Source organism: Pristis pectinata, chromosome 2, assembly GCF_009764475.1.
Source record: "Pristis pectinata isolate sPriPec2 chromosome 2, sPriPec2.1.pri, whole genome shotgun sequence".
NCBI classification, from domain to species: Eukaryota; Metazoa; Chordata; class Chondrichthyes; order Rhinopristiformes; family Pristidae; genus Pristis; species Pristis pectinata.
In genome coordinates this window covers 106,683,526-106,927,318 of record NC_067406.1, presented here as the reverse complement: position 1 = coordinate 106,927,318, position 243,793 = coordinate 106,683,526, and the positions used below count along the sequence as shown (strand labels likewise).

At 40.7% G+C, this 243,793-nt stretch overlaps 3 protein-coding genes and 2 non-coding genes across 11 annotated transcripts; 3 read left to right on the top strand and 2 right to left on the bottom strand.

The window, feature by feature from the left end:
- Window positions 1-551: 551 nt before the first annotated feature.
- On the bottom strand, window positions 552-46,714 carry etfdh (electron transfer flavoprotein dehydrogenase). Its single transcript, XM_052009324.1, has 13 exons — window positions 46,504-46,714; window positions 37,583-37,732; window positions 26,290-26,519; window positions 25,323-25,404; window positions 24,970-25,088; window positions 22,539-22,616; window positions 20,483-20,629; window positions 16,713-16,853; window positions 14,330-14,473; window positions 13,677-13,845; window positions 13,284-13,466; window positions 8,556-8,777; window positions 552-1,644 (listed from the first exon to the last, which is right to left on the bottom strand). Exons 1-13 carry the CDS (start codon window positions 46,535-46,537, stop codon window positions 1,481-1,483), a joined length of 1,863 nt encoding a protein of 620 aa, XP_051865284.1. The 5' UTR covers window positions 46,538-46,714; the 3' UTR covers window positions 552-1,480.
- Window positions 46,715-68,472: 21,758 nt separating this feature from the next.
- Window positions 68,473-120,688, bottom strand: tmem144b (transmembrane protein 144b). Of its 6 annotated transcripts, XM_052042807.1 has the most exons (14): window positions 120,322-120,343; window positions 119,569-119,691; window positions 118,144-118,276; window positions 110,128-110,322; window positions 107,109-107,231; window positions 104,292-104,391; window positions 97,325-97,405; window positions 96,945-97,020; window positions 91,110-91,189; window positions 88,749-88,867; window positions 85,710-85,829; window positions 81,951-82,048; window positions 76,646-76,699; window positions 68,473-70,177 (listed from the first exon to the last, which is right to left on the bottom strand). In XM_052042807.1, exons 3-14 carry the CDS (start codon window positions 118,238-118,240, stop codon window positions 70,094-70,096), a joined length of 1,227 nt encoding a protein of 408 aa, XP_051898767.1. In that variant the 5' UTR covers window positions 118,241-118,276; window positions 119,569-119,691; window positions 120,322-120,343; the 3' UTR covers window positions 68,473-70,093. The 6 variants fall into 6 exon arrangements, with proteins under 6 accessions (XP_051898767.1, XP_051898747.1, XP_051898756.1 ...); XM_052042787.1 differs by lacking the exon at window positions 119,569-119,691 and having other exon boundaries at window positions 120,322-120,686; XM_052042796.1 differs by lacking the exon at window positions 120,322-120,343 and having other exon boundaries at window positions 119,569-119,717.
- A 40-nt stretch (window positions 120,689-120,728) lies between these two features.
- Window positions 120,729-120,799, top strand: trnag-gcc (transfer RNA glycine (anticodon GCC)). Its single transcript has one exon. It is a non-coding gene; the product is annotated as a tRNA-Gly (tRNA).
- Window positions 120,800-121,411: 612 nt separating this feature from the next.
- trnad-guc (transfer RNA aspartic acid (anticodon GUC)) lies at window positions 121,412-121,483 on the top strand. Its single transcript has one exon. It is a non-coding gene; the product is annotated as a tRNA-Asp (tRNA).
- A 3,463-nt stretch (window positions 121,484-124,946) lies between these two features.
- Window positions 124,947-179,190, top strand: gask1b (golgi associated kinase 1B). Of its 2 annotated transcripts, XM_052010546.1 has the most exons (5): window positions 124,947-126,871; window positions 156,916-157,130; window positions 165,171-165,397; window positions 171,264-171,401; window positions 178,465-178,603. In XM_052010546.1, exons 1-4 carry the CDS (start codon window positions 125,962-125,964, stop codon window positions 171,367-171,369), a joined length of 1,458 nt encoding a protein of 485 aa, XP_051866506.1. In that variant the 5' UTR covers window positions 124,947-125,961; the 3' UTR covers window positions 171,370-171,401; window positions 178,465-178,603. The 2 variants fall into 2 exon arrangements, with proteins under 2 accessions (XP_051866506.1, XP_051866505.1); XM_052010545.1 differs by lacking the exon at window positions 171,264-171,401 and having other exon boundaries at window positions 178,465-179,190.
- The last annotated feature ends 64,603 nt before the right edge of the window (window positions 179,191-243,793 follow it).

The following is a 243,793-nucleotide window of genomic DNA, read 5'->3' as shown; positions in this document are numbered from 1 at the left end:
TTGTTTGTTGCTTTGGGGCTTCAATCACTGGTAGGATTATTTCACAGGCCTCCGGAACTTGCAGAAATTGTTGAGCACACGAATGTTACGCTGATAGGGTTAGTGATGGAGGCATGTCAGAAGACTTGTGAAGCATAAACGCCAGCAGAGGCTGATTGGGGATGGCACAAGAGTTTGTAGATGCTGGAATCTGGAGTAAAAGACAAACTGCTGGAGGAACTCAGGTCAGGCAGCTTCTGTGGGGGGAAATGGACCAGATGAAGGGTCTCAACCCAAGACATTGACTGTCCATTTCCCCCCACAGATGCTGCCTGACCCACTGAGTTCCTGGTTAGGCTGAACTGGCTGTTCCTATGATGTAAATTTCATTAAAATAAAATTCCCAATCTGAGTAAAAACAGCCAGAACATGACATTTCCCAAGTCTCTATCAATGGACTCCTTCCAACTGATCATGGTGCAGAGAAACGGAGATCTCAGCGAGGGAAAGAATTTATAACTCTTTAAACAGAAAGGCCTTAAAAGAAAATTGATCATCCAAAAAAATCTTGCACAAATTATTTTATTATAGAAACTTAATATTTACAAGTTTATATTTACATTCCAATAAAACTTCATATATTTAACAAATTATTTGAATTGTGTGGTCAGCACAAAATACTGCTATTATAATCATTACACAGGAGTACTTACCAAATTTGCTACTTAAAATATGTCTAACTATCCTCAACTTCTACCAATAAGATTTCTGCATTGGATTAAATACTTCACACTTTAAATCAAAATACTTTTGCTAAACAAAATCATTGCTTGCAATATATTAACATAATCTGCTTATCAAAGGTATTGATAATTTTGTAATCTGGTACATATTTGAAATTAGCACTTTGGATAAAGGCACAATGAAACTGTTTTCAAGACAATTTTTATTCTGTTTTTCCTTGATTAGTCTGTACTTAGTGTTGGAAGTAGTTTTATGGTAGCACTTCATTTGTAAGAATTATTTCTCAAGTAATAAGCAGCAGTCCATGGCACTAATTGACAACAATTATACAAAACAATTTCAGCCAACACACTGTTAAAATTAAGTTCAATTTGCAACATTTAGTTAAAAAATTAACTCAATGTACAATTAAGGTGGTGGATTAACTTAAAGGTTTAAAATGTAACTGTCATTAGATGATTCTGGCAAAGACACAACTGAGCTAGCAAGATTAAAGAATAAACACTGGGCACAATTTAAGTATCTGTTTGACTGATATTTCTCCTGAGCTAACAATTGATCCCAATGTATATAGTAGTGAAAAAATGCAGTGTCCAGTGAAACCAGAATGAGGCATATAATATTAATTAGAAAAATGTAATTCCTCAAATTTACATTTGAAAAATTAATATGAAAATTGAGTTCTGACCTAATAATTCTATTGATATACAATATGCCACAATGTAATACTGTAGCTACTGTTGGATCAGTTGATTGTTTACATTCCATTATAAGCTGGGCCACCACCTCCTTCAGGTACCACCCAGTTGATATTCTGGCTGGGATCCTTAATATCACAAGTCTTGCAGTGAACACAATTCTGAGCATTAATCTGCAACCTCTTTCCGTTACCACTTTCCAAAGGAACATACTCATAAACACCTATGAGTTGGGAAAGAAATGATTCATATAGTAAAATATTCACAGGTATGAACATGTGGAAGATAAGCAGTAAAACCTGCAAGACACTAAAATGCAGAGAAATCTCCAAGACTGACTAAATCAATCAGTAGATGCAATTGGGAAAATAAAAAAATTATGAAGTTCACCAATACAATTCCCACATGCACTCCCTTCTCTTACTACGGATGGGTACACACAATTTTCATGAATAGCATAGAGAGAAATTATTTTGATTAATGGTCATTCGGTAGACATGGTTTCAAAGCAGCTGAAGGAGAAACTAATGGGCCATCTCTTTGGATGGCAACATAGGTTTTTCCTATTGGGGAAATAAATATTCACTTGACCACCTTCCCATTAGATACCCAATTCAATAGAACCTCTATAGAGTCAGTGTTCCAGCACAGTCTCTTCGCTCCTGTGTCAGCGGTCTCCAGACCCTGAAATCAGAAGAGGGAGCGCCATCTCTATATCTGGTTGAAGGGGTGGGGAGCATGGACATGTTGGAGAACATGTCAGCAGGAAAACTAGAATGTTTGAACACAGATGACTGATAATTTTCAGTTTAAAATGGAAATTAGAGTCATAGAGCATGGAAACAGGCCATCAGGCCCAACAAGTCCATGCCAACCAGTGGGTACCACCTCTGTATTCATCCCATCTTCCAGCGCTTGGCCTATGGCCTTCTATGCCTAGGTAATTCAAATCCTCATTTAGACACTTCTTAAATGCTGTCAGTGACTCTGTTTCCACCACTCTCTCAGGCAGTATATGCCAGCTACTTACTACTCTCTGGGTGAAAAAGTTCCCCCACAGATCCCCGTTCTTAGCCATGTTCAAACATTCAGTGAGTTAATTTGAATGTTGTTTCATTTATTTCAGCTCAAGGAACATCAAATGGTTATTTGACTGCAGCTGCCACTTCAGAACAAGAGACCACAGATGCTGGAATCTGGAGCAACAAACAATCTGCGGGAGGGACTCAGGGGGTCCTGCAGTGATGCTGCTCGACCCACTGAGTTCCTCCAGCAGATTGTTCCAAAGTGAGCAACAAACAATCTGTGCAGATTAAATCTCTGGAATGAATAAGAATCCACAGCCGTCTAACACATTGGAACAATTCATTACCTTTTACTGAAGTACATATAGGGGGATGATACTGTGAGGCTATAATTACTGAACCAAATATCATGGCACTATGAAAATTTGAATTCAGTTTTTAAAAGCTGAAAACACAAAGCAAATTTCAGTGAAAGTGACTGTGAAGCTGTCTCTCTAATGTTTATTTGGGAAGGAAACCTGTCGTGCTGTCTGAGTCAATACGTGATTCAATATAGTGCTAAGGAAATTATTTACTGATTTCAAAATGTGTGCTGCAAATGGATCTTAATTTGCCTGTGCCTGAACAATCGCTGAAAGAGATCTTTCCACGTCCACTACCAGACTGGGACCTTCTGTAAGCAATATGTACTGCAGAATATTAAGTGTCCATAAATAACAATATTATGGTTTGGATTACATTTTTCTTTTGTCAGTGGAAAAACCTCTATTCATATCAAACCTTTCCCAACATCAGGATATTCAAAAGAGCTTTAGAGCTAATGAAATATTTTTGGGGTGTAGTCAATGCAGGATACCAATGTGGTTGATTCATAACAGTCCATCTTACTATACAATGTCCAAATCAGAATTTCATTTTACACTTCAGAGTGCCTTATGTTTTACCACAACAAATAACTGACCAAGTTCATGTCCTTATAAAACTTTGTTAAACGAGTTTCTTTTCAGCCTTCAAAGACTAATCATGTTTCTAAGAATTTTCAAAATGTAATGACAAAGACACAACCCTGCTTTAAGTATCTAGTGTTGGAGTATTCCTTACGGGATTCATCACTAGCATTTGCAAAGACTGATCATGAGGACTGAGAAAGTCAGTTCAGAGAAGGAAATATTAATGTCAATCAGGGTAATGTGAAATCTGCTCCATTATTCCAGAGTAATTACCTTTCTTGTCATCATTATAAATTATGGGATAAAGGTATAACTCAAGGTTTAGAAGGTGGTACAGTAGTTCGTGCTGCTGCTTCACAGCTCTAAGGCCTACATCCTGGCCTCAGATGCTGCTTGTACGGAGTTTGCACATTTTTTCCATGATTGCATGGGTTTCCTCCAAGTTCTCCAGTTTCCTGCCATATCTCAAACATGTCCTGGTAGGTTATTTGACAACTAAAAATTACCTGCAAGTGTCAGTTGATGGCAAACAGAATCAAAGGCGAGTTGACTGGCATGTGTGAAAGAAAATATGTTGTAGAGGACACAAAGAAATAAAGAGGAGGAATGAGACTAATGCTCCCATTTATAAGATAAAACTAGTTTTGGAGCTTGGTAATACATTTGACAATTGAAGACACTCATGGGAATAATTATAGGCTCTGTAACTGTAGTTGTATTTTTTTACAAAAGTGTATGTAAGCAGAGGGATATAGTAAACGTAATAGACGTTAATCTTCATGAACATTGGGAAAATCATATTTGCAATAATAATGTGGGAGATGTGATCATCAAATACATTCAAGATACATTTTCCAACAAGGAAACGGACTGTTTCAAACCAAGAATTGTGCAATGAGACAGGATTAATTAATACATATGTACTATGGAAAGAATGAAGATTCATTTAACAACCTTGTGGTAAAGGTGCCTCCACGAAAGAGTGAACATGATGGATTTTGTATTGGATTGGATGTGATTGATTAAGTCTGAAATCATGGTCTTTACATCAAACAAACCCATTTACATGGCGAGTTGGCCATGGTAGATTGGAACACTAGATTAAAAGTTAGGTTAGCTGGTTCAACCATAGCCAACAAGAATTTAAAGTTAGTACTCAATTAAAGACTTATAAAGAAGCTGAACAAGTTTGTGGATAGAGGATTTTGGAATTCATCAGGAAATTAATAGAGCAAAAAGAATGCAGCATGTGGGAATTCTGAGACTACATCTGGCCAACATAATTGGAGCTTGAGTACCTAGTGGAGGCAGTAAGGTGCATCTGAGGCTTAAAGTTATGCGGACAGCATGATTTTAAGAGGTGGTAACTCAGCAACTTAAGGAAAGGCATTCAGGGAAGGATTGTATCACCACCAAGCAGGGAGAGGAAGGTAGGTAGGTAGTCAGAGTGCATCTCACTCTGAAGTTGTTTCTCCATGTTGAAAAATGGTGAGGGTGAATATATATCTGAACAATCCAGCCAGAATCAAGATCATGACACTATGGATGGCTCAACTGCACAAGGGTGGGGGCAGGGGTAGTGGGGAAGAGAACAAGAGCCCAAGGGCAATAGTGGTCCAAGATTATGTAGTGAGGGGAACAGACAGGTGCTTCTGTGGCTATAGATATAAATCCAGTTTGGTGCGTTGCCTCCCTGGTGCCAGTGTCGAGTTTGTCACAGAATGATTGCAGGCCATTTTTACGTTTGGGTGGGAAGGGGGTGTGTGTGGACTAAAACAGCCAGAGTTTGTAGCCTATATTGGTACCAACAACAGAAATAAAAAGAGGAAATAGATTTTGCAACATGAATTTAATTAGTTAGGTAGCAGATTAAAGAGAAAGACCTTTAAAGTTGTAATCCCTGGATTCCTTCCAGTGCCATATGTGAGTGAATACAGAAACAGGAAAATTGGTCAGTTAAATAATAGCTAAAGGGATGTTGTTGGAGGGAGGGCTTCAGATTACACTGGAACTGGAACCAGTTCAATATCTCTGGGGGAGGTTGCATGTGCAGGTGTGTGCGAGTAATAAAGAGGGAAAACTTAGTCTGTCCAGTAGGGACTGCAATTGCATTTATTTTAATGAAGGTGTCTGACTTGAAAGCCAGATGAACTGAGAGCGTTGATCAGTATATAAGAATATATTTTTGTTATCACAGAGACATGGTTGAAAGAAGAGCCGGACCAGCAACTCAATATACCAGAGTATAGAAACTTGTGGTGTGATGGGGGAGGGGAGAAGACGTAAAAGGAAGTGACATTTAAATGTTTCAGGAGTCCATTACTGCAACAAGGATCTCCAACAAGGCATTCATAAGGAGCTATATTCCTAGGGCTTGGAAACAAAAAGAGGGTGATTACTGTGGTATAGTACATGCCTCCCAACAGTCAGAAGATACAGGAGCAAAAATGTAGGCAAATCACATGGAAGTGTAAGAGCAATAAAGTTATAGTAGCAGGGGATTTCAACTTGCCCATAATTAACTTGAATCACCTCAATATGAAAACTTAAGGAGGGGTGGAATTTTTTTTTTAAAAAGAGTAATTAGGAAAGCTTTTTGAGCAGTACATAGTCCTATTAGAGAAGGGCAGTAATGGACCTGATCATAGGGAATGCAGCTAAGCAAAAGGTTGGAGTGTCAGTGGGAGAACATTTTGGAGATAACGACCATAATTCTAAGTTTCAAGGTATTTATGGAAAGGGATAAGGCTGGTTCACAAATTAAGGTCCTGAATTGGGGAAGGCCAATTTCAATATCATCTAGCAAAAGTAGATATTACTTGCAAGTAACTAAATCTGACAGGTGGGAGTCATTTAAAAGTGAAATAGTAAGAGCTCAGGGCCAATGCGTTCACTTTAAAGGTGAAAGGCAAGGACAGCAAATCCAAGGAACTCTGGATGTCAAGAGATATCATGGGTTGGATAAAGAAAAAAAGGAAACATATGGCAGTAATCAAGAAATGAAAACAGCAGAGGCCCACCAGGATGACAGAATATGTGGGGGAGTGGGGAACATAAAATATCACTGGCAAACAAGATTAAATAAAATGCTTTGAAAGTTTCCAAGTATGTTAAGGACAAGAGGGTAACCTGGAAAAAGGTAGGCCCCATTTGGGATCTAAGGGGCAATCTGTGCATAGAGCCAAATTACATTAATACTTTACCATAAGGAAAAGGGCACTGTAATTGGAGAATTTAGGGAGGGGTTGGTAAAATTCTAGAATAGGGTTCCAAAGGAAATTCTTGGAGCAGTTTTGTCATAAGAGACACCTTGTTTTGTCAAAGAGATGAGCACAAAACCTCGTCATAATATGCCCAAGTCCAGGAACTGGCACCTATTAGGTAAGGTTATTTTCCAAGCAGGGGATTGCAAAGATATCTGCAACATCTGTGCAGATGACAATTGTAAGACAAACACCTAATCTGCTCTGTAACATCCAACAACCTGGCCCCAAAATATTAGCATCAACAGAACCTGACTGGTTTGATGAAGATGACAAGGAGACTGAGGAGCTAATTAATTGCAGACAAAAGGTGTTCCTGTTTTGGAAGCTCCACCATACCTCAAACTGTGACCTAAAGATGGTAGGTGGAAAAACGGCAAGAGACTCAGTAACTCACTGACATCCATGAAATACATGGGTTCTTCATTGCTGGCAGCCACCTACAGCCTTAACATCCAAGGCTTCAGTCCACTTACAGCCAAGAACAGAGATGAATGTCTCAAGGACAGAGAGGCAGTTAATGCCCACTGGTAGGAACACTTTGATGACCTCTTTATCCATGATTCTATCCTCAATGCGAGCAGATTGGCTCAATCCCACAGCAAACTATTTGGTTCTGCTTTGTCACATCCCTGATCCACAAGGAATCAAAGAGGCCATATCCCAACTAAATAATGGTAAGGCCTCTGAAGCAAATGTTGTCTTCCCATAACGTTTAACACTCAGCAGTGAAGAGCTTTAGTCGCCAATCCACAATCTCATAGTCCCTGTCTAGGAAGAGGAAAATATACTAGGAGACTTCACAGAACCAAGTCATCCATGATCTTGAGAGACTACCTGAAAAGATGTTGGTAGAATGGGCTGATTTACGATGTGACAATTTTCAATGATGTATGGTAATGCTTGCCTCCATCAGCTGAGGCATTGATATAGGAGTTGAGACATCACGTTACAGTTGTCCAAATTGTTGGTTAGGGTGCACTTGGAGCATTGTGTGCAGTTCTAGTCGCCACACCCATAGGAAGGATGTAATTAAGCCAGAAAGGGTGCAGAAAAGATTCACAGGAATGTTGCCTAGACTAGAGGGCTTGGGTTATAAGAAGAGAATGGATAAGCTGGGAGTGTTTTCCCCGGCAAAGGAGACTAAGGGTTGATTTTAAAGAGGTTTATAAAATATTGAGGGGCATGGACAGGATGGTCACAGTCATTTTCCCAGGACAGGGGAGTTTAAAACTAGAGGGCATAGGTTTAACGTGAGAGGGGAAAGATCTAAAGGGAATCTGAGGGGCAAGTTTTTCCACAAAGAGGGTGGGGGTATTCGGAATGAGCCGCCAGAGGAGTTGGTAGAAACAGGTATGATTACAATGTTTAAAAAATATTTGGACAGTTACAATGTGAGGAGCAGTTTGGAGGAATGTGGGCCAAACACAGGCAAATGGGAATAGCATAGACAGGCATTTTGGTCGGCATGGACAAGTTGGGTTGAAGGACCTGCTTCTATGCCATACAGCTCTACGAATCTATAATACATACATGATCAGTTGAATGCTAATAACTTATCAGGAATTGCCATGAGGTCATTAAAGAAATAAAAATTATCTGAATAAGTTGTTTAAGTGATGAGATCACCAAAGGCAACTGGGGTTGCATTGGGTTCATCTTAAGTTTAAATTCAGCATCTCTATTCCTTCCTTGATCCCTGAAAAGACAGTATAGGGGTACTATTAACATGAAGTGAAACAAGTCCAAAACAAACTTCCACAATGGTTTGCTTTTCCAATGGATGTCAGCTGTATGAAATAATTGTTCCAAATCATTGAGATAAGCTGCAAGGATTATCACCATATCACCCTGTCTGAAAAGAAGACAATAACAAAACATATTAGTTAATAATACCTGCAGGACAGAATCTTTGCTCCGGTCCATCGAACTCAGCCAAGTTCCTGTTAACCGGTATACTGTCATCCAATAGGGTTAAATGTGCCGGCTGATCATCTTCATGATTGGTACCACTAAGGGCCACGGAGGACAGAAGGTCAAAGCTGATTTTTCCATCTGGCTTGGGGTATTCAATGGGTGTGCAGTCCTTGGCTGGCTTTAATTGAGAAAAATCTGCACCTGCAATTTGACAGATATGTGTTTAGTCAAACCACTGCATTATCCCTTGTCACAACTTTGTAACAATGAAGCAATAGCTGCTGCTCATTGCTGAAAGATTTTCCTGGAAGTAAATTTCTGGTTCAGAATGGGTTTGAATCAGTACAAAAGTTTATAAGTACTTGGTGGCTAAATAAAGGCCTGGATTTTCGAATCAGTGACAAAGCAAAGAATATCACTGGTGACTTCAAGGGCCTGGCAATTTCTGCAGCATGGATTTCTATTCTAATATTGTTTGCTGTCAGGCATCAGTTCAAAGGAATTCCTAATGTACAGCATTTGTGAAGTTATCAGTGTAAATGTTGAGTTAATGGAGATAGCCAAAGATTATTCTTCCTTTATTTGCTAATATTTAAAACATTTTACAGAGCATGATATATTATACACATACAATTACATAAAGCTGAAACCATTTTAAAAATATCATAACTTTTAAATCCTGAAGGAATTACAATACACATACATACAATCAGAGTTGGCTATCCAGTAATTATTGCTCAGTTTGCTTTTAAAACACACTTACAGCTCATGCAACAAAGTATAATATTTTCAGGGTACTTTTTGTGGAGATTTATTTGTGGGAATCAAAGTTTTCATAATTTCACTGATTTCCTTTGATTGAACTGGAGAAGGCTGCAAAAAGAGCACAGTCAGTGAAGGAGGCCTGAACCACTCTTATGCATTAAACTTTGCATATGCAGAAGTCCTTAAGTTGCTGTTGGTTTCATTATGAAACTTTTACTATCAAGTGCTGATTGATTTGCCATCACATCAACCTCAAAACCCTGCCTTGTACTGTGTCTTTGTGGTCTGAGTGTTCAGGAGGATTTTAATAAAGGAACTAATGATGCCGAAAGAAAAATCTCCAAGTGACAAATGAGATAAATCAAATTATGCAATGGAGCTACACAAGAGTTCACACGAAATGCCACATTGTATTGACAGTCATAAGAAAGTGGACTGTTTAAAAAAAAGAATGCCATGTATTTTTTTCCTCCACAATCAAAATGCCAAGAGACCAAATTTTTACAAGCTTTCAGCAATTAGAAGGATGGCCCATTGGCTTATAAAAGTTACTATTAACTTAAAAAAGACCTTGCATTCACACAGAACGTTCAAGTAATTTTGAAGTCATTATTGTAATGTCAAAAATGCGGTGCCAATTTAAACACAACATGATAATTGTCTAGATGACCTGTTTTAGTATTGTTTAGTAATTTTGAGGAATATATATAGGTAAAAATGCCAAGAATAAATCCCTTGCTCTTTATCATAATGTTATCATGAATTCTTTTACATTTATCTAAGGCAGCACATAAAGTGTTGTCTAATGTCTGATTCAAAAGCATCACCATCAGTGCAGGGTTCCCTCAGTACTTTACAGGAGTGCCAGTCTTGATCTTTGTACTCAAAGTCTCTGAGGTAAAGCTCTCAAAGCAAGCCTGTAAACTAGGCTCTACTGACAGTAAAGCAGGTGGAGTCAATGACAACGCTGAAGTAGCCAAAACGTGGGATCAAAATATAGACACAAAAAATTGGACCATATTGCCATTTCTGCTCCCAAAAATTCACTGATCAAATGATGGGAAAGAAAAATTTAAGGATTTTTTTTATTCACATCCTTTGCAGTAAACCCAGAAGCAACAAAAAAAAACCCTGCCTTATTTTATTATTTGTAAATATGTATACAGGAACAGAAGTTATACAAATGGAGATATGGCTGTTAACTGTATTTTGTTAAGAAACACAAAGAGAAGATCACCATAACAACTTACAGTACATGGATCTAACTTAGTTACACAAGAAACTCAATGAAATGTCTATTATTAGAAAACCACTGCCCAAAGATGTGGTTCAAAATTAGAAGGGCTAAAAGTGCTAACCAAACACTGGCACTGCGCTTCCTCACTGTGGGTTCATAAATTGTTTTTGGAATAGCCGACATGATCATCAAGGAAATCTATGTTCTAAACCATAACTGTTCATCAGGATACAAAGAGGCTACTGACAAAGCTGAGCAAAACCAATAATATAGAAAATTATTAAGGGGGCAGCCTAGCATATACCTTTTGTTTTCCAAACATGCATTTTTGAGCAGCCAAAGAGCAAAAAAAATTGCAGATATTGTAAATCTAAAATAAAAGCAGAAAATGCTTGAAACACTCAAAAGGCCAACCAGCATCTGTGAAGAAAAACAGAGTTCATTTTTCAGGTCAATGTGCTTTCATCAGAACTGGGAATATTTAGAAATGAAGCAAGGTTCAAGTTGCAGAAGGTGCTGGGGAAAATGGAAATGACAAACCTGGTAAAGGGTTGAGACCAGGGGAGATGGAATGATACAAACAGTGTTGGTGCAGGCTGAGAAAAAGCTTGTTAATCACAGCTAATCTGTCTGTAAGAGGTATAGATAGAGGGAGATGATCAAGGACAGAGGAGAGAGACAAACAAAATAATGCTGGAATTGACAAAACAGCAGTTGCTGAAATCTTAAGAAAATTGTACGAATACCCAACAGGTCAGTCAGTATCTGTGGAGGTAGAAAAAACTATGTTAGCATTACTGGTTGATGACCCTTCATCAGAATTGGACAGTTTTGATGCAAATTGCACAAGTTGGTTATCTAGAATTGTTGAATTCTATATTGAGTCTCGAGTGTTGCACCATACCTGGTTGGAAGATAGTCACAGAGAGATGCAACATGGAAACAGGCCTTTTGGTTCACTAAGTTCACCCCTATTGTCAAACACTAATCCAATGTCAAAATTTTTTTTATTCTCTCCACATTCTCATCAATTCCCCCAGATTCTATCACTTACCTACACACTATGGGCATTTTACAGTGGCCAATTAACCTACAACATGCACATCTTTGGTATGTGGGAGGAAACTGAAGCATCTGGAAGAAACCCCTTGCTGTCATAGGGAGAACAAGCAAACTCCATGTAGTTAGCACACAAAGTCAGTATTGAACCTGGGTCTCCAGTACCGCCCTAGACAGGTGTGACATTGTTCATCCAGTTTACGTTGTGTTCCTGCTCTCACCCCTCTCCTACTCAGGACCAGGATTGAATTCCCCTTGTCCTTCTCTATCACCATACTAGTCTCCACATCCTCCATAATTTCTGTAGCCTTCGATGAGAAGCCACCATCAGACACATCTGTCCTGCCTATTCCACATTCTGAAATGGCTTTTCCCTCCAATCATTTTCTCTTCACCAACATCCACTCCCTTTCTCCTGGCAACTTCCCATGCAACCACAGGAGATGTAACACCTGCCCTTTTACCTCTTTCCTTCCTGATACCCTGAAATCCAAACTTCCTTGCTAAGTGAAATAGAACCACATTTTTACACTGTGATATCCTCTACACTGCAGAAATCAACTGCAGATAAGGTGACTGCTTTACTGAACACCTTTTCTGACTGCAAAGGTGACTCTGAACTTCTAATTGCCTGTAACTTGAATACTCCAGCCCACTGTCCTTGGCCTTTTACGCCATTCCAACTAAAGGCCAGTGTAAGCTTGAGGAACAAAATTTCGTCATCTGACTAGGCACGTTACAACTCTCAGGACAACCTTGGATTCAACAATTTCAGATCACCAGTCTGTGCAAGAACTGGCCAGTTCTGATGAAGGGTCATCAGTTTACAACGTTAACTCAATTGCTTTTGCTCCCCAAAGATAGCCTGACCTGCTGGGCATTGCAAGCATTCTTTTTAATTTAACATTTCCAGCAACTGCTGTGGTCTCTATATCATAGCTCCAGCACTGTTTTCTCTCTTTTGTCTTCTCCCTCTATTTACATCTTGGCCAGGTAGGTCAGCAGATATATACAAACTTCACTACTCTATCTCTCTGGCAGCATAGCACAATTTGCATCATTTAATCTCTCTCATACTTTCCTTCATTCACTCCATCCCTCCCACTTCTCTGCTACTTAAAGCCTCTTAATTTTCTAAATTTTCTAGTTCTGAAAATAGGTCATGTATCTGAAGATTGTCTATTTGTCTCTCCACAGATATTACCTGACTAGCTGAACCATCCAGCATTTTATTTGAGCAATTATGGCTTGTTTTCACTCATTGTTAGAGCATTTGTACATTAAAATCAACAACAGTTTTGGTTCATGAAAATCAACATAAAATGCAGATGCTGGAAGTCTGAAGTAAAAACAGAAAATGCTAAAAACAGTCAGCACATCAGGCAGTATCTGCGGAAAGAGAAACAGTTAATGTTTATTCTAATATTGATTTTCTAGTATGTATTAATTGGTACCTTTTAGAAATGAATGGTTTCTGCTCAGTTTCTTCAGGATAAAGAGCCTGTGAGTTTGTGCAGAGATAAAATGACAGTTCCAAGTCAAACATCACACTGCCCCACTGCCCTTTTGCTTTCACCATCTCCACACAAATATCCATATTGCTTATTTTGCAAGTTCTAACCCAATGCTAAATCAAATTGTCAAACCTTTGTGTTTCAGTGTCCAAGGCTCCAATCCTCGAAAGATCCAATAAAATATCCCAGTATAAATCATTCCTCCATAAACACCCAAAGGTCCATGGCAAGAGGGTCGGATATTCCTCACAGAATAAAGTTCCTTCCAAACCCAGGAGTTTCTTAGGTCCACATCATATTCTGGTACATGAAGGCCTAAGTTCAAGTGAAAATAATATCTTAATTTTGTAAAAGGAAACAACTTAAAAATAAACAATCACAAAAAATATCAACAAAATCTGTCGATCTATTCTTATTAAAAAAAATTAGTTAAAAATCTAAAAATCAATATTACATGTCTTGTGTTAATTCTACTCTGAGAGGATTTCATCAGGAAATTTGAATCAAAGGCTATTAAATCCATACCTTGAGTCACAGGCTTATGATCATCTTCAAATAATTTCTTAAAGACAGCATCTGCAGCAACCATGCCACTCTTCATAGCAGTATGTGTTCCTTTAATTTTTGGGACATTCATCAATCCTGGACTGCAGCCAATTAGCAGTCCTCCAGGGAAGGAGAGTCTAGGTACAGACTACAAGACAATATTGCTTCAGTTTTTTTTAGAAAGTAATATATTAACATGATTTATGTAGATCTATGACAGTATCCCACTCTTCCAGTAATTCTTACTACAACCAAACTGTCAGCTTTATAAAGGCAAAATCAAACTCCAGAGGTTTTTAATACAACCAAAATACTTATATTTAAATGTTCTGATTTGGCTTTCTCCATTGTTTTCCATGGTCTGGAAGTGATAGGGTAACGGGAGAAGAGGAAAACAATGGAAAGAGTTTACAATGAATTTAGTTATGATTTTATTTTCTTACTTCTGTATTGATATAATTTAATTTAGTTGAAGAGGCAAGCAAAGTAAAGGATTAACTAATGCCGGCATTATATGTATCATTCGGAACAACTGGCTGGTAGGAATAATAAAGGTCGATCTCTTCAGAAAAAGTATTTGCATAGGTTAATATTGCACATAATCCAGACATTAAATTGGCATTTTATCCTACCTGAAAACCACCCTCATTTAAGGCACGAGCTCCATAGGCAATCCTTTTACCTCCCTCTAGAGTCAGTGCTACTGAAGGATGATGTTTCCACCTTTGGAATTCTTTAAATGGATTCAGGTATGGATTTTGATAATCTAAACCTACCTAAGAGTAAAATAAACAACAAATATACACATATTTCATACTCTTGGGAAATGAAAATTTCAAATGCAAAAACCCCAGAAAAAATGTTCAACTGTTCTACAGATGACTATAAAATAAATTTCACTACCGACAAGATAGTTTAATCTTGAGGTGATTCCCATGAACAAAATAAGTTGCAGAGAGAGCATAATAGGTAAAAATGGAATTAAACTAGGTATGTAGATTCAAAAGATAAGAAACCAAAACAGTGAATAGTTGAATGCAACATTTCTGGAAGGAAGGTTCAGATGTAAAAAAAAAGTTGCTACAGGAACTCAGCAGATTGAGCAACATTTGTGGAAACAATGGGATAGTTGACATTTTGGGTTGTGACTCCGCATCAGGATTGAGAATATGGAGGGAAGATAGCCAATATAAAGAGGCAAGAGGGAGGGATAAGACAGGGGCTGGTAGGTGATGTGGAACCAGGTGAGTTGGGGGGGGGGGGGGGGGGAGGGGGAAGAGGGGAAGTAAGAGACAGGCTGTTGTGTGATAGGTTTAAACAGGTAAGGAAGAAAAATAAACGATGGTTAGAGGGAGCCAGGTGGGTGTAAAGGAAGGAGGGGGAAGGTGAAGACAGACTGGAAAGTGATGTGGAACCAGATAGGATAGGGAGGATAGGCAAGGGGAGAGGTATGTGGGTGATGGGCACAAAATGAGAAAAATGAACAAGGGGTAAGAGAACCGAGGTGGACCATTAAGAGTGGGAAAGGAACACAGGGGGAGTGGGTTACCTGAAGTATGTTCAGGCACTCATCTCACATTGGAGGCTATGTCAGAGAGGGTTTTGAAAGAAGCTAGCTGATTGCAAAAAAGGTAGCTGGGCATAATATTTGCTCTAGAATAGTGGAGTCTGATAGATCTTGTTGTAACCCAGCCAGATCTGTTGATGGATGGTTAAATTAATTGCACTCTCTGGAACCAATTTCAAAGGGATCGGGGTGGGGAGAGGTGATGTCCAAGCTAATATTTATCTCTTACTAAAATACATGGTCATAATTCACATTGCTGTTTGTGGGACCTGCTGCATCAGTTCCTTGCATTACAATAGAGACTGCATGACAAAAGTGGTTAGGGGCTGTAAAGTGCTTTGGAACTCCTGAATGACAAGTCTTCTTCATTAAACTTTGATACTGGGTAATGCAAGGAAAGATGAGCAAAAGCTTGGTCAAAAGCATGGGTGGCGCAGTGGTGCTCCAGTGACGCAGGTTCAATCATGATCTCTGCTGATGTCTGCATGAAGTTTACACATCCTCCCCATGTCCGTGGAGGTTTCTCCAGGTATTATAGTTTTCTCCCACATCCTGGGTCTGCTGGTTGTTAGATTAATCGGCTACTGTGCAGGTGGCTGGTGGGAGAATCAGGTGGGGCTGTTAATGGGCATGTAAGGAAATAGATTGGGGGGAATAAATATAATGGTGGGATTGAAATAAGTGCAGGATGGGAATGAAGGAATTGCTCTGAAAGCTGATGTGAATCGAATGGCCTCTTTCATATTTCCTAGGGGTAGAAGAAGTTTAAAGAGTGTTTTGAAGAATAGAAAGGTGATCAGGTTTAAAAAATAAAATAAAAATAAAATTTCAAGCCCCAGGTGGTTCAAGGCACAAAGCGGTGAAAACAATGAAAGAGGACAGATATGGAGGTGGGCAGTGATCACTGTTAGTGGAATACAGAGCAATGGAGCAGCAATAGCTCATGAAGGGATTGAAAAACAAAGGTGAGAATTTTAAATTTGAGGCATTACAGGTCAACAAGCCCATGAGTAATGGACAAACAGTACAAACGAGGATAAGGGGAGCAGAGTTTTGGATTAGTTCATAAATATAGGGTTAGACCAGGACAGCATGGTACTATTAGGTGTATAAAAACAGTAAAACTTTAGATGATGACGTTAGCAGCAAATAAAGAGGCAGGGACTAAGACAGGCAATATTACAGATGCAGGGTTTGGTAATGGACAACGTGGGGATGGAAGCTCAAGCAAGGAAGAGCTCAAGCAAATGCTCTATAAATGACCAAACCTGATTAACATGAGCTTATACTTGTGAAATATTCCACCATTTGACAAATTTACTCAGAAAAAAAGTAGGAAAGCACTCAGAAAAAAATAAAGACTATTTCTAATTTTACTTTTATTCAGCCTACCCAGCAAATATATGAGCAAAGATTAATAGAAGTGCAGCAATAATTAATACACTTACCACAAAGCCCAAAGCCACCAACGGTTCCCCTTCATTTAAATGATAAAGGAATGATCCACCATATGTATGTCTGTCCAGGGGCCACCCCACACTATGCTCCACTCTGCCAGGTCTCCACTTCTTTTCATCAATAACCCAAAGCTGCCAGTGAAGTACAAACAAGAAATACATATTACAATGTAAATATTTAATATTACCATGATAACTGCTTCTGCTGGGAGGTAAGATTTTATGCACAAAACAAAAGAGAGTCAGACTGAAAAGGAAGAGCAGTGCAAAACTAAAATTGAAATGGACAAATAGCTGCTAAAATTTAGAGTTAGTATTGTTCAATTATTTAAAATTTGTTCAGACATTTGCTGGTATCAAATTAAATAAATGTGATCGAGATCTGGGGAAAAACTTAAAGAAGATGCGTATAGATAAATATGGGGGACAAACTAATCACTTTTCGTGCAGAAGGTATAAAAAAGTGAAACTAAACAAGCACAGGGAAATGAACGTGCTGCAGATACTTTAAATGCAATACAGGTGCAGTATATGATGCCGTAAACATAAATATTGGCTACAAAAAGGTTCAATATGAGTAAATGAGTTATTAAAAAAAAGGCATTTGGAATCGTTTGAAAACACAAAAGCAAGATGATGATGTTTAAATGTGCATGACTTTAGTTATTGCACAGTTGGGAATATCATATCCAGTTTTGAAAACCCCATTAAAGGAAGCATATGATAGAAGCATTAAAGATTTTGGCAGAGATGAACAAGGAGTAGCAATTCATAGTTATGAAGAGGTACTGAGAGAATATGGGCAATTTTTCAATAAAACATGGTGGTGATCCACCTTCTTGAACTGCGGTAAAAGTATTCTTCTGGTGAAGGTATTCCCACAATTTCACTGAATAGGGACTTCTGGGATTCAAAACCAGTGACAATGAAGAAACAATTTTTTTTAACTCTGAATAGTTTGTGACTTGCTGGAGAATCTGTATGTTGTGCAGTGCAGGAGAGGAAATCCTGTTATCCTTTCTAAGTGCAGGTGCTGGGGTGCTTGCTAAGGATTGTCAAAACATATTGTTACGGACTCAGTGAAAGTCCCTTTAAGATAGAGAGTGTGTGTGTATGTGTGTGTGGGGCGTGCTTACGTCAATAGAAGATAAAGGACGTAATGACGTTGTTGAAGAAGTCAGAAGAAGAAGGAGAGAGAGAGAGAGAGAGAGAAGGGAGAGAGACACCAGCCTGCTTGTTTTCTCTATCGATGGATGAGAAACAATAACTGTGTTTGCCATAGAAATCCATGTATGGAAGTTGGAAGTAATCAGGTGGAGTTCACTTTGTTGCTGACCTGTAGAAGGAAACAGGTATTTATGTGTGGACGACCACGATTCGGATTCTTTTCGGGGTGAGGAAGTCACTACCGAGTAAACACTGAAGTGTCGTTTGGGTTCCATCGTGGAACATTTGGATTTCGTATTTACTCTCTCTATGTTTCTCTACGTCTACGTCTTATCTTCAGACAACGGTGGTTGTTGAAGAAGCCCTTGCTCATGTTTCACCTTATGGCTTGCGGAACTGAACTTTAAGAACCATTCCGGAACTGGGAGTTTTGGACTTTGTCACACACACACACACGAAGAGTTTAGTTTTGGGGTTAACGTACAAGGTTTAACATTTTTTGAATTCTAACATACTAACACTTTTACTTTTATTTTACGTATTATCATAAGTAGTAATTAATAAAATAGTTTTTAACACTAAATCATGCTCAGTGTGTTTCTTTTGTTGCTGGTTCGTGACAAAATAGCTATTTTATCGAGACATCTAGGCTGGGAGGGAACTTACAAACTGTCATTACCGTTAAAGAACTGATCCAAGAGATCTGGGGATCAAGATGGAATTGGCAAGGACATTTCCCATATTCCATTTCTATAATTCAATATTGGGCTTGTCAGCCAGTGATCAGTTAAGTAAAATTGGTGGTTTATCTGTTATTAATCACTGAAAACCAAAGTCTTTAAAAAAAAAACACCACCCAAAGTCGAAGTCGCCTGATTCAGAGAGGCACAGTGGCACTGAGGGTAGTTCAGCTACTTCACAGCTCCAGGGATCCAGGTCCACAGGTGCTGTCTCTGCAGAGTTTGCGATTTCTCTCTGTGGCCACATGGTTTTCCCCCCAGATACTCTGTCATCTTCCCCGACACCAAAGACGTGCTGGTTGGTTGGTTAATTGGCATTGGATGTTGGTAGGAGAACCAGTGAGTGTTAATGGGCATGTGGGAGAGAATAGGTTACTGGGAAATAATCTATATCACAGGGAAATATGAGATTCATACTAGATTTCCAAGGAAAGGGTGAAACTGAGGAGGCTCTGGCTACAACCTTCCAATTGTCCCACGATATGCCAATAGTGTTAAGGACAACAGCCTGTTGTTCAACAAAAAAAGTGTGAGAAACCAAGCAACAACAGAGCATTCAGTTGAAGCTTAGTGATATTATTCTGGGTCAGAATTAACTGACACTTCCATGTGTTTGTTAAAGGAAAGTTATGTTAGACTAGATTATTCTTCAAAGTAACAATAGATGTAAACAGTACTTTAACAGATGAGGGTAATGCAGTTGATATAGTATCTGCAGATGTTCAGAAGGCTTTTGATAAAGTTTTACACAATAAACATTCACAAAACTGAAGTCCACAGAATTAAAAGGCAGTGACTGCATGGATATAAAGCTGATTAAGTGGCAGAACTAAGAATGTAGTAATGAACCATCTTTTCATCAGACTGGATGGAAGTGAAATGTTGACCAGGAAGGTGAGGATGTGGGTGGGATGTAAATATTGGGACTACTGGATCCTTTTCATGAATATTAATCCCATGAACTTCATATAATGAGCATCATTTCAAAGTCAGAATGCAAATGAAAATAAATTTGGAAATATACTAAGCAATTAGAAGAATAGTAACAGACCTCAGGAGTATGTAGGCTGATGAAATAGGAAGATGCATAGCAGATGAAAACTAATGAGAATTGCGAAGTCATTTGTTTTGATGGGACAAAAAGAGGTAATAGAAACAAAATGGTACAACTTTAGGATGGACCCAGGAATAGAGAGGTTTTGGAGATACATTTATGAAAGACTTTGAAGATTTGATGCTGTTACTTACATTTAATGAATTTCAGATTTTTACTGAATGCAATTCAGATTCCTCTAATGCTGGTGTTTTGAAATGTTCATTCTCATGCTCAAATATGTCCACATACTCAAACCTTTCCATCTTTGTAACCCACTGTGGTCCTACATGCTTCTAAGATCTTTGTGCTCCCCCAACTCTGATAAAAATTGTAATTTGCAAAACACCATTCTATCATTTTGTCAGCTGTTTACAGATGCCCAGGCCACAAATGGGGTTTTCCTGAAATCCTTCTTGAATTCCTTCTCCACACCTTTCTCTGGCTCTCTTTCCTCCTCCAAGCTTCTAAACATCTATGCTGAAAGTGCTCAGTATCAAGCTTTGCTCAACAATTCTCCTGTCAAGCACTTTGAGCAATTTTTAACATTAAGTGGCATGCTTCCTTACTGTAGTTACTATTATATACTTATAATTCCACTTACTGTTCATCCCATTCTCACCAAATTCCTGTCATCTACCTAGCAAGTGCCTTTGATTAGCAGATTAATCAAATTCTTATCTTAATCTATGTTAAAACCCTGTTATGAATAAGCAAAATGGCCAATAATACATTGGGAGAGGAATTCAAAGCTCACTTACCTCTTTCAAACCTATACCATAAGTCTGTGGTTCACAGTTCTCTCTTAGCTTGAAATGTTTATACAACTGCTTAGCAAGGTGTCCATGGCAACCCTCACCAAATATTGTCACCTTAGCATGAAGTTCCATTCCTCTTTCAAATGTGTCCTTTAAAAATGCATACAGAAAAGGATTTCAATTAATATAGGCAAATATAGGGCATCTCAGTTTTTCATTTAATTCAATTAAGCAAAGCTCACTTTGCAATACAGTCCATAACACCAATGACTCTGCTGAATCCTATCCAAATAATCTCTGCTCTATTTGAAAATTTGCATTTAAAGAAGCAATATAATATAATCAAATAAAAATAAACTACTTTATTTACAAAATTGCAGAAGCTGTAAAAGTAGCTCACATTTTAAACTATTATTTATTCTATAAAGCTGCCATTTTAGCAAGACTTTCAAAGGAGCTTTATAATGTCACATCAAAGGGCAAAAAATATGGGATTTATCATGCAAAAGTGATTTTCCAAAAACATTAAAAAGGTGTTTTCAAAGATTTGGATTTTATTTTAAATGACCATGGCTACTACTTTCCCTTAAATCCTTGTGGATTATTATCATCACCAATTGTTCCCAGTTGCAGCCAATGCCATTTTGCTGCAAGAGCCTATGGAAGCTTGGAAACTTATTCAGTACTTGTGAGAAATAGAACAACACTACACTTAAAAAACTAAAAATAAAATCAGTTCATCGTTGAAATGGAATACCTTTTAATCCCCTGGGATTTCAAATTTCTAGTGGTGGAATATTTTAAGTGATGCATTTCACATATTTAAAATGTAAAATGCTTTGGTATAAATTTGAGAATAGTTGTACTGGACAGCAAGACGAGATAGGACACACAGAGGTTCTTATTAAACTGAAATCAAGGAGTGATCTAGAGGAAAATCCTACCTAGGCATGGCTAACAAAAGATGATAGTTGTTGAATGTTAAATGGTGTAGTTATAAGTGTTCTTCTCGATATAGTCTGGTGTCCAATCATTTTGAACAGCTTCAATGACTTCCCCTCCATTGTTGTATCAATAGTAGGGCTGTGCATTGAAAATTCTAGTGTTCTGTTCCATTCCATTCACAACTGCTCCGATAATGCCAGCCAACCACATGACCTGGTTAAATGGCCACCTCCATCTAAATAAGATCCATCAAATAAGAATGTTTTGCTGAAATGTCATCAACACTCTTCATATATGATATCCTATGAGCTGATTATTTCTAGCTTTCCATTTGCATTTGCAGGACCTGAAGTACTTTCTTTTGTGTTTGAGAAGAAGTTTATTTGGAGATGTTAACAAAATACCAAAAAAGCAGGGGAGAGTGGAGACTATGCAGAGAAACTCACCTCTTGTATCTCAAATTTCCCCAGTATTCTAAAAACATAACTGAGTAATAATGATGGATTACTCACTATTTGCATGGATAAATCCAGCTACAACAATACTCAAGAAGCTCAACAACCCATGTCGAGGCAGTATGTTGACTGGAACCTCTGCTGCTGAACACCAGCATCCATTCCCATGATCAGTGATGCATTATTTGATATTATTTGACATCAATTATGTCATACGTTCTAATTACCAGCAGTAACTCACAATGCTTACTTCAACAGCACTTCTGAAGCCCACAACCCTTACCAAAAGATGAGCAACAAAATAACAGGAACACCATCAGTTCCAAGTCCAGCAATGGACATAGGTGCCAGGTTAAATTTCACTGGGTTAAAATCGTTGGATGGCCTAACTAACACCATTATCAAAAGGACTATAGTGCAAGTTGTTTACTGCTAACTTCTGAGGACTAGTGGGAGGCATTAAGGGAAATGTTAGTGTTCTGAAGGTATCAGCTACATCCCAAAGACATTTCTTATAAAAAAAAACTGTTGCAAAAGAGTAACAAAATAAAACCTTCGGAATAAAAAGGGGGATTTCTCCTTGCAAAAAAATATTCAAACCAAAACATGTCCTACTTTTGAACAGTAACATGAATTAATATTTTACTTAGTAACCATACCTTTGGTGAGCCATCTTTATGAATACCCACATCATTGGTCGAAATTCCTTTAATGCTCCCATCTTCATGGAATAATAGCTAAATTGTTTTTTGAATAAAAAAACAAACATTTTTACTAGTGCAATAACTTTAATCAGCAGAACATGAAACATGTTCAAAGGTAATAAGTGTTTGGCAACATAAAAATATAAGAAATAGAAGCAGGAGTAGGGCATGTGGCCTTCATGACTGGTCACCATTCAGAATGATCATTGTGAACTTAAATCCACAACCTAATCTACAATTTCCTAGATTCCTTTGATGTTCATAAATCTACTGATGTCAATTGACATATACTCTATGATTGAGCATTTACAGATCTGTGGGGTAGAGAACTCCAAGGATGTGCAGCCCTCTGAGTAAAAAAAGGATCTGTCTGAGATTTAAGTGGTCAATATCATAACTTGAGGTTTTATCTCTCCTGGCTGTAGACATTCCTGTAAGGGGTAGTAGACTCCCAGCACCTATCTAGTCAAGTCCTTTAGAAATGTTACCTTTCAATAAGACCACCTCATCAGGGTTTGAATTCCTTCAGCAAGCTAAATGTAGATTTTGTATAGATCAGGAAATTATTCGTAACAAAGTTCATTATAAGGATATCCTGCAGCAATAAAAGTTTGTATTTTTTCCTATTCATCAACATCCTAATAAATGATACTCTATAAACATATCACACACTAATTGGATAATCTAAGCCTATACAAACAACAGAAACAGGAGCAACCAAGATCAGTACTGGTACATGACCATATGACGGGAGTGGGCTATTCAACCGCTAGACCCTCTTCTGCCATTCAGCAGAATCATGACTGATCCAACATTCCTCACCCATTTTCCTACTCTTTCCCCATAACCCCCAATTCCCTCACTCATTTGAAATCTATTTCAGCCTTAAACATACCAGCTTTCACTGTGGCAAGGAGTTACAAAGACTCACAACTTCGAGAGAAGAAATTCTTCCTCAGTTCAGTCTTAAATAGACATCCCCTTGTTCTGAGAACATGCCCTCTGGTTCTCGACTCTCCCATGAAAGGAAACATCCACTTAACATTTACCTTGTCTAACATACCCCCCACCCCCAACCCCCCAAGAAACTTACATGTTTTAATTTTATAAATTCCAATGAGTAAAATCCCAACTTGTTTAACCTTTCCTTGTAGCACATTTATCCATATCTGGATCATTCTAGTGAACCTATAAATTGCCTCAAACCTAACAATATCTTTCCTGAAAGAGAGGGACCAAAATTGTTCACAGTACTCTAGATATGGTCTCGCTAGTGCATGTATATTTGGAGTAAGACACACCTACTTTTATATGCAAACCCCCTTGAAACAAGGGCCAATGTTCCATTAGCCTTCCCTAATACCTGCTGCACTTGTCTCCCAGCTTACCATGATCTGTGCACAAGCATTTCCAAATCTGTTTGCTACAACTTTCTAGTTTTTCTCCATTTAAATAATTTACTGTTCTGTTGTTCTTCCTTCCAAAATGAGCAAATACACATATTCCCACCTTTGCCATCTTTTTGTCACTTACTTAACCTAGCAATATCTCTCTGTAAACTGTTTGTATCCTCTTTGCAACTCGCCTGCTCACTTATTTTTGTGTCGTCCACAAATGTGGCTCCCGTACCTTCGCTTCCTTCCTTCAGTCTTTAATATATATTGTAAACGGTTGTGATCGCAGCACTGATGCACAGAATCCTGTGGCATTGCACTGGTTACCAGTTGCCATCCTGAAGATGACCTTCTTGTCCCTACTTTCATCTTCCTGCCTGTTAGCCAATCCTCTATCCATGCCAATATATTAGCTTCAACAACATTGGCTCTTACCCTGTAACTTTTGAGGCACTTTGTTGAATGCTTTCTGGAAGTTTAAATACAACTACTAGTTTCCTTCTATCCACTCTGGTTGAGACTTTCTCAATTTGTCAGACACAATTTCCTCTTCATGAAGCCATGATAGATCATGATTTTCCAAATGTGCCACTATTACTTCCTGAATAATCGATTCTAACATGTCTCAAACAATAAACTAATTGGTCTAATGATATATTTGCAGGATTATTAATAATCCTGCAAATATCCATCAACATAAAACATCAGTGTACATCGCATTATTACCTCAGATGAGACTTGACAGAATGATGAAATTTCACTATCAAATTAGAGCAATGAACATGGGATCTTCTGTCTATTTCCAGAAAGTCTTGTTTAAACAGTTTAAATGGTCAATCAGGAAAACATATCAACAAATCAGTCCTAATACAAAATTCCTTAGAGCAGATATATCCAATGATACCAAACAATACAGATCTGTATTATTACATGAATTAAGATTAAAATACATTTTAACTAAATGTATGTTTTAAACCTTAATTGCTATTCACCTCAGAAGCTGCATACCCTGGATACAATTCCACACCAAGTTCTTCTGCCTGCTCACCTAACCATCTCACCACGTGACCCAAACGGACAATATAATTTCCATGATTTCTCATGGGAAGACCTGCACAGAAACAAGAATTGGGGGACAAAGCAGAATTTTAGCTAAGAAAGTTACTTTCAGATGCATGCCTTGAAAGTAGTGAACTGTGAGGTGGTGCAGTAAGTAGCATCTTAGCTGTACAATATCTGACCCAGCAATACTTTTTTCTGGAATTACTTACAAGCAATATGAAATAAAAAATATCATTCTTCAGCTCTGTGTTGACTTGCAAAAAGTTATAAATGTTGACTGTACCTGGTAGCAATGGAACAGGAATTCGGTATTTCTCCGTTAAAATACCAAATACATCTTCCTTTACTGCAGTATTCAGCGGAGCCTGTTAGGTATATATACATAAACAAACATTAATAGGTTTCAATAATTCTAAAAATATAATCCTTAAATAACAATAAAGATACTTGAGTATTTCTGAGCTGAATAACGATCACTTGAACAATATTGAATTTGGAATTCAATGTCAGGATATGCTCTAATCCTTTGTAATAAATCATATTCAATTTAACTTACTGGAGTTTGTTGTCAAGTGATGAAGGTGTTCTATTGACCCAACTGAACTTTATCGGGGGAAAAGAAGTGTAGGTGTAATTTTGAAGCACAATTGATTAGTGTCACTTTCATTAATGCTTCCATAGTGTTCATTTTAATGAAACACAGCCAGTTTATCAAAACTGAAAAAACTCTAAGATGCTCCTCCAGAAATGGGTAAGGATAAGTAATAAAGAAAGCTATTATATAGTGCATGGCTTTAGGATAACCCATAACATCTTATCGACAGTGACATTTTATCACTGAGATTACTGGTACAATGCAGAGATATGTGGCAGATAAGTTGCACACAGCAAAGTTTCTCCAACAAAAGTAAAATAAATCAATTAGCTTTAACAGTACTGAAAGAATGGCCAGAACATAATGGAAAATGTCTCTGTTTTTTTTCAAAGTTGACCTACGTGATCTTTTATTCTTCCTTTTAAGAGGGCCTTGTGTTAGGATGGAATTGCTAAATGGTTCAACTAATGAGTTGCATCAAGCGCAGAGTACTATAATCAAAAATATTATCTGTCATATTTTACCATACCCCAACTCTTCTGTTACAGATGTACCTTTCACACCAAATAGAGTTGCATTGCTGCATAAACTACAAATTGTAAATTTTCAATAAGCCAATGAACTAGATCACAGTAGATAGAAACAATTTCCTCACCCCTCTGTCCCTCCAATCAGGGAACAACTCCTCCAGAGCTTTTGGATCTAGACATGCCCCTGAAAGGATATGTCCACCAATCTGTGCAGCTTTCTCCACCAAACACACTCTTATTTCCTTGTCATGTTTGTCGGCCAGCTGTTTAAGGTGTATTGCTGCAGATAGGCCAGCAGGACCTCCACCAACTATCACTACATCAGCTTCATCAGCAAATCGCTCCATGTTGACCCCTTGGAAAAAAGATGCAATACTATAAACAAACTTGGGAAACAAACACTAACAATTTTCCTAAGCACAGACTCCATTGACTTAGATGCACATATACATACATAGTTCTGAGATAATGGACATAATTACATGGAAATTGACTTATTGGATAAAATAGCACAACAATCACAATATCCAAGTGCATCAATTTTTCAGTACATTTACAGCAAACGAAACTAGCCAAATGCAAAATACTTAAAATTGCAAGAACACAATATTCTGATAATGTCCTATCTGAACAACAATTCAAATGAATTCTGTGAATTCAGCACATTTAATGGAAAATTCAAATCATGCCCACTTTATCTTATGGCTTGGAATGTGTATTAAATCTTCACATATCATCCAGCAAATTGTGAAAATGAGTCATGGCCATAATGATTCCAGGGCATAAGTACAGACACTATCCTGCCAATCAGATTTCTGTACAATACTATATACTGAAATAATATAGTTCCTCTGCTTTCATCTTTCTTTCTGTTGGAATCAGATTTCAAGAATGTAGTTTTCAGCACCTTCAAATGCAATATTGAAATACTATACATCCAGCAAGCTAAAATGTTAACTCCACTTCTCTCTCTAGATGTTACCTGATCAGCTGAGTATTTTCTGTATTTTGTTTATATTTCAGATTTTCAGCATCTGCAGTATTTTGATTTTATATACATAACATTGGCTCCCCTCCTGCACCTGCTTTGTAACTCTGGATGGTGTCTTCCAATGGCAAAGGATGGCATCCTCCTATTTTCATCTATACCCTACTGCCTGGCAACATCCAAAAACACAATGCTAGTTTCTACATTAATAATACTCAGACTTGCCCTCTATTACTTCTCTTGACTTTTCTATTACTGGACAAGGATAAATTTAATCTGATAAACATTACCTTTAGAAGAGGTAGCTGAACTAATACTGCTATATTTAAGTAGACATGTTTTATAGATATTAATGTCTTAATCATTACAATCAGGGCAAATTTCCAACAGTGTGTTCAGACAATTACAAAATGTGTTATCTCAATATAAAACTATATTATGTATTAACTCAATATGTATTTAATATTATAAAACAATGACAATATATACTATCTCAGTAGTAACATGGAGTTAGGTCAAGCAGTAGAGCAGGATGGGCAATTAGGTCAAAAGCAATGCTGACTGCAGGCAAAGACTAAAGCAGGAAAGTCTTTTCAACTTGTAGAAAGTGAAGACTAGACAGTGTGCTGAGAAGAGGAGGATATTAATTAAGTCTGTAAGAAATGTATGAACGAAGCAAGCAAAACAAGCTTCCTCAAAGCAAGCAAATTATCAGTTAGAGAAAAATTGGAGAATTAAGAGCCTTATCACTGGAGCAAGGATATTTGTGGCAAAGTACGAGACTGGTTGTGTGAAAGTCCCAAATCATGAGTGGCTCAGATGTGAGAAAGAAACAGGTCTGATAATAAAACAAAGTTGTGCTACTAAGTGATAGTATATGGCTTCTCAGGAGGCTTGATAGTTGCCATGTCAGATCAACAAAAAATGGGTAGAAAAATGAGTCTAGGAGTCAGAGTACACAACCTAGAGAAAGACAATTTGTATTCAACAGAACAGTGAGAAAGACTGTGCTGAGGGTGAACCTCCAAGGTTCCAAGGAATACACGGTGACTACTCTTTGTTAAGTATTGCTTCTCTGAACTTAATGCAACTTACTAAGTCTGTTCTGCTTATAAACAATAAACCTGTGACCATTATGGTTTGTTGCAATCAACGAACAAGTCCTCTCAGTTAAATCAAATGCTGAATTTTGAAAATAAATTAGAATTGGCAGAATCATTTAATTGCACCCCAGACGGGATCTGATTAAAAAAATGAAACCTGCTATACATTTTCTCTTGATATAGGAAGCCCTTCAGCCTAGTGAGTCTGTGCTGGCTCACAAAGCAATTCCACTCCCCCATTAATTTTTCCTGTGACCTAGTATCCCAACATTCCCATCGACCCCTCTCTATCACACCAGTCCTCACTGAGGGGTCAGCAATGGAAAGGGGGAACAGCTTCAAATTCCTGGGCACCAACATCTCAGAGGATCTACCTTGGGCCCAACACATTGATGCAATCACAAAGAAGGCACGCCAGCTGTCTACATTATGAGTTTGAGGAGATTTGGTTTGTCACCAGAGACTCTTGCAAATTTCTACAGATGTACGGTGCAGAGCATTCTGATCGATTGCATCACCACCTGGTATGGAGGCTCCAATGAGCAGGAGCGAAAGAGGCTGCAGAGGGTTGTAGACTCAGCCAGCTTCATCATGGGCACAACCCTCCTTGCCATTGAGGACATCTTCAAGAGAAAAATCACCCAGCAAAAGTGTAAACTCCACACAGATAGCACAGAAAGACAAAATTGAACGTGGATCACATGGGGGACCCTCACTTTGACTATGGCCAAGAATTGAAGAATCCATAAGTTTATGGATTACCCTATTGCTTTCCATGATGTTACATGTTATAGCCTTGCATGCTGTTGGCATTTCCCAGGAACTGTGAGATATGAAAGACAGATTGAAAATGAACCAAGTGAAAATGTGGCCCTTAAACAAGAAGCAAGGAATGCCAGTTGCATGGTTTGGGAAGCCATCAAGCAACCCCAACAAATGGATCATTCTTTGCGTAACCATAAGATTTTAGAGCTACAAATTAGGTAAACAACAGGTGGCAGTAACAGCAATAAAAATGACTCCATCTGGGCATAGTGAGGACATGGGTGGTTTTATGCATGACCCAGGAGGGTATGTATACCTGATCACAAATTGGTGAATTAACCTTAATCATACAATAATGAAAATAACACTGAAGTCATTGATGTAGTAGTATTGATGTTCCAGATGCTTAGAAAAGTGTATTGGACTGTTTATCTGGGCATTCTTTGGGTGCAAGCATATATTTTTAAAATGTCTGCAGTTTGTGTTCTGTAACAATCACTGTTATACTGACAGCTGAAAGCTATTAACATTTTGTAGACTCTCTGTTGTTGGAGGCATTCGGTTCTGTACACTTACATATGAATTAGGACAAGCAGGATGCTCAAATGTGCTCCGCCTTTTAATAAAATCATTTGTGGCTGATCTGATTGTCTGCATTTGTCTATTCGCAGTTACCTTTCACTCCTTTGCTTATCTAGACACTTTTCACCTCAGTTTGAAAAGATTCAAGGTCTCTGCTTCTACCGCTCTGAGGGAAACTGTTCCAAAGATTCAAGACGATTTGAGAGAAAACATTTCATACCCCTTTTCTGTCTTCAATTGGTGACTCCCTTTTTCAAAAAAAAGGTACACTCCCCCAGCTCTAAATTTTTGCTCAAGAAGAAACATCCTCTCATCCACCCTGCTAATACTCGAAGAACATTTTATTATTCAATCAAGTCTGCCCCTCCCCCCCCAACTCTTCTAAACTCCAGCAAGTACAAGCCTAACCTATCCAACCTTTCCCCATATGATAATCCACCCATTCGAGATCTTAGTGTAATAAGTCTTTTCCCCAAACTGTTTCCAAAGCATTAAGTCTTCTTTAAATAAAGAGACTAATACTGTTCATGGTACTCCAGACACATCTCATCTATGACCTATATAACTAAACCATTTGTTTTCAATTCCACTGGGAATAAACAATGACATATTTGCCTTCTTTAATACTGGGTATCTCTGCCCATCAGCCTTTTCTGAATCATGGACTAGGTCACTAAAATGCAATTTAGATACCATACACTTTTTATTTTTCCCATCAAAAGAACAATTTTCCCACATTAGACTCCATTTGCCAGCTTCTTGCCCACTCAGTTAATTTATTTATATCTATTTGTGGCCTCCTTATGTCTTCTTCATAACTTGCTTTTCTACCGGTTTTTCTGTTACGAGCAAATTTTGCAACTTGCCTTCACCTATACCACATATATAAACTAATGTAGAACCAAAGAATCTAGACTAAACATTAAAATGTGTCTGATTGTTTGCCTGGGCACTCTTTGGCTGAAAGTATGTCTTTAAAAAGTATTTGCAGTTTATGTTCAGTATCAGTCACTGTTCTGTTGATCCGTGTCCTGTTTTTGTTTTTTTAACCAATCTAAAACAGCCTGAACATTTCAAGGGCTTGTGGCCTCAGGTATTCCTTGAAAGTTGACAAACGTTTGAGCTCCTAACCTATCGATGGATCAATGTTTCCAAGTTGTATGAAGAGGTGAGCTTTTCTTAATTTGTCATTTTTTTTAAGACTGTACACCCAGTAATGGAAAATATTTTGAATTAAAGGTTAATGATTAAACTTTTAATTTCAGGCATTGTCATGTTTTCTTTTAACCAATGGACTTCTTGGCCACAGTAGCAAATCAGAGATAAGATATGGTTTTGAAGAAAAAACTTAAAGTTACAGTGTTGATTTTTTAATCAATTGAACTTCTGTAAAAACAAGCGTTTTAATTCTCCCCAACTTAAGAAGTCGTTTTTCTTGCAATCAGTCTAAATTGAGAAGTATTGTTTCAAATTAATTCAAATATTTATTAAAGCACAGCTTAATTGAATTATTGAAAGTCTGAGGTAGTTTTTTTGGATTGATTTTTCCCATGACTCCTTATAGAAATTTTGTAAAGTAAGAAGGAACTATAAACTTGATTTTTGGGGAGATTTTGAATCAATGAGACAGGAAAAGAAATGATATGAGAAAAAAAGTACTGATCTTTTCTAAAGATTAACTCAAAAAATGTGTTTTAAGACCAAATCTCTTTAAAAAAAACTTTCACACTCTTTCAAAAGAGTCCACAGGTTGTGTGAACATCCACTCTGCTTTTTAAATTCTACTTGGGAAAGGATGTAAAGGTATGACAAATTATTTTCTGAATGTTACTGTTTCCAATTAGCTGAAAAAACACAATGGCTTTATAGCACAGAAACAGGCCTTTCGGCCCATCCAGTCCATGCCGGCCCAATCTTCTGCCTAGTCCCATCTACCTGCATCCAGATCATATCCCTTTAAACTCCTCCCATCCATGTACCTATCCAAACCCCTCTCAAATGTTACAATTGAACCCACACCCACCACTTCCGCTGGCAGCTCATTCCACACTCACAATACCCTCTGAGTGAAGAAGCTCCCCCTCAGATTCCCCTTAAATATTTCACCTTTCACCCTAAACCCATGACCTCTAGTTCTAGTCTCACCCAACCTTAGGGGGAAAAAAGCCTGCATGCATTCACCCTATCTATATCACTTGTAATTTTGTATACCTCTATAAGATCTCCCCTCATTCTCCTGTACTCCAGGGAATAAAGTCCTAACGTATTCGACCTTTCTCTATAACTCAGGTCCTCAAGTCCCGGCAACATCCTTATAAATTTTCTCTGCATTATTTTAAGCTAAATGATATCTTTCTTGTAGGTAGGTGACCAGAACTGCACACAATACTCCAAATTCAGCCTCACCAACATCTTGTACAACTTCAACATAACCTCCCAACTCCTGTACTCAATGCCCTGATTTACAAAGGCCAATGTGCCAAAAGCTCTCTATATGACCCTATCTATCTGTGTCGCCACTTCCAAGGAACCATGAATCTGTATTCCCAGGTCCCTCTGTTCTACCACACACCTCAGAACCCTACCATTCACTGTATAACTCTTACCCTGGTTTGTCCTCCCACAGTGCAACACCTCATACTTGTCTGCATTAAATTCCATCTGCCATTTATCAGCCCATTTTCCTAGCTGGTCAAGATCACACTGCAAGCTTTGATAGCCTTCCTCTTTGTCCACTAGGCCCCCAATCTTGGTGTCATCTGCAAATCTGCTGATCCAGTTTACCACATTATCATCTAAATCATTAATATAAATGATAAACAACAATGGACCCAGCATCGATACCTGCGACACACTACTAGTCACAGGCCTTCAGTCAGAGAGACAATCATCTACTACCACTGTCTTCTCCCACTAAGCTGATGTTGAATCCAATTGGCTACCTCAGCCTGAATGCCAAGTGACTTAACCTTCTGGAGCAGCATCCCATGTGGGACTTAGTCAAAGGCCTTGCTAAAGTCCATGCAGAAGTTCACCGCCTTTCCCTCATCAACCTTCTTGGTAACCTCCTTGAAAAACTCTAAAAGATTGGTTAGACATGACCTACCATGCATAAGGCCATGTTGACTATCCCTAATCAGGCCTTGTCTATCCAAATACTTATATATTCAGTCCCTTAGAATAGCTTCCAATAATTTACCCACGACTGACGTTAGGCTCACCGGCCTATAATTTCCTGGCTTATTCTTAGAGCCTTTCTTGAACAACATTAGCTATCCTCCAGTCCTCTGGCACCTCACCCATGGATAAGGACGTTTAAAATATTTCTGCCAGGGCTCCTGTAATTTCTGCACTAGCCTTGGTCTGGGGATTTATCCACCTTCATTCACCTCAAGACAGTCAGCACCTCCTCTTCTGTAATCTAGATATGGTCCATGACCTCACTATTCTTTTGCCTCAGTTGTAGTCTCTGTGTCTGTCTCCAGAGTAAATTCGGATGCAAAATATTCATGTAAGATCTCCCCAGCAGATGACCGTGATAATCTTCAAGACGACCAATTTTGTCCATTGCTACCCTTTTGCTCTTAATATAGCTATTGAAATCCTTGGGATTCTCTTTCACCTTGTCCGCCAGACCAACCTCATGTCATCTGTTTGCCCTCCTGATTTTGCCCTTAAGTGTTCTCTTGCATTTCTTATACTCCTCAAGTGCCTCACTTACAAAAAAAATACATGTTCTTTTATTTAAATAAAATCAGAAAATGCTGGAATGCTGGAAATATTCAGTAGGTCAGGCCACATCTGTGGAAAAGAAACAGAGCTAACATTTCAGGTCAAAGACCCTTTGTCAGAACTAGTAAGGAGACAAGAGGAGCTTGTTAAGCTCAAAGCCAAAGTCGAGTTTATTGTCATATGCACAAGTACATGTACAGTATGTACAGGTGCAATGAATAACTTGTAGCAGCAACACAGGCACATATCATATAAGCAGCATTCACAAGAAAAAGCATCAATTAAACATAAATAATAAACAATTTTTACAAGAAAAAAAACCCACAAGTAGAACAAAAAAAATTCCATTTTAGTGCAAAGTGATCAGAGTGCTCATTGTATTGCTAAGCTGTAGTGGTGATTAGGGTTGTACCAGTTGGTTCAAGAACCAAATGGTTGAAGGGAAGTGGCTGTTCTTGAATCAGGTGGTGTGGGACTTCAGGCTTCTGTACCTCCTGCCTGATGGTAGCTACGAAAAGATGACGTGGCCCGGATGCTGGGTTCTTTGATGGTGGATATCGCCTTCTTGAGACAGCGCCTCCCGTAGATACAACCAACCTGTGATGTATTGGGCAGAGTCCACTAGTCTCTACAGCCTCTTATGTTCCATCCAAATTGCTGTACCAGACCATGATGCAACCAGTCAGGATACTCTCAACAGTACATCTGTAGAAGTTTGTTAAGAGTGCTCAGTAACAAGCCAAACCTCCTTAACCTCTTAAGAGACTACAGATGCTGGTGTGCCTTCCTTGTGATTACATTTATGTGCTGGGCCCAGGACAGGTCATTCAATATGTTAACACCCAGGAATTTAAAGCTGCTGACTCTCCACCACTGATCCCCCAATGTAGACGGGCACATGTTCGCCCTCCTTCCTCTTCTGAAGTCAACTCTTTAGTTTTGCTGATGTTGAGTGAGAGGTTGTTGTTGCAGCACCACTCAACCAGGTGTCCCATCTCTCTGCAGGGAGGGTGGAGAATTGGGGATATCTCTTACAGGACAGAGGGATGTCATGGGTATAGGTGGAAAGAGAGAATGGATGGAGTCAAGGTGGGAAGAAAAGTTTGGTGGGGCAAGAACAGGAGTAGACAAACTCATTGTTTCAACAAGTGTATATATATTTCTGATATATCTTGGTGTCGTATCATTACTGTCATAGAATAACATTCCAAAAGATTGTAAAATAACTACAATATGTATGAACTCAATATAACTACAATATGTATTCAGTACTTTCAAATAATGACACTATGTAGATGATTTGGATGTGGATGTAGGAGGCATGATCATTAAGTTCACAGGTGACATGAAAACTGGTGGAGTTATTACGGTGGGGTGCAGTCTTGGGCTACATGGTGATATCAATGTGTTGGTAAAAGGGGCTGAAAAATAGCACATGAAGTTTAATCCAGATAAATGTCAGGTAATACACTGTGGGAGTACTAATGAGACTAGGACATACACCATCAATGGCAAGGTCCTAGGGAGAACTGAGGAACAGGGGGACCTTAGTGTACATTCAAAGATCCTTGAAGGTGGCACGCAGGTAGACAACATGGTTAAGAAGGCATATGGGATACTGGACTTCAATTGTTGGGGCAATGAATACAAGACCAGGGAGGTTATGCTCCAACTTTATAAAGTTGTCAGACCTCAGCCAGAGTACTACGTGCAGTTCTGGTCACCACACTATAGGAAAGATGTGATAGTGCTAGAGAGGCTGCAGAGTTTCACCAGGATATTGCCCGGAATGGAGCATTTCAGTTACGAGGAGAGACTGAGGCAGCTAGGTCTGTTTTCCCTGAAGTAGAGGAGGTTAAAAGTGGACATGATTAACGTATATAAAATTATGAGGGGTAATAGATAGGGTAGACTGCAGGAAATTTTTCCCATATCAGAAGTAGGTAAAAATAGATTTAGGGAAAGAGGCAAGAGATTTAGAGGGGATCTGAGGGGGACATTTTTCACCCAGAGAGTGGCAGGTACCTGGAATACACTGCCTGAGGGAGTGGTGGAAGCAAAGCCATTGACAGCATCTAAGTAATGTCTAGGTGATTCAAGTGCTTGCCTTGAGATAGAAGGCTATGGGTCAAATGCAAGAAGATAGATTTAATACAGATGGTGCCCATGGCTGGTGTGGATGTGGTGGGCTGAAACTATGGAAGAACTCAGCGGTCAAGAACCTCTGTGGAGGCAAAGGAAAGGCTGCTATTTCTGGTCGAGACCCTCTGATAGGAAGAGGGAAATGAGGACCTAAGAGTACTAAACTTATTTTGTGAAAGCCCCAGATCAGGAGTAACTCAGTCTGAGAAAGGAGCAGAGCTTGTAATAAATGAATTAAAAAAAAATGGATATAAGAGTAAGGATTCCGAGAGGAAGTAAACATATAACCTAAAGATAGAAAATCTGTAGTCAACAGACTACAGCAAGTAGAAAAATAAGACTGTTTCACAGTCACTTGGAGGGCAATCCAACAAGATTCCAAAAGGAAGAGACTGCAACGACCTTTAAGTATTGCTTCTCTGTGGTCGATGACACTTACTTAATAAATATGTTGTGCTTATAACCAAAATATCTGTATCCATAGTAGCTTGTTGTAGTTGCAAACAAATCCCTATAGTTGAATTAAAAATTAAACTTGGAAAGGAAAGTAAATTAGAATTCATGTGGCACTTGCAGCTCTCTTCAGGATCTGGAGAACTTCATGAATTGTAAGGACTACTACTCCTTGAATTTACAAGTTGTGGTTGACTATGAGCATTCTCTCATAGTCAGTGTTATGTATTCAGGGAGCTAACCGACCTGGACATCATCTGCTGCTTTCTTCATTATTCAACCAACAGAACGGCTTGCTTGAGCCCCTCTGGCAGGAGGAAGAAAATGAGGAGGAATAAAAGCATGCACAGCCAGTAGCTTCAAACAGAGGCCCTTCTTGTATGTGCTGTTACAGTCAGTCAATCTAATTGATTCCAGATTCTGCCAAGGCCCCCTCTCCACAAAATTTGCATCCAGTCATTGAGATTTTATAGTGTAAAATGAACAATATACACAACTGCTATCCTCAAACATTAGAGAAAGGCCCAGAGTGAGGAAGTCCATGTGGCATGGCCATTCCTCTCTTTAGTTACAGTAGACCTCAGATACTGATACTACAGAAAGCCTTCAATTTTGTCTGAGAAAAATGTTCATACAAGGCTGGACTTCTAATATGAGGGGCAACGAACTATTGGGCCTCCAGTGCAACAAAATAAACAAAAGGGGCTGCACATATTCCTAGTTTTCAGTGTCTTATGAGACTGGTCTATGACTGTTCATGACATGCAATGAGCACAAAAATCATGTTTTGTTTCAATTACATTTATGGTCATGGAGACTCCTCTGCAATCAGAGGATTCAGCATTGAAACCATGTTGTTGCATTAAAGACTCTTACAGATTTCAATTAAGGATCCTTTCAGGCACCCAGAGTGATTGTTATATTAATTCCATAGTCTCAAAGTATTTGGCAATAACAATCCTCACGAGAATTATTTTCTGTGCTAGCTTGAAATAGTTAATTCTCAGTATGTGATTGGACAAGCCCTGAAGAAGTTAACGCAGGTATCTGAAGGAACACTGAGCCAAGGGTGCAACCAAAGATGTTTTGGATACTTGTAGAGATATTTGCATTATCAGCCCTATGATTCTGTCTAAAACAGAGCTAATAGCAGGAACATCAGGTAAAATGCATTATGAACAACTCAGATTAGCAATGGTGACTGCATATTACAAATACATTATTTAAAAAATGTTTTTTTATGACTGAAGAAAGCTGGCATCCCTTTTCTCTGAAATGGTAATTTCAAGACTCCAGTTTGAATGGCTTTAAACTGTTCTAGATCAAAGCAAATATTAGAAATAAACAATGTATACCTATGTTCAGCCAGTTATATTATTGTTTTCCTGTAATGACAAGTGTAAGAAAACATTCTGATTGTAGATATTTATCGTTAGTTATTCTGAAACTCAGAAATGTCATATGACATAAGAATCTGTAACCTCGGAAAATGCAAGGTTCTATGTTACTATTTCTATTTAAGTATTGAAAAAGTAAGCTGAATTCTGGATTGCAGAATTCAATACAAGATACAAGGTAAATTTCAAATATTAAATGCTGGCATGAAATCTGACTAAATTTCCCTGTGTAATTTCCCAATTCCATGACAATTACCTTTCCATCGTGGATCTTTATCCCGTGGATGGACTGTGTAGTGTGTTGTGATACGGGAAACTGAAGAGGAGGAAACATATCTTTCCACATGCACCAAGGACAGAAGAGATCCCCTCTGTAGTATGTTGAAACAACATAGACATCTGTGTACTGTAAAAGGAAAACAAATTGAAATACAGATTTAAAAAACATACACATTGAAGGTATTTGTCGTTTCAAAATTTTAGACTCCAACACATAGTCAGCAGCTGATTTATGCATGTCACACAAAAAATTTGGTCTAGTCAGATCTCATTACATATATCTGCATACCAACACCAGCCATAGTTCTCTAAAGTGGCTCGAAGTCCAACTGCAAGTGCGCACCATACAAAGTAGACACTTGTTTGGAACCTCAAGATTTGGTGAGATTGCTCACGTGCACATTGAAAACTTATCTGAAATGAACTCTAAAGCTTAAATTTGGCTGGATTCATTTTTCATCAAAAACATTTCAAGCCTTATGGCCACTTTTTAATCCCCACAATCAGTGGCAGTGGGAATTACTGTATTAGAATACCATGCCTCTCTTTTTTTTAGAACCTGAAATGTGTCTGTAGGCTCAAGGTTTTGGGCAGATTCTCAGGATTGAAAATGGCTTACTTTCACTTCATTTTTTTTGGATTCAGGTGGCTAATGAGGCCAACATGGGAACCCAGATTCTTTCATAGGTTGAGCAGATGGCAACCAATGGGGCAGGTTGATTTTTTTTTGCATGGGATGACACACTGCAGGGCCACTGTGTGCTCCTTATGCATAACCTCAAGGTCCTCAATACCATTCCAAACACTCCTATTCCATGCTGAGCAACTGATCTTGTACCAGAGCTTCCTAAGAGTCAGTGGGGATGTTTTATTTCTTCAAGAAGGCTTCGAGCATATCTTTGAATCTTTTCCTCTGTCCACCTGATAATCTCTTTCCAGGACAGATCTCAAAATAAGGCATCTGTTTTGGGAGTCTGATGTTGCACATGTGATAGATGTGGCATGTCCAATGTAGCCAACTGAATGTGACTAGGCTTAAAACTTGAAAGGACACTTCCAGTGAATTTGGAGGATTTTGCAGAAATAACATTGGTGCTGTTTTTCAAGTGTCTTGAGATGCGGTTGGGGTAATGATGCAGAATTCTTTGACACGTTTCCACTGAGAATAGTTCTGCTGCAGATTATTGGTCAATATCATGGCTTGTATGCCATCATGGAGCAAGCATAAGATGGAGAGGAATTTCTGTGACCAGTTGAATTTGAGGATACTGTTCCACAGTCCCCCCCAGTTGACAGAATCAAATTATTTGAAGTTGAAATTGGCCATGTATAGTGGCTGGTGCTGCTCCTTGCAGGCACGGTAGTGTAGCGGTTAGCGTAATGCTATTACAACGCCAGCAACCTGGGTTCAATTCTGGCCACTGTCTGTAAGGAGCTTGTAATTCTCCCCATGTCTACGTGGGTTTCCTCCAGGTGCTCCGGTTTGGGGAAGGCACGGTAGTGTAGCGGTTAGCGTAACGCTATTACAGCACCAGCGACCCCGGTTCAATTCCGGCCACTGTCTGTAAGGAGTTTGTACGTTTTCCCCATGTGTCTGCGTGGGTTTCCTCCGAGTGCTCCGGATTCCCCCCCCACATTCCAAAGACATACGGGTTAGGAAGTTGTGGGCATGCTATGTTGGCGCCGGAAGCGTGGCGATACTTGCGGGCTGCCCCCAGAACACTCCACACAAAAGATGCATTTCACGTGTGACTAATAAAGATATCTTATCTCTTATTTTATTTTGAGTTTTGCACAGTGGAGATCATGTCCACTGTGCCTCTGGAAGAACAGAATTCACTCCGGGATTTGAGGAGTGGCTATTTGGCCAACAGGAAATGACAGTTGAGGAAACCCTGGCAATGGCTTTCTGTGACGGACAGCAGGGAGACCCATCTGCAATTGCCAAAGCCAGATTTGTCACCTCAATTTCAGTATCTTTAAGGTCCCATGGAATATCGATCTCTTCCCAGATATGGTCAGTGAGGTTGTGGATTTGTGACTGAAGCTCTTCCCCACTGAACTTCAGGATTTCAGCAGGGATACCTTCGGCTCCCAATGCCTTGTTATTTTTGTTTCAGTCAGAAGTGACATCAAGGCTGGTCTGAATATGGTGCTGTGGGATGGAGTGAAGGGTGCACATGTCAAGGACAGAACTGCGGTTGAGAGATCATCCAATTGTTCCTACCAGCAGGTGTTAACTGCCTCTCTGTCCTTGCCTTCTGTTTTTGGCCCTCAATGGAGTAAGCTCTTGGTTTTTAGGGGTGTAGAAGCCAAGACAGTGCTGAAGAACCCACCCATGTCAGCAAGTTGCAGAGCTTGAAGTCTTTCCATTTACCATTTATCTTTTAAGTCACAGGGTTTCTGCTGGTTATTTGCCATCCGGTGCCTCTAGAACTGTTTCTTTTCCTTTGAGATATGATGGAGCATCCAAACCAGGAACTCCTTTCATAGCTGAGGAGTCTTCAAAGTGCTTCTACCAGCAGGGGTTGACTGCCTCTCTGGCTCTCAATGGAGTGAGGGTGTTGGGGCCATAGGTGGTTTTTAAACAGTGCTGAAGAAGCCGATCCTGTCACGACCATCACTGAGTTGCGCAGCTTCCTGCACTCTCCATCCCACCATCTTGTAGAGTCATAGAGAATCAGAGCTACAGCATGGAAACAGGCCCACTGAGTCATGTAGTGCCAATCATCAACCACCCATTTACATTAATCCTACCTACACCCATTTTATTCTCCCCATCAATTCTACCACTTACCTACACTAGGGACAATTTAGTGACCAATTAACCTTCTAACTCACACACCTTTGGGATCTGGGAGCACCCAGAAGAAACCCACACAGTCACAGAGAGAATGCATAAACTCCACAGAGACATCACTGGAGATCAGGATAGAACTAGAGTCACTGGAGCTATTGAAGCAGCTACTCTACGGTGCTGCCCAGTTCTTCCAGTCTATGTTTTCCCACTTTCAGGTGCCTGTAAAGCTATTTCTTTTCTCTTGAGGAAAGGTGAATCTTCCAATCCAGGAATGCCTTTTGTTTGTGGTTAATTAACATCTCGAGCTCCTGGTTACTCTAATCAAACCAGTTATAGTTCTTGTTAGGGAAGCCAAGAGTCTCTTCACAGGTAGTAACTATAGCAGACTTCAAGCCAGCCCATAAGCTGTGGACACTTTGTGGCTCTTCTAGGCTGGGGGTTGCTGTCTGAGAAGGGTCAGCTCCATGTCGTCCTCGGGAGCTTCAACACTGATCTTTTTGCAAAATGTTTCTGATGATACCTAGTGTACTTATGAGGGACAGCCCCTGTAAGTGTGCCCAAAAGTACCTACATAGTAGAATCAGATCTCCAGTCACCTTGGACCCCTTGCCACTGGATCAAGACCTTGGTCTGTGAAATCCATGTATTAGTGTGCTAGCTTGTGTGGAACAGCTACCCCACATTAAAAGAAATCATGCACAAGCAAGCTCCATTGCACAATATGAAGTTCAGGACCTGGAACATCAGGACTCTAATGGACAATCCCATCTGCAACAGACCTGAATGCTGCTCTGCTATCAAAGTTTAGGAACTTAGATGCATTTACATCAACATCACCAGACTGAGTGAGACACAATGGACAGCAGATAGCTAGTTCAAAGAACAAGGCAGTGGGAACAGCTTCTTCTGGAAGGGTAAACTAGAAGAGGAACACTGCGTCACAGAATTAGTTTCACCATCATGAGGGAACTTGTTTGGCATCTTTGAAACTCACCCTGTGAATTAATGAATACCTTAAGCGACACCCATGTCAGATTGACTGTATATATATATATACACATACATACATACACACACATATATATATATATATATATACACACACATACACACACATATACACACACACATATAGATATTGACTATAGCTCCACCTTCAACACCATAATCCCAAAGAAAATTGTCTCCAAACTCCTAGACCTAGGACTCTGCATCTCCCTCTACAACTGGAATCTTGACTTCCTCACCAACAGACTGGAATCAGTAATGATAGGCAACAACACCTCCTCCACGATTACCCTCAACACTGGTGCGCCGCAAGGCTGCGTTATCAGCCCCTTACTGTACTCCCTATACATTCATGACTGTGTGGCCAGATTCTGCTCTAATCCATTTATAAGTCTGCAGATGACACCACTGTAGTGGGCTGGACCTCAAACAACTACGAGATGGAGTACAGAAAGGAGTTAGAGAGTCTAGTGGCATGATGTCAAGACAACAACCTTTCCCCCAATGTCAGTAAAACTAAGGAGTTGGTCATTGACTTCAGGAAGTGTGGTGGAGTACATGCCTCTGTCTGTATCAATGGTGCTGAGGTGGAGACGGCGGAGAGCCTCAAGTTCCTAAGTGCAGCTAACATCAACAATTTGTCCTGGTCTAGACACGTGGACTCAAATGCCAAAAAAGCACACCAACGCCTCTACTTCCACAGAAGGCTAAGGAAATTCGGTATGTCCCCAATGATCCTTACCAATTTTTATAGATGCACCATAGAAAGCAACCTACCCAGATGCATCATGGCTTGGTATAGCTCTACCCAACACTGCAAGAAATTGTAGAGAATTGTGAACACAGCCCAGTCCATCACGCAAACCAACCTCCCCTCTATTGAACCTGACTACACTTCCCGCTGCCTTAGGAAAGCAGCTAACGTAACCAAGGACACCTCCCACCCCAATCATTCTCTCTTCTCCTCTCTCCCATCGGGCAAATACAAAAGCCTGAGAGAACGAACCACTAGACTCAAGGACAGCTTCTATCCCACTGTTATAACAGTAGTGAACAAACCCCTCATATGTTAAAAGATGAACTCTTGACCTCCCAATCTACCTCATTGTGACCCTTGCACTTTGTCCACCTGCACTGCACTTTCTCTGTAATGGCAATAATATATTCTGCATTCCATTTACTTTTTATGATCTCAATGTAATTACGTATAGCATGATCTCTCTGGATGGCATGCAAAACAGAAGCTTATCACTGTATGTCAGTACATGTGACAATAATAAACCAATAAACCTTATGACCCTTCAGCTCATTCCAATATGAAACCAACATACTATCGTCATGAGTGCACATGCCCCAACCCTTGAAGATTTAGATGCCAAAAAGGACTTCTATTTCAACCTCGTACAAATCCTGGTCTGCATCCCAGAGACAAACTGACCATTATGGGCAACTTCAAGACCAGGGTGGGAAGGGATACGATGCTCTAACAAGGCAAGATCAGCAAGGAACAAGAAAGAAATACCAACTCAAACAAGATCCCTCTCTTGACAAAATCTTCTCTACCTGGCTGAACTTGTTCTCACATTGACAAAATTTTCTTTCGATTCCCCTCTTTTCATCCAGTAAATGGTATTATAATGGGAACCCATATGGATCCAAGCTATATGGAGGTGTGAAAATTTACTTAAGTGCTCTCCCTCACCTCTTCTACTGTATTTACAACTGTATTGGTGCTGCTTCCTGCTCTAACCTGGAACTAGAAAATTACCACCTTAGCTCAAAATCTCCACCTTTATCTCCCCTTCATATTGCCTAGCACCAACTCTTTTTCCTTCCTCTATCTCCATGGCATAGGCTAGAAACCAGTGCTCATTACAAGGCCACTGACATTTATAACTGCCTTGACTACAATTATAGAGTCAAAGTTATACAGCATGGAAACAGGCCCTTTGGTCCAACTTGTCCATGCTGACCAAGTTGCCTATCTGAGCTCATCCCATTTTCCTGCATTTAGCCCATGTCCCTCTAAATCTTTCCTATCCGTGTAGCTATCTAAATGTCTTTTAAACATTAACCATACCCACCTCTACCACTTTCTTTGGCAGCATGTTCCATACACCCATACCCTTTGTGTGAAAAAGTTACCCCTCATTTTTCCTCACTCACCTGAAGTCTAGTTTTAGAATCCTCTACCCTCAGAAAATGACTGTGACTATTCACCTTATCTATGCCCCTCATGATTTTATATACCTCTATAAGGACACCCTTCAGCCTCCTGCGCTCCAGGGAAAATAACCCCAGCCTATTCAGTCTCTCTTTATTACTCAAGCCCACCAATCCCAGTAACACCTTGTGAATCTTTTCTGCACCTTTTCCACCTTAATGACATCCTTCCTACCGCTGAACAACCAGAAACGCACAATGTTCCACTTATGGTCTCCCCATTGTCTTGTACAGTTTTAACAATGACATCCCAACTTTTGTACTCAGTGCATTGACTGAAGGCGGCAAACATGCTAAACACCTTCTTCACTATCATGTCCATCCATGTCGCCACCTTCAGGGAACTATGTACTTGTACCCTTAGATCATTCTATTCCACAACTCTCCAGGGCAATGTCATTTATTGTGCAAGTCCTGCCCTGGTTTAACTTGCCAAAATGCACCATTTCACACTTGTCCGAATTAAATTCCATCTGCAGTTCTTAGTCCCACTTTCTCAGTTGATCTAGATCCTGTTGTAATCTTAGATAACCTTCTTCACTGTCTACTATACCACCAATTTTGGTGTCATCCGCAAACTTACTAACCTTGCCAATCACATTCTCATTCAAGTCATTAATATAGATGACAAACAGTGTACCTAGCAGCAATCCCTGCAGCACACCACTGCTCACAGGCCTCCAATCTGAAAGACAATTTTACACTATCACCCTCTGACTTATACCACCAAGCTGACTTTGTATCCAGGTGGCTGGCTCACTATAGTACAATCGCGAAGTGACCATCCCCTTCTTATTTCCGAGTTCCATCCACAGAGCCTCACTGGGTGATCGCCCAGGTATATCTTCTCTAAGTACTACCATGATCCTACCAAATCAAAAATGCAACTCCCTCTCCTTTCTTACCTCCACTCTATCACACCTGTAGCATCTATACCCCAGAACATTGAGCTGCCGGCCCTGCCCATCCCTCAGCTACATTTCTGTAAAGCTATAATATCCCAGTCCCATGTACCCATCCAAGTTCAGCTGCCTCACCCATTAGGCTTCTTGCATTAAAATAAATGCTGTTTAGCATAATCAGATCTTCCTTGCTCCCTGTCCTGCTCCTGCCTGTCCTGCCAACTGAACTTGCTCACTTTAACTGCTATATTTGCCTCAACTTCTTCCCACCCTGCTTACAGCTAGGACTCTATTCCATTTTCCATGTTCTTCTGATATCATCATGCCTCTTCTGATTTTCCTACTTTCTTTTCTAATTTTCCAAAATGTCTTCCTTTGTCCACCACCAGGAATTACCCGTACCACAGCTGACAGGGCCTGTGACCAAGTTTCTGACATTTCTTACACGTTTTCAATTCTTTGCCTCTCTCCCAGAGCCAGGATATGGTCCTTCTCATGTACATTTTCTACCCTGCTGGTGCACTAAATTCTCCACAATTTCTGACAACTCCAATATTTTCCCCTTCCCTTCCAGTATTTCACATGGCCTATTCCCTGCTCAATAAAAAAAAGTCCCATATTCTGTTTCAAAACTCTACTTCCACTGCTATCCACTCCAGCTCATAGCACTTTCCTGTACAATTGCTGGAGAAACACCATCTACACTTTTACATCCTTCTTTCTCACTGTCCAGATACCAACCATTATTTCCACGTGAACTTGCAGAATTGTGTTTGTTGCTCATGACATAGTCTCTTCTGCACCAAAATGACAAAATACATAGAAGACCACTTTGCATGACACCTCCATTCAGTATGCAAGCCTGACCCGAGCTTCCTACTGTCCACCACCTGAATTCTCAGTTCCATTCCCACTCTGTGCTTTTAGCTCCAATGCAAGTTTGAGGAGTAGCACCTCATCTGACTAAGCGCACTTCTGGACTCAACACTGAGTTTGACAATGACACCATATCCCAATCCATCTATTTTTTCCATCTTAAAATCTGTTTATCTCTAACTTTTCCAAGTTCTGATGGCAGGTCAGAACTGAAAATGTTGACTTTTCCTCTACAATTACTAGTTTAATTTAAATGTTTTTGTTTACGTGTAGAAATTTAAAACTGACAGATTTTAGAGAGGTTCACATAAATGTCTTTAGGGTTACAGGGTAAACTTGTACATGTTATGCTTTTATAAGAATGATAATAGGTGGGGTGGGGCTAATGCTCTTTCCCCAATCTTCATTTTGTATACCTCAGTATAGATAAAGCAAGGTAGCATTCAACCACCGAATTAGTATTTTATTGGCGTTTATAAAAAATTGATTTAAAATTCAGATCAACAAAATAAAGAAACTTTAATCATTCTTGAACTTGGTGGTGAGTCAAAGCACGCCCAATCAATTAATTTTAACTGGAAACATTGCAAATGTTAATGGTACAACCAGAATTATCCTTTGACACACTTCCAATTTAAAGCTTCCACATATTACACAACCTGTACACGTTCAACGTAACAATCTGTAAACATGTACACTCTAAAAATGTTGCTGTTATGATTCAAGTATACTTTTATTTCTTTGTAACTTTTAATCCATACGATTATTGGAAACCCATAGATAAAACATTATGTAAAAATGTTAGATTGGCTTATTTATTAAAGGTACGCATATTATTGACATTGCCTCTATATCTGGTGTTCTCGGGTATTGCAAGAAAAGGATTGGGCAAGCCACTAAAAGTTTCCCATTTTTAGTGACTTCACCCTCAATTTTTACTCTCTTTATGAACTAACCGAGCCTTTTGTACCAATCACGAGTTTAGATGGCTCTTTTAAATAGGCAATGATTCATTGTCAATCGAGCCTTTGCTGAACCCAGAAGCCGATTTTTATTTAAAACTGAGGAACTGAAAGAACTGTTACTTACCTCGCCTTGCAAACCTGTAACCTGCAGACCACATCCCGGAGATGCCCGTTACCGACTGACAACACAACCCACAACTCCCGCTGACCAACAACCCTCCACTTTCCGCTCAACCCTGCCTTTCTCCTCGCCAAAGCAAAGGGCCGCACTGGACCCACCTCCCACGCCTGCGCCAAGCTTTCCAATGCACTCTAGGAAATGCAGTCTTTCACTCAAGGAGAGGAATGATGCACTGCGCATGCCCACTGGCTTCAGGGCCGTCGCCAATGGGTAACAACTGCTCTGAGGTGACGTCAGCGCTGTTACCATGGCTGCAGCTGCGACCGGCTGTTTCGGGCAAAATCTTCCCCTCTTCTGCCCGTTCACAGTAACTTTTATACAGAGTTGGCCGCTTTCTGCGACTCATTCTCATTTCTATGTTTGAGTTCCCACAAGTTAGGCTGCCTGTCAACTCTAATCTGATAATTCTCACTTTGAAGCACCAAGAAAGTCTGTTAAAAGTGCTTTTATTAATGCAATCTTATTCAAAAAGAGTCACTGGGGAGGGTCTGAGCCGGTCAACTGAGTACAGCCTTGACCCATTGTACCTCGGAATCAAACGGCTGCGATTCACAACAGCAAACAGGCTGAAACTATCAGGTGGCCCCAAGAATTGCCCGAAAGGGAGATGATTTTAAGTTGATCTAAGCCCCCGCGCCACGGTTTTTAAATAAATATGAGTGATTACAGACTATGATCGTTCGACTCGCAGCTGATCGTTTAAATATGAGATCAAGGACGGCTGTTGATCCTGCTTCGACTCAGGCACGGGACTGGCCAGGCCGAGGGGGGCGGGGGTCCTCGCCGGGCGCGCGGTTTGACGGTTGCTGTGGCGGGGCGCGAGCGCACGGTGACGATGTCGGCCGGCGGCGCGAGCGGGGCGGCGGCGGACGCGCGGCAGCTGCAGGAGCTCGAGCTGCAGATCGACCAGGTGGGAGGCGGCGGCGCCGGTGGTGGTGGTGCCGCCGCCGCCTCCCGGGCTGTTCGTTCCGGCCTCGGTGACGATTAACACGGAACTGAGCGCTATCCGGGGTCCCGCTGGAATGGCTGGAGTCCCCATCCCCTTTCAGGGACGGCTGTAACACCCCTCCCCCTCTCCCCCCTCCCCCCCCCCTCCAGAGCCGGCTGCAACCCCCTCTCTGCCCCCCCATCCCCTTGCAGGGCCGGCTGCAACCCCCCCAATCCCCTTGCAGGGCCGGCTGCAACCCCCCCCCCCCAATCCCCTTGCAGGGCCGGCTGCAACCCCCCCCCCCCCAATCCCCTTGCAGGGCCGGCTGCAACCCCCCCCCCCCCAATCCCCTTGCAGGGCCGGCTGCAACCCCCCCCCCCCCAATCCCCTTGCAGGGCCGGCTGCAACCCCCCCCCCCCAATCCCCTTGCAGGGCCGGCTGCAACCCCCCCCCCAATCCCCTTGCAGGGCCGGCTGCAACCCCCCCCCCCCCCCATCCCCTTGCAGGGCCGGCTGCAACCCCCCCCCCCCCCCCATCCCCTTGCAGGGCCGGCTGCAACCCCCCCCCCCCCCCCCATCCCCTTGCAGGGCCGGCTGCAACCCCCCCCCCCCCCCATCCCCTTGCAGGGCCGGCTGCAACCCCCCCCCCCCCCATCCCCTTGCAGGGCCGGCTGCAACCCCCCCCCCCCCCCATCCCCTTGCAGGGCTGGCTGCAACCCCTACTCCCTCCCCCATCTCCCCCTCCTGGGGGCAGCTGGAATACCACCACCCCCCCCCCCCCCCCCATACTTTCCCCCAGTAGGAGCTGTCATTCCCTCCCGCCTCCCCTCTGGGGTTGCTGAAGACCCTATTATCGTGTTCCTTCCCACTCACCTTTGCACCTGGAGCCCCCTCACTATTTCCTCCCCGGTGGGTGAGTTTCCCTCTCTGGTCTTCCTGCCACTTTGACATCTCCAGTAATACCTGCCAAATCTGTGGCCTGGAAGGACAGGAGCAACAATTGTGTTGGAATATCTTTAAATTCCTCCTCTTGTCACACAAGGAATTTTTTTCCTTATTCAATAATACTCAGGAGCACCTTCAGCACAGGAGTTGCATCAATTTATGAAGGCGGCTCAATAGCATTTCCTCGGGGATAATTAAAAATGTCTAAAAGTACTTGTATTCCTGGTGACCCATATCTTGATTTGCAAGAAGGTTTACTGTGAAATTAGTGGCTTAACAGTGTAGCAAAGTGTGTGTTTGAAACTGCAGCTCATCCATTACCCTGATCTGTGCCTTTTTTGTAACCTGACTGTACCAAATCAAGTTGGATTTGACCAGTTGCCAACTCTGTCTGCTGTCACTACTCACACACACTTGGCAGGGATGCAGAAAGGTGAACAGGTTGACTCGTTCCCTTCCCACAGCAGGGAAGCCGAGATGTCCTTTAACAGGATTAAAGACTGTGGTAGAGCCTTACCTTCTGCCAAAATCTGTTAAAATTTTGCAAATACCTACAATAATCAAATCATTTAAAATTATTAATATTTTAAATAACATTAAAAGTGCTTAAATAAAAGGATTAAACATAATAAAACGCCAAGAAAATAAAAGATTAAAATTAAGTAAATTAAAAAAAAATGAACTTGCTTTTTAACATCTAATCTACGGGCCAGGCATTCCCATTCAAATCATAGGAGTGCCTATGTGCCTGGCAGGTCTGACTTGAGTAGGATCGAAGAGGTGGATTCTCCTGCATTGCACTGGGGAATCCCAGTACGACAGGGCTCTGCCATTGAATTTCATATCAATCTAGTAAAGGTGTTGTGGGATAGATTTGCTGACGTCTCACTCAGTATGTCCAGAGCTTCCAGAGACTTCACAATTTTGAGATTTTGAAGTGGCTAAATGCAGGTGGAGCCCTTCAGAATTGTAAGGTGCATCCAATTCAGTTCAGCTTATTTTTGTACTGGTCTATGTAACTTTTCTGTCTTCAGTAAATCCTGAATGTTTGCAATTAATAAGGCTATGAAAACATGGCAAAAGCAGTTATATTAAAGTTTCAATGGTTGTTTATAGGCATGTTTTTGCGGGTAATGGTATGAGCTGACAGTACAGTAAGTACAGTTTTCAGGTTTTATCATTTTTACTTTTGCTACTTTGCTTCATTTCAGACTGCTTTATATTTAACAAAAGTTTGGGAAGTCACGTCATCTCTCTCAGCTCAAGTGGAAGACCTGACTGCAAAATGTTCAGCAAATGCGCAGTTTTTGAAAGCATGGAGGGATCTTCTCAAGGAGGGGTATGAATCCCTGAAGCCAGACAATTGATCAGAATGATGAGCAATATTATCCTTTCCTTGATGAAGGAAGAACATGATGTTTCATGAAGGAAACTTGATGAATTGCTTTTGAAGTTAAGGAAATTGTCATGAATAGTAAACCAAAGTCAAGATGCATATATGGCTGTCTATCGCTATCTAAAGCTGTGTTAAGAAGAATGATAAAAATAATCTTAAATATGGTGTACAAAGTTATGTTTTATAAGACTTTTGGTAGACATTACTTCTTTGATCCAAAAGTAAATGTCTTGTCAATAAATTGAAAATTTTGAGTTTCTTTGCAGCTAGAATTGGAGGGAAGACGAGCTGAATTAAGGAAATTATCATTTGGAACAGAAGTAGTTCTTTAAAGTTAAAATGTATATTTGTATAGGCCTTGCTCGTGAATTATTTTGGTTAAAACTTGATTGCTTGTTTATAAACTTCTGAGCAAAATGTTGGGAGACTTGTAAATTTTCTTTACATTATTCCCCATGATTCTTTCTTTTGAGTCTAGCTCAGTGTTTGGAAATGCAATTGTTGAAGATTTGCTGATCCACCTTTCTATGAATATTCTGCAAGTGGATCTTCATGTTTCTGTTCTGACTAATGTGAACACATGGGCAGTGAGCTCCATAGCTGTTTAGCATCTGGATACATGTGCCTCTACCTAACTGTCTTAATGTGATCAGAAACATGGCTGATGTATTTTGTTTCTTACAATATCTGTTTCACAGCTAATTATGTGTAGAAGCAGCATCTTGAATTCTGTGACTGTCATTCTCTTAAGATTTAAACCATCTTTAGTTTATTGAGAATTGCAGTCACAGTGACAACTGTATTATCTTCAAATGTTGCCTTACATTTTTTCCATATTAAAACAGATCAGTTGAGCTTTTCAGCAGCAGGTTTCTACTATAGCTACTCTTGGGAGTTATTTGTAAAGTTATTTGATGGACTAAATATGGAAACATTTTTAACATTGTCAAATCTTTCAAGCCTACTTGACAAGATTTTTATTTTGAATTATTAAAGGTAAAATCAGTACACATCATGTTTTCTAAAATATAAAATACCGGAAATAATCAGCAGGTGAAGCAAAATCTATGGAGAGAAATGGACTACATTTCAATGACCTTTTGTCAGAATCTACAAACTGAAATATTAACTCTGTCTCCACAGATGGCTGACCTATTAAATATTTACAACATTTTCTGTTTTATCTCAATCCTCCAACATCTTCATTTTCTTTGCTTTATGGTCTATTTTTTCTGATCTAATGTTTTTGTAGTTTATTTCCTTTGTGACTTAGATTTTTCTTTAATACTGCATTTGATACTGTGTGTGGGGGGGGGTGGTTTGGAGGTAACAATTCACATTATATACATACTATCCTTTGTAAATATTATTGCATTCATTGTTTGTTTGGAGTGGGTATCTTGTGTTTGAATTATATCTATTGACCAATACAACCTTTTTAGAAAATGTTATTTAGGTTTTTATATTCTATACCAACATTGTCAAGTTATTAAAATATAAATGTTTCATCTTGAGCAATTAATTGTGATGTTAAAAATTAGTTGCTTTAACCCTTGGAATTTTGGAAAGGCATTTTAATGATTCATATGCTTTGTCCATTATATCTTTAAAATTTGGTATTTTTTGCAATAAAATTGAGTCAACTTTTTTAACATGGGCTGTTATGCTATAGGTTTTCTTTTTGAACTTCCAAGACTTGAGAATCTGCAAAAGGATTCTAATGTCAAATTTATTATTTTCCTGGCATCCCTTCTAAGTTTATTGATGTCATTTCTATCATTAGAGTATTATGTTTCCTGCAACTAAAAAAGTGCTTTGATTAGTTATAAGACTTGGGTTATGGTAGAGATCCCTGCAATAAATTGATTTTGGTATGTGCTCACCACTATCTGCCCAGACTGTAGCTTATCTGCTGTACAGGCAGAGGGGCGACCTTGCCAGTTGGAAATGTCCCAAGCTCCAGCAGCAAGGCTTGAGCATTGGTCGAACCTCAAAAGTGGGTTGGTGAGCCCTAGCCCCTAAAGCTTTGACAACTAGCAAAGCCCTGCACTCTGCTAAATATCAAAAGTTTTGAAATGTTTGGCACATAGATAAAAACTGTTAAATGAAAAATGTTTTTTGTTAAGACTTTTTATTTTTAGAAACAAACATTTTTTTAATAAGAATACATTTAAAGTATCAGAGGCAGAGAGTGAAAGAGTACATGATTGGCTGTAAATAAAAGATCAGTGCAAAGGCGGTGCAGGTGGGAGTAGCAGAATTATTACCTGAAATTGTTGATCTCAATGATGAGTCTTGTATCAGATATTTCCAGCATTCAGATTTTCTTTTTCTGACCCCTTCCGGTATTTTTGATATCATTCGTCTCTCCTGAAATTGTATGGGAATCCCAGGCAATTTTGTTTTTCATGTTGACACCAAGTTAGATATTCACTTATTGGATCTAACTGACAATTAGAGGATTTAGTTAAGCTCAAGTTGGATTTTTGTATTACAGGTGTCAATCTTCATGAAGCTACAATTCATGTTAATCATTGAAGACAATTCTTATTGTATGTAACTTAAAAGAATGGGAAAATTAAACATGAGTATCACAATAGGACACAACATTGGAAAGGCTTGGAGAGAGAGAGAGTTGTTAGAAGCCTAAAGAAGGCAAAGAGGACATGGAACAATAAAAAAGACAAGCATAAATAAGGGAATGGAAACAAAGTTGATAATTTTAACAGCCAGGGTGTTTGGGAGAGGGGCAGAGTAATAAGTGGAAGAGTCTTTGTTTCAATCCAACTTTGGCACCCTCCCTCAACTCATTTTCTAGTACTTCAACAACTGCATTGGTGCTACATCCTGCACTCATTACAGAGCTCCACTCATTTCATTACCCTTGCAGCCAATTTTCACTCTGCTCTTACCTTCACATAGTCCACCTCTGATCTTCCCTTTCTGAATCCACCTCCATATCAGGGGATAGGCTAATCACAAACACCCATTATAAGCCACAGACACCCACAGCTACTTGAATAAATTTCCTCCCATCCTACCTCTTCCTGGTTCCTCTGACACTGTCACATTTACTCTGATGATGAGACTGGTGCCTTTGAAATATCTTTACTGGAGTAGACAGCCCTTGGTTGCATCTCATCCATTTCTAGCACTTCTACCCTCTCTTCTGGATATGGTTCTCCAGTCCTCTCATACCGGATGGTATTGAGAATCTTGAGTCAATGCATTGGGAACATGACGAAGGAGCACACTGCCCCACTGACTAGCCCAGCCTCATACCCCATTTGTGTAGGTGTTTCCACACTGACCTCATTAACCACTTCTGAGCCCACAAAAGCAAAATGGAAGCTTTTCTCCATGAGAAAACTAGCAATGTTGATGACCTGTCCTGGTGAGTGGAAGTGCCACCAATGTGTGTAGATCTACTATTGTTCTTTCTCTTGCTCTTTAATACTCCTGCCTCTACAATTCCATCAGCCAGCTAGCCCAGGTAAAATGGTGCAGTCTGAAGCTGAGGCAGCTAAGCTCAGACGTGCTGATGGTTATCCTAAGTGATGATCTGTGGCAACTGAGGAATCTATTCCAAGAAAGTCATGTTGGAGGCAGGTTCTAAGGGTAACTAACCAATGATTGAATTTAAAACTTTATTTATACAGCACGGTAACAGGCCCTTACAGCCCAATGAGTCCACGCCACCCAGTTAAACCCATGTTAACCTACCTGTAAGTCTTTGAGATGTGAGAGGAAGCCAGAGCACCTGGAGGAAACCCACGTAGATGCAGGGAGAATGTACAAACTCCTTACAGACAATGACGGGAATTGAACCCCAATCGCTCGCACTGTAATAGCGTCACACTAACGGCTATGATACTGTGCTGCCCAATTTATTTTACCATTGGCTAGGTATATAAAACTGGTTTGGCTTGATTGTTTGCTGCCTGTAGTAACCAGATTTCAAGCAGCAAAACTGGGTCACTATGAGACTTGGGTTTTTCTTTCTTCAGAATGATTCATGGAAGGTCAGCACGTATTGAGCAATCCCTCTTGTCAATAAACATCTTACTGAGTCATTGCACTGATCATGATGAAGGAACTCCCAAAGAGCTGATAAGCGGCAACTCCACCAAAGCAAACTAAGCACATAGGGATGGTCATAAAAGACTACAACCAGTGCATACAATGGAGGTCACCTTGTAGATGTTAGAATGCCATGTGAATGGTGGTCTTCTCATTCTAAGTATAGAGTTTGAGGCTTTTTAATGTACTGGTGAGGAAGGTTTAATGTCCTCCATTTTGCAGATGGCACACACTGCATTGTATCAATGGTGGACTGCAGTGAATATTCAGGTTGGTTTATGGGGAAGCAGTAAGCAATGAAGCTGCCAAATAAGTTAAAAGCTTCTTCAGTGCTTTTGCAGTGGCAGTCAGAGGAAAGTAGAGAAATATTTCTAAAATTTGTTTTGTGAATGTTGGAATAACTTATTAAAAAATCACAGATGTTTTAGCATCCCATGATGTTTTGTATCCTAACATTATTCAATCCATAAGTAGCTCAGCACAAAAATTCTGCCATTTCCTAGATTTTTCAGATTCTTCTCTTAACATGAGTTAAAGGTCTGAACATTCAGTAATTTATTCCAACATGTTTCGTATGTCAATGTTTTAACAGCTTGTTGTTAAGTGTGTAAGATCCAATGAAAGACTGTTATAATACTGAACTCATGATAGAGCTGTCAAACAGTCACCTGCAGTATTACCTTTCGCATTATAAGATTTGAAAAATAAATATAGGTCTATGTGGAAAGAACCATGTACGTGAAAATCATGGTGTTTTGATTCTCTTTTCATATTATTTCTCAAATGAGAGCAAACTTATTTTAATTTGAACCTGGTCACTGTCAGATTGTCTTCCACTCTAATTATTATACACTTTTAAGTATTTAGTGAGAGAAGGAAAGGTCCATATGTAACAAACACTTTTGAGCAAAAAAAAATTTCTTGTTTGCTGGATGTGGGTGATGGTGACAAAGGTCATTTATTGTTTTAAGGTTAGAGGATCATACAATTCAGGAATGGTTTGTCAATTTTGTTTGGCTCCAGTTTACTTCTGCAGACTATCTCTACGTAACTGGTCCAATCAAGAACTTGGCTCAGAGGTTGTGCAATGGGTTGAATTTCCTCTGTTGATCTGCATGTCCGTAGACCTACTGCCATTGTTATAGCAGATAATCAAGAAATTCAACTTGGTATTTATAATCAAGCATCAAAAGTAAGACATATTAATATGCAGGTCTGAAATAAATATATGCATTGATAGAAAGACAGTAAGTAAGCACTTAAATATTGAAAAGATGGATAAACAATTTGGGAGTGAACTCTTCAAACTGAACAATGGAAGTTCCATGAAATAAGACTGAAGAGAGTGAGGAGGAAAACATATACTGTAAGTAGTGAGCCAAATATAATTTTTTGTCACGTAAGATAGGAATGAATTTTATTGTCTAACTGATGAAGTTTTAGACATAAATTGAATTACTATTTTCATTTCATCCTCACAACCATGGATAGTGGGTTCAGAGTCAGCCATTTGGAGTATTGCTTAAAAAACCCCTAAACTAAATTCATTAAAAGCCGGAAGAAAGATTGTCTTAAGCTGCAGAGAGATATCGATGTGTTGGTGAAATGGGCTGAAAAATAGCAGATGGAGTTTAATCCAGACAAGTGTGAGGTGATGCATTTTGGAAACACTAATGTGGCTAGGACATACACCATGAATGGTAGGGTGTTAGGGAGTATTGAGGAACAGAGCGATCTTGGAGTACAGGCCGGTGAGTCTGACATTGGTGGTGGGTAAATTGCTGGAAAGGATTCTGAGGGACAGGGTCTGATTTGGGACAGTCAGCACTGTTTTGTGCATGGGAAGTTGTGTCTGACAAATCTCTTGGAGTTCTTTGAGGAGGTAAGCAAGAGGGTGGATGAGGGTAGGGTAGTCGATGTTGTCTATATGAACTTTAGCAAGGCCTTTGACAAGGTCCCTCATGGCAGGCTGGTCTGGAAGGTTAGATTGCATGGCAACCAGGGGGAGATTCCGGATTGGATTCATAATTGGCTCAGTGGTAGGAAGCAGAGGGTGATGGTCAAGAGTTGTTTCTCAGACTAAAGGCCTGTGTCTAGTGGTGCGCCACAGGGGTCAGTGTTGGGACCTTTGTCATTTGTAATTTATATAAGTGATTTGGATGTGAATGTACAAGGCATGGTTAGTAAGTTTGCAGACGATACTAAAATAGGTGGTGTTGTAGGTAATGTGGAAGGTTATGAAAAATTATAGGGGGAGTTTTGATCAGCTAGGTATGTGGGCTGAGGATTGGCAAATAGCTTTCAATCCTAATTACTGTATGTGAAGTATTGCATTTTTGGTGATCAAAGCAGGGTAGGAGTTATAGAGTCAATGGTAGGGCCTAGGGAGTGTTATGGAACAGAGGGACCTAGGAGTGCATGTGCATAGTTCACTGAAAGAGGCATCACAGGTAGATAGGGTGGTGAAGAAGGCGCTTGGCATGCTGGCCTTCATCAATGAGAGCATTGAGTATAGGAATTGGGAAGATATGATGCGGTTATATAAGACGTTGGTGAGGCTGCACTTGGAGTATTGTGTACAGCTTTGGTCACCCTATTATAGGAAAGATGTTATTAAACTAGAAAGAATACAGAAAATATTTACCAGGATGTTGCCTGGACTTGGGGGCCTGAGTTACGAGTGGTTACATTGACTAGGACTTTATTCCCTGGAATGCAGCAGATTGAGGGGTGACCTGATAGAGGTATATAAGATCATGAGGTGCATAGACAGGGTGAAAGCACATGGTTTTTTTTTACCAGGAAGTGGGTGCTAAAAACAAGAGGGCATAGTTTTAAGATCAGAGGTGAGAGATTTAAAAGGGGCATCAGGGGCAGCTTCTTCACATGCAAAGAGTAGTGTGTATTTGGAATGACTGCTAGAAGTAGTGGTTGAGGCAGGCACATTAGCAACATTTAAAAGCTATATAGATAACTACATGGATAGGAGGGGTTTAGAGGGCTATGGGCCAAGTACAGGCAGATGGGACTAGCTCAATGGGCAACACGGTCAGCATGGACGAGTTGGGCTGAAGTCATACAGCTGTTTCCATGCTGTATGACTCTATGACTCTACAAGTTCATAGATCCTTGAAGGTGTCAATGCAGGTAGATAAAATAATTGGGAAGGCATAGAGGATACTGGCCTTCATTAGTCAGTGCATTGAATACAAAAATAGGGAGGTTATGCTCCAACTTTATAAAGCCTTGGTCAGACCTCAGCTGGAGTCCTGCATGCAGTTCTGGTCATCAAGGTATAAGAAGTATGTGATAGTGCTGGAAAAGGTGCAGAAGAGATTCACCAGGATGTTGCCTAGGATGTCGTAGTTCAGTTGTGAGGAGAGACCAGAGAAGCTCAGTCTGTTCTCCCTGTAGCAGAGGAGGTTAAGAGGGAACATGATTGAGGCATATAAAATTATGAGGGATATAGATAGGGTAGACTGCAGGAAACATTTCTCTATATCACAGGTAGATAAAACTAGAGGACATAGATGTAGTGTAAGGGGTAACAGATTTAGAGAGGATCTGAAGGGAACCTTTTCACCCTGAGAGTGGTAAGTTCCCGAAATGCACCGCCTGAGAAAGTGGTTGAAGCTGGGTCACTGACAGCACTTAAGAAGTGTCTGGATGAGCACTTGAATTGCTTTGGCATAGAGAGTTATGGACCAAGTGCTGGGCAATGGGGATTAATACGGACAAGTCGGCATGGATGATTTGGGCTGAATGGCCTGTTTCACTGCTACATGATTCTACGATTCTAAAGTCTAGCAATGACTTTTTTTTCACATTCATATTGGGATTATTCAGACACAACTCATTGCTCAGTCAACATATACTAAATACAAAAATCCACTGTGGTTAGCTTAATTAAAGTCTTGGAAACTGATAAATATGCAAAAGTCAGCTCAGCAAATCAGTGCAAAGATGTAGACAAACAAAAGAGTATGGGAAAAATACTTAACAAGTAGAGACAATTTAGAAATCTCTTTTACCCAGCAAAGGAATTTTTGGTAAGGGTGTGTGGTTTGAAGATCTTGAAATAAAGTAAATAACATCATAGCCTTTTTTTACCATATCCCTCAGTTTGTTCATTCAGAAGTTTGAATAAGACTGTCATGAGATAAATCCATTACTTTCCATGATATGAGCTTTCTTCATTGCTTAGCATTTGATTATACAGCTTTCGAACTTTGAGATAATGTTTGCCCTTTCATATTTATTATGAAATTGTAATTTAACTTTAAATCTTCTGCATCCAAAAGCTGATGTAAGAATATTCTTAATCTATTTTTGGTTTTGTTTAATAACGGTGACTATAATAAATTATGAACATTATATCTTGCTAAACTTTCCGTCAATGTCCATTTTAAATTCCCATTACCACATTTATAACATAAGCTGCTTATACAAGCTTATCCTGCTGCTCTCCACCAATGGTGCCTCAGCTGTGCATCTCCTGGTTCACCTCCACTGAGCAAATTCTTTAATCAAGCACTTCTGGGTTCACAGAAAGATTGCACTTTTAAACACTGACATCCATTCTCAAATATGGTAGTATTGCGCTTAATAACTGCAGCTTGAAGAATTTAATACGCAGTTAAGTAAATCTAGAATAATAAATTAATTTCAGTAACAGTGACCATGAATCAACAGGAGTATTGTGAAATATTCCATTGGTTCACTGATGTCCTTCAGATGGTGGGCCTGGAGACACACATTGGCCAATCTGGGTCCCAGTTCGGCCAATGTGCATCTCCAAACCCACCATCATGACTAACTCTTAATTGTGCCTCAGTTTTGAGGCAAATAAGGATGAACAATAGGTACTAGCCTTGCCAACATGTCCTGTGAATGAATAATGAATAATGAATGTTCTCAAGGCTTTGGAGAATATAGGACAGGTTATGGAGTCATTAAGTTATATAACATGGAAGTAGGCCCTTCAGCCCATTGAGTCCATGTTGACCATCAAGCATCCTATTTTACACTAATCCCAATTTATTCCCCCACATTCTCACTTGCTTCCCACTCCCTCCCAGACACCAGTACCAGCCTGCCCTAACTCAATCATTTGCATATGGCTGCCACTAATGGGACCACTTCAATGCATTCTAAAACTGAACAGAATTTATAGCAGGGCTTTTCTCCAGTGACACTGTGTGTACTTTAGCACTTTCAGGAACAAATTACACCATGGAGATGTAATTTCTTATATAAAGTCTCTCCTCCCAAGGACTTTGAATGATTCAACTGGCTCATGACAAAGTATTAGGCTAAATGTTTACATATGATGTTCCAATGATGTGTTTACAAATAGGATATCTCTTAAGAAATGTTTACGTAGTTACTAACTTAAATGTTGAACTAAAAATCATTGAAGATCTTTAGACCAGAAGTGCATGTTAAACACAAGTCTGGGCTATCTCAAGGCTCTGACTGCCCTTCCATCTTTCATCCTTCATTAATCCCAATTCATCCAAAACTCTGCTCATTGTAACCTACTTAACACCCAGCCCCATTCACCTAACAAACTGTGCTCATACACAGGGTCCTGGTGCACCAATGCCATTATTTTGGTTTCAAATTCTTCACAGCCTTTTCGTCCTTTATTCTTGAAGCTTCCTACAACCTGACAACCCTCCGTAATCTTTGTGTTCCCTTCAGTTCTGAGCTCTTGCACATCCTTGATCTTAAGCTTTTGGTTTAACTTCAGCTGCCGGGATCCTAAACAATGAACCTCCCTACTTAAACATTACCCTTCTCTGCCTTTCCTCCTTTAAAACACTCCTTAACCCTATCTTTCTGACCAAATTTTTTGTCACATCTGTATTACTTAGTGCCAAACGTTTATAGTGTTTCTATGAAGTACCTTGGGACATTTCACTGTGCTGAGCTCAGTATAGAACAATTGTAATAAAATACCAGCTGATTCCAGGCTTTGCAAATGCAAGAGTAAGTGTGGCATTTAGCTTATGCATTATTGGATCCAGATGGGAATATGACCCAGTCAATGATGAGGTAGGAGAGAAAAGAGAAGAAAGGCAGAGGATGTGGTAGAAGGGGATGGGTTGGGTAAGAGAGGAGAAGAGAACAGGTGGATGAGGTGAAGGAAGAAAAAAGAAGACATAGGATATAAGAGAACATGATCAGGGAGAGAGGAGAATGAGAGGATAGTACAGGGAATGGATCAGGAGAATGCACAATGGAAGCAAGGAAGATCTAGACATAGTGTGGCATATTCCCACAGGATGCATGGCAGGATGGAGAAGATGAATTGGGCCAGAGACTAACTGAGAGTGGGAGGGGCTGGAGCATTACTACAGATACAAGGGGAGGGAAGTGGGTAGGAATGGATATGAAGTCGACAGGATACCAAAAAAGATAGCAGACAGCAGAATGGGGAATAGATTTTAAACTGATCAATGGCACAGAATGGACCAGACAGCAGGACCGGCAGATTTGCTCAGAAAGTTTGCTTAATGCTTAATGCTGTTGCAGAGCGGTACCTGGAAGAGGGCAATTCAATGTATTGATAAAGTGGAAGGTTAAAAATAATTAGGGGATTAGAACTTGCTGAAAAACGACAACCATTCCACAGGTAACTGCTGGCACTTCTTAGCATAAGTGTCAGAAATTTTAGGACTCTAATACAGAAGTACAACTCCTATCATAAATATTGAATTTGCTTGCTAAGCTGGACTGGTAGTTTTCTGGCCACTCGACTACTGTAGTGGAGTATAAACTTGCTGGAATTATCCAGCATTTACAATGGAGAATCTGCTCATTGATCCTATGCTTGGTTAGACTTGGCACAGGATTCACAAGCCTATTCATCTGAATGGATATTATATGACCTGGGGATAAAGGTACTATAAGTACAGGACACATTACTTTTGTCCACCTATCACTGCTCTGCTTTTCCCTCCTATATTTTGGGCTTCCCCTTTTCCTATTTTCAGTCCTGAGGAAGGGTCCTGACCCGAAACGTTGACCACCTGCTCTTCTCCACGAATTCTGCCTGCCTGCTGAGTTCCTCCAACATGATCGTGTTTTTCATTTACTTTTTTGTGTTTGTTTCAATGTTTTAAATATAACTTCGTACTTGGATGCCTTTTGTTATTAATTTTGTAAAATTTTTTTGTAAAGGTTGTTGAAAAGATTTGACAGCTTTGACAGACGGCAAAGCTAGGGTGTGATTTAGCCATATGTCATGGGTTTCTTGGGTTGCTTCTTGGGCAGTCTAATCCAAGCTAGCCCACCATGATATGAAAACAAGCTGCAGGGCTCTACTGCCAAACAGACTCTCAATAAACTCTCAATCAACTAATTACAGATATGGTAACTGCAGGATAATTACATATTTTAGCAATCACTGCAGATGGTGAGTTGTTCTCATTAAGTTCTGGACCAGGATATTAAGTATCTAAAACTGGAGATAAGGAAAAGACAAATGTGCAGAGACCCCCTGTGGCCATATTCTATCAATGCAGATTGAGTGAAAGTTTTTTTGCTCCCAATGCACATTAACTGATCTAAGATAAGATCTTTATTAGGCACATGCACATCCAAACACACAGTGAAATACATCTTTTTGCGTAGTGTTCTGGGGGCAGCCCGCAAGTGTCGCCACGCTTCCGGCGCCAACATAGCATGCCCACAACTTCCTAAGCCGCATGTCTTTGGAATGTGGGAGGAAACCGGAGCTATAAGGTGAACTCGCCACATAAAGTTAATTAAAAGCAGAGATAAAGCAGAAACACACATTTTGTTACATATATAGGCATGACATTATTGCAGGAAAACATTAATATATTTATAATGCATTTTCCCATTGACACAAGAGAAGTTTTCATGGGTTTCAGAATATAGTGTTACAATTTACCAAAGCCTAGAAATTAGATGACTGACCTCATTTTTTGGGCATTATGCCACCCAATTGGACATTGTCAATGTAAACTGATGCTTTCCTGTACATCATCATTTCTCATTAATGTTTTCCCACAAACCCAGCTGCTTTTAGTCCCTGTGTGAATGGGCCTCCTAAAGAAGGAGCAACATAAAGCAGATCTTTTATCCAGCATGTAACATCTATCATATTTCTCTGCCTTTACAAATTGCACCTTCATGGGTGGCCATACTATGAGCGTAGAACAACCATGGGATCAAAAGTGTGAATATAGTAATTAGCATTGCATGGACAATCATTACCAGAGTAACATGGCAACTAGGAATGAATCAAATTATTTTTCAATCAGTTAGCCTGCCGTGGTGAGGCTGAATTTTTTTTATATACAGAGATTGTCCAGTGGCAAGCAAAATTTAGCTCCAACACATGCATTTGAAATAAATGACTGTTGTAGGGGAAAGAACAGTGAGGGCTAATAACTAGTAAATAGGGAGGTGGATTGTGCTAGTGTGGTAACAGGGAACCGCAGACAAAGCCTAAGAGTAGAGACATGGAATGCAGCAGTGACGACACCCAAGTTTCAGGAGCTTCATTAATTATGTTATAGTGTGCACCCATTGTTGTAATAAAAAATTAGACTTACAGTTAGACTTGTGGATAATCATTTTATTCTGTAATCAAGACCTAGTTTGTTACTTACTGTAATTAAGCCTTAAAAAATTAAGCCTTTCTATAGTCACCATTCTGTTATCCAAACCTAGTTTTACTATGAATCAAATTTTTGTGTAATCTTATCAGCTGAGAATGTAAAATCCGTACCAAAGGTGGCATGGTGGTGTAGTGGTCAGCGTAACGCTATTACAGCGCCAGTGACCCGGGTTCACTTCTGGCTGCTGTCTGTAAGGAGTTGGTACGTTCTCCTTGTGTCTGCGTGGGTTTCCTCCAGGTGCTCCAGTTTCCTCCCACATTCCAAAGACATACAGGTTAAGAGCTGTGGGCATGCTATGTAGGCACCGGAAGAGTGGCGACACTAGCAGGCTGCCCCCAACACATTCTCAGTAGCTGAGGATTCTCAGCGAGCTGAGGATCACCACTCTGCTTCGAGCGGTAGACAAGATGCACCTGTCTTTCAGACCTCTGCAGAGGAGTGAAAATGACTTCTAATGAAATGACAAGTATCGGTCCTCGGCAGGAAGGGTGGGGACACCAGAATGTTTGTCAATGCACTGTTAGGGGGCTGGCAGTTCACCATGTTGGTTATCACTGGGTCCTCAATATCGATAACAAATTCTTGACGTACCCATTACAAGTAAAACTACAATGGCCATGGGGGTGGGGGGAGGATTGATGCTTGCTCATTTAAGTGAACCAGTCCCAATACAGATTGAGGACACGAGTACTACAGTACGTATCTGGGTTTGTGACAATCATGAAGGCACCATCTTATGGATAGATCTATTAGAACACCTGGGAGCTGTAATCAAGGCAGGTGCAAGGGAAATTATTTGGGGAATGAAGATTTGCCCTTGGTGGCAGAAGGGGAATAACGAAGATTTATGTATACCACGAGTTGCGACCTTAAAGGCCGGATGACCAGTGGTGGGACTATGGGGTATTATTGCCAAAACATACCCCCGGGTGTGGGCCACACACTGTGGCCTTGTTGAGATGACATCTGTTCAGATTGAAAGCCCATCACATTCTCTCTTCTCTCCTCTTCCATCAGGCAGCAGATACAGAAGCCTGAGGGCATGTACCGCCAGGCTTAAGGACAGCTTCTACCCCACTGTGATAAGACTATTGAACGGTTCCCTTATATGATGAGATGGACTCTGACCTCACGATCTACCTCGTTTTCACCTTGCTCCTTATCGCACTGCACTTTCTCTGTAGCTGTGACACTTTACTCTGTACTGTTATTGTTTTTACCTGTACTACCTCAATGCACTCTGTACTAACGCAATGTAACTGCACTATGTAATGAATTGACCTGTATGATCGGTATGCAAGACAAGTTTTTCACTGTACCTCGGTACAAGTGACAATAATAAACCAATACCAAGACCAATACTGTAGACAGTACCCCATCAAACCTGAGGCAGAAGTTGCAGTGGTAAAGGTAATTGCAGAACTACAGAAATAAAAAGTGATCTGGCCAACCACTTCCCATACAAATTCCCCTATCTGGCTGGTACCAAAGCCAGATGGGCCCTACCGGCTAAGCATTGATTATACCTCGCTGAACAAATACGCCATTCGAGAATATCCTATAGTGGTGAATTTGTCTATCGTTTTGAATGACCTGAGGCCGGAACAGGATACTTTTACTGTCTTGGATATTGCAAATGGTTTTTGGTTGATTCCAGTACATCCTGATAGGATAAGTTAGCTTTTACCGTCCGGGGACAGTAGTATACTTGGACAAGGCTGCCGCAGGGTTTCCATAACAGCCCTGCCATTTTCCATCGACGTATGGCTAAGATAATTGCCCATGTTCCTTTGGCAGATATTCTGCAATATGTGGATGATATTTTAATTGCATCCCCGGGAGAGAAAGAGCACATCTGGGTGGTTTCGAGGACCTTATGGGTTATTGAGAATGCGTACTGAAGGTAAATCCCTCCAAGGCACAGTTTGGAAAGTCAGGGGTAGTGTAGTTTTTTGGGACACAAGATTAGACAGGGCAAGAAAGTATTGCCCAAGGAACATAAAGAAGCAATTCTTAAACTCCTTTGCCCGTACACAGTGAAGGGAATTTGTTAGACTTTTGCAATTTTGTGGAAAACTATGCTGAGCTTGCAGAACCTCTGCAAGCTCTCGTAAGAGGGGAGAAGCATAAGACCATAAGACATAGGAGCAGAATTAGGCCATTTGGCCCATTGAGTCTGCTCCGCCATTTGATCGTGGATGATTTATTTTTCCCCCTCAACCCCATTCTCCTCACTTCTCCCTATAACCTTTGCTGCCCTTACTAATCAAGAACCTATCAAACTCCACTTTAAATATACTCAATGACTTGGCTTCCACAGCCGTCTGTGACAATGAATTCCACAGATTCACCATCCTCTGGCTAAAGAAATTCCTCCTTATCTCTGTTCTAAAGGGACGTCTTTCTATTTCAGGACAGGGCAAAAAGCAGGCGGAATGGACGCTGGAGGTAGATCAGGCCTTTTCATGTCGAAAGCAAACCTTAGTTGCAACGCCACCTTTGGCTTTGCCGGACACGAACAGACCATTCCATCTTTTTTGTGACAGCCAGGGGGAGTTTTATACTGCTGTTGTATGTCAAGAACATGGTGACAAGTTGCAGCCTGTAGCATATTATTCTGTAAAACGGGACCCTGTAGCGGCAGGAATGCATCGGTGTATGCAAGCGATGGACTGTGCGACTTGGGCTGTTGGAGCATCAGAACCTATTATTCTGATGGGACAGAGGGTCTTGCACACACCTCACAGCACAGTCACTCTCTTGGACATAGGGGAAAGATGGGCAGTGTCCGACAGCAGGCGAGCGAAATGGGACGTAGTATTGTTACCTGCTGACAAGCATGTACAGATAATAAAGGATAGTTTGGTTAACCCAGCCAGTTTGATGGGACAGGATGGATCCCCACATGAGTGCACGGAGCTAATGCAAGGGCCTAAGGAGTCAGTTATAGGAGAAATGCCCTCAGAGGGGAATGATGCGTTGACCTTGTTTGCAGGTGGGTCTAGGAGGTACCATGACGGTACTCCACGAGCGGGATGGGCTGTTGTGGATAAAGAAGGGAACCTAATGGCAGGAGGAAAACTCTCTGGCCACAGGTCAGCACTAATCATGTCCTGGGAGAATGCGAAAATGAGAGGAGTCCACTGTATGTTGCAGCAGTCCTCCACATTCCCCGACATGGTGACAATCAGACGCAACCTCTTATGAGAGTGCATAATGTTGGAAAATACCATGAGGGAACATGGATATCTTTAAGCAACCCGCTGCCTTGTGCAATTGAGTTACATGAGTCGGGGGGGGGGGGGGAGGTGGGGGTGACCTTGATGGAATGTCGCCAGAGGGGGAATCATTGGGCATGTCCAGAGATTGTACAAAGAGGCCTGACTGAATGTGGTTTTGCTACACATGATAACTGTTCCCCGTCCATTTTGCCTGTTAATAACGAAACCTTCCTTAAGAATACTTTGGTGAACAATATCTACTACATCGCAACATCGGCAAGAACATATTACAAGGGGCAGTTGCAATGCAATCTGACTGGCTATGATGTGGCAATCAGTGACATCTCAACCGAATTACTGATGGTGGGGCAGAGCATGCCTCGGCCAGCTTTAGAAGGGACGCAAGAGCTGGAGCTTACTGTTTGTGGTAGTGACACAGACAAAAGATTGCACAAGTATGTAGCCACAGAACTACCACCCATTCCACACTTTACTATTGAGTGGGAAAAGATAATCCAGGAAGATAAAGAAGCCATTAAGCAATGGGATGCACTGTTGAAAGGGATAACGGATCGTGAGAATAGGGCTGAAGTGGCTCTGGAGAACCCCTCCTTTTGGGACGGTATTTGGAATTGGGGTTTGAATGTTCAAATCCATCCTGGGATTCGACTTATCTCTCATATTATCATTGTTGTGCAGCTGCTTGTTTTAATGACTGTTACTATTTTAGTGTGTGTACTGCAACAGCAGCTAAAGTGTTGGCATAAGAGGGACAGTCGTTTTGAAGGCCAAAGGTACTGTTAGGGATCTAATCTTTAGGCCCTATTGGCCACCCTAGGCCAAGGGGCTAGAGGGGAGGGACTGTTATAGGGGAAAGAATAGTGAGGGCTAACAACTAGTAACTAGGGATGTGGATTGTGCTAATGTGGTAACAGGGAACCGCAGACAAAGCCTAAGACATGGAATGCAGCAGTGATGACACCCAAGTTTCAGGAACTTCATTAATAATGTCATAGTGTGCACCTATTGTTGTAACAGAAAATTGGATTTACTGTTAGACTTGTGGATAATCATTTTATTCTGTAATCAAGACCTAGTTTGTCACTTAATTAAGTCTTTCTGTAGTCACCATTCTGTTATCTAAAGCTAGTTTTACTATTAATTAAGTTTTTGTGTAATCTCATCAGCTGAGAATGTAGGAGCTGTACCAAATTCGGGCTCGGGAAGATCAGCTTTGACTGGTCTCCTGATGCACACCAGTTTTAATAAATCGCCTATTATTTCAAAGACCAACTCCTCGTGGCCTTTCCATTTGCTCCTACAATGACTTTAGCAACCTTTTTAAGTGAGGCATGCTAGGGAGGTGGCAATGACAGAACAAGGATGGATTTCCTCTGGTCTTCACTTCCCAACCCTATAGTCTCTACATTCAATGGGTCATCCTTTGCAATTTACACCACCTTTAATGCGATTCCACGACCAGACACATCTTCCTCTCCTCTCCTCATTCAGAATTCTGAAGGAACCATTCTCTTCACGACTTCCTGGCCTGCTCTTCCATTGCCGCCAACCACTCACCTTCTTGTACACTTTCCCATGCAACTGCAAGAAATAGGACACCTGTCCTTTGACCTCTTTCCTCTTCATCATCCAGGAACCCAAGTAGTCCTTCCTAGCAGTGATTTACTATCCCCAATATGCTCACCCACAGACACTTCAAATCCTTGCCTGGCTTCATTCACAGTAGTGTAGCGGTTAGCGTAACGCTATTACAGCGCCAGCAACCAGGGTTCAATTCCGGCCGCTGTCTGTAAGGAGTTTATATGTTCTCCCCATGACTGTGTGGGTTTCCTCCGGGTGCTCCAGTTTCGTCCCACATGTCAAAGACGTATGGGTTAGGAAGTTCTGGGCATGCCATGTTGGCACCGGAAGCATGGTGACACTTGCAGGCTGCCCCCAGAACATTCTATGAAAAGATGCATTTGTGTGTTTCGATGTACATGTGACTAATAAAAAAAATCTCATCTCAGATTAGGTCCAGTACTGCCCTTTCTCTAGTAGGACTATCTACATACTCAAAAAGCTCTTCTGGATGTTCTTCAAAAATTCCACCTCTTCTAAGCCATTTGCACTCGGGTGATTCCAGATAATATTGGGGAAGTTGAAATCCCCTACTACTATAACCCTTTTACTTTTATACCTGCGATTTTCCTACATATCCGCTCCTCTATCTCTTGCTGAATGTTGGGAGGCCTATAGTATACCCTCACCAAAGTAATTGCTCTTTTCTTTTATTCCTCAGCTCTGTCCCTCAGTTCATCTGCCTTACTAGTCATGCTCCTTGTATTAAAATAGATGCAATTTAGCCTTCCAATCCTCCCATGTGCCTTTATATGCCCACCTCTGCACTGCCTACTAGCCTGATTTAGTTTCTCTTCTCTATTTGACTGTTCCTTCCCCCAACTGTGCACCCCCTCTGTGCCCTATTCCCCTGCCACCTGTCTATACTCTAGTTGGTGCAGTTTAGCACCAGTGCCATGTCAGCCATAAGACTTCCAAGAACCTAGTTGAAAATACCATCAGGCTCCTCAAAATGAGATTCTGGGGTCTACACTACTTCAGAGCCATTTCTTACAGAGGAGCTAAGCAAATTGGTAATTAGTACAAACGTGAGCACAAATAAAAACTCTTACAAGCTGTGGAACAAGTTTTATTATGAAAATGTAAACATTTTCAGTATCTTGTAACATTGCATTTTAAGTGTGAACATATTTTGTCATAGACACAATGATTTAACATTTTGTTGTTAATAAAAAGACAATGGAAAACATTGAAAAATTGGAAAGTTTTCATTAGAACCCAGGAATATTTCTCATCCAAAATATCATCTAATTGTTTTTTGTGGATGTTGTTTACTTCTAGAACAGTCAAACCTCTCGTCACACGTTTAGTGTCTGTGAAGTACCAAAACATGCAAGAGTCATAATCTCTGATTGCTAATGTCCACTCTGGTATCCAATTTCTTACCCTAGTTTACAGTTTCAGGATCCATTCCCTCCTGTTCCTGAGTGCTTCCACTATGCTCAGGTTGCTCCAACCCTCAGGTTTTGAAGCACATTGATTTACAAGTATTCAATACCTTCCTCAATTCAATTTTTCAAATATACCTGGACAGATTCTCAATTTAGTCAGAAAGAAGATTTCCTCTATGCACTTTGAAAAGGTTCAACACAGTTGGGTCACACTGCTTACTGAAGCTTCAACTGTTAAATGGAGGTACTGGCCATGAAATTCTAACCAGTGACACAGACGGCCACTGAATTGTGGGCATACACATCTGAACTTCTAATCTGCATTTCTAGTGAGGTTCCAGACCACCCCATTCTGGAATGGTTTTTCCTGATAAAATAAATATTTCCAGCAGATTGAGATTAAATTCAATGCAAGATCTGCCTTGAATTCTGATTATTTTGATAATCTGGTAAAATCCAAATGGAAGTTGGGGACATTTTTGATTGCACATGATCAGTTTCTCTCATTGAAAACAAGAGTAAATACAAATAATCAGGCAACTAGAAGAAATATTTTGAAGAGGAAATAATCAATTAATTCTTATATTCTTAAGAATACTTCAAGACTCCATTATAAATCCCAGTTATTCAATTATAATGATTAATGTGTTAACGAGAATCCTATAATATAACATTTAACAAAAAAAAACCCAACATACTTCACAAACTTATTAGGAATTTTTAGGTCAATATTGAGAAGCACAAGTGGTCATGTTCAGAGGAACTGTATACCTGGAATCTATCCATGCTTCCAAAACCCTAATAATACAATAAAATGTCAAGCTGTATTATCAGCAGGGCTAGTTCCCCCAGGCTCTAATTCAGAGTGTGCTGAGAAAGACTTGAGGCTGATTAAAAAAAATAGATCTAATTTTAATATAAGCTAATGCCCCTGTTTACTTTGTCACTAAATTAAAGATTTGATGAGGTATGTTTGCAAAGTTCTCTTAATTGAGCACCCTGGTCTGTAATTTACAGTAGTTCTGTCTCTAATCTTAACACCTTTTGGCAGCACCTATGCATTCCTGAATCAGAACAACTGTACTGAGGTCAATAAACAATTTCAATTAACAAATACCTGAACAATTAAAAGATCAAAAATTCTGTAACCTCTGGCTTTCTTCTTAAGGCAACTGTTAAAACTGTTCCATTGTACTGCATTGCTGGTGTCAAAAGCAGTTCCTTCATCCAAACTGTTTCAATTACAGAGCCAGCAAACACTTCACATTCCAGGTTTTATCACACCTTGGAAAAGGCAGTTGTTAATACCCCTGCTGATATAGTGCAGAATGCAATTCCAAGAACAACATAGTTCCTCATCCCCTGTGGGGAGAAAAAAATACTGTTTACGACTTATTTCTTACAGATGTACTGGTACTGACAGAAATGCTTATTGTGATACTAAATGATGGAAGAGAAACTATACATTTTCATAGAACTTAGATTTATCATAGAAGTTAATGGGTTAAAAAAGTCTTTGCAGTCCAAAAATTATCAAAACTGATATTAATAATTGCCAAAATAATCAGCTATTTTGAATATGGCAAGTACAATCAATATATTGTTTTCTCTTGCCTTCATAGGTCTCATCGAGACTGATGTGGTTGAAGAGCCACTCGGAGACTGGAGATGTAGATGTAACAAGCCTTCATTCAATCAATCTACCTATAAGTGTACATGTAGGGGGAATTCAGGTGGTTCTCTCCAAGAATCAAAATACATTGACTTTAATATCTTTTTAGATACAATGAATGACAATACATGACACGTAATTAACAGCCCATCAGATGTTGTTATGACTATTTTTTGGTGAGGCTAGGTCATCAGGTAGTTTTTCTGGGACTTCCCGCAGTTCTCTGCATAATCTTGAGACAGAGGACCCCTCTTGCTATCTATGTTTCAATGGTACCAAATACCTTAATTCCATACCTTAATACATAGTATGTCTAATGCCCGGTCCATTCATACTTAGTCTGCTTACTATCAATGGCTGTTCTCATCTATACAGAGGAATCAAGGACTTGGGCAGATCATCCATGATCATATTGAATAATTAGGCAGGTTCGATGGGCCAGGTGGTCTCCTCCTATTCTCGAGTTCTTTCGACTGAATTCAATTTGTCACTTTTCTGCCCATCTAACCATGCATGTTACTACATGAACTTAGTTTCTCATAATCAACCACACAATTTTGGGATCATCAGCAAAAGTCTTACACATAGATCCTACATTTGTCCAGTTCAGTAAGGGACCTTGTGGAGAAGGGGAGTGCACTACCCTCCAGTTATTAAAACTGCTGTTGACTATTAGTCTTTGCTTTCTCCTACTGAGTCAATTTTTAATCCAATTTCTAGGCGGTACAGTTGTAAATCGCCAGGCCTGATTGAAATTGCATTAAGCATTCTAGCTAAGCTAAAGGGGTAATACTGTGTTTATCACTGCAAAAGTTGAGAGATTGGGTGAAAACCACTTTAGAAATTGCCAAGATGCTTTTCACCTGGAACTATCTTGTAAAACAGAGCCTGTAATAATGTTTTAGCAAGGCACATAACCTAATTTCATGGATGAGAGCAATGCTGCTGTACAGCAATCTCACAAAGCTATCAGCCTTCAAAGGCACATTCGAGCAGGGGTGCATGTAAAGGTGACAAGGGTTGACAGAGAGGCTGCAGAGCAGAACTTCTTGACTTACCCTGTGTACCTTGGAAGTGGTCATTAATGGCAAGGAAGGAAGTCCTATTCTGCAGGGATACCACAAGTCTCTGAATGTCCTTCATCATTCAGGGAAAAGTTTGCCAAGAAAAGGAGAGGCATCACATACTGGAGAGGGGTCCCTCAGAGGGCAATGCCTTATCAAACAGAAATTAACCATATTGATGGGCCAACGGCTCAAGAGCTGGGGAGAAGGCAGGATGAGAAAACTGACATGTACGTGCTCAAACATTATATTCTGATGACAACATTCCCATTATGTTCCTCAGCAGTGCACAGTCTCACAGTGGTCTGCATCAACACGAAGACCTAAATGCCTAATCTCCTCTGCTTTGTCTTTGTAGGCTATTAACAGAGGCCTGAGGTGCCACTTCCTCCTCAGGAGGTGGACACATGGAGCTGGAGGGGCTGCAGGGTAGATGTGACCAAGGGGTGATATTGATGGGAAACGAGGAGACTGAGGGGTTTACTGGAGAGAAGATCAACAGAGAAAGTGAATAGTGAAAGTTTTCACACTGCATTATTGCATCTGACACCACACAGATTGGGATTCAAAAGATCAAAATATTAGTTTTGAGGGAGAAGTTCACGTGATGATCAAGCCCAGTGGACCGTGGTCTGGTAGGATGGACAGGGAGTCAGATGCTGGGGCTCAGCAGAGTGGGAGTCCAAACATCTGTTCTATCCCAAGGTAGTCAGCTAAGTGCAACAATAGTATGCCTTCTTGACAAAGCTAACCTGGATGCATACAGAGCAGGTAAATAAACTGTCAGGTCTGCCTGATTGAATGCAGCACAAGACAAGCAGCACGGAGCAGTCCATCTCTATGCTCTTGCTGTAGGCTTTGCAGAGCCGGGATGCCATGAGCACCTTTCTGGTGGCCATGAGCATATCATGGCAAGGGCAGAGTTAGAGCACTCGCACATCCCTTCCTGAAACAAATGTTCACTGCAGTGGAGACCCAGAAGCATGTCACATAAAATCTGAATGCTTCCATGCAGCCTCACCCTGATCAAGCTGGGTGTCTGACTTCTGCCATAGCTTCGTGCTCCAACTGATCAGCAACATCCCAGCAGGCAGCAGCTTAATGTCCCTGTGAAGCAGGAAGATGGTACGAGTCAGCAGATCGTTATTCCCATAGAGCAACAAGGTGCCACACATGAGCAGATTGCTCCTTTCACTGAACACAGGGGCAGTACCCACAAGCAGCTTGCCTTCCTTCAGGAGCCAAGGTATGCCGCATGTGAGGAGCTTGTTGTTCTGCATGACTGCAAATATGCAGCATGTCAGTAGATTGATCCTCTGCTTGACGAGAGTGAGCAGATCACTTTCCCACAGGAGAACAGATAACTGCATGTATCTTTGCTCACCTGATAGAGAAGTCATGTACACACTTTACTTCACTTTAACATGGTCTCATTGCACAGAGAGCTGCTTCTGGGAATAGGACTGATGACAGCTGCGACCAGATACCTGTATTTTGGGGTCTAGATTTGGGCTCACTAATCAATCTGGAGGTTGATACAGTGTCGGAGCAGTCTGATCACCATCCTACCATCAACTATTGTATACCCTGAACTTGCACAACCACCTTTCAGGCAGCACACTCACTAGGGCCCCACAGCCAGCAATCCCAGAAAGCTCCTTCATTTGGCAGCCTGGCCAGTCCTCGAGAGCAAGAGGTTCTTCTGGGTCATCAAAGCCATCGGTCCACATTCCAGTTGATAGAAAGGAGCCTTCCAGAATGCAGACTGCAGCCACACAGGGAACACTGAGACATAGTGCTCGGAACTATAAACTCACACACATGGTTGTGAAATATGAAATGCACTGAATGTTTATCATAAAGACAGATTGGATGTTTATTTTCCTCTTTAAATTCATATGCTATTGTTAAAAGTTTCTGTTAAAATGCAACCCAGAGATGAAAAGCCCCTTGTTATTTCTTGTCACTGCTGGGTTTTCCATCATTTCTCATGATAGAAAAATAGGGGGCTATGTGGGAGGGAAGGGTTAGATAGATCTTAGAGCAGGATAAGATGTCAGCACAACATTGTGGGCCAAAGGGCCGGCCCGTACTGTGCTGTAGTGTTCTATGGAATTGGCCACGTTGCAGCATATTTTGATGTAGTTGCACTGACTGCCGTTCCTCACTTGGGAAGTTTGTTAAGTGGATGCTTGCCTGTGACAGTGTCATACCATGGGACCATTTCCCATTTGAATGATGCCTTTCCACTGAGGATTATAGCTGAATGAAAGCTTCTCTCTTCACTGTGAGAGCTGTGTCCTGCGGCATTGATGCTGCGCTGATCGTCTAGTGGTTGTACTTGAGCCCCAGTGCAAAGTTATTTCTTTCCCCTGATATGTAATCCTCCTTGTTCTGTATTCGTTCTAGTTATCTTAACTAGCTCTGAGGCAGGGACTCTTCTAAAAGGCAGTAAAAAAATAGGGGAGGTTGTTTGCATAGACACAAGATCTTTTCTACATTATGCCTGTTCTATTAGAGGGAAATTAAACGAACATGCTCATGTAAGAGAGCTGCAGTGTTAAGTCATGGATTATGCAGGGAGGAAGTCCAGGACAGCGATCTGATAACTTTGATGACACTTGTATGAATTGATTATAACCAATAATTGTAACCCTCTCCCCAATCAAGGAAATGATTCATCTCTGTAACGAAGTAAGATTGCTCTCATTGAAGTGTAACTTGAGTGGCTAGACATGTTAACCTTTCAAAGCATCTCCATAACCCTTGAATGCCAATCAGATTATATGTTGTTATGTCCATTACTTGCACCCTGGTTAAAAATTCCTCCTCAGATCCCCTCTAACCCTTACCATAAATCAATGCCCTTGAGTTTCAGACCCCTCTGCTGTGGGGAAAAGTTTCCTACTATCTGCTCTATCTATGCTTCTCATAATTTTGTATTCCTCTATCAAGTTTGCCCCTCAGCCTCTTCTGCTCCAAGGAAATCAAACCCAGCCTATCCAGTCTCTAATCAGAACTGAAATGCTCTTTCTTGGGCAACAAACTGGCGAATCTTCTCTGCAACCTTTCCAGTGCAACCTTATCCCTCTTATAGTGTGGCGATCAGAACTATAAATAGTACCCATGTCCTTGACAATCACACAAGCGTAGTACTCCAGTAGAGTCAATATTTTATGAAGCTAATATTACACCAAGGAGGTTATGGTACCTAATGCTGAAGGCAGGCATCCTGAAGGCCTTCCTCACCCTCTTCATGAATTCCTGGACTTGTACACCAAGTTCCCTTCATTTCTCAACACTTTCTAGGACCCTACCATTCATTGTGTATGTCCTACCCTTATTAGTCCTCTCAAACTGCATCACCTTGCACTTATTACAATTAAATTCTGTTCATTTACATTTATTTTTGTTACCAAGCAATGTCTTTTTCCACCATACCATATTTCTATGCTCACCAAGTTGGTGACCTTTGTATTTCTGTTGAAGCAAAACTCCAATTAAGCTGCACACTTTGATTCATAATGTGTGTGTGAGGGAATGGGGTTTAATACAATCCTATCATCAGCAGAATCCATAAGGATGGTCCAAACAGGAGAAGTAAAAGCATTTCAGAAGTATGGATCTATATTTACACATTCAAAAATTCCAATAAAAAAGTCCTGTTTATCTGCAGCAGGCTGTAACAGGTGAACAGAAGAAAAACATTTTCCCTTTGATTTGTTATATTTAATGTTTATTAGTGGCCAGAAGATATTTTTGTCACCACAAGTATAAATTACTTGAAGCATATCAAAGGCCAACAAGATGAGAGTCCTAGATCGAATGGACAGTCAGAGACTTTTTCCCAGGGTGAAAATGACTCACACGAGGGGGTGTAATTTTAAGGTGATTGGAAGAAGGTATGGGGGGAGTGGGGGAGATGCAAGAAGCAAGTTTTTTTTTTTACACACAGAGTGGTGGGTGCGTGGAATGCATTGCTGGCAGAGGTAGTGGAGGCAGATACATTAGGGACATTTAAGAGACTCTTAGATAGCCACATGAATGATAGAGAAATGGGGGGCTATGTGGGAGGGAAGGGTTAGATAGATCTTAGAGTAGGATAAAATGTCAGCACAACATTGTGGGCTGAAGGGCCTGTATTGTGCTGTAATGTTCTGTGTCCTAACCCATTCTACCATGGAATACGAAGACAGAATGACTACCACCTCATTTTCTTGAAAAGAATGTTTTTAGTTAAGGAGATAACTCATGGAAAATCATTTCCAAAGGCAAGTCTTTATACAGAGAGAAACATAATAAAAAAATAGAAGCAGTAGGCCAGTCGGCTCCTTGCCTCACTCCACCATTTAATAAGATCCTGGCTGATCTTTTATGTCAGTGCTACTTGTTTGCATTAATTCACTTAGTATCTAAAGTTGAGAGTGGGAACATAAACATTGTAAATACTTGTAAACTCATAACAACTTCTTTTGTTAAGAAAGTCTTTTTTGTATTACCACTGATTTAGTCAGGTTCAAAATTTGCATAAAATTGAATGTATTTGAGAAATACCCCAAAGGCACCATGAGGACTTATTTTTTCAGTCAATAATCCAACTGGATATAATGGTTATTTCATGACTGAACATACAGACTTTCATGGATCATCACATAAATCATAGACTTGGTTAAATTCAATTCAGTTATCAAAGAAAAAAATCTACACATATAGGATGTTTTATTATTATGGCACATCCTCCAGTTTTAATAATGTGGAATAAAGGAGCAGTATTAATGGGAGATCTCCATTGCATTTCTTCAATTGGTGAGCCCATCTGAAACAGTGTATGGGAAAGGTGGGTGGGTCTGGATTAACCTCCCATCCGAAACCTCTGACAATATAGGTCTCACTCAGCAATGCACTGAAACGTGGGTCTAGATGACACATTTAAATATCTGAATTGGTGAACCCCGATCTAGGCTATTGTACAGCCATTAAGTTGAGCTGACCAAGTGGAAAGGACTGTCTGTAGGGAAGTCATATATTAATAAAACTGTTGAATTATCTTCATTAATTCTAGAAATAATGCTCAATAAAAATCTTAACACTTACTTTTATTTCTTTGAAAACAAGTACTCCCCATAAAGCAGCAATGAATCCTGGTACCTGAAAATAAAGGAAACTTCATTTATACATTGATGGACTGGAAAATAATATTTATTCCAACAAAGAAGTTTCTTGTCTGGAACATGAAATTGCATTTAAAATAATACACAAAATCTTAAAAATAGTGTTAGTGAGTTACCATGATAGTCTGTAACCTTAAATAAAACTTTAAATATTATTAAAAATGTAGAAATCTCTTAAAATGAAGTGTATGCAATTATTGTTAAAGTTGCAAAAGCACTTGTCACATCAAATTTTATGAGCATCATGAAACATTTTTTTCAAAAATATATATAAATAAAGAAATCTAATTATTTATGGTTTGAAAAAATATAATCCAGGGGCCTGGCTTAGTCAGCTGTCAATTTTTTTAGCTTTACCCACCCCCCTCTCCCTCTCCACATTATGTCATTAAAGTGACAGGGCCTCAGTACTCAGGATCAAGCTGGCTTCTTTCAGCAAGTCCCTGCCAAGGGAACCAGCGTAATTTAAAAAATATATACTTATTCATTCATGTGATGTGGACATCATTGGCAATCCCAATTTTTGCTATACATTCAACTCACCCTGAAGAATTGACCACCTTTATAGGACTTGGGACTTAGAGTGAGAGCAGGAGAATGTAAAAGAGATAGGTCTCGGGGCTAGCTTGTGAGTTTCACTGTACAGGAATTTAAAAGAGGCAAGTTTCCTAATTGTTTGTTTATTGTAAGTTGATTGGCTAATTAACATCAGCCAATAAAAAGGTAGGGTCAAGCAGAATGGCCATTGTGAAAATGGGCCAATAGAAGAGTGGGGAGCTGAGGCTTTGGCTCAAGAGTCTTTGGTGTGAAGAGGCTCAGTAAGTGGCCCTGATGTTGGGAGTGAGAGTGGATCTTTAAAAAAAAGCTTCAGTGAGGAGGCACAAGTAAAGTTTATATTGCTGTTGATCCTCACTACTTGATTCAGTGTAGGGAGGATGGTAATTAGGGTAGTGGAATGTTCCTCCTGCAAGATATGGGAAGTCAGGGAACCTCATGGTCTCCCTGATGACTACATCTGTGGGAAGTGCACCCAGCTGCAGCTCCTGACAGACCAGATCAAGGAACTGGAGCTGGATTTGGTTGTACTCAGGATCATTCAGGAAGCTGAGAGCATCATAAATGAGACTCTTACTGAAGAGGTTGCACCCAAGGTACAGGCTTTAGATGGATGGGTGCCAACCAGGAAAAGTAAGGCTTTTCCCCTGTGGCCATTCCCCTCGCTAACAAGCATACCTGTACCTCTTTGGATACTGTTGAGGATGATGTTCTTTCAGGGGCTAGCAGTAGTAGTCAGGTCTCTGGCCCTATGACTGGTTCTGAGGCACAGAAAAAAGGGTGCTGTCAGACAGGGTGATAGTGATAAGAGACAATAGTGAGTGGGATGGACCAGATATTTTGTGGCCACAGAAGAGAAACCAAGATGGTATCTTGCCTCCTGGGTGCCAGGGTCAAGGATGTCTTGAGTAGCTGCATAAAATTCTCAAGGGGGTGAACAGCCAGAGGTCATTGTACATGTTGGTACAAATGACATAGGTAGAACAAGGGATGAGGTCCTGCAGGATGAATATACGGAGTTGGGTAAGAACCAGGACCTTGAGGGTAGTGATCTCCAGATTACTCCTTGTGGCACATGCTAATGAGGTCAGAAATAGAAATATGGACCAGATGAATTTGTGGCTGAGGAGCTGGTGCAGGGGACAGGGTTTCAGTCTTTTGGACCATTGGGATCTCTTCTGGGGTAGAGGTGACCTGTTCAAGAGGGACAGGTTGCACTTGAACCAGGAAGGGACCAATATCCTTGCAGTGAGATTTGCTAATGCTACGTGGGAGGGTTTAAGCTAGATTGGCAAGGGGGTGGGACACTGAGCGAGAACAAGTCATAGGTTAAAGCAGTAGCCAGCGAGAACTAGTTTAGTAATCAGGGTAGCTGGGGCACAGTGAAAGGCAGGGAAAAGAATACTGCACTTATTTCAACGCATGAGGTTTAACCGGTAAGGTGGATGAACTCAGTGTGGATTGGCTCTGACGACTGGGATGTTATAGCCATAACAGAAACATGGCTGAGAAGGGCAGGATCAGCAGCTCAATATTCCAGGATACAGATACTCTAGGTGTGATGGAGGTACAGGTAAGCGAGGAGGGACTGTAGCCTTTTTGTTAAGGGAGGACGTAATAGCAGTACTTAGATATGACATTCATGGGGATTGTTCAGTGAGGCCATATGAGGAACAAGAAGGGGAAGGTCACTACAGTGGGGCTGTATTATAGACAACCACCCCAAGAGGAGAGATGTATAGAGAAATTGCTCACTGTTGTAAGAATAATAGGGTTGTATTAATAGGAGACTTTAATTTCCCTGGTATTGACTAGACAACCCAGAGTGCGAAGGGCCTGGATGGGGTGGAGTTTGAAATGTATCCAGGAGAGTGATGGAGAAGGACAGGATAGGTCCACAGGTTAGGGTCCTAAACTGGAGCAGGACTAATTTTGGGGAATGAGGCAGGATCTAGCAGAGGTCAATTGGGTGAGCCTGTTTGAAGGGAAAGGAATGAATAACAAGTGGGAGGCTTTTAAGAGTGATATCAAGAGTCAAAGAGAAACATATTGCAGTTAGGGATAAGGGTAAGCCTGGCAAGTTTAGGGAACCTTGGCTGATGAAAGATATTGAAGCGCTGGTCAAGAAAAAGTAAGCATACACTGGGTTTGGGAGGTCAGAGACAAGTGAATCCCTTGATGACTATAAAAGGTAAGAATACTTGAGGGAAATCAGGAAGGCAAAGAGAGGGTATGAAATGGATATGGCAGGTAGGGCTAAGGAAAATATCAAGATGTTCTATAGCTATATTAAAAGGGTGGCCAGGGAGCGAGTAGGTCCCCTTAGAGATCAGCAGGGCCACCTATGTCTCGGGCCACAAGAGATGGGTGGGGTTTTTAAAGAATATTTCTGTTTACTGAGGAGAAAATCATGACTGCTCAAGAGATTAGGGAAAAAAGTGGAGATATTTTGGAGGACATTTGTATTACCAGGGAGGAGGTACTTGCAGCCTTGCAGCACATCAAGTTGGATAAATCCCCAGGGCCTGACTGAGTGATATCTTTATCTTTATCAGTCACATGTACATTGAAATACATCTTTTTATGTAGTGTTCTGGGGGCAGTCTGCAAGTGTTGCCATGCTTCTGGTGCCAACATAGTATGCCCACAACTTCCTAATCTGTATGTCTTTGGAATGTGGGAGGAAACCAGAGCACCCAGAGGAAATCCCCACAGACACAGGTAGAATGTACAGATTCCTTACAGACAGCGGCCAGAATCCAATCTGGGTCGCTGGTGCTGTAATAGCGTTACATGAACTGCTACACTACCGTGCCTGCCATCCTCAGACTTTGAGGGTGGCTAGAGAAGAAATTGCAGAGGTTCTTGTGGAGATATTTGCTTCACTGCTAGCTACCGGTGAAGTTCCTGAAGACTAGAAGGTGGCTAATGTTGTTCCCTTGTTTAAGAAGGGTAGCAAGGACAAGCCAGGGAACTACAGGCCAGTCAGCCTGACATCAGTAGAGGGGAAGTTACTGGAGGGAATTCTGAGGGACAAGATCTACCAGCATTTGAATAGACAAAGTCAGCATAGCTTTTTGCATGGAAAGTTGTACTTGACAAATCTTATAATTCTTTGAAGAGGTAATTGAAAAGGTATGAGGGTAGGGCAGTGGACGTTGTCTATTTGGACTTTAGCAAGACCTTTGATAAGGTCCTGCATGGTAGGCTGGTTTGGAAAGTTGGGCCCATGGAATCCAGGGAGAATTAGTTGGGTGGATATAAAATTGGCTCAGAGGTAGGAATCGGAGGGTGGTGGAAGGTTGTTTCTCAGAATGGAAGCCAGTGACTAGTGGTATGGATCATTGTTAGAGCCCTTGTTATTATTTATATAAATGATTTGGATATTAATGAACAGCAAGTTGATTGGTAAGTTTGCAGATGACACACGATTAGGAGGTGTTGATGGTGAAGAAGGTTATCGTTGGTTATGGGGATCTTGATCAGTTAGGAAAGTGGGCCGAGGAGTGGCAAATGAATTTTAAACCGGATAAGTGTGATGTGATGCAATTTGGAAAGTCAAACCACTGTAGGACTTGTACCATGAATGGCAGGGCACTAGGGAGTGTAATGGAACAGAGGGACCTAGGAGAACAAGTGCATAGTTTGTTGAAAGTGGCATCACAGGTACACATGGTGGCGAAAAAGGTGTTTAGCACACTGGCCTTCAGTCAGGGCACTGAGTATAGGAGTTGGGACATCATGTTGCACTTGTACAAGTCAGAGACTGCACTTGGAGTACTGTGTACAGTTTTGGTCACACTGTTATAGGAAAGACATGGTTAAACTAGAAAGAGTGCAGAAAAGATTTAAGAGGATATTGCCAGGACTAGAGAGCCTGAGTTATAGGGAGAGGTTGATCAGGCTAGGTCATTATTCCTTGAACATTGGAGAATGAGGGGTGACCTTGTAGAGGCACAGATAAGGTGGATGGTAACAGTCTTTTCCCCAGAGTAGGGGAGTCCAAAACTAGGGGGGGGAAGATCTAGGGCGATGGGAAAGAATTAAAAGGGACCTGAGGGGCAACTTCCTCATGCAGAGGGTGGTGAGTACATGGAACAAGCTGACAGGTGAAGTAGTTGAGGTAGGTGCAATAGTATCATTTAAGAAGCAGTTGGATAGGTAGTTGCAGAGGTAGGGCTTGGAGGGATATGGGCCGAATGCAGGAAATTGGGACAAACTGGGTGGGCACTGGTCAGCATGGACTCATTGGGCCAAAGGGCCTGTATCTGTGCTGTATTGCTCTATGACTCTGACTCTATGGCATGGGAGTGCTATATAGGCCAGACTGCGTAATGGAAGCAGACTTCCTTCCTTGAAGGGCATTACTTAAACAAGTCTTTAACAATAATTGGGTAGTTTTAACATTACTGTAGGTTCCTTTTAAAAATTATAATTTACTTAATTACTTGAATTTAAAAATCCCAGGAGCAATAGTGAGATTCAAAATCAAGTCCCTGGATCAAAGGTCCAGAACTTTGGTAGCTTGGACAATAACACTACCACTACACTGTATGTGAGTACTTTCTTGTTGATCAGTGGCCAGTACAGGTGGCTTGCAAATTCAGGGCCAAAGTCTTTAGAAATACAACACTTCCACAACCTTTGCACATTGAGTAGCTCAATTAACTTACTGCAGTGATTATAGGGAAACTAACAACTGCACTGAGGAAATCATTTGCCAGGAACCAGCAGCAGCTCGCAATAGCCCACATCACACCTGAAACAAAACCTTAAAGAAAACATTATTTGTTAGTGTCATCTTTATTTTGCAAGATTGAAATGTTATTAACTTGCACATTTTAATAAACCTTTGGAGTCCAGGACCTCCTCCTGGCTCAGTTTCTGAGTTCAGTTATGGGAAGGGATTACCAGAAAAGCAGAGGAAAAGATTCCAGGTTGTATTCAAAGCCTCTTTGGCATGCAACATCACCACTGAATCCTGGAACCTCTGTCCCATGACTGATCAAAATAGAGGAACATGTGGGATGGTATTGAGAAGCTCAAGGCCATACTCTGGGTGCACATAGAAGCCCTACATAATTGGTGGAAGGAGCACACCATCTCAAACTACCCACCTGCCTGTCCCTTCAAGTGTCATTTTCCCCTTCTGTGGAAGCATTTGCAGCCCCCACACTACCCTCATTGGCCACCTCAGAACCCACAAAATCAGAGTGAAAGTGAGCCATCTTCTATCCTGAGGGAGTATCTAAGAAGGATAGAGAAGAAAAAGCAGCTGGAAACCTCTAATGGGCCAAACTTTTATTTTAAAAATTCTTTTCTCTGCAGGGGTATATTGCTTGGGCACATGATGTAATAAGTTGCCTCTGGCTTTGGTTGTATGTACATTATCTACCTGGAAACCAGATGGACCATTCAACATTAGATTTAACTAATGATAATGGCACTTCTAACAGTCCTCCCTGTAAAGACCTCCTCACTAACATTGGGGAAACATCAAAAATTGTCATAGCCATCCCCTAGACAAGTCAAAATAAATATCACAGCATTTTAAGGATTTGAATGCACTGGAGAGGGGGCAAAAGAGAGTTACCAGGACACTGCCTGGGATGGAATGTTTCAGTTATGAGGACAGACTGCATAAGCCGACTTTGAGTTCCTCGGTGCATACAGTATAGGCAATTCGCGTGTTATGGTCAATCAGGTTACCTTTGCAGAATTTGTGCAAAAAAAGTAAATGAACACTTCTTTTTCCACTTGTGTTTCTCAAGACATACACAGATGCCGTGGCTTTGTTACAGACAATCACAACGTATCATTTTCTAGGAGCACAACCCCCCTGTAGTACAGGGGTCACATTTACAAAAAACTGAGGGGCACAGATAAGGTGGACAGTGAGAAAGTTATCCCTACAACAAGGATGTCTAAAACCAGAGGGCATAGGTTTAAGGTGAAGGGTAAGAGGGTTAGAGAGAATCTGAGGAATTTTTTTTTATTATTCAGAGGGCCATTGCAATCTGGTACGTAGTACCTGATAAGGTTGTGGAGACAGATAATATTTTAAAAAGTACCTGGATGAGCACTTGATTCACCAAGGCATAGAGGGCCCCAGACCAAGTGCTGGTATAGATCAAGTATAGATGGGTATTTGTTGGTCAACATGAACATGGTGGCTGAAGGGCCTGTTTCTGTGCTGTTTGACACCATTACACTGAGAATCACAGCTTTCAGCTAATAACCCAGCCAATATCATCATTATTCCCAGAGATGTCCTACCCTAATAACAGAACTTCCAGAAATGGCAGCTCAGTGGTATAGGGCACGGAGAGGAATGACCCTGGGCACTTTCAACACTGGACCCCAGGAAATCTCAACACCGACTCTGTGCCCAATGGAATCTCTTGACATCAGATCAAATATAGACAAGCAAAACACCAGCTGTTTGCAGCATAATCTCCTCACCCAGCTGATGAATCAGTGTTCCTCAATGTTAAAGATGACCTGAAGCAGCACTGAAAGGGAACTTTAATAACCACCCCAAGCGTGCCTCCTTACTGGTAGAACTAACTGAGCTGACCAAATCCTGAAAGACACAGCTGTTGAAATAGGTCAGCAGCAGGTGGTGAGAGAACCAATACAAGGTAAAACCTACTTGACCTCAGTCACAATAATCTGTCACAGTGGTATCTGCTCATAGCAGCATTTGCAGAAGTGATACCACATTGTCATTATGGTGTCTGACTAGTCCTCACAAATAAGCAAACCATCGTTCATGATGTGTTGCAAAGTCATGAACTTAAATTGAAAATCAAAAAACTGCAGATGCCAGAAACAGGAAATGTTGGAAATACTCAACAGTCAGACAGCATCAAGATGTGGTAAGAGAAACAGAGTTAATGTATTAGGCACTGATTAAAGGCCATTGATCTGAAACATTAACTGTTTCTTTCTCCATAAAATGCTGAGTACTTTCAGCATGTTTGTTTTTAAATTTTGAACTTATTCATTGTTTCACCAAGTATATGGTTTTCCTTTTGGCTTCTCTGCGTGTCTGACATGTTAACACACTGAGGAGTCCTGATGTGTAGCGTTGAAGAGGCTGGCCTCTCGTGCAGAACCAGGTCCCAGCCCACAGGAGTCCAGTGCTGGGAACCTCTTCTTCAAATAAGTTACATGTTGTGATGCTTTTCCATTCGGTTATGAGACTTGCTTTGTGTCTATTCCCTGCTCCACCTTTCTCTCTACCAGTTTGTCTTATTCTGCAACACCTCTCTTCAATCTCCAAGTCATGCTCAATTCCAACAGAAAGATACAGCAGGCTACTAATGTTCGGAAGTAATTGTTATGATCACAAACCTTTAAATGAACTAAAGTGCTCCAGCTAGACCACTCTCTGAAGAGTACTGAGACTGAGGAATGCTCCAAACTTGCAACAATTGCACTGGCAACAAAAAGTAATAATCTACTAACTAACCCAGAAGCATTTCTTGATTTCTAATAGCACTGATGAGGTTCTTCATGCTGCTTAAATGCTGTGTTTGGTTTTGAGAAATTAAGAGAAATTGTTGGGTGGAACATGAAGTCTAAAATGGCAGCAATGGAATCATATCAGTGTAACATAGCAATTGACATCATAACCTGCCAACTTTGCATCTTGCTGGTGGAAATGAGGTACGCATGATTGAGCACAAATCTTTATCGAGTTGTCACCATTGGAAATGGGTGTGCTGCCCATCCTGGATGACATTTTCTACTACTAGGAGGCTGCATAGCAATTGTATGTATATACACATACACACATAAAAAAAGTTGGCTTAGTGGAACCCAATTTCTCTCATGTATTTAAAAAAAAGTCAGGTTCATGCCTCCTTAGTATTGTATACATAATGAAGCACACAGCAAGGCTTTTTTTGTCTTGAATATTTTGGTACATGATTTAGACAAAAGTATTATCACTTTCTAAACTCATCTATGGATGGAAACTTTGCCTTCTCCCAGATCAAAATAACACTGCATTGTAATGCATTGCTGCTAATGCACTTGCTAACTACAAAATTACTTTTATTTAAAGAATATAATTAGCGAGTTTCCTCTTCAACAGATTGGTATGTGAATAAAGTCAGCTAGGTTGGGTTCTCTTGCAATGCTTGCATATTTTAGCGCAATCAATAAAGTCACTTTGTGAACAATTACAAGGAACCCTTCTCCTTGTTTACAGCAAACATTCTGGTGATAAGATGATTCAGAAGCAAAATTCTGCTCTAAGGTATAGGGGTAGGTTTTTGCCATGATATTAAAGTGGTGAACAAAAGTTGATCCAAAGGAGTATAAAAATGCTTTTATGTCTTTTATGTAAGTCACAGATTTCACTAAAGCAGTAAACATGGCATTTTAGTTCCAAAAAAAAATATAGTGAAACAATGATTTCTTACCTGGCAGTATTGCCTTTGGGTAAACTTTTGGTTTATTCTTCATTAATGCACAATATATTAGGAAGTAGACAGTACTTGTGAGAAATATGCCACTAAAATGTGCAAATACATAGTCCAAATCTGCAAGTGAAGCAAATTTTACAAATATTAAATTATTGATAATTCAGATAATCAAGTCACAGATTTAGCCGTTCTTGGTTGTCCGTTGTAACAATGTAACATTAAAATTAATTCTGGCCTTTAGAGGAAATATCCAAGGACAGTCTCTCGCCTTGGACTGGGATCCTATTTATTAAGCCTAGTGTTGTAGCCAAGAAAAGGTGAAAAACAATCAATATTTCCACTGAAACAACAATCCAATAGAACAACCTTTATTTGCTGCCAACAATGAGCCTCTCATGATCACAGTTTACTACCTGGTAAATGCAAAATTACTTATTGCAAATTCACCATTGTCAACTTGCACTCCAAGGCCAGCTCGATGCTGAATATCGAATTTTGCATCATGGAAGAGCCTTCTGTACCATATTGTGGAAAAATTAGGGGGTAGGAGGGTCAGAACAAAAACTGTCCAAGAAATAGCTAAAAATGGCTTAGCTGTCTGACAAAGCCATGAATGTTTCAGAATGTCTTGGAAAGAAAACACAATACCTAAGAACAGTCTAAAGCAATAAAAAGATTTAAGTATATTAGTTTAAAAATATTTACTTAATTAATAGCTTTCTTTCTCACAGCCATTCCTCGCCATTCAAATGAATGAAAGCACTGTTCACCAGTTCTCTGGCCCGACTCCTCAGCATTAAGTGCTGGAGAAATGCTACAACTTTGTATCCACTGTTGTACTCCATGAGTCAAAGTAGAGTTTATTGTCATATGCACAAGTACACGTATGCACAGGTGCAATGAAAAACTTACTTGCAGCAGCATCACAGGCAAATAACATCATATAAGCAGCATTCACAAGAAAAACATAAACATAAATTATACATAATTTTTACAAGAAATAACACAATTAGAACAAAAAAAGTCCATTTCAGTGCAAGCTGATCAAAATAGGCACGGTGTTGCTAAACTGTAGTGATGAGGGTTTTTCCGCTTGGTTCAAGAACCGAATGGTTGAAGGGAAGTAGCTGTTCTTGAACCTGGTGCTGTGGGACTTCAGCCTTCTGTACCTCCTGCTCGATGGTAGCCGCGAAAAGATGGCATAGTCCAGATGGTGGGGATCTTTGATGATGGATGTTACCTTCTTGAGGCTGCGCTTCCTATAGATACTACCAATGGTGGGGAGGGATGTGCCCGTGATGTATTGGGCTGAATCCACTACTCTCTGCAGCTTCTTACGTTCCTGTGCATTTGAATTGCTGTACCAGACGATGACTTTCAACAGTACACCTATAGAAGTTTGTTGGAGTGTTCCGTGACAAGCCCAAACTCCTTAACCTCCTAAGAAAGTAAAGATGTTGGCACGCTTTCTTTATGACTGCATCTATGTGCTGGGCCCAGGCCCAGTCACCCGATATGTTAATGCCCAGGAACTTAAAGCTGCTACTTTCCCCCAATGTAGACTGGTGCATGTCTACCCTCCTTTCCCTTCCTGAAGTCAACGATCATCTCTTTAGTTTTGCTGACATTAAGTGAGAGGTTGTTGTTGCGTAACCACTCAACCAGGTATTCTATCTCACTCCAGTAAGCTGACTCATCGCCACCTGTGATTTGTCCAACAACAGTGATGTCATCAGCGAATTTGAAGATGGGATTGAAGCTGTACTTAGCCACACAGTCATGTTTGTATAGAGAGCAGAGCAGGGGGATAAGCATGCAGCCTAGAGGTGCGCTTGTGTTGATGATCGGTGAGGACGGGATGTTGATACTAATCCTCACTGATTGAGGTCTGCCAATGAGGAAGTTGTGTATCCAGTTGAAGAGGGAGGTACAGAGGCCCAGGTCCTGAAGCTTGATGATGAGTTTGGACGGGATGATTGTGTTGAATGTCGAGCTGTAGTTGATGAACAGCAGCCTGATGTATGAGTTCCTGTTGTCCAGATGGTACAGAGCAGAGTGAAGAGCCAGAGAAATCGCATCTGTTGTTGACCTTATGGTGGAAGGCAAATTGGAGCAGATCCAGGTCACCTCTGAGGTAGGAGTTGATTCGTGCCACAACTGACCTCTCGAAGCACTTCATTATGATTGATGTAAGCACTATTGGATGGTAGTCATTAAGAGAGGTCACCACGTTCTTCTCGGGCACCGGTACCATAGATGCCTTTTTGAAGCAGGTGGGAACCTCAGACCACAGAAGTGAGAGGTTGAATATGTCCATAAATACTCCAGCCAGTTGGTCCGCACAGGTCTTTGGTACTTGGCCAGGTACGCCGTCTGGACCAGACACCTTTTGTGGATTCACCCTCTTGAAGGATGCCCAGACATCGGCCTCAAGAGACTGAAATTAGAGTCATCTGGGCTTGTGGGGGCGTGTCATAGTTCACCCTATCAAACTGTGCATAAAAGGCATTGAGCTCATCCGGGAATGATGGGTCGTTACCACTAAAGGACTTTCACATCAGAGTACCAGCCAGAAGGAAGGCAAGTGAAGTGCAGCCAGCAAGTTTGGATTTTCCATGTTTTCCCAGGAATCCTAAACTGGGTAGCATTTATGTAGAGAAAGAGGAGCATTTTTGTGTGCAGTTGCTGTCATTTCTCTACAAAGTCTTGTCAAATGTAATGCTCAGCTGCTTTCTCTTATGTGTCATTTCAGCTTTTGAAAATTGGAAATTTAAGAACATTAAGAATTGCTTGAAACATTATGCCCCAGAATTTTGCAGGGCTTGTCCTGATCTGCAGCCATTATATCATATGGACCCTTAAAGGAACTACTGTTTGCAGCACTTATGTTCTGAGCATCTGCCAAGGTTACAGCCAGTGAGAAATCAAACCAGCTCTCTAGAGCCTATCAGTTTAACAGCTTTTGACACTGACAAATTTCAACTACGCATACATTTCATGTTACTCAGCAAATAAAATGCATATTAGTATTCTTACCAAACTGGCTTGCATTTTCATATTTGGTTTCATTCTTCAGGGCATGATTCTTGATATAAATCACTGGTACAAAGTTAGAACCGTACAGTAACCCTGCAATGACTGCAAGGCATGAACCCCTAGAGGAGCGGGGAGACAAAACAAAGAGTTAAAAATTACAGTATATTACACAAAAGGTACATATTTCTACATTTTGGGTAGAGTTTCTTTAATAGAACTAAATTTTGATGAAGAGGATTTTGAATTGGTATGTCATCCACTTGAAGACCAGAAACATTAGGGGAAAGAAGTCACTGGTGAGAATAGGAAATATACCATAGGCCAAAGATCAATCAAGAAATAATAGGGGCTTGTAAGAAAGTTCCTGCAATCATACATTCAATTTTCAGAAAAGGTTGCACCAATCAAATTGGCAAAGATTGTCTTGAGGAAGAGTTAATAGAACATGACAGTTTCTTCGAATAGTGGTGTGGGACCAATAGGGGAATAGCCTATTGTATGCAATTCCTCCCCAGGTTACGAATGCCTGACTTATATATAGCCTGTACATACGGACGAGCGCTTGTGAGACTGGTGGGATGAATTCACTGGCTGCTGCAGTGCTGCAGGCATCTTCTGCCATGTGGGAACTTGGTTCACAGTAATATCTGAATGATTGAGTTAAACACCCTGGTTTAATTCCACATTGCCCTTGATTGCCTGTTTTTATTTAAATACATTGCCAGGTGGCCACATTTCTGACTTGTGAATCATTCAGGTTTAGAACAGTTCTCAGGAACGGAACCCTATTCTAACCTGGGAAGACCTGCAGCTGTCCATGTGTAATGAAAGAGAATTAAATAAAGATTTCATTGTAAATGATCCACTGGGGAATACATTATAACATGACAGAATATTACATTTAATTTGAGAGTGCAAAACCTAGGTCTGAAGCACGTCTCTTCAACTTAAACAAAGACAACTACATAGATATAAATGAGCTATTTTCAGATAGGCAGCTGCAGCTAGTAGGATGCTCCACAATGTTTACAATCTATATACTAACAACTTAGTTGAAGGGACCAAATGAAGTACAGATAAATTTGCTGATGATACAAAGATAGGCAATGAAAGCAAGCTGTAAAGAAAACACAGTCTGAAAATGGGATATAGCTAGGTTAAGTGAGAGGGCAAAGATTTGGCAGATAGAGCAAAATATGGGGAACGTGAAGTTATTCACTTTGATATGACAAATACAAAAGAAGGTGTATGTTTTAATATTAAGAGTCTATAGGATACTGCTGTATCGGGAATTCTGTGCAAATTCATAAATGAAACATAGCAAGTTATCAGGCAGGTAATCAGAAAGGTAATGAATCTTTGCTTTTACTGCAAGGGGAATGGATTATGAAAACAGGGAAATCTTGTTACAACTGCACCCAGCACTGGCAAGATCACACCCAGAATACAGTTATAGTTTTGGTCTCCTTATCTTAGTAGGAATATACTTACTTTGGAGGCAGTTTAGAAAAGGTTCACTAGGTTGATTTCTGGGATGAAGGGGTTGCCTTATGAGGAACGATTGGGCATGTTGGATCTATTTTCTTGGGAGTTCAGAAGAGTCTCAAGTAACCTTATTGAAACATGAGATTCTAAGAGGGTTTGTCAGAGTAAATGCTGATAGGATCTTTCACTTCAAGGGGAAATCTAGAATTAGGGGGGCATAGATTCAGAATAAGGATTAATCGTTTAAGGATTAACAGTCAGGGATTAACAGAATAAGGATTAACAGTCAGGGTAGAGGGGGAATTTCTTCTCACTATCCCAGAGAACTCTGGAAGCTGAATCCTTGAATATATTCCAAGATAAATTTCTGGAATAAAGGGCAGTCAAAGGACTACACAAAAGCAGATTTGTGACTAAGATCAGATCAGCCATTCTATTATTGAATGGCGCAGGAGGGTGGAGGAAACACATGGCCGCCTTCTGCCTCAATATTCAATGATCTTGTATCCAAAATTTGGACGTGTTTTTTTATTAAGAAACATATGCATTGTGCATTCTCATATTTGCAAAAATGCACTTTTGATGTCTGAAGTTCTCCACTGGGAACCAAGACAAGTTATTATGCAAGACATACTTATCTGTTTAGTAAATGTAGAACATGATTTTAAAAAAAATATAAAGCAATGTTCTGACTTGCAGTTAATTCCATTTTTCAGTGCACTGTGTACTTCCAAGCTACATAGGTTTGCAGGATAGTATGTATAATTTTAGATCATTAGCTCAGAGCTGGATTTGTCTAAAGGACTGCAAGCAGTAAATGTTGAATTACCCTACCCTTAGATTACTGTTGATGAAACGTACATCAACAATACTTACACAAGCCTTTTTTTTCGTGGACTAAGTTTGTCTACCCAGGATGCATCTGTCAACACGTTTTCTTCATCAGTATTTATACTCTATATTTAATGAAAAAATTGTTAGACTTGCCAAAAGTAATATCAAACTTCAAATAACAGTTTAACTCCTTAAAAAGGATAAATACCAACAGAGCTTTCAAAAATTCCAAAATCCAAATGTCAAATAAAAAACTTTCTGAACACTTGTCCTTTGAAATATTTTCTTAGACGATGAGCATTATGTATTCAAGCTTGTGGTGGATAAAACTTGGCATGGGTGGAAAAGTGTGGAACATTTGAATGGATACGGAGGTAAGCTGGTCATGTAACATTTACATAACTGAAAATTATTAATGGCTATGCATTTAAGCAATATAATGCAAATTCAGATAAGCTCTTGTAATATTATTTTCATAACAGAAGAAAATAAGAACATAATGAAGTGGGGAGCAAGAAAACAATATTTGCCCCATCAACTTTCCTTTTTTCATACTACACACAAAGGATCCATCTTACTCATCTTCTTGACTCGTGTGTTCAAATACATAACACCAACCCATGTGCCTGTTATGAACTCTGTAAACCTCAGAGGGATAAGAAGTTAGGAAATTTAAAACATATTTAAAACTAAAATGACAAAATACAGCTTTTCTGGAATGAAATACAGCAGACAGAACTCATTAGTTAAAAACAAACTGCTGAAAGAATTCAGTGGGTCAAGCAGCATCTGTGGAAGCAAAGGGATGGTCTACGTTTCAGGGTGAGAACCTGCATCAGGACTCCTTAGACTCATTAGTAATCTAGGATTAACAATGCTTCAATGTTTTTTTGAAAGTACAAAAGCTTTTGACTTTGTCAATTGAGAAGGATTTTGAAGCGTCCTTCTCAAATTTGTTTGTCCATAGAAATTCATTTCCAACTTCAGTAATTAATGCGTGGTACAGATGACGTCTCTACATGCATGCAGAGACCAAGCTCTAAGTCATCGTCGACTTGTTCACTGAAGCATAGTAGAGAACAGGCCTTACACCTGCAAAACAAAGGTTCCCTATCAACCTACCGTCACTGTATTGGTTTATTATTGTCACTTGTACTGAGGTACAGTGAAAAACTAGTCTTAAATACTGTTTGTACAGATCAATCCATTACACAGCGCATTGAGGTAGTACAGGGTAAAAACAATAACAGAATAAAGAGTAAAGTGTCACAGCTACAGGGAAGTGCATTGCAAGTAGACAATAAGGTGCAAGGTCAAGAGTCCATCTCATCGTATAAGGGAACCATTCAATAGTCTTATCACAGTGGGATAGAAGCTGTCCTTGAGCCTGGTGGTATGTGCCCTCAGGCTCCTGTATCTTTTGCCTGATGGGAGAGGGGAGAAGAGAGAATGCCTTGGGTGGGTGGGGTTATTGATTATGCTGGCTGCGTCACCAAGCCAGCGAGAGGTATAGGCAGAGACCATGGAGGGGAGGCTGGTTTCCGTGATGTGCTGGGCTGTGTCGACAACTCTCTGCAGTTTCTTGCAGTCCCAGGCAGAGCAGTTGCCATACCAAGCAGTGATGCATCCAGATAGGATGCTTTTTATGGTATATTGATAAAAGTTGGTGTGTGTCAAAGGGGACATGCCAAATTTCTTTAGCCTCCTGAGGAAGTAGAAACGCTGGTGAGCTTTCTTGGCCATGGTGTCCATGTGGTTGGACCAGGAAAGGCTATTGGTGATGTTCAATCCTAGGAACTTGAAGCTCTCAACCCTCTTGACCTCAGCACCATTGATGTAGACAGGTGCACATACACCACCCCTTTCCTGAAGTCAATGACCAGCTCTTTTGTTTTTCTGACATTGAGGGAAAGGTTGTTGTCATGACACAAGCTCTCTATCTCCTTCCTGTACTCCGACTCATCATTACTTAAGATACGGCTTACTACGGTGGTATCATCTGCAAACTTGTAGATGGAGTTATATAGCAGAATCTGGCCAAGCAGTCATGAGTGTATAGGGAGTAGAGTAGAGGGCTGAGGACGCAGCATTGTGGGGCACCAGTGTTGAGAATAATCGTGCTGGAGGTGTTGCTGCCTATCCTCACTGATTGCGGTCTGTTGGTGAGAAAGTCAAGGATCCAGTTGCAGAGGGAGGCGTTGAGTCCCAGGTCTTGTAGCTTGGTGATGATTTTGCTTGGAATTATAGTATTGAAGGTGGAGCTGTAGTCAATAAACAATAGTCTAACATAGGTGTCTTTACTGTCCAGATGCTCCAGAGATGAGCGTAGAGCCAGGGAGATGGCGTCCACTGTAGACCTGTTTTGGCGGTATGCGAATTGCAGCGGGTCGACGTCGTCTGGGAGGCAGGAGTTAATGCGTGCCATGACCAGCCTCTTGAAGCACTTCATGATGGTGGATGTCAGAGCCACTAGTCGGTAGTCATCAAGGCATGTTACCTTGTATTTCTTAGGTACCGGGATGATAGTTGTCTTCTTAAAACAGGTGGGAACCTCAGACTGAAGCAGGGAGAGGTTAAATCTGTCTGCAAATACTCCACCAGCTGATCAGCACAATATCCGAGCATGCGGCCAGGGACACCATCCGGGCCAGATGCTTTCCTTGGGTTCACTCTCCAGAAGGCTGATCTTATGTCCTCGACGGTGACCACGGGTTCAGTTGCATTGGAGGCTGTCAGGGTGGGTGGTGACAATTCACTCCCCTTCTGTTCAAAACGCACATAGAATGTGTTAAGCTCATCAGGAAGGGATGCGCTGTTGTTGACTAAGTTGCCCAACTTCGTTTTGTAGACCATTATAACATGTAAGCCCTGCCACAATTGACGGCTGGTCTGGGACTCTATTTTGAACCGGTATTGTCTCTTGGCATTCCTGATAGCTTCCCAGAGGTTGTATCTCGATTTCTTGTAAAGGTCAGGGTTTGAATGCAGCAGTCCTCGACTTCAGTAAGGAGTGGATCTCCCGGTTCATCCATGGTTTCCGGTTTGGGAACACCAGTATTATCCTCTTTGGTACACAGTCCTCAAGACACTTGCTGATAAAGTCTGTACTGTACCTCGGTACAAGTGAATAATAAATCAATAATAATAGTGAGGGTAGGTTGGTTGGGAACCTTTTGTTTTGCAGATGTAAGGCCTGTTCTCTACTATGCTTCAATGAACAACTTGACAATGACTTAGAGCTCGGTCTCTGCATGCATGTAGAGGTGTCATCTGTACCACGCATCAATTACTGAAGTTGGAAATGAATTTCTGTGGGCAAACAAATTTGAGAAGGATGCTTCAAAATCCTTCCCAATTGACAAAGACAAAAACTTTTGTACTTTCAAAAAAAAATTGAAGCATTGTTAATTCTAAATTACTAATAAGTCTAAGGACTACATAATGCTCTTCCATAATGACACACATACATCCTTACACACCCACCCAGACTTTAGCCCCACCCCTCTGCCCCTGCACACAAACACACACAGATCACCTATAAATGTTCAGTACCATGGAGGTTATTCACACTAATTTTCATTTGCTGCATTTAGGTTAAAACTACCAGGAACAGGAAGGAGGCTACTTGGATGGGAGGGGAGTGGGGTGTCCTTTGAACACAGTGCCTCACCAAGACTGGAGGAGAGGTCTTATTCCTCATGGGCAGAGAGGCTACTAAAGCCCAAAAATACTCTCGAGTGGAAGTTGCTATAAATCTGTTAGGTCTGTCCATTAACAATGTTTCCTTGTGAAGGATATATCCCCTTTGTATTGATCAAAAGCATATATCATCATTCCTGTAAAGGTGGCTTGGGAGCAGCATTTACATACAGCTTTCTTCTGTTTAGCTTTTGCCAGATGCATTACAGACCGGCAACATAAAGGATGAGTAAATTAAGCTACAAGGGCACAAGGCATGGGGAGAGTCATCAGCCACCATAGTGGACTGCAGTCAAGCACAAGACATAAGAAATCAGGTGTGGGAGCTCACTGGAAGGGAGGGAATTCACACATCTGTACTGCCCTGGAAGGCTCAGATGAAGGACATTTTTATGATAATGCTGATGCAGGAGGTTGTGTATAGATCACTGGTGATGTATATTTTTTAGAAAGAGGTCAGGTAACAATCTCCTCAAAAATGGTCTGCAGAAGTTGGTAGTTGTCCTGGAGGGATAAATGGGGGCTACTCATTATCCTTCTGCCTCGATAGGATCTCATGCTGATACAGGTGCACTGTTGGTCTCTGCCACATGGGAACAGTTTTAAGATCTTCAGGAACAACAGCATGCCACCAGGGAGCAGCTTGATGCCCTTATGGAGCAGAGAGATGCTATTTAAGATATTTATTTATTAGTCACATGTACATCAAAACACACAGTGAAATGCATTGTTTCGCGTTACTGAGAGTATGCTGGGGGCAGCCCGCAAGTGTTGCCACTCTTCTGGCACCAACATAGCATGCCCACAGCTCCTAACCTGTACGTCTTTGGAATGCGGGAGGAAACTGGAGCACCCGGAGAAAACCCACGCAGACACAGGGAGAATGTACAAACTCCTTACAGACAGCGGCGGGAATGAACCCGGGTCGCTGGCGCTGTAATAGCTTTACACTAACTGCTACATTACCGTGCTGCCAGAGGCCAATCACGAGTAGACTGCTGCTCTCCAATGATAATGAGACGTCACCTGTCAGCAGCACATAGTCTCCATTAGCAGGGAGATGCTTCCTATCAGTAGCTAGCTGTGCTCCATAATAGAGATGCTACACATGATTACACTGCTCTCCTGCATGAGCTGGAGCAAGCAAAGCATAGCCAGTTTGCTCTCCTATAGGAGCAGAGATATGGCATGCGAACTCACTTCATTTCGCAAGAGCAAACATTCAATTGCCTCTCTATCATAAGCAGAGACGTAATCTTATTGTGCAGAAAACTTATTATAAGGAGAGGACTGAACAAACACCAATGTGGTACATGGGTTGAAATGATAGCATTACATTCTTTGTCACAGCAGATAAGATCATTGCCTGTCTGGTCCTTGGAGAAGTCAACTCATGTGGAGGACCTATAATTGTCACCTTTCTTCATGAGATCAGAAATTCATCTCCCACCCTTGTCTCTCAGGCAACAGGTTCACAAACCGACAGCCTGATCTTGACCTGCTGAGTAGTTCCAGCACTTTCTGCATTTATTTCAGATTAATTAAAACCTTGGTGTGAAAACATGCATTCATGGTAAGCTTTGGACCACATATCCATAGCATCAGCTGACAAAAAGCATGTGCAAGCACAGGAAAGCCACAAGGGGACGTGTTGGTGGGTTTAGGGGGTGGGGCAGATTAAGCACAGTTTAGCCCATCGATTAACCTTGGGAGCACTCTGCTAACCCACTCCTGTTGTTATAGCAACCAGTTATTAAGTAGCAGCATTCCCTTCAGGCTGGAAGGGTGTTTATATTTGGCTGAATTGATTGCAGCTGTGAGACCACATGCCAGCAACTTGTAAAAAATGAATAAGTATGCTACACTAAAGGTGACATAGCATGGTGTCCCACAAGAAAACAACAATGCTGTTTTGTGAATGTCTCAACTGAAGATCACTATATTAATGGTTCTTTTGCAAACAATTTTAGAGTGATTCACAACATTGTTTCTGCATTATAAAATAGCTAAGCAATATCTAGGGTAAGCTGTTATTGCCTTATATGCTTTATCAGTATAGAAATTATTTGGCTATAACTCGAGTCTCAAGGTTAGTTTAAACCAACGGAAGGTCTTTCTTGAATGAAAATACTGAGAGTTGAATTTCTCTAAGCACTCCTGCTCAGGGTTGTTACTTACATTGTCAATCAGTAAGGTTGGTTCAGATGTGTTTGGAGCACTTACGTCACTTTTGACAAAGAAATATATAATGGCACTAAAATAGAAAATAAATGTTAATATTTTACTGAAAAACTGTCAGATTTCAAAATTCTAAATAGTTTCAGATTAATTTACAAGTTTGCAACCAATTTGGACTGTGCAGATGAATCAATTGTTTTGGTTTTCTATAAACAAAATCATTTAAATCACTTCTGTTATGCAAGAATGAAGTAGGAATCACAATTATTTTTAAAATTGCAAATCTATTTTCAATGACAAAGCAGATCATACAAATCCAGGGAGAGAACACAAACTGCAACAATTACTCTTATTTCATTGAAGCTGCTGGACAGGTTTACCTTAAGAAAGATAGAGCAGCCCCAGTATAGTTTAAGTAAGGCTTTGCTACCTCTTCAGGGTCAATGCCAAACCAACCAAATCTGAAATAGATTATACAGTGCAGTTAGAACATTTGGGCATGACTGTTGATTTGAACTACAACCATTCAAAGCCAAATCAATAGAATCACACTAAAACTGAAGCTGAGCTTTGTAACATTATCCCATGTAAATCTGCTCTTACTCAATATTTCTTGAAAAGCTAACAATATGAAGAAGCCTTGCTGCATCTATTAAGTTAGTTACTGTAAAAAGGTATTTCAGATGGAAAGCTGCACGTGGATTATGAATAACAAAAAAAATTGATTGTCTTAATATCAATAGTGGTAATATTATTCCAAATATTATTAGATTTCCAGTACTAATTTTTCAAGGTTGGATCAGACAAGGTATTTACCTGGGTTTTCAGAAGGCATTTGGGAAGTTTGTTTTATTAAAAAAAATACTAATTATTGAAAACCAAAGTTATCAAGTAATTGAAAAACCTCTTTTGTAGCACAGAAATGGTTTAATTACCTTCTGCACATGTGAAAAAGTGACCAATAGCAGGGGAAATATATGATAGCAATGAGAAAACAGCCATATAAGAATGGTACGAAAAGCGTTTTCTGCATTCAAAAGCAGCTCTTAAGTATACAGTTGTGCTGGTTAAGTAATATCTGCACATTAAAAAAATCATTGGGACATAACTAGATACCAAGCTGTTTGGACTTTAGTAGTCCTAGAGATGAAAGTCCCATGAAAAAAGTCCAAGGGCTAAACCATCGAAGATAACAGATTTGTTTAGACTACTGAAAGACATTAATAAGCTATCTCATAGAATTGAAGGAAACATAATCTTCAACAGGAAAATGACAGTTAAAGTTTTCACAAAGAAATCCATTATGTCCAGGAATGGACAGTTTTACAAGATAAATTTAAACAGGCAATATCTGTAGAATCTCAACAAAATAATTTCAAACTTCCAGGGTTGCAACTGTTGTCATAAAAGACAGCCATGGCAATCTTCAATCATCCATCAGATAAATCCATCCATTGGGTGACTACGTGCTTGGATGTTATGTAGTTGTAAGGGGAGCTTTTATTATGAGTTAACGTAATTCAGTTCAATAGCAAGAGTGAAGATTATGGAGGAGGTGATGTCATTGCTTTTTAACTGCAGTCTTCCACGGTCTTCATATTACTACGTCTGAATCTATCAACCCCCTAACTAAATCAGTAAAACTGAAGTTTCTGTTTTCAGAACTTAACTCTTGGTTCAGAGACTACTTCTCTGAACCCTAACAGTATCAATTAACAATGAGCATAGCAGAGATCAAGACGTAGAAATTCAACTGTGCCAATGCAGGAGGGGATGTGCTTCAAAGGAAATTGATGGATGGCTGAGCAAAATCACTATCAAAAGAAAGTATTTAATATGAGGGATGAAGTAGATGGGAGCAGAAGAAAGAATTCCAAGGATAGAAGCCAAAAATGAATGCTAAACAAAAGTAGACGATGAGTTAATAACTTGTTTTTATTCATGCAAGGGCAGTATTTATTGCTCATCCTTAATTTCTTCTGAACTGAGGCAATCATGAATCAACCATACTGATGCAGATCTACAGTCAGACAGAGGCCAGATGGGTAAGGATCATGGATCTCCCTCCCTGAATAGTCAACATGATAATGTCAAAGTTGCTCAGTGCCCACAAGTGAAAGAGCGATGGGCCATTTTTGATCTAAATAAATACAATTGAAAATCATAAATGACTTTCATGTCCATAATATTTAGGAAAGAAATTTGCAAGCTTCACAATTGTTTAATTCCACCCCCCCACCACCCTATTTAAAACTTATTTCTAGGGACCACTTGGTGGCACTAGAGGCCAATCACTGATTACAATCAAGTTTCAGGAATACAACAGTTTCAAAGCAATTATGGGTACTTACTAGCTTGCAATAGTCCTTCTCAAAATCCTCATTTCTACTTTCTTATGCACTCATCACCTTCCCTAAGCTCTTTCACGTAGATTTTGCTTTGATAAAATATAGGAGATAACAAATGAGCAATAAATGTTGCTGGCCTGTGGAAATAGCAAACTGCATTATGTTATCTTCAAATGCTGATGTTGAAGTCAAAGTCTCCATGTTACACAATTGTGATTCAATCCTGCATGGGGGCAATATTTCAACTGCTAAATTAATTAATGAGATGGTACCTACTGACTTGTACCTCTGACAAAAGTTTTTATTCTGTATTGTTACTTGTGCCTCTACACATTCAAGAAAAATCTTAAACAGTTATTCCAATTTTTATGTTCACCTCTTCAAAATAACTGCTCTCCAAAATACTTCAGCAGAAATCTACCATTTATCCCACTTTCTAATGTAAGCCATTATCACTGATGAGGTTCACTCAGTTTGGTAGATTGGAACTCTATTCCTAAAATAAAATCCACTTGAATCTCGAGCTGACAGAATGAGAGACAAATTAGGTTACTTTTACTCTGATTGGCAGTTCTGCACAAAGATCTTTATTTGCTGTTGTTAGAGGAAAGCATTGAATATTGTGTTCAGCTGAAACTAGTTCATGAGGCCAGAGTAAGCTGTTATTCATGGAATTACTTTTACATGCCTAATGCAGACTAATATGAAGTCTCACGGTACTTAACCTAAAAATAGAAAGTAACAGATGGAAATGTCAAGTTTATTTTGTACAAGTCTGCATCTATATAACATATTGCACAGAGAAATCCAAAGTTCTCCTTTACACTGCCAAGATTGTTATTTTCCCTAAGCAAAGAAGGACAGCAGTGCAGGGAAAATACACAAACAGCAAAGGTTTCTGTACATTGGTCCCAATCTTACAGAACAACATTCCCTCACTGCCAGCTTGGCATACTTATTTCCTATACAAAACATACTTATTGTCTGAATTAATTGCTATTTCAAGGAGGAAAAAAAAAACTGTAAGTAATTTTGTGCATAAACTTCTTTATAGGTTTTGCTAATGAGTAAGAAACTTTTGTCAGGATGTACGGATCCAATAGTTTCTAATTTAAAATTACGATTTTTTATTTGGGTGTAGGAAAGGTTTGTATAGAAATTAATGAAACCAGGGGGAGATTGCGACAAGGGAAAGAACTTGTTGGCAGGGAACCATTATGCCAACTGGGGACAGATTTCTTCTCAAGCAATTTGGTGAAAATTAAAATGCAATAGATGACAAAACTATAAGCAAAAGTTTAAATTTAGGCCTAAGAAGCAATAAAAAGGAAGCAGCGATTAAAAGAGGCATTCCAACTGTGAAACTTCCGCTGCAAACCAAAATCAATCCCTGCCTCTGCTTTTGTCCATCTTCCTTTGCTTCAAATATTTTGACCACTGCTCCCTTAGGTGACACTGTTTCTCTATCTTAATTGGTCCTGATGCAAAGTATATGTTCTATTTTCTGAATAGAATGTTTTTTTCCTAAATTTTCTCCTCACTCTCATTGCTAGTTTCCCACCAATGGAAATGGGAATAAAAATGTGGTTAACCTTCATAATTTTTAATATTAGTTAATTCCTCTTAGCCTCCCTGCTCTCATCTCTGGTATCAATCCTGGTGAACCTTGACAGTATGCTCTACATGGTTTCACTGGAGCAAATCTTCCACTGAAGTCCACTACGAGTCTGCTGGTTGATATACTCATAACTGGGCAACTGCTTTGTGAACGGTGTAGAGCAGCTTTTCACTCAGCAGACTCTTCTGCTGCTTTACTAGACTCTTCATGGATCTCAAAATGGTAGTGCAAACTTTCACAAGTTTCCCAGCTCTCAGGCTGTGAAATCCACCAGCTCAATGCACTCCAGGTTAACCTGATGTAGATATAATGGGTCCTCAGAAATCAATGAGTGAAACTGGCTGCTGGGTGAAAGATGAATATGGGCTTTTATTTGATTAAATTGGTTTAAATGTCTTAAGTGCATGTGTGCTTTACTCTTCTAACTTTTAAATAATTAACAATGCAAGTGGCTCATTGCATTTAATCAGGCCTTGGACTGTCGTGGGCTTTGAGATTGTGCAGTCTGCAACTGGGACTGCACTGGGAGAAAAAGCATGATTGCAGCTGCTGCCAACCAGTGATCTCAGAGCAGCAGTAGACCTGCCCCAGTATGAGTTTGACTTAATTGCACATTGCACTCAAATTGTGAGCCAAATATTGACTTGAACAAATATGTTAGTTCTTTACACTGGTGCTCTGCATGTTACTATGGATGAAACCCATATGCTGTTTACTTTCATGGCATTTTAATTCATCAGAGCTTGTGCTTTCAAAGAATAATGTATAAATTTACTCATGTTTGCACTAAATTGTTTGTGCCTTTCCACTGAGTTTGTGTTCATTATCCTTGCTTTGATTTTCAATTCTTCAGCTCCTTAAAAGGTGTGAAAAATTGGTGATGAGCAAGGACTCACCACGCACAGTGAGCAACAATCTATCGCACTCAAGGCCAGAGACATTGTATTTGACAGAACTGGCTGTACAGGTGTAAATGTGTTCAAAGGCCTTTATCTCCATCACTGTGAAAATCAGTGGCTATGTGGCCAATCAACAGATAAAGCTGTAGTGAAGATATATTAAATTTCTTGGGCCATGGGAGGGAAAGGGGGGCTGTGAGAAGGGAGAGGGGATCGGAGGGGTGATACGAGATGGCTGGTAGAAGCTGAGGGAGTAGGGGCGAGTTGGGGTTGGTGAGCTGGTGGCAGAGGAATGGAATTAGGAGACTGAATGTCGGCTCAGGACTGCTTTTGGTAGGGAAGGGCAGGCGTCACATCAGATCAAAGCAGTAACATCTGGAATATAATCATGTGGGCAATGATAGGGATGAGGAAATAGAACTTTGAAAATGTACTAGACTGGGCCATAGGCTATAAATGCACAAATAAATTCAAAACATGAAATACACACCACTTGGCATCACTGTGCATACCTGGTAGCTTCTGTTCTTACACTTGTCATATGCACAAGAGGGTTGAAACTATGTGACCCAATACCAAAGAACCAATGTGAATAATGGTTAGCGATAAACAAAAAGTGCTGCAGGAACTCAGCAGGACAGGCAGCATCCATGGAGGGAAGTAAACAGTCGACATTTTGGGCCGAGACCCTTCATCAGGACTGGAAAGGAAGAGGGCAGAAGCCAGAATAAGAAGGTGGGGGAGGGGGAGGAGCATACGTAGGTAGGTGACAGGTGAGTTCAGGTGATAGGCGAGTCCAGGTGAGAGGGGGAAGGTAGGTGGGTGGGGGGGTGGGGGAGGAGATGTAATAAGCTGAGAGGTGATAGGTAGAAGAGGCAAAGAACTGAAGGAGGAGGAATCTGGTAGGAGGGGACCGTGGAATAAAGGATAGGGGAGGGGAGGAGATGGGCATGTCGTCAAGGCAGGGGAAGGGAGCCACAAGAATAAGGGAAGACAAAGGAGTGGGGGATTACTGGAAGTTAGAGAAATCAATGTTAAGGCTATCAGGTTGGAGACCCCCAAGGCAGAATATGAGGTGTTGTTCCTCCAACCTGCGTCTTGCCTCAACGTGACAGTAGAGGAGGCCATGGATAGACACGTCAGTATGGGAGTGGGATGTGGAATTGAAGTGGGTGGCCACCGGGAGGTCCTGGCTGTTGCAGCGGATGGACTGGAGGTGCTCGACAAAGCAGTCACCCAATCTGCTTTCCAGTGTATTCAAAACCATTATGCAGAGAAATTCTATAGCATTATCTAACACTTCACTATATGCAATTTTGCTATGGTGTCAATGCCTTTTAATCATGCAACAATTATGACACAGGAGACCATCTGGCCGTTGTTCTATGCTGGTCAAAAAAGCTACTGAGCCTAATTCTACATTCCAGCACTATGTCCATAGCCCTGTACGTCATCGTTGTTTCTGCACATCCACGTATTATTTAAACGCAGAGGACTTCTGCCACTACCACACAGCAAGTTCCAGAAACCTGCCACCCTCGGGTGCAACATTTTTTCCTTATCTCACCTCTAACCCTTCTTCCAATTACTTTAAATTCTGGTTTTTGACCCCTTTGCTAAGGGAAACAGGTCCTTCCCACTTAACCTACCTTGACCCTCATCGTTTTATACACCTCAATTAACTCAATTAAGTAGTGAGGCATATGGTTGAAAAATATTCTCCTGCTCTTCTATTCCATTCCTCATTCATTTAAATGAGGTCACTAATCTTGTGGAAAACATTAAGTGCAGGTACAGTAAGTGCTTTACTGATTTTATTTTATTGCCTTTAATTACTTGCTTAAATTAAATATCTGATAATTAATAAAAGTCCTTAATATTTAAGGCTAAATAGTTGTTTTTTTTGCATGTCTCTGTTTTTCAGCCTTTGGCAGGTGGCAAGCACAGGGTGCCAGAAGAGCTAGTGCCTAAAGGTATGTTGTCTGAGGCTTACTTGCAATATGGAACCTGCTCTGCCTTACTTGTTGGGCGTGGAGGGAAAGTAGCCAGTCCTGGCAGTGAGCCTGGCCCAGGACAGTTAGGCCCAATAATTATCTCTTTCACTTCGAATGAAGGAACTTCTGACCTCTACCTGATCATGACAACTGGATGTCAGTCTGAACAGTAACTAAACACTCACTTTCATACACTATTTAATCCCAGATGCAGATTGTAGCAAGTTTTCAAGGCTTTCCTTAGCTGGCCATGTGGCTACTCAATGGATAAAGTTATACTGAAGATATATTAAGTTCTTTGAATAAAATTAAATCTATAGAGAACTCTGAAAGTTTGGGTAATATCGAAGTGCCAGAATGAGTGAGCAACAGTTGGAAAATATCCCCCCTCTCCAAATAAAAATTCTTAACCAGCAATTATATTTTTCAAATCAAAGTAAACAAGTGATGACAGCAAGAGGACAATGCATTTAGCTATGTTGACTTACCTAGAACTTGCCCATCCCATCAGGAGATTAAATGCTGCCCAGATTAAAACTCCAAGGCCTAAACCAATAGTTTTCAGAATTGGAACAACAGTTATATTCCCTAAAAACAAAAATAGGCAACCATAATATTAATTCTTGAATTCAGCCTCATTTTCTAAAAATAAACATAGCAGAACTTAAACTGAGATTTCACACTTCTGTGTGATAGATAAATATGAAACTGTGCTCCATAACCTATTGGGTTAGTGTTCTTACCTGTTAGTTGTACCTCAATCCACATTACCAGCATTTCTGCAAACCTTTCACTAATGTGTTAATGTCTTCCTTTCCTATGGCAATATTATGATGAATGAATTTACAACTGTTTAGAAAATGGACGGGTAAATGTCATAATCTGTTACACCTTCAGTTAACCTACCGCAAGTGGTATTTGGCATTCTGGGCCTAAAACCAAGTCAACTGCTCTGAAAGGGTTTGATGCAAGACAGAATTTTGTTCTAACCACGAGCCACCTCCTTTACCATTATGGGAAATTAGAGAAAATCTGCACATTCTAATCCACTTGGAGGAGGTAAAAACATCTGCTGTATACAGTTATAGCTATTACGATATATTAAACATGTTGGCATAGCTTGGGAAGATAATGTGTGAAGTAGCTTTGTAGCAAATTACCTGTTACTAAAGGAATTTGTGAGATAAATTAAGTGGGAATTAACTGTTAATTTGTTATTGTATGACAACTGGTTTAATTGAAAAAATATTTATTTTTAAAATTGCTCAAATATGTGCTTTAATCAAATACAAAAGCAATTTAATGAAATGACAGTGACATAGCAAGTTAACAATATCGGACTGGATTAGAGGTGCATAAATGGGAATTATTACTCATTTAAATGAAAACATTGAAAACACTATCGAAAAAACTGAAACAGCTATTATGTGGGTTAGCTCACGATATATGGCAAAACTGAATCAATGCACAACCATTGCATACTCTAAATGAATAACTGTTAACAGTCAGATGAAATCTGGTTCATTTCTCTTGCAACCCATTCATTGTACTACTATGGAATAAGAAAACTAAAATTATGGTTATAGGATTGCATGCTGCAATGCTTTTCCTGCCTATCCCCAAACACGAAGTTCTTGAAACAAATGTATATACTGAAGCTGGAATTGTTACAGGTGAAAATTGCTATTTAGCTAAGCCGAAGGGTAAAAAGGCCCCAGATTTTTACTCCTGAGCTGAATTATCTGAAGGGCATCGGAAAAAAACTCCATCACATTTGGTCTCAGTGACTTTGCAGAAGAATTCTAACCATTAATAGCATTGCTGAATACTCTTCTTCACACGGGTATGCAGAGTTGTACTTTACTGTGCATACTTCCCATACCAAAAAAGTTGACCAATATTCACTTTCTTGGCTCAGGTATAAAGAATGGTCAGTAGTTTAGATACTGAGGTTCTGTCTGCAGCCTGATAATTCTACCTCAGCATTACTTGAAAAGAAGGAAGTGGAAAAGAAAATACATTTTTTAAAATGGTTGGTTTTCCGATGAAAACATTCAAACTAAATAATTGATCTGTTTTAATTAATTAAATTCAATGCTTTATTTGTCAAACACATTTTAGTGCTTTTGGTTTCTCACTTTGAATGTTTGTTAACAGAAATTCATCCAATTAAATTTGGAGGAATGATCGTTCATTATGCATCAATGCATCATAATTTAAAATAAAGCTTTTTAATTAGAACAAAGGTACTGAAAAATTGTACATAGCACATCTGTGCAAGTAGAATGGGGCAGCACAAGAAGCTGGAAAAGCCAGTTTTGCTGTTCAACTGAAACTGAGATCCAGGAAAGAGGACTATGCCCAATTTACATGTATTCAAGCAAACCTTCGTCAGCTCCCCTATAAAGAAACTGATGGAATAGATTGTCCATTACAACTACAAAAAAAAGTCCACAAACAAAATAGACTCATTAGCAAAATTAAAGCCCAATTGATTAAAGAAATGGTATCAGCATGGATACAAAATTTGTTTATAATTACAGAAAGTGGGAGTGAAGAGCCATTTTTCAAGCTGGGAGGAAGTATACAGTGGGTGGTCCCCAAGGGCCAAGCGCGCACACACAGACACACACCTGAAGTGGATTTTAGGACCTGAGAGGGCACAAAATTCAAATGTACAAACAATGAGAAGTAACTTGACTTCAGGTGAATGTGGACAGGCTGGTAAAATGGGCAGACAAATGGCAAATAAAATTTAATGTAGAAACTTATGAAGTTCACAACTTATCAATGGCTTTACATTTGTAATAGTTAATTTTTAGTGCCTTGATAGAAGAAAGCAACACATCACATATTTAAATTTGAAAGATCAAAGCTTGAATTTTAACCTTAATTTACATTCCGTTCAGAGTTGAGGTGGTTAGGCAAACCGGAAGCAGTTCCGTAAGAAAGAATTTAATTTCTTTTGATATGCCTCCCACAACCAGCCTGATTAATAAGTTAGGTAGGAAGACCTACAGCACAAGGCCACAACTTAGGGAAGAGAATAGAAGGATTAAAGACAAAGATCCCAACCCATGGTTGGGAACGTCTCTGATGATCTGGGCAGACAGACACAAATAAGAGTGAGCAGTATTAGCTCCACATTAATCTTGACATATGTTGGCCCAATACGTTCAACAGATATCAAATAGTTTAGGTGTAAAGGCTAACTTTAGCTTACTTCATGCAATTTTACAGTGCATACATATACACATTTGAATTAGTGGGCATAAGATTTTTATTAGGAAACAGAGAGCACTTACCTGTTGCCCATACAAAACCTCCTAGCATAGCAAGAGGCCAGAATTTAGGGCACTGCAATATTAAGTTGACAATCAAAGACACAATCCATATTCCCGCACAAAGAATCCACTGGAAAAACAACCCTAAAAGAAATACAATCAGATTTGTATTGACTTTTTCCTTCTCCAGTCCCCACACCTCAATATCCTCACAATCGTTATATTTACATCAATACGTGGTTCTCTGATTTAAAAAAATCGTGTTCCCATATTTAAAATTATTTAGTGAAATTGTGAGAAATGCAAAGGCAAGTTTAGAATGTGTGTAACCACACATATGTAGAAGGTAAGGTTGTTGAGCTGCATGCACAAATAGCTATGTGTGAATATGATGAAATGGCAATAACTACATTTAATATTCCTGGAGACAATGTTTTTTGGAAAAAAACAAGAAAGAATAAGAAGAGGCAGGGAGGCAGCACTGCTTAAGGAAGATATTATAGTGCTGGACAGAGAGCATGTCCTTGACGGAACAAGGACAGGATCCAACTCATTGAAGAATCAAGAAGGGCACCATCAGGAAGCTGGGGCATTCTACAGGCTGCTAAATAGTGAGAGGGAGATAGAGGAAGACATCCGCTGGGAAATTATAGAGAAGTGCAAGAACTGTGGGATGATGAAACTGTGGGACTTCAATTACCCCAATACTGATTGGGTTAAAATTAGAAGACAGGGGGGGATATTCCACAAATGATTTCAGAAGAACTTCCTTGGTCGGAGTGTTTTCTGCCCATTGAATCAGGATGCAGTACTGGGGAATGAGGTGTGCTAAGTGGACCAAATATCACTGGGAGAATACTTGGGGTTATCATACTATAAGATTCAGATTGATAATGGAGAAGGTCAAGCAGCAAGCTTCTTGTATGGAGGAGGGCTGATTTTAATGCAATTTGCTAATACCTGGGCAGGATAAAGTTGAGCCAAAGATCAGTAAGCAAAATTGTATGAGGACAATGTGAGACCCTTAAAACGGAGACATTTTAAGTACAGACTGGATACATTTCAACAAAGAGAAAGATTAGAGAATCAAAGCCATTGTTGTCTTGATGACAAAAGACAGAATATAATGAAACAATAAAAAAGGGTGTGTGATGGAAGGGGAATGGGTTATTCAAATGAGAACCAGGCTGAATGTTCTAAATTGAGAGGGGAGGTGAAAAGGAAAACAAATATGCAAAGAGAGAATATTAAAATTGAATGGCAGTCAACATAGAAGAAAACTTCTATAGGCATGTGAATTGTAAGTAGGTGGTAAGAGAATGGGTTGGATTAATTAAGGATCAAGAATGAAATCTATGTATAGAGGGAATGGGAAGTAATTTATATTGGTCTTTAGCAAGAAAGAAAATGCTGCCAATATATCAGAATAAACAGTAGTAGTAGAGATACTGGACAGGGTAAAAACTGAAGAGAAGGGATACATCAGCTGGTCTGAATGGAATGCACCCTCGGGCTGTTTAGGCAAGTGGTGAAAAAGATTGCAGAAAGTTTGCCAAGATGTTCCAATCCTCCCTAGATGTATGGGGGTTGTTGAAGGACTGGAAAATGAGACTCTCTTGTATGAGTACATGGCAAGCAACCACAAGTCTGTCAGTTTAACCTCACTGGTAGGGAAGCTTTTACAAACAGTTAATAAAAGAGAGCTGTATGGATTTTTGCCTTTTAAAAGCAAATTGCGTTCATCAACCTGATTGAAATTTTTGATGAGAAGTTTGAGGAATAGCAGCCAGAAAATGCATAAAAGAGAGAAGCAGATTCTCTACCACTGTGAGCTGTGAGGCTCAGTCATCGAGTTCGTTCAAAACAGAGATCAATAGATCATGAGAATTACCCCACATGGGAATAGTGCAGGAAAATGGTGCCAAGACAGGAGATCAACCATGATCTTGATGAATAATCGAGCCTCTTTTGAATAACATGAAGGGCCAGATGGCCTACTTCTGCTTATAATTCTTATATTCTCAATGTGGGTTTTCAGAGGCCATTTGACATTTCAAGCTAGCTTAGCAGCCAAATAGTGGCAGCACGGATAAAATAAAAAATGACAGGTAGAAAGCAGGGAGTGGTGTTAAATTACTGCTTTTCAGAGTGAAGTATAGTATTCAGGGTTCCCCAGTGCTGGCACGACAGGGTCAGTGTTTGGACAACAGGTTCTTGTGATTTTATGGGTGTGCAGGGTAAAATCTCCAAATTTACGGTTGACACTAAAATTGGAGACGTGGTAAACAATGAAGTTAATAATGTACACAAGAGGATCGACAAAGATTTGGTTATGATCTCAAACTCTGGTTCTGTAAACATGGTGGAGGTACAGTTAAAAGGGAATTTGAGAGGCCCAAGGTTAAATAACTTGAAGTCCAGTGAAAAAAAAGAGAATGGTACTGAGTACATTGCTATACGATGAGCTGGTATGAACTTAGTGAGCCTAATGGCCTCCTGTGTTGTAAAGGTTCTGTGGTCTTGATCTCAAAGGATTTGGCAGTACAAAAGTCATCTTGATGCAATTCTTTCCCCATGGAGTACTATGTGCGGTAGCTATTTTGGAGTACTCTGTAGTTTTGGCCTCTGTAGCCTGAAATGAATCAGTGCACCACAAATTCACTGAATGGATTCCTGGGATGACGAGTTTGCCCTATATGGAGTGATTAATTAAGACTGACCCATAGATCATGGAGTTTAGAAAAATGAGAATGAACTCATTGATATGTACAAGATTCTGAGAAGAATCGACAGTTTGATGTTGAAAGATTTTTTTAAATGCTTCAACTGAGCAATAAATGTGAAGATTTCATGAATTACTAGAGGAGACTGGTAGGAAACAAAATTTATAATAGTTTATGGATTTGTCAATGTTACATTTATACTTTGAGGACAATTTTTAAAATAATTTCGATGCTAAGGTTTGTTCAGGTAGTGAGCAATAGATAGCATGGCATTCGAGGTACTATAAACTATAATGAAAGCAGAGCTGTACAATTACCATCACCAGTATCAAATTTCTTCACAGGAACAAAATTGCTCCCAAAAAGCACAACTGAAACAGCACAGGCAGCGAATCCAAATGCCAAATGACTTCCATTTTGTCCAGATGTTTGACTTGAGCTGCTATGCATTCCCGCGTTAGAGGGCTGTTCCCACGGGTGAACAGCTGTGACATTGGGGCTTTTCCACTCATCTGCAAAAACATAAATCCCAAAGGATAAGGAAATGTATGTGGTGCATCATTGGCTTTACACTCTGCAAAGGGAAATGGACACAAATGTTATCTTCCTAATATATTTGACACCTCATCAATGTTGCTGATATTCTAGGTCACATTTTACCATTGTGCAAAGACATTTCTGTTTTCAAAAGAGCCCTGATACAATTCTCCACCAAGGTGCCTTCAGAATGGATCTGAGAATCAGTTGTTTCTTTTTTTTAAATTGAAGAACTTTTTTTAAAATTTAAATTATTTGTTATAGGTTATTATTGCTTTGAGAAAAGACACATTTAAAAAAAAATCCAAATATCAGGAAAGAATTAAAATCCAGATAGGTTTAAATTAGCAATCTGGTCAAATTGTGATGCTCAGGGCAAATCAAAAGAAATAGATGTAACTAGAACATTGAACAGTTCAATGCAGGAACAGGCCCTTTGGCCCACGATGTCTGTGCCAACCATGATGCCAATTTAAACCAATCCCATTTGCCTGCATGTGATCCATATCACTCCATTCCCTGCCTGTTCATGCGCCTTAAATGCCTCTTAAATGTTGCTATCTTATCTGCTTCCACCTCCACTACCTTCCCTGGCAATGCCTTCCAGGCACCTATCACACTGTGTAAAAAAAAACTTGCCTCCTTTAAACTATGCCCCTCTCATCTTAAACATATGCCCTCTGGTATTTGACATTTCCACCCTGGGGGAAAAAAACTCTATCGAGCCTATCTATGCCTCTCATAATTTTATATACTTCTATCAGGTCGCTCCTCAGACTCCGACATTCCAGAGAAGAAAATCCAAGTTTGTTCAACCTTTCTTCATAGCTAATACTTTCTAATCCATGCAATTTCTTCTGTACCCTCTCCAAAGCCTCCACATCCTTCCTGTAATGCAGTGACCAGAACTGCACACGATACTCCAAATGTGGCCTAACCAAAGTTCTATACAGCTGTAACATGACTTCCCTACTTTTATACTTAATGCCCTGATTGATGAAGGCAAGCATGTCATACGCCTTCTTTACTACTCATGTGTTGCTACTTTCAGGGAGCTATGGACATGCACCTCAAGATCCCTCTGCACATCAGTATTCCTGCAAGTCCTGTCATTTACTACAGCATATACTCTCTTACATTTGACCTCCCAAAGTGCGACACCTCACATTTGTCCAGATTAAGCACTATCTGCCATTTCTCCGCCCATATTTCCAACTGCTCTATATCCTGCTGTATCCTTTGACAACCTTCCTCACTATCTACAACTCCGCCAATTTTGGTATTGTCTGCAAACTTACTAATCAGCTCACCTACATTTTCGTCCAAATCATTTTTATGCGTCACAAACAACAGAGGTCCCAGCACTGACCCCTGCTGAACACCACTATTCACAAACCTCCAGTCAGAATAATACCCCTCCATCACTATGAGGAAGTGAAGGGTTAAGAATTGCAACCATACCTATAACTGGCAAACAAAAAATATATATATATATTTGCATTTATATTTCTTTAGCAAGGACTAGCAAGCTGCTGACCCACTAGTTAGGTTGGAATGTTAAGTATGTTAACTGCCTTTGTTTCGGGTAACGAACCATTCCGATATGTCAGACGGTGGCGATACTGAGTGTAATTAACATCGAGGTAAAGACTTGGTCTGAACAATGAAGGGTGATACCTGCCTTTGAAAGCCTTGACCATAACTCAATTATACTAAGACAAAAGGTGTGATAGCTGTCTCGAGATCTCTATAGCTTGACCGAAACTCGCGGCGCCGTTTGCATGGGATGTGCGTGACAATTCCTGTATAAATGTCTGTCTGCCCTTTGTTCGGGGAGAACTCAGGAAGCGACTCTTAGTGAGTGCTGAAGAGAATTCTCCTAGCGGTGCACTGCTAATAAAGGTATTTGTTCGAATTGACCTCGTGGCACTGTGTTATTTACAGCAGACGGATAGGGAAATTGATTTCGGGACGACAACTACCCTTGATCTTCTATGGCCAAGATAATTTTGAATCCAATCTACCAAGTCCTGTGGATCCCACGTGCCTTAAGTACTGTTGAGTACTGAGGAAGTATTGATGAAAAATAAGATGTTAAACACTTCAGATGGACATACACATTTCTATGACATTAATTTGAAGAGCAGAGGCATTCATCTCATGATTTGGTCAGCATCTTTCATTCAACCAACACTATAAACAAATTATTTGTTCATTTATTACATTGCTGCATGTAGACACAACTGTACGAAAATTGTTTTATTGTAAGAAACTTGATAGCCAATGACATAAGATGACAAAATTTAGGACCTGCAGTAGATCGTACAGCCTTGAAGCCTGCTCTACTATACCAAGAACATGGTTCTATCTTCTCCCTCTGTCTCCTGTACCATAGCATCTAGAACTCTATTGACAGCAGTCTTAAATACAGTCAGTATTCACAGCCCCGGTGTAGAAAATTCCAAAGATTCACAAGTCCTTTGAGTGAAGAAATTTCACTTTATCACATGGTCACCACTTATTTCTGAGGTAGTAACATCTTCCATTGTCATCACACCCAACCCTACTAGGTATAGTCTCCACTACCAGGAGAAAGATCTTCCATGTATCTGCTCTGTCAAGACTTCTTGTCTAGAAATTGGATTTCATGCACCAGAACAATGTTGTATTTAGCTATTGTGCCAAACCCTGTCTTCCTCAAAACAAAATATTGTGGAATTCATCAGAAATGAGTTTGAAAAGCATCAGGGTAGTTTACATTCTCAGTGGAGTTATAAAGTGGGAACCACGGGGTTGCCGATATGGCCACATTAAATGTAGTGCAGCCATTGACACTTTGCTACATTCTAAGAACATCAACTTTTAAAGGCATGTGACACAGTAACACATTAATGCAGGTGAAGGAGGCTGTGAAGAGAAGGCAAGACTTCACAGATTCACCAACATGGAAAAAGAAGTCCACAGTGCCCACCAGCTAGTCCCACCTTCCTGCATTCGGCCTATATCCCTCTAAGCCTTGCGCCTCCATGTACCAATCCAAGTGCTTCTAAAATTATACTATTGTGCCTGTCTCAACCACTCCCTCTGGCAGCTCGTCCATACACTCACCACCCTCTGCGTGAAAAAGTTGCCCCTCAGTTCCCTTTTAAATCTTTCCCCTCTTGCCCTAAATTTATGCCCCCAAGTTTTGGACTCCCCGACCCTGGGGAAAGGACTGTTACCATCCACCTCACCTATGCCGCTCATAATTTTAAACATTTCTAATAAGGCCACCCCTCATTCTCCTACATTCCAAGGGATAAAGGCCTAGCCTGGCCAACCTCTCCCGATAACTCAGGCCCTCTAGTCCTGGCAACATCCTCGTAAGTCTCTTCTGCACTTTTTCCAGTTTAACCACATCTTTCCTATAACAGGGTGACCAAAACTGTACACATTGCTCCAAATGCGGCCTCATTAATGACTTGTACAACTGCAACATAATGTCCCAACTGTTATACTCAATGCTCTGACTGATGAAGGCCAGTGTGCTAAATGTCTTTTTCACCACCCTGTCTACCTGTGATGGCACTTTCAACGAACAATGCACTTGTACCCTTAGGTCCCACTACACTCCCTAATGCCCTACCATTCATTGTATAAATCCTACACTGGTTTGACTTTCCAAAATGCATCACCTCACACTTATCTGTATTGAAATCCATTCGCCACTCCTTGGTCCACTTCCCTAACTGATCAAGATCCCCCCGTATTCTACAATATCCCTCTTCACTATCAACAACACCTCCTAATTTCATATCATCTGCAAAATTACTGATCAAGCCTTGTGCATTTGCATCCAAATCACTTATATAAACAATGAATAACAAGGGTCCCAGCACTGACCCCTGTAACACATCAACAGTCACCAGCCTCCATTCTGAGAACCAACCTTCAACCATCACCTTCTGCTTCCTACCTTCGAGCCAATTTTGAATCCACCTAACTCGCTCTCCCTGGGTTCCATGGGACATCACCCTCACAAGATACTTCAAGATGAGCTACACACTAGAAAAGACTCTTCTCTTATCGAGATATACAGACACATACACATATACTGTTAAGCACACAAATACAAATAATCGATTCAACTATCATCCCCCCAACTGCCCCATGAAGTTCAACCTTCTCCAACCTCCATATACAGGTCAAGTATCCAAAGGTAGAACAATGAAAAGTTCACTTTCTCCATTTAAGGTAAAAGAGCCAGATATACGAGGGAGGCCATCCACATTGGATGGAGTCCTTGTGAGTGCAGTGAATCTCCAGACTCAAGAAAACCATTCTCCTCCTCATGGACAGGCAAGTTCCAGAGGCACAATCCATTGCAGAATCTACCAAGTACGCTCACTTACACTGGTTATTGTGATCACTAAATCTCCTTTGACTTGAGCAACTATCTTTTTTCTTTCTTTGCAAGATATGTCCTCCCACTGAACACCAACATTTGCAGTAAAAGAGATGGAGGAGTAGGAGGGAAGAGTGGAGACATGAGGAAGAGAGGGATAATGGTGACCATAGTATGTCATTGAGCCTGATATCCTGTTACACCACATCATAGAAAGACACCACAAGAAACGAGCAATTAGAGAGACTGGCGTCTTAGAGAAAAACACCTAGCACTAGGGGATCCAGTCTGGCACAAGTCCCAAAGAATCTTAGATGGTGGCTTGCTAGAGGAGGTATTTATGCATCCACACTGCCCCACACAACTCAGTTGAGGACCACAATCAGAATGCTTTCATGGCCAAATTAATGTGGACGCTCTATGGAACAGTGAATACGATGTCAGGCCTCTTTCACCAAAGGCAGTGATGTTAATAAAAAAAGATGAGTCCATCTTATGCTTTCACAGGAGTTTGTGCAGAAGCAGCAGACCATGACCTATGTTCTCAAAGTAATGTTGACAGTACTGTCACATAGTGTCTCCTGCTTCAGTTTACAGCTGCCACAAACAATGTCTTCCTTCTTATATTAAAAAGCTGTGTTGGGTAAACCCATGCCTCTCAAAAGGTTTCCTCAAAGTTTCACAAATAGGGCTTGTTCCAAACCACCTACATGACCTGAAAACATCAAGTGAAGTCCTGCCGATGCATAGATCAGCCTTCTGTTTCAAAGCAGGTGTGCGTGAGGCACTGGGGAATTGCAGCAGTGAATATCAATGACAGGTCCCACTCAATCATTATATTTGGTTGCATGTCCCAGTACATTTCCAGGCGCATGTGACTTGGGGTATGTCAGCTGGGTCAGCCTTGGGTCTGAAGGTTAATACAGCAGTGGTGCTTTCCAAGTGTCAGCATACCCTTGCACCATTGTCTGCCCACTACCCCAAGAGATCACTTGGCTTGCAGTTCAAGATATTGATGCTCCCCACTTCACAGGATGACAAAATCAATTCCTACCACAATCTCTCAAGCACGTGCTCACCACAGTCAGCCAACCCAGACCACTCCTTCAATTAGCCTTGGGCAGCTTCCCTTGAGTCACTGATGACATCTATGCTGACTTAATGTGGGTAGACATCCAGCAATCATGCTGCAGCCACAAGAAGGGAACTGAGACATTACTTAGGGCATCAAAACCCAGCTAGAGATTATCAAATGGGAAACGTACTGGGATGTGCGACCTTTGGCGCAAATGTAATGATAGAGTGGGGCCTGTCATTGATATTCACTGCTCCAATTCTCCAGTGCCTCACGCACACCTACTTTGATACAGAAGGCTGATCTATGCATCGGCAGGGCTTCACTTGATGTTTTCAGGTCATGTAGGTGGTTTGGAACAAGCCCCATCTGTGAAACTTTGAGGAAACCTTTTGAGAGGCATGGCCTTGCCCAACACGGCTTTTTAAAAGTTGCTTTGTGAAAAACTATTTAACTTTCATTTAATGTTTTAAGTATTTATTACTATAGCTGTTTTAGTTAAATTTTATTATTTGTTGTTTAAAATTTTGAACTGTTTATTTCAATTTTAATAATTTTTAAATGTCTCTTAATGTAGGAGACATTTAAGAACCATTAAAATGATCCGTCATAGCTTTTTATAGTTAGCAAAGCTGGGCATGGGCCACTGCTGGTTGACAGGAGCTTTCATGGAAGTCTCAAGGCAGGGCTTCCTCAGTGTGCCAGAGGCCCTGATGCTATTCAAACCACTCCACTGGAGACCAGAATGTTCAGATCAATGAGGAAAGCCCTCTGTATCCAGAAGCTAAGTGTGGTGCCAACAGACCACAGGTGTCAATTTCCAGTTGGAGGTAATAGGTCAGCATAATTGTGCCTTTTAAATAAAAGCTACTTCGTTCATGGCTGTGTTAACTAATTGAAAGTGCTACCCAATTAGTTCCAGTTTTCTTCTCTTTCCCCATAGCCCCAAGTTTTTGCTATCATTTTCACTGCAGGACCTTGTCATTTCTGGTCATTGGGCATTCCACAATTTACTCTGCTGAACAATGTTGGGTATTTTAGCTTTTGCAAGATCCCACACTGTCCATGTTACCATCTTCTACCTAAATGGATAGAGCACAAGATTATTACAATGGGACCTGGAATCAGTCTGCTCCAAGTGCCTCAGTGCCAGTGGATGTTGGAATCTGGATATAAATCTCAGTGGCTCAGAACTTGGTGGGAGATAGGTCTCCAGTCCACTGAGTACTAGGAAGGAGATGGATCCAAGCCCAGCCAACTCCGAGTGGCTGTTAGGCTGGAGATGGAATATGGTTGAAGTGGCCCAGTACCAAGTGGGAACTGGAACTTGGACTCAGTCTGCTGAGTGGCTCAGAACTTGGTGGGAGATAGATGTCCAGTCCACTTTTAATGTGTCAACAGATGCTTAGTGGACCATTGAGAAAAGTGAATAACTTGTAATTAATGGGAATTATTTCTATGGACTAACATAGAACTGTTATGCTGCTAACAAATAACTCATTTCCATGGATTTGATGCAACACTGTTCTAGCACATACCTTGTAATATTAGTCGAGGATCTTTTGATATTTGCAATAGTTAAAAATTAAAAATGCAATTCTATAGACATTTGATGGAATGCTATAGCATTATATTTCCTATATAAAAGTACAAGGCTTCAATTCAAGTTTACTCCAAACAAATGAATTACTCCTCTGCTGGCAGGAAGCAACATGAGCAAGATTAGATTAAGAATACCCAAACCCATACCAAGCTGGGATAAAAATGCAATTCCACAGCAGAGTAACTGTTTAAATTGTATCAACAGTCATGGTCACACTTTGGCTATACACCTTTATACCTTCCTGGGAACTGTGGAGGTGAGTTGGTAGAGGCTATCCACAGAAACAAGCAGAACAAACACTTCCATTGTTACAGAAAACTAAAACATACTCATATGATCATCCATAGCTTACTCTCTGTAGCCCCTCTCTGCTTCACACAATGGCTTATAAAAGGGGAAAGCTGAAACCTTAACTCAGTCTTCTCCAACTGGCTCATATCAGGTGGAAGATGAAACCTGCATCCAATTTGCTGAGTGGCACAGTAAAAGGTGTGAGATGCAACTTCACTGGCCTACACTAAGTGGGTCGGTATCAGATAAGAGTTGGAACCTGGGCTAGTCCCAGTCTGCACTGAATGGCTCAATTGAAGTCTGCCGTGAATGGTCGAGTTCGAAGTGGGAGATGGAAGCTGGAATCAGTCTGCTCTGAGTGTCCTGTTATCACAAGTTCTCTAATATAATTATTTAAAAGCTGTTAAACCAGTTGCATTAGTTATGTTCATTCTTCTACTTACCAGAATTGATATCACCATTTTCTTGACTGCTGATGGCTGGTATTACGAAGGTGATGCTAATGCTATATATGACTGCCCAAAATGCCCGGTTGTCCATTTAGTCTGATTTGTGTAACACAACATAGAAAAATACCTGAAACCAAAGGAAACATTTTATTAAAACTGGTGTTTACAAAATACTTTTAAAGTTTCCAAAGCACCATCTACATTACTTGGCAAACATTGACTTGATGACGCAATCCCAAACCTTGCTATAATACTCAATTTACATCAGCTTAGGTGTGTTTAGACAGCAAAACATTAAGATGTTTGATTAATATAGAAAAACGGAGTCACATTGCAATCTTCTTGGGAAGTCCCTCACAGTCAAGGAGGACTCGCTTCCACTCCATTCCTTGAATTCTGGAGTGCCCGAAGAGACTACTGCAAGATCTGCAAACTTTGCTGCATTTGGGACAGGAGGTATTAAATGGGGAGGAGAGAGTGCTTGGGTGGTACGAGAGGTGATGGACTCTTTCTGTCATTCCCTCTGGACTTCTGCATGCTTCTAATGAAGAGACTTAAGATTCTCACTACCATCCTGGATGATCCTTCTCACTTTTGATCATACACACTCCAGGGAATCCATAAGTCAGTGAGGATGTTGCGTTTTTTTCAAGGTAGCTTTGAAAATATCCCTAAAGAAATTCCTCAGTCCTCCTGATAATCTCTTGCCATGAAGAAACTTAGTCTGTTTCAAGAGGCTGGCATTGGACACGCAAGCAAAGTGATTGGGTCAGCTGTAATTAGAGGAGGCTTACATTTATTCACTTTTCTTTTCAGTGGATTTAAAAGATTTTGTAGAATGTTTGCAGGTACCTCACCAGTGCTTTGAAGCACCTGTTCTAGGTAGTCCATGTCCCTGCTGCATACAGGAGGACAGGGAACATTGCTACTCAGTAGACTATAAACTGCATTGGGTTTGAGATCTTCCAATATCCTTTCCCTCACATGGGCAAAGGCTGAGCTGGGCACTGCCAAATGTCATCACCTTTGCTGAAATGTCACTCCAAAGACAGAGAAAATGGTCTCATGGTGGACCTTTTGTTTTCTTTATTGTTTTTGTTTTGCAGGGTGTTGGGGAGTCTGCAGTGGTCTGTAGCAGGGGCCAGCTAGTATAAGACCTTTGTTTTGCAGAGGTTTTGCACAAGGCAGAGAGTACAGGAGATCCAGCATCTATGTGATGATCACTATGTACACAGATTCTTTGGTGGTATCGAGAGCATTTATGGTTCAACCACATCAGGGCCCAGCAAATAGCTATGATTCAAAGTCAGTGAGGCAATCAGCACCTGCACTTCAAAGAGCTTTCAGAAAGGCTACCAACATTCTTGAGTCTATCCCACAGCACTGCTGCCTCACAGCATCAGAGACCAGGGATCTAACCTGATGTTGGGTGTTGTCTGAACGGAGTTTTCATGTTCTCCCTGTGACCATTTGGATTTCCTCTGGGTACTCCAGTTATCTTGCACATTCCAAATTCGTGCAGGTTGGTAGGTCAATTGGTCACTGTAAATTGTCCCCAGTGACAGAATCTTGGGGTGGGGGGGGGAGGAGGAGATAGTTCATGAGCATGTGGGAGAGAATAAAAAAATGGAGTTAGTAGGATTAGTATGTGAGTGGGTAGTTGATGGTTGGCATGGACTAAGCTGGTCAAGGGGCCTGTTTCCATGCTGTACTCTCTATGACACTATTACACTCATTGTCATCCCAGATGAAGAGGTTGAAAATGCCAAGTCAACTGAAAAAAAAACAAGCTTCTGAAACAGACTGTGTCCCTGCGGAAGTTCCAAAACTTCACAAACACACAGTCTCTTCTTCCTCACCTGGAAAGAAGACATCACACTAAGGAACTTGCAAGATTCATTTAAGCGGTGATTCTATCTTTCTTGCCTCATCTACAAGCTTTCCGCCGGATAGCAAAAGACAGAGAGACATTCCAGGGACTGGGAGAGGAAGGAGAGATTAACAAAGGGCAGGTGTCACTCGGTGAGCCTGCACCCTGAACTCGAAGGTATCCTGGAACTGGCAATACTCTTCAACACTTAGCCTGGTTTATCGGGTTAACCGGCGCTGAACCCGACCAGGGCTCCCCCCGAACCCCAGAATAATCTCCCTATTCCTCCCTGGGATACTCACCGCGTCTCCCGAGTCAGCCTCGACTCCTTAACGTGACCAGTGCCGGCGGCTTCCTCACGTGACCAGAACCGGCTTCATCACGTGACCAAGCCGGCCTCCTCACGTGACCCACCACACCGGCTCAACGCCCTGCCGTCCCCATGGTAACTGCGCCACCCGAGGCAGCCGTCTGCTGGCGCCATTTGAAGGCCCGGCCTCTTTCTTTCGCCTCTAGATTTTGTAGCGTCTGCAGTCTTTTTCTTTCGTTGTTGTAATGTCCGCTCCCTCTCCTTCCAGGCTTCGATTGCTGTTCACCTTCCTCCTCAGCATGCAGACTGTGCTGAGCGCTTCCCTTTTCGGTTCAGTTATCATTGACTGTGGTTGACGCTTGGAAGCTCCACTATTGCGGACGGGGCGCGGATTTCTGTGCATTGGTGGTTCAGTGGTAGAATTCTCGCCTGCCACGCGGGAGGCCCGGGTTCGATTCCCGGCCAATGCAAAGATTTTTTTTTGTTTTCCTGAAAATAATTCGTTTCTGAAACGGTGTGCAAAAATGATCAACAAAATTAAAAATAAAAGGTTTTTTTTGTAACTGTTTAGCTAGTTGCTATTTTTTTCACTGCTCCTTCTCTAGAGGCTAATCTTCTGCTTCACCCCGAGCATCCACCAAAGAGGGGTGTTACACTTTTCAAGTAGGCTTGGTATCGTTTTAGTTCTGTCCACATTTTAATCTCTTGCTGTGATAGTGCTAAAAATCGAGTGTCTGTTTCGGGAGTCTGGTGTCCAACGCGTGAATGGCGTGAAAAGTCAAAAACAAAACAATCTGAAATTAAAAACAGTAAACGCTGGAAATACTCAGCAGGTTGAGCCGCATCTCTACCCTCACTCCAGAAAGGTTTCAGTTAAGAATAAAGATGTGTTACTGCTATAACATAGGTCACAAGTTTAGTGGGGTACTCAAGATACTGGCTACTCAATGAACTGTACTTGGGATAGTTAGGCTGCGGGTGGAAGATTGGAGACACTTTTGTATAATTTCTTCTTAAAATTCATAGTATGAAACCAGTGAGTCATACTTTAAATAAACTAGTTGCAGTTCAACTATCACCACTCCTCGGTAGTATAGTGGTTAGTATCCCCGCCTGTCACGCGGGAGACCGGGGTTCAATTCCCCGCCGGGGAGGTAAATTTTTAAAAAATATTCTTCACCAATCAGTATTAATTTTTTAATACAAAAATCAATGCACATGGCAAAGTTAAATGGCTGTGGTAAATCCTCACTGAGTTAAAGCTGTGCATGGTAAGTGACATACCAGAGTATACAATACGATCATGCAGCATTTTCGGGCCGCTTCCTCTCACGCTGCACAGCGTTAGTTCTTTCATCTCTTTCAAAAGTTTCTCTTTATAATTATCTTCGCTATCCTGCACAGCACAAAGTAGTGTCCAGCCCCGTTGATTGGGGGGGGGGGGGGGTGGTTGTGGGGGGAAGAGAAACAGTTGATTTCGGCGCTCAGAACGGAGATACGAAAAGTCATTGCTGAAGAAGACGCTGTTAATAAGCTGCGGGGTTGCTGAATCCATGCTGAGAGGCTGAGGGGAAAAAGCAGCGATGAGTGGAACGAATGCCACAGGCCACTCTGTCCTTCGAATTATGATAATAGTTATATCCCAGCAATGAGCCTCTCTTAATTTCACCGTATTTTGACGACACTGGGTCCATAGTTATTTCTAGCCTTCTTCCCAATTTATCATCACATAAGTCTTGCTACTAATATGCAATCAGTAAAACAGCTACTTAATTACAATATCATATCAATGAGATTACAGAAGTATATTTGATTTACTTTCCAACAATATTTTTAGAGACAAAAGAATTTTCCCAAATAATTTAAATGCATTGGTATGTTCTATACATAATACACTGGATTGTGTGTGAGGAAAAAAAGAAAGTACTTCTATTATCGGTGAGTAGTAATTAAACTATCTTAAAACTGATTAGAATATGCTTACTTTAAAAACCTCAAGTAGCAAACTGATGGTGCATACAAAACTAGAACCGGAACAAATAAAATGAGAAATTATTGACCAGAAGGCAATGTATCAAAAATCAACATTATGCACTTGAGGCAGTGTGACCTCTTCAATTATATGAACCACTTCTGGAAAAATTGACAGAAAAATGACTGTGCCTGTGGCAATTTTTTTTAAAGTAATTCATAGAATGTGAAGGAATCTGTGGTGTTTTTGAGAGACTTGGAAATTATATTTCACCCACTTAAGCCCAAGAAACACAAGCTGCATAGAACATCAAAATTCATAAAACCGACCAAAGATAGATTACAAACACCCAGAACAATGCACTAAAATAAGGCCTGCTTTTTCTCCAGCTGTTTGAAGAGCTTCTTTAGTCATGTTGATCACTTGGAGGATATCAGATCTTAAAATAACTTTGTTTATTGCAGGATTTTGGATAAAATGCTGCAGTGGAGGTAGGTAAAATATGGGGAAAGGGGACACAGTGACCTTCTATGTGTTTGGAAAACCTATGATCATCTCCAGCCTCCCAGACAACCATGACCCAGTGCAATTTGCCTACTGCCGAAACAGGTTTACGGCGGACACCATCTCCCTGGCCCTTCACTCATCTCTGGGGTATCTGGACAGTAAAGACATCTACGTCAGACTATTGTTTATTGACTACAGCTCTGCCTTTAATGCTATAACTCCAAGCAAAGCCATCTCTAAACTCCTAGACCTGGGACTCAACACTTCCCTTTGCAACTGGATCCTTGACTTCCTGACCAACAGACCACAATCAGTAAGGATAGGCAGCAACACCTCCGCTGCGATTATTCTCAAAACTGGTGCCCCACAAGGCTGCATCCTCAGCCCCCTACTCTACTTCCTATAGACTCACAACTGTGTGGCCAGATTCTGCTCTAACTCAATCTACAAGTTTGCAGCCAATGAGTTGGAGTACAGGAAGGAGATAGAGAGCTTAGTGACATGGTGACATGACAACAACCTTTCCCTCAGTTTCAGCAAAAGAGCTGGTCATTGATTTCAGGAAAGAGGGCGGTGCACATGCTCCTGTTTACATCAACGGTGCTGAGATCGAGAAGGTTTAGAGCTTCAAGTTCCTAGGAGAGAACATCACCAATAGCCCACTTTGATCCAACCATCTAGACACCATGGCCAAGGAAGCTCACTAGCGCCTCTACTTCCTCAGGAGGTTAAAGAAATTTGGCATGTCCCCTCTGACCCTCACCAATTTTTATTGATGCACCATAGAAAGCATCCTATCTGGATGCATCACAGCTTGGTATGGCAACTGCTCTGCCTGTGACCTCAAGAAACTGCAGAGAGTTATGGACATAGCTCAGTACATCACAGAAACCAATCTCCCCTCCATGGACTCTGTCTACACTTCTCGCTGCCTCGGTAAAGCAGCCAGCATAATCAAAGACCCCACCCACCCCCAGATGTTCTCTCTTCTCCGCCCTCCAATCGGGCAGAAGATACAAAAGCCTGAAAGCACGTACCATGAGGTTCAAGGACAGCTTCTATCCTGCTTGAATGGTCCCCTAGTATGATAAGACTCTTGACCTCACAGTCTACCTCATTATGACCTTGCACCATATTGTCTACCTGCACTGCACTTTCTCTGTAACTTTAACTGCATTCTGTTATTGTTTTACCTTGTACTACCTCAATGCACTGTCACAATGAATTGATCTGTATGAAGGGTATGTAAGACAAGTTTTTCACTGTACCTCGGTACATGTGACAATAATACACCAATTTATCATCTGCCCTGTGCAAGTGGCCCTCTATCACTGACAGATGTGGAATGATCAATGATGCAAAGATTGCAGAAAGAAGCTTGAAGCGCATGTTATTAAAAATGCAATCGGTAATGGTGCAACCAGTGATGAGGGTTCAAATATCTTGAGCTGTGAAAACTGAAACTGTGAAATGCCGTGTTGAAAACATCAATGTCAGAAATGTAGACCCTTTAATTAATGTTTCATTGCAATTTCAGCAGGATGTGCTCTTAGTTTTTATTTATGACTGTTCAACAAAGGTTGTAAACGCCAACCAAAAGCTCCAAATTAAGTCGGCCAGGGAGGAAACATGAGGTGGACAGTTTGTGATGGCGTTAGGTGCGTGACTGATGCTAGGAAAACGTTGGATGCCCTAAGGTGAACGGTGCAGGGAAGTGCCTGAGCCAGCTTCACGGTGGGAGTGATTTCACCCGGAAATGATCTCTAGCATGCTGTAACCTGGGCTACCGCGGCTTTATGCAGGATTTGCGCATAAAAGGGTTCAAGTTTATCCCAGTGCCGCGATTTTGTTATGGGTTATATAGCTCCTACTCCAAATTTGATTGTTTCGTGATTATAAAAAAATCTTATATTTCCACCTTTCCTGGCTACTTTATTGGTCTCTCAGGCAGCGAAGATCCGGCGCTTCTGTGCACCAAATCTCTATGGTTCAGTTCCCAAGTTCAAACATGTTTGTAAGAACCCACAGTATAATTGCCAGGTCGGTGTACATGCATGCAAAGCAAAGATGAAATCTTATTAGTCATGAGAAAATCCTTTATTTCAGCTACATTTAAGTAGTTTACAGATTATGCGTGATGTTGATTTATTAATAACACTTAAGTAAAAAAATCATTCGCATTCCTCAAAGACGCAATGATGTCAGTGCAATGTTGTCAGTTTGAAACAATCCTTACTGTCGTTCCCCGCTGTCTTTCTCCGTTTATGTAGCTTGGTAAGCGTCTGGCAATTGGTTGAGCTGGAGAAGGAGAAATTCTGCTGCTGTAACTACTTTACTGCATCAGACGCTGGAAGAAGTTGTTGTTCCGATGCTTTCTCTCAACATCTGTTTCATCGAACATCACTATTCGCGAACATCATTTTTCGCCCCTCCGAAAAATGTAAAACACGCCCTGCCGGTAGTTTCATTCCCTGGCCGTTAATACATGTTAACTAACCTTGCAAAATTAACCATTTGACCTCTTTCACCCAATTAGTGATGGGCTTGTTTCAGTGACAGAGGACCCTGTCGGATTTGCACAAACTGGCAAAATTACACGATTGTAGACCAGCTTCTTCCAGACAGGCGAGCAAATGGTGAGACAATGCAAGCTCGCATGTAATCATTGAATCTTTTCAATGTGTAAAAGAGCAGACCGTGCGAAATCTGCACGATTCTCTGCGATTGTTTTATTTAAATGAGACGTTCAATGTGTGACAGGACTGTTAGAATAGAACAGCTGAAATTATTTACAGTGCAGGTTGTTTAGAACGAAAAGTGACAGTATCATCCAATCCAGCGGCGTTCCAATGTAAATAAAACGCCCCTCCCCAGCTAGAGTTCCTAACTGACGCCAGTGCTTCTCTCTCTCTCTCTTCTGCTGTGCGGTGTGGGAGCAGTTTGCTCAGTTTCTCCATTCATTCCCTGCGAATCGCTTTATACCATTTACAGAGAGGCGTGAGCCAGCGGGTGTTCACAGTTCCATATTTGCCTGTCACATTGCTGGGTGCGGGCAGATTGGAGAGCAGTGAAGGACTATGCTGGCTACCTGATCTTTGGAAACCTCTCGCCTGTCACTTTCAGTTCTGTCCATCATGTTGGGACGCCGAAAGGATGACTTCTTTAAAACCTGGCAAACTTTGTTTCTTGTTGGTTGTCCCTTGTGTCTGGATGACAAGCGGGAGACGTCCCAAGACCAGGAGGAATTTGCTGATCGCCGCAGCCTGTTTGCTTTACGCCTTCGTTGTGATGCAAGGCAATGTATTATTCCAGGTCCGGATCTTTGACTATGAGGACAATAGGGAGGCCGAGCCCGTTAGTCGGCTCCCCCGCACCCTTCGAGCCGGCGAAAGCGAGCAGGAGAAGGTTACTTTCAACCCCAACGTGGTGTACATAACACTTAGATCAAAACGGATAAAACCGGCCAACATCAGGGGAACAGTGAGACCCAAACTCAGGAAGAAGTGGAAGGCTAAACGCACACAACCTGTGCAGGACAGTGATCCCAGCCTATTCACTAGTCAGGACAATGAACCAATAGACCAAAGATTGGGGGGAACGGAGAACTCAGTACTTTTACCTCTCGCCAGGGCTAAGGTGGAACCTAGGTTGAAAAGTTCAAAAAGTACAAGGGAGAGGAAATCCAACCAAGCAGGAAATCCAAACACTGGGAGCAATATTCGGATTTACAGCGAGAGCGCTCCTTTCTGGTTCAGTAAGGAGGACATCAATGCCATGCGTTTCTTGGCCGATTCCAGTATCGCTCAGATTCACAAGGTCCCCCAAACTGGACGCCGACCTCTGTTTTTATTTGAAGGTGTCGGCGGAGATCAGCACCTACTTAACCGGCGAGAGGGCAATCCCGGTCCCCGGGACTTGTCAAAATCGGCCGGCTGCCGACAGCGGTGCGGAGTTCTCAAGAGACCAGTGGATGTCAGCGAAGTGTTTGCATTCCATCTGGACCGCATCTTGGGGTTGAACAGGAGTCTGCCCGCTGTGGCCAGAAGGGTTCATTTTGTTAAAGGTGAGCACCAGGTTACTTTAGGCTGCTTTAGACGGTGGCTCCAGTCTAGATAACCTTGACGTGGAGCGGAAACCCATCGCTGCAGTTGGAGAGTCCTGGCTGAAGTTTCCAATAGGACACTCGCAGGCGGCCGGGGATGGCGCGCTTGCTCAGAGCAATCACATTTCAAACCTTGACTTTTGTGACAGAGTCCCCTTTGTTGGAATATTTTGTTAACTTCTCCGGGATGCTTCTTACAGCCTTTAAGGCCGTTGACAAGGTCCCACAAGGAAGGCTGGTCCAGAAAGTTAGAATACATGGGATCCAGGGTGAGATAGCAAATTAGCAACACAATTGGCTGGGTGTTGGTGGAGGGTTGCTTTTTAAATTGGACACCTGTAACCAGTGGGGTGCCACAGGGATTGGTCCTGGGTCTTCCATTGTTCGTCATATAAAAATGATTTGGAAGAGCATGTGGGTGACATAGATTTATAGTTATACAGAACTGAACTTCGGCCCGACTGGTCATGTCGACCAAGATGCCTATCTATGCTGATCCCATTTTATCTAAAATAATCCCATCTGTGCCCCTGAAATGTCTTTCTTCTTCCTTAGCTGTGGCTTCCCCTCTACTGTAGTGGACAGAGCCCTTGACCACATTTCACCTATTTCCCACACCTCTGCTCTCACTCCTTCTTCTGGACAGAATAAGAACAAAGTTGCCTTTACCTTCAACCCCACCTGCCTCTGCATGCAACAAATCATCCTTTGCAATTTCTGCCAGCTCCAACAAGGTTCCGCCACCAAACACGTGTTCCTCTCCCTCCACTTTCAGCATTTCATAGGGATCCTCTGTGACTCCCTGGTACAACTCTTTTATCCCTGCCTTCCACTCTCTATCATGTGGCACTTTTCCGTGCAATCCCAGGAGGTGCCACATCTGAGCCCTTCACCTTTTTCCTTCCCACCATCCAGGGACCCAAACAGTTTTTCCAGGTGAAGTAGTGATTAATCTGCAGCATGATTAGCAAATTTGCAGATGACATCAAACTTAGCGGTATAGTGGACAGTTGTCTGAGGTTACAACAGGATCTCAATCAACTGGGAAAGTGGGCAAGGGAATGGCTGATAGAATTAACTTAGACAAGTGTGAGAAGATGCATTTTGAGAAGTCATACTAGGCCAGGACATACACAGTGAATGGCAGGGCCCTGAGGAGTGTTATTGGACAGCAAGACCTTGGGATTCAAGTGCATAGTTCCTTGAAAGTAGTGGCACAAGTAGACTAAGTGGTGAAGAAGGTGTACGGTATGCTTGCCTTCATTGGCAAAGGCATTGAGTAAAGGAGTTGGGATGACCTGCTATAGTTGTACAAATCATTGGTTAGGAAGCACTTGGAGCATTGTGTGCAGTTCTGGTTGCCACGCTATAGGAAGAATGTGATTAAGCTAGAGAGGATGCAGAAAAGATTCACAGTAATGTTGCCTGGACTGGAGGGCTTGAGTTATAAAGAGAGATTAGATAGGCTGGGACTAGTTTCTCTAGAACGAAGGAGGCCGAGGGGTGACTTTATAGTGGTTTACAAAAATAATGAGGGGTATGGATAGGATAGTCACAATTTTTTCCCCAGGGTATGGAATTCAAAAACTAGAGGGCATAGGTTTAAGGTGAGAAGGGAATGAATTAAAGCGAATCTGAGGTTTTTCACACAGAGGATGGTGATTATTTGGAACTAGCTGCCAGAGGAGGTAGTAGAGGCAGTGCAATTACAACAGTTAAAACACATTTGGACAGGAACATGGGTGGGAAAGATTGAGAGGGATGTGGGCCAAATGCAGACGACTGAGATTAGCATAGATAGACATCTTGATTGGCATGGATGAATTGGGCCAAAAGGCCTGTTTCCATGCTGTATAACTGTATAATCTATGACAGCCCCGATTCCATATATAAACCACAGCTTTGGCAGCAGGGATGGTTTTGCATTAATAATAAATGTAAATGTGTCCTTATTTCTGAGATTAAAAGAAACAGAAAGCACTCAGCAGGTCAGGCAGCTGCAGAAGGAGAAAAAGAGTTAATATTTCTGGTCAAAGACTTCACAGTTATGGCTTTGTTCATAATGTAGAAGGAGATTGGACCTGATATCTTAAATTTGTTTCTCTTTCCACAGATGCTGCCCGACTTGTTGAGTGTTTCCAGTATTTTCTGTTTTTACTTCAGATTTCTAGTATTGGGATTTGATTAGGAAAAAGCTCACGGAATGCAGACTTGCATGCTTCCAGCTGTGGTATTTTTTATTAAATTAAGAAAATGGGTGAAAACATCTGAATTCTCAGCATTTAAAATAAGAGCTTAACTTTAGAAGCTACTTAAAGACTTCCTGAAAAGGATGTGAAGCAGCTTCTCCAATTACAACTTCAATCATTTGATAATTTGGAGTTAGTTTACAGTTATTTATCAAGGACCAGAATAATGTTGAAGGGGTGGTGACGGCAACTTTTGTTTGTTTCCTGCTGACCAGTTATTCTGAGCAATGATGTAGATACCACCAGACACTCAAGGACACAATCCTGCTGAGGAAAGGAGCAAAGAACAAATCAATCTAGGTGATTTGAGAGGGGATAAATAACATACACAGAACATTTTAAAAGTAGATTCCTGCTGAGTAAAGAAGGTAGATTATCATGGAAAGACTAATAAATATCTTAAAGAATTAGGGAAATAGTTCAAGTTTATTGTCATGGGTGTATATGGTATAAATGCCATGAAAATTAGATTTTTACAGCAGCAGAACAGTAAATTACAGACATGACAAACATAAATTACATAAGCTTAAATTAACATAAATTATTCATAACTTTCATTACAAAATAAATTAAAAATAAACATAATGACATTAGTGCAAGTTGAGGGAAATATATTCCAAGATAGATTTAGGGTTTTTCAAGTCCGTTCAGGAGCTTGATGGCAGTGGGGAAGAAGCCATTGTTGGACTTTGAGGCGTGGGTCTTCAGGCTCCTGTACCTCCTGCCTGATGGCAGCAATGAAAAGAGGGCATGGCCTGGATAGTGGAGGTCCTTAATGATGGATGTCACCTTCCTGACACATCACCTCTTGTAGATGTCCTCGATGGTGGAGAGAGCTGTTCCCGTGATGGAACCGGCTGAGTCCACCACTCTCTGTAGCCTCTTGCATTCCTGTGCATTGGAGTTTCCATACCAGATGGTGATGCAACCAGTCAGAATGCTGAACATCTGTAGAAGTTTGTCAGAGTTTTTAATGACATGCCAAATCTCCTTAAACTTCTAAGTAGAGAAACTGGCTCACCTTCTTCATGGTTGCATCTATGTGCTGGGCCCAGGATAGATCCACTGAGATGTTGACACGACCCAACCGACTGACCTATCTCACTCCTGTATGCCTCCTCATCACCCTCCATGATTCTGCCAACAACAGTGAATTTGTAGGTGGCTTTGGAGCTATGCTTAGCCACACTTTCGCAGGTATAGAGAAAGTAGAGCAGGAGGCTAAGCATGTAGCCCTGAGGTGCACCTGCATTGAGGAGAAGATGAGGTTTCTGATCCATACTGATTGTGGTCTCTCAGTGAGGAAGTTGAGGATTCAGTTGCGGAGGGAGGTACAGAGGCCCAGGTCTTTGAAAAAATACCCAAAAGTTGAAATGTTAAAAGATCTGAAGAGATAATGAACAATTTCAGCTAAAAAAAAGAGATTTGGGATTAAAAAGTGGGATTTTAAGGGATAAAGTATAAAATATAAGGAGTGGTTAACATATTTCACCGTAAACAATAGGTGTGATAGTTCCTAGCAAGCTACTAAATATATTGTTGACAACAGGTATGGGTTTAAAGTTATGTGGAATCAGCTAGTTTGACTTCTACTGCTGGCTGTCATTTTCCTGGCTGTATAGAAATTTGCACATGAGTAGTTTTGTATATGAAACTCTATTTATCATCTCAATTCCAATAAATCACTGTTACGAATTAAAATTTACCTCTTGATTAAGATTAAAAATAGCATGTAAATTACTGCATAGGCACATTAATGCTTAATTTTGTATTTGTTCCAATTTTACTGCAACTTATGCAAAAACCACTGTGATGTGAACTGTTTATCCAGCCCAGACTCCTAAATTAAAATTAGAAGATTTTGCATCCATCTGTATACTACATGTGCTTAAAGTGGAGCCAAGCGTGACTTTTAAAGAGAATTTGAAGACAAACGTTGGCCAGGATCAAAATAGGCATTCTGAACCTGGACTTCTTTTTAACATTTACAGCAAAATAGGTTCAGATATAAATAATACTGAGACAAATATGGATAAAAATGTTCAGTTATGCAAATCTGAAAAAATATATTGGACACAACCAGGATTACCTTGGCTAATATGATATTAGACTTCAATAGAGAAACAAGAAATTCTGCAGATGCTGGAATCTGGAGCAATACACAAAAAATGTGCTGGAGGAACTCAGCAGGTTTTAAGAACTGACTTTAAGAACTGCTACAAACATATTTTTGGCAATTATAGGACCATGAACGTGATTTAATAGATTGGTCAAGAAAATAGATAAATTATATTTTCCAGTTGCAAAATGGGAAACTAAGGATCAAATATGGCAGATCTATGTGCATGTAAATCTTATGTTGGAAGTTTTTGATTAAAAATATAATTGGGATGCTTAGTAGGCATCAAACTATAGAGAACACTCATTCTTTTATGAGCCTATTTTGTTTTTTTGCCATGAAATAGATCTGCCCAGGCAATCGATTCTTTTATATGATAAACCCACTTAGTAGGTTAACATATCAACACTTAGCAAGGCCCCTTAGGAATGTCATTTAAAGAGCTCACCTCTCATGCAGGTTAGTTGCTGGCTTGTTCCGCGTGGCTGCCAGTCATTTTCTGGGCCTTATTTTGGCCATTCTCTACAGTCCACTGCTGACTGTGAGTGCTCTGGGAATATCTTGCTGCTGATGCTAGATTGTTGACCCACCATGGAAATATTTACTTCAGTCATGGTTGCTTTAGCCTTGGAGCTGGCACATGACCATGGGAATGAAGGGAAATGCATGGAGGCAGAACTGTGCAGGAAGACCAGCCCTGTCATTATGGCGGCTTTCTTTGAGGTCAGGGGTGTGCGCCTATCGTTATTGCTGACCGCAAAATCAGGGTCAATGGATATCATTTAAATCTAAAGTAAATTTTGAAGTGTTAATGGTACAAAACATATTATAACTTGGCAAAGTGGAAGTTGATTCATTGATCACCATGTCTAAATAGTGTGAGATGGCAATAAACCAGAGATCATGTTGACATTGAACAGTGCCCTGACCGAGATGCACTTGGAGAATGGAGTATAGCTCAGGCCACTGAAACACAAAGCAGAAATCTATGCCTTGAAGTTAACTCAAAGAAATAAAAGCAATTTGAATTTATATAGCATGTTTTTGATGTACATTCTATCGTAAAGCAATAAGAACATGAAAGGCTGGAAATACTCAGTAGGTCTGTCGTTAGGTAAGTGAATCACTGATCTTTTTATCATAACTGGAAAGAATTAGAGATATGTTGGTCGCAAAATTTGGTTCCACGGTGATCACTGATGATGGTGTATGTGATGCTCGCACATTCCAGAGGGATGCAGAATTGGCAGCGTGATGCTAATCTTAATGCAATACTGTTTTGAAACCAATACTGCCAATTTAGATCTCATCAATGCAGCTAACACTGAAATTTAACTGGCTACAGAACCCATTTTTAGCAGAAACCTCCCCACAGACTGTCACCTATAGATAATATCAATTATTTGCATTTTTGTTGAGAAAATTGTTTGAGTTAAGCATTTGTCATTTCTGGCCCATGTTCCTGTTTTTGAAGTCAACTGACGTGACAAAAAGAAAAAAAAATGTGAGTCTTCATTTTAAGCCTTCAGAAGAATCTAGCTGTTTTGGTCACCATTCCCTCTCGAGTGTAACATGATAAGGAGAGGGAATGCAGAGGAAGAAGAAGACGTGAGGAGTAAGGTCACCTTCTGGAAGGTGGTGCAGAAGTAGTGAGAGAAGGAGCCATAACTGGAGGCTGTACCCAGCAGTTCTCTTGGGTACATCTGAATGAAGAGCAATGCCTGGGACAATTCTACTTCAGCTCAACGTTCCTAACAGCTGTACCACATGCTGCAGCCATGACGGGAAGAATGGAGAAAGGGCTAGACTTGTGTTGCCAGCAGCTGTTAAGTGCCAAGTTTTACGGTCTGGGTCCTTGCAATCTGGAACAGGGCAGATCTGCAATATTTCACAGTGTGTAGTGCACTGTTTCATTTGGGAGGTTACATGTGTTTCCTGCTGAATGTGAGTGCAATTCACCTCCTTTCTTGGCAGTAGGCAGCAGGAGCAGATGGTTTTCTGAGGGGATCCCAATGAGGGTGGGTGATAAGTCACCATTCATGAGTTCTAATTTGAGTTGCAAACACAAGGGATTTTACTCCCTGAACATTGCTACTGTATGTTAAGGCATTCTGCTGCACAATGACTAGTATCCAAGAAGCAGTTATGATATTCCCATTCTGTATTAGTCTACTGGGACCATATTTGAATTCTCATAGCAAACCAAAAGTTGATAACTGTGGAACAAGGGTCATCCCACTTATCACCACCAGAGCACAAGTAATGAACTCAAGTACAATGTGCAGACAGTGGAAACAATGATGCCACTTGAAACCTAATAGAGGAGGCACTACTATACTCAAGCAATGCTTCTGTTGGCTGGACCATTCTAGAGAACTCTTGTAGTAAGCAAAAGTGTAGATCTGAAGATTCTTAGTGGTCTCTTGTACGCTGCACAATTCTTCCATCAACTCTGAAGCAGGAGGAGGAGGAGGAAACAGAGGAAAGCAAAAAAGGAGGAAAAGGATTGAGAAGGGTTGAAGTGAAATACAAGGCTGAACATACTGTAAGTGAGCTTATGTGAACATGTGCATTCGTGGGTTACCCGAAGAGATAATTTCCGAAGGTGGGCCTCAGTTTTGACCTACTCTGTTTGCGTACTCTGTGAAATGGAAGAGTATTAATCTTGTTTTCACTCCTTCATATTATCCAGTTTCAAATGGAGCAGGTGACTGGAGTGTCAGAATAGCTGCAGAAATTCTCAAGATAAAAGTGTTTCAGGCATACTCAAAATTCAGCACAAAACATCACCTAGCCTGTTTCAGAACACTACCACATGCACACTACCACAAAGTATACAATTGCAGAACTCTTGATGAAGAAAAGATTAAAAGTATGTTTGAGCCACGTTCAACCAAATTTATCTTCTAGAGTTGGCATTAGCAGAAAAATGCAGTTTCAATTAAACCAACTGTGTTTGTGTTGTTAGCCCATAGAGCAAGTTGACCTCATACAAGTGGGTGCTAGGACCTCAACAGAGGTTTGTGGAACCAAGAAGTATTTGGTTGAAGTTGGTGGCAGAATCCGAACTGTTCATGCAAATCAAATAATCTTCACTAGAAATGTACCCAGTCAGGATGACAAACCCCATGATCATAAAGTTGCATCCAAATTGGATCCAGTGTAAAGGATGTGCCAAATCCAAACAAGTCTGTCAAAGAAACAGGATTTTACTGGAATTCAAATCCAGAAGCAAATGCTGACAGAAGCAAACAGTCCAAAGTTGATTCAATATCAAACCTTGTGAAAAGAACAGGAAAACTCTGAAAACTAGTTGCTAGTTCTTGTAGTTGTTCATTAACTTTCTAGATTGAGGTGTTATATGTATTTCACTTTTGCTTTAAGACAGAGGGGTGGAATGTGTAATATATCCTTAAGTATGAAACAAGCTGTTCTCTGTATCTGTCTGTATATATTGTGCTTGTCTTGGGCAGCAGAGTCTTATGGTGTGTCTGCTTCTCAAGTAGTGTAATAGTTTCAGTTATTCAGTTTGCAGCAAGAGTTTAAAGATTAAGTATGTAAGTAGTTTGTGTGCTATCCTCCAAATAAACCGCTACTCTTTGGATACAGATTTGCCATGCTTCAATGCATTCTGAAGTCAATACACTGGTGAAAGGTTCTGACTTTCAGTACAAAGGACTGCAAATGGAATATCAGGATGGCCGTCAGCAGCCTGGCCTTAGGTGGCACCATCTTGTCATGTGCAACCTCAGCCTCAGCTGACTATCTGACAGAAAACAGCAATAACGCTGATAGAGTGGTAATAGTGAGATCAAACATGCTGGCAAACTGAGAGAGCTTCATGCTCCATGGATCTACTGCCATTTATACTGAATGTTGGCTCAGCAGTCTGGCAGTTTGTGGAGGAAAGAATGTAGGTGCTGTGAAATGCTCAAACTCCTTTGAAAACTGGTACTCAGAACAATGATAGCTGTGATAGTAGACTGAATTTCCTTTGCAGCATTCATTGAATGGCTTCCGTACATGCTGAATTGAAATCCGAGACAATGGATGTTTGAGCAAAGAAGTGTTCAGTCACCACTATAATGCTGAAAAAGATGACCTCTGTGCCAACCTTTAGTTCTGGACTCCTTCATGTTCATTCATATTTCCTGTATGTTTTCTGGCAGGTCTACTAATGTACCAAGTATTTTTTATTATATACTCACTAGCCTTCTCCTGTTAGCAGCCCTGCCAAAGTTCTTATTTCAGTCACCTGTGGCATAATCACTTCTTTGTATCACTTCAGTGCTCCTAGGGTGTGCCGTCTCTACATTATCATTGGGTTTCAAGAGAAGCTTTTGTCTTCATAACTGTGAGGTAAAAATATGTACACAGTTGCCAAGCAGAACGCTTTACTAGTAGTTGGCCAGAACCATCTTATGACAATTGCCTATAGTCTTTGAATATGTGAGCTGAATTATGGAGATTTTCTACAAAAATGTTCCTTAATACACTATTTCCTGTTGGTTACTCTAAGTTGGTCAAGTTAATCAATTTACTAATTGATTAACACCCATATAGCAAGTCTCTAGGTACGCAGAGCAGATGGTGTTTAAAGTAAATCAAGAGTAAAGATCATGAAGGAAGTATAATATATGACTAATAGTTTAACTGTAAAATAATAGTCTTTTCTGATAAATCTCAAACCAAAAAGTTAGAACATCTAGAATTGTCTGTCCTGACACAGACAACAACTCCAAGTTCCTCCTCCTAACAAATCTTTGAAATGGCATGGCAAATAGTTGATGACAAATGCTACTTTAAAGCAGAGCAGAAGAGAAGGACAGAGGTTTCAACTAATAACTTCCAAAAATTATCAGGAGGTTCCTTCTCACGCAAACTCATAACAAATATCTGAACAGAGAGACAGAGATGAAAATTCTGGAAGTATTTTAAAGACAACAGATGGGAAGATGGAATGGTTAATATAATGTAATTTTTGGTGGATGTGTCAAGGTGGGTTGAATCGCTTTCCTCATCCACAGAAAAGTGGCCTTAACAGCTGACAATATAAGTTTCATGTGAAGAACCACTAATCCTGATCCTCCACATTGATGCAAGAATGATATATGTTATGAAGCAGGATTACAGAAAACCTATGGCATGAAGAGTGATTATAGCATATGACTGACATTTACATTGTATGTCCAATGGGAATCTATGTAACTGGTTCATTATGAGAGAAGCTGACAACTCAAGCTTTTGCCATTTCTTGCTACAATCACACATAGAGGAGGCGCTGACTTGCCTTAAATTGTCAGACTTGCAATTGCAGAATGGTAAATGCACAAAAAATCAGTCCATGCACAAAACTGCAACCTGCAGACATAAAACTATTAGAAAAATTACATCGATTTGGGATTTTTTCTACCCTTTTAAGCTTCATCGCAGTGTGCTGTGGACTCCATCTTTTCCTTGAGTACATGTGTTCCAAAAGATCATGCCAACATAAAGGACCCATTGGGGTGGTCACAAAGTGGCTTGGTTGGGCGGTATACATTGTGCCTCACATGTCGAAATGATATTGGCTCAGAATTTACAGTCAACATTGAATTACTAAAGCTTGCCACTTGCCTATGTTAGTGCCAAGAGTTTGCATTAATCTTTTGGAGACCTGAGTTCAAATCCCACCATGGTAGCTGTGAAAGTTATAGTAACTAATCTGAGATTTAAAAAAAAGATGAGCTGTTTTTAGTAAAAACCACAAAACTACTGGATTGTTGGAAACACTCATTTGGGTCAATTATAGTTCTACAGGGGAGGAAATCTGCTGTCCTTACCTGGACTGGCCCTTTTGTAACTCCAGACCCATGACAATGTGGTTGACTTTGAAATTACTTAGCAAGCCACTCTGTTCAGGGCAATTAGGGATGGGCAATAAAGACTGGCTTTGCCAGTGATGCCTACATCCCCAAAAATGAATTAAAAAACACACACATCCCTTCCACATATCTCCTGAGCCCAACTTGCTACAATTGGTCAGAAATTATTCAGGCTCAGAGGAACAGGAAGTAGAACTATTATGGGTGGAGACAGGAAGGGGACTATGGATGTTTAGCCATTGATTATGTTCATGGTTGTGAATAATAGAGTTTTCAACACTAAAGGGAACCAGAGGATATGGTGATTAAGTGGGAAGGTGGACTTCAGGTGTCAGCTCAGCCATGATGTTATTGAATAGCAGAGTGGGCTTGAGGGTTCATGTGACCCCCTCCTACTGCTATGTCTTTTATTCTTAAGTAAATATGAATGAATGACTCGTAGGCTTCTTAACCATTGCCATACCAATGGAAAGTATATTAACTGAGAAATAATAATAGCTTGTAACATAGTAAATACAATAATCATAGGAAACTAATTTTTATATAGCCTGATCAAATTAAGTCGGCAAACTAGTCCAGAGGAAGAGTTTATGGAATGTATTCAAGACAGTTTCCTAGAACATTAAATAGTGGATATCTTGGACAAAGGCAAGTTTAATTCCTGACTTTTGTTATGGAACAAGGTTAATTAGTAATCTCATGATAAAAGATCCTCTGGGAATTGAGTTTGATAGTGATTTCGATAAGTCTGAAACTAGAGCCTTAAACCTAAATAATCTCAATTATATAGGTAAGAGGGGCAAGATAACTGGGATGTATTGGGAGATTAGATTAATAGGTATGGTGATAGATGAGCAATTTAAAGAAATATTTTAAAATTCTCAACAAAGTTACATCGGAGAAATAAAATCTTCCTGGGATTGATGTTGCACTCATGGCAAACAAAAGAACTTCTGTTTAGTATTAGACAAAAGAGAATGGACGTAATTTTGCAAAAGTGTATTAAGCCTCAGGAATAATTTTTTAAGCAAGACAGAATATAATGAAAACAATGATTAAAGGGAAAAACTGAATATGAGGCAAAACTACCAAGAAAAAAAACGCAGATGGAAGCAGCTTCTACATGTATGTAAAAGGGAAAAGATTAATGAAAGTAAGCATGGGTTCCTTAATAGCTGAGATAGGAAAAATTGTGATAACAATTAAGGAAGTGGCTGAGACATTAAACAAACATTTTATTTATGTCTACAGTAGAGGAGCCAAAAACCATTCTAGATATAGCAGAGAACCAACCAGCAAGCTAATCAGAATGAGAAACTTAAAGTAATTAACACAAATGAAGAAAAAGCATTAGAAGAAATGGAAACAGAATCCCATGGGCTTGATAGCCTGCATCCTAAGGTTCTCAAAGGATTGACTCAGATAAACTGGAAGCATAGATTGTAGATGCATTGGTTGTGATGTACCACTGTTCCCTAAATTCTGGAACAGTCCCAACAGATTAGACAACTACACTGGAATTCAAGAAGGAGGCGCAGAGAAAAGACAGAACTACTGGCCAGTTAGCCAATCAGTTGTTGGTAAAATGGTGTCCAATTTTAAGGTAATGGTAACAGGGCACTTAGAAAAGCAGCATGATTTCAGTTGGAGTTTAGGATGAATTTTATCACTCAGTAATAAATCTTTGGAATCCTCTACCACTGAGGATTGTGGATCTTCAGTTGTTGAGTATATTCAAAGTTGAGGGCCATTGATTTTTGGAATCCAGGCAAATCAAGGGAAAGAGGAAACAGGCAGGAAGATTTTGAGGTAAGATCAACTATGATCTTTTCATATGCATTATCATTCACCTGCCTCTATTTTTTATATTCTTATGTTCTCCGGTTATCATATCTCATCTTCATTTTGAGGAATGGTCGCTGACCTGAAACATTGAATGGTTTCTCCTTCTATAGATGCTGCTTGATTGGCTGAGTTCTTCCAGCATTTCTGTTTTTGTTTCAGAATCCAGCATATGCAGTTTTATTTGTTCTCCATCTTCATTACGTTTCCTGTTATCCAAGAAATGCAAATCTTCTGCCTTCCTTATAGTCCATCTCCTCACAGCAAGATAACATGTCATCACTATCTAATCGCTTGTATTAAATTCCAAAGATCGCCTTATTTCAACCATAGGATTTGATGAAAAATGACAAGGAGAAAGAGGCTAGGTATGAAGGGATCAACTATTAACCCTGCAAAATATTTGTTTTACTGAATTTGCTTGGACGTTCTGATTCAGTGTCTTGGCAACATTGATTGTAAATCAGGAACAAACAAAGAAATTACCACGACTCTTTCTGTAGCACACTACATTTCACAAAACTTATTGTAAACATTCATCTGCAATATGATGTGTGTATGAACATGCCTGTGTTGTCAAATTGCTGTTCATATTAAAATTATATTCTGAGGTGTGGAATGGCTTTTGAAAAATGCAAAAATTCTGAATGGCATTACTACTCTAGGCCATGCAATCATTGCACTCTCCAAGGCTGACTGGGTTCAGTTCAGTATGCCTTATTCAATTGTAACCTGGTCCTCTGGGTGAGGTTGAACAGATGTTACATTGTTCATCCTGTGATGGCAACTTCAAATTCATTTTGAATCAATAATTGCCCCAAATAAGGGATGGAAAAGAGATGGAGTTCACAGTATGAGACTGGAGCAGGGCCACAGAATGTGCGTATTTTTTCTTCGGAACATTTGGAAAGTTGATGTTTGATTGCTAATCAGTTTTCTAATTGTGAGGGTAACATGCCTCCATTTAGTTTAGCTCACATTTTTAGTCGAAGAGCTTCTGGAGCAGATCAAAAACCCATCTTGGTTCACTGGCTGGGCAGCAGTGGACCAAGTTGCTGCCTATCACTGTTACCCTCTCATTACCTGTTTCACATTCTTCCTGTGTTTTTCCATTGCTGCATTTACCCACAGACCTAATGACCATGTATCATACTGGGGTGCACATTGCCACCGGGACTTAGCAGAAGATTACAGGCTCTCAGTGTTCTCCTCATGATTTTGTCTGGAATAGGTTCAAACAAGTAATGGCAATAGCAGTGTCGGATTCTGAGAGGTTACTTGCCGTCTTCACTGGATGGCCCTCTGTCCTGTATAATTGCAAAGACTGTGTGACTACTAATGCTGCTCTTGATTAAAGTATCTGAGTTAATTACATAAGCATGCCATCTTTCTCTTGGTTCAACCATGAGTTGCTATCTTGGAACTCCCTAAATATTCAGTCTGGTTGGATTACTGGAGAATCCAAATCTCAAAAACTGACCCTGTGAAGGAAACACATATAATGTTTCCTCCCAGAAATCTAGTTGACAAAAGTAGACATTTGAGAATCAAATTTCTTTTTATTGTAAAAAAATGTTATGTTAAACATACTTATTGACAGCTTCTTGAAACTTTTGACCCAAACTCCTTTTCCATGTTTAACAGAAAATAACTTACTGTTTTCGGTAACTTACAATAAAGGCAATATGCCACCTATCAGGACTTTTTCCAGTAATAAAATATACAAAAAGTTGGCAATGAGGATGGAGATCACAGAGGTTAAATTGGATAATCTGCAAAAACGGATTACAATTATGCCACATTTGTTTGATGTAATATAAGCAAAGCAGTATCTTCATTCTGTATGGTCATCAGCATGATTTCTGTGTACAGGCAATGCCAGTGATAGTGTGCAATGCTGCCACATTGCCGTAGAGGACCAGAATCAATGCTTCCTTCCACTAATTACAACTAGCCTGAAGTGTTAAAGAGGAAAATGTGTTGTGGCTGCTGGATTTACAGACTTCACTCAGGGTCGTGCCATGTAACAAAGAAGGATGATTGACCAGTGAAGGGAGGGATTCTGTGGTTTTCCGATACAGAATCAAGGTCTTAGAACATAGAACAGTACAGCACAGAACAGGCCCTTCGGCTCACAATGTTGTGCCGATATAGCTAATCCCTCCAACCTACAGAACGTCCATATCCCTCTATTTTCCTCTCATTCATGTGCCCATCTATGTCCCTCTTAAAAGCCCCCAATGAATTTGCCTCCACCACCCTATCAGGTGACGCATTCCAGGCATCCACCACTCTCTGAGTAAAAAACATACCCCTCATGCCTTGATGGAAACTATTGCAATGAGGAGAGACGCCATGGTATTGCAGAAGCTCAAGGAATCTTCCAGATGCACAGAGAAAGGACATTCTGTGCAGACAGTCACAGAGATCAATGACAAGAGTCTAGTCTGAAGAACCAAGATGGATTGGTCTTGCATGCATGGCTATGACTAATGACTGCATCTTCAGATATCATATATATGAACTGTACTACCAGCCTCAGGCCCTGTTGAAGTCACCACACCCCCATCAGACAACAAATTGCAATCTTTTATCAGTCAGGATTCGTACACCATATTCATTTTTAATAGCACCCTGACCCATTTAGCCTTGTGTCCAGATCTCACATCTTACACACATCATGAACTATTCAACCATGGCAATCAAATTACCCAAAAATATTATGTGACAATCATTGTCACACTTCCCTCTCATTTGCAGTAGAACATTATGCATAATGAGAGACATCAGCACCTGAACCAGAGGGGAGGAGGCGCAATCGTACGTCATAAATCTGATAGAGGAGATGGTGCTGTGAATAATAGAAAGGGACATGCACAGGCTGTAGGTAGCAGTCGGCCTGAAACCATAGAAGGCAACTGCATCCTAATGCCCTCTGCACACCTCATCACTGCTCAGACTACATTTTCTTCTGATTTACAAGCTACTGATGGTGTAACCAATGCATTTAATGGCTTCCACCAGTTTCCTCACCACATCTTTATATTTGTGGCTCAGTTTTCTTGGATACCAAAGAAGGTAATAACCCCAGCACTGCCTGGGAAGAGCTTGCCTCATACGAAGGTTTATTGCCGTAATCACCTTTAAAGGCACTGACGATGCAGACTTTGCTCTGACCGAACGTTAGAGTAGTGCCTGCAGCGGATTTTACTGACAATCTTTTGAGTTAAATTACACATCACACATATTGCTCTCCATTATGTGTCTGGAAAGAGAAGTGCTCCCTCAACACCCTGGAGTATTTTGCTCTTCAGCTGGAAGTCTCTCTCTCTCTCTCTCTCTCTTTCTTGCTCCTTTACTGCAGTTTACCCTCTATTATGTTTTCTGTTCTCCTTCTCCATCATGCTGCACACCAAGGGAAATGTCTACTGATGGATTGAGGTCTGGCAACATCCAGTTCATACAGAGATAAGAGATCGGATATCTTTATTAGTCACATGTACATCGAAACACACAGTGAAATGCATCTTTTGCATAGAGTGTTCTGGGGGCAGAACTGCAAGTGTCGCTACGCTTCCGGCGCCAACGTAGCATGCCCACGACTTCCTAACCCGTACATCTTTGGAATGTGGGAGCAAACCGGAGCACCCGGAAAAAACACATGCAGACACAGGGAGAATGTACAAACTCCTTACAGACAGCAGCTGGAATTGAACCCAGGTCGCTGGCGCTGTAATAGTGTCACACTAACATTAATGTCAGGACAAAGTCCTTAGGATCTGGTGCATACTCACACTGAATGAACACCAATTTCTGTTGCCTTTTGCAACTTAAAGCAAATATAGAAAGTACTAAAAACTGTATAAAATTGTAGCATCAGCCAGAAGAAATCAACCAACAATTTTTCCCTAGAAGTTGATAGGAAGACTGACCATGGATATCAACCACATGGATGTGCACTCATATTCAAAACTGAGATTCCCTAAGTTAAAGCAATCCACCCATTGGGAGTAACTTTCCTACAGGGCAGTTTGACTGATGTAGCAGGTCACATTGGACTTCTGCTGCTATCTTGCTGTTATCACATTTTCCTGGCTCAAAGGTTATTTTCTAGCAGAGTGGATTCTCAGTGGGATTCAGGCTATAAAGAGGGAGCCAGCTGCTGCAAAAAAGCAGTAGCTGATGAAGGAAGGTCTATAGTAAGTCTGCTGGGGTAGGGATATGGCCTCCTTTGCACATTGCCCTTCATTTTCCTGTCTTAATGCAGGCTAATAACAGAAGGACATCCAACTTCTTTGTCTCTCGGCAACATCATTGATTTAGTGTACAATAAACACAACACAATCTCTTTTCATTATGTTTTGAATTTGTACAACTTCTGTGATTTTCAGCGAATTATTTCCAGTGCTTGGAACAGGCATTGGAGATCTGTTGGGCGAGACCTGATCTTGGTAGCATCCATTTCAGTGGTTTAGTAGCACTGTATTGGAAAATGCATTGTGTGTGAGTAATAAACTTCTGTAGAAATATTTGGAGCATGCAGTGCTAATTTGCAACTCAATATTCCAACTAATACTCTCCCTTAAAGTTGCACAACTGAGCATTTATTAAATAGCAGGAAGTAAACTCCTCCAACGCTATTTAAGTCTTTAAATGAACATGCACAAACAGAAAATGTCACATAGACTTCTCTATTACATCTATAGGGCATAAAAGTAAGTCAAAATTCCTGGCTAGATCTTCCTTTCTACTCAGCAATTATGTACACAATACATACTTGCCCTATGGGTAATAAGATGATATAAGCAAAGATACAAGCAACTTAATTAGGTCCCTTCATAAGAAAAGAAATATCAGAAATACATTGGACATACAGTAGTCTTCTTCCATATTCTCCTTCTCACATGGTAGTTTACATCATGTAAGTCCCTTGTACTCCTTTCCTGTGCTTCCTTTGATTTCTTGAGACCAGTCAGTTGTGGTTGCTTATTGAAAGCTAGATTTCAATTACCTTTAGCCTTTATGCTATGTATTCTCTTTCCCATCACCTGCTGCTTTCTAGGGTTGGTGGAAATGGCATCGACCAAGCTAATGATCTTCACAGATTATTTTTCAATCATGAATTGCGTGGCATGTGTCAGACAGAAATAATACTGTAGCCCTGGACACTATCTTTTCACTTAGCACTGTACTGGTAATCTAAAAAAGGAATTATTTGTTTTTGAAATGTGGTCATTGCTGGAAATACCAGCATTTTTATTGCCCATCTCTATTTGCCCTAAACTGAGAAGCAGTTTTCAACTGCATTGATGGTTCTGGGATTAGTGGCTACATGGGCTCAAAATGGCTAATTTCCTTCTCTGAATGAACCAGTTGACTTGTTAATGAAAATCCATCGGTTTTCAGGTCCTCATTATTGAGACTACCTGTTCTTTATGTTACAGATTTATATTACCATTACAGTGCAAGTTCTCCAGCTGCATGATGGACTTATGATTCATGATTCTGGATCAATGGTCCAGACCTTTGATATTTAGCCCAGTAACAACCAAAATGTACCTTTCTAAACTGCTTTCATAGTCAATCTCCAACATTCCTTGTTTCACAATTGGCCTTGAGGGAAAGAAATCTGATGTCCTTACCTGGACTAACCTACGTGTGCCTCTAGAGTTCACTGTCCTAACAAGCCAGTTTCCTCCCGGTTTCCTCCCACATTCCAAAGACGTACAGGTTAGGACGTTGTGGGCATGCTATGTTGGAGCCAGAAGCATGGCAACACTTGCAGGTTGCCCCCAGCACACTCTATGCCAAAAATGCATTTCACAGTGTGTTTCGATGTACGTGTGACCAATAAAGATCTTATCTTATGTACTAAACTTTCACACAAATCAAAACTATTAGAACTGGATGAACCACCCAGACTCAACATCAACACGAGAATTGGACAAGATAAATAAAAAGTCCAGCCTGATCAATCTTACAAATATTTCCTCTCAAATATCTGAGGTTGTGCTTGAGTTGGGAGAGCTGTCTACACAGACCAGTCAGTGGCAGTCTAATATAGTCACAGAATCTATAACTTTCAGCCAGCCTCCGAGTCTCCACAATCACAGCTCTTGGTTTTGTTCTGTTCCACCAGCATGAAAGATGCAACACAGCTGGTGGCACAGTGGTCAGAGGGAGTGATCTTGAGACCCCTTCACATTGACTCCAGACCGTATGAGGTTTCATGGTATCAGGTCAAATGTGTGCAGTGAAATACCCTGTTGATTGCTCTGGCAATCCTTGCTCAACTGATGAACCTGTATTGCTGCAGGTTTAATACCACTTGGAAGAAACAGAAAGGGTAGCAAGGGCTCTGACTCCCAAAATTGGTCCACTCCCAAGGCACCTGGAGGATATCAACATCATGAGTATGATGGGATATCCTCCAGGTGCCCAGAAGAGTTCAGCTCCAACAACATTTGTGAAGTTCAGGGTCATTCAGGACAAAGCAGGCCACCCCATCCACCATCCTGGCATTAATTCCCTCCACCATCACTGCACTGTGGCTAAGGAGTGTACCTTTCACAAAATGAACATAAAACCGGCTTCAATGACAAGCCAGTGATCTCTTACCTGTAGGTGGACAAGGGCAGCAATCCAATGGATTCACTACCATTTGCAAGTCTCCTCCAAGTCATACACCATTTTAATCTGGGAACACCTTATTTTTCCTTCATTATCACTGCATCAAATTCTTGGAACTCTCCCCCTAACTGCATTGTGGAAGGACCTCTGACATTCTCATTTCCAAGTTCAACAGCATTATTCACCATCAAGTTCTCAAGGGAAATTAGGCACGGATGATAAACGTCGACCTTGCCAGTGACAATCTACAACATGTGCACAAATAGAAAAAAGCCCTCCTTATTGGGTAAAGTATTTCTAAAGTATTTGTGGTGCTCATATCTGCATAGTTGATGTTACAAACAGATCAGCATTGCATAGCTGATATCTGCTCAAAACAGTCTGTTAAACTGGGTATGCTGAGAGGAAATCTAGCTTTTGTATCTGATTGGAAATTGATGGCATTTTTTGGCAACACTACAGGCCTCAATTTCCAAAATGTGGAATTTTGTTTCCCTTTATTGTGTCCTGTTTCTGCATCATTTTTGAAAAATGCACATTTTCATCATCTGGTATCTTAATTCTTTAGATATGAATCCATAAATTGGCATAATAGACAATTAAAATAATAATGTGGAATGCAAAATCTATTGACTTATTTCCTTAAGTATAAACAATGATGCTTTTATCAAGGCTTGCTTGTCAACTACACTGCCATGAATCCTCACATGTTTTTGACTATAAATCCCAATAGATTTTAGTAAAATCTAAAGTTCAAATGTTAATTATGTTATGCGTGATGTAGTGGCACAGCTAGTAAAGCTGGGTTTTATCCTGACTTTTGATGCTGTCTGTGTGGATTTTGCACATCCTTCCTGTGACTGTGCTGGTTTCCTCTGGGTCCTCTGGTTTCCTCCCATACCCCAAAGGTGTTGGTTTATTGGTCACTGTAAGTTGCTGCTTAGTGTGTAGGTGAGTGGTAGAATTTGTGGGGGAGTTGACAGCAATGTGGAGAAAAAACAACAAAGAACCACTAAGCAAACAATAAAGAAAGGTAAGATATATTATGAAAGTAAAACAGCACAAAATATAAAAACAGATAGTAAAAGTTTTCATAATTATATAAAGCAGAAAAGGGTGGCTAAAGTAAACATAGGTCCCTTGGAAGATGAGAAGGGGTAATTAATATTGGGTAATGTGGAAATGGCCGAGGCCTTGAATGACTATTTTGTGTCAGTCTTCATGGTGGAGGACACGTCTAACATGCCAAAGAGAGATGTTATGGATGCGATGGGAGGTGAGGACCTTGATAAAATTGCTATCACTACAGAGGTAGTGATGAGCAAACAAGTGGGCGTAAAGGTAGACAAATCCCCTGGCCCTGATGGGATGCATGCCAGAGTACTGAAACAAATGGCAGAAGTTATAATAGAGGCATTTGTGATAATTTACCCAAAGGCAGATTGGAACACAGCGAATGTCACGCCATTGTTCTAAAAAGGATGTAGGCAAAAGGCAGGTAACTATAGAACTATAGGCCAGTTAGCTTAACGTCTGTAGTCGGGAAAATGCTTGAAGCTATCATTAAAGAAGAAATAGCGGGACGTCTGGACGAAAGTGGTTCCATCAGGCAGACTACAGGAAGGGAAGGTCATGTTTGACAAACTTACTGGAGTTCTTTGAGGATATGATGAGTGCAGTGGATAGAGGGGAACAGGTGGATGTTGTATACTTGGATTTCCAGAAGGCATTTGATAAGGTGCTGCATAAAAGACTTATCCATAAGATAAGGATGTATGGAGTTGGGGGTAATGTATTAGCATGGATAGAGGATTGGTTAACCAATAGAAGGCAGAGAGTGAGGTAAATGGGTGTTTCTCTGGTTGGCAATCAGTGGTGAGTGGGGTGCCACAGGGGTCAGTTCTGGGCCCACAACTGCTCATGATAAACGATTTGGAAGAGGGGACAGAGCGTAGCATATCTAAGTTTGCTGATGACACTAAATTGGGTGGAAGAGCAAATTGTGCAGAGGATGCGGAAAGTCTGCAGAGAGATATAGATAGGTTAAGTGAATGGGCAAGGGTCTGACAGATGGAGTACAATGTTGGTAAATGCGAGGTCATCCACTTTGGAAGGAAAAATGGAAGATCATATTATTATTTAAATGGTGAATGATTGCAGCATGCTGTTGTGCAGAGGGACTTAGGAGTGCTTGAGCATGAATAGCAAAAGGTTGGTTTGCAGATGCAACAGGTTATCAAGAAGGCAAATGGAATGTTGGCCTTCATTGCTAGAGGGATTGAATTTAAGAGCAGGGAGGTTATGCTGAAACTCTACGGGGTACTGGTGAGGCCGCACCTGGAGTACTGCTTGCAGTCCTGGTCTCCTTACTTGAGGAAGGATATACTGGCTTTGGAGGTGGTGCCAAGGACGTTCACCAGGTTGATTCCAGAGATAAGGGGATTAACCTATGAGGAGAGATTGAGCCGCTTGGGACTGTACTCGATTGAATTCAGAAGAATGAGAGGGGATCTTATAGAAACATATAAAATTATGAAAGGGATAGAAAAGATAGAGGCAGGAAGGTTGTTTCTACTGGTAGGTGAGACTAGGACTAGGTGACATAGCCTCACGACTTGGGGGAATAGATTTAGGATGGAGATGAGGAGAAACTGCTTTTCCCAGAGTGTAGTGAATCTGTGGAATTCTCTGCCCAGGGAAGCAGTAGACGTTACCTCATTAAATATATTTAAGACACAGTTAGATAGATCTTTGAATAGTAGGGGAATTAAGGGTTATGGGGAAAAGGCAGGTAGGTAGATCTGAGTCCACGGCCAGATCAGTCATGATCTTATTGAATAGCGGAGCAGGCTTGATGGGCCAGATGGCCTACTCCTGCTCCTATTTCATATGTTCTTATGAGAATAGAATGGAATTAGTATAGGATTAGTGTAAATGGGTGCTTGATAGTCAGTGTGATGGGCCGAAGGACCTGTTTCTGTGCTGAGCGGCTCTATGACTCTATATGGGAATGAACATCTTTTCTTACAGTAGGGTGGAAGGGAGAAAAGATGTTGGCAGGTACAAAATATTTTTGTTATGAGGGAATTTTATAATTACAGTATCCTTGGCAATAGTTTCTACGGGCTTCTTTTATTTAGGCTCCAACTTTTGTAAGGTGGATATGCATGTCTTTAGTCGCATTACCTAAGGCTGTTTTAGCCGATTCAATGGAATTTTGGCTGGTGTTGTCACTGTGTATGCTGTCAATCTAGTATTCTGAAAATATTAAATGCCCATCCCACACTGTGAAATAAATATTTAAAAATAGCAATGCTGTCAGACAATTCCATTCAACTCAATCAATGTAAGATAGAACAACATTTCCACAAAAGCCAGCTTACTAAACAGTATACATCTATAATTTCACAGGTCTGTCTTGATTTGCCTTGGCTTGGTAAAAGTCTTAGAAAGATTATGTAAATGGCTTTTTCGACTATTTCCCCAGTTTTCACTGATCTTCCGAGAGGGTTAATAGAAGGACAGGAAGCTTCTCTGAAATTCTACCCCAGATTCAGGTCAGATTTACAAGTATCGTGAATGCATTCTGAAATTTTTTTGCAACAAAATGTACTGAAGAATTGTTGGCCATGAACGAATAGAAAAGATACAGAACTAATTATTAGTTTGATCAGTTTTGAAATATGGCATTTCCTGAATTCCAGTGTTAAAAATCAACAATACTACTTGTACAATTTACAAGGGTTATTTAGAATGTTTTTATTGCATACATACTTAGCACACAATAAAAATTGAATGGAAATTTTGTTTAGCTAACTTTAGTCAGTTATACTTTTATAATTGGTTTCATTGTTGCTCTTCTCATTTACTTATTATTGAATCTGATCTATAACAATTCTGTAACATTTGTTACAGAAATTGGACAAGCATAAAGCAAAAACATAGTTATTTTTAATGGAAATTTCAACTTTAGTATTGGTTGAGATAAGCAAATTAGCTCATGTTTGAAAGATAGTGTTTTTCTGAAATGTATTCAAAGTAGCTTTCTGTAATAAAATGTTTCAGAACCAGCAAAGGGCAGGCCAGATTAGATTTAGTCATGTAATGAATGAGACATGGTTAATACACTCATGGTCTGTGAACGTTTATCTGATAGAGATCAAAATGTGAGGAAGTCTGATTTAGTATTTGAAAGGGGGAACAGGAAGCAGCCACTAATATTCTAAATTTGACTTCAGAGACTGTCCACATAAACTGGGCAGATATGTAAACAGGTAAAATGACAGCGAGCCAGGAGGAAGTTTTCAAAACTGAATTTAATGTGAAAAACAACCAATTTAAATGCGTAAGGAACAAAATTCTGCTTTCAAAAAAAAACCTCAGCTCTAGGCATCTTAAAAAATAAGACTGAAAGAAAAAGTAAACATTAATACAAAATTAAGCAGGGATTTTGGTGACTGGAGAGATACAAAGAACAACAAAAGGTGACAAACTGGGGTATATAAAACTTGATAGATAGGAACAGGTGAAGCCCTGCAGCCCCTCAAGTCTGCTTCACCATTCAATACAATCATCTCTGATTAGATCATTGGCCTCAATGCAATTTTCTTCCCTGTTTCCAAAACCTTTAATATTCTTACTTCCATAATTTTTGTTTCAGCATTGACCGTAGATAGCTTTCTGAGGTAGAGAATTCCAAAGATCTGCAACCCTTTGAGAGAAGAAATTCTTCCTTATCTGGGTCTTAAATGGATGTCCCTTTACTTTGAGACAATGCACCCTGGTTCTCAGTACCCCCATCTAGGGAGGCATCTTCTCAGCATCATTTGTATCAAGCCTTCTCAGAATCTTATATATCTCAATAAGATCCTCTCTCATTCTTTTAAATTCCAGAGAATCCAGATCTTATTTACTTGTTTTTCCTTCATAAGATAATAACATCTTTTAAGGAATCAATCCATTGAACTTCTTTGCAATGCCATCAAAGCAAGTATATCTTCCATAAGGATGGAAATCAAGACTGTATGCAATACTCCAGGTTTGTTCCCAGTCATAATTGTACTTAGACTTCTCTGTTTTCATGACCATTCCCTTAGAATAGAAGCCAGCATTTTATTTGCCTTCCTAATTATTTGCATGCTAATGTTCTTGTTCCTTGTACTTCCTGTGTTGCCCATAGAAATTGATTGCAACATGTTATATGAAAAATAAAGGATTGCCAGATATTTTGAATTATTACTTTACATGAGCATTTACTGGTGAGGAAGTGGACAAACCAAGGAAAATAATATTGATTCAGGCCTGGAGATTTAATAAATACAAACAAAATGACAGTAATGAAGTAAGTAATGATGCTAAAGAGTGATTTTTCCACAGCGCTATAGCAGTTTGCTTACCAAGTTTTTAAAGCTGTTGGTTGAAAATGTTGCATGAACCTAAACTGAACCTAAAATTGTATATGTCACTTCACTTTTAAGAAAGGTAAGGGATGAAACTGCTAAAATGATTCATTTATTCCACTAGACCCATCAAGGGTTTGGTAGAAGTTAGGTCATGTCAGACCAACTTGATTGAATTTTTTGAATAGGTGCCGATACTACTGAACAGGGGAATTCTTATGGATTTTGTCTATATAGACTTCCAGAAGGCAATTAATTTAGTCCATTATAAGCAACTTCTAGCTAAGTTTGAAGCTCATGAAATTGAGGGCAAATTATTGGCACACTAAGGAAATTTTCCAAAAGGTGGGAAGCAGAGGGTAGGGAAAATGGGCAGGTTTTCTAATGGGCTAGGTGTGATGTGTAGTGACCTGGAAGTGGCTACAACTATTTGCGATTTTTATGAATCAATTAGATGATTGAACAAGAAGCCACATAACTAAAGGCTGCTTGATCTGCTGAGTGTTTCCAACATTTTCTTCTTTAATATGGATTTCCAACATCTGCAGCTTTTTTTTTGATTTTAAAGCCGTATCACTAAGTTTGCCAAAAAATGTCTGTTGTAAATAGTGTAGAAGGAAGCTTTAAATTACGAAAAATGGTATTAGTAGATGAATTGGATAGGCAGATGTGTGGCAAATGGGCTACAACATGGGTAAGTCTGAGGTCATCCACTTTGATTAAAGTAAATGGATCAGTGTATTAGTAAATGGTGAAAATCTTGAAGGTTTGGAGGGTCATAAGTATTAAAATCCCATTTTCAGGTACAATGCCTATTAGAATGCCATCCTTTATATAAAGAGGTCTAAAAGGAGCAGAATGCAAAGGCCTGGATAGACCACCGGCAAAGTACTGTGAACAGTTCCGGGCATCATATCTGAGGAAGAATATAGTGGCCTTGGAGGGAATTTAGCACAGACTTATAAGAATCTTATTGTGACCTCTGGGGTTACATCAAATGCCTGCATAAATAAACAAGTGTGGAGCAAATGGCATTTTGGTCTTCAAATGATAATCTGAATCCCTGAGTTGCTACCATGATCAATTTTGCACCTTACCTTTCCTTCTTTGATTGGGAAATGTAAAACAGTTGAAAAGATGAGAACCATAAATGGATAATAGTGAAGGCATACTTATCAGAAAATATCCAATATACGCCTTGTTTAAGGAATGTAGCGCCTAGAGGCTGATTTACTATTGACTTGGCATGGGCAGATGTGGTTTTGTGACTTATTCTTCCCAAAACTCCTGGCAGGTTGTAGCTTGCTAGTGTGTTTATAGTGTCCAATGGTAGGATAAGTAACTTCCACTTTTCTATCCTGTTAGTGAATTGTGCATCACAAAATTTCATCTTTTTCCACTTGTCTCATGTCCTCAGCAACAGCTGTTTTGAATTCGGAGCAAAAAAAATGCAGTTGCTGGAAATCTGAAACCAAATCAGAGAAAGCTAGAAGCACTCAGCAGGTCAAGCAGCATCAGTGCAGAGAGAAACAGAGCTACTGTTTCAGGTCAAGGACTCTTCATCAGAACTGGAAAAGTGAGAAAACAAGGGTGTTTAAGTCGTGGAAAGAGGGGATGGGTGGAGTGAACAGAGGGAACGTCTGTGATAGGGTGGAGACCAAAGTTGTCAAGGAATAGAAAACAAAGCGTGGATACCTGAAATTTTTAAATGTTATATTATGTCCTGAGGGCTGCAACTTATGCAGGTGGGAGATGAGTTGCTGTTGCTTGTGTTACATTAGGCATCATTAGAGCAACGTAGAAAGTCAAAGACAGAGAAGTCAAGAGTGAGCGTGGGAAGGAGAATTAATGCAACAGGCAACTGGAAGCTCAGGGTCACCTTGCAGACTGAATGGAGGTGCTCTGCAGATTGGTCACTCAATCTGCATTCGATTTCACCAATGTAAGGGTGTCCACATCATGAGCACCGAATGCAGTACACAAGGTTGAAAAAATTGTCATGTGAATCGCTGCTTCAGTTGGAAGGTCTGTGTTTGTCCCTGTATGGTAGGAAGGGAAAGGATAAAGGAATAGATGTTGCATGGGAAAAGGACTGTGAGAAGCTGGGTGGTTGTTGGAGATGGAAGAGCAAACCAGGGAGTCACGGAGAGAACTTTCCCTTTGGAATGTTGAAAGAGGAGGAGAGGGGAAGATATACCTGGTGGTGGAACCCCATCGAAGGTGTTGGAAATTATGGAGAATTTTGTGTTAAAAGTGGAGGTTGGTGGGGTGGAAGATGAGGGCAAGGGAGATCCAATCCTTGTTCTGGTTGAAAGGAGAAGGGGTAAGAGCAGAAGTGCAGGAAACAGAGAAGAAGCAGTTGAGTGCCCTGTCAACCATGGTAGAGGGGTAGACACAGTTGTGGAAAAAAGAAGACGTCTTCATATTAAAGCTGAAATGTCCTGTATCAGAGCAGATACAATGGAAACAGTAAAACTAGGAGAATGGGATGGAGTGCTTACAAGAAACAGAATGGGAGGAGGTGTGGTTGAAATAGCTGTGAGAGTCTGTGGACTTGCAATGGATATTCGTCATTAAACTATCTCCTGAGATTGAATTAGAAATATTAAGAAAGGGAAGGGAAAAGTCAGGTATGGATCATGTGAAAATGAGTGCAAGATAGAAACTGGCAGCAAAGTTAATGATATTTTTAAGTTCTGTGAAAACGTAGGAAGCAAAATCAATGTGGTCATCAATATTACAGAATGTAAAGGGTGGGGGCCCTGAATAGGACTGAAATATTTAAGTTTAATAATATTGTCATACTCTAAAATATGTTATCATAGTAAGATATATTAAATTAAATTAATTATAAACACATATTTGGCAAAGTGACAGGCATACTTTGGGCTCATAAGAATTCCCATTGCTACACCTTCGACTTGGAGTTGAAGAAGTTGTTCAATGTAAGGAGTTAAACCAAGTGAAAGAGAGTGGTAATGGTAGCTCTTTGCATCAACTCTATAGCTTCTAAATGAAATCCATTTGTGATATGGAGCCCCAGGGCTGTAAAACAGCTTTTAACACATGGAACTGAGGGAACAGTACGGAGGTTGCCAAAATGAAAGAAAGGACAGATTTCTATTGTGTCTCAAACCATAGAAGGGACAGAAGTTCTGAAAGAAATCTCCTCAAAATTTGAAAAGGGAGCAATTAACAGCTTACTCACACTGTATGAGACTACATGTTACTTTAATAACTGCATGGTGTCATGGGAATTCTTTTGATAAATTGCTGTTCTAGCCACTGCTATTATTTGAGTGTTCATTGCTTTCAGTAAAGGATGGTTTGTTGGTACCTGTATTCCTGTTACTTACCTTGGTGAATTGTAACTCAAAAGGGCCGATGAACACTACACTGTTTAGAGTAGTTTGACACTTCAAAGGGTAAAGGCAAAAACATTGAATTCTATATTTTATGATTAAAACTGAAACAAAGTGGGAAGCATGGCTAGGTTGTGCATGACTGCCTTAACCTAAGATATTCAAAACTATCAATGGAAAATTTGAAAAAGGTAAATCTATAATATATTTAAACTTAATAATATAAATATACAAACTGAAACTACCACTTACTGGATGGTTTGCTCAGTTGCAAATAGAATGCATCTGGTACTGCAGCTGAGAGCAATGTGGCACTGCCAAGTGGCCAGGTAATCCAACTACAGGTGCACTAGGGAATTTGTCATGACTAAAATGGCACAAGGTATGTGACAGAAACACCACAACATGAATTCTGACCGTGTGAAGATAAACTGCGTGATATTGTAGCATTTGTAATAATACAGAGAGATCTATAAAATCAAAGTTTTAGCGTTAAAGTTAAAGTTAAAGGCATGGTTGTGTAGCGGTTAGCGTAACACTTTACAGCGCCAGCGACCCGGGTTCAAATCCGGCCACTGTCTGCAAGGAGTTTGTACGTTCTCCCCGTGTCTGCATGGGTTTCTTTCCTCCGGGTGCTCCGGTTTCCTCCCACATTCCAAAGACCTACAGGTTAGGAAGTTGCGGGCATGCTATGTTGGCACCAGAAGCGTGGCGACACTTGCGGGCTGCCCTCAGAACAATCTACTCAAAAAGATGTATTTCACTGTATGTTTCAACGTACATGTGACTAATGAAGAAATCTTATCTTAAGAAGTTGAATTTTCTTCTTGCCCATTCTCTAATCTAATTATCCAAATTCTACTAGGGGTGATTTTAATGTTGTGTCATCACACAAATCAATTGATAGTTAATCATCAGCTCCTTTTACATCTCTCCTGATTCCAGTGTGAAATAAAAATAAGAAGGAATGCATAACAGGCTACCGATCCCACAGTCCCTCAATTCATTCCACACATGAAATTTCTATGCATTTAGATGATGCTAACTAATGTAAGTAAAACACTCAGGAGTCAGCAGATAGACTGGCACAACAGTGAGTGCTATTGCCTCACAGCTCCAGCGACCCAGGTTTGATCCTGACTTTGGGTGCTGTGTGTGTGCAGATTTCTCTCTCTGTGAGTAGGTGAGTTTCCTCCAGGTTCAATGATCTCCTCCCACACCCCAAAGATATGCTGGGGCTGCTGTGAATTACCCTTTAGTGTAAGTTATTATCAAAAAGAATCAAAGAGAAGGTGATGGGCATGTGTGAGAGGGGCAAGTTGCCAGAGTACAGGGGAAATAAAGAAAGGGGGAATGGGGTTGTTCCTGTGGGAGTCGGCATGGACATGATGGGTCAAATGACTTCCTTCTGTATCTTTATATGATAAGAAAAATGCTTTGCACTTTTCATAACATCAGCTTAAATGACCTTTCATGAGAACTCATTCAACACTTCCGATGAAATTTCATTGACCTTAACTGTTAACTCTGTTTCTTTCCATAAAACTGCAGCCTGATCTGCTGAGAATTTTTTCTGGCATTCTGTGTGACATCAGAACCAGCAGCACAATAGTTTTTACATTAAAGCTTTATCCAAAATGTTGTTATCTAAAGATTGCATTGCTGTGTTTGTAGCTTTGCGCTTATACTCATGCACAGGAAGCTCAATTTTCTTGTATAATTGACTGGAACACAGCTAAACAGGACGCGTTTACACAGGATATCTATGAGCAATTGTTCTTGTAAACTCCTCGTGGTCTATATGACGAAAATATGTGATCTTGAAATTCTGTCTCAGGGCATAAAGTTTTTATGCAGTAATCTAACAAATTTTTAAAAAATACTGTTGAGAAATTGCTTATTTGGTCTGTAGATAACACACTTATGGATATTTTACCTGGGTCCAATGCTTATTGTAAAGCAAAAAGCTGCAGATGCTAGAAATCTGAAATAAAACCCCAAAATACTGGAAACACTAATCAGGTCAGTCAACATCTGTGGGGAGAGAAACAAAATTCATATTTCTGGTGAAAGGTCACCAACCTGAAATATTAACTCTGTTTCTCTCAGCACAGATGCTGCCTGACCTGCTGAGTATTTCCAACATTCTTTTATTCTTTCATGCTCAAGATGCACACCCTCATAGAGGCTGCTGGGATTTCAATGCAGCATCAAACAACATCGATACTCACTGTGATGTCCTTGGAACAAAATTCTGTAGAGCATTTGAGACCGGCAAACAATGTGACCCTTAAACACTTAAGCAAGTCTTAACAGGGAAGTTGAAACTAGAGTCCCAGGTGTTGATCATCTTCCAGATAAAGTAATCCTTTAACTTTTCATTATTAATGATTCCCCCCCCCCATTCTTCACCAAAGTCCTCAACCCTATTATTGTGTGCTCGCTAACTATAGACTTTATTAGATTATTCCACGAATCAGCTGATTTTGTGGCATACTTTTGAAAATCAAATCAGACAATCTTTTTTCTCTTTTCAAAAGATGGCTTACCTCGCCCTGTTATTCTCTGGGATGGTTCCTTGCTAATGGCCGATAATGATACTCAGTCTACAGTCAAACTGGATTGGATGTCTTACCAGCAATTACTAAAATGGAAGTGTTGGGTCCATGGCAAAGTTCCTAAGCCAGATTGGAGGTGTACAGGTATTCACCACTATGAATGGTGCAAGCTAGCTCTTTTCGATTTTCTACTGCAGGTAAGGTACAATTTCACAGTATTATACTGTGCATTTTTAAATTTTATATAGGGTTACTGCTCTATCCAGAAAGGCCAATGTTTATATTTGACATTTGTCAGTGATACTTCCACCTGTGTACCAACTTCTTCCTCAGTTAAATCTTTAATTGCCTGAGCAAATGATATGAATGTGGGCAACAATATACAAATAGCAAATCAAACTTTTAGGCTCTTACATTTTGCAGTGGGCCTTATGGTCTTGCAGTGTAACTGAGATCCCTAAGCCATTCTGCATGGAAGCCACATCTAGCCAGTCACAGTGTTCCATCAATATCCCGCTAAACTGCCATGCACCAATATCCTCAATATGGCTATTGAGTGACTTCTGTTGAGTGAACTAGCTCTTCTTCCATTGTGAACAAAAAAGTGATAAGGAATTCTCAGAGTCACAGAGAGATATAGCATGGAAGCAAGCCCTTCGGCCCACCAAGTCATACTGACCATCAACCACCCATCTCCACTTATCCTACATTAATCCCTTTTTAAAAATTTCTGCACATTCTCAACTCCACCCAGTTTCTCCCACTCACCTACACGCTATGGGTAATTTATAGTTGCATATTAATCTACTAATTGGCATGTCATAGGGCTGTGGGAGGAAATTGGAGCACTTGGAGGAGACCTATGCAGTTACGGCAAGAACGTACAAACTCCACACAGGCAGGATCCGGATCTCTGGTGTTGCCAGACAGTGGCTCTAATAGCTGTACCACTGTGCCTCCAAGTTAGTGTAACTTCTAGCACTCATAAAAAATGTTATGTTACATGTACAACCTATAGAGGTACTCCCAATATCTTCAATAACAATAAACCATAACTTCAATGGAAGAGCAATAGAAATCCCAGAGAAACATAAACAATCACCTACCATATCACTGGAATTGGCTTCCTGTTCAGCGGTGGTGAGGTGTGTGATCACTGCTTTGGGGTGGAGTGGTGATGATTTAGGGTCTGCAATAGGCTTTGAGTAGGGGCATCAGTGGTTAAGGAAGGTGCAGTTGATGGTCTAGGAGTCAATGGATGGGTGAGGGTCATGCCAGTTGATAACTGCACAGAGGAGGGGAGGAGGTGATTGAAGTGGTGATTTTTTTGGGGGTGGTGTTGGGTGACTGGTTGGTGTGGCGGTTAATATAAGGGTTGTAACCTTGAATGGGCTTGGTATGCCATGGGGAGAAGGGGATCTAGACTGTAATTAACTTGAAGGGGAGTCATCTATGGTGGGATCCCAGTGCATGGGTGGGACTTGCATGGGGAGACCCCCTTTAAATTGCACAGCAAGAAGTGTAGCAGTTAGCGTAATGGTATTACAGTGCCAGTGACCTGGGTTCAATTCCGGCCACTGTCTGTAAGGAGTTTGTATGTTCTCCCCGTGTCTGCGTGGGTTTCCTCCGGGTGCTCTGCTTTCCTCCCACATTCCAAAGGCGTAGGGGTTAGGAAATTGTGGGCGTGCTATGTTGGTGCTGGAAGAGTGGCAACACTTGCGGGTGGCCCCCAGAACACCCTACACAAAAGAAGTATTTCACTGTGTCTTTCGATGTACACGTGACTAATAAAGATCTTATCTTAATACCTGGCAGGGTTGAAAGTGAGCATCAATGTGACTTAACTGCTCTCAGCATTTCTCTAAATGAGTGTTGCATCGGGAATGTTATATCTACATGCATTATCTGTTGCAGAAAACAGGTCATCTGTACAAGCCCAATGCAAAATTTAATTGGTATTGGTAATTGCATTATTAGTGTCACATGTACCGAGATACAGTGAAAAGCTTTGTTTGCATGACATCCAGACAGATCGTTCCATACATAGGTACATCAAGGTTGTACAAAAGGAAAAACAATAACAGAATGCAGAATATGGTGTTACAGTTACAGAGAAAGTGCAGTGCAGTTAGACAAATAAGGTGCAAGGGCCATGAGGAGGTAGATTAAGAGATTGAGAATTCATCTTTATCGTACAAGAGGTCTGTTCAAGAGTCTTATAACAGCAGGATAGAAGCTATCGTTGAGCCTGGTGGTGTGTGTTCTCAAGTTTTTGTATCTTCTGCTTGATGGGAAGGAGAGAATGACCAGTGTGGGAGGGGTCTTTGATCATGTTGGCTGTTTTCCTGAGGCAGCGGGAAGTGTAGACAGAGTCAATGGAGGGGAGGCTGGTTTTCATGACAGACTGGGCTGCATTCACAATTCTGTGCAATTTTTGGTATGAGCAGTTGCCATACCAAGCTCTGATGCATCCGGATAGGATGCTTTCTATGGTGCATCTGCAAGAATTGTTAAGGTCACTGGGGGCATGCCGAATTTCCTGAGCCTTCTTAGAAAGTAGAGGTACTGGTGTGCTCTCTTGGCCATAGTGTCCATGTGGCTGAAAAGCCCAGTCGAGTTTTCAGAATGGCGTGATCAAACCTGGAAAACCACAGAATCACAGAATCACATTGTGTTCAGGAAAACACTGATCTTCAGATGCACTGATTTTACAAAACTGAACTTATGGCCAAACATTTCCATGAGGCCTAGAAGCTCTTCGTGAGGCCTGGATGGGCCCTCATATTTCTCCCTGCCTCACAAAGCACATAAAAATCATGTAAAAACCTAGATTTTTGGACTTCTGGCTCCAGTGCTTTATGTACTTGGTTGTCCTGATGTTAAATTTGCTGTAGCTTTACTTAGCCACTCAGTAAAATTTATATTAGGGTCCTGATTGGAACTAACATGCTGATTTAAAGATTATCCGGTTATGCTTTGTATCATGTCCATGTCACCTACTGAATTACTGCAGGTTATTAAAGTGCAGCTCAGCTCCCTTTGGCCCCAGGAGGGATAAGTGATCTAGGCAATTTTAACTTTCCACAGGTTTGAGTAGGTACATTAAAATAGCTCACCCCACCCCCTCTTGATTTGTATCCCTATGGACTGATGAAACAAGAGCAGGCTAACTTTCTGCATTCTCAGTAGGGCAATGAGAAACCATAGAGAATAAAATAAGGACAAAAAGTACTTAGAATATGCCGTAAATTGGTTGACTAAGAACTCCTTTCTGACAAGTAACAAATGAGTTATGTGGTAAGTTGTATTTAAGAAGCAATAGATCTTTGGCCATTTCAGGCATATTCAGAGTTGAAGTTGGTGTAAAATGTTCCATTAATCAATACTTCCTGCTTTTCAAGGCTCAACATCCTTTCCCTTTCCTGAGCTTTACAGAACATGAATCCAAGCCGTCTTTGTGCAAAAACATTTGAACCATACTATCCAGCCTTGTCTAAAAGTATTTTCTGAAGAGAAAGTAAAATCACGTTAAAATTAAATTCCATTGAGAGTAGAGTCATGACTCTACAGTATCCATTTTTGAGCTTAAATGCCAGGATATTTTGGGTGGGTGATTATATCTATGAGAATTCCTTTGTCATTTTTCAACTAATCAGCTGGGTGATTCATGGCTGAAACTTGGCATTCTAACCACCTCAGCCATTTGAACTGTTTGAACTGAAACAATATGTAGAAAGTCCAACTAGGGATGGGGTTCTACTAGACCATATATTGGAGAATGAGTCTGGTCAGATGATCAAAGTTTTGAGGGAGGGGTGCATTTTAGGAACTGTGATCATATTTTCATAAGTTTTAAGATAGTTATGGATAAGGATAAGATTGATCCTCAGGTAAAAGTGCTAAACTGGGGGAAAGCTAATTCCAACAATATTAGGCAGGAACTGGAGAGAGTAGATTGGGAGCGGCTGTTTGAGAGTTAAGCCACATCTGACATGTGGGAGTCTTTTAAAGGCCAATTGATTAGAGTTCAGGACCAGCATGTTCCTTCGAGGATGAAAGATAAGAATGACAAGGATCAAGACCCTTAGTTGACAAAAGATATTGTAAGTTTAGTCAAAAAGGAAAAGGAGGCATACATAAGGTTTAGGAAGCTGAATCAGACAGGGCCCTTGAGTAATATAAAGGAAGGAGGAAAGAACTCAAACAAGAAGTTAAGGGGGGGCTAAAAAGGACCATGAAATATCCTTGGCAAGTAGGATTAAGGAGAATCTCATGGCACTTTATACATATATTTGAAGCAAAGTGGTAGCTTGGGCAAGGGGAGGACTGCTCAAGGACAAAGGAGGGGATTTAAGCCTGGAGCCAGGGGAAGTGGGTGAGGTCCTTAATGAGTACTTCTCATCAGTATTCAGCAGGGAAAAGGACATGCATGATGCTGTGATTAGGGAGGAATATGTTGATATTCTAGGGCATGTGAATATTAAAAAGGAGGGGGTGTTGGGTGTCTTGCAAAACATTAAGTCCCCAGTGCTGATGGGATCCATCCCAGGACACTGAGGGAGGCAATGGAGGAAATTGCTGGGGCCTTAACAGGTATCTTTGTATCCTCTGTAGCAACAGGTGAGGTCCCAGAAAACTGGAGAAAAGCTAATGTTGTTCCTCTGTTTAAGAAGGGCAACAGGGACAAGCTGGGAAATTATAGGCTGGTGAGCTTTACATCAGTGTTTGGGAAATTATTGGGGAAGATTCTTAGGGACAGTATTTACTTGCATTTGGAAAAGCGTGGACTTATTGGGGATAGTCAGCATGGCTTTGTGTGGTGGGAGGGCGGTTCCTGTCGCACAAACTTGTTTGACTTTTTTGAGGAGATGATGAAGATAATTGATGAGGGTAGGGCAGTGGGTGTTGTCTACATGGACTTTAGTAAGGTATTTGACAAGGTCCATCATGGTAGGCTCATCCAGAAGATTAAGTCACATGGGATCCGTGATGAGTTGGTAAATTGGATCCAATATTGGGTTGGTCATAGAACACACAGGGTAGTGGTAAAGGGATGTTTTTCTGCCTGGAGATCTGTGACCAGTGGTCTTCTGCAAGGATCAGTGCTGGGACCACCATTGTTTGTAATATATATTAATGATTTGAATGTAAATTAAGGTGGTCTGATGAGTAAGTTTGCAGATGCCACAAAAATTGCTGGAGTTGTAGATAGCAAGGAAGGTTGTCAAAGCATAAAGATCAGTTGGAAATATGGACAGAGAAGTGGGAGATGGAGTTTAATCCAGACAAGTATGAGGTGCTGCACTTTGAGAGGTCAAATGTAACAGGAAAGTATATAGTAAATGTCAGGACCCTTTGGAACATTGATGTACAGACAGGTGCCTCAAGAAGGCGGCATCCATCTCTAAGGACCCTCACCGTCCGGGACATGCCCTCTTCTTGTTACCGCCATCAGGGAGGAGGTACAGGAGCCTGAAGACCCACACTCAATGATTTAGGAACAGCTTCTTCCCCTCTGCCATCAGATTTCTGAATGGTCCATAAACTCATGAACATTACCTCATTATTCCTTTTGTTTGCACTATTTATTTATTTTGTAACTTATAGTAATTTTATGTTTTGCACTGTACTGCTGCCACAAAACAACACCATGTCTTATAAGACAGTGATAAAAGAACTGATTCTGATTCTGATCTTGGGGTGCAAGTCCATAGCTTCCTGAAAGCAGCACAGATAGATAGGGTGGTAAAGAAGATATATGAAATGCTTGCCTTCATCCATTAAAGTTGGGAGGTCCTGGAGCAGCTGTATAGAACTTCGGTTAGGTCACATTTGGAGTATTGTGTGTAGTTCTGGTCTCCACACTATAGGAAGGATGTGGAAGTTATGGACAGGATGCAGAAAAGGTTCACCAAGATGTTGCTTGTATTAGCTATAAGGAAGGCTGGACAAACTTGGATTGTTTTCTCTGGAGTGTTGGAGGCTAAGGGGTGACCTGATAGAAGTATATCAAAGTATGAGAGGCATAGATAGGGTAGACAGTCAGAGTGTTTTTCACAGAGTGGAAATATCAAATACTGGAGGAGCATAGGTTTAAGGTAAGGTTTAAGGTGAGTTTAAAGGAGATTTGAGAGGCAAATTTTTTTTACACAGGGAGTGTTAGGTGCCTGAAGGCACTCCCAATAGAAGTGGTAGAAGCAGATACGAGAGCAAAATTTGAGAGGCATTTAGACAGACACATGAACAGGCATGGAATAAAGGGATATGAACCGTGTGCAGGCAGATGGGATTACTTTAATTTGGCATCATGGTTGGCACAGGCATGGTGGGCTGAGGGGCCTGTTCCTGTGCTGTACTTTTCCATGTTTCTATGAATGGCAATCCCTAACACCATGCTGTTGAACTATACCATTTAGGGATGTTTTAACCTTTCTCAGCAGGAAGGTAAAATTAATGGCAAATTTATAGAAGATATAGTCTTGATTTAAATATAAATTGATACAGTAAAAACACTAATACAGCTCCCATATTGTTCCATTCTCTCCTTTACAGCTACTCCCTTCCTCCCTGAATAACCTCCTAATAATTTCTCCAAACTACAATCTTTACCAACAATGTAGTTCATCAATAATTAACCAGGACAGTGTAGATAAAGTCTAAAATCCCCATACATCCATCAATGCCTGTCTTTAAAGAGAGGGGGATCCACAATTATATCTGCTTTAGACTTTATGTGTTGAGAATAAATGGAAGAGTGAAATTCTCAGGATATTTCAGTGAACTCTATTGCTTTTCTTTGATTTAGTATGCCAAGGAATGAGACATGTTTTATAAATGTGAGTTTTTCCTTTTAGATGTGTAAGGGAGTAAGAAATCTAGTGTGCTAGATATTTCAAGTCAGGAGAAGAATATCTAAGATGAAGTTGCTTCTCAGACTCCTGCAAAGTTTCTGACAGCCATAAAAGAAAGGAATTACTGAAAAGAAAAATAGGTTTTTAATATATTTAATTCAGAGGTTGATGCAGGAAATCTTAAGATGGATAAAAACTGCAATTTCCTTCTCTGCAGCAGCATTGAGTGTGAATCAGGAGATTCTTCACAAAGATTCAATAATATATGAAATTTGCTGTTTCAGATTTTTAAGGGAATTAAGCAGGACTCATGGACCAGAAATTAGACATAGTTTGATTTCTCAGGGTCTTGTCATGGAACATTATGGTCAGGGGGCATTATTTGGCAGCAATGGAAGGTAGGTAGAGGACTTGGCTAAAGGAGACCTTCTTACAATATAAAAGCACAGTATTTGTTTCCACTCATGCTATTAGTGTAAGTTGACAGGAAAACCAATAGTGTCAATATAACAACACTCTAGTCCATAATTTTCTCTCTCCTGTTGCTTAAGATGCAGATTGTTGGCTTCTGTTGGTATTTTCAACAATCAGTGTTTGCTGATTGCAAACAATTTCAACCATACTTGAAATAATATTTGCAGATTTCAGCTGGAATCCATTGCTGATCTAAATATTCTTGAAAATAAATATCTTTAAGTTCAACATTGCAAAACTTATGTCGACTATTTAGTCCTCTGAATGATACCATAATTTCAAAAATTAAGCATAAAATTAAGTGTCCAAAGCACACATTGAACATTACCGTAAAACATTCAAGATCTGAAATCAATGCATGGAAACAGTACAGGAAAATCAAAATGCAGTTAAAGTATCTTCATTGGTATTGCATTATAAATGCCCATTATCTTTCTTTAATGTTCACATAATCTTCCTCAGATATTTGAAAGTGTGGTACCATCACCTGTATGTGATTTGCCATTGTTTTAAAAACTTTTTTTTGTGGAGTATACTTTCTTTGCAGATATTGAAGGTGCAATATACTACTGTCCCTTCAGCTATGCTCCAATCACTGGTGGTACTGTAAATGATGGCTAGAAAATTAATTTTAAAATTAGCTGATCTACCATGTGCAATGTATCCCAATGCTTACTGTTGTTTTAAAGTAACAGGGATACATTATTTCTGCTAGTGTAAGGCAACTGCATTTCCTATCTTGAATTCAATTTGACAGGGGCATAATTAGCATTGCTTACTCATTTGAAATGATTACTCTGTGCTTTAATGACATATGCACAGGATTACAATGCAACATTTGTTTTTCAGTTCTACATTTATAGTTAGTACAGTGTAGTTTTAGTATAACCTCAGGGAAGCTTTCTCTTTCAGGTGTATAATCGACTTGATCGAAATTGCTGTGGATTCCGACCCAGAAAGGAGGATACTTGTGCTCAAAATGGCTTGAAAATGAAATGTGACAATCAAGACAACATCAGCTTGTTTCACATATTATACAGAGATCGCGATCCACGACATTTGGTCTTCATAGACAATAAAGGCTATTTTGACAGAAATGAGGATAACTTAAATTTTAAAGTACTAGAAGGAATAACTGAGTAAGTATCTTATTTAGAATGAAATTACAGCAAGATGATTTGCTATGTTGAAGCCCAATAGACGCACTTTAGTGATGATGTTATGGGTGAGGCAAGCAGTGGAGAGCATCTCCCTTACCTCTTCTTTAGATCATCATCCATGGGGCAACACATAAAGATAATAAGGAGATTGAAGCATGAAATGCACAAGTATAAACAAATGTTTCCTTTCCATTCAGTCTGTCAGACTTGATGATTGTGCAAGAATTCCCAGCTGATTGAAGGTATTAAACTGATAAGTAAAAGACAAGTATTAAGGCCATTCAAGTGCCATGTTGTGCCATAAGTGGGATCTGCAAATGCAGGAAATCCAGGATACAAACAGAACATGCTGGCAATACTCAACAGGTCACACAATGTCTGTGAAAAGAGAAACTGAGTTAAAGTTTCCAGTTCAAGACCCTTTGACGATGGGTTGTTGACATGAAACATTAACACTTTTTCTTACCTCATTGATGCTGCCTGAATTGCAGAGTATTTCTTGCATCTCAGTTTGTATAAAGAACATAGGCCTCTTCCTCTCTGTGCCTTAGGCAGCTTTGCCACAATTTGCATACTGCTAAACAGTATGACCCTTTGGTGATTTGGTTGCCCATGGAGATATGTAATTCCTACCTGAATGTTCCAATACAATAATTGCCCTTCAGTCATGCAAATTTTTTACCATCTTTTTTTTCTCAGCTGGGAATAGGCGTGACATTTTACTGGATGCAATTCCATGTTGTTTGTTACTCTCCATGGCTGTTTCATGTTATATATTTTCTTATGATCTAGATGAAAGCCAATTGGCCCATCAAGTCAATGCCAGCCAATCCTATCAGTGCCATTTCTCTACTTATTTCCCTGTAAACTATTCTCCCACTCCTGCTCATAACACCACCAACTCCCTAGCCTCTCCAACTTCTGTCTTCAACTGCATGTTTCTAAACTAGTTATTTAATTATTAGCTTGACAGTTTTGGTCTGCACCCTATCACATGCATTCCTTTTGTTTTCTCCACCTCTCCTTCCCTCTCTAATTCACTTCTATTCTCCTTTCACAGATGCTGCCTGACTCATTGAGTATTTAATGTATTTCCAATTTTAGATTTTCAGCATGAGCACTTTTTTGTCTTTTAATTTTCATTATATTTTAGTCAGTACAGCTGAACGGCTTGCTAAGAATTTCACAGGGTAGCTCTCAGGGGTTTAAAATCATACATAAGGAAGGCCTGTGAAAGGCAGTTGATTTCCTTTCTTTAAAGACATCAGTGACCAGCTGTCAAAGTCACCATAATGCCTTTTATTTCAGATTATTCAATTAACCAAATTTAAATTCTCCAGCTGCATGGTCTCTGCAACATGGGGTAAAAAAACACTATTCACCTCCCCCTTAGGGCATCCCAAAGCACTTTATAGCCAATGAATAATTATCACTGCTGCAGCATAGGAAATAAGGCAGCCAACTTGTGTTCAGCCAGCTTCCACTCATACAAATATGGTAATTACCAGTTATGTTATTTTTAGTGGTATTAGTAAAGGAATAAATATTGGCCGGGACAGTGATAGTAACATCCCCTCCTATTGAAAACATTTTTTTTCTGGGAGGACAGAGAGGCTTGGTTTAAGCAGCAATCCTTTAACACGGCCTCACAAGTCATCCAAGTCTCTGGACTGTGGCAAGAACCTTGAAACCTTTGGATTCAGAGGAAGAGTGCATTACCAACTGAGCCATATTGAAGCTAACATTAAGTCTAGTCTTCCATTAAGTTAACCATCTTGCAAGCTTTTCCTTGGATCTGAAGACTGATACCATCCCAGAACCAGATAGTTTACATCTCAAGGATTAAAGGAAAAAACATTGGAAGGTTTTGGATGCCAAAATTACACTTTGGGAATCATTCCTCTAGTTGGGAAATTGTACACGTCACCCTAATTGAGAAAAATGAGAGCTGGAAACCGCAGAATTATCTACATTATCCTAACATCTGTTCTTAGGAAATTACAAACATCCATGATTAAAGATATGACTGAATATTTTGAACAGTTTTAGATGATCTGAAAAAGCTGGCATTGTTTTTGTTAAACAAAGTTGAAGTTCATGGAATGATTGAAAGCAAAATATTGGCCTACTTGGGAAATTGACTGACCAACATGAGACAAGGAGATTGATGCATAAAATATGAATATATTTAAGAGGCAAGTCTAGCTGCCATGGAATGACAATGATTTCTAAGTTTTCTTGCACATGTCATAAAATGCAATCAAAAATACCAACAGAATATACAGCATGTAGCCAACCATTCAGACTGACTGGTCCACATTGACGTTTATTGACTCCCAAGGCTCCTTATCATTCTTATCTTTTTAATCCTGTATTCTGTTTTGTTAAATAATTATCCATCCTCCCTTTAAATGCATTTAACCTACTCTTCTAGTCAACTACTCTCTGTGGAAACGAATTTCAAATTCTTACCATTCTCTAGGTAGTTATTTCAAGGCTTCATCCAGATTCCCTCCTTGATTTCTTGTGGGTCCATAGATGGCTTGTAGTTATGTTCTTCCCCACAAGCAAACACACTCTTTGTCCATGCTATTAATACCTTTTATTATGTTAAATACTACTTTAAGTCATGCCCCAGCATCTTTATCCTTGCCTGATCAGTATAATCTTGCAGTCTGGTACCAGCTATGTACATCATTTTTACAGTGTCTCTGGTGCCTTCTCATTCTTTAATGTGACAAACAGAACAATGCACAGTACTCAACGTGTGCTCTTATGAAGGTTCTATATGGGTCTATCATAGCTAATTCTATGTTTGTATAAAATAACCCCAAGGATTTAGATTCACTTTGTCATAGTTCTGTTGACTTACCCCGTACTTAGATGATTTGTGCATTCACATCTTCAGATTCCTTTGCTCCTTTAATTCATTTAAATTTGCATTTTTCAAGTCATGTGTAACTTCCTCATTTTCCTTCCCAGAAACATAATACTTTGCATCGTTCCATGATGAAATTCTTTTGATATTTAAATTCCTTTGCAGCAAGATTATTAGACAAGATTGTTAATATCTTCTTGTAATTTATTCTAGTTTTTCTCATTCTTCCCAATGCGGTACCACTTGCAAATATTGAAATTGTGTTTATGATTTCAAGTCAAAACAGTTAACATAAATTGTCCCAGCACAGATCTTTCTTCTACCTTGATAATCTACCCTTTTCTCAGCTTTCTATCTCCAGCTATTCACTGTTGTCTCCTGACTACACTTGCTCTGACATCCATTTGTATACTTGATGTGTGCTTTATCTTTTGGAAATCTAGATACATTACCATTTCTCATGTCTACGCTTGTCAAACAATTCAGTGAGGTTGATCAAGGAATACTTTGCTCTTTGAAAGCCATGTAAGTGAAGGATATTTCAGGAAACTAGATATTTTTCTTTTTCTCCTTTGATGTGGATTCCATTATTTTTCCTACTCACCCCTCACTTCTGATAATAGAAGATATATACTCAGGCAACTTTATTTTTAAAATATATAGAATTAGATATCTGTCAGTCCTCTGCAACAATAGTTTTTTTCCCATGAATAATGTGCTATGGTTCCTCTGCTTTATTTTCACAAGAACATCTTAAAATGTGCAGACATAAACCATCTCAACCAATGGTACAAAACATGCAGGAAATACTCAGCAGGTCAGGCAACATCTGTGGAAAGAGAAACAGAGAAACATCTTTGTATGGAAGCTGCCTGAACTAGCAGTGTTTCCAGCATTTTGTGTTTTTATTTCAGTTTTCTAACATCTGTAGTTCTTTATCAATATATGCTATTGTTTGAGTGGTGTATTTGATATTGAAATACAGGTATATAATTTCTAATCTGATCTTCTGGTGAGAAGCCCATTAGATTGATCTCACTCTAAACACTGAAACATAATAATTGTTACTTTGTGTCAATGTCTACAGAAAATGCTGGTAGTCTGTTATGGACCAGTTCACATCCACTCTCATTTACCTAATGCCCACATGGTCACACTTCTATTGAAGATTACAGAACAGCAAGCATAAAATTGACTTTCCCTCAAAAAAAATGGCAAGTGGAAGTTAATACACTACTGTGTGAGGTAATTAATTTGGGAAGGTGCAACAAGGCAAGGAAAATAGTATAAATGAGAGGATACTGAGTGATGTTGAAGAAGAACGGGACCTTGAAGTAGATGCCCATAGATCCCTAAAGATAGCAGGTCAGGTGGTTAAAAAGGCAATCAAGATCTGTTTTCTTGTGGGGAATAGCATAACCAGAGACTATCAATGTACAAACAATGAGGAAGGATTGGATAAGGTAAAGTTGTTTTCTTTGTAACTGATGAGGCTGAGGGGAGACTTAATTGAGGTGGATAAAATTATAAGGGACATCTCATCAAAAGGCCATAGGCAGGAAATGTTAACTTTGTTTTATCTTTCTATAGATGCTGCCTGACTGGATGAGTATTACCAGCATTTTTTATTTTTACTTCAGTTTTTTACTTTTCCATGGTCTGAGTTAGTTTCGACAAGGTTCTTTGATCCTCAGTCAAATAAATATAAGCAGTGATTCACTTGTACTTATTCTAATTTAGTGTACTGCATTTGGTGTTCATGATGTCGATTTCTCAATATTGGGAAAAACAAATGCAGATTGGGTAATCACAGTGCAGATCACCCTCTGTTCAATCCACAAGGTTGACTGTGGGCCTGTTACATCAATCCTTAATGCCATCAGCCATTCCCACTCTGACCTCTCTGCCTTCTACCTCTTACACTGTTCCAACAAAGTTCCAAGCCAAGCTTGAGAGACAACATCTCACCTTCCTGACACTTTACAACCCTCAAGACCTTTCATCGAATTCAGCATTTAATTCAGCAACTTCAGATAACTAATCTTTCCAGGTTGCGACATCTGGTCAGTTCTGCTGAAAGGTTATTGACCTGTAACATTAACTCAGATTTTCTGCCTCCACAGATGCTGCCTGCACTTCTGAGGCATTTCCAGCGTTCTCTTTTCTTTCAGATTTCCAACAACTGCAAGTTTCTATACCTCACAGTTCAAGCAATTTTACTCTCTTTCCTTTGTCCTCATTCACCAACTTCTATTTGCGTTTCCTTTAAACGCATCATTTGTGATTTACAGACCTTCACTGCCCTCTCTCAGCTGACACCACTACCCTTTGTGTCATTTAGTTTCTCTTGCCTCCACCCCACTGCAGCCATTCCTTTGGTTCTCTCCACCCACCTCCTCCTCTGCAACTAAAGCATGTTCAACTTCTCACATTTCCTAGTTCTGCTGAAAGGTCATTCACCTCTGTTTCTCTCTCCAGACATGCTGACTGACTAATTATTTCCAGCATTTATAGGTTTTATCTCAGATTTCCAGCACCTGCAGCTTTTTCTTTTTCTTTTTTTTGTTTGTATTTGTACTAAACAAAGTAATTTATATCAATTAATCTGAGTTAGTAGAAGCAGCTACTGTCTTGTGGAGGAACTGCAGACCAATCTCATAATTTTACCCTCATAGTTCACTGTTGTTTCAGTTTGCTTTGGCAGACCACCTACAATCAATTCAAAAGTCATCACTGGATATTGTGCTAAATGTTACGATTTGGCACTTCAGGGACGGGGCTTCAGATCATGGGAATTAACATCAGAATTCAGATATAGTGGGTACCATGCCCGACTGGTGGTCAGCATGAGTTGCTGGACAAAAGCCTTACTAGCTTCAGTGTGGAAACTCAGTGTTGTACTTCTGCTCTATGTAGGCGTGTAAGGACCATTTATAAGTAAATTTTACACTGCCGTCAATTTGTTAGGTTTTTGCAAAGAACAAGCTGCTGGAGGAACTCAGCGTGTGAGGCAGCACCTGTGGAGAGAAAGAGATGGTCGATGTTTTGCATCGAGGCCCTGCATCAGGACTGAGAGGGTGAAGGAGAAGTAACCAGTGTAAAGAGGTGAGGGGGAGGAGTGAGGCAGGAGCTGGCAAGCGATAGGTGGGTCCAAGTGAGGAGGAGTTGATGGGCAGAAGGAGCCAGTGGGGGAGTGAGGGGTGGAGATAGCGACAAGAGGTTGGGAGGTGATAGTGGTGATAGTGGTCTACAACCCAACAGCATGGACATTGAATTCTCCAATTTCAAATACCTGCTTCCCCTCTGTTCCTTCCTCTATCCTCCTGATTCATCCAGGTCCTCTCGCACATCCCCTTCTTCCCAACTGTCCCACCCCCTCCCAACCCAGCCCCCTGTTTCCCAGTTTCTTTTGTCTCCCCCACCTGGTTCCATCTGCCTACCACCTCACATCCCACTTACTTGGTTTACCGATCCACCATCTCCACCCCCCCCCCCCCCCCCACTTCTCTTTTGCCCTGTATCCCTCCGTTATCTGGCTCCAGTCAACACCCTTTCTTATCAGGTTACGTATCTGCAGCCCTTTGCTGTCTCCACCCCTCTCCTCACCCCTACCTGGCTCCGTCTGTCTGTCAACCCTTCCTCACCCGAATCCACCTATTGCTTGCCAGCTCCTGTCTCATCCCTCTCCCTCACCTCACCTCTTTATACTGGCCATCTCCCCTTTACACTTTCAGTCCAGATGATGCAGGGTCCCGACCCAAAACGTCGACTATCCTCTTGCCTCCACAGATGCTGCCTGATCCATTGAGTTCCTGCAGCAGCTTGTTTTTCCCTCCAGATCCCAGCATCTGCAGTCTCCTGTATCTCCAGTGTTAAGTTTATTAGTCGTACTGTACTTATAGCAACCATGGATGGAATTGCATTGTCTGTTCTTGTGTTTCTCAGGACCCTTAATACTGGGATGTTCTGCCTCTTCATTGGGATTAGATCTGGATATGATTTAGAAATGGGATTAATCTCAAGAGTATATTCTATCAATAACCAGTGTGTAGTCATTCAAAAAAAGCAGTCCTGGGCATTGATATAACTGTGGTGTAGTATTGACTTTAGGTACAAACACAGTGACATATACAAACTGCTATGCTGAAGTTGTTGAGCATTTCTAAAATGGGTTCTCTGACAATATCAGAACACAAATAGCTTCCCGTGTTGCCAGCTATGCTCCAAGATTCATTGTGCCTGTCACAGAGAGTGATTAAAAAGCAAGAAACTTCAAATGGTGAAAATCTAAAAGATATACTGAAAATGCTGGGGAAACACAATAGTTAAGAAGCATAAGCGGGGAGAGAAACAGAATCAACATTACAGGTCAATGAGCCTTCATCATAACTGAAAGGTGAGAAAACAAGAGTGTTTTAAGTTGCAGAGAAGGAGAGGGGTGGAGAGAACAAAGGTAGTATCTGTGATAGGGTGGAGACAAAAGTTGTCCAGGTGACACAATTGCTTTTAGTGCCATCTAGGAAATCAATGCTGATCTGTCTGATGAAAGTCAATGGAGGGAGATGAGTGAGGGCAGTAGACAGAGAAAAAACATGCTGGAACTAGGAGATGCAGAAAAAAACAAGTGCTGGAAATCTGAAACAATAGAGAATGCAGGAAATACACAGCAAATCAGACAGCATCTGTGGAGACAGAAACATTGAGTTAATATTTTGGGTGGATGATGCAGGAGATACAACACCTGCCTTTTACCTCATCTGTGGAGAGAGAAACAGAATCAACATTCAGGTCACTGAAGTGGGCTGTATCTCAAATAATGATGAATTGGAGTACAGGAAGGAGATAGAGAGCTTAGTGACATGGTGTCATGACAACAACCTTTCCCTCAGTGTCAGCAAAACAAAAGAGCTGGTCATTGACTTCAGGAAGGGGGACAGTGCACATACACCTGTCTACATCAACGGTGCTGAGGTTGAGAGAGTTGAGAGCTTCAAGTTTCTAAGAGCGAACATCACCAATAACCTGTCCTAGTCTAACCACATTGATGCCACGGCTAAGAAAGCTCACCAGCGCCTCTACTTTCTCAGGAGGCTAAAGAAATTTGGCATGTCCCCTTTGACACTCACCAACTTTTATCGATGCACCGTAGAAAGTATCCTATCTGGATGCATCATGGCTTGGTATGGCAACTGCTCTGCCCATGACCGCAAGAAACTGCAGAGAATTATGGACATAGCTCAGCACGTCATGGAAACCAGTGTCCCCTCCATGGACTCCGTCTATACTTCTTGCTGCCTCAGTAAAGCAGCCAGCATAATCAAAGACCCCACCCACCTGGGACATTCTCTCTTCTCCCGTCTCCCATCAGGCAGAAAATACAAAAGCCTGAAAGCACATACCAGCAGGCTCAAGGACAGCGTCTATCCCACTGTTATAAGACTATTGAACAGTTCCCTGGTACGAGAAAGTGGACTCTTGACCTCATAATCTACTTCATTATGACCTTGCACTTTATTGTCTACCTGCACTGCACCTTCTCCGTAGCTGTGACACTTTACTCTGTATTCTGTATTATTTTCCCTTGTGTTACCTCAATGCACTGTGTAGTGAATTGATCTGTATGAACAGTATGCAAGACAAGTTTTTCACTGTACCTTGGTACAAGTGACAATAATAAACCAATTCCAATCTCTTCCCACCATTTAGGGATTCATGTTGTCCTTCAAGTTGAAGCAGCAATTCAGTTGCACTTATTACAGTTTAGTGTGTTGCATTGGGTGCTCATGATGAGTTCTCCATTACATTAGAGAACCCAAATGCAGATTGGGTGATGACTTTGCAGAACACTTTCCTTCCGTCCACATGTGTTTCTGACTTTCCAGTTGCTTGTCTCTGTAATCCTCAATTGCAATCTCATTCTCGCCTCCCTATTTTTGGCCTCCTGCTCTGTGCCAATGAAGTCTAATGTAAACTCAAGACACAGCTCCTCATCTTCTGTCTGGCCACATCACAGCTCTCAGCACTCAAAAGTTAATTCAACTATTTCAAACAACTAGCCTTTCTTGTGTAATTTCAAACGGGACATTTCTGATGTAAGGTCATCCACCTGTAAATTAACTGAGTTTTTCTGTATCCACAGGTGGCACCTGATTTGTCGAGTATTTTCAGCACTCTCCTTTATTTGAGATTTCCAGCAACTGCACTTTTTTGCATTTCACAGTTCCAGCATGTGTTTTTCTTTCTGCCTGTCCTTCATTTCCCTCTTTTTCCACTCCTCTAGATAGATCAACAATGATTAACTAGTTAGCACCAGAAGTAATAGTATTACCTGGACAAACTTGGTCTCGACCCTGTTACAGGCAGTCCTCTTGTTCTCTACACTTGCTCTCCTCTCTGCAACTTAAAACACTCTTGTTTTCTTACTGTTCTGATGAAGGGTCATTGGCCTGACACATTAACTCTGCTTCCCTCTCCACGGCTGCTGCCTGACCTGCCAAGTATGCCCAGAATTTCTTATTTTTATTACAAAGAAGAGTGAGATTGGTTAGGATGGATATGCACACCAAAGTTGGCGTGAATCTGTTTGGCAAAAATGGGGTAATGGGTGTTGGCTGAGGAGAGGGAGTGGTTTTAAGGATCAGGAAAGAGACAAGTGGCATACTACAGCAGCCTTCTGTTCATTGCAACACCAGGGGAGAAGGTTCTGTTCCCTTTTGACTCCATATTCAGAGGTTATCCTAATTACTGCAGTATGTAGGAGTCCAGTATTGGAAAGAGATCTGACAGGATATAGGCCCCAGGTTCGTACTGATAATGGACCTATTCTCTATTTCTGCCAGGCGCCTTGGATAATTACTGAGTACCCTAACTGGTATAGTGTGAGGCATGTGGGCAGCATTGTACACGTTCATAACATTGGATCATCAGCTTTGTTTACTTGCCTAAAAAACAGCAATTCAATCTCTGGGCCTTAAGTACCAGTGGTATGTTAATTGGCATGCCAACAAGTGCACTCAATATCAGAAACCATCCCAGTCATGGGAAGCATCCCACTTAACACTGGAAAATACTTTTACTCAGAATACCCTTTTTCTCCCTCCCACCCTTTCCTCCTAACACCCACACAGCTAGGTATTCAAATTGTTTTAATACTTTCATATCTATTTGGAGAAATCTTCTTGCACTCTTCTGGAAATTTAACAATACAAACGAGGAAGTTTCAACAGTATTTTCATCAAAGAGTATGTTAATTTTACACTGATAAATAACTGAAGTATATATTCAATGTGTATATACCTTTAAGAACTATGTCTACCATATGGTATAACTTTTGATATGCTGATTGCTGCTGATTGTAGAGTGTTGACTGCCTTTCATAAAGCATGCTCACTTAGTAGTTCCATCTTATTACTTGCTTTACCAAAGAGCAATACAGAGATGCCTATGGATGTTTACAGTAACCTTGTCATTCTTTTTCCATGATCTAAATGAATTAGATGTTTTAAAGTTCAGAAGTAGCAGAGTATTGCAGCAACTTTGGCCTTTCATCCAACAATGCATTTTATTGTAACTTTTTCAAATACATAAATGGATTTGTAAGGACAAAAGTATTCATGAATGGAATATAAATTAATTAACAAGATCAAATTACCATAAATGTGAATAAGTAAAATGTGATATAAATTTTGGTTCTTCAAAGTATTTAACCTTTTGAATGCCAGACTATTTTGATTTGAAATAGAATTCTATTTTCAGTTCCTGTTTAACTTTGAATAAATCTGTGGCAAATTGTGCATGGTGCCTTTTCCTTGAAATAACAGGAAATCTGAAGCATAGTTGGATCTCATTGATAGATTGGATTGAACAAGCATAACACCAATGACCAAACTTAGCAAGTCTACATACTGATGTAACTAATGGAGGAAAACATTGATAAGATGCCCTGTCTTGTTGTAGTTTATAATTCCACTTTGAAGTAATGATTACTGCACCATATTTAAATTTACAGAGTAACTTGATCCTTACTCAGTTTCCAGGTAAAATCACTTTCTAGAAAAACTATGAGCTAATTTCTGATAGGCAACCAATGGCAAGATCTTCACAGGCTGCCTACCAAATGATAATTACCCAATGGGAAGATTCAACAACCCCAAATTGACCTCAGTGTGCTTGGAAAATAGATTTGTTCATTTCCAGTTAAGTATGCCATCACTGAAAAGTCACTCCAGAGAAGGTTTGGTAGTTTGAAAGACAAATGGGGGTGAAGCATCCTTATCAAAGTAATAAATAGTAGGAGGAACAGAGACTTTATATGGAACAAGAAAGGAAAATGTCAGGGTGGATTAGTAAATGAAAGCAAGACAGACAGGAGAATCAGCATGGACCATTAACTAGATTGAGTGGGGAATTGTCAAGATGACACAAACAATGACATTGAAGGAAGAATAGTTTCAGTGACAGATCTTCTGACATAGCGGCAGCATCTCAGTGTAAAATGGTTAATGGGATTAAAGCAGGAGCATGAATATCATACTGGAACAATCAGTTGGATTGTGGAGAACCTTAACATAGCAGAGGGGATAATTAATGTCACAGAGGGAGGTTCTTGGTCCCAATTCAATATCTCAAGCTTATCTTAAGCCATTAATACTGCATATGGGCAAAAAGGAATATATTCCGTGTACTTTATCTATGCCAACCTATGTATCCTCCTGGGGAAGAAACAATGCAAAATGTAATGTGCTTAGGTCCAGGTTCAAAATAAAATATTCTATTGAGCACTGTGAAATCTGCAGCTTGTCTGAAGAGCCATGCTGATTAACTGGCATGCAAGTAGCCCAGATGGTTATGACGTATATAAAGCATCCACAACAGATAGGATAAATTCCTTGTGCAACTAGAATATGAAATCCCCAGAAGGAGAATTCAGCTGCAGAATCATGATTCCCAGGGTCACACAGCAGAGTTTAACCATTGCCAGATCTGAAACCTAGTGTTTTCAGATCCCAAATTCCTGAACAGTCATGGAGGCTGCACTCACCTATGTTTATTATTCAGAAGAGCAATCAAAGAAGTAAATTCATTTTACACACATTTCTACTATTTTGAGAACTACAGGAAAGCTGCAACAATTTCATTTTTATTTGCCATGTAAAGGAACAGAGGCATTTGTGTTGCAATGTAATGTCAGAAATGCACAAAGCAGGCTCTCACAAGCAACATTGTGATAATGACTAGATAATCTGCTGGTGGAGGGATGAATGTTGGCCAGTACACATGGCACACCTCTGCCTTCTTTGAATTGTCCCACGGGATATTTTGGGCAATCAGATGATATGGGGATAGTGCAGCAAGTGTATCTAAGGCACAGGATCTGCCATGTTTTTGCCTGTTTTTGCTTCTATGTCTTGCATAAGAACGGAAAATATCTTGAACCAAACCCCCACTTGACCAAGCCAAAGCCCACTTTTAAAGGAGAAGGGGTTTAATTTACTCAGAAACTAACTACTGTATTCCAATAAATTAGTAAATGCTTTGGTATATGGGCTTATAATGACACAGAGGAGATTTTATTTTCAGTTATATAAAGTGGGGTTACTCACTAAAAATGCTTATTTTGTGTAACAAACTGATTTTCAGGCATATTAACAAAACTGCATCAGTTTACCACTCCTAGATATGTCACGGTAAATTTTCTATTTCAAAAATTCTTCAAAGAATTACATTTTAAAACACTACCCAATTGCACTGCTTCATAGAAGGATTTAATTTCAGTTATAACCAAATGATGTGGAAAAGAAAACAGAGCAATTTTGAGTAAACTTGCCATTTGGATCATTCATTGGGTCAGTGTTGATTAAAGCTAAATGTCTCAGCCAAGAATTTTAAATTCATTTTATTGGAGGCTGGGATTCCAGTTTAGGTTAGCAATGGTGATGAGTAGGACAGACACGGTTGAGGTGTAAGCAGCAGAGGTCTGAGAGAAGAGTGAGGAGGATACCGAAGATGCTGTGCCGAGATGTGACAAACTCCCATATGAAAATGGAAATCTAGGTGGCAGCTGAGCTCGTCCTGTAATTCAAAATATGATATGGTTTATTTCCATATAATATACACTTAGGAAGAAGGCTGTGATCAGCACATAAGATCTTTTCTTTTATTTCTATAGATTTCCAGAATCTGCTATATCTATCCTGAAGAATGGACTTCTCCGAGAGAGGCTTCTTCAGTCTTTATTCCTTGACAAGCTTTATTGGGAGAGCCAGGGTGGTCGCAGAGGAATTGAGAAGCTGATTGATGTGATTGAGAGGAGGGCAACGATTTTTCTTACTTATATTAATGCACATGGTTTCAAGGTGCTACCAATGAATGAGTAATTGTTTGCACTATTGATTAGTATCTGTGAAACTTCAACTATTGACAAAAGAGGTTAATTCCTCAAGGCTTTATTCCTGATGGCAATTTTGTGTACTAATTTCCTCACATATAAACTATACTATAGATGTACTTTTAGTTAATAAAAGGTAAGGCAAATAAGTAAAATGCAGGACAGTTGTCAGTAACAAAAAAAAGATATTTCCAGCTAAAGTACTTAAAGAACAGTAATTCTGGATAGAGCACTTTTTGTATGAATTACTTCACCAGTAGATACCGACTAATCAAAGATTTATCAAAGTTTGATTAGTTTTTAAGAAGTCATTTTTTGCCTGTCTGAGAACATGTGAACTTTTATGTTAAGCAAGGATACTTTTAAATGTCTGTATCTTGTAATTTACCAAGAAACTGACTACTGTACTCCAATGTAACTTGTGAATGTTTCTGCAGAGTTTTCTCAAAAGCTATTTTCTGTAATATAAAATGAAGTAACTCATGTATTGGACCAGCCTTTTATTAAAATCAGTTGGGTTCTTCCATAATGTCACATTTATTTATTTTACACTCAGGCTGTTCTGAGATCGCGAGCCCTGAAGAGACCATCTAGAATGCACAAGGTATTCCTCATTGTTGGTCAACAGTGGGCTGGTCTGAGTGGAGACCTGACTTCAAGACCTCAGCAGACAAATAAAGAAACAAAAAACAACTTTTTCTAATTTGTTCATAGGTTGCGGATATCACTGACAATGCCAGTATTTATTATCCATCCTGAAATCCATTTAAGAGTGAGACACATTTTGTTGATTTTGGAGGCACCAGACCAGATACAGAAGGGCACCAATGAACCAGATATTTGCTTACAACAATTCAGTCATTTTTGTTTACCATTACTGATTCTCATTTATCCTTAAATCACAGATTTTTAATTTAATTTAATGCGTTTAAATCCCCCAATACCATCATGGGATTCAGCCTCATGTCTCTGGATCAATGATCCAAACTCTATTGCTATTCCACCGTATTGACATGCGATAAATAGTGCATAACCAAAGCAAACCAAAGAGGCTGCAAACACACAGCAAACCAGTCAGCATCTGTAAGTAAACAGTTTAATTAATACATTTTTCTTTCTTTAACGGCTGATCATCTGTGCCGTGTTTCCTGGATCTTCAAGGAAGTTTGCTGCTTGTTTCTTAACAATGATTGATTATTTCCTTTATTAGCATAATAATTGAGAGTACTTTAAAATACACTGCCCTTAACTATATTGGTACAGACCCACAGTGCACTAGGGATAGTGCATGGACTACATCCAGCCCTTAAGGTGGATCTGTCTGGCCCTTATTCACCATTGGCACAGCCATGTTTCTATTCAACACGCTAGCAGCCATGGCTGCAGGGTTGCCAGCAGCCCCTAGGAATCTCCAGAACAGCTCCAAGTTTAAAATGAGTTGCCAGTGACCACATGAGAGGAAGAATGTGAAGACCAGGAGGAGCACTGTGGGAGCTGCAGCAGAAGACCCAAGGTGTAAATTACTGCCAAGTTGCTTTTCCTTGTTACCTGGACCTACCCAGTGCTGAGCTTGGCTCTCCTGTGGCCTCTAATGCTGGACCATGGAGCCAGAGGTGAAAGGAGGCTGGCGCCAGCTAGTATGGTGTACTGGTAAGAAAGTGAATGATTCTATGTTTGTGATAGAACTGCAACAATAAGTAATCTTCACAACTATACTAGTAAGTAATTTAATTTACTTTCCCTCTTGCTTGGGGCCCATCCAGTGCCAGGCCTGCCTCTGTGATTCCCAACTCCGTATCTTGGACGATTTTTGCCCTGACTGGGTAACCAACTGGGTCTGGGACTAGAGACCCAGAGATGACCTTATCTGGGAACCAAAGATACAGGGTCCATGTCAGGCCCAGTCTAACCTTCTGGGTCTGAGTCCAGATTCAGGTCAACATCCAACTCTAGACCCAGGTGTTGGTGGCTGAGGTTCCCCAGAATCAAGGATGATGCCCATCAGGCTTGGTTGGTCTTCAGATGCTGGAGGAATCTGATTCCAGATCCATACAGTGTGGGCACATTGATGCCCCGGAGAGTGGGATTTACAGTCCTGGATTGAATACTTTTCTTTCCTCTGCTGTGCTGTTCCACCTAAGTAATGATTCATTGAGCCTCAAAATGGGGTGCACCTCGAAGGATCAAATAGTGCCACGCCGAGCAGTTAGCAGCCTGCTCTTCCCAATCATTGATGTTGATGCCCCTGTGCTTGAGAGTGACCTTGAGTATGTTATATGGCCGTCTTCTGAGTATGGGCCAGTACAGAGATGGGAGAAGAGAACTGGCGAGAGAGACAATTCTCGTGTATCTGGATGCAGTGGTCTATTTGTTGGAGCTTGTAGTGTAGCGGTTAGCGTAACGCTATTACAATGCCAGCGACCCAGGTTCAATTCCGGCTGCTGTCTGTAAGGAGTTTGGACGTTCTCCCCGTGTCTGCGTGGGTTTCCTCCGGGAGCTCTGGTTTTCTCCCACATTTCAAAGATGTACTGGTTAGGAGTTGTGAACATGCTACGTTGGCGCCGGAAGTGTGGTGATACTTGTGTGTTTCGATGTATATGTGACTAATAAAAATAATGTATCGTATTGTATCGTATCTTTATCGTATGGGCAAGGCTTTGATGTTGGTGGACACAGCTTCATGAAGGATACCTCCATAGTTTACCAGAGACAGTTGCAAAAAAGACTTGGATTGCTATTTACCGGAGAGAATACATACAGTAATATACAGCAAATCATCCTGACCTGAATAAGTTCATATTTCTTACAATATAGAAGGAGGCTATTTGGCCTATTGTGTTTTTGCTGGTTCTCAGAGCTATTCCCACCAATACCATTCCCCCATTTATTTTGTGGTAACTTGTTGTCTCTCACGTGACTGTCCCCTGATTCTACGATTACCCACCCCCATCAGGCCAATTTACTTAGCATGTTTTGGGATGTGGGAGGAAACTGGAGCACTTGAAGGAAGCCCACGTGGTCACAGGAAGAATGTGTGAATTCCATACAGACAGCACCCAAGGTCAGGATCGAAACGAGGCTGAACCCAATGTTGAGGCAGCAGCGTTAACCTCTGTGCCACCAGGTCACCCCTAAAGTACTGAGCCAGGCGAGTACTGTCCAGCCCATCCCAACCAGGATCTGAATGTTCTGTCAGAGTAGACACCCAACCTGGCCCGAACCCTGGCAGAGTCAAGCCCTGTTGGACTTGGGTTTGGTAGCTAGATTCCAGGGGCAAAGAAAATAAAAAAAAAATTGCATTTGCTGGAAATCTGAAATAAAAACAAGAAATGTTGGAAACATTCAGCAGACCAGACAGCATCTTTGAAAAGAAAGTCAAAGAAGAGTGTTCACCCGGAAATTTTACTAGTGTTTCTCTTTCCACAAATGCTGCCTGACCTGCTAAGTAGTTCCTTGCTATCCACCCTATCTATGCCCCTCATAATTTTGTAAACCTTTATCAAGTTCCCCCTCAGTCTTCTCCACTCAAGGAAAACAAACCAAGCTTATCCAGTGTCTCTTCATAACTGAAATGCTCCTTCTCAGGCAACGTCCTGGTGAATGTTCTCTGTACTCTCTCCAGTGCAACCATGCCCTTCCTAGGGTATGAGAACTGTACACAGTACTTCAGCTGTAGCCTAACCAATGTTTTATCCAGTTATACCATAACCTTCCTGATCTTATATTCTATGCCTTGGCTAGTGAAGGCAAATATCCCACATGCTTTCATCACCTTATCAACCTGCTCTGCCTCCTTCAGGAATTGTTGGACCTGTGAATCAAGGCCCCCCTGTTCCTCAATACTCCCTAGAGCCATACCATTCAATATGTATGTCATGACCTTATTTGTCCTCCCAAAGTCAAGATGAGATAAGATAACTTTATTAGTCACATGTACATCGAAACACACAGTGAAATGCACCTTTTGCGTAGAGTGTTCTGGGGACAGCCTGCAAGTGTCGCCACGTTTCCGGCGCCAACATAGCATGCCCACAACTTCCTAACCCGTACATCTTTGGAATGTGGGAGGAAACTGGAGCACCTGGAGGAAACCCACACAGGGGCGGGGAGAACGTACAAGCTCCTTTCAGATAGCGGCAGAATTGAACCCAGGTCTCTGGCACTGTAATAGCGTTACACTAACTGCTACACTACCGTGCCTGCAAAGTGTATCACCTTGAACTTATCAGAATTAAATTCCATCTACCATTGCTCTGCCCATTTTACCAAATGCTAAATATCATCCTGTTCCCTATGACGAACCTCCTTTATCAACAGCTCTATCAATTTTTTGTGTGATCTGTAGACTTACTAATCATCCCTCCTACATTGATATCCAAAACATTTAATGTATATAACGAACAGTGAAGCTTCAAGCACTGATCCTTGTGGTACACCACTGGTCAGTCTTTTCCGATCACAAAAACAACCCTCTACCATCACCCTCTGACATTGCCAAGCCAATAGAAGTACAGGCCACTTGTACTTTCATTCAGACTGATTCTTCTTCATTCTAAGATGATCTTCCTTAGGATTAGAAATAGGATAATAAATTGAAAGGCCCAGATTTTGAGTTGGCTAATTAATTCCAGTAATTGTTCATTAGTTCCAATAATTACGAACATGCACATTTCAGGCTGGGGGAGTAACATAGCTTACTAATCTATACTAGACAAATCTATTACTTAACAAATCTATACTAGCTTAGAGCTTGGATCAATACTTGGAGATATGATGTGGTGGCCATTACGGAGACTTGGATGGCTCAGGGACTGGAATGGTTGTTTCAAGTGCCGGGTTTTAGATGTTTCAGAAAGGACAGGGAGGGAGGCAAAAGAGGTGGGGGAGCGGCACTGTTGATCAGAGACAGTGTCACGGCTGCGGAAAAGGTGGACATCATGGAGGGACTATCTACGGAGTCTCTGTGGATGGAAGTTAGGAACAGGAAGGGGTCAATAACTTTACTGGATGTTTTTTATATGCTGCCCAATAGTAACAGGGATATTGAGGAGCAGATAGGGAAGCAGATCCTAGAAAGGTGTGAGAATACCAGAGTTATTGTGATGGGGTACTTTAATTTCCCAAACATCAATTGGCATCTCCAGACAGTGAGGGGTTTAGATGGGGAGGAGTCTATTAAGTGTGTTCAGGAAGGATTCTTGACACAATATGTAGATAGGCCTACAAGAGGAGAGGTTGTGCTTGACTTGGTACTGGGAAATGAACCTGGTCAGGTGTCATATCTCTCAGTGGGTGAACATCTTGGTGATAGTGATCATAATTCTATCTCCTTTACGTTAGCACTGGAGAGAGATAGGAACAGACAGACTAGAAAGGTGTTTACTTGGACTAAAGGGAATTATGAGGCTCTCAGGCAGGAAATTGGAAGATTAAATTGGGAACAGATGTTCAGGGGATATTTGTGTGGAGTTCTGCATAGGCATGTTCCGATGAGACAAGGGAGTCATGAGAGGATACAGGAACCGTGGTGTACAAAGGCTATGATAAATCTAGTCAAAAGGAAAAGAAAAGCTTACAAAAGGTACAGAGAGCTAGGTAATGTTAGAGATCTGGAAGAGTACAAGGCTAATAGGAGAAGGAGATTAGGAGAGCCAGAAGGGGGCATGAGAAAGCCTTGGCGGGCAGGATTAAGGAAAACTCCAAGGCATTTTACAGGTATGTGAAGAGCAAGAGGATAAGATGCGAAAGAATAGGGCCTATCAAGTGCAGCGGTGGGAAAGTGTGTATGGATCTGGAAGAAATGGCGGAGGTAATGAATACTTTATGTCAGTATTCACTACGGAAAAGGATCTGGGGGATTGTAGTGTGGACTTGCAGCAGGCTGAAAAGCTTGAGCGTGTAGATATGAGGAAAGAGGAGGTGCTGAAACTTTTGGAAAGCATCAAGTTGGATAAGTCAGCAGGACCGGATGAGATGTACCCCAGGCTGCTGTGGGAGGTGAGGGAAGAGACTGCGGAGCCTCTGACGATGATCTTTGCATCGTCGATGGAGACGTGAGAGGTTCTGGAAGATTGGAGGGTTGCGGATGTTGTTCCCTTATTCAAGAAAGGGAGTAGGGATAGCCCAGGGAATTATAGACCGGTGAGTCTCACCTCAGTGGTTGGTAAGCTAATGGAGAAGATCCTGAGAAGCAGGATTTATGAACATTTGGAGAGGTATAATATGATTAGGAATAGTCAGCGTGACTTTGTCAAGGGCAGGTCCTGCCTTATGAGCCTGATTGAATTTTTTGAGGCTGTGACTAAACCCATCGATGAAGGGAGAGCAGTAGATATAGTGTATATGGATTTCAGCAAAGCGTTTGATAAGGTACCCCATGCAAGGCTTATTGAGAAAGTAAGGAGGCATGGGATTCAAGGGGACATTGCTTTGTGGATCCAGAACTGGCTGGCCCACAGAAGGCAAAGAGTGGTTGTTGAAGGGTCGTATTCTGCATGGAGGTTGGTGACCAGTGGTGTACCTCAGGGATCTGTACTGGGACCCTTGCTCTTCGTGATTTTTATAAACGACCTGGATGAGGAAGTGGAGGGGTGGGTTAGTAAGTTTGCGGATGACACAAAGGTTGGGGGTGTTGTGGAAAGTTTGGAGGGCTGTCAGAGGTTACAGAGGGACATAGATAGGATGTAAAGTTGGGCTGAGAAGTGGCAGATGCAGTTCAACCCAGATAAGTGTGAAGTGGTTCATTTTAGTAGGTCAAATATGATGGCAGAATATAGTCTTAATGGCAGGACTCTTGGCAGTGTGGAGGATCAGAGGGACCTTGGGGTCTGAGTCCAGAGGATGCTCAAAGTGGCTGCGCAGGTTGACTCTGTGGTTAAGAAGACATATGGTGTATTGTCCTTCATCAATCGGGGAATTGAATTTAGGAGCCGAGAGGTATTGTTGCAGCTGTATAGGTCCCTGGTCAGACCCCACGGAGTACTGTGCTCAGTTCTGGTCACCTCACTACAGGAAGGATGTGGAAGCCATTGAAAGGGTGCAGAGGAGATTTACTAGGATGCTGCCTGGAATGCGGAGCATGCCTTATGAAAGTAGGTTGAGGGAACTCGGCCTTTTCTCCTTGGAGAGATGGAGGATGAGGGGGGACCTGATAGAGGTATATAAGATGATGAGAGGTATTGATCGGGTAGAGAGTCAGAGGCTTTTCCCCAGGGCTGAAATGGTGGCCACAAGAGGACATAGGTTTAAGGTGCTGGGGAGTAGGTATAGAGGAGATGTCAGGGGTAATTTTTTACTCAGGGAGTGACGAGTGCGTGGAATGGGCTGCCGGCAACAGTGGTGGAGGCGGATACGATAGGGTCTTTTAAGAGAGTGTTGGATAGGTACATGGATCTGAGAAAAATAAGAGGGCTATGGGTAAGCCTAGTAATTTCAAGGGTAGGGACATGTTTGGCACAGCTTTGTGGGCTGAAGGGCTTGAATTGTGTTGTAGTTTTCTATGTTCTATGTTCTATATATGAAAAGTCAATATGTATTATTTTGTGAGATTATTGAAAAGCATTTCCATTGCATAGACATCTGCCCAAAACCTCTTGGGCAACATCTTTTCTCTCATTTTTTCTGTCCCTGTGGCCTTGCTGAGTCAGACTGCTGCAAGATAGTATTCTCCCTTCTTTCAGATGCAACAAACCAAATGCCAGTGACATAACCACAAACCTTGCAACTTTGCCCGTTAAACTCAAGCCTGGAAAAGGGAAGGTCAGCAGACATTTGAGAATTGGTTTCTTCTGAAAGGAAAAGATAAACATTTACATGGAAACTGGAGATGAGTGGTATTAGTAAACTCAAGAGAAAGCTGGACAGGCACTTAAATTCCACTTAACTGTTTTTGCTGACAAGTGTGGGGGAGTAGGCCATGTCACGCCAACAACCTGAGATCTCATCCTAAATTATAAAGATGTCTGTGGTGGACGACCAGTGCATGCACCAGTCCATCCTTAGACCCCCTCAGTGCAGCTAATGTAGAGGAACCTGGATGAAAGTTGCTCTGTTGGGCATGGCCAAGACCTTCCTAGGGGCTGAATATTAAAATGAATTTCCTCATCTGGGAAGGGAATAACATGAATCAATTCTGGAGGCTCAGTTATTCCCACATTCAGGTGGAAAACGTCTGCCTGAGGTCTGCAGGAGTGAACTAGCTGAACTTCTGAGGGAGGTCAGCACCTCACCCAAACACACCCCTTGACTTGAGGATGCAGGTGGATGATAACCCTCTGGACCACCTAAAGAGAAATGGATTTCTGAAAGACGCCCCTGAATCTCTGTGTTCTGCCCTTGTCTTCCAATCCCTGCTCAGAATGTTGGCAACATTTTGCTGGTGAAAGGAACAAACTCAGATATAAAGCACAAAATATTTTGAGCCAGCTGCTTGGATTGGGAACATTTTCCCAATTCTTGGGATTGTGTATTCCTTTGCCTCTTAAAAAAAGTGTTTTTTCATTTCATCAGTTTGGAAATATTAAGTGCCAGAGGAGAGTAGATTGTGTGTAGACTTATTGAAATTTTACGGTGACTCCACCTGTGTGTATGGGAATCCTTTCACATTTCTTTTCACTTTTGGTATTTTCTGGTCTGAGTGTGGAGAGTATTTTCACATACAGAAATGTCTCTCTTGATACAAAATTATTCTTCACATGCATTTTTTTCTTTCTAGAATCATTCTCATTACAAACATAAAAAAAACTGCAATTAAGTAATGTCATGCCTTAAATATTCCAGAGAACAGCTGAATTCCATCTTTAAATGATAGTGTGGAAGAGGATAAACAGAAGTTCAGTCTTTAGCTGCTTAATTGGAAATTGACAATGCATCTAATTGTCAATGTGCCACTAAAGCTATATATAGGAATGAGAGTAAAAATGGGTATATTACAGGATGAATAATTGGGAAGATTAACTGAGTTGGAATCTTGAGCTCAAATTTCACCATGGTTGTTGTGGAATTTAAATTCTGCTAATTAAGTAAATCAATTTCTGAGCATGAAACCAATTTATATATTAAAAAAAAAACAACTGGTTTACTAATATTCTTCAGGGAAGGATATTTGTTGTCCTTAGCCAGAGTGGTATATAAGTAACTTGAGATCCATAGCGATATGTTTGACTTTCTGTCAAAGTCATCATATGAATAAGACCAGATTTCAGCTTGCCTTGCAAAGTCTTCCCCACAAGTAGAGACTGAGCTGTGCCAAAATTCTGAGAGTCTTCTCATGGACTTGTTAAGCCATAAACAGATATGGTCATACTCACAGAATCAATGTCCTAGACTCTTCCATCTCTATGTTGTCCCACTGGCAGGGCAGATGGCAGAGAAGCAGTGCCACAGTTAGGAACAAGTAGCTCCTGGAGTCTTCAATATTGACTCAAGTCACACTGGAGCAAGGACTAACGCAACATGCTCTCCAATAGCCGATGAAACAGCATGTTGAACATCAGTTGAGACAGGCACTGGATACTTTCTAGGGAGAGAAGTTGGATATCCCAAACTTCTCCATCAGCAAGAACGGCTTCATAGTTCCAGTTCTTTTAGACTGGCTGAGCCTTGAAGGCCACAGTCACCATACAGGGCCCAAGCCAAGTGATGAGAGAGCCAACGTGTGGAGAAATTTACTTAATTTATCTCCACAAATCTACTTGTTACAAATGCAGGCTTGCTTCCTGAACATAACAATTATCAACTTGCCTTTACTTATTTCCAAGCACCTATCTCATATAACTATTGCAAAATGTCCCACTACATGCAACAAGTTCCAGGAAAAATATACTGTATATATCATTAGACTGTCAAGGGAATTAACTGCTTTTCAGTCAGTTAAAGGTTATTTAGTGAATAATTTATTGGTGTATCACTTCTAGTGGAAAACAATCAAACATTTCCAGTTATTCTTTTAATCCTTAACATGAATGAATGAACAAGAACTCAGCAGTTAGCATAAATATTGTGATTAGTTTTTTCCATTGAAACAATCAAATTGTTTCAGTTGTTTGATTAGAATACTAACCCACCTTCACATTCCTTTTGTATCAGAGAATGTTATTGTTTGTAAAGTATAACCTCAAAGAAGGAAGAGATACCTACATTTATATTACATTTCTCACAGTATTGAGATGTCCCAGTGCATTTTGCAGCTAAAAAACAATGTTGAAATAATCTTCTTAGGTATTTCCTTGGGATTGAGGATGACTTGCTTTCATGCTCGTTCTGTGGGTTGTGAAATGGCTGATGAAGCCATTGTGGGACTGGTAGAAAATGCTGGTGGTTTCTCTCCGTTGCATAAGAAGGACTATGAGAGAATTCCCTCCACTTTTCTGGATAAGTGAAGCTCCAACACCTCTCAAGAAGTTCAACAACATCCAAGACAAAGCAATTTACTTGATTTGTTTCCCCACCCAAAAAAAAGTCATTCCTTCCATCACGCACAAAATATGCCTGTATCATCTACAAAATGCACTGCAATTACTCACCCATTAGCTCCCCTAAACCTGTAACATCCACCAGCAAGAAAGAAAGGGATTTGAGTGCAATGGAACAATGTCAACTTGCCCACAATCCTGACCTGTAAATACACCATTGTTCCTAGGTCTAAATCCTGGAGCTCCCTCCCCAACAGCACTGTAAAAGTGCCTTCACCAGAGATTCCAGAAGGTGGCTCATCAACACTTTCTCAAGACAATAAATGTTGGCCTGATCCTCAAGAACTGCTGTAGGTAGTCATTGTCTCTGAAGCATACAGGGGTGAGGCGATCATATTTGTCCAGTAGACATAAGCTTCGTGGTGGATTTTATGCCTTAATCTTCCCTTTACTTCAGGGCTCTGAAGGTTGCACTGACACTTTGGAGGCAGTGATGAATTTTATCATTGATATCTGCTTTCACTGAAGGATGGCTCCTGAGATATTTTCCAGGATCTCATTCTGGACCTTGGCTGTTGGAAGACAGTTTTGTGAAGCAGGGGCAAGTTGATGAAGGACGCTTGTCTTCTCAATGTTTACTATAAGACCCAATTACACTGCACACGAAGCTTTGTCCTCAAAATGTTTTTGAAAAAATTATAACATCCTCACACAAAGTTTTTCACTGTACCTCGGTACATGTGACAATAATAAACCAATTACGTGGGAATCCCTGGCCCATAATTGCTTAAATTGGAAGAGAAGCATCTGAGATGGCACTGAGTGTCTTTGTCAGGAGCATACAGAAGCCCAACTAAAATAACAGAAGGTTTACAACACCTGTCAAGCAGCTCCTGCCTTACCTGAGGAGGAGTCTGTGGTTTTCATGTTGGTCTCATCAGCCACATCAGATCCCTTTGAACAGGAGTTAAGTTTAACTCCCTTAAACTTAAAGAATGAGCCAGTTGTTCCCTATACTGTTCAGCACATAGGCCATACACCTCTGCAGAGGGGGCAATATTGTTGGTTGCTTGCTTGCACTCCTTGGACTAGCCTTTGAAATATGAGGTGTATTCTTGGCTGGAGCAGACTGTGGAAGTCATGGTCTGACCCAGAAAGAGAGGGAGAGAGCAGGTTCTGCAATTTCTGAACTCTGCATGAATGGCCATGGTAGAGAAGGTGCAAAGTAGGAGATATGCAATCCATCCATGGGATCCTAGGAAGACTTCCAGACAAACCTTGCAAAGGCATTAGGAGTAGAAAGCTGTGGTGGTCAATGTCAGAGGAAGTCCAGTGGACATCAGTGAGGTGCTGCAAAGGTTCAGCAATCTTGAGGTCAGTGACAGCATCCTCAAAGGCCATATCCTACTAAGTGCACAACCAGCCTCACATGCTGACTAATGCATCATACTCTGATCACTCAACTACCAACAACCTGAATCATCAGGACTTGTGCATCTCCACAGTACCTTCATGCACTAAGCAAGGCTGCAAGCTTTATATTCACATCCAGCAGTTTGCACACACTACTACCTATTCAAATACGAGGGCACATAACCTCAAAAAAATGCAGAACACGGAAAAGCAGACTCTCCTATGTCCCGGGGGAGAAGATGGAACTTGATTGCATTATCAGCTTGTCTTGGTCACCCGGCAGCGATTCTTTCACATGTTGGGACAGCTCAAATGCAGAAGATAGTGACCAGAATGCAGACAACATGATTGCTGCCAGGTCACCGTGAAGTGTTGCACATGAGGGTTCTTCACCAGCTGTAAAATAAATGTGTGAAAGGTCTTTCTGATGTGCTTATGTTTTGCCTATTGCTTCCTGGCAAACGTGAAATATCATTAACTCTCTTGGAATAGAGACAGCCAGTGACTTCTCTAATGGATAACAAATTGATATGTTGTGATTATCTTCAGCTCCAGCCTGGAAAGAGCCTGATGCATAGACATCATGACTCACTGTGACTTTGACAGCCATTGGCAAACCTGCTCTCTCACCACTCTGTTCTGAGCTTGTGGTTGTGATTATAACTGGTAGTATATTTCAAAGAGGATGTCCTCATGGAGCACATTTTTCTCCCACACTCTTCCTTGCTAAGGTTCATTGCCAGAATTGCATACCAAAGGACTGGGTGGATATGGCCTTCAGCTACTGGTCCTCCTCATCCTCCTCCTACTGCACCTACTAACAGCTTGTTCTGCTCTGCATATCCTCTGTTCATCATGGTCACGCAATGCTCCAGGGGAATGCTTACTCATGCCCTTAGTCTCGAACTGATTAGTTTACTCAGAATATTGAAGTCAGGACAGATTCTTTCAGAATTAGTTACACCATTTCCTGTAAACTTGAGCAAGTTCTAAAGAAGGTGTTGGCTGAACACAGAGCTTTATAATGGGAGTGCTGGGTGTGTACGAAGGGTGAATATTATAATGAAACACATTTTGCTCTAATAATGTCTATGGAGCTGAAACTTTCAGCCAATATGTCTTAATGTCAAGCATTTTTTAAATTTATAAAGACTTGGCTATTTTCCACTCTTAGATAATCTCATGGGATACAGCAGCCAGCAATGCAAGGCATTCATTTCCAGCTTCTTGTTTTATTCCTGGCTACTTCGGTAAGGAAGAAAAAAAAGCCCATTGCTAGATGCAACCCTGTGAACTCATGGTAGTTTTTTTTAGATTCCAAACCAACTATAATGGCATTTAAAGTGCAGCAACATTGAGGCTTTATCTTTGGTTGGAAGTTCTCAGAATTCTTTTTAAGTATATATAGTTTCTTACTTTACTAAAGGATTGAATATAAGTAAAGATTAGAAGGAGCCAAAGTTTAGTCGGTGTTTCGGGTTGAAACCCTGCGTCAGGACTCAGGGGAGATGGCCAGTGTAAAGAGGTGAGGGGGAGGGGGGAGCCAGGGGTTGGCAGGTGATTGGTGGAACCAGGTGAGGAAGGAGATGATGGGCAGATGGAGTCAGGTGGGGAAGGGGTATGGATGGAGTTGGGAGATAGTGGTAGCTGGCCAACAGTAGAGACAGGTAAGGAAAGAGAAAAAGTGGGGCGGATGGGGCCAGGTGGGGAGGAGGTGGAGGATCGAAGTAGAGACAGAGGCTGGAAGGTGACAGGTAGAAACAAAAGGCTGCAGTTGCTGGAAATGTGGACTTTCTCCATGCCTCCATGGAACCAAAGCATCAAATATCCCATTGCCTCCACAGATCCGAAACGTCGACCATCCCTCTGTCTCCACAGATGCTGCTTGACCGCTGAGTTCCTCCAGCAGTTTGTTTTTTGCTTCATATTCCAGTATCTGCAGTGTCTTGTGTTCCCAAAGATTAGGAGCAGCTGTTTCCATTGGTGGAAGGCTCAAGAACCAATGGACATTGACTTAAGTTACCAGGGGAGCAAGAGGAAAAACTTTTTCACGCAGTGAAAGGGTGGGGAGAAGCAGGTTCAATCATACTTTTAAAATGGAATTGGGTAAATTCTTATGGGAGAAAGAGCAGGTGAAAAGAACTGAATGGATTGCTCATGCAAAGAGCCAATGTGGGCTGGATGGCCTTCTTCTGTGCTGTAATAATTCTATGTTTCTGTGATTCCATTCAATGACTTGTGCCAAGATCTTTGTTTATCTTTTTTAAAAAAGCTTTTAAACTGTTACATTCACAAGAAATTCCTCAAGCAGCATCACTCTTGGTGCAAAGCTCTAATGCTATACCTACTGCAGAAAATTGCTGAGAAACTCCATTGCACTTGGCTTGAAGTATAACTTTTTATCAGTTGGAGAAGTAGATCAGCCTGGGAAAACACTACTACCGTCGGGCAGTGCTGTGTTTATCTCCCTGTAAAGCTTGTTTATTTTTCCTCCTATTTTCAATTCCCATGCACCAGCCTGCTTCTGATCACACAGTGGTTTCATGTTTTTTAACTTTCAGATAACTGCATGGATTCCTCAAAGCAGAAATATCATTGTTGAACAATGCTTTATAAAAGGAGCTGTTACGCTGTGATGTAGTCATTCAACGCTTATTGATGGTGCCAGACAGACTATTGCTCAGGTTGTGATGTGGTTAAAAATGCTCTTAAAATTTGACCATTATTTTAATAACAGTAACGGTAATTGAATACAGTAGCATAATAGTTACATTACTAGGCCAATAGATTTAGTGAAATACAGTTATAATCCAGACAAAGCAAATTCAAATCTCAACATTGGCAGGTTAAAAATATTTATTTTGTAAGACAAGTCTGGACACCATTGTTCTGTAAGGAAGGAAATCTGCTGTTGTCACTTTTATCCTGTCAGACCTATTTTTGTTTCCTGCCTTATATCAACATGTTTGACTTTCGTTTGCCCTTTAAAGTGATGCAGCAAGCCACTTAGTTACATTAAACCACTCTTAAAGCAAAAGGACATCAAAATTGCCATCATCACCTTCTCAGTGTACCTTGGCAATGGCAATAAATACCAGCTGAGAACTAACTCCCACAATTTAAGAATAAATTATAAAATGACCGAGAATACACCATGTTTTATCCAACATCTACTGCAAATACAAGGAACACTGCAGTGAAATGTTGGGAGACCATAAATAACTGGCATGTAAACTGACAATATTTAGGAAGAAACCTCTCCCACTGGAAGTTGTGGGTTGCAGCCTGGTGGCAGAGATTCCTTGCCAGTAACAAACATGGAAAATTATTTCCATAATATTAGCATGACAGTGTACATTAAAAAGATATCCTCATGAAATGTTGATGTGCAAACATCACATGTCATGTTGTTATCTAAAAATGGGGCTGAAGTAATCTGTAAATAAATCACTGGGATTCTCTCTGCATATCTTAGTATCATAGAAGACAATGGAGTCATTCAATGAAAGTCTGTAACAGCTGGATGTATGTATGCATTTTCTTGATATTTGTATTTAAATATTATACATATGTGTGTCTACATATACATACATAAAATAATTACATTAATTCCTCTTTTAAAATGGTATTTTAAAATAGGAAGCAATGTATTCAAATTCAAGGCAAAACTAGAATGACTGAATTTCCAACCAGAATTAAAAAGCATTCAGAGTTCATATAGAGAGATAATAATTTGGAAGCTGGAAATGTAGACAAGACACTATAATATTTCTGAAGTCGACATTCCAACAAAGTGTGGTAGAGATTTAACAGACAATGATAACAACTTGTTTCACTGTCACAGATTCAATGCATATGGTATTTTAAATAAAATTTAAAGCACAGATCAATCAGCCTGACACGTCCATGCCAGTGGTTCAGGACCATATAATCCTCCTCCCACCTAATTTGTTTGGGCGAGAGAATCGGCTGAGGACTCCGGGGCGGCTAAGTGTTATTTTTAATAATCGGGAATAGTGGGACAAGACTGCGCAGGTGCGTGATGTCAGCGGGTAGCATGCAAACAGTTTAAAAAGAAAACTGCCATATCCAGCAGGCAGCGTCGGAGCGGGCAGTGGAGTGAGAGGTAGCAGAGTGATTGGGCTTTGGCTCAACGGGCTTAGGTGGTAACGGGGTGAGGCGAGGCAGGTGCTAATAGAGGAAAGGAAGTAGTATGAGTGCGGTTTTCTGTGCTTGGTGTCAGATGTGGGAGGTCCTGGAGTCTCCCAGCCTCCCATCTGCACCCAATGTGTTGAGCTACAGCTCCTAAGGGACCACGTTAGGGAACTGGAGATGCGACTCGATGACCTTCGCTTGGTCAGAGAGAATGAGGAGGTGATAGAAAGGAGTTATAGGCAGGTGGTCACACCAGGACCACGGGAGGCAGGCAAGTGGATCACAGACTGGAAGGGGAAGGGGAAGAGGCAGGTACTAGAGAGTACCCCTGTGGCTGTACCCCTTGACAATAAGTGCACCTGCTTGAGTACTGTTGGGGGAGACAGCCTACCCAGGGGAAGCAACAGTGGTAGTGCCTCTGGCACAGAGTCTGGCCCTGTGGCTCAGAAGGGTAGGGAAAGGGAGAGGAGGGCAGTAGTGATATGGGACTCTATAGTTAGGGAGTCAGACAGGCGATTCTGTGGAAGTGAGCGAGAATCCTGGATGGTATGTTGCCTCCCAGGTGCCAGGGTCTGGGATGTCTCTGATCGGGTCCACAGCATTCTTGAGTGGGAGGGAAAGCAGCCAGAAGTCGTGGTACATGTTGGTACCAATGACATAGGTAGGAAGAGGGATGAGGTCCTGAAAACTGAGTTTAGGGAGCTAGGCAGAAGGCTGAAGAACAAGACCTCAAGGGTAGCAACCTCAGGATTGCTGCCAGTGCCACGTGATAGCGAAGGTAAGAATAGGAGGAGATGGCAGATGAATGCGTGGCTGAGGGATTGGTGCAGGGGGCAACGTTTTAGATTTTTGGATCATTGGGATCTCTTCTGGGGAAGGTGAGACCTGTACAGAGTGGATGGGTTACACCTGAACTCGAGGGGGACCAATATCCTTGCAGGCAGGTTTGCGAGTGTGGTTTGGGAGGGTTTAAACTAATTTGCTAAGGGGATGAGAACTGGAGGGACAGGTCAGTGGAAGAAGTGCATGGAGTAAAGCCAGATCTAATATATAGAGAGGCTTTGAGGAAGGAGAAGCAGAGTATAGAGTATAAAAGTAGTAAGGTGGATGGGCTAAAGTGCATTTACTTAAATGCAAGAAGCATCAGGAATAAGGGTGATGAACTGAGAGCTTGCATAAATACATGGAACTATGATATTGTGGTTCTTGCAGAGACTTGGCTGTCAGTAATCACCCAAATGGGTATTGATGACGCTGAGGACAGTGTTGGTAAGGTTAATGTTCTAGAGCATGTGGATATCAAGAAAGAGGATGTGTTGGAGCTGTTAGAAAACATTAGGACAGATAAGTCCCCGGGGCCTGACGGAATATTCCCCAGGCTGCTCTGCGAGGCAAGGGAGGAGATTGCTGAGACTTTGGCTAGGATCTTTGAGTCCTCGTCGTCCATGGGAATGGTACCGGAGGACTGGAGGGTGGCAAATATTGTCCTCTAATTCAAAAAAGGTAGTAGGGATAGTCCAGGGAATTATAGACCAGTGAGTCTTACATCTGTGGTGGGCAATCTGTTGGAAAGGATTCTTAGAGATAGGATCTATTGGCATTTAGAGAATCATGGTCTGATCGGGGACAGCCAGCATGGCTTTGTGAAGGGCAGATCATGTGTCACAAGCCTGATAGGGTTCTTTGAGGAGGTGACCAGGCAGATTGATGAGGGTAGTGTAGTAGATGTGGTCTACATGGATTTTAGTAAGGCGTTTGACAAGGTTCCACATGGTAGGCTTCTTCAGAAGGTCAGAGGGAATTGGATCCAGGGAAGCTTGGCCATGTGGATTCAGAATTGGCTTGCCTGTAGAAAGCAGAGGGTTGTGGTGGAGGGAGTGCATTCAGATTGGAGGGCTGTGACTAGCAGTGTCCCACAAGGATCGGTTCTGGACCTCTGTTTTTTGTGATTTTTATTAATGACTTGGATGAGGGGGTAGAAGGGTGGGTTGGCAAGTTTATAGACGACACAAAAGTTGGTGGTGTTGTGGATAGTGTAGAGGATTGTCAAAGATTGCAGAGGGACATTGATAGGATGCAGAGCTGGGCTGAGAGGTGGCAGATGGAGTTCAATCCAGAGAAGTGTGAGGTGGTACACTTTGGAAGGACAAACTCCAAGGCGGAGTACAAAGTTAATGGCAGGATTCTGGGTAGTGTGGAAGAGCAGAGGGATCTGGGGATTCATATCCACGGATCCCTGAAAGTTGCTTCACAGGTGGATAGGGTAGTTAAGAAAGCTCATGGGATGTTAGCATTCATATGTCCGATTGACTTTTAGAGCCGCGAGGTAATGATGCAGTCCTATGAAACTCTGGTTAGACCACACTTAGAGTACTATCTCCAGTTCTGGTCGCCTCATTATAGGAAGGATGTGGAAGCGTTGGAAAGGGTGTAGAGGAGATTTACTAGGATGCTGCCTGGTTTAGATAGTATGGATTATGAGGAGAAACTAAGGGAGCTAGGGCTTTACTCTTTGGAGAAGGAGAATGAGAGGAGACATGATAGAGGTGTACAAAATATTGAGAGGAATAGATAGAGTAGACAGCCAGCACCTCTTTCCCAGGGCACCAATGCTCAATACAAAAGGGCATGTTTTTAAAGTAATGGGTGGGAAGTTCAAGGGAGATATCAGAGGAAGGTTTTTTACCCAGAAGTGGTTGGGGCATGGAATTCGCTGCCTGGGGTGGTGGTAGAGGCAGGTACATTGGTCAAATTCAAGAGATTGTTAGATAAGTGTATGGAGGAATTTAAAATAGAGGGATATGTGGGAGGAAGGGGTTAGATAGTCTTAGGCAAGGTTTAAAGGTCGGCACAACATTGTGGGCCAAAGGGCCTGTATTGTGCTCTACTGTTCTATGATCTAATCCTATCAATGAAATTTTCTATTTCTTTCTTCCTCATATTTATCTAGTTTTCCCTTAAATGCATTCACACTATTCACAACAACCATTCCTTGTCTTAGCAAATTCCACATGTTAAGTAGCAGGAAGAACCAGCTCCTCCCACCCATACTGCCTGCATTATTTAAAAATATCATAATCTACTTTAATTTTATAGCTGGTTATAGACTAGCATCAATTCATAAGACTCTCAAGGCTCTCAACGTGACTTTGAAATCAGAGATGGCCAACCTGAATGGACAGCAATAGATGTGGCTAAAGTCAATGGGTGTCCCATGTACATTCTAGAACTTGCCCTGTAAAGAATTTCTGTTCTGATAAGATGAAGCACTGTCATGTAGTATCTGTGGCCATCGCATTCATTTTACAAGAAAAGTTAGTTGAAACCGCATGATTCCTCAAGTCCTCAAATGATCAGTAATGGCTTTCCTTCCAACTACTCTAGCTTGTCATGTGATTTTGTTGAGAAATCCAACAACAGTGCTGCATCTGCATGAGCAAGATCACCCTCAGAAGTACTGTTGTTCACAGAACCTCGATGAATGCAAGCCATTGTTTGCACTTGTTTTGCTTAATGTTCAGTTCATTAGTTCAGCATCTGGCTTATTGCTAGTGCCAGGAATGTAAATACCACTCTGTGAAGGCAATATGTTTTTCCCATCAAGTTTATCAACATAGTATTCCATCTTCTTTATGTAAAAATGGTGGTCAATGCAGGTAGCAGTCAATTAATTAGCTAAGTAGTTGCTCTTTATAGGAAGAAGAGACAATAAATTTAAGAATAAAAAGCTCTAAAAACGTCATGATTCTTCTTATTGGCAAATACTTGACAATGGAAATTGCAGCTCTAGAGACATTTATCAAGGCAGGTGCTTCCAAATATCTTTAATGAATGCGTTTAATAGAAATCCTTAAGGATTCTTAATGGAATTAAATGATTCAACTAACTTGAGGCAGGGATTGATAGACATTTAAACTGCAGGGGGGGTCAAGGATTATGTGGTGAGAACACAAAAGTGGCGTTGATGCCAAGATTAGATTAGCAATGATTTTACTAAATGGTTGAGCAGGCTCAAGGGATCAATTAATCTCCTTCCCCTCCAGTTTCTTACATTTTAACAATTACTATGAAACAATGCTCCTAATTTGCTGAGGGTGCCCATAACTACAGTTGCAACAGGAGAATGCTAATGAGGTATTTTCTATCAGTATTATGACCCCTGTGGATGAGCTCCTTAAAGCAATGATATGCTTTTGATTGTTTGAAAGCTTGATATGCATCCAGAGGCACCTGAGGAGAGGGGAATTTGTTCTCTTTGTATAGATGGCCTAGTATTGCCATGTCTATGAGCAGAAGCTGGCTATGTCCAGCCTTGTGCATAGTTTTTGAGCACTTGTCTGAAGACAAGAATGCAGTCTTTCAGTGCCTTCAGTACGTGGTACCTACTTGAGCTGAATGGCAGAGTGGCCATGCCACATTGTCTTTTGGCCTTGTTAGATGATAATGGACCAAAATGTACTTACCTTTTGCTGGTGGTTCCTTGATCTACAGAACCACCAAGTACATCTGGTCAAAGATCTTCAGAAATATGAACTTCAGTTTGGTGAGTACTGGATAGCATTCCTGTGGTCTTTCAGATGGTGCTAATACTTTTTGAAATCATGGATGGTGTTGTATACTTAGCTCTTTGTGGTGTCATGGTTTCATTGTAGCCAAGCTTAGCTGCAGTTACTGGACCGTAGATAAGAGTAGACTGCAAGGAAGAAGAGAGTAGACCTCAGCAAGGTGGCTGGCAAGGTGGACTTCTTCAGAATAATCTAGTAAACAAGTTGCCTGAATATCTGGTACTATCATGTTTGACTACGACATATACATTACAAAGCAATAGACCGTGATTCATGAACGGAGGCGACCCCCACGTTATGGGAGTGTGTGGGTGGGGGGTGGGGAGGGGGGTTGCATTCCTAGAAAATAGACTGTATTGTGATTTTCCATAACATGAAGCTGCATCACCTGTGCATGCATCAAGAAATTCAGGTTGAAAAATAATTGTGTTTATTTATTTTTTTTCCGCAAAAATACTGTAGGAGTGTATTTTTATTCTGTATCTCAAATTTTTGGGTAATGTTTTGAATTCTGTAGGGGCGAATTTCTATTACCCGAAAGGCCATAACACAGGGGTCGTCTGTAGTTCGGGGTTCTGATCCTGAGTGCAATATGAGTGGAATATATCATCACTGGGAAATCCACACACTCACTGAGCCTGATGCTTCATGTTAGATGAAAAGTTGAGGAAGTCCACTTTCTTTGAGTATAAAACATCAGCATGCACAAATTAGCCAAAGCCACCGGAATAATCTGCAGACCAGGACGCTGAGGGTGACAACGATATTAAAAATCCAAACAAAGAAGAGCTGAAGCATGGATGCATGGCTGGAGATCTTCGCATAAAATGTTGCAGACCTCTGTCACCACTGGCTTGAAAAACTTCAGTCTCCTAAGGCATTGATCCAGATAGAAAAGTGGGTCCCTATGGATTCTGTGGGGATAAGGTTCATGGAAGCAAACCTTTCCAATCTTCCTTCCTTGGCATCCCCGACCATATCTGTGATGCTTCCGATGCCTGGCCTGCAGCACCAGCTCATGTAGTACATCTCATGGATTGAGCTTCCCGAAACCGAGGTCAATAGGTTCCACTATCCACAGTTAGCAGTCAGGGCATTCTGCAGCAGACCACAGAGGTTTGAGGGAGATGTTTGAGTGGCCACTAAATTTGCTGCTGCACAGCAAACAGTATGATGAAAACCTGATTTACCTGTAATTGACTAATGATTGATCCGATTTGGAGCAATGTGGGCTAATCTCTCCTGGCAACACTTCAAAGGTTGCATAAGGAATGAAGTTAAAGGTTCATTTGTGAAAGTTCAAATTTCAATGGGAAGAGCCCAATGTTGTTTCTGGAGATGTGCAAATAAGACTGCAATACCACATCACTGCATTCCTCTCCTGAAAAAAATATACAAATATACCTGTATAGTACTTCTAAGAACTGGCTTGTATCACTCTGAACATATGGCTACTCTGAAACATACTTGTTACCAGATATTGCTGTTTGGTTGAGAACTTCAAGTTCAAGTTCATCGTCATGGGCATACATACCCAGGGCATAAGTGCCATTAAACATAGCTTTTTGCAGCAGCAGCACAGTACGTTACAAACATGAGAAACATAAATTACATAAACTTAAATTAACATAAAATATATGTAACTCACACAACAAAATAAACAAAAGTAAACATAATGACGTTAGTGCAAGTTAAGGGAAATATGGTCCGAGGTAGAATTAGGGTTTTTCAAGTTGGTTCAAGAACCTGATGGCAGTGGGGAAGAAGCTGTTGTTGAACCTTGAGGTGTGGGTTTTCAGGGTCTTGTAGCTCCTGCCTGATGGCAGCAATGAGAAGAAGGCATGGCCTGGATGGTGAAAGCCCTTAATGATGGATATTGCCTTCCTGAGACTTCACCTCTTATAGATGTTCTCAATAAAGGATATTTATAGATCTGCCTGTGTTTATTTGGCAATAAGAGTCAAATTATTCTGCTTGAGGGTTTAACCGGACAGTGATCTAGTGGGAGGGAAATGGAGAAAGGGGTTCTCTTAAAAAAATAGTACTGATAATGGCAGACACTGACCATCTGCCACAGTCTTAAAAGGATAAGGGACATTGCTCAAATGTTCAAAGTCTTGAAGATGGTGGAGGTTAATGGCCTTGGAAGCAGGGCAGTAAGTTTCTGTTATGGAGCCACTGGGGTATATACATATGGTGGACTCAGAGGATGAAGAGGTGGAAATGGGAATACTCAACACATTTATGTTCATCATGTCAATTGAGGAAGTGGCAACAACTATGTGTCCTGTGATGTGACTGATGAAGGGCTTGGAATTTTCCCACCATATTCTACTGAGGCGGACCAAAATGACATTGCATACACACATCCTCAATAGAAATCCTCTGAGTCATGAGTGCTGGGTGCCTGGTAAGGATAGCTGGGTCACTCTACAGGTTGATGTCAAAGATGAGTTAATGAATGAGGTATAAAGAGAACACAGATACTATCTTTAAGGTTATTTGTCACCTAAGTCTAATATGTACTGCTCGGACAACTTTGGATCAAAAACATCCATGAAATTAGCAGATTGTGAAATAAAGGCCGAGCAACTTCACTGGACTGTGGAAGATCAAGTTGTGGGAAACCAGTGTGTCCTCTCAGTGGTTTGTGACATTGGCACAGTAAGTCTGTGTTCTGGTGAAGGGTGAGGCTAAGATACGCATCTCAAAAGGGAAAACACTGTTTGGGTCCACAGCAAAGATTGAAAAAGCAAAGTGGAGAAAACCCCAATTTAAGAGAAGAAGGAATTTTAGGATGCAAGACATTATGAAACCAAATGCAGGACAATGGAGAGCTCTCAGAAACCGCCAAGGCAGGGGTTGTTACTATTGAGTTCATAGTATCCAGTAATGGACCAAAGTACTTTCTATAATTGTATCTGTAGTCATTGTTAATTAGATTTTGTGTAAAGCTTTATGTAGTATATATGAGACCAAGAAAATAATGATCCGGATCACATTAAACAAAGTATCCAAAGTTATGAAGATAATTTTATTAATGCAACAAATGCAGAGAAGATGCCCCCCTTCCCCCATCAAATGTGCACTAGACTTACATTAAGGGGCAGCTCACTGGAATCACTAATGCACAAAGACCTTACAGCATTAATGAAATTAATGAAGATACCAAGCAACTGAGGGAATTTATTGGTTGAATTTATAACTGTGTGTTAATAATTTATTGCATGGTTTCAGTTTCTTGTTTTTATTGGGGAAGTAGTGCACTAGTGCACTTATGTCAAACTTTTCATGCATTGGAGCCACTCCTATCAATAACTGGAATCTTCCTTAACAGTAAATTATGTAGGTCCATGCCTACTGTCCTGGCAGCAGGCGTGATGCCTTCATTCTATGAAAATCCATTATTTTGGCTGCATTTAGGCCTCCATACTAACTTGGAAACTGGGTGATGCTGCAAGTATCTCCAGCCCAAGTGCTGACACCTGGTCCACCTCTTGCTTCTTGACTTTACCCTGTTTTGATGCTGCAGGTTTGTCTGGGCAGGTAGCGTATTTCAGCAAGGATGTCTTATTGAGGAATTAAATCTCACATAAACTTTTTCTCGCTGGGAGTCAAGTAAGAGCACAATTCCTTAAAACCCTTGGTATATTTGGCCTGGTAATGAGAGTCCCTTTCCCTTCCTCTTCCTCCCTCTTATATTTGCTTGTCCCGCTCTGCATACTCTGTGCCTTTACTTCTGGTTACGTTGTCATTCCAAAAAGGATGCTTATTAATCAACCCATGAATGGCAGCAACCTCTTTTTAACCAAAGCCTTGAAGTTAACCAAAAGTCTTTAAACATTAGCCTGCCAACCTTGTAAATCTTCAGAATGTGAATCTACCACAGGAAGCAACAAAACCTTTGCAGAATCACAGCAACCACTTTAAAATATCCTGCATTGAAATTTTATGATGAAATTTTTTCCAAATTTTAAGTGATAGCAAAGCATTGTAATTTGAAACTTTATTGAGAATTCTGCACTTAGTGGAATCAACAGTCCTGATTTTTAAAAATAATTACTGGACTGAGAAGTAATCTCCACTACTGTACTAACATTGTAAAACTTATTCAATTTGCCTTGACTTCAGTGCACCATACTTCCAATTTAAACACAGGCCAAGTGTTTAAATACAGAACATATCTATGCTGCTGAACCACCATCTGCATTCAATTAAACTGACCTTTGCATTACTAATGTGAACCACAAGGTTCTGTAATATGGGTGATAGTGTAGAGATAATTATTTATTTGTGACATTTGATTCTAAAAATTAAATTGAACTACACAATCTTTGTCTCCTTGGGGATAGCTTCTACACTATAAGAATGTGGCCTTGAGAACCCATATTGTCGTTTATACTGTAGTGACGGCAGCAGCAGACCAGAGGGGCCTGACCTTCAAAAGTCCCGGTGGTGAACTGAACCGCTGACTCATGTGGAAATTACGGGGTCACCTGCTGTGGAATGGGAAAGGGCTGTGACCTCATGACTTCAAGATTACGAAGGGTGCCAGTGATGAGTACAGAACATGAGACCCTCTCTAATGGGTGCTGTTGGCACCCATTGAGTAGAGTGAAAACAGAGAATACTGGAAACACTCAGCAGGTCAGGAAGCATCTGTGGAGAGAGAAACAGGGTTAATGTTTCAGGTTGGAAACACATCCCCAGGAACCATCTGCTGCTTGTGGCAGCTGAAGTATAACATTCCAACAAACGTCTTTGATATATAGGGCTGATGCTGAGGGCATTTTTTGATGGTGTTTACACAACAAGGGGGGGCATTCCTGGCTGAGTCATTTTATATGTCTAACCTGGTAGTTTAAAATCTAATCTTCTAGCTAGGCTGAGACCAACTCCTCACAGATCAGGCATGAAACTTTAAATCTTCCCGGTGATCTGCATGATTCTTTTCATATTAGGCCACGTACCAGATATAGATATTTATTTATTAGTCACATGTACATCAAAACACACAGTGAAATGCTTCTTTTTACGTTACTGAGAATGTGCTGGGGGCAGCCAGAAAATGTCGCTACTCTTCCGCTGCCAACATAGCACGCCCACAGCTCCTAACCTGTACGTCTTTGGAATGTGGGAGGAAACCAGAGCACCCAGAGGAAACCCACGCAGACACACAGGGAGAACATACAAACTCCTTACAGACAGCGACAGGAATTGAACCCTGGTCCCACACCTCCTGTTTGTGAACCTGACTCTTTGTTTATTCATTAAAAACTTTAACTTGGTGTATTGCAGAAATCACATGACCCTACTATTTGATGTTCTGTGTTTTTATCTTTGCTTTTAAAGGTTGGGTGAGATTTCATTGTTGCGTATGCAAAATCTTCTCCCAGCACTTGTTTCAATTTGACTTTATAGATGGAGATTGGGAATTTGTTACAACGAAGATAATTAGTATTATCTGTACTGCTAGGGGAGAAAAGTAGTTAAGAATAACCATGTATCTGGTTCTGTCCTTGGGTCTGTGGCTTTTTGTACAAAGGGTTCATGAGTTTGTTTGCTTTTAATGGTGTTTGCCTATGTCAGCAGCCAAATAAAGAGAAAAACATCCACATGATGAGCTGTGAATAGATGATGGTGAACCTTCATTTCTCAAAACATACCAAAGTTCTATGCAATCTTTTAAATTCAGCAACAGTGACATCAACAGGTTCTAATTCCAATTTGCTGTTTTGCCCACCTTTTCCTGTCAACATAGCAGGACAGTGTTGTAAATTAATTGTGAAAAACACATTCGGTATTTGGCATGGCCTCCGATGCTTCAGTTCAAGGCCATTGGCTTGTATACAAATTGATAAAAACTCCAGTACTTGAATCAGGGCCCACACGTTATTGCTGTTGTGCATTAAACCAACCTGGATCTGGCTATTCAATGGTAAATTTGTGTAATCTTCCAATATGCCTTGTACAGATTACATTTGAGTGAAAAACATCTCCATTGTTGATGTAAATAGTGAAATTCTTTAAAAATAGGGAAATACCTGCACTATACTTTCTCTGTAATATGACTCTAATACTATATTCTGCATTGTTTTTTAATTCCTTAAATGTACTCAATGTACTTACGTATGGAATGATCTGTCTGGATGCCATGCAAACAAAAGCTTTTCACTGTATCTCAGTACATGGATAACAGTAAACCAATTACCAATTATCAATTAATTCCTTCCTGAACCTTGTGGTCTGTCATTTGCTAATTTTAAATTGTAACAAAGACTGGCTATATTTTTAAAGGAGTTGGAAGAAGGATAAAGGGTGTCACAGCAGCACAGCAGTTAGCACTGCTGCCTCAGTGATCAGGGTTTGATTTTGACACTGGGTGCTCTCTGTGTCATGTTTTCATGTTCTCGCTGTGACTGTACTGGTTTCCTCTAGGTGCTCTGCTTCCTGACCATCATTAATACCTGTTGGTAGTTTAATTGGTTACTATAAATTAGTCCTAGTGTAGGTGAATGGCAAGAGATTCAGGGAAATTGATGGGCTTGTGAAAGAGAAGAGATTACATGGAAATAAGTGGGGGACTGGGACTGATGATGTTGCTCTGAGATGATCTAAACTACAATATTCTCACTTTCAATTCAACCTCTTATCTTCACATGTCATAGGATCTGTATTCAGGGTTATTTAATTGCTTTCAAATTTACTAGGACTGTATTAGTTCAAATGAAAATGTTGAAGCAGCTGTTACAAGTTGTACCATATATAAACACTATAAGTAAAATTCATCAGCAGGTATTCTGGCTGATGCAATGCTCATGTAGGAACATCTAGGCTAATAAGACCATTCTAATGGTGGCCTCCGTCCTTCAAACCGTTGTTAGATTACTATATTAAATTATTACATTACTAGCATCAGATCTCATAAACTGAAGCATGTTCGGATGAGAATGCCTCTAGAAATGTTTCCAAAGCCACAATGAAGATTTTTCATTTGACTTTGCCTATATCCATATCTCATATTTTCCATGTGTCTGCACTTTGATATCATGCTCTAATCTAAATTTTGTCTCAGAATTTGTCTACTTCTCATCACTGTCACAAATACTATGAAAGGTTTAAGTTTTAATCACTTAAGACATTCATTGCATATTTATTTGGCAGAAGGGAAAAAACGCTAGAAATATTTGAAATTTGCCCCACTGTATCAATAGATCCAATCTATTTTTGTGCCTGCAGCCTGGATTTCATAATGTGTGGACATATGGCTGATAGCAAAATACGTTCATGTTACTGGAGGACTTTTGATCCTTATCTTTTGTTAGCTAGATTTACATAAGGTCGTTGTCCTTAGTGCAGCTCAATACATCGTTGGTCTTTGTGATCTATGAGCAACTCAAAATAGCATTCTAGGTATATATAAAAAGCATGTATATATATTTGATCTATGCTTTAACAACAATGGATTCAAATAAAATTAATGTCATGCTGGAGTATGCTTGCTTTCATCTAGTGATCTTTTAGTTGCTGCTTAGTTATTTTGCATCTCTGGTTCATTGAAAAATTAAATACTTTAACTTTTTCCAATGCTCACATTTTTCTCTGAAGATAAAGATGAAAAAATGAAAGATTCATGATTAAAATGGGTAAATGGAAGGTCCTTAAGTATCGCAATAATTTCTTCAAAGCAAAGAGGAATTAACACACTGGGAAATTTAGACATGGCAAGGAAGAATGCTAAAAGTGAATATTGAGTGGATGGGGTGTCCACTACACCTACCTCATGATGTTGGTGAGAGGTATGGATCATATTTATAATTATTCCTCATTTACTCATGATGTCTACATAACCAGTGCTACTTTAGTTATTATTGGCATCTCACCCACAAGTAATAGGATTCAGGCAGCAATGAGACCATTTAAAAACAGCTAGCACCTGTTAAGGAGTAGTGCCCTTTGCTCTTGCTGCATTGTTAAGGTTTGAAACATAGAACTTATATGGTCACTCCAGGACCTCCCAAAGCTCCTCCGTTCTTGGATAACAAATGAACATTCAGCAAGGTCGATTGAGATCAGCAAGAGATAGGAGGTCTTATTTCAGGATAACTGAGGATAAGTGTTATGTAAGTTGTTTGGCAACTGTGGTCAGTCAGGCAAATGAACATAGCATGGTCCTCAGAACCTGAATGTAATGTTGGAAAAAAAATCCAATGATCTGATCAGGGTTGGTCCAAAGCTGCAGAGGGAAGAAGGCAGATCAGAAGATGAGGCCAACAAGTATGTTTTGTAGGATGACTGGCCATCTTACCTTCTTTTTCTCTTCTCATTGATCTCTCCATTTCACACCCTATGTGTGAAAGTAATGCACTGATTTACCCCCTCAGCTACTATTGCTACAAATTGTTAATAATTGTCACTCACTCCTTCATGGACCATCATAAGTCTTGAGCTTTGTAGGAACAGTGGTGAAAGTGACATATTTTCATTCTTCAGCACTTTCTTTGCAAGGACCAGCTCCAAAATCAACACACAGTATGTGTGAGATCACCATTTTCAAAGGAGAGCCCAAATATGCAGAACCAGAAAGTTTAGTGACATAGTGAATTACTATCCTAGGAATTTGCAAGGACTCTATGGTGGTGCACCTTTATTTTACAAGGGATCATTATGTGGGGCAACCAACTGATGCAGTCATGAATCATATGCCCAACCATATGCTCACGAAAGGTGGACAAGTTTGACAGCTCTGATGGAAGCCAAGATAGATGCTGTTCAAGCCTTGGTTGCAACCTTCACTCCAGCCTGTCACATGACCATGAGACAATGTTCTCATGCAGAGATTTGAAAGTGTATTTGTGTAGCCCAATCTAAACAGCAGTTAGGATGACAAACAAGCTTACTTTTCTACCAGCACCCCCCTCAGTCTTATGTTGGCACTGGACACACAAATTGGCCTGACAGCTCCAGATTTCACCTTGCGGAGTCTGGAGTTGGAGTGAGATTTGAAGCAGGACCTTTGGAAAAGGGTGAGTCTCTGTGCCTGTGCCTGTGAGTTTCACCTTGCAAGAGTCTAAATGAGGCACATTTGCATATTGTTACCAGTTGATTGGCTTATTAATAGCAGCAAATGAAGGGAAGGCAGGTATAAGCAAAGCAGCCATTTTGGGAGTGGGCTAGTGTGTGAGTGGAGGACTGAGGCTTTGGCAAGAAGAGGTGAAGGTAAGTCTCTGGTAAGTTCCTTTCTTTCTTTGCTTTGTTGTTTCCTTTAGTGCCAGGCCAGAGTAGTGAGAATGGCTCCAGGGTCAGTGGTGTGTTCAGCTTGTGAGATGTGGGAGTTCTGGGAGACATCCAGTCTCTCTGATAGCTACATATGTATGAGGTGCATCCAGCTGCAGCTCCTTACAGCCCGTGTTAGGGAACTGGACCTACAGCTGGATAACCTTTGGCTCCTATGGGAGAATTAGGAGTTCATCAATGAGAGCTACAGGGAGGTAGTCACTCCTAAGCTGCAGGAGGCAGGTAGTTGGGTGACTATCAGGAAAAGGACTGAGAATAGGCAGGTAGTGCAGAGTACCCCTGTGGCCATTCCCCTCAATAACAGGTATACTACTTTGGATATTGTTGGGGGGGGACCTACCAGGGGAAAGCTGCAGTGACAAGCTCTCTGGCACTGAGCCTGGTTGTGCGGTGCCGAAGGGAAGGGGAGAGAAGAGGAGGGTGGTAGTGATAGGGGATTCCATGGTAAGGGGGTAGACAGGAGATTCTGTGGACATGAAAGAGACTCCCAGATGTTATGTTGCCTCCCCGGTGCCAGGGTCAGGGATGTCTCTGATTGGGTCCACAGCATTCTGAAAGGGGAGGGTGAATAGCCAGAGGTCGTGGTACATATTGGTACCAATGACATAGGTAGAAAAAGAGATGAGGTCTTGAAGAGGGAATATGGACAGTTAGGTAGGAAGCTGAAAAGCAGGACCTCATGGGTAGTAATCTCTGGATTGCTGCCTGTGCCTCATGCCAGTGAGGGTAAGAATAGGATGATTTGGCAGATGAATGTATGGCTGAGAAATTGGTGCATGGGGCAGGGTTTCAGATTTGTTGATTATTGGGATCTCTTCTGGGGAAGGTATGACGTGTACAAAAGTGATGGGTTACACCTGAACTGGAAGGGGACCAGTATTCTTGCAGGCAGGTTTGCTAGAACTGTTGGGGAGGGTTTAAACTAGTTTGGCAGGGGGATGGGGACCAGAGTGATAGGTCAGAGCTTGGTTCATTTAGTGTACAAATAGATGCAGAATGTAGAAAGACTGAGGAAGGATAGGTATTTGAAAGGGCAATATTGCAGTCAGTTGGATAGGATGAAGTATGTCTACTTTAATGAGAGAAGTATCAGGAAAAAGGGTGATGAATTTAGAGCATGGGTAAGTACGTGGAACTATGACATGGTGGCCATTACAGAGACTTGGTTGTCACAAGGGCAGGAATGGCTGCTGGATATTCCGGGGTTTAGATGTTTCAAAAGTGACAGGGACAGAGGTAAAATTGGTGGGGGAGTGGCTTTGCTGATCCAGGACAGTGTCACAGCTGTAGAAATGGGGTATGTCCTGGAGGGATCATCCACTGAGTCAGTGTGGGTGGAAGTTGGAAATAGGAAGGGAGTGATCGCTCTATTGGGAGTATTCTACAGACCCCCAATAGCAGCAGGGATGCTGAGGAATAGATCAGGTGGCAGATTTTGGAAAGGTGCAAAAATAACAGGGCTGTTGTCATGGGTGATTTCAACTTCCCGAATATCGATTGGCACCTCCTTAGTGTAAAGGGGATAGATGGGGCAGAGTGTTAGTTGTGTCCAGGAAGGATTCCTGACACAGCATGTGGACAGACTGACTATAGGAGAGGTGATTCTGGACATGGTACTAGGCAATGAGCCTGATCAGGTTTCAGATCTGTCAGTGGGAGAGCATTTTGGAGATAGTGACCATAACTCCCTTGACCTTTACCATAGCCTTGGAGAGGGATAGGAGCAGATGATATGGGTAAATATTCAATGGGGGGAGGGGGAATTATGATGCTATTAGGCAGGAACTTGGGAGCATAAATTTGGAACAGATATTCTTGTGGAAGTGCACAGCAGAAATGTGGAGGTTGTTTAGGGAGTACTTGCATGGGGTTCTGGATAGGTTTTTCCCATTGAGGCTGGTTAAGGATGGTAGAGTGAAGGAACTGTGGTTGACAAGATGCAGAAAATCTTGTCAAGAGAAAGAAAGAACCTTACCTGAGGTTTAGAAAGCATGGATCAGGCACGGCTCTGGAGTTACAAGGTAGCCAGGAGGGAGCTTAAGAATGTACTTAGGAGAGCTAGGAGGGGGCATGAGAAGTCCTAGGTGAGTAGGATCAAGGAAAACCCTGAGGTGTTCTTCACATATGTGAAGAATAGAAGGATGACTAGAGTGAGGGTAGGACTGATCAGGGATCAAAGAGAAAACATGTGCCTGGAGTTGGAAGAGGTAGGGGAGGTCCTTAATGAATACTTTGCTTCAGTATTCACCAGTGAGAGAGACCTTGATGTTGGTGAGGATGGTGTACAACAGGCTGATACACCAGGGCATGTTGACGTGAGGAAAGAGGATGTGCTGGAATTTTTGGAAAAACATTAGGATAGGTAAGTCACTGGGGCTGGATGGGATACATCCAAGGTTATTACAGGAAGCGAGGGAAGAGATTGCTGTGCCTTTGGCGATGATCTTTGCATCCTCACTGGCCACTGGAGTAGTACCAGATGATTGGAGGGTGGCAAATGTTGTTCATTTGTTTGAGAAAGGGAGTAGTGATAACCCTGGGAATTACAGACTAGTGAGTCTTATTTCAGTGGTGGGCAAATTACTGGAGAAGATTCTTAGAGACAGGATTTATGGGCATTTGGAGAAGCATAGGCTGATTAGGGACAGTCAGCATGGCTTTGTGAGAGGCAGGTCATGTCTCACAAGCCTGATTGAATTCTTTGAGGATGTGACAAAGCACATTGATGAAGGTAGAGCAGTGGATGTGGTGTACATGGATTTTAGTAAGGCGTTTGATAAGGTTCCTCATGGAAGGCTCATTCAGAAAGTCAGGAGGCATGGGATCCAGGGAAACTTGGCTGTGTGGAGTCAGAATTGGCTCGCTCATAGAAGACAGGGTGGCGGTAGATGGAGAGTATTCTGCCTGGAGGTCGGTGACCAGTGGTGTTCTGCAGGGATCTGTTCTGGGACTCCTGCTCTTTGTGTTTTTTTTTGAATGACTTGATGAGGATGTGGAAGGGTGGGTTAGTAAGTTTGCTGATGATACAAAGGTTGGTGGTGTTGTGGATACTGTGGAAGGTTGTTGTTGATTACAACAGGATATTGATAGAATGCAGAGCTGGGCTGAGAAGTGGCAGATGGAATTCAATTTGGAAAAGTGTGAAGTGATACACTTCAGGAGATCGAATGTGAAGGCAGAATACAAGGTTAATGGTAGGACTCTCAGCAGTGTGGAGGAACAGAAGGATCTTGGGGTCCACGTTGACAGATCCCTCAAGGTTGCCATGCAGATCGATAGGGTTGTTAAGAAGGCATACGGGTTGTTAAGAAGGCATACGGTATGTTGGCCTTCATTAGTCAGGGTATTGAGTTCAAGAGCCGTGAGGTAATGTTGCAGCTCTATAGAACTCTGGTTAGACCACACCTGGAGTATTGTGTTCAGTTCTGGTCGCCTCATAATAGGAAGGATGTGGAAGATTTAGAGAGGGTGCAGAGGAGATTTACCAGGACGCTGCCTGGATTGGAGAGCATGTCTTATGAGGATAGGTTGAGGGTTTTTCCCTTTGGAGAGGTGGATGATGAGAGGTGACTTGATAATAGAGGTGTACAACATGATAAGAGGCATAGATCGAGTGGACAGTCAGACTTTTTCCCAGGGCAAAAATGGCTAACACAAGGGGGCATAATTCTAAGGTGATTGGAGGAAGGTATAAGGGGGATGTCAGGTAAGTTTTGTTTTACAGAGTGGTGGGTGCATGGAATGCACTGCTGGCAGAGGTTGTGGGGGTACATACATTAGGGACACTTAAGAGACATGGATGATAGAGAAATTGAGAGCTATGTGGGAGGGAAGGGTTAGATAGATCTTAGAGCAGGATAAAATGTCAGCACAACATTGTGGGCAATGTTCTATGTTGCTGAGAATTTGTACCTTCTAGCTTTGATCTCTTGGGCCTGTGTTGCTTGAGGTCTCCTTCTGTTTCTGCCTTGTATGCCTTCAGTGGATAATCAACAGGCTTTCCTCATCTGCTTTGTAGCTACTTTAGTAGCACCTCACAAAAGAAGTGCCTATAAATTAAATTGTCAATTTTTTAAGGGTATCTCCCTACATGCTGTGATTCCTGTTTCAGTGACAGGCAGTGGCAAGCCTTTGCAGTCTTAGAGTCATAGAGTTGTACAGCATGGAAATGGGTCCTTCTGCCTGTTATATCCATGCCAACCTTTTTGCCCATCTACGTGAATCTCATTTGCTCGCATTAGGCCTGTATCCTTCTATGCCTTGCCTGTCTAAATGTCTCTTCAATATAGTGATTGTATCTGACTCCACACCTTGTCTGACAGGGAGTTCCAGATATAAATCTGTGTAAAAATACCTTCCCCTCAAATCCCCTTTAAAACTTCTTCCTCTCAGCTTAATCCCATGCACTTTTATTTTTGATACCCCTACCAAGGGAAAATTGATTCTGTCTATCTACTCTATCTGCTTCATAATGTTATATATATATCTATCAGGTCACCCCTCAGTCTCCTTCCAAGGAAGACAAACCCAGCCTATCCATAACTAATATCCTCCAATCCATGCTACATCCTGATGGATCTCCTCTGGCCTATCTCCAGCACAACCAATAGTCATAGCTTGCCAACCCAAAAAGGATAGGTCTATTCCTCCTGTGGGACAAGAAACAGACTGTTTCTCCTTAGTTTTCAATCTGTTTACCAATTCCCAATTGCCACTTGTATATAATACCCAGTTCCATGTGCTCTAATTTTGTTCAGCATCTTGTATGGCACATTATTGAAAGTCTTCTGGGGGGGGGGGGGAATATACAGCATCACTGATTCTTCCACAGCTATGCTACAAGTTAAATCCTCAAAGAACTCCAATAGATTGTTCAAGATTATATTTCCTTCATAAATCCTTGTTAACTTGTCTCAATCATATTATTATTGTCTAAGTGTCTTGATGTCACTTCCTTTATTATAGACTCCAGCATTTTCCCATCTAATGATGTCAAGCTAATAGATCAGTAGCTCCTTGTTTTTCTCTTGTTTTTTTACATTTGCTTTGGAAGATGATAACCAGTGCATCCACTATCACGAAAGCCCCCTCTTTCAAACCTCTAGATCATCAGATTGTTTATTTGTTTTGAGGCTCTTTAACTTCTTTCGTAGTACTTCTTTGCTAAGATTTATCTATTTTGTTCTCCTTTGCACAGGACCTTTGATTCTCCAGTATATCTGGGAGGTGTTATTGTGTCTTTTTCTGTGAAGATAAATGAAGTATTTGTTCAATTCCTGTCATTTTATTATTTCCCATTATAAATGCTTTCATCTGTCTTCAAGTCTTTTTCTTTGTACGTTATTATAGAACTCAGTCTTTTTTGTTTCTCACTACTCCCTCATTCTATTTTCCCTTTCTTTAATGATTTCTTGGCCATTCTTTATTGAATTCTAAAACATTCTTAATCCTCAGGTTTACTGCTTTTTCTGATAACTTTGTCTTTACCACAGATTTAATAGCATCTTTAATTTCTCTTGTAATCTTTGGTTGTGTCCTTGTCCTTTAATGAAATGCATATTTGTTACAAATTATGTATTATTTCTTTAAGTGGTAGCTGTCGCCTCCGCTATGAGACGCATTAACGTAATTTCCAAATCACCCCGCCCCCTCGTATCTTGATAGTTTCCTTTGTTAGATTGAAAATGCTGGCATCAGACCCTGCCCCTACATCACTTTAAAACTTAATGCCAAGTTCTATGGTATTATGTTTTCTCTTTACAGGGGCTCCCTTTACTACAAGATTATTAATTAACCCTTTCTTGTTTCACAATACCAGATCTAAAATAGCTTGTTCCCTCGTCAGCTTAACATACTGATCTAGAAATTCATCTCTACTCCAGGAATTAATTCTCCACATTGTTAGTCATGATTTAATTTGCTCAGTCTATATGTAGACTAATGTTGCATGTGCCTTTTATTTCTTCCTTTATACTGTACCTATTTGGAGACCAATAAAAAGTTCCCACTGTTTTCTGCCTCCTGCCACTTTAAATTCTACCCATACTGATTATAATTCTAAAGCACTATCTGCTAAATCAATTCTTGTCAGCTATTATTCTTATATCATCCCTTATTAATACCACAACTTCACCTCCTTTGCCTGTTTTCCTGTGTCAAATTCTCTGTAATATTTAACACCCAACTTTAATCACCCTCTAGCCATGTTTCTACAATGACAATTAGATCACACCAATTTAGCAATAATCATGCCTTTAATCCATCCATCTCATAGTGGATGCAGCATCTCAGTTATAATGCCTTTAAATTTGGCCTTTAAACATTTGTCCATGCTCTGATCCTATTTGTTGTTTGTTTGTTTCCACTGCTTATTTATTTTGCTTACAGCATTTCTAACTTCTAGCTTTGCTTCCCTCCCTCCTTTTTTAATATTCCTTCCCTCCTTTTTTTATATTCCTTTACTTCTTTCCCCCCAACTCTCCTCTCAACTGACTGGCTGAACTAAGTTAGATCACCCTCAAAAGCATGAATTAAAACCCCCTGATTGTGACTTAAATATTCCTGCTTCCATCTCCCACATTTACCCAAGGCACATAGATGAAGTAGTCAACAGGCTTAAAAAAACAGAAGGTGAACAGCTTTTTATACTGAATTAATGGTATATACTGCAGATAATCAAGAAGCACTTTTCAGGATAAATATTATGGCCTACTGATTCTATTCCATCATGCACAGATTGTGCTTTTTGGGTAGAAGCTTTGAAGAGTACTTTAAAAAAATTTAACAGTATATTATTATATTTTTGGGCCCCACACAATCCAATTTCAATGAAAGATAAAATATTTTTGAAAATTGGGTCTTTTGTGAGCCCTGGAAATGCTGTGATTTTTTTTTTCTCTTCAGGGTCTCTGTGCATTTGACAAATTAATCCTGGGCATCTGCACATGATATGCAAAATTGGACAGCTTTACCATTATTTTCATTCTCATATGTATGGCCTTCCAATTCCAGGGGCAATCAGGCAGGAGCAGAATTCACACTGGCCTGCTTTAGCATGGTTAAATGGAGATCTTCCTGAGCAGACCCCAGACTGGCACAGAGAGCCTGACTCAGCTCAGTCCCCTTTAAATTGATTTCTTAATTGGTTCCTCTTCATGACCTCCTACTACCCTGCCCTGAACTTGCAAACCCACCCAACCACCCTATCCCTCCCCCTCCCTCCTCACTGTATTTGATCTGCCTGCCTGACTCATCATCCACTTGCCCACTAATCTGTTGGCCTGGGCTGACACCCACATTGAACATTGAAGCCTCCCTTAGATATCCTCCCTGACAACTGACCGCAGAAGGTTGTAGACTCGGCCAGCTCCATCATGGGCACAGCCCTCCCTGCCATCGAGGATATCTTCAAGAGGCAGTTCCTCAAGGAGGCAGCATCTGTTATTAAGGACCCTCACTATCCCGGACATGCCTTCTTGTTACTACCATCAGGGAGGAACATTGTTCCTCAATGTTTTAGGAATAGCTTCTTTCCCTCTGTCATCAGATTTCTAAATGGTCCATGAACCCCTGAACACTACCTCGTTAATCCTCTTTTGCACTATTAATTTATTTTTGTAACTTATAGTAATTTTAATGTCTTGCACTGCTACAAAACAATAAATTTCATGACATATGTCAGTGATAATAAATCTGATTCTGAGCCCTGATCACTAATTCTGACTATCAACCTCAACTTCTGGCCATTAATCCTAATCCTATGACTACAAATCCTATCAAATACAGAAGATTAATTTTTAATGTAAATGATGTGGAAAGCATTGAGTGTTAGAACTGGGAATCTCCAGATGTGTGCATTATCATACATAAAACGTGCAAACAGTTGAAGTTTATTTACAAAGCACAGCCTAACTTATGTGATCTCTCATTCTTGTGGGAACGCACACTTCATCCACTGGGGCTGCCTTGGGCCAAAATTTTCCTTCCAAGGCATGAAAATATTGGGCACAAACAGCACATGATTCTGATGAACTGTATCATTTTTGAACTTAATATAAAATTATATTGTATTTTGGTCAGTCTTTCCTAGGGGTCCCTTTACAACAAGATGTAATGTTATGCTGGGGAAGTGAGAACGGGGATCTGGGCCCCGCAGAAAGAAAGGAGAAGATTTGACCTTCAAGAAAAACTGCCTTGTATGAAGTAAAATATTCACTGCTGTACTCCCCAGGAGAAGCCCAGATAGGTTTGGGCCTTGTCACTGATGCAGAACCAGGTCTTCATTCTCTAGGTAAGGCCAGCTACTAAATTAGAGGGCAGTGCCACTCATGTATCAGCATTAGAAAATCATGAGAATGTCATCAATCATGTATCGCACGCAGGGTGATATCGCCCTGTGTGTCCTGCAGCCTTTGTGCATATGCATGTTACACACAAAGGGTCATGCTTCAGTTTCTGGAAGTAAATCATGTGTGCATGGAGTCTCTAATCTCTTTAGCGATCAACTTTTTAAAAGAAAAATTCCATCCCATTGCAGATGAAAATGTTGTTCAATGGAATAGACCACCAGGGTCATGTGGATGTGACTGTCTGTGTTTACTCACTCAATCCTTCAGTGAAACAAATGTGCTGGTAACTTGTACAGAGGAAAAAAAACTCTACAAATGACCTCTAGAGATTTGCACTGATCAGTAATACAGTTTAATTTTTAGAAGCTAAAGCAAGTTAACTATTTGGAGGTCAGGTATTTTAATGTTGGTTCATGATCTCAGCTGTGACTGTACAAATTGAATAGTATAAAAACAAGCCCTTTCAGCCCATCTCGTCCAAGCTGACCATGATGATTATCTACGCTAATCCCATTTCCCTGCATTGGTCCTGTATCCCTCTATGCCTTTCCTATCTAAGTACCTGTCCAAATGCCTTTTTAATACTGTAATTGTCTTCAGTTTAGTAAAGGGGATCCTCCCAGGAAACCTTTTAGGTCAACCAGGGGATAAAGAACCAGCAGACAATGTTGTCCAATCTAAACATGGCTGGAACTACTTGTATGTGACGCTCTAGCACTTGAAAAATTTGTTAGATATCTTTCCTTAACAAAAAAATATTGAGGGCTTGCCACTTCTGTTCACAGGTGAGTTGAAATTTGGTTCTAAAATTTTTTCCTGTTCAAAGCCAACTTCATACTGAGCTCTGAGTAAAGGTTCATGAGTTTCCTTTATCAGGATTGGGAGTTAATTCCTGTTTTTGCCAACGAGTCTTCCTTAACACAAATATCACGCAGTTTATTTCGCTGAGAATGAGCTGACTCATGCGTGACTGAGTCAAGATTACCGTGTAGGGAACATCAATCAGCTATTTGAACTTTACATCTGTTGGAAGTACTGAATGTACCAGATCAGCAAAACGCAGAACAAAAGGGGAAGGAAAAAGTGCAGCAAACAAAACTGAAATAACTATTAAATATATCCAGAACAATGAGGTCTGAAGTAGGGTGATATTTTCTAATTTAGAACAGGGAAGCAGAAGAGATTTAATTAAGGTATATAAATGTAGTCAAGTAGGGCTTATTGTCATGTGCACAAGTACAGGGAGGTACAAGTACGATGGAAAACTTGCTTGCAGCAGCATCACAGGCACATGGGCACAGAACACACAGAATATAAATTGTACATAAATTATACATAAAAAGGAAAGGCTGTGCAAAAGTAAAACAAAGACGCAATCAAAGACAAGTCCATGGTAGCGTAAGAGGTCCATAGTGTTCCACTGCTGAGGTAGGGTTAGGGTTGTGCAGGTAGATTCAAGAACCTGATGCTTGTAGGAATGTAGCTCTTCCCTAGCCTGGTGGCATGGGCCTTCTGAATCTCCTGATGGTAGCAGTGAAAAGAAGGCTTGATCCAGATGGTGGGGACCATTAATAAGTATCTGCCACCTTGAGGTGGTGCCTCCTGTAGATGCTGTCAATAGTAGGGAGGGCAGTACCCGTGATGGAATGGGCTGTGTCCACAACTCTTTGCAGCCTCTAATGTTCCTGTGTGTTGGAATTGCTGTACCAGGCTGTGATGCAACCAGCCAGGCTACTTTAAACAATGCATCTGTAGAAGTTAGAGTATTTGGTGACATATCAAATCTCCTTGAGCTTCTAAGAAAGCAGAGGTACTGGCATGCTTTCTTTATGATTGCATCAGTGTGCTGGGCCCAGGATGTTAACACCCAGGAATGTGAAGCTGCTTACTCCCTCTACCTCTGACCCATCAATGAGAACTGGTATGCGGTCTCCTGACTTCCTCTTTATGAAGTCATCAATTAGCTCCTTGATTTTGTTGACGTTAAGTGTGAAATTGTTATTGCGGCACCACTCAACCAGATGGACCATCTCACTCCTGTTTGCTGACTCATCACAACCCGTGATTCAACCAACAACTGTGGTGTCATATGCGAATTTACAGGTGGTATTGGAGCTGTGCTTAGCCGCACAGTTGTGGGTATAAAGAGAGTAGAACCAGGGGACCAAGCACACAACATTGACGTGCACCTGTGTTGACGTTCAGTCATGAGGAGATGTCGTTACCAATCTTCACTGATGTCTGCCGATGAAAGTCAAGGTTCCAATTGCAAAGGGAGGTACGGAGGCCCAGGTCTTTGAACTCGGTGATAAGTTTGGAGAGGATGATGGTGTTGAATACTGAAATGTAGTTGATGAACAGCAGCCTGACATATGCATTACTGTTGTCCAGATGATTCGGGAGAGCCAGAGAAGTTGCATCTGCTGTTGACCTGTTGTGGCAATAGGCAAATTGAAGGGGATCCAGGTAACTTCTGAGGCTGAAGTTGACTTGTGCCATAACCAACTTTGCGAAGCACTTCACTGCAGTAGATGTTAGAGCTACCAAATGGTAGTCAATGAGACAGATCATCCTGCTCTTGGGCACCGGTACTATAGGTACCCTTTTGAAGCAAGACTGGAGAAGCGAGATATTGAAGGTGTCCTTAAACCTGCAGCTTTGGTCTTCACAGATCTTCAGCACTTGTCCAGGTACACTGTCTGGGCTGGACACTTTATATGGGTTCACCCTTTTGAAGGATGCCCTGATGTCAGTCTTGGAGTCTGAAATCACAGGGTTGTCTGGAACTGAGGGCTTGTGTAGGAGTGTCATTATTCTCCCTTTCCAAGCATGCATAAAAAGCATTGAGTTCATCCAGAAGTGATGCATTGTTTCCACTTATTCTACTTGTTTTTGCTTTGTAGGGAGTGATGTCCAAGCCCTGCCACAACTGTCGAGCATACATCCATGACTCCAGTTTAGTCTGGAATTGCCTCTTTGTGCTCACAATGGCCTTCTGGAGCTTGTACCTGGACTTTATGACTCTGGATTGCCTGTCCTAAACACCACAGATGTGGCTTTCAGCAGATTAAAAATCTCCTGGTTCATCCAGTGTTTCTCTTTGGGGAAGACTCAATGTTTTTCTGGGTATGCATTTATCCATGTAGTTCTTTGTGAAGTCAGTGACGACTGTGGCATATTCAATTCAGGTCTGCTGACAAATCCTTGGACATGGCTTGAACATAGGAGACCTTGAAGGTGTGAAAACGAAGGAACTATTTCTATTGCAACAAACAATCTGCCAGAGGAACTCAGCAGATTGAGCAGCACCTGTGGGAGGGAAGTAAGATGAGATATCTTTATTAGTCACATGTACATTGAAACACAGTGAAATGCTTTTGCATAGTGTTCTGGGGGCAGCCCACAAGTGTCACCACACTTTCAGTGCCAACACAGCATGCCCACAGCTTCCTAACCTGTACGTCTTTGGAATGTGGGAGGAAACTGGAGCACCTGGAGGAAACCCACACAGACATGGGGAGAACGTACAAACTCCTTAGACAGCTGCCAGAATTGAACCTGGGTCGCTGGCATTGTAATAGCGTTATGCTAACTGCTACAGCTGCTGCCATGTCAGGTCATCAGGGTTTCAACCTTAAATATCAATGGTTCCTTTCCTTCCACAGATGCTGCTCAACTTGCTGAGTTCTTTCAGTAGATTGCTTGTTGCTCTGGATTCCAGCTTCTGCAGTCTCCTGTGTCTCCAACTATTTCTATTGGCTGGAAAGCCAATAATGAAGCTGACTGGTGGAGACATTAGAAAGGAGATGAGTTTTTCACCCAGTCTGTGATGGGTCTGAAAATCACTGCCTGAAAGGGTAGTAAATGTATTCATTGCATCAAAACATGTGGATAAGCAAGAGAGCTTTGGACATAAAGCTAAGAAATACTATTAGGCCAGATGGCTCTTTGTTGACCAGCAGGGATGTGATGAACCAAATCAGCTTCCTGGTCATAAATTTCTATGGCTCTTTGAACAGTAGCTCTGAAACCTCTCAAGATTTCACTTTCTAAAGCAGTTTGTAAAGCAAAGCAAAAATCAAAAATGCTGCAGATGCTGGAAGTCTGGGTGTGGGGGGGGGTGGTAGAAGTAGAAGTAACATTTCAGGTTGAAAACACTGCATCAGAACAATATCTTTGACTTGAAACGTTAACTCTGTTTTCCTTTCCACAGACACTGCCTGACCTGTTAGTGTTTCCAGTATTTTCTGTTTTTATTCCAAAGTAGAGTGATTGATACTGGAGATGCCTCTTCTGTTCCATTCAGTGTTACTCTGGGTTCAATGGGATGCAAGTCATGGGCATTAATAACTCACTGCAGCAATCATCCTCATTTGCAGCTAGTACAAGAAATATAGGTTTATATACAGTGAATATATTCTATGTATATGAGCTATATTTCCAAGTGGAATGAATTTTGATACATTGCTCTTTCAGCCACTGCTGTTGGTTGAGTGTTGTTCATCTTCAATGAAGGATCTTTGGTTATTCTTGTTACTTTTCTTATTGACCATCAATATAGAAGAAACTATAGATGCTCCAAGAATCTTCTGATATCATTCAGCTATGCATCAGGAAAATGCTTCAGAGCTGATTGTATATGCAGTATAGCTACCAGAGAGGGAAGATAAAACGACAAATAAAAAAAAGTGTGTGTAGTGCTAAGGAAGTTAATTCACTGATACAAATGCAAAATACTGCAGATGCTGGAAGTTAGATATGTCAAGATGATAAAATAACCAAGTGAGAACCAGAAGCTCTGACTCTTGCTGTTTGAGCCTATGACTGCAGCTATATTCTGCTTGGTAGGTGGTTAGGAAAGGCTTTAGTGAAAGGAATATAAAATCACATCTCCATGATAATCACTCTTCATAGCCAAAAGCAGTCTGCTGATAAAATAGTTGCTTTGGTAAGAATGGGTGGGAGTAAATTGATGGTAAGAGCCAAAGGTTGATCAGCACAATAAGAACTAAATCGCATTTAAAATGTCCAGTTTAACTGAATTTATAAGTTGAAGTACTTCAGACTTCTTCCATTCAAAATATTGATGAGGAAAATAATACATCAAGGTTTCCCCTGGCTTCTAATTCTTTAGTTCTTGCAGCTCAGCCCAGTGACTGCAAATAATAGATGACCAATAAACGATATATTCCTGCCTTCCCATACTGCCATGTTGACCAGAGAATGAAAATCAAATGGATGGGATCTTTTTCTAAGTCCCACGGTCCTTTGAGGAGCCCTGACATTGGTAAAGCCACATAAAGAAAACTTGACAAAAGACTCACCTTAGTTCTCTTTACTCACCATATTGCAGACGCATTTGACAGGTGGACTATTCCTTCACCTTGTGTTCCATACCTATGTTCTCAAAAAAAAACAATTTTATACTTTACCAATAGATCCTGGTTTTATACTCCTCCTCTCTCCCTCATCAGAGGAGAATGAACTTGTACTGTTTGAACATATTTTGTTTACAGTTAAAATTGCCAATTACCTTAGCTTCTGTCAGAATAGCAACAACAACAATGGACTCCTTGACACATATGATCAACCTCCTTTTAAATCTCTTACCACAAATATCAAATACAAAGAGTTCATTAATTTAATTGTCTCCAAGATCAAGACTGTGATAATAGCTTTCCCAATTGTTTATCCCAGTTCTTCTATTGCTACTTCCAATTACCCCATCTCCCACCAAATGCAACCTGGAAGTTTAGTTGGCTCTCTCTCTACGTTCTCAAACATTGTTCTTTGCAAGTGACTGGCTAGATCATTTTTCGTGCTGTCACTTTGCAAGAGCATTTAATGGGGAGAGAAATCGCTTGAGGCAGTGATACATCACTGTTCAGTTGATTCTTTTCATACAGTTCCATAGTACTCAACCTTATGTCCTGTCTACAAGCTGACAATATCAATGCTTCTCTTTCTTCATCTCTTTCCAAATCATTGTCATCAATCCCGTCCACAAACTTATTCATCTGTTTCAGCAATCACTGGCATTTCTGCTTAGGCCTATTGCTTTTAAGCATGGATACATCAATAGGCTTTCCCCTTGGAATACAGTGTGACTGGAGAATGAAGAGAAGGTACCTAATCACTTAGGCATTACGAGAAGGCACTTAGTTCATTTGCTTCAACTATCAGGTTATAAATGACTTCTGTTTGCTCTCCAAAGTCTCGAGAACATTCTTGCCTCCAGGCTCTGCACTCTGTCTTCTGAATCCCACAACCTTCCACAATACTGGAAATACCTTTGACTTACTGACTTCCTAATGTTTTGGTTATGGTACATTTAATTTCTTTGGACATAGTTGTGAAATATCTTATGTTAAAGGTGTTTTATAAAGGAAAATTGTTTTTACTAAAAGCTTAACACCTTTTATGCACGCTTTGAAAGGGAGAATAACACTACAACTGTGCAAATCCCCACAGCGTCCAATGACCCTGTGATCTGTCTCGGAGGCTGATGTCCAAACATCCTTCAAGAGGATGAACCATCGCAAGGCATCAGGCCCCGATGGTGTAACTGGCTGGGTATGAAAACCTGTGCCGACCAACTGGCTGGAGTGTTCAAGGACATCTTCAACCTCTCACTGCTGCGGTCTGAGGTTCTCACCTGCTTCAAAAGGGCAGCAATTATTCTAGTGCCCAAGAAGAGCAGGGTGAGCTGCCTCAATGACTATTGCCTGGTAGCACTCACATCTACTGTGATGAAGGGCTTTGAAAAGGTTGGTTACAGTGAGGATTAACTCCTGCCTGAGGAAGGACCTGGACCCGCTGTGTTTTGCCTCCCACCACAACAGGCCTACAGCAGACACAATCTCATTGGCTCTCCGCTCTGCTTTGGAGCACCTAGACAACCATAGGATGTGCATCAGGCTACAGTTTATTGATTACAGCTCAGCATTCAACACCATCATTACCTCAGTACTAATAACCAAGCTTCAAAACCTGGGCCTCTGTGACTGGATCTTCGACTTCCTTGTGGGGAGATAACAGTCAGTGCGGATCAGTAGTAACGTCTCCTCCTCACTGATTCTCAAGACAGGTACACCTCAAGGATGCGTGCTTAGCCCACTGCTCTACTCTTCCTACATTCATGACTGTGTGGCTAGGAACAACTCAAACACCATCTATAAATTTGTCGAAGACACAACTGTTGGTAGAATCTCAGATGGCGATGAGGAGGTGTACAGGAGTGAGGTAGATTGGCTGGTTGAGTGGTATTGCAACAACCTCGTACTCAACGTCAGCAAGATCAAGGAACTGATTGTGGACTTCAAGAAGGGGAAGTCAGGAGAACACCCACCAATTTTCATTGAGGGGTCAGCAGTGGAAAGGGTGAGTAGCTTGAAGTTCCTGGGCATCAACATTTCAGAGGATCTATCCTGGGGCCAACACATTGATGCAATCATGAAGAAGGTACGCCATTGGCTATACTTTGTTAGGAGTTTGAGGAGAATTGGGATGTCACCAAAGACTCATATATTTCTATAGATGTACAGTGGAGAGCATTCTGACTGGTTGTATCCCAGCCTGGTATGGAGGGTCCAATGCACAGGATCACAAGAGGCTGCAGAGGGTTATAGACTTAGCCAGCTCCATCACGGGCACAACTCTCCCCACCATCGAGGACATCTTTAACAGGAGGTGCCTCAAGAAGGTGGCATCTATCATTAAGGACCCTCACCATCCAGGACATGCCCTCTTCTCAATACTACCATCAGACAGGAGGTTCAGGAGCCTGAAGACCCACACTCAACAATTCAGGAAGAGCTTCTTCCCCTCTGCCATCAAATGTTTGAACAATCCATGAACCTGTGAACACTACCTCATTATTCCTTCTTTTTTGCACTATTATTTATTTATTTATTTAGTAATGTATAGATTTTTATGTCTTTGCACTGTACTGCTGCTGCAAAACAACAATTTTCACGTCATATATCAGTGAAAATAAATTGGATTCTGATTCTACTAAATTGGTATATGTCGTTAAAACTGACAAAGTGGTCAGGAGCTTTTAGGAGTTCTGAGTTTAATTCGATGATAATTTAGAGCACTGCCTTGCTGAATTTTGCACTGGTTTTAAGGGCAAAAGCGAAAACTCACAACAAAAGATGAACAACTGCATTCCTTGCTGACCTGGGCTTTCCAGATATCAGGGCTGTCAGCAGTATTAGCTTCCCGGTTGAACCAGCATGTCCAGATAGTAGCAACGTCTGCAGTATTAGTTTCATGCAATTGTTAGCAAAAGAGGATCATTCTCCAGTTTCAGTGATTGATCACAAGCCCTTCATTGCGCGAGGGGGCCAAGTAAAACAAAGCTACTGTCAAAGTGTGGCTGAATATTTAACAAACCATTTTAAACATTTTCATTTTATTTAAACTGACAATATTTGTGCTCTGTGAACTAAAATTCACTTTATACAGCCTCATTCTGCTGTTCATAGTTAAAGTTTTTAAAAAAAATTTTAAAATTTTATTTACAGTGTGGTAACAGGCCCTTCTGGCCCAACGAGTCCGCGCTGCCCATTTTAAACCCAAATTAACCTACCCGTACGTCTTTAGAATGTGGGAGGAAACTGGAACACCCGGAGTAAACCCACGCAGACACGGGAGAACGTACAAACTCCTTACAGTCAACGATGGGAATCGAACCCCGATCGCTGGCGCTGTAATAGCGTCGCGCTAACTGCTACGCTACCGTGCCGCCCCCTAGTGTCAGATCCAGTTATTTTCGAATCCGCAGGTTCTTTCAGGAGTCCAAGAATGAGTTGAAAACAACTTGGTGCTTCACAAAGTTTTATTGGAAAAGTTTGAAAAAAAGAAACAGTCACAGAGCACATGGCAATAGCTTTACTACTAGGAGATGAGCCGAGATACAGGAACTAAAATGAGCTCGGGCCGGGGGTGGGGAAGAGAGCAAGAGAGTGATTAACAAAAAATGACACCTTTTATACCTGAGATAAGAGGTACTCATTAGCTAACAATAGTCCAATCACAAAACCTATTAGACACCTGTGGCAAAAGCAACCAATGAGAAAACACACATTCACCTGATGGATGAACCAATAAGCTAAGAAGCGGCCATTCCTTGTACAGCCACATGAGGTGTATTAAACACTACACATGTTTAAAAAAAAACTACTTAGAACAGTCAAATCCAACAATAGGTTATCTAAAAGTAAATTGATTTTAAATAACTAACTGTTATTTTAGAAACTAAACAGATATGGCAGGCACAGTAGTGTAGCGGTTAGTGTAACGCTATTACAGTGCCAGCGACCTGGGTTCAATTCTGGCCACTGTCTGTAAGGAGTTTGTACGTTCTCCCTGTGTCTGCGTGGGTTTCCTCCGGGTGCTCCAGTTTCCTCCCACATTCCAAAGACATACGGGTTAGGAAGTTGTGGGCATTCCATATTGGCACTGGAAGTGTGGGCTGCCTCCAGGAAACTCTATGCAAAAGATGCATTTCACTGTGTGTTTCGATGTACATGTGATTAATAAAGGTATCTTGTCTTAATGTTTGCATCCATTTGGCAGGTTTTGAGAAAATTAAAATATATGAAGACTTTTCTAAAGTATTTATTAGTGGCCTTGTGCCTTAAACCATCAGATTCTCCTTGAGGGGTAGCAAATGGCCACTGTTACCCAAAATATGCTGCGGTGATTAATTCAGCCTTGGTTGGGGGAAGGATCTGTAGGTGGGGCCAAAAAAATGTTTGTTGTCAAACCAGTTCCACATTACAGAGACAAAAGAGACTGCAGATGCTGGAATCTGGGAAAAAAAACAGAATGCTGGACAAACTCAATGGGTCAGGCAGCATCTGTGAAGGCAAAAGGTGTAAGTCAACATTTCAGGTTGAGACTTTGCATCAGGACTGAGCAGGAGGAGGAAAGATTACCAGTATATAGCAGTACAAGGGAGGGGTGGGATGGAAGCTGGTAGGTGATAGGTGGAAACAAAAGAGAGGGGAAGGGAGTGATAAACAGATGGAACTAGGTGGGGGAGGGGTAGAGGATAAGAAAGATGAACAAAGGAAGCCTAGGTAGAGAGGTCAGAGTGGGGGGGGGGAAAACATTGGGGGGTATGGGTTATGAACATTAAATTCTCCAATTTCAGGTAACCTACCTTTGATAATTTTTTGGAGATTCCTTTTCTTAAAATGCTAGCGCAACATAACAGAAGTTATAAACCATTGTGTCATCATTAAATTTCTTTTCCTGGGTTAAATTTTGACCAGGAACATTAGACGAATACCATGGTCTGCCAGAAGTTGAACTCCATCAAGTAATTAGAATCAGAGTTAGGTTTATTATCGTTGTCTTATATGACGTGAACTGTGTTGCTTTGTGGCAGCAGTACAGTACAAAGATATAAAATTACTACAAATTACAAAATAGATGAATGGTGCAAAAAAAAGGAATAATGATGTAGTGTTCATGGGTTCATGGATTGTTCAGATATCTGATGGTGGAGGGGAAGAACCTGTGCTAAATAGCTGAGTGTGGGTCTTCAGGATCCTGTACCTCCTCCCTGATGGTGGTAACGAGAAGAGGGCATGTCCTGGATGGTGAGGGTCCTTAGTGATGGATGCCACCGCCTTGAAGCACCGGCTTGCCGGATCCGGTTATTTTCGAATCCATGGGTTCTTTCAGCAGTCCAGGAATGAGTTGAAAACAACTTGGTGCTTCGCAAAGTTTTATTGGAAAAATTTAAAACAAAGGAACAGTCATACAGCATATGGCACTAGCTTTGATGAGCCGAGACAGGGAACAAAAGGAAGCTCAAGCCAGGGGAGACGAGCACGAGAGAGATTAACAAAAAATGACACCTTTTATACCTGAGATAAGAGATGCTCTTTAGCTAACAATAGTCTAATCAGGAAACCTATTAGATACTTGTGGCCAAACCAACCAATGAAGAAACCACATATTCACCTGATGGACAAACCAATAAGTTAGTAAGTGGCCATTCCTTGTGCAGCTACTGGAGGTGTATTAAACACTATACATGTTAAAAAAACTAATTAAAACAGTTGAATCCAACAGGCTCTTGAAGATGTCCTCGATGGTGGGGAGGGTTGTGCCCATGATGGAGTTGGCTGAGTCTACAACCCTCTGCATCCTCTTGCGATCCTGTGCATTGGAGCCTCCATACCAGACTGTCATGCAACCAGTGAGAATGCTCTCCACTGTACATCTATAGAAATTTGCAAGGGAATTTGCAAGTATATTATCTTATGATCTAATTTGCTTTATTATTACATTGTACATGCCTACTTCTTCACATATTTTACAACATGTTCATGTTGTTAGAGAATATACAAAGGCTGCAGAGGAGCCCCTAATAACTTTGCAGCTTTGCAAGATTACAGTTTAAATTTTTTCATGATGAAATCTGCCCAAAATATGTGGTAAGGTATTGTCAGTCATTGTTTTTTGGTGTTAACAGGGCATTAATTGTCTCAAATATGATTAACGCTTGGTTAAACAGGTGATGTAGTCCTTGCGTTTAAATAGGGGCCTATGTCCAAATGTCCAAAAAGCTGTCCTGATTCAGGCATTATGTCTTTTCCAATATGGACAGTGAGGATCAATGATATTACTAGGAATCTAAATATCATTTTAGGAATAACCGACCGCAACCTATAAAATTCCTGTGGTAAAGTAAAAGAGGTTCAGCAAAGGAAACTTTTAGTTTATTTTTCTGGGCACTAGAGGAGTGAAAGCCCACTTTTGCGTCTCTAAAAATGGCTTTTGCCCTGTCACATTTGGACTCCTATCCTCTGCAATCATAACCTTCTGACCTAATGTTCAATGTGGGCAAACTGCAGTGTTTGGCTTCATACAACTCAATTGATGTAGTCAAGTCAGACTAGAACCTCAAAGTTATGGAGTCATTGTAGCAACCTCCACACATAACCAATATCCTGCTCAAATGTCAAAATATTTGATAAAATATTTTAATGATGATTGAGCCCTCCTCTGAGTTTTCAGTACTAATTATATTCACCATGGCAATCGCTCTCCATGTCCTTATCCCTCCCTGAGCATCCTTCTTTAGCTCCACAGAATTGTGTTACTCCAATTCTGATCTATTGAGCATTCTCCACTTTTAATTAGTTCATTAATACTTGGCTGGTTCTTTGTGTTCTCGAACTTCTTCCCCAGACCTCTCTGACTTTCTCTCCCATTTAAACTTACCTTTTTGACTAAGCCTTTGTGGTGTTGTTCTGATATTTGTTATGTTCTTTAGTTTCAAATATTGTTTGGTGATGGATCCTGTAAAGCACCTTGGGCCATTTTACGGTGTTAATGTGCCATATAAATGCAAGCTGTGTTTTTATTGTCATCTGATATCAGGGAAGAGGCCTATACAATTAATACATAATAAGGAATGTATGGGTTGAGAAAGTTAATATTAAATAAGGGGAAACAAGAAATGGTTGATTGGTACATCAAGTCATTTCTTTTACACTGTATTTACAATTCATTTTTCTCATACTCTTGCTGAAACTGCACTAATTTAAAATTAAAATTTAAAGAATTCAGGTAACTTACTTTGTCTGCACTTGCATGGGATCCAGTCATGATGCCTGTATTTCAGTTAACAATTTATGCCAGGCTGCATAATAATAACCATCAACATGAGAGTTCATGACCTTTAAGTACAATAAGTTTATTGTTAGAAATCTGTTCTATTGTTTTGTGTTAGTATTCTTTATACTTGGTACACAGTGTTGTACTTAAATTTTACAGTTTAATGCTCCCAGAACAAGGATTCACACAATAGAAGTGCAAGTGCATAGTATCCATGGTTGAATTCCAGGTTTTTTCCCCATTGAGTAGTTAATAAGGAAAGGTTGAGTAAGTTAATATTAAATAAGAGGAAACAAGAAATAGCTGATGGGTATATCAAGTCATTCCTTTTACACAGCATTTACAATTCATTTTTTCATACTCTCTACCCGGGTCATTTTAAGCTCATAAAGAAAGAGTCTGTAAGGCTTCTGTACCCTATGAGGAGCAAATAAAAGTAAACTCCAAAATCCCTTTTTTCTTCCCTCAGCTCACTCTTTGTTGTTGCCTCATACTTGCTTAAACCCTGTGACATCTCCAACTTTTCATATTCTGATGTAAGTTTATTGGCTTGTCACAGATACTACTTGATGTGCTAAATATTTCCAACATTTTCTGCTATATTCTAAAGAATTGTCCAAGTGTTGTATTGCACATTTCAGACCCTGGATCAATTGATTTCTTAGGCATGAATTATTTGACTGGGAACTTGGGATTCATTTTCCTCATACCTACATGGTAAATTGGTAAATTTAAATTGGTAAAATTGGTTTATTGTTGTCACATGTGCCAGGGTACAGTGAAAAACTTAGTGTTGCATGCCATCCACACAGATAATTTCATTGCATCAGTGCATTGAGGTAGTACAAGGGAAAACAATAACAGAAGATAGAATAAAATGTCATAGTTAAAGAGAAAGTGCAGTGCAAGTAGACAATAAGGTGCAAGGCCATGACGAGGTAGATTGTGAGGTCAAGAGTCCATCTTATCGGACTAGGGGACAGTGTAATAGTTTCATAACAGTGGGATAGAAGCTGTCCTTGAGCTTGCTGGTATGTGCTTTCAGGCTTTTGAATCTTCTGCCTGATGGGAGAGGCGTGAAGAGAGGATGTCCCAGGTGTGTGGGGTCTTTGATTATGTTGATATGTTCCTTATCTTCAGTCCATTAATAAGCAGGGTGTTTTTCCTACTCTTTTTATTAGTTTGGTTGGCATTGCTTTAGATGGGGTTCTTTCACTCTTGCCCACCTTGCTGTATGAAATAAAAGTTCATTTTTCAGCGATAACAAAAACAGGTTTTTATGCAGCACTTCCTACATAACAAATCTTGCAGACCAGCTTCACAACAGTAGTATCTAATTAAGATTGCCAAAAGTTAGTACTGACTCACAGAAAGTGCTATCAGAAGAAATGACCAAAAACCTTGTCTTCAAGGTTGTTTTTTTCTTAAAGGAGGAAAGGAAGATAGATGGGCAGAAGGATTCGAGCAGAATTTTCAGAAAGTAGAGACCTGGCAGTTAAAGGCATCACCATCAAGCAGGAAGTGATAAGAACTGAGTAGGCGGTAGAGGCCAGAATTGATGGAATGCAGCGATCTCGAGGTTGTAGAGCAGGAGGAAGTTACAACTGGAGATGTGTAAGGAGGGGAGAGGTCATTGGAGATAATTGTAAAAGATGTAAATTTTAAAATTGGAGCTTTTCAGCCAATCTTGGGTCAGTTTTCTGTTTTGGTAATTTCATGGAGTATCCAAATTCTCTTTAATTTTTCAGTGTGCTACACTCCACTTTGGTGACTATGTCTACAGAACTGGGTGAGGTATGCCGCTCTTCCTCCAGTTGTTACCCCTTTGGCATGGATGCTTGCGTAATACACTGAAGGAGTTGAAGTTAGAGCAAGAGCATTAGACGCAGGGCAGTTATTTTGGGGTTGAATCAAGTATCTGCTCGTATTCAGGCAGTACATTGTGATCAAGGATGAGTTGCTTCCAACTCCATTTCTGAGGTGGTTGATGAGGCCAATGTGGGATCCACAGACTCAACCATGGGTGGGGCAGGAGGGGCTTGAAAGGATGGGCGGGCTGTTAGCTTGGGAAGTGACACGTTCCTTTCACCATTTACTCTGAGCTTCTTTGTACTCCCAATGAAGGGACCTGAGGTTCTCACAGCCGGTGTTGAGCAGTTATGAACCAGTGATTCCTATGAGCTTGTGAGGATGTTACACTTTTTCAAGGAGACGAGAACATGCTTGGATCATTCTATTTGTCTACCTATTAATTTCTTTTCGCGATGGAGCTCAGAGTAGAGTGTTTATTTTGGGAGTCTGATGTTAAGTACACAAATGATGCTGCCTGTCCACCAGAGATAACTGAGTGTAATCAGAGCCTTGTTGCTGGGGATGTTGGTCTGGGCGAGGATGCTGACAATGGTTTGTTTTTTCTGCAAGTGGATTTGGAAGATTTTGTGGATAGAGCATTGGTGATACCTCTCTAGTACTCTCAGGTACCTGCTTCAGGTAGCCCATGTCTCATACAGGAAGGCAAGGATCATGTGGACTATGAGCTTTGTGCAGGGTTTGAGGTCTTGATCATCAAACACTCTTTTGGCCATAGGCTGTGCTGGTGCACTGAAGACAATGGTGAATTTCTGAGAGGTGAGAGGTGGGTCCCAAGATATGGGAAGTGCTTCACATTTTCCCTGGTCTTGCCCTGGACCTTTGTTGCAGAAGGTAGTGTTGTGCAGTAGAACCAGACCGGTGAAGAATGTTTGTTTTGTCAATCTTAAGTGAAAGACCCATTTACTTACTGTATATACTTCAGTGAACAAGTCAACAATGGCTTGCAGCTCACCCTCTGAAAATGCACATGTTCAAGCGTCATCTTCTAAGGTTGGTATGGTCTTGGTTCTGGAGAGGAAAAATTTCTTCACTCAGAGGATGGGGAATCTTTGGAATTCTCTGTCCCACAGGGGTATGAAGGCTTAGTTGTTGTGTTCATTCAAAATAGAAATCAATAGATTTCTGAATATTAAGAGATTCAAAGGGCTATGGGAATAGTGTTGGAAAATGGCACTGAAGTAAAGATCAGCCATGAATGGCAGAACAGGCTTGATATGTTGGATGGCCAACTCTTGCTCGTGCTTTCTATGTTGTTATGCTCTTCTGCACAGCCATTTCTCACCAGGAATTCTTTCAGGAATGCTGTGGTTATTGGTTGGGTACATTTTAAGCAACAGAATCAATCAGTGCAGGTGTGTGTAGTGTTTGAATCCTCATTGCCCAACAGTAACAAGTTAATACAGGCTTCTGCTTTTATATGAGGAAAATAATTGAAAAATGCATTCTTGCGACATCAATGTGATGAGGCTTGGGTACTTCAGCCTGTTTAAGGGCAGAAGAATTTCCAGGCTGTGATTTTAGACATGTTAGAACTGAGATGTCAAGTTGGCAAAGTTGAAGAAAGGAATACATTAAAATTAGACGTGTGTTAATTCTTTGATTGTGTGAAGGATAAGTGACTGAGTTTAGCAGAATTTTCAGCAGAGGTCATTCCTTGTAAATCTATTCTGATTATTCTTTTTAGCTTTAATGCTCTTTAGATATCCATAGCTTACATTTCATTTACTGTATTTATTGCTATACCTATATCTCTGTATCCCGTTAAATGTTGTCACAAATTGCCTGTTCTAATACTTTTTTTGTTATCCTTGGTGGGTAAATGGGTAAATTGGTAAATTGATTTATTATAGTCGCATGTACTGAGGTACAGTGAAAAACTTGTCTTGCATACCGTTCATACAGATCAATACATTACAACAGTGCATTGAGGCAGTACAAGGTAAAAACAATAACAGAATGCAGAATGAAGTATTACAGTTACAGGGAAAGTACAGTGCAGGTAGACGATAAGATAGAAGGCCATAACAAGATAGATTGTGAGGTCAAGAGTCCATTTTATCATACTAGGGGACCATTCAATAGTCTTATAACAGCAGGATAGAAGCTGTCCATGAGCCTGGTGATACATGCTTTCAGGCTTTTGTATCTTCTGCCCGATGGGAGAGGAGAGAAGAGAGAATGTCCCACGTGGGTGGGGTCTTTGATTATGTTGGCTGCTTTACTGAGGCAGCTAGAAGTGTAGTTAGAGTCCATGGAGTGGAGGCTGTTTTCCGTGATGTCCACAACTGTCTGCAGTTTCTTGCGGTCACCAGCAGAGCAGTTGCTATACCAAACTGTGATGCATCTAGATAGGATGCTTTTTGTGGTGCATTGATAAAAAGTGGTGAGGATCAAAGGGGACATGATAAATTTCTTTAGCCTCCTGAGGAAGTAGAGGCACTGGTGAGCTTTCTTGGCTGTGGTGTCTATGTGGTTGGACCAGGACAGGCTATTGGTGATGTTCACTCCTAGGAACTTGAAGCTCTCAACCCTCTCGACCTCAGCACCATTGATGTAGTTAGGTGCATGTACACCATCCCCTTTCCTGAAGTCAATGACCAGCTCTTGTTTTGTTGACATTGAGGGAAAGGTTGTTGTCATGACACCATTCCACTAAGCTCTCTATCTCCTTCCTGTACTCTGACTCATCATTATTTGAAATACGGCCTACTACAGCGGTATCATCTGCAAACTTGTAGATGGAGTTAGAGCAGAATCTGGCCACACAGTCATGAGTATATAGGGAGTAGAGTAGAGGGCTGAGGACACAGCCTTGTGGGGCACCAGTGTTGAGAACAATTGTGCCGGAGGTATTGCTGCTTATCCTCACTCTTTGCAGTCTGTTGGTCAGGAAGTCAAGGATCCAGTTGCAAAGGGAGGTGTTGAGTCCCAGATCTCAGAGTTTGGAGATGACTTTGATTGGAATTATAGTATTGAAGTCGGAGCTGCAGTCAACAAATAATAGTCTAACATAGGTGTCTTTACCGTCCAGATACTCCAGAGATGAGCGTAGGGTCAGGGAGATGGCATCCACTGTAGACCTGTTTTGGCAGTAGGCAAATTGCAGTGGGTCGAGGTTGTCTGGGTGGCTGGAGTTAACGCGTGTCATAACCAGCCTCTCATGATGGTGGATGTCAGAGCCACTGGGCAGTAGTCACTAAGGCACGTTACCTTGTTTTCCTTAGGTACTGGGATGATAGTGGGTCTCTTTATAGCTGCCACAATGAGGATTTCATCAGCAGCAAAAACATTTATTTGATAGGAAATGATTTTGTATTGGTTTATTCCTATGAAAATGCAAGTGATTGATTTTAATTGCATAGAATTATTGCTGAAAAGAAAAAAAGTAATAAATGTATATGTTGCTGTAAAGATTACCTCTTTTCAAAGGAAAAGCAAATAGTTGGGCATGTAACTATTATTTCTTTGCTGTGAGTAAGTCCTGTTGCAGACACTGATTAGAACCCAACACAGATGCTATTAGTCTTAATGATTCATCATTAGAACATAATGCCCAAATACGTTTGTCAGGAAGGGACATGTAGTAAAATCGTAGCAGGAAACATATTGTTCTTGGCAAGGCACATGTCTATTATCTGAAATTGCTGAGGGAGTAAAATTGAAAACACTTCAATCGCAGAAAACATCTGCATCAAATGCTTCAGACTTGCAATTTCACAGTACAAAATCCCAGTTAATGTGAGTGATGTCAATATCTGGTGTTTAAACAGATGTTTGTCACATTCAGCTGTTTAAATAATCAAAGGTGATTTTTTTTTGTTTTCAAAGTACTTTCAACTTCGCTTTTATTGTATTCATTGAAACAAACTCTGACATAAAATGTATTTATTACTGTACCTCTTCAACTGTCTTTATTTCATATAAGTCTCATTCTTCACTATTATTCATGTTCACAGCCAATACAAAGGAAGTATGGACTTACAAAAAAACAGAATTTAACTGGGTACTTTGGGTTTAGTGATATTAATCAGCAACAATGTTACTGGGCCTTTAATTTACATAATATTCCGAGCTACTTCACAAGCTTTATCAAATAAATTTTGATGCCAGATGGAGACACAAGAGACTGCAGATGCTGGAATCTGGAGCAACACACAAAAAACTTGGGGAAATCAGTGGGTCAGGCAGCATCTATGGATGGAAATGGACAGTCATCCAGATCATCAGTCATCAACTGTCCATTTCCCTCCATAAATTTTGATGCCAGGTCACATAAAAATGTAAGGGTTAAAGAGTTAGGTTTTACAAAGAGCATCATAAAGGAGCTGGGAAGTAGTGAGATAGAGGTGTCGCGAGAAAGAATTCCAGAACTAATGGCCTCAATAGGTGTAGGGATGTTGGTGTGATTAAAATATCAGTGGCTTCATTGAATGGGAATTCTGAGCTGAAAAGTGTAATCAGGATTCTTTCATTGTTGTACCATCATTGACAAAAAGACTCAGACAACAGGCTCATAAAGCCCGGAAAGAATTCCACCTACCAATCAAGCTAAATCTGATGTCTATCTGGTACACCCACGGCACCGTTGTGCAGTACAAAAAGTACTCAGGGGACTCGCTTATCTGCACAAACTTTAACTATAATCACCTGTTTCATAATGAAATTCATGCCATTACTCTCCATTAATACTAGATTTGCAACCATTTTGATACATGGTTTATAATGCTCACACAAGCATCATGCTGACTAGCACCCATAGCTTATTGTGGTTGTCAAATAAAGCTCTGTGAGACTGCAAGGCTACTCTTCATTCTTTGATACCCTTTTGGGTGGATGCAGAAGGTTAGTCATATTGATCAGTATATTCAAGTGTACTTCAGTTCATTTAAGATTTTGGCTTGGTAATTAATGTTAAAAGTAATTGTTGTGTGCCCATAGATATATTGACTTGTCAAAGTCTGTTCAGCAATTTGTCAGCACAGACATGGTGGGCCAAAGGTCCTGCCCCTGTGTTGTAATTTTCTATGTTCTATGTTCAGTGCTCATCTCCTTACATCACTTTCCTTCTGCAACTTAGTTTCTATTAAAGCAAGATCAGGACAGAGTCACAATGTTCATTTCCTGAAATAGCCTCTGGATTATGAATATTGGACTTTAAACGGAGCAACCCTGTTGTCATGAATGTTAAAAAAAACACAGCCAAGAGCTTCTTAAAGAGGTTTGTGAGGTCCTCATTGATGAACCATAGTTTTGTGGATTGAATTTGAAAATATCTTGGGGATATTTCTGATTAGTAAAGCTCATCTTGAAATTAATTTGCTTCTTGCAAGCACCAGCATGGACAGATAAATATAAAGAGAAAAAGTAGTATTAGTTGCTTCACATTACTCGGTGAAATTTTCTGATATTTATAACCACTTGGAATGCATATATATGCAAATACGTTCTCCAGGATCAGTACAATGGTTACACTGGACACAAACATGGCACTGTGACATTTAGAGAGTTGGTGTGCATACTAAAAATGTGGACTCCATGCTGAAAAAGATGGGCTCCAAGCTCTGTACGCTTTCACTCGTGTTTCCAAATTTGTTGTTTATACCCATCATTTATTTTAATAATGCGCAACCCATCAAAAAGTTCATCAAAGTTCTCTGCAGCTAGACCGTTGTATGACTTCTCCGGCGATCCACTCATGCACTATCCCTGCTACCTGCCTGGCTGAGGCACACTCATGCCTAGTCTCTCACCATGTGTAGAATCCTGCCTCCAATTTATTCTCTGATGTACTTTCTGATGTAGTTTCAATACCTGCAGATTGTGAAGGTAAAATCATTTGCAAATGTTTCTTCAGTGCTACCGTGCCCTTTTATTTCCTGCGGCTGGCACTGCCTGAAGGATTGAATTTTGTTGGGGGGGGGCACACGATCTTCTGAAGTCCTTGAGACATTGTGTTTTCTAATCACTCCAGCTGAAAGCAGATATAACTGGAACCATGCAAGAAAAGACTGTACTTCCCCTGATGATAATACTCTGTTGCCTATATCAGTCCTAAGGCATATGGCAGTACATATCAAATATGGAGACTTCATTGTACTATGCTGCAGAACTTTGCCAAGAGAGGACAGCAGCCACAGATTAATAAGGAAGAGCAAGGAGATCATCCAAGGTCCATGAGTGGCTGGAGGATCAAGAGGAGTCAGAGGAAAGAGATTGAGAGGGAACCTAAAGAAATTTTTTTTCAGCCAGAAGGTCATTGCAATCTGGAACACACTGCCTGAGAAGGTGTTGGAAGCAGGTACTTTCACATCATTTAAGATGCAACCGGGTGAGCATTTGAATTGCTAAAGCAGAGTCGGCCACAGACCAAGTGCTGGTAAATGGGATTAGTACAGATAAGTACTTGATGGTTGCATGGACATAGTGGGTTGAAGGGCCTGTTTCTGTGTCGTATGACTCTGGGACTATGAGGAATAAAAAGGTTACCAGAGAGATATTCTTGATTAGTGTCCAACAGCCTCTTCTCCCAATGGATCTGGAGAAGACAGACATGGCATATAAAGATGTAGCAATCACAAAGATACATTTTTTTGTAAGGTTACCCAGTAGATTTCTTGTATTCTTTGCTCTTGTGATAGTTTGAGTCTCGGTTGTCCTTCTGCCTTCAGGAGAAAGATGGTCTCTTCTCATCTGGTGAGGTGCTGAGCTTGCAAGGACCTCTCCCATGCAAGTGGTCTCCCTCCTATTGTTCCTGTTTCATTCTGAATGGGCAGTGTGTAATTTATGAGGTGGGTCACTCCTTCTGCCATTTACGCAGGACTTCTGTGTGCTCTGAGAACGCATGGACATGATGTTCTCAATACCATGTCAAATGACTCTTCTTCACTTCAAGCACCCATGAGTCAGAAATTCCCAAGAGACGGTGGAGATGTTGTATCTTTTCAAGTAGGGCATTCTTGAAAATTTTTCTCTGTCTACCTGGTAACTTCTTCCTGCGACAGAGCTTGGAATGGAGTATTTGCTTTGGAAGTCTGGTGAAGGTGTGTCAATGATGTGCCCTGCCCAACATAGCTGACTGAGGGTTACTGGGGATATGGCATGGGAAGGGACACCAATGTTGGTTTGTTCATTCTTCCTGTGAATTTGGGGGATTTTGCATAGGTGGTATTTTTCCAATGCCTTGAAACATATGCTGTATTTCAGATCTCAGAAGCATAAAGGAGTGCAGGGATCTCTGCTGTCAGGTAGACCATAAGTTTTGTGTCAGGTCTGAGATTTTGATTTTCAAACATTGTTTTCCACAAAGCTCTGCTGGTGCAGTGAATTTCATCCTTGATGTCTGCCTTCGCCAATATGGGAAGTGGTCAAGAACGGAAAGGCATTACAATGGAGCAACAATTTGGAACAGGGTCCTGCTGAATGTTCTGGTTACTCCCAAAGGAAGTTTAAATCCCAAGATACAATGCTTCCTTTCTCTAATTGCTTCCACTACTAACAATAAAATACTTTAGTAATGAAAACCAAAAGATAATTCTTTGCTGGGCCACCAAAGTAAAAGAAATGAATGAAGCTAAAAATATTTCTGCTTGTCTGTCTGAACTGAGTGTTTATTGGAAAAAATCAAGGTCTATGTCATAGAATAAATGGGCAACATTCCAAAGGACCAGATCCTGACTACAGCATATTTTACTCTTTCAGTAACTGGCCATATGCACAAAGGATTGTTCAGTAAAATAGAATGGAAACAGCAAAAGATCAAGTTAGAGGTTCTTCCCCAGAAAATATTGCATTGGTCACGAATATTCACAACTGCAAACACCTGAGGTTTAGGAAATGTTTCTTCTGATATAAAATTCATTGGTTTTTGGCATGATCTTAGGTGCACAGGATATCTCCATTAAGGTAGCATTTCCTATGCTTTGGTGATTGACAGTTGACTAACCATTGAGGGAGTAATTGGTGGTTCTGTGAATCAATCAAATCAGTAATGCACTTTTTAGATAATGTACAGCACTGTATTTTCTACTGATACGAGGAAGGATAGCAGATCACTGACAAATACCTGTTATGGAAACATTCTGCTTCAAGCAGCATAACCTTTGTGATAATTCACAGAGTCTTAGAATCATAATTGTACAGCACGGAAACAGGCTCTTTTGACCTCACTCACTCATCCTGACCGTGTTGTTTATCTATGCTAATCCCATTGTCCTGCATTTAGCCATATCCCTCATTTCCTTTTTTATCCAGGTACCTGTCCAAATGCTTTTTAAATGCTATGATTTTGCCTGCCTCTACCACCTCCTTTTCCAGCTTGTTCCATACACCCACCACCCTCTGTGTGAAAAAACTTGCCTCTCAAATCTCCTTTAAATATTTACCCTCTCACTTGAACCTATATCCTCTAGTTATAGACTTCAATACCCTTGGGGAAAGACTATGATTATCTATGCCCCTCATGATTATAAGGTCACCCCTCAGCCTCCTTCATTCCAGTGAGAATAAACCCACCATATCCAACCTCTCCTTTTAACTACAGCCCACCATTCCAGACAGCATCCTGGGGAATCTCTTCTGCTCTCTTCCTAGCACTACCACAACTTTGCTAGAGCATGGTGGTCAGGACTGTGCAGTATTCCATGTGTAGCCTAAACAATGTCTTATACAGCTGCAACATGATGTCCCACCTTTTACATTCAATACCTCAAGGGAAGCAAGCTAAACTCCTTCCTTACTTCCTTATTCACCTGTGTCACCATTTTCAGAGAGCTATGAACTTGCACCCCAAAATTCCTCTGTACATCAATGCTTCTAAGGTCCCTGTTTACTGTATATGTCTGGCCAGTATTAGAAAACCCGATCATGTTACTTGAAATTACATCAAAATTGAGAAATGTGAAAAGCAAGTAATATGTCAAGGAATCCAGCACCAGAATGTGAATCTGTCATATAATGAACTAGTGTGCAGCATGAACTGGTTTGTATTGGCATCCCAGCCCAATGACTACATGGAACACAGTCCTCTTTATAATGTACATGGCCCATGAAATTCCATGCTATTTTTGGTTTGTCTGCTGTGTTTATTCAAGGCTGGCATTTTCCATTGCATATTTTTGCCCAGAGATCGATCAGCTCCAACAAGCTTCCATTTTCCAGCTTTTTTGGCTTTCCCCAGCATTCCTCCCATTTAGACCCGAGTGGCTAATTAACATACATTGGAATGAGGTTCAGTAATACCTTGACCCCCAAATTTCCTGGATTTACACTCAGGAAGTTAAATTAAATGAAAAGAAATATACAAGTTGCTGCTGTTACCAGGATCAGTTGAGTCTGCAGTAAGTCATGGGAAACTGAGCCTGGAGCCTGCGGGAAGCAGAAAATACAGCAGCTGGGAAAGGTTAGAAACTACTTGAAATTATGTTATCGGTGACTTAAGCCAGAATTTATACTGGATCACTCCCCAAGCTTTCTGTTAGTGACTGACCGGCAAATTTTCATGGAAAAGGAATTTGATACTCCACAGCAAACATAGCGTTGAATCAGGAGTGACACAGACAATAGCAAATCTCACAAATTATTCCAAGTCCTTCTCTTAGCCTCTGATGTTATTTCATGGCATTACTTCTTTGGAAAATAACAAAAGAAAATGCAGCACACTGAACAAATCAGTGGAAAGAGATTCAGTTAAACATGTTATTTTAATGGATTTTATCAGAACTTCAAAAAATTTGATCAATAAACACAACATGGGCCAAATGTGCTTCTGTCTGTGATATACATTTTTATGATTCTAACTTTCATTGCATTTTAATTAATTGTAAATTTAACTGCAAATTTGTGCTGAATGAATGTTCTGTTGGCGATTACCTTGTATGTTGTTCTTATGTTTGCAGCCCCACAGGAATCAGTTCAGGACACGATTGTTCATGAGTCCATCATGCACATCATGTTAACCAGTTGTGGCCTACTCTTTCTGCTTAAACAATTGTCGGTGTTCATTCCTCCCAAGGTCACTGCTCCTGGGACCTAGTTTTCTCTTGTTCAACACGCTTCTTTCCCATCGACTCCAGGCTAAGTAGTGTCTCCAGTGTAAAACTGCATGGTTCTGGGATGGCATTGAGTCTCAGCCCAGCCATTGTGAGTGCAAAGAAGCACTGTCCTAGGGGCCAAGATTATTATCCAAAAGCAAAGTACAGCAGATGCTGAAAATCTGAAATAAATACAAAATGCTGGAAATCCTCAGCTAATCAGACAACGTGTGGAGGCTGAAACAGAGTTAATGTTTCAAGTTGATAGCCTTCCATTAGAAACTAAGTCTGGGTATAGGGCATCAAACAGATTATTATCCGAATAGTGACAGATTGGGAATAGGGAATATGCACCAAGACCTAGGTGTCCTTGCATACCAATTCCTGAAAGCAAAGGCAGTTAGGAAGGCAAATACTACTGGTTTCCTTTGCAAGAGGATTGAAGTACAGGACCAAGGATGTCTTGCTGCAGCTATACAGAGCCTTGGTGACACCCATTTTATCGTGTTGTAGGCAGTTTAGTCTTCTTATCTGGGGAAGAATATTCTTGGCATGGAGAGAGTGCAACAAATGTTTACTCAACACAGGATTCCAGTGATGACAGGAGAGATTGGTTGGGTTAGGCCTACATTAGCCACAAACCTATAAAATCCTAACAGGACTGGACAGATTAGATATAGGGAGGATAATCTGGATGGCTGGGAAGTCCAGGATCATTTCTTATAGCTTCAAGAAACTGTGTATGCCATTTAGAACTGATATCAGGAGAAATGTCTTGATCCAGACCTTTGAATTCTCAACTACAGAAAGCAATGGAGGTCAAGTTATTAAATATTTTCAAGAAGGAGGTAGATATTATTTATTAGTGCTAAAGGAATCAAGAGCACTCAAAAGCAATCAAAATGGGGAGGAAGGAGGAGGGCAGTGTATCACCACCTGTCATTGTGTTGAATGATGGGACAGGTCCATATAATTAAATGGCCGACTCCTCTCCTATTTTCTATGTTTTTAAGTTTCTAATATAATTGAAGACCTAATATAATAGTCTCCATGAGACAAAAAGTTTGCAATGTAGTGTCTGCATTCACAACTAGGTGTCTGTGTAACTATGAGGTGTGAGTCTAATTCATATGTTAATCACAGTGTATAGAACTAGAGATCTCTACGAAGGTAAAGGATCTTGATCAACTGGGGAATGGCAAATGGAATTTAATTCAGATAAGCGCGAAGTGTTACATTTTGGAAGAACAAATCAAGGTAGGAGTTTTACATTGAACGGAAGAGCCCTGGGTACTGTTGGAGAACAGGGGAACCTTGGAGTACAGGTGCATAGTTTCCTTAATGTGGAATCACAGGTGAAGAAGGCGTTTGGCATGCTGGCCTTCAGTCAGGGCATTGAATATTGAAGTTGGAAGGTTATGTTATGATTGTACAAGACATTTGGAGTATTATGTTCAGTTTTGGTCACCCTGTTATAGGAGGGATGTGATTAAACTAGAAAGAGTACAAGAAGGATTTATAAGGATGTTGCCAGGAGTTATAAGGAGAGATTAGACAGGCTGGGCCTTTACTCCCTGGAGCTTAGGAGACTGAGGGGTGATCTCATAGAGGTATATAAAATCACGAGGGGCATAGATAGGCTTAGCAGTCTTTTTTCCAGGGTTGGGAAATCAAAAACTAGAGGACATAATTTTAAGGTTAGAGGTGAAAGGTTTAATAAGAACCTGAGGGGCAACTTTCTTACACAGTGGGTGATAGATATATGGAACCAGCTGCCAGAGGAAGTGGTTGAGGCAGGTACATTAGATACATTTGTGGACAGGAATATGGATGACAAGAGTTTAGAGAGATCTGGATCAAGTGCTGGGAAATAGGATCAGCTTGAATGCACATTTTGTTCGGCATGAACAAATATGGGCTGAAGGGCCTTTTTCTGTGCTGTACAACTCTATGACTCTAATTACTCCAGTTCTTCAAAGCAGATGGTCTGTTAATAAAATGTATTTTACTAGCATCTCCCAACTTGATGACTGTAGGGTGATCCTACCCTCTCTAATCCCTCCTATCTCAACTCCTATTTCATCATATTCAAACTGATTGCGGATGCTGACAAATATTTCACAGTCCAAATGATTCTGAACATCCCAAGTTTTAATTTTCACTGACATTGCCCTGGAATGGGTATAGAAGGAGATTCACCAGCATGTTAATGTCGATGGAGTATTTCAGCTGTGAGGAGAGGCTGGATAAACTGGGTTTGTTTTCTCTAAAGGAGGGACAGCTGAGCGAAAAATACACAGAAAGTGCTGGAGGAACTCGGCAGGTCAAGCAGCATCCATGGAGGGAAGCAAATAGTCAACGTTTCAGGCTGAGACCCT

Coding starts and splice junctions, on each gene's coding strand:
- gask1b (XM_052010545.1), top strand. CDS start 125,962: ATGACTTCTTTAAAACCTGGCAAACTTTGTTTCTTGTTGGTTGTCCCT. Junction 126,872..156,915: donor AAGGGTTCATTTTGTTAAAG/GTGAGCACCAGG, acceptor TCTTTTCAAAAG/ATGGCTTACCTCGCCCTGTT. Junction 165,398..178,464: donor GTACTAGAAGGAATAACTGA/GTAAGTATCTTA, acceptor TTATTTCTATAG/ATTTCCAGAATCTGCTATAT.
- etfdh (XM_052009324.1), bottom strand. CDS start 46,537: ATGTGGTCTGCAGGTTACAGGTTTGCAAGGCGAG. Junction 13,846..14,329: donor TAAATGAGGGTGGTTTTCAG/GTAGGATAAAAT, acceptor ATTGTCTTGTAG/TCTGTACCTAGACTCTCCTT. Junction 1,645..8,555: donor GCAAAGATTCTGTCCTGCAG/GTATTATTAACT, acceptor CCCAACTCATAG/GTGTTTATGAGTATGTTCCT.
- tmem144b (XM_052042787.1), bottom strand. CDS start 118,240: ATGGACAACCGGGCATTTTGGGCAGTCATATATAGCATTAGCATCACC. Junction 85,830..88,748: donor TGAAAATGCAAGCCAGTTTG/GTAAGAATACTA, acceptor CTTCACTTGCAG/ATTTGGACTATGTATTTGCA. Junction 76,700..81,950: donor GTTTCCCTATAATCACTGCA/GTAAGTTAATTG, acceptor CTTTATTTTCAG/GTACCAGGATTCATTGCTGC.